Source organism: Pipra filicauda, unplaced genomic scaffold (genome assembly GCF_003945595.2).
Source record: "Pipra filicauda isolate LSUMZ 115617 unplaced genomic scaffold, ASM394559v2 scaffold76_size2844353_pilon, whole genome shotgun sequence".
Lineage (NCBI taxonomy): Eukaryota > Metazoa > Chordata > Aves > Passeriformes > Pipridae > Pipra > Pipra filicauda.
In genome coordinates, this window is record NW_024104942.1 from 10,835 (window position 1) to 294,122 (window position 283,288).

Below are 283,288 nucleotides of genomic sequence, written 5' to 3' on the forward strand. Positions count from 1 at the left end.
AGAAATGAAGGTAATTATATAATCAGCAAAGATTCATATGGCTTAACTTGTTTCCCATCTGGCATTAGTTAAATTGATGTTTTCATCTGCATGACCTTTCAGGGTGGGGAGAAATGATGAAAATGGAAAACATGGCTGAAAAAGACCTGCCTAGAACATCCAGCCCATGTAAAGGCTGGAACAGGCCCACTGAACAGCCCCTGACAGCTGCTTGTGGGAGCAACTATTCCCCCTCTGCTATGGTCCATGTTACTGGGTATTGTAGGAGTTTTAAAATGGGTGGGTTTAGTTGACCAAGGAGTTGCCTGTCCTGTGTGCAGTCCTTCCCCTGTGCATAAATGTACGTTCAGACTAACTAGATTAACTACAGCAGGAAGAGCTTCCTTCTTAAAAGAAAGCTATTGTTAGAGCATTGCTTATCATAAATCTGTAGCACTTCTAATCCTGCTCTCCTCTCATGGCACTTTCCACTCTTCCATCCACCCGCTGATTTACAGTTTGCAGGGTCTGCTTCTGAGTTTCTTGGGGCTGTCCTGCAGCCTTCCTCTGTCATATCTTCCTCTCAGGTGGGCAGTTTTTAGCATCAAAAGGATCCTTCCAAAATGTCCTCTTTCATGAGAATACACCTGCGTGCTTTCTAACTGGTAGAAAGATGATATGCTGCTTTCCCGATCAAGTTGCACCCACTGCTTCAAAATGAAGGATTTGCAAGGAAAGCTGAGAACTGCAAGAACTGGATCATATATATTTCATGTTGCTAGTGGCTTGCTAGGGGCTGAACTCCCTTTTATTTGCTCTGCTACCTCTTCCCTACGCTGTGCCTGAGAGCATGCCAGAATTTAAGGTGCTCCGATTTCTCTTTAGACTGGAGGGATTTGTGTCTTCTTTCTACCAGGATTCTGCTTTATTTTGCTCAGTAGAGTTGAAGACCATTAATATAGGCTTTATCCTTTCTTCATAAATAGACTTTGAGTGTCTCTAGGTACTTGGATAAGCTTTGTCTGTTCGTGTTCAGTCCCAGGGAGAATCTGAGACAGCCACTTGCAGATACCAAAGCAGATCAGAGGATGTTTTTCCTCCCAACGTGTAGCATTCAGCAGCTCAAGTGTAAAGCTATTCACTGAGACAAAACTTTGGTGGCTCTGTACCCTTGGCCCATGGGGGTGTACTTGAGGATCAGAAGCCTGGCCAGTGCTTCGTTCAAGCAAGTGGGTAGAGCTTTTTTCCAGGGAGAAGGGATTTCAGAGCTGGATTTTTCTCTATTCTGCCTTTGGTCAGCATGCTCCTGTTCTTCTGACATATAAATGGCAGGTCCTGCTGAGTGTCCTTAAAAAAAACCCAAACCCAACATTTATAATAAGCTTTTACTGTTCATTCAATTGTTTCCTTGTTCCAGGATCATAACCTAAATGTCCGGTGGCTGTTTGTGTTCCTGCTGCACCTGTGTTCAAGGCCAACTTTCTAGTGCCGGTCCTTTACTGTGCATGTGTGGAATGCAAAATGCTTAGCTCTCCTTGATGCCACAGTGGTGGCACGTTTCAAAGATGCACCTGCCTTGCCTGGGTTTGCATGCTCAGGTTTGCTCAGCAGCACTGCTCTCCTGCAGGTCCGAGTAGGCTGATTCCTCGTGCTTCCACCTTTGCACAGCACTTGCACTCAAGAGGATTTCTGGGTCAAAAAACCACACTCAGGTACTTGAGTACAGGCTCTGGTCCAGAGCTGGGTTGTGGGGAAGTTTAGTCTGAGCTCACCAATGTCCCAGCTGCATGCTGCCTCCAGTGTTCTGTGGTATTTCCTTGTCCTCTGGACTCTCTCAGCATCACCACAGGCCACTGTTGTGGCTTTGAGCCCTGAAAGCAATGCAGAATGGACAGTAAAACTGTCTGGTGAACATTGGTAAAGCTGTACAGTGCTTTATAGGGCTTCTAGGGAGGCAGGAAAAGGTGCTTTTTATCTTGTGTACTTTTGAGTGCCATGTAAACAACTCTGGCAGTAAAGCAAACAGGAATCCTGCTTTGCTTTGCTTTGCTTTGCCAAGGAGTGAGCTGGACACTGGGCGGGTGTTTGTGTGAGGGTGCCACCATGGTGAGCTCTCAAAGGTAGCTTGAGTTTGCACAACAGTAAGATGATTTCACTCTGCTTTGCTTTGCGTCCACTAGGTTGTCATATTTTCTCTCTGGTGGTGGTCAGATCTGCTGATGGTTCGTATTTTAGCTGGGAAAAATGCCCCTTGTTGGGATTCTGGTATGTCTGTATACAGTCAAAAATGTTGAGTGGGCTGGGAACAGCTTCCAGCAAAGTTGTATCCGTTTCTTGGAGCTCTTTTGTTTGGTAGAAATTCCTTTCTTTTCTCTCCCCCTTCACATCCCCCTGACAGCCCACCTCTTTTCTGCAAGGACTTGCTGAGGTATAATTCACAATTGTGTGATTGAAGTGAAATATGCACAGCTGCAAATGCATTTTTAAATGATGCTTCATCGTTAAGGCATCTCTCAGAACAGGTTGGCAGTTCCAGTAGCCATCAGAGTGTGGTAACAAAGAGGATTTTGTTGAAAACATTTGACTTTGATTTTTATCAAGCTCTGGTAATGTTTTGACCATTTGCTAATTTTGAGTGCAGATAGAAAGTATCTGGAGCAGGGGAGATCTACAGTGGGGAAATATGTTAGATGTGTTCCTGGGAAAAGGGTACGTAATTGAGGTTTTCCTTTGTTCTCCCTGTGTTGTATTGTGGAAATCATATGACAACTGGAGTGCAATAAAGGACAAAAGTTAGACGCGAGTTTTTTTCTGATGTTTGAAGCATTAGAAATATCCAGTCTTGTATGCTGCATCTTTCCTCTACCTTCCCACTGAACAGAGAAATTTTGCAACTTTCCTTTTTGAATCCATCAGACTTGATGCTTTTGTGATGCCTTGCTTTTTCTGGTGTGTAACAAAGCCCAGGAAGTGGAAGCTGCAGGCATACAGTATCCTGTTGCAGCCACTATGGCCCAGTGCTGCCAAGATTTGGTATGGGACTGCCTGAATCACAGCCATACCAAGAGCCAACGTCTGTTTATCGGTAGGTCAGAATAGATTTATTGGCATGCAGGGCATCACAGAGGGCTTGAACCAGCTTAAATGGCAGAATTTGGTGTAGTTCAGTGTAAACAGTTTTCTAATCTCTGGAAATTCAACAATTCAGTCTTTTCTCCCACAGTTACTGACTCTTGAATAGCGAATTGAGGCTCCTTCTCTAGCTTTTGTTTCTCTGTGTTCTGTCTTCTGCCAGCAGGCTGCTGCTGCTCCTGCTAACAGTCTCCTGGGCTATATTGGTTCCAAAATTGTCACCACATTTTCCAAGTTATTGCAGGAGTAACTTTGGGCTTTTCTCCTGTGAGTGAATTCACACTCTCCACCAACCCTCCCAGAGCAGAAGCCAATCTCTGTTTGACTGGTACATCTGCAAGCAGAGGACCCCACTGAATATCAGTCATGGGGGGCCATCTGTGTCTGCAGCATTCTTGCTGATTTGGATGTGAAAACAGAGAAATGGCTTAGTAATTTGTAGTTATATGAACACTTATACGCGGTCAGAGCTCTCATATACATTACATACAACAATCTGTTAGTGAAGCAGTTGTAGCATGAGCTCCCTTGGCTCCAGTGTTACCCTTCAACCAGTTTCAAGGTGCTTGCTGTGAGCTGACCTTTGTTTCACAGTGATGGAAATGAAGGCTCAAACACCCAGGGACTGGTAGCAAATCTACACTGGCTCTCTGGAGAGCTCACCAGGATTATGCCAAAAACATATAATGTGCATAAACACATTTCTTATATGATTAACCATAGGCCCCATTGCAAAGTTTGTGCTTGGTGTTAGCTGCAGTCATATGGTGAAAATCAGAGGTTGAATGTGATCCTGTGAGTGAGGACAGCATAAAATTAAGGATAAATCCCATCCCGATGGTTGAAAAAAATGTTGTGGCACTTATCCCTGTCTCATCCCCCGATGATCCTCAACTGTTCCTGTGACAGAAATGCTCTTTGACAGCCTGTGTATGTGTACCTAGTTTCAGATGTGCCATGCCTCATCCATGAGCAGAAGCACTGACCACAAAATGATGGTGATATCTATTCCTTGGTCTTAGCATCCCTGTCATGTTAGTGTTAGCTGATTGCACCAGGCATTAGAAGGGAATGTTTCCAGGGAGCTGAGACTGGTCTGGCTGTTGACTTTGGTCTCCAAGAGTGATCTAATGGTGTGGTCTTGTGCACAAATGGAGTAACTATCTTATTCCTGGATGGGCTCCTTGGTAATCCCTCCTAGCAGTGAACCTTAATATTCTGCTGAGGAAAAGCTACCTCACAACCTCTGCTTGTTCATGCCTCTGCCTGCTTATTTTGTAGAGCATCTACAGCTTATCTTGATAAATCCTGTTCCAGTGGGAACTCACAGGCCTGGGGACCAAATGAGTTATTATTGTTATAAATTACTTTTTGTTTTATTGCTTATATTCAGCATTAAAAAATCCAACAGGGGTCTGGAACAAGTTCTGAACAGCAAAGATGAGCATTTTGGAACACCCTGTGTCTGTCACAGCTCACTGTTTTACTGGCTTACACAGGTCACACTGATATTTTAATAAATATTCTTGAGAGATCGAACTAGCAGGTTCACACACTTGCTTTGCTGCTCCCTTATTGCTTTCAGGAATGAAATATCACCAGTAATGATGATGAAGAAATGTAATCTCTAAATAATATTGAATCTCTGCTTGCCAGCTCAACTTCCGACAGCTGCTGAAGAGGTTTGGAGTATTAAGGAAATGCAAATGTTTTTCTGGAGCAATTCAGTGTGTTCTGCCTGCCACTGCCAGTGTTTGGCACCGGGATTCTTCTGAACTCCTTCAGTAAAACCTGTGGTTCCTTTTTTCCCTGATAAACCTAAAGGTCATAGTAGGCTTAAGAAAAGAGGGTAAGCAAAGTCTGAGTTGCCAGGTTTTCTCCCTTTTTCAGGAGAAATGCAGAGAAATCTGTCACGAGGGGTTTTTACAGAGAAGAAAATAAACAGAAAATCTTGTGCTGAGTTATTTCCAAACTAGTGCTTTCTTTTCAGTGGTGATTCTTTAAACTAGAGCATACAGAGTATATTTAGATGTGAAGAGAAAGACTAGAGGGGGTAGAAAGACACTCTTAAAGTAGTGTTGAGAGACATTTTTAGATCATCTGGAGACTGGGATTTTCTCTAAAGGAAGCTGCTCTTATTGAGAGAGGATCAGAAGTGCTCTGAAAACCTGAGCTGTTTGCAACCCCACTGCAAGGTCTGGAAATGCATCTCCTGGCTGTCCCCCAGGCTATAAGGTTAGCCTGGTCATGGAGGTGCCTTCCCACTCAGTTATCTCCTCAGAGCAGGGAGAGGATGTTTCGTGCAGTCTTTGCCAATGCAAAATCTGCTGGTGCTTCACTGTAAAGTGACCTCCACGGGTCATCTTTAAAGACTAAAGAGATCCCGATTTCTGTTCATTACTGTGCTTTTGGTGGGTTCTGTAGTTTTCAGGGCTATAGTCGGAGAGCTTGTGTTGTGCTTGGCAGCAGGCTGGGCACTGCACTCTCTGTGAGCCTTTTCAGTTCAGCTGGTTTTGGAAGTTAAAATATTGCTTCTGGTTACTGCTGAAGTTCCATCCCTGGCAGTAGCGCTGGTAGTTTCAGTTCAGCCATCTCATTCTTGCATCAGCTGGGGTAATGTGGTTAACTATTTGGCTTTTAGAATCTCATTAGATCCCTTTTTCCTGTTCTTGGGTAATTTCCTTCCCAGCTTATCTGTGCTCTTCTGAGCACTCCAGCAGACAGTGTGGCAAATGAGCGAGCGCTGCCCAGAATATTTGATGGTAGAAATGCAAGGGATATGTGCTGGAGCACAGTGCAGCTTCAATCAGAGGCATCAAGAGGCATTTCTTTCCTTGCAAGGAGTGCTGAATGCTTTGGCATTTTCAGACCTTTTTTGACCACTGTTAATGTTGCAAAGCTCTTCTCAGTTTGCACCTTCCTTTCCAGGGAGACAAATCTGCCAGGGACAGAACCTTTCAGCTGCTTTACCCTCGGTGTTTTGTTCCAATTTGAGGGATGTTAACCAATGTTTCCAGTGTGTTAAATACTGAATAGAGTTCCCCAGTTTAAGTGGCAGGATCCAGAGTTCTTTGTGAATTATATTTAGCGCTGACGGAGGCTGCTTTGTCAGCTGTGTGTCGTTGCCTTGTAAAAACCATCGCAGTTAAATAAATGCTTCTGGGAAAGAACCACCTTCCTTTTATAACTGTTTAATGTGTTTGATTTGGAAGCATCCTTTGAGTTGTGGCCAGCATTGCAGTCCCATATTTAAAGCACCTGTGCACAGATGAGCCAGAGCTGTGGGGCTCAGAGGAGCTTGGTGCTGTCAGAGCACACAACTGAGGGGCTGTGAGAGTTACACAGGGTGTTTGGTACAGCTGTAGAGATCGCTCTTCGTGGAGCTGGTGGTTCTAACCTTCCTTTTGACTGCTGTTGAATACATTGGGGTTTGGGGTTTGTTTTCCCTTTGCTGCTCCTTCCCTGCAGTTGGGGTTGCTAGTGCTGTATTTTTGGAACATCTGCATGCTGGAGAGAAGTCATACTTTGGAGTGTTAAATAGTTCTGTTGTATTTGAGGTATGATGAGAATTTTGCAAAAAAAAAATTGTTTCTAACTTGGGTAATGAATTCTGATATTTCTTTGGCCAACATCCCATTAATCTCTGGAGTCAGAGAAGGAAGGAGCCGGCATTAAACATGGGGCAATTAACAAAACAGTGTAGACCATCATCTCTGCGAGCTATTGGGGTGGCTGGCTGCACGTGCCTATCTGGAAGAAGGCCAGAATGGCAGGCTTGGACAGACTTGCTGCAATGAGAATGGTATTGGGATCTGTGAAGTGTTCTCCTAGTTTGAAAGCAGGCCTGCCAGTGAGATGCTTTGCATATTTGATTGCTATGCTGGCTAATACCAAATGTACCATCAAAGTTCTCAAATGTTTTTTACTGCTGCTGCATGTTCTGCCTGTATTCTTACAGGATGCTTTGAGTTCTCAGTAAAAAAGCAAACAGCCGTTTGGGGTCTAAATTATGCCTGTATGGTTCTTCCAGCTTGTATACATTGGGCCACACGGCAAACTTCACAAACAAAGCGATGTTCACTGGCACTTGATGCAACTGGTTTAAATCAAGGTCTGCTAGGAATGGGCCGACTGCCCTGGCTTTGCTGCCTTGGGTCCAAGGAAAAGCAAGCTCAAAAACAAATGTGAAACCCACCCCCAAAATTCCTTTTAAAAAAACTCCTACAACAGGTTTCAGACAGTCTTGTTTATTCACAGTGGTGTAAGGTGGTTGTCTTCCAGAGAAGCACCAAATCTTAAGAACTATGTGGCATCAGGATCTTGACTTTGACTGAGAGGGCCATGTTTGTGTCTAACTTGCTCGTGAACTGGGAATTGTTCTTAGATGACTGAGTGAGAAGTAATTTGATGTGACCCATGGCATGAGCCAGTCTGGTCTCTGGAGTGACGGGCTGTTCAGCTCGCCTCTGCATCGGGTAATGTGGAAGCTATTCAAAGTGGAGAGAAATAAGGCAGAGAGATGGCAAGTTGTTCATGCCTTGAGAGCAAGCTCAGCCTTGGGTACAACAAGAAGCCATCTGTTTTTCCTTGACTGCTTTCTTAGCTGAAGGCTTCCTAGTCCTGTTTTCTTATGATGAAGAGATCACAGTGACAGATAACCCGAGCCCTTCGTTACAAGCTCTTCTGACATGGGCTTGAAGTCAAGGCTCCTGTTGGCATAGTTTTTTCCTCTTGATGACTGATTTACAGACAGCGGGGAAGATCAGGATATTTCAGGCTGAGCCCTGATCTCTAAAGATTTGCAGGCCTTAGGGACAGTGTGTGCTGTGGCTGGGAATGTGCTGTGTCCCCAGGGTACCACCAGGTAACAGGAGTGTGCAGAGAGCACAGCACCAGGTGGCACAGCAGCAAGCTCTCTCTGTGGGCGGCTCAGCAGTGGGAACAAAATGCAGAATGGCACCTAGCGCAAGAGTACTTGGAGACCTGTGCTTCCTGCTATGGAAAAGAAAATATTGAATACTAGACCAGACTAACTGGTGCAAGACCTCCCTCTGAATGTGCCTGCACTCTGGCTCCTTGCTGGGATAGGTCGGGGAGCTGCTGGGGAAGAGAATGTTTGGAGAACAGAGTTCTTGACGCAGTAGTGAAGGAGGATTTGCCATCACTCTGCTCCAGAGGGAGTGAGCAGGAACAGGCAGGCTGTCGGAGGAGCTGGTCTCATTTGTTGCATGGATGCAGAGAACTGGTCACGTGCGGGCTGTGACATCCCCAGTTGCTGTGGAGATGTTACAGCTCCCAACCTGATTCTACTGCCACTGTGTTTGGGGATGCTGTGCTCAGGGTTGAGGCACAGATGTGGTGGAGGAGAGGACAGGGAAGAGAGTGAGGGTTATCTGGACAAGGCACATGCTGGAGAAAACATGTGCCTTGAGGCACTTTCTTTAACCCTTTTGTCTCACTGACAGGTGCCTGTAACAGAGCTGGCTACCACTGCCAGGACTTCCTTGGGTGTGTGCTGGAAGACCGGGTGCTGGCTTTGTTGTTGCAGGTGGCTGCAGCACTGTCAGCTTGGGAGGGGGATGCTGGTACAGATGAGGATGGATGTGCTGCTTCGTACCCTGAGGCAAATTGAACTTACCAGGAAGCCTTTAGCTCTGATGGTCCTTCTCATCAGCTGGTGACTTTGGGCAGCTCCTGCTAGTCCCACAGGGTTCAGGGGCAGATGGGACTGGCTCCTGGCGGGCAGGGAGTGTTCCTGTAGCATGCCTGGAATAGTCGATCTGGGTGACCAGGCTGCTGTGTGACAGGCACGGCTGTCTGGAGCAGGAGGCCAGCGAGAAGGCAGGTTGCATAAGGAAGGCATGCAAGGGAGGGGTGAGCCAGAGAGTAGAGGGCTGTTGGATTTGTTCCAGCTGTGAAGGTCTCTCCTCTTCATCCCCCACCCCTTGATTTATTTTTTGCATTCTTCCTCTCAGTCTCCTTTTGGTTTGGGGCGTGATTCACTTGCTCATTTGTGTATATGCTTTTGCACCAATGTGTGAGGCACGTGGTGGGAGCTGCCCTCCACCCTGGCTGGCTCACAGAAGTTTAATGCATTGTGCCTTTGCTTTGTTGCTGGCTAGCTGAGAGTTGCAGCCCTAGCTACAGAAATGGTTGACCAGCCCACATCCTAAAGGCTTTCCCTCCCTGAGGAGGTGTTTTGACTGTGTTCATTAGCTGTTCAAATGGGAGACTGGCATTTCAGTGCTTTTAAGAGTTTCTGGGCTGTACTGCAGTCCATGGATATCTCTGCAAGCTTGTTAGACCCATAGCTACCACTGACTTTTGGTCAGATGGATGTGGTTATGCCTGGTCTGTCTCCATCTCATTCCTTGGTGGTGGTGCCTCTGGCTACTGCAGCTATTACTAAATCAGTACAACAAATATCAGGTGTGTTTGTGGCTTCTGTAATATAGAAAGTGTAATCCTGATGTCTGTCAAAGGAGCCTTAACTATGAATCAGCTTTTCATTATTTGCTGACTTTAGTCTTTAAAGCTAATAAAGCACCTTCCTACTGCCTCAAAGCTTTAACAATATTGATCAGTACCATAGGTGCTTTCATTGGTGCTCACTTTGGTATCAGGTCACCATGCAGTCCTCTTGTTCAGGATGCAGGGTTTAGAGGAGGCAAGCCAGGAGAGGTGTATTTAACTACACTTAGGTCTATGCTTGGTTTTGCAGGCAGCACGGTGTGAACACATAGATGAGTTTGCCTAACTCCTTTATACTCCATTGCATGTCTGAGAAACAAACCTAGTCCCTGCTTTGTGGCTGGTTGAGGTTTTTTTTCCTCTCTAAGTGACCCTGTAAAGGGGTTTGAAACCATAAAAATGAAGAGTGAGAAGCCGAATGTGTTGTGTGTGTGTAGGAACTGAGATCTGACAGGCCAGCAGATGTGCTGAGAGCTGCTTCTGCTCTTGCTGAGACGACTTCTTAAAAGGAGAGGAAGCTGCTGTTTCTCGGTAGCACAGTTCAGAGCATGTACCTGGAGGTGAGCAGTTGGTGACAGACATGCTGATTTCCTGGTAGTGTGACTTGGAATATATCACATCTCGGTCAGTTTGTCAGAACATGGTGTGACACAGCTGCCAGCACACAAAAAATTTTGCTTGGCTGCCTGAAGAGTATGTGAAACTGTGGAGATGCAGCTTGAACCACTGTGGGTTTCACCAGCATGGCCGTATCTCAGTAGTGCCCTTTCCTTCCCAGACTACTGAAGCACTAACAAATGAGAAGTGCCAATAGAATATGTAAACTCTGTTTTGTGAGCTGGATTGTTTGGCTTGCAGGAATCCTGATCTCTTTATGCCCTTGGTGAGTCCCCTGGAGCCAGCCAGCAATGTCTTGCCCTAATGAAGGTCGACATCTCTCAGCATTTTCCAAATGATGTGCTGGATTGGAGTATGTAAGCTCGGATGCGCTTTACTACTTAGTCATATTAAATTCAAGTAGCAAATGTGCCCATGCAGAGTTCTAGGATCTTGTAAAAATTACGCTGATCTGCAAAACTTCAACACACCCATCCCTTTTGTATACTCAGTTTAGAGCAGGCATATTTGTAATATATTTGAAGTGAGCAGGACAGTATTTCACCTATAAAAGGATAGTGTCTGGCTGTACATGTGTGTCCTTCTGAGGTCCAGGGTAGAGCCTGTTGCATAAAATAAGCTGCCATCCTCTTACCTGTCTGAACAAGACCTGCTTGCTACAGCATTTCTATGGATCTTAGTCTCTAGAATCTTTAGAGCTTAATTCTCTGTATTAATGCTGGGAAGAGGATTTCAAGATCCTTCAGAAAAAGAACAATGGAAATACTGGCTCTGCAATTGTTTCCTGCCTGCTTAAACCTTACTTGAATGGATCTGTAGCTAGAACAGCTGACTAAAGGTTAGCTTGGTGGGAAGTGTGAATGAAGGACTATTGGGTTTCTTTGCAGGTTGCTCAGGTTATGTTTCTGGCATGACATAAATTGGGTTGCTTGACCTCTGCATCCTCTCTTAATTTCATCTTGCCTTGGAGCTTCCCTGAGAATGGGACCAAGATTAGATCACTTTGATTAAATTAGCACATTAAGCTTGGAAAGTGAGGAAGCATCTTTCTGCAGCTCCTACCATTGCTGACCTTGCCCAGAGGCCCCACTCTGGCATCAGAGGACAGCACTTCTCCCTTGCTTTGTCCCAAAGCTAACTCCTAAGCCAGAATAAAACCCCGCCTTTAGCATGTAAGTGCAGCAACAGGTTCATCCATGTGTTGTTCTTCTCTCCCTGGGCATGTGTGGAGCAGGCACAAGAAACTTATGCAGTTGGCTGTTCGTGCACTGCATACATTCATACCTTGCTGAAGCAGCTGTCTTCAAAAAATGCTGTGCAGGGCTCTTCACTCCAGCCTCTCCTGCACAGGCGCCCCCATAGTTATGTGCAGAATGGCTCTGTTTGTCTGGGCCAGTGCATGTGTAGGTGGGTGTCTCCCTCCACTTCTCCTTCGAGTGGCTCACGATTTTTTTTTTTTTTTGGGAGGGACTGACTTGGGTGTCAAGTGTAAGCTCAGAGCAAAACACTCAAAGTTGATGTTGAAAGCACGAGGCTAGTCCCGAAATGCTGAAAGTAACTTGGATGAGGTGAAACTGTCCAGTGGCCAAACGGAAACCGATTCTTCCTTATAGCCATCGGCTGATTGAGGTTTTCAGACCTCGGAGGAGAGCACTCTTGGCATGAAACACTTTCTCTGGGGACAATATCTTCACAGCTTTTAACTTGGACAAAAGATTTCTGTGTATTAGAGTCTTCCTGCCCCAGCTCCCATCTTGCACTTGGAGTCCCCTATAGCTATGGATGCATCCTGTTATTATTCTCCACTTCAACGGGGTTTAATTAAAATGCAGGTCTTTAATTTTTACTTTTTCCTTCCTGTTGATTCGACTGTCTCTGCGTGAGCGAGGTCTTGCTGCAATTACTGTGCTCCCTGTGGAGAAACAGGCATTTAATTCAGCGAGGCAGACTCTTTCTTGGAGGGGGTTTATTTTCCTGATTTTCCTACGCAGAGGGATGCAAAACCAAAACATCCAGTGAGTAAAGAATGTGACACTTTATTTGTTGTTCTGTTTGCTGAATCTCGGTTACCAAATGTGATGTTTTTGCAGATAGCTGCCTCCTTAAGCAAAGAACTCATGATGAAGCTGCTCTGCACGACTTGCATTAGAGAGGCGAGTTGAAACTGTTGGGTCAGGTCCAGGTTTCCTCTTGAAAACTGTGTTCTTGCAGCAGTGATGTAAAAAGATGGAGTTCTGTTGTAGAATGCATTAAGCATGATTTGTTAACCTGAGAATGGGGTCAGGCAAGTAACTTGTGCCTGCTTGCCATGAGGGGCACGTGAGTGACCAGAGGGGACACAGCTCCTCAGCAGACAGTGCCTGCTGCTGTGTGGGACCCAGCTGTGCTCCTAGCAGGGAGATCTACTATGAACCTTCAAATAAGGATGGAAATATTTGCTCTCAGTTTTCCACTGCCCTTATTTAACACTGCTTCAGCTAACTGTGCTTTTGCTAGCTAACCACCCCCATGCAACTGTAAGTCACTGCTGAAACAAACGTGCAAAGAAAGTTTCTCTGCACCTCCTGTATTGCAGGGGTTTCAAAATACTACAGGCTCTTTCAGATCCAGACTTGAGGCTTCCTCAGTTCCCTTGTGTGTGTATGATAGGTTATTTTCTGTGTTCACAGAGATCATGTCTATATGTATTAAAAACTTCTGAATGTAGCCTTATTCTGAATGTAGCCAGGTGGATCTTTGCGCATCCACTTGTGTCTGTCGTGTTTTTCTTACCAGCGTCTAACCTCAACAGGCTTGTTGATAGAAGTGGTTGCAAGATTGGTCTCTTTCCTGATCCCTAAGACTTGATGGACTTACAGCAAAACCAAGGCAAAAGTTAAGTGTATGTAAGGAGGTGCCACCATTATCAGAGGCAGTTATGATACGAATCCTTGCTGTGCCTGTGTGTGTGAGTAGTTCAGGATCCTTGTGCTGATGGCAGGGACACCACAGTGGCTCTGGATGCAGTTGACTCACTTGGTGTATGCCTTTTCGTGATGATTTGAGTGGGATATGACCCCTTTCTGCCACATATTCTGAAGGTTGCTTTCATTTGTAAGCTGGCCTGAAACAATAAGTATGTTGAGGGTAAAAGTGATTTGATGGGATTTAAACTCTGATTTTTATCCATCCCCACACACACCCCCGCTGATGGAGAGGATAAACATGTCATTGTTTTTTTGTGTGAAGTGCCTTTTAGTACCAGCAGCCCAGCCATGGGGGATAAAGAAAGCAGATGTGTCCCATGTCTTTTTTAACTGCTTTTGTTTTTCTGATCAATTTTTTTTTCCCAAGCAGCAAGTGCTCCACAGGGCTTGATCAAAGCTCATAAATGATGAATTGAAGGAATGCCCAGCGGAGAACAGAACGCCCTCCTTGTGCTTTGCTGTGTATGCTGAGAACATCATTGTTTCTTCCCGTACCTTTTCCATTCTCGGCTCGGGGCTGGAGAGAAAAGGCCTTTGTTCCTTGTCCGTCAGCTGAGACAATGCCAGTGTGTTGTCCTACCTCTGCTCTCAGCACCTGACTGGCCCAAGCTCTGTGGGTTTTGGCAAGCTGAGCGCAATTGTCCTCCAGCTACAGCATTACAAAGAAAACAAATGGCTTCACAGCCTCCTTCCTCCAGATCCTGGCCTGGCTGGTCCATGGCAGCAGCCACGTGTGCCTGTGCTTGCCGTTCTGTTCAGGATGAAGAGCACCCTCTCCTGCGCTCCAGGTTGAAGGATGCAGTTTCATCTTTCCCAGATTTCCAGTGCCCTTGGACACTTGGGTTTGCAGTTGAACATGCTGGTCTCTCCTGCTTCGCTCAGGGGAGGCTCCAGCCGTGGGGAAAGGGGCGCTTGGTTCCCCTTCGCCAGCCCAGCCCAACTGCAGTTGTCCTGCCCTCTTCTGCCGTCCCTCCTCCAGCACCCAATGCCATCTCCAGCACATTTGTCTCAGTGACACTGCACACAGCTGCTGGGGGTCTGACAGAGGCCCAGGCAGGCCCAGTTTTCCCACCTCCCTTGTAATTTCTGCAGCATCTCTGGCTTTGCTGTCTTCTGGTGCAAAATTCTGCAAAGGAGAGAGCTTGTAGATCTCTTTCTCTTGGTTTTAGGGGGCTGATAGCAAGAACCAGTACTTTGCAAATGAGCAGGGATAGCAGATGGCATGGGCTGGGGTGGAGAAGGGGCTGGAAAGGATGTGCTTGGAGAGGTGTTTGACTGCAGCCTGTAAGAGCTCAGACTGGCTCTGCCCTGTTGCTAGCCGTGTTCCAGAGTTCAGGCAAAGCCACGATTGTTTCTGGATGAGACAAGCGGCACTTGCTTCAACATCTGCCACAGCTCCTGTCAGGAATAGCCTTTAGCTGCATCTCCCCTGGAGTTTTGCAGCCAGGCTGATCATATCAACCCTGAGGCATTGCAGCAAAGCAATGTTTCAGCTTCCCACTATGGTCAGAAGGTGGTGGAGGTTCAAGTCACCCCTTGGCAGTACTGACTTGTTGGTATCCTGGCACCAGTGTGGAGTCCTGTAGTTCAAGTGCAGGCTTCAGTCAATAGCACTTGTGCTAGTCCTTCTTGGTCATGCACCTAAATCCAGCATAAGGTCCTCTTCCTTTCCCATCTACTGCTAGACTTCAGCCTTTAATGAACACCCCTCATGTCACACTTGATGTGGGAGAAAGAGCTCTGCAGTGGATTTCAGAGGAGCCATGCTGAAGCCTGCTAATATTTGCATGTCAGAGGCCAAAGATGCCCATGCCATGGAGTAGGAACTGGACACACAAAGACCAGACGTGCTGGCTCCTGGCCAGTGTGACAGATGATGTCTAGTCACTAAAGCCCACCCAGCAACTTTATCTGGCCTCTGCTCTCCTCAAACTGAGCTGCCTTTGCTTCAGGTTTATCTTTCCCTGAAGTTTGTTTATGGGTATGCCTTCTGAGTTCTCCCAGCTGGTGGTAACTTGTGTGAAATTGTGGCAGTGCCAATACAGTGATCCCTTTACCTCAGAGCCTTAACTCGGCTGCACCAAATCCCAAACTTCATCTGCTCTCAAACTCCCTGCACTGGAAGTGCAAACAGCTTTAATGAGAACAATGTAGCATTGCCTGGGTAAAGAATGTGATTTACTTGCATATGCATGCCATGTGAACACCAGGGCCAGAGGGCACCACTTGAGTCCTCTTCTTCTTTCTTTCTCCTTTTTTTCCCCCCTTTCCCATTAGAGATGAGGTTTGCACTTCTGTTTGGGGATGAGAAGAATTCCTGGGTTGATGGGAGGCGGGAGCAAGATCTTTGGGAGCCAGGAGTCTGAAACTGAAAAAGCCAACAATCTAGGAGAGCTTTGTAGATGAGTTTAAAATTAGACTGACCCAGTGCTTTTATATTGCTGGAATTTAATTCCTCTGACCCAGAAGCTTTTGGTCTGACTGGGGGCAAGAGTTCCCAGGCTGTGATCTGTGGAAGTCAGTGCTATGTGGTGCTCTCATGTGGCCATGGGTCTGTATCAGAGATATATTTATGAAAAGTTGGAGAAATTCAGTCTGAGAAGCCAGGGAAGCCTCATATGTCTTTATGTCTGTGTAAGTGTGTGGCTTGTGTCCAGAGCCTGTTCACCCTCAAACTGGGATAATGCTGTATGTAAAAGTGTTCAGAGCTTTTCCTTTTTCAGGCATGATTGTAACTTTCTTTTCTGTTCCTGTTTGCAGGTTGTGCAGCTTGACATTAAAGAAACTGGTAGTCTTAAAGGAATTGGATAAGGAGCTTATTTCTGGAGTCATTGCTGTCAAAATGCAGGTAATTGCTGCTCAGTTCTAAGAATTGTGTTGTTTGACTAAAAATACTGGCAGATGCCCAAACTGAGCTTCCCCTCCACGTAAGGTCCATTGCGGCCACGAACTTCTTCCCAAGTCTATCCGGGCATTCTGGGTGTGTGCAGTCTCTTCTGACCCTTCCCCCTACGGCGTTTCGCTTTTGTAAGCAAAGAATATTGTTCACTGATGGCTCAGCATGAGATTATTTCCATGTAAAAACGCTCTTTACAGTTCATATCCTTCGCCTCTTCTTCCCGAACTGGCATTAAATCCAAGCCTGGTTCTCTATTTAACGTGCTCACTTTGGGGATGAACACTGTGGTAACTTAGTCCTGGTTTGGGGGGTCTGGAGTGTGGGCCTTCCTTTGCTGGTGGGCAGCTCTGCTGTTGAGTCCGTGGCCAGGTCCTTGTCGGTGGATTTGTAGGCTGCCTGTACATGTTAATTTGTTTCCCTGAAATACAGCTGTCATCCTAGGTAAATAACCCACTTTACAGCATACGTTTTTGCCATTTAATTAGGTGCCTTCATGTAGGTCACACTGCCTGGAGGCAGGCTGGGAAGGAAGGGGACTCGGTTCCACTGTGCGTCACAGCATCAGCTCGGCTCACGTGCTCCCACCACTGCAAATGCTAAAGTGCTTAACAAGTAAAAGCCTAGCAGTCCTATAAGTAGAAAAATACCATTAACCAGGCTGGAAAAGCTGCTGCTTTTCAAATAAAAAACTAGGCAAACCCCTGCAGAGATCCGGTTGTGTCAAAGCACACAAAATCTAGCTTGGAAGGTGAAATCTGTGGGACAAAAAGACGCAGCTGAGGATTTAATTGGTATCTCTCATCTCCATGAGTTATCCAGCTGGGGTAAAAATGTGCCCCTCTGTGTTGGAGGAGGTTCATACACCCATGCAGTGAGCAGAAAGGCAGGGAATTGCTTCACACACCTAGATTTGCAGGAACCTTGGAAGAAGCACCGCTGTGGGTTTCCAGGCTGACAGATACTGCTTGTCAAGGCTGAAAGCTTTCCATATGTTTGTGCTCCTAGATGGTTAATGTATCACTCTAAGGACCTGAGTCTTGTCAGTGAATGATCTACACCCAGAGCGTGTCAGATGTGGGTTGGAGAATTCAGTATCTTTTACTAGAGCAAAACCTTCTTTTCCTGTCCAGGTTACTGCTGACTGCTTGCACTTTTTGTGGGTGAAAGCTTGCCCCAGACCTGTAAGTCCAGTGGGAGTTTTAACACGTAGGGCTTTTGGGGTATGTGTTGTGACCTGCCTGGCTGCAGTAATTCAGATGCTGGAACCTGAGCAGTCCTCTCCACACAGGGCAGATCCCTGAGGAACTGGAAAGCAGAAGGACTTGCCCTGTTCAGGATGTGCATCTGCCAAGTCCTAGGCTGCAGCTCACATCACCAGGATATCCTTATTTTGCCCTTTCTATTTGACCTAGAGGTGACAGTGGCTGGAATGACCATTGTCCAGAGAGTGCCTCACCTTGCATGTCCCTTGTGGGGGACCGCACCCGTATTTCTTTGGGATGTGAAGTCAGTAGCAGTGCAGCTGTCAGACATAGGCAGGTTTGAAGCCCTGCTATTAAAAGTCCCTTTATAGCTTGCAGGTTATGATGCTGACAAGCTCTTTCAGGGATGCTTCATTTGCCAGCACTCAGGTTTCTGACATGGCTGTTGTTTGAACCTGGTGATACTGGATCATCAACTATATGATCTCTGTCAAATGACTCACTGCCTTTGTGTGGGGAATTGCACGAGAGGTGTCAGACACCAGAGTCCTTCCAGAGAGGAGGACTGAATTCAGACCTAATGAGAGCATCTTACCTGCATTTCCCGTGTCTCCTTGCAGCCTCCTGAACAGTGATGTTCAAAGAGTTGTCAACTGTATTTCCCAAGCCGTTGCTCTGTTTATCTGCTGCGGTCTTTTAAAAGCAACTATATTTGGTCTTTCATTAGATTTCAGGTTGCATAACCAGTAAAGCAAGATTGCTGCTATTAGGAGCTTTGCACAGATGGAGCAGCTGCCACTGTTGCCAGCGGCCAGGCTCGCTGTGCTTTGCTTTCACATGTGCTGCTTGGCCTGGGGACAGCCCTTCGGTCCCTCGCTCTGCTCTGCTGTCTGTCTTCTGATCTGCTGGAGCTCAGGCACCTCAGCTTTTCCAGAGGAGCTGGTGCTGTGCAGGAGCTGAGGCACCACTGCAGATCACAGCATTTGCTCTGGCTGCCTGAGCTATGCGTTTGGGGAAGAAGGGATGTAAATGAATCTCTGCTGCTGTCTCATCTCATGATGCTATTTGAGGCTGATATGAGCAGACCACATTTCCCTTTGGATGTAGCTTGGAGGTGTTTGCCCCCCCAGTCTGTCTCCGATTTCCCAGATGCTGCTTTTTTGAGAGCTACAGTTCTGTGCTTCTGGGAGATCAGCCTGTCTGGACAAAGCCAGATCTGCAGCCTCAGCAGAACATTGAGCCAGAGACCTCTGAAACTTGCCACTGTGTTTGAACAATGCAAAAGGGTTTGCTAGGCAGCAGTCTGTCATGTTTTCATGCTAGTTTTCCCTCAAACATTCCCTGAGATGAAACACTCACACAGTAAATAGCCCAGTAACTCTGTTAATATATGGCAGCCCACATACAGGGCTGATTTGGAGTTGCCCTGTGATACATTAGGTCTCCAGACTCCACTGAGATGCTTAGTGGATTTTTTTTTCTTTTATGTCCCCAGCTACTCGCAGTTGTTTAAACAGGTTAAAGTCTCCACTTTCCCCAGGGAGGGGTGTGTGCACAAACAGAGAAGCTCAGTCTGTTGTGGCTAACGCTGGGGATTTAAGCATAATGCTGCAGCATCCAGACCCTGGAGATGAGCCTTGTACCTACTGGCTGAAGTGAAAATATGAGACTTCAACTGGAGGGGTGGGGGTTGACTCACAGCTTTTCAATGCTGGTGTTTGGCAGAACAAAAGCTGCATTGTTGCAGTTAGGGACAGTAAATATGCCCAAATCTTTATTAGTCAAATATCTCCCTTTCATCTCATTAATATTTCACAGAAGTGCAAGGGCAGACCCATCCGTTCGCTTCTCTGTGGTAGTCCCTGACAACGTTTCCTGGTTTGCAGTAAATAGGACTGGAGTGGGATATGAGGGCTGGCTTCTGGGGAATTCACCTGATGGACTTTGTTTCCGTACAGGGCTCCAAGCGCATCCTGCGGTCTCACGAGATTGTATTGCCCCCGAGTGGACATGTGGAGACAGAGCTTGCACTGACCTTCTCCCTGCAGGTAGGGTGGGATGTCTGTGCTTGCAGTGAGCAGGGATATGTTGTGGGTCTGAGGTGAAGATCCTCAGCATGTTCTCATGTGCAACAACACAAACTTGTCTGAATTGCCTCTCAGCATTGAGAGCCTGAAGCTGGGTGCTAGTTCACAGTATTAGGGGACCTTCCTTGTTGTGCATCCTGGTTTTGGAGCCCAGGATAACCATGAAGGAAGAAGAACATGAAGACTGTCCTCTTCAAGTTATGGACAGGAATGTCCGTAACAGGAACTGGAGCAAAACAGGATGCCTCTTTTTTTGCCTTTTGTTGCTTGCTTTATGAGTAAGCACTGGAGGATGGCAGCCATGGGGGTGACATGGAGTGCCAGTCTGACAGAAGGCAGTAGTAGGAATGAATCAGGGGAACTTCTGATTTGGAGTTGCCAAAGGAGGCACCATTTGTGGAGGCAGGAGCAATGTGCTTATAGTTACTGCTGGCTCTGGAGTCACAGAAATAGCTGCGAATTGGAGCCACTGCATTTCATTAGTTCTTCTTTTCCTCAAAGTGTGCTGCTGCCCTGGTGCTACCTGCTGAGCAGGAAAGTTGGGTAAGTAGAGGCTAGCTTGCTGCAAGTGAGAGAAGATCCTCAATGCAGCAGAGCCAGACAGACACTCAGAAGCATTAATATGTGGAATCTCGATTATCTGTGTTCTGGGACTGTTGGTTAGATCTTGACTTCAGGAGTTTGGTCTGGTAAGGAGAGAGGTTGAAGTGATGATGTGAGTCTGGTTGTTACTCAGACCTGTGCAGACCTGAAGCAGGTAAGATTTTGTTGCAGACGGATGATAACCCTGCAGCTGCCCAAGCAGATAGACAGATGGTTCATGCTTCTGGTTCTGTCCTGATGCAGCTCAGACTGGGTTAACTGCATTCCCTCTTTTGTGAGCAGGAATAACTGAGCCACATGCCAGGAATACGCACACCTGGGTCCTGCGGCTGCAGGTTTCCCATGGTTGGGAGCAGAGCTGTAAGACGAGCCAGGTCTTCCTTTGCCAGTCCTGTGTCAGCAAGGAGCAAGTCTGCAGATCTTTTTGGAATTAATTGGGAATATGGTTGGAGTTTTTTCTGGGTCTCACAGCAATGCTGCAGCAGGATGCAGAGCATTGCCTTTAACTCTGTTTCCCCTGACGGGGCTGGGAATTGAGCCAGAATAGGAGAGAGTGATGTCCGTGACACTGAGGCTTAGAAGAGGTGAGTGAGCTTAAAGCAGAGATGTGCTGCTGATCTCTGACTGACTGCATGAAGGATTGGTTGTCTTGGATGCAGTAAGGCTTGGGAAGCATTCTAAGATAGCAGGATTTTTATGACAGCTTTTATTGTTACTTAATTGAACAACGGCTGGAAGCTGCTCCTAGCTAACAACCGCAGCTTAATTCAGATACAGTCTGAATTTAGTGCCTGGGATGTATTTGAGAGTGGTGATGGGATGGGCCACAGTAAAAGCATGTGGGTGTCACAGACGAAGAAGGTTTTGGTGTCTTGCTGCAACCACTATCTTCATATGGCACTGTCAGCTCTTCAGACCTTATGCCTTGCCTCTGACTTTTTGAGCCCCTCTTGCCTCTTCCCTCTAATAACTTTCTTCCATCCTTATTTAGGGATGTTGCACATTTGTAAAGTCACAGGCTCTGTGTGTTTTGAGGTTGTCTTTTAATTATGGGGAGTGCTGTTCCTCTCCTCTGCAGGGTTGCTTCCTTGGGCAATGAGCAGTAGATCCTGCCCTTACAGAGCATTCAGCTAATTAGTATTCTTCTTGTTTGTGTGGCCACTGCTCCCAGCACCCTGCGGAGCAGTCAGGCTTGCTCTGGACTGCAAATTATTATCTCAGGGGTTTCTGGTGGCATTTGGTATTTGTATTTGTCAAGTGTTTTGATGGGCAGGAAGTTATTTTCAAAATGTTCCAAGGAAGAAGAAAAAGTAGGTCTTGCCTGCGATGGAAGCGGCCTTCGCTTGGGAATGTCCTGTTTGTCCATTGTTTGCAGGGCAGCCTGTGCTCCAGGAGGCACCTCTGGGGCTCCAGTTCTGGGCAGCCTCCATTTAGCTGTTGGGGAAAGCGTCTCCTGAAGGCTACTCATCTCCCTGGAACCAGGCTTGGGTTCAACCCTTCCCAGACTGAACAGTTCCTCTGTGTTTTTGATGTGCTTGACTGAGCTGTTCGGGCAGAGCTGAAGTCTTCTGGGGGAGAACGAAGGACTGTCCACTGAGTGCGAGTTTGACGTAGGTGCTTCTAAAAGCCCTGGAATTAATCCCTGGGAGGAGTGGAAGTTACTTGTGGAGCAGGTAGCTCAGGAGATACTGTCAAGAAAAGTAATGAACTCTTCCGTTGTGTTTCCCACTGCAGTACCCTCACTTCTTGAAGAGGGAAGGCAACAAGCTTCAGATCATGCTGCAGCGGCGGAAGCGGTACAAGAACCGAACCATTTTAGGCTACAAGACTCTGGCTGTGGGGTCTATCAACATGGCTGAGGTGAGCTGCACTTGACATGGTCTCTGTTTACACAGGTGGATGTTTTCCCTTCTCTTCAAACTCCTTTTTATCATTTTCCTCATTGAGAAGTACCTGGCAGGATTTCATATAGCTGTCGTAATAGCTGTAATCAATATTCACGGAGCAATATTTTAAACGGGTTTTACTACTGAGTAATAATATTGAGCGTTTTCTGCATCGTATCTTGAGAGCTAAAGCTTTCACAAGGCTAACTTATGACCTTGTGAGGGTTTTGTTATTGTTTTGTGGCTCTTTTTAGAGTTAGGGGTCCAGAACAAGACAGATAGGGTCACTTGGGCAAGCCTTTGAACCCTGAGAAATGGTAAAGTTAAAGCAAAGTTTGCTGTGCTTCTCAGTGCAACAGTATGACAGCTCAGCATTAAGTAATTCCTCCCATTTTGCTTAAAACACCTTTTGCCATTCTTATTTCATGGCTGTTGGTAATGTAGGTGGAGTTCTATTCATGAGAAGTAAATGATAAAGTTAATTCTGGAATCAAGTAGGGATAAATTATTCACTAAGGCTTTCTGAATGGTGTAGCTCCATGCTTCATTATTTCATGCCCTGCTTAATGTCTGCTGTTTCTGTTTCTGAGTATTTAGGGGTGGGCTTAGCAGTAGCAAGTCCAGCTTAATCCCAGTATTTTTCATCAGACTGCATTTTGTCAACAAATCATTTTTCTCCAAAATAAGCTGGCGTTATGTTGTGGTGAGTTACTACTACACTAAATAATTCATTATAAAGACTACTTCTCTTCTGTGAGTTCAGCTTCCCTCAGTCTTGCAGTAAATGGTGAATTCCTCATTTGAATTGGTCAAGTTTGTGGTGTCGCAGCTAACATTTTTCCTGTACTGTGTTTGATTTGTTGAAGAACTAGAAATTAAATACTGCTGTAAGGCAGAAAACATGTGGGCCCATTAATTAGAACCATCAGGGAACTTTTAAGTGTTGGGCATTTGCTGCTGCATGTGGTTTCTCTTATGTCTGTTTGTAATGTCAGCTGACTGAGATCAGAAGGTCAAAAATGTTCAAAGGTGCACCATGTTAGGAAATAGTTGCTCTCCAGCTCATCTGGAATATTTATGAAATTGAAGTCTTAAGGAAAACAAATTTTACAAGCTCCCCCCCTTCCCTTTGCAGTGTATAGGATAATGACCCCTGAACTGCACTGACTCATTCCTTAAAAAAAAGAAAAAAAAGTTCTTGTATCTGTTGAAACAAAGCAGTGAATTGGAGTTGAGGGTCTGAGCAGAGTTTCAGGGCAAGGGCATGTGTTCCTCATCAGCTCAGGTCTGTTTAGAGCCACGTGAGGAGCTGACAAAGCAACCTGGTGTATGTTGGAAAGCTGAGGTGCAAGAGAGGGGATATGCTTGCTGACTCTGGTGGGGCAAGAGCAGAACAGAAGACTTAGATTCTGGGGAGAGCCCTGTGAGTGGCAAAGGAAGGAGGAACCTGCACTGAAATGTCCCTTTGCCTCCACCACTGTCTTGTTTTTCGTGACCTACTGCTTCATTATACTGGGGTAGCCAGTTCCTCTGAGATTCATGGACTGACTCTTTGGAGCAGGGATTTTTGCTTTAGGAAGCACTTTACGTCTGTATCTCACAAAGAATTTTTGCCTTTACTGGCTCTTCTGCAGGGCTTTAAGACAAAATTATGTTCTTTAATTAGGTGTTCATAAGGTGGGTGACTTGATAATTCAAATCAGTACTGTGCCATGGAAGCCTATACATGGTAATGAGGTAGTCAAGTACTGTGCTTCAGGGATGAGCTAATCACCTATTAAACTCAGAATGTTTTTCTTTCCTTCCATCACTTTCATTAGTAGTCAGATATAATCTCAACTAACACTGTGTATTGCCTGCAAGTGGCTCCTGCAGTTGCAGGGTCTTGACTGCTTCTGTTCTTGGAAATGTGGAGTAACTGTTAACATAAATAACTCTTGTAGTATGCAAATGATGCAAGTGTAAATACATTTAAATGCAGATTTGTACAGCTTAATTTCTGTCCCAGGTCATGCAGCACCCAACAGAAGGTGGCCAGGTTCTGAGCCTTTTCAGCAACATCAAAGAGGCTGCAGTGAAGGTAGCAGAAATCTGGATCTTCTCCTTGTCCAGTCAGCCAATCGACCATGAAGACAGCACCATGCAGGCCAGCCAGAAAATCAAGTCTACAGGTAAGAGTTACAACCACGTGCTCTGAGGACCAGAACCAGCTGCAGTTAAACCCCACCTGAGTTTAGATGCTTCCTGGGACAAATGAGAGCTGGTTTGCACAAGTTGCTGTGTCTGTAACTGATTAATGCAAAGAGAACCCACTTTGCAAATGAGTTGCTGTGTAAGCAGGGAGTGTGACAGGAGTGGGGGATCAAGTTGTCAAAGCTTCTCCTGCATACCAGACCAGGCCTGAGCCATCCAGCAAGGGTTAGCTGTGTTCTCACCAACCCTCTACCAGCATTACTGGTGGGCATGTTGAGAACCTGTAGCTTCTCACCTGGATAAGTGTTGTATTCAGGAGATTTACATTTAAGCTCCTCTTCCATCTTTTTTTTCTTTTGAGTATCCTACAATAAATCTCATTAACTTTAGATGAGACCTGCAAACCTGCAACATGTTTTGCTATGGATGATGGCCTGGTTTAATGAGTGTAAATCCATGGTGTTGTGCACTATATAGGGAAGACACTGGGTTTCTATTTGTGATCATCTTTTTACATGGCACCAGCTCCTGCTCACTGCTGCAAGAGTGAACTGTTGAAGGTAGTTCACACAGGTGCTTGTGTGTTGTTGCCTGAGTCCAGGCAGCTCACCTGAAATGTCATTTCAGTAAAGGATTTAGACTCTCCTGTCATGTTTTACTTGCTCCTTTAAGCCAGTTATGCCCATGTTAGGAGGAAAAAGTAATTTCACCTGTGGAGAAACCTCTTTACTTGCTGCTGTCTACTAGGTGATCCTTTCCAGGATAAATTGAGGTGATGTGTCAAGGAACTTTATCTATGTGCTGGTCATTCCTTCTTGCTGGAAGTGTTTCTCCTTGTTCCTTACCTCCAGACAGTTCCCATCTCACTGGTTCTAGCACAGATAGATGCCTGCTAGTTTATCTTCTCCTTGTGTGCCTCCTTTCTTGATTTGTGACTCGGCCTTTTCTGCTCCTGAGATGAGACCATGTCCTCACCTTAAAGGAGTTTCACAGGATCTCTCCCCTCTTTCCTTCCCTTTCAGACAACTATTCTGAGGAAGAGTACGAGAGCTTCTCTTCTGAGCAGGAGGCCAGTGATGATGCCGTACAGGGCCAGGTACTGTTTAGGGCATGGTTTCTCTCTGAGCTCAGTAGAGCAGGTACACTCTCAGCTCATGCTTGAAACTAAAAGTCTTTTTCTTTAGCTAAGCCATGCCAGTGTGAGACTGTAACCAAGTGGTAGAGAAAGCCTGCACAACAGCCCATTTCTTCTACTGTGCTGTGATTTATCTGTTCACATGTTTGGACATGATCTCCCTTAAAAAACATTAGTATCCTTGTGTTTCTCTGCTTAATGGTCAAGGCATGACTCTATTGCTTCTATAGTAGTGATTGGATTCAAAGAACCCAACTGGATCCCCAGCTGTAGTTAAAGGGCCAGTGGGGTCTGAGGCAGTCTTTAGTCTTTAATACCTTTTGCAAAATAGGTCCTTACAAAGAACTCACTGGTTAGATGCGAGATGCTTTTGAGTTTGGGTCTTATTTGCCTTCAGACTCTGGCATCACCTGCCTTCCACCTCTTGGAGGGTACCGAGAGAGGAACCCACCAAAATGTGGGGTTATGACTGTCCTTGTTCCTTGAATGTAAAACTAGGGCTGTTTTGCTTCTCCAGGCTGTTATTCCTGTGTCTGCAGACCTGGAATAACTGCCTTTTCCCTCTACCATCGTAATTGCAATTAAGGCAAATGCTGAATGCCTGGAAGACAGGGCAGCGGGTTCATCTTCATAGAAGGAGCATTTTTAGTGCTTAAATGCTCATGTGTCACAGAATCATAAGGTAACACAGGAATCCTCTTTCTGTTCAGGATTTGGATGATGATGAGTACGAGCTGGGGAAGCCCAAGAAGCAGCGGAGATCGATAGTAAGAACGACGTCCATAACCAGGGTCGGTGGAAATTAGTTATACTAACACTGACGGGGTTTGGCCAGGATGTGCAGTGCATGTGGCTTGTGGGAGCAGCAGTACTAGACATGCTGCCCCGCAGAGAGCTTGGGGGCACTGCCACAGCATGCAAAGAACTAGGAAAAGCAGCCGGTTCAGGGAGTGGGACCATCCAAGGTTGTGTGCATGTGCTGTCTTCAGTGTCCTTTGGCTGCAAAGTTAAGGAGCTCTAAAAATCATGCAACTGTATGAACTTCCAGTCCCATTGAAGAAGCCAGTGCAGAATCCATGCTCATGTAAGTCCCGAAAGTAGCTGTAACTGAAGGAAAGCTCTTCTATTTGGTCTCTGCATGGGAGAGGCCAGCAGGAGGGTTTCAAAATGAAGCAGCTTAGTCGAGGCCTGGAGTTTGACAGATGAACATGAGGTGTTGCATGTGGTGCTGAGGCAAAACAAATAGCTGGATATTACATATATAGAAGCTTTGGAAGGATGCATGCAGCTATCCACCCGCTCACACAAGCACAAGTGTGCCTGCAATGCTGCACTTGTATGGAGCAGGGACTTGTGCTTGACCAGTCCATAATGCAGCTTTCTGCTTGCACCAGTGTTTGTGCATGTCAATGACGACAATAACTCGGAATCAGCGAGATGCATTAGGTTTGGTTTTGGTCTTAGGAGTAAGTTTGGAGATCATTCTACCACCTCTAAGGCTATTTCTGAAATGCATGGTTTTATAAAGTTTGAAATAAACCCTGTTTTGACCTGAATCTGACACTAAAAAGATCCTTTCTGTGAGACCAGGAATGTGCTAGTTCATATCCTTGGTGTCTTTAGTATTGTTTTGAAGTGTCAGTGACCAGCCAGGACAAAATTCACCACTTGGTTATTAAGGAACCAACTCATAATAGGAAAATCTTTCTGGCCCTGATCTGTGAACTGATACTGAATCTCCAGTGTGTGCAACTGGTGCAAACCCGGGTTTGGTGCTGCTACATAAGTTAATATCAGTGCAGCTCCAAACCAAATCTCCTTGCTGTCAAACCATTCAGGCCAGCAAACAGCTCTTGTCATGTCACCTTAGCTACTGCATTTTGTGTCCTCCCTCCACAGACTGACCAGCTGGTCCAAGGTGATCTGTGTGATGGATGATTTTGCTTGATGTCCTGAGCCAGAGGAAAACCCTCACTATCATGAGAGCATCTTGGCCTCACAGGTGCATTGGAGACAGAAATAGGGCAGTCTTTGAAGAGTCTGGGGCATTTATTCCACCTAAACTTCAGCTGTCTAGGAGGTGGCTGCAGCTCACAGGATGTGAGTTCAGAGGTAAAGGGCTGGTTTTGAAGACATGGGTTTGTATGAACTGTCTGAGGCCAGAGTGGGAGCGAGCGGTTGGACTTGCAAGAAGAGCTCACGTGAGATACAGGAGAGCCATCAAGTGAACAACTGTCTTCACTTAAATGTGTCCTGTTATCAGCCACTTTCTACTCCCTTTCCTTCTGACACAGGGATGCCACTTCAAAAGCTCTGTACCAGCACTCAAACCTAGGCCCTTCTCGTCTTCCTTTTATTCACACTGTGCATATTGGGTTGGTCAGTGACAGGCAGAGAAGGGCTGGGCAGCTCATGGCAAACCTCAGCTGTTTCATCCTGCAAAAGAGGGGCTCTTAGGGGCAAGCAAACACAAAAGAAATGCAGTGGTTTGGCTTGTGTTGTTTTAGACTTGGTCCTTGCTGTGTCTAGGATCTGGGTCTGTGACTTGGGAAGCATTTTTGTGATAGGGACAAGAGCTAAGGACAAGCCCCACAGCTTTTCTCCAGTGCTACTGCTCAAATAAATGAACCTGCCAGGATGAACTGCGAGCTCCTGCAAAAAAACCAAACCCATGCTTTGGTGGTAAAAGACATAGTTGTTCTTTGGGTCAGTGGGTGGATGCCTGTGTTGGCTCACCCTTGTTAAGAATCAGAAAAGCTGGCAGTCAAATGTTTGCCAAAAATCTGTCAAACAGGTATAGGAGGTGATCTGGCAGATAAAATTATTTGTTATGCCCTGTGTGTCCAACCAAGAGCAATGTGCCATCTGTCAGGGCCAGAAGACTTATTGCTTGGTGGAGTGGGACCTAGCTTGTGGTAATGCAGGAATGAAATTATCATAGGTGTGGAAAATCTGATTTCAACATAAGAAGAGCAGAGATGTAGTCTGTGGTGCCAGGAGTTGTTTGATTTGAAGCAGCAGCTAGAGCACCAGTGTGAGATGTGTCTGGGCTTCTTGCAGACTGAGAGAAAACAATTCACTTAATGCTTTACTTATGTAAAAGTGTCTTTAACTTACAGCAACAAAACTTCAAACAGAAGGTTGTGGCATTGCTGAAGAGGTTTAAAGTGTCTGATGAGGTAAGTAATTAATTCTGTAAGCCTTCCTGTCTTCTGTGTTGCTCTCTGCTTGGAACACCTTGCTTTAGTCTTCAGAAACACTCTCCCATTTTCCCATCGTTTCCCTCATTTTGTTTTTAAGTCTGCAGTGGATGTGACCTTTCCTTACACTCTGGCCTTGCATGGAGGCTTGAGGGCCAGCTTCTAAATGTCAGCAAACATTTTCTAGATCAAGTTTTATCAAAAGCAGATTTTGGCAGCCATCTGTGTACCCATTAGTTTTGCAGACTGCTTTGAAGTTATCTTTGACCCTTTCAAAGGCAAATAGTCTATGGTGTATATTGCTTGTGAAGTTGAATCCCAACCTATTTGATCATCTCACTAGAACAGCCAGGCAAGACGTGTAAAACTTGGACAGGGAGCACAGATCCACAGGAGTCAACTGTTTGGTCATAGCTGAAAATGATGAAACAGATCCAGAACCCCTGGGTAACATTAAGTGTCTAATATAAAAACAGTTAACAACTCAGTTGGCTGTTTGGCCGTGTGTTGATTTTTGTGGCTTGCGGGAAAGAGTGAGTAACTCCTCGTGCTTCCTTATGCTTTCAAACAGTCCTATTAGCTTTGCTGTTCTTCCCAAGTTAGCTCAGCAGAGTCAGCACCCATAGCTAAGGGCTCAGACAGCTGAGCTGCTGCTTTTCCAGAGCTGCCACTCAAAAAGCAAGCTCTGAACTGAGCACAGCTCCCTGCTTACTCTGGAGGATGTGCAAAGCAACCAGGAAAGTTTAATGTGTCTATTTTGCCTTGTGTGTGGGTGGCAGTGGATCCTCGTCCAGGTTTCAGGCGCCTCCTGTGGACATTTTTGGGTATCAAATGAGAAGCTGTCAGGGCAGCTTTTTCAGTAAAACCCACGACAGGTTACGCTGTTGGGAATACTGGAATTTTGTGGTGGTTCTAAGAAAACTGGGACTCCCTTGCGGCCTTTTTAAAGCATTGTTTATAGAATGGGGTTGAATAATGGACATAACCTGTAGTTAAATGGCTTGCTCATGGATGCCTAGTCCAATATGAAACTCCTGCTTAACCAGACACTGACAAGCTTGATCCAAAACATGCATTTCTCATACACTTAATGTTCCTGTCAGATATAGTATCCAAGCACCAGGAATAGAAGCTTACTCCCAGGATCATGTACTGCAGTCCTGGGGAGAGTACAGGTGATGTGGGATCGATCTGTCTCCTGACAGGCTCAGTGATACCTGTTTCTGCCCTGTGTGTAGGTTCTGGATTCAGAGCAGGACCCAGCAGAGCACGTTCCAGAGGTGGAGGAGGATTTGGACCTTCTGTATGACACGCTGGATATAGAGAACCCCAGTGACAGCGGGCCAGAAATGGAGGATGATGACAGTGTCTTGAGCACTCCAAAGCCAAAGTTAAAGTAAGTGTGAGGCAGCTTATGCTGGGCCAGAGAGAGATGGAAAGGCCGGTAATGCCCTGTGTGGAAAGACAGTCTTTGCAAGGATTAAGGAAACAGAACTGCAGAAAACAAATTAATTCCTCAGGGCCCAAGGGCACTGACTGCAGCACACGTAGATACACTCAAGCCTGTTCTGAAAGGGCTTTTGTGGGCACTGATGTGTGGGTCAATCACAGCACTGTAGAACTGAGCTGGGGATTGCTGGCTCGGGGTCTTGAGCAGATACAGAACCCTGAGCTAACAGGGTTCTGTGTCACATCCCTGCCCTGTGTCACATCTCTACCCAATAAAGGCTGGAGACATGAGACTGTTTCAGCTGCACTCATGCTTCTGAGTGGTGTGTGGTTGCGTGCTCAGGCCTTCACTGTTGTGATGGCTCTGAAACAAAGCACTGGGGTGCTGACCGCTGCAGTTGGTCAGTACAGCACCTGCTAAATGCTGGCTAATTATCAGGTGTACTAATATACTCGTTAATGTAGAATAACCTAGTTGGTCTGAGAATAAATTCTGAGTCTAGAGTGACTTGTTCCCTATCAGTGAGCCAGAAGATATCAAGAATAGATTGGAGCAGCAGTGATAAGTGATGAGGTTGGTGGCTTACAAAGGTTTGGAGCTTGACCCAAGATATCACCAGTTGGTAGGCCCTACCTTGAAGGGATTTGAAAGTAGATGTGTTGTGGTAAGCAACAGTTTGAAACAAGCAAAAATGTTTTACTGTACACACAGAGTTCATATCCTGTTCCGTGGAGCCAAGGAGCTAACTGTTCTGGGATATGTGATTACTGGAATAATGCTGGAATTGGAACTTTACTGTGTCTGGTCCTGGAGAGACACTTTGTGGTTTGCTGCATCCAGTTCTTGAGTTCATATCTTGAAGAGGATGTGATAAATGCTGATGGCTTGTAGGCAGATTTTTCCTGCAACAAAAAAAATCAGTTCCTTAAATTGTAATTGAGTCTTGTAGCCTGGTGTGATGAGCTGCCTCTTATGTGGAAGCACAATCTGATTGTGTGTGCGCTACCTTATCTTATTGAGCAAATGTGTAATTGGAGCCTAGTGCTGAGAGCCAAATCCAGATGCAAGCTGGAAATAAAATGCATATTAGCACCAAGAGTCACTTACCCACAGGAGCAGAGTATCGGGGGGATGGGAGGGGAGGCAGTAATTCTAGTTGCCGTATTTCAGTCAGGAACTAGACCCTGTCTGGAATGTTGTGTAGTTCAGTCAGCATTTGCTACATGAAACGAGATGGTCACTGTGAAACTTTGCACCTGGTGCTTGGGGTAGTAAGGACACAAATGCTTGTGTGGGGTCCATGTGCATTCTGTTCTGCTGTGGGAATATGCTGGACCACATGCCCACCCTGGATCTTATGGAAGCAAAAGCTGCTGTTTACTGTGTAGTGTGAGAGTGTGCAGGCATTCCTAATAAGAGCTTTATAAAAATAGTCTCCTGTGTGACGGTCAGACAGTGTCAGGGCTAGACAGGGATCCCTGGACTTTTTGGCTTCTCTTACTGTCCTGGAGATCTTCCTCTCCTTTCAAAAGTAGCCTATAAATTTTACTGGAACCACTGGGGAGCAGTAAGACCCCCTGGGAACAGTCATGTTGCTTTGCTGTGAATGTGGTGGACTTCTGTGGTGTTTTTGATAATAAGGAAGTAACTTTGTTTTTCTTATTCAGACCTTATTTTGAAGGACTGTCACACTCCAGCTCTCAGACAGAAATTGGTAGCATCCATAGCATCAGGAGCCAGAGAGAGCCATCGAGTCCTGTAAGTCATGTTTCAAGAGTTACCTGTCTGCAGGTAGTATAGCAGACCTGCACTAGCTCTATTTGCATGTGTAAATTAAAGCACCCTCTCTGACCTCCTCCAAAGACTTGGATGCAGAGATATGAATTTTCTGCTAAGAAAACACATTTGGTTGTTGGTTTTCTTTGGGGGGCTGGGGTGGTTTTTTGTTTGTTTGTTTTGGGGTTTTTGTTTTGTTTTCTTTTTTAATGCAAACACTGTATTAACTTAAGGATACATCTTCAGGTTATGTATTAAACACTTGCTAATGGTATGATTAATTTCAGATTCTCAGGTGAAGTGACTGCCAGGGTGAGAGGTGTTGCCTGGGAGTTTTAGGGACTTTTTGGCACTGTTTGGAGGGGGCTTTACCTTACTGATTTTGGCATATTTTTCATGGTGGCTGAGAGTGAACACTGAGAGGCAACTCAGCCCTTTTTCCATCCCCTTGTGGATGGGCATATTGGCTGCATAAAGGGTCAGTCCCATTCCAGGGCACTTCCTTGCCTCTACTGTGTATTGTGCACGAGCTCAGCCACATCCCACACTAATATGTTTGGTCCTGGTGTGGCCAGGAAGCGCTCCTGTTCATCCTGCAGAGCTGTGCCACGTTTAAGCGGAGAAGTCTGTTTCTTGAGTAGCCTGATCCAGAGAGTGTGGCTGGAAACTGTGCTCGTGCTAAACCTCCTGATGATTTTTCTCCTCTCAAGCAGGTAGAAGTGCCTGAAAAGACAAAGAGTCTTGGAACCAAACATACAGGAGACAGTATTTCTGACACTGTCCCTTATGTAAGTTGAAAATGCATTTGCTGATGTTCCTCCTGTCAGTTTGGGTGTCAACTGGGAGCTGAATTCTCTGCCATGTTTCTGTCTGTCCGTGTAGTTGCACATACAACACAACTTCCATGGGTAACATCAGCTGCAGTGAAGATAATGCTGAACTCTCCTCCTGCCCTTGGTTGTTGGAGGTTCTTGTCTTTCAGCTTTTTGCAACTGAAATGCTCTACATGGCCTTCTGTTCAAACAGCCTTTCTCTTGGTTTGAGGAAGGCTGACCCAAAGTATGCCACTGAGCATGTGTACCATCCTGAAAAGGGTTCTCAGGCCTGTTCCATGCTATTGGACAGAAGTATTACTTCAAGCTGAATTGGCTGAAATCAAGCTGTTCCTGGGCTAAAAATCCCAAAGCTCAAGTTGCTCTGCTGGGGACATGAAGTGTGTAACATTTATCCCATGTCTTTCTCTCTCTGCTAGTTCATTTGGGTAAGCTGAATTAATCTGCATTGCATGAGGAGTCATGTCCCTGGCTTTTTAACTGAGAGAGGGCCTGTTCCAAATAGCATCCTACCTTTTCTACCTCAAGCTCCCTTGTGAGGCAGAGCTGGGAACTGGTAACCCCAGATAGCCAGTATTGGCTTCTCCCTTTTGGCAGTGAGTAGCATGTCTGGAGGAGGCAGGCTCAATGTGCCCCAGCCAGAGCAAAGCTCTCCAGGTGAGAAGAGGGAGAGGGTTTGTTCCTGGTAACTCTGTTCCCTGTGTTTTTGCAGGAGTCTAACCAGCAAGCTGAGGTCCAGGAGGCTGAACTCCCCACACCAGATGTGTTTGTTGAGAAGCTCCCACCGAGCGGGAAGATCACTAAGACAGAGTCCCTCATCATCCCATCCACCAGGTAGAGAGAGGGGGGACAGCATTGTGCCTGCTGCAGGGCTGCTCAGGAGGTCAGGGACAGCATGCTAGGGTTTGGTCATGATACCACTGACTGCAAGGACACCCTCCTTGTGTTTGGGCATTTGAATGATGGGTCTTGAGCACTTGGTAAAGGAATGCTCAGAGCCCTGAAGGGCAGCACTGCTCTGAGGCTGCTTTGGTCTCCTGTGTTGTACCTGCTCCACGACCAAGGAAGTTTTATAGAACTCTGGAGCTGCTTGCTTAAAGATACTGTTGCTAAGTCAATATCTGATGCTGATTTTGGCCTGAAAGGTGGTTGGTTGTCAAGTCTAACCTTTAAACCTTCCCAAATAGGATAGTGAATGTGGGCGTCAGCAATCCAACAGTATAGTTTCTCTAGTTTGCAAGTAAATAGTTGTTCTTTTGGAGGTATTTCTGTGCTGCTTGGGAGTGCATGACTGCAGTTTGCACGGCTGGATCCTATTATGCTGGTGTAGCAATAGCAGAGCAGTGGTGTGGGTCTAAGCATGGGCTGTGGAAGTCTTCCTGGGACTTCTGGGAATGTACTTTGTAGCTGAACCTTGCACTCTGCACTATCAGAAACAGAATTAACAGGTCTCAAGCTAACTCAGATCTACGTCCACAATTCCCCAGTGCCTTCACTCGCATTATTGAGATTGCCAGACTGGGAGATCTGGGATTTGGGAGGTGAGTCTCACTCAGATACGAGCCAGCTCTGGAATGTAAGCACATCTCTCTAGCAGGTCTGAAGGGAAACAGACGGGACGTCGGGGAAGAAGCACATCTCTGAAGGAGAGGCAGCCAGTGAGGCCACAGAATGAGAGAGCCAACAGCCTGGACAATGAGCGCTCTCCAGACACCCGGCACCACTTACAGGTGTGAAAAAGATTACTATGTCTCCAGCCACCCATAGTTTTTCCTCTTTTCCAACTATCTCCCATGGTCCTTTTCATTCTGGTCCGAGTTCTGTCCCTGCTGGAAAGGAACTGGGCCCTGTAGCTTCAGGAAGGAGGGAATTTATGTCTTGGCTAAAACTGCATCTTCCATCTAATCTGCTGGGATTTGCCAGCTTGTTGTTTTGTCAGCCAGCCATAAACTGAAAACACTGTTAGAATTGTTAGAATGAGAAATGAATAGGAATGTGTTGAGGAATTACTCCTTTGAACTAAGGCAGATTGCTAGGGATTGCAGTAGGGGACTGACTTGTGCACAGCATATGTACCATGCTTTTATTAGCTGCAGGACTCACTTATTTCCCTCTTTGGAGGAGACTGGCTTTTATGAATCCTAAATTGTTGGGCTACTACCAGTTGGTATAAAGTGATGTGAGTTAAAGTGCGTGGCAGAAGAAGTAATGGCCAACCAGTCCAAGGTGGCTAATACTGAAGAAGCTGCTGAGTGTCAGTCCCAGCAACCCATGTGCTGCTAGTGTGCCTTTCCTGATGGGATCACTGGCCAGCCATGCACAGCCACCTCTCATGAATTGCAAGAGCTGGAGGTGGTGGCTTGATGGTTACAGGTGACATCTTCTACTGTTCTCTTCTCCATGTCTTTATTTCCAGATCCCCAGGAAAACAGTGTATGACCAACTAAATCACATCCTGGTTTCCGACGACCAGCTGCCAGAAAACATTATTCTTGTCAATACATCTGACTGGCAAGGCCAGGTAAAGGCAGGAGACGTTACCTGAAGCACAGTTCTCCTGCGCTGTTCCTCCTCAGGAATGGACAGGCCTTGAGCTCTACCACTAACCAAGTAGGTTCTGTTGCTTGGTTGGAAGAGCAGTGGTGGTGCGTGGGGGCTGGCAACCTACTGAGTGCTTAGTGCCTACAGGTTGGATTTCATTTGACCTGGAGATGCTGTGGGTCTTGTAAAGCTTTTGCCACCTAAATGTTTCCACAGAGGTGTTTTCTCTTCTGTAAAATGCCATTCCTTCTGGTTAGCAGCACACTGGGAATGTCTTGACCCTTGCACTTAAAAACCTGCTTCTAAACTGTGGTAGAATGGAACAAAAGCAGCAGAGAGGTCTGACCTGTGGTTTAGGCTGAGATTTCTAAATGCAGGTGGTGAACACAGGAGAAAATATTTTGGGTCAGCTTTGTAGCTGTGCACATGCACTCATGATTCCTGACTGCAGGTCTGTCACCCCATCCTTTCTGAGTGATAGTTTTGTTAAGGAGAACCCTGAGCAGTATGTTTTTTCGCTGGCAACAAGGGGTGGTCTGTTACAGGTTTGGAACACGTTTTTCTCCTTTTGGAACCTTATTCTGAGAAAGCAATAAATTATGTATGGCAGAGGACCAATAAACATGTGCTGGGTGACTGTCGCCTGGAGAACTTGTGCCAGGCATTTGGAGTTACGCTGTCTGGAGTTACACTGGTTTGACTTTCTGCTTCTGGAAGAACTAGGGTCTCAATGTGTGAGAGAGCAAAAATACCAGCTGAACTACTCGTTCCAGCTTCTCTATACTTGGAAGACAGAGAAATGCCTTCTAGAGATGAACAGAAAGCATTGTAGGTCATCTTCCAGTGGTTCTGGCAGCTTGTGCCTTCAGTGTCAGATGACATGCACTTAGCAATGGCTGGGTTGTATAGATTAGCAGTACAGAATTTGAAAGTGTGAGATAATTGCTAAGTGCCATAATTATGTCCATGTGTACCCAAGCTGTGTGTTGTTCCCCATTAGCTGCATGGAGGGAAAACAGTCCCTCATGAGGAACATGTATGTTGATAGCACCCATCCCTTTTTTCAGTGCTCAAGGGTGGGCAGAACATTGCATTTGTTTAAGACCTTTTGAAATCTGGGAGAGATGCAACTGCAGTTCTAGAAGCAGGTGGGTAGACAGTATCTGCTCTTACCCAGTGCTTTCTGCTAGGTGAACAACCTTCTGCTGGAGCCCTGCCCTCTGTGGCCATAAAAACTGTGCTGTTCTGGAGTTGTTGTTGCTATGTTTGGGATATGGTCTTGTTGTCTGTCAAGAAGGTGTTTCCATTTTTCTAGAGGAAAAGCTTTCCTTTGGCTGCTGCACAAGGACAAGGTGTTTGAGAAACAGCTATATCACTTACAAATCAGACACAGGGAGAGAACCCAAGTTTGAGTATGAGAAGACCTGGGAGGTTGGGGGAGGCACATTTTCTTCTTGTGACAAACTGTACCAAAAAAGGACTATAAAATATTCTGTTCTCTCCTCAGTACCTGTCAGATGTCTTGCAAAAGCATACATTGCCAGTGGTCTGTACATGCTCCTCCGCTGATATTCAGGCAGCTTTCAGCACTATTGTCTCCAGGATACAGAGATAGTAAGTTCTCACCTTGCTTGTGTTGTTTGTCTCAGCTCTAAAAACCTCTCAGTTCCTGTGCCCCAGGGCCCAGGGAGTTTATTTCTCAACTACTGGATGAAGCTTCTGCCTTTCAGTACTTCTTCCAACCTGCTCTCCTGAGGTCAGAATTGTGTGGCTCTTTAGCCCTCACCAACCCTGCAAAGTTGTTCATGTTCTGCCATGTGTGGGGGGGATGCAAGTCACCCGCACCAGTGGTTATAAAAGGTTGTGCTTTGGAGGCTGCCTCATAGCTCAGATACATGCAGCAGCAAAGCATGAAAAACTAATAAGTGTTTTTTAAATAGTTCTTGCTTCCTCCTCCAAGTAATTCCCAGATTAATTCCTCAAGGCACTCCTTAGTTATCTGCTGATAGCTGTGGGTACCTGAGAGTGTTCTCTGACCCAGCAGTTAGTAGCAGTAGGGTACATCCTAACCTAGATAGTTGAGTACAGCCCTTTAGATGATCCAAATGTGTGAAAGAAGAAGCAAGGAGACCAATTAAGAAACTACTGAAGAAATGTTGTATTTTATTAATAATGTTTTAAGCTGCTGATTATCATTGTGATACTGCTGTTTGTATTGAAGGAACTCTCTTCTGCCATAATTGTTATTAACCTTTTTTTTGTTGTTGTTGCTTGGTCTGAAATACGTGGTTGAAACACGATTACAAATATGTTTCCTCTTTTTCTGTCTAGCTGTAACTGCAATTCACAGCCTCCAAACCCAATTAAAATTGCAGTGGCAGGAGCCCAGAATTACCTCAGTGCTGTATTGAGGCTCTTTGTAGAGCAACTGTCTCACAAAACTCCCGACTGGCTCGGCTACATGAGATTTTTGATCATCCCTCTAGGTAAATAAGGAACAGTTTTTCTTCATAGAAAGATGAATGGGTTAAACGTGCTGTGTTTGCTCAGTAGAAGGCTTTCTGGAAGCTTTGGCTATAGGTATATGTCTGTTAAATGAGGCAAACTGTTGTATTATTGTGTAATGCTGGTGTTGCTGCTCTTGCGTGAGTGAATTTCATCTTTACGTTCTTGATGCCAAAGTCTGCTTTGTAAACCTTTTATTGGAAGCAAGGGGTTAAGTACTTCTTCCCCATACAGAGAGATTCTTATATACCTTTTTATCATGGTACAATAAATGCACAGAATAATGTCCTAGAAGCTCTTTCCCTGGCCAAAATGATAAATTCATTGGGCACCGTGTTTCCCAAAGCAATAACTGTTCTGGCCTCCATGAGCCTGACTCTAAAAATGTTAGTGGAGAAGGGGTTGAAAATTTTTCAAAGGCTCTGAAACTGCTGAGAATTTTAATTATTCAGATTACATGCATCTTTTGACCTTTCCTTTACGTGCTGTTCTCCTCAGGTTTTTCCCTCAGTTTTTCTGCACCTTATCTCTGCCTTTTAAGCAGCTTAACAAGCCTGCCTGGCTGGAAAGTTACCCAGCTTCAGTCGCCTGTGTTGAAGGAAATGGAATGGACTGATAACAACATTGAGGGTCTTGTTCTAGTCAGAAACGTAAGGAATGTTGTAGTGGCAATGCCTGGGAAGCCAGACAGTCACTGATGCTGTGGGCAGGGACCTCTGGGCAGTGCTGGTGTGGTAAGGGTGTGAGGCCAGGAGCTGGTCTAGTCCGAGTCTTGGCTTGTGTGAACAGAGCACTTGGGTGATGTAGGCAGCAGAAAACTTTGAAAAGCCTTTTTCTCGATGTTTTCCAATCTTCTAGGATTGGGACCAGGTGATGGCAACTCCTGTGGGAATCAGAAGCTGGTGGCCCAGCACCATGAACAGTGGAGTTAGGCTGCTGATTCAGTGGTAGGATTTGCAGAAGTCAAATGAAAAACGCAGAAGAGAGTTGGATCCTTCTGTAAGGAAAGGCATTTAGTTTCCAAAGTGGTTGGCAGGAAGAGAAGAGAGAGCCCTTTTGGGACTAAAAACAAAAAAATATTTTCTGCAAGGTTCAATGTGCTTTGAATGAGAATCTGTGCAACTGAGACTTTGATCCTCACTTGCTGACTGTCTCCTGGCCTCAGAAAAAGAGTTTTCTGTCCTGCAGTCATTAATGATTTGAAAAACGTTCTCTCTTTGGAAGTGAAACACAAGATTCAGCTAGTGTGGCTTTGGGTTGGCTTTTTTATCATAAAACTTTGTTTTGTAATTTAAAAAAAAGAAAAAATTAACAAAGAACTTTGATAATGAAACTGCTTCAGAACTCTGAATCCTTTCTAAATGTAGTACTTCAAATATAGAAACTCCTCTAACAGGTCCTTTTCCATAGAAGTCTGCAGTGTTTCCTGATCGAATCAAGAGCTTATTTCTGACCAGCCTTCTGGCAGTTCGTTAAAGTGATTGAGGAGCAACCTCTCATTTCTGACAATTGAAAAAGCACCAAAGACAGAATGGTGACTGTGCCATAAATGACCGTGCCTTTAAGACCATGTCTTAAAGGAAAAGCCTCTGTGCTGCTATCAATACTTTTGAGCTAGGGATGGTGGAATTTTTCCTAAGGTGGTTTTACCTTCTGAATCCACAACTACACTCTGCAATGACAGTGGTTTATTAATAATGAGAAATGCTTAGTGTCTGTAAGCAGCTGTACTGGGAGATTCAGTCCTGCTTCATGCTGCTGATTCTATGGCTGGAAGATTCTTTTGATGTCCAAACCACTGTATAAACAACTGAAAAGGGGTAGGTAAAATAAAATAAGAAGTTGGGGGCTATTTTGGCTGTTTGGGGTATCTTAACATTTTATTTAGCTCCTGTGGATAGAACTTCTTGGGAGACCTCCTGTTTTTTAGTTGTCTCTAACTGTATCTACCACGTGCAGTGTGTTTTCCCAGCATGTGGGAAGGCTTCTCCAGTGCATGGGGCAGAGCTGTTCTGTGTGCACTGCTTAAAAGTTTACTGCAAAAGAAATGATGGGTGTGAAAGTAGCCATGATCAGGAGGGGCCAGGAAAGGATTTAGGCCTCAGTCTTTAATGACAATGAGGGGAGCTCAGAGAGACCTCCTGCTTGAACCTTTCCTGGAGGTCTGGAAATTAGCACTTTTTTTCCCTGAAAATTAGCGGGTTTTTTCCACCATAGTCTTTACTAGAGCGCAGTGAGTATAATTAAACAATTGGAGTCGCCTCGAGAGAATTTGTAAGGTTACCAGTTACCAGCTGGTGACTCAACTGTTGCAGCCTCTGGAAGTGTGAGATGTGGGAATGGAAGATGTGAGAATTTTGTATGCAGGAAAGATGAAAATAATCTGATTAGTAGGAACATTACAATGGCTGATTGTAAATGTACAGGATTCATGCTGAGCATGACTGCCATGTGGTGACGGGAAAGTGTGATCCTGGCACACCTTTTCTCTGATGCTGAAAGACTGGAGAGGTAGTTGCAAGAGGGTGCTGTCTGTTTTAGGGACATAGGTGGCCTAAAATGAAAATTTGCCACCTCCCAGGGCAGAGTTTGTCACTTAAACACCTTCCCTCTCCTGCTCAGTGTAAGTGTAAAGTCAGATCTCCATCCAGAGCTGGAGGCTGAACACACAAAGCTTCTGCAAGGAGGTCTTTCCATGCTCACAGAGGAGCTGAGCCATGAGGCTTAGCTAGGGCAAGCAGGGACCTGATGCATATGCCAACGTTCACTGGGGGCTGTAATCCTTGGACTCTGTCTTCTGTCTTTAATTGCAGCGCATTTATTGAGCTTATAGCCCTTTTCCACCGATTAAACAAGCCTCCCTGGGTTGTTTTTCCTGGTTGAGGGCAATTGCCTCTTAGTATTGCAAAACTCCTGTGGTGTGTGAATGGTGTTGGGAAGAAGAGGTCTGGCTCCTCCTGGCAGAGGTGACCTAGCCATGGTGTGTGTGGTGCAGGAAGGGCTATTTGGGAAAGCCCCTTGCAAAGCTGAGAGACTGAGATGGAGAGTCATAGGGCCTCTGTGTCTTCCAAATCATTTATTTCCTCAACAGTTTCCCAGTCCTGTTTTCTTTGGCCTTCTAAAATTTAATTTGTTGGGGTGAGGGGGGAAATGTCAACTGAAGGATATCAGTGTGTTGAAGCAGTCTCTGCTGGGAAGTCTGTTTGCATGCTCTTGTAGAGATAAGCTGCACTAAATTACTTGGTTATAATTGAAGAAGTTTATTTCTGGGATGTCTAGTGTAATTTTGATTTTGGAGTTTAATTCCTTACAAATAAAAATCATGCTTGTGTGAAGTGCTGGGAAGAACAACTGTCCTGTTTTCCTTTCTTCCTTAGGCTCTCATCCAGTGGCCAAGTATCTGGGGTCTGTAGATTATAGATACAACAACTTCTTCCAAGATCTAGCCTGGAGAGATCTATTCAACAAACTTGAAGCACAGACCACTGGTAAGACCGTGTGTCTGTGTCTGGCCTGTGTGGGATGAAAAGTTTGAATGAGTAATTTTAGCAAAGGTCAAGTAAATACAAGAGGAAGCAGACAAATGTTTCTGTTCCTCTTTTCTCCTCACTCCACCACATTCCCATTTCAGATCTGACCTTTGTAAGCCCTTCATGAAGTGGTTTGCAAAGAGTTGTTGGCTCCCAGAGGCACTAACTAGGCTGCCTCTGAGTCATGCTGTTCTTACCTGGCTCTCAGCTTTGTTCTTTGATGCAGACGTCTCTCTGCCAAGTTCAGTACATTGCTTTCCTTCAGAAATTGTACAGCCTAAAGATTTGGAAAACTGGAAAGTCTGGGAGGATTAACTTTTCTTAGTTGTGTGTGAGAATGTTCTGAAGTCTGCTGGCAGGACCTTTCTTGTTAAAGAATTTTGTTCTTCACCGGTGTGGTAGCAAGTGGGAGCTGCCCTAGGTCAAATCAACAAATTCTTATTCTGATCTGAGATTGTTCTAGGCCAGGTTAAAGCCTTACTCTATGTTAAAATATTCATTTGCTTAAAATATTAATGCTTACAGTTTTTTCATCGATTTCAAGAATGGAAAGAAGCAGGAGAGAGGGGGATTTGCATCTGGCATTTAGGGCTACATGAAAGCTTGAGATTTGGTGCTGTCACGGCAGCATAGCCCATAGGGAAATTTCACTAGAAGGAAAAAGCTTTGGAGTTTGTGGAGCACCATGAGTGTGGGGAGGTTGCAGTGTGGTTCTCCCTGTTGGAATTGCAGTGCCTGAGACTCCCAGGATGCTCCTGGAAGTCCTTTAGCCATGAGAGGAAGAGAGAGAGACCTCTTCACAGGTAAATCTGCTTTTTTCAGCAGATGGGAAGGTGGCTGGACAAGGCCCTGGGCACCCTGTTCTGAAGGTGAAGTTAGTCCTGCTTGAGCAGGAGACTGGACTAGAAAGAGAGTCTACACATTTCCTTAATCCTAAGCTTGTAGAAGAACAGGTGTATGGAACTGGTTTCTTTTAATTCCTTACTGCACTTGAAAATGCAGACAAATGTCAATACAGACTTGATTTTTGTGTCTCGGTTAGGAATGCTTCATAATACAGTAGAAATCCAGCCCGAGAGCCACAGGTGTTCCTTAGTGAGATGTCATATGCTGGTTGTATGCTGCAACCCTTATTTATTTTTGCATTATTGTTCAGTGCAGATCTTGTACATTCTGTGTTTTCATCTGTGCAGTGGGAACTGCACAGAAACCCTGTGATGGCATAAGATGATCTGCCAGAGAATTGTAGCTCTTAATAGTTCACTGTTCAAATACAAAGAGTTGGATTAAAATGCCCATTTATAAGGTATGGAAGTGCCTGGTGAAGGTCACTTGCATTCCTGTGATCTCACATTGAGGCTCTTTGCTGGAAACCAAAGAAATATTGAAAGTGTTTAGGAAATGTCTTCCTGTCAACTTGAATCAAGCACAGTCTCACCTATCTGGAGCATTGCTGCCATAGATGTGATCTTTGTGCTTTTCCTGTCCTTGCATGTCTCTCAGTCTTCTCAGTGAACTCAGCAAGGCCATGAGGTCATTAGGAATTCAGGTCACTGAATGCTGGTGTGAGCAGAGCAGCTCACCTGGGAGAGGTGGCCAGGCACTTTCTTCAGCAGATATCTGCAGTCAAGGTGTGGAAAAAGCCTTAATCTGACTCTGGGCAGGTACATGTTTTCAAAGAAAAGCTTTTAACCACTATAAAATACCCATGGCACTTCAGTCAGTAACGCTGTGTGCAGATGTCTGTGCTTATGTACTTAGTGTTCCTTCCCAGTGTTTTCACCTTAATGCTCTCGTAGGATGTTTGCTTTTGGTTGGACAGCTTTCCTGTGCTCTGGAGTAAGCAGAGCTTCCTGGGGAAGATGCAGTTCAAATGCAGATGGCAGGGCACCATCAGCAGGTGGGAGGACAGTGGTGCTGGTGGTTGGAAAAGTCACTTAAATGCTTTTCTTTGTTCTCTTGCAGTTCCAGAGGCGCCCGATGTCGTCTCCCGGATAACCCAGTACATAGCAGGGGCAAACTGTGCACACCAGTTGCCCATTGCTGAAGCCATGCTGACATACAAACAGAAAAGGTATGTCACTGCTGTCATACTGGCTCCCAGGGTGAGCAGCTGGTTGAAAACAGAGTGCTTTTCTCATCTCATGTGCTAGCAGTCTTAAGATCACTCCAAATGGCAAAACCCTTGGGAGCCTTACGGTAGCCTGCACCCAGTGATGTGTCCCACTCAGTGAATCTACAACAGTGGGGTTACTTCAAGTGCAGTGATTTTCTTGAAGATATGAGAGGTTTGGGAAAATGGGGACTAAGGAGGATGGGGGACAGACAGAGTATATCTGCTTAGGTTCCAGAGATCTCTTACCACAGAGACCTTAGTGTGTAAGACTGGACCTCAGCATTCCCCCTCAAAGTATCTCCCATGAGATCTAACCTTTTTACATCAGCGTTGATGGAACTGAAACCCTTTCTTTTTGGAGTGTAAATAACAGAGCTTCTCGCAGGAGAGACAAAATCCTTGTTGATTGGCAGTTGCAGGCTACCAGGACTCCTTCTGGGGAGGGCTGACATTCACCAGGTTTTATCTCAGCTTCTCTTAAGGGATAAGCAGCCTGCAGGAAGGACGATTGGGGTCTGAAAGCAAGAGCAGGAGTATGTAGAGCCTCATGTGGCCAGGGTCCAGGAGGAAGAGTAACTGTCACTGAAGGGTAGAGAAGCATTGTTATGAAGGGACGGACAAAATAATAGATTCCAACTCACATCCTAATAATTTCCAAGAGTAGGACAAACACTCAGCTCATGTGATTTTTCTCAATTAGGGACTAGCAATTTCCTATGAGGCATGGATGGTGTTAACTGTTAATCACTTCTATTTGATTTTTCATTTTTGGTCCATTAACATCCCTCGTTGGTGTCTCCTTGGTAAGAATTGTGAGGGATTAAAAGTGTGGATAAAGTAACTTTTTTCCCTCTTTTTGGAAATTCTCAGTGTATATTGCTTTTCCATTCCCGTGTCTGTTCTTACATTACTTCGCAGAAATGATTCAGTAAAATTCTGCCCATTCTACATATTTTCCTAGGGAAAATATCTCTGAACTGACTAGTCCAGTAAAAGAGACTAGTCCAGTCTCTTCATGTATTTGTGAACTTCTGTAAAATTAACGTGATAATAAGAATTAAATTTGAAGAGCCACAGGGTACTTGAAGCTCTTGTCTTCAATTTTCCATTTTGTTTTTGGTGTGAAGACTTACCCTAGTTACCAGCAGGGAGATCAAACACCCCTAGTGCAGTGTGAACCCCTTCTCAGGGCAGCCTTGTTCTTTCTCTGCACTCTTGGGTTGCTGGGTTCTGCACTGGTTTCCACTGCCTCCTGCATTCTGTTGCAGATTCATTTTTGTCATTAACATATATTTAATCATTTTGAGTTTCCAATGTGCTCATAAAGATAAACTCAGTACTTTGTTGAAAAACATCTGAAATGTACTTGAGCAACACATGCCCTTAGTCCTCCCAGCAGTGTGCATGACAGCTTTAGCAGGCTGGTGTGAGCCATTTGGATTTTACATCCTTTGGGCTCTGGTGCCATGCCTGAAGCTGTCGATAGGTTTAAGTCAGGCTCAAACCCTGCAGAAGGCTGCTGGGAAGAGAGATTGCTGAGACTGGTAGTCAGACTGGCACAGCTGGCAGTCTCTCAGTGTCTCTGTGTGTCCGCTTTAAAGTAACTTCTGCGTTCAGGTCAGTACCCCATGAGCAAACCAGAGCGAGTTAGAGTAACAGAGTAACTGCCCATGGAGCGTGGGCAGTTGTCTCCCAGTGTGCCTTGCTTTAGATATGCCTGTCTCTCTCACTGGCAGCAGCTTAGGGAGGGTATTGTGAAAAACAGCACAGAAATTGTGTCTCCATTAGCACTATCTAAATGAATGCATCACTTTGTTGTAAGTATAATAACGCATTTATCTTTTTCTTTGGTTGCTTCCTGAAAAGGAAAAAGAGCTTTCATTTTGATTTTACCTTAAGGTATCAGTTGCTTTTAGGTTCCCTCTCCCATCTCCTATCTCTTTTCCCAGTGAACTGGTCTTTTGTGCCTTGTTTAACAGTTCCTGCGGATCTGGGATGCGCAGTTTGTGCTTTAGGTTAAATTCTGCTCGCTGCTTTGAAACTATGGCATCTGCTGGCAGAACGCATAACTCAAAGTGACTGCCGTGCCTTTGGACCACACATTTGGGTTCCCAGCATGTAGATTGAATGGGAACGAAGGAGTTATTGAGAGAGTAGCTTTGAGCAGTAAAATATGGAGAAGGTAGGGTTTTTTCTTGCCTTTTTCCTGGCTATCAGAGGATATTGTGTAGCCCCAAAAGGATGAGAACTGAGAAAAGGCTTTTCAGTTCCCGTCTGTTGGAACTGGAGTGCTGCAGGTGGCACTCAGTGGCTCAGGGTGGAGTTCAGCTGTGCAGTGTCTGAGTGCAGACCAGCAAATCTCCTCCCTGTAATCAAAACAATTGAGGACTAGTCTCTTACTGGCAGGCTATCCCAAATGTATGGGACTTAAGAAAGAGAAGACAGATGTACGCTAGCAGCGGAGTTGTGCTCTCTGAGCTGCCTCCAAGACCCCCTTGCTCTGCAGGGTCCCATCCTTTGAATCATATGATAATTGGACATTGTTTATTTTGTCCTCAGCTCACAAAGTTACTGCAGCTCCCTCTCCCTTGAGGACAGAGGTGGACTTGGCTTCTCCAAGTCCAGCTTTCAATGCAGTGGTCTATGCAGAAACAGCAGCACTACCTACAAATTCATTGCAACAGAAATCTCCCAGAATCCTAGCATTTGTTCTGTTAAACAAGTCCTAGTGGTCCAAGGAAAGCCAAGCCAGTCTTTAGGATGTAGCTGTATGTGATGAGCTGCTTTATAACTTTACTGCCAGCTATCCCTATTTTGACCTACCTACACTCTCCTTCCCGTCCCTGTGTTCTCTTTGTCATGGCAAAAAGTTGGCGCATGTGCTGCCTGTGATGGACTGCAATGGTGCCAAAGCTTTGTCCTGTTCTTTTGGAGCATTTGCTGGCCTTACCTGAAATCAGGGGGGCTGGCAATGAGGAAGGGGTTCAAGAAGGGAATGAATTGCCATTGCAGCTCCTCTGCGTTACACTGGGTGACTGACTTTGTCTGTGAGCTCTGGGTGCTGGTTACAGAATTGTCAAGGAACAGTGCAGCCCAGGCAACATCTGGGGTGCTGAGACCGTGGTGGTGAGGTGGGCTTCTCACTAGGAGAGGTGTCTCATTGATGCCGATAAACTCTCTGCATTGTTTTCCTGAAAGAGAGACTGTGGTATTTGAGATCTGAGGCTCACCAGACACTTATTCCCAGTGCTAGATTGCTGATCAGCTCTGTCAACCTGGGCTGGTGTCACCCACTGTAATTCAGTGCCCAGCACAGCTCATGCCATGTGGCTTCTGGATAGCCCTTGCATGAATCTGGGAAGCAGCTTGGCTACTGGAAATGGAAGCATTGTTCACTTGTCAGGACAAAGGCTGGGTCATTTCCTGCCTGGTTTACCAAAAGCTCTTCACTCTGTCCTGTAGAGCACTTCCCAGCTTTTGCTTCCTGGAGCACAGTTGCCTTGGGTTGGAGGGTTCCTGGGCAATAGGAAGCAGGGGTAATACTGCTTTCTGCCTGCTGTGTGTCTTGGAGGCTCTGCAGAGTCCAAGCTCCGAGTTCTGCTTCTTGAACACACCCTGCAGCAGTCACTGAACATGGTGAAGATGGCCCCGGTCTCTCCTCTGGCTCAGCAGAGCCCATGTCATCTGTCTGGTTGCTTCAGGAACCTCCTTGGGCAGCTGGTGGAAACGTAACAGGAGTTCACTGTGCCCCTGACCTGGCCAAGCAGTGCAGTAGAGGAGAATCAAGGCTCAAGAAAGGCTGGGTGTCCTGTTGAGTATGTCCGGCTCACTGTAGGAATGTGAAGAGTGTTGTATGGGAGGTTTTGGGGAAGGTTGAGAGGTGACTCATCTGATTTGTCATGGGGACCTGGAGTTGCTTTGTCCCTTTTTTGGCTTGACCACTGGAGACTTGGTGGAACAGGGACAGTGTTGGTGAGCAGACAGCTGCAGCTGCCTGGTGATGATGCTTCATACCAAAAATAAACCTTGGACAGTTTTTGGTAGTGCCTGGTCTGAAGTGGCTCAGAGGTGATAAAAGTCCCCTCTTTCCTATTGCCCTGCTTCAGGACTTCCGTGGAATAAAGGTAGTGTCTGAGACTCCTGCTAGGAAATCACAGATGTTTGGCTTCATTTGAATCTGTTTTGGGTTGCTTAAATTTTAATGCTAATAAGTAGCATAACTACTCTAAGTGTTAATTCAGTCTCTCTTACTGTAATATCCAAGTGCTTTGCAGCTTAGCTTGTACACTGAAAGGTATTATTCCTTCTGCTTGTCAGGTGGCTGACTCCTGGTGATACAGCTGCTTCTCCTTTCTAAGAGTCCTAAAACATAAATCCAGATATCATGTCTTAATCTGAATGAATTTCTTGGGGTAGGGAGGGAGCCTGCAAGTCCATTTCTGGACAGGTTACCTTTGAGGCACTGATTACAGTTGCATGACTTTTACCCAAGCAAGAATAGTAATTAGACAGCTCCGAAATCCAGATAAAGATTTTCTTTCTAGCCTCTCTGGTTTTTGTTGTCCTCTAGAATTTGTTGGTTTGTGGTTTTTGTTGTATGAGGGTTTTTCTTCCCCAGAATTAGAGATGTGAAATATCAATAACACTGTTGGAAATCACAACCTAGGGTCAGGTCTGGCTTTAAATTACAGCTGAGGCACCAGGGCCTTCAGAAGCCCTGTAGGTAAAAGTAAAGCCTGGGGTTAAACCTCTGGAGCCTGGGAATCTGTGCAGCCAAGGTAATAAGGGGGAACTGCCTTTCCAGGGACAGGGGATATTTTTCATTGCAGGGCTGTGGTAGGAGGAGTTGAAGAGGCTGTTACGAAGGCGAAAGGATTCTGGATTAATATTTTGGGATCTTGGGATCCTGAAGAACAAGAATTGTGAAAGAGCATGAAAGAGGAAGTGGAGAACAAGCACGATCATCTCATCTTTCCTTTCATCCACATGAAGAGCAACTGTTTTGAAAAGCTGCATTTTCAGAAGTACACGTGCAAGTCCAGAGTTCCCAAGAGGACATGTGACAGGACTAGGCTAGCTGAGCTGAAATCCAGCTGGATTGCTTCAGGAACAGCCTGTGCATCATTGTGAGCTGTGATAAATGGTGACTGAAGCAATGATTTATTTCAGAATTTCCACTGAGCTCTCCGCAGTGGGAGTCAGAGCTCCCAGGGGGAACAGGAATGAGTTTTCTGCTGGAATTGGGCATGGTTTGTTTTTTGAGAGCTCGGAGTAAAGCCATTAGTAGCTGAGAGATGACTGGGCAACTATTGTGCTTCCCTCACTTGGTCAGCAGGACTTGCTTTCTGCCTGCTTCTCAGCCCATGGAACTCAAGGAATGAGAAAAAAACTGAGCCTCTGTTCTGTGCTGCTTCCAACAGCTCAGTGGTTTTCTTGTTTCCCTTTGCAAATGAAAATATCACGTGGAAATATCACATTTGTAGGAGATGTGTTTGCTGGGGACCTGCAGCTGTGTTTGCAAAGATGTGACCTTTCTGCCTTCCAACACAGAATCAGGGATTTGGTCACTTTGTCCCGTACTTTGGGGGAAGAATGAAGGGGTGTAGTGCCTGGGTCTGTGAGGTAGGAAGGGAGTAAAGCCCTATTGTTTGCCCTAGGAATGGATAAGAAGAGCTGAGCCTAAGTGAGAGGCTGTTTGCAAAATTACACTCTGCTTTGGACCAGGAGGGAGCTCTGCCTGAGTCACATTAACTGCAGTTCTATGCCATTCTTTCCATGAGGCTTAGAGGAAAGTGTCCAGCCTGTGCTAATCACACAGTAGTTGACAACCTTTGTGCGTTTGGTGCATTTCTGATCTGTGCTGGAAACAGCACAAAAACACCTGTGTTCCTGCAGTAGTCATGCTGCCACAAACTCAATTCTGGATGGTTTTTCTGGGAGCAGAGGGATGCACAGAAAGAGAAACATGAGAAGTCTCAGTGTTTGTCTACTTCCTACCTGTCTCCTGTGCTTGGTCACTGAGAAATGAGTGTCTTACCTGTGCAGTCACTTCCGCTGCTGAGCTGTAGTTCCTTGGAACATGTGGATGTGCTCCTGTGGTCCTCTCCTTATCCTGTGGGTCCATCTTAATCTCTGTCGCCCTTGAAGGGAGCAGTGGCTCTGCAGGCCCTTTCAGCCTGCCTTCCTCACTTAGATCTTGTTCCTCTTGTGTTTGTTGAGTCTTTCCCTAATTCCTTCTAGGTTTGACCGTGACCTTTGTTGCTGGCTCTTCTCTACCCTCTGGCTTCTGAATCCTGGGCAGGGCCAGAGCAGGAGGGGCTTTCCAAGTGTGTGCATTGTCTTCAGTTGTCTCTGGGACATGGTGTGCCTTCTGTTCGGTTTGGTTTAGCTGTTTGCAGTTCTCAAGTTGGTGTCCTGACCTGCCCGGTGTGCTCTGGTGCCCGACCTCTCCAGTGTGCCTGTGGAAGGGACTGCCAGCTCCCGGTGGCCTGGGACGCGCGTGTGTGTGCGTGAGGGTGTGTGAGCACGTCCTTGCCAGTGCTTTACAAATAACCACGTGTCACGGCTTGTAACCCCGTGGCAGGCTAACTGCTTTAGCGGTGCCGGGATGTGCAAGGTATGGCACATGGCTCCAAAGGTGGGACGCGGGAAGGCCCTGCGTGCAGAGCGCTTCAGGGACTAGTAAGTAACGCACAGTTCTCCGTGTTGTTGTGGCACAAGATCCATTTCCTTGCAGTAGGAGGTCGTGTGTCTGTGATGACTGCCATGCCATCAAAGCATGTTTCTCTGTCAAGCGTGAGGGAGGGAGGAAGAGACTGTTCCCCGAGGGACATGCCGTAGGCTGCGTGCTCCTCCCCACCCGTGCAGACTCTTGGCGTGCTGGCAGGGGGCCTTGAGAGGAGCGTTGGACTGGCGCTTGCATACTGTCCGTCCCTGCTGCATGCTGGAATGCAACGTATAAAGTGAGTATCGTGACCGGGGTGGAAGCAAAGCTAACAAGTCTTTTTCTCTTTGCCTTTAGCCCTGACGAAGAATCTTCGCAGAAGTTCATTCCCTTTGTCGGGGTGAGTGTTGTCGTAGTTACACTCAGCTAGAATAAGTCCATAAGTGTTAACCTGAACTTACATGGTTTCTGGAGTAGAGCAGAAGCCATTGGGTGCTCTAAGGCAGAATATCAGCATGAGAATCTGATGGTTGGATGCAACTGCCTGATATGTAAGCATATCCTTCTAAGATCCCTCAACAAACTACAGGGTGTATTTTACTTCTCACACGTGAAAGTGACGTGTCCCTGGAAATCTGATTGCTCTGGTTGATTTGGCCAAATTTGCTATTCTACTGTCAGTCCTCCGTGTGCTTGTCATGAACAAACTTCAGTCCTCTTAATATCCCATCCACTCCTGGGATGTGGGTAGTACATCCCACCAGGGAGATAATTTATACCTCTGTTAAGCTTGAGTCTGGGGCAGAGCTATTTAATGCATTTTATTACGTGAACATGTATTTGGGATAGTAGTCCCTAGTTTTCCCTCCTGTCCTTATCTTTAAGTGTTCCTGGCAAAGGTGGTCAAGTGCAGAGTATCTAGGCAGGGCCATGTTTGTTCTTCTGTCCATGTATTTCATGCACTGTGTCCTTTGCCTTTTCTAGCTTCCCTCCCCTTATTTGATCAAGCTCTTCAGTTCATTAAGTTTTAGGTACAAAGTCATTGACCTGCAACTAAAAAGGAATCCCCTGGCTGCTCTTCAGTTGTTGGATGTCCTTTTCACAGTTTTTGCTGCTGTCTTGTAGCTTCTCTTTCTTGCATGCTGGCTGCCTTGCTCTGCCTGCTCTGTGTTTAGCTGACTTGTGTGCACTCCCGTTTGTGTCCCTGTCGTCAGAGCTAATCCGAAATCCCAAGGCATTTAAAGAGCTTAGCCTCTCTTGCCCTCAGGCTGACCCTGCTTTCACTCATGTGTCTCCTCAGAGTGAGAATCTCTCCTTGCATTACTCCCGAGAAGATACATCTTCCCAATTTGTTCCCTGCTGATGAGCTTTGCTTTATCTTGTCCCTCCCATGAACTGCAATTTCTAGTGAAGAACTGTTTTTATAAAACAGCTGTTTCACCTTACCTAATAACATGAAAAGCCCAGAAGGGTGTGGAAGCTCCCAGACTCCTCTCATAGCTGCATGGCTCTGTAAAGCTTTTCTTTAGGACTGATTTAGTTCTGTGTTATGTGCAAGCAAATGGGGCTCGAAGTGTTTATCAAATTGCTCTAAAGTGATCATTGTCCTGACATTAGCACTGCTTTTCCAGTCTGGCTGTGATTGTCTGAAAGTGGTGGAAGAGTGAATGGCTTTGTTGTTTATATAACACTGCCAACCCCCCAAAAAACTTGGCTTGAAAGCACAGACTAACTTCCTATGTCAGCTGGTGATGAGGGTCAAATCAATGCTGCTTGCTCTTGCTTCTGAGGTGTTCCTGACACAGTAATTCCCCATGAAACACATGTAAAGAGACTCTGAAAGGCCAATTGCAGGTGTCTCACAAAGTCAGAGGCTGGACATGAACACCAGGGCTCTTTCCCTCAGCTGCAGCCTGCTTGTAACCCAGAAGTGAGCAGGGCAGTGCCTTGCTACTCAGCTGGGCTCTGAAGTGGTGGGAGTGGAACCTCACAAGGGGCCAGGGTCAGGTGGTGGAGGCTGCGTGGTCCAGTTGCCAGGAGAGTTAACAGGATGTGCCTCTTCCTGAAAGGAAGGGAGGCTGGCTGCTGACACATTCCTGGATGGAAGCATGTTGGAACTGCAGCAGTCTCAAGGGCCTCCCTGAATGGAGGGAAGGGAACGTGTTTGTGTTCCTCCCGTGTGTCTGAACTCGAGCATCTTCAGTCAGCCAGCAAGGAGGAAAAGGCCAGAAGAGATTTCTGTCTGGCTTGCAGATCAAGGTGGCTGTAGGCAGCTTCCTGTGTTGCTTGTCTTTCTTAAATCTTCTGCCTTACCTCCTCTTGCTCACAGCCAGTGACAGTCTCTGAAACATCCTCTTGGTGTTTAACACATACAGCACAAATGACTGCTGGACTCCAGAGCCTGATTTGTTGCCCTTTGGATGGAGATTGGACAAACTGAGCTACAGCCTCCTTCTCCCAAGCCAGTGACCCCTCAGGGAGCCTCAGTACACACTGCTGAGTTCATGATGACTTTTCCAAGACTGGATCTAACAGAGAATCCACCAGAAAGCCTGAGAGCTCTCCAAGATCAGCATACCTCTCCCCACCCTCAAAACTCTGCAAAGCTTTCTGCTTATAATAAAGTCCTTTTTTTTTCTGGTCCCATAGCACAGAAACATGTTCCCTAGAGATGTGGTCCAAACATGGTCATGTCTGAACTTAAGGACCTTCTATTTTCAAACTAAACAGATTGCATAGTATCATTTCTCATTCTAAAGCAGATTTTATTGACTTGAACTCCCTTTGCAGCTCTTTCCCATTTGTCAACATTTACACAGGGTAGACATTAACCCTGGATACAAGTTTCTTAAAGACCTTAAAAAAGGGTCTCTGCTGTGTTAAGAGGAAGAATCCCTGTGCACCATAGCAGATTAGCGCTACAGAAGGTCCTTGCTTTTGTATCACCAAGAGGCATTTTATCTTTCTAGGCGTATTGTGTTCTTGGGAGCTTGTTTGTAGCATGTTCTGTTCCACAAATTATCACCAGTGGCATTTATCATTAATCTTAATGTACTAGCTGGTGGTTGGTTGGCCACACACATTTGTACCCTTATTACTGTGTGATTTGGATCGTTCTGACCAGTCCGTGTGGTAGTTTGTCCATGTCTATATCCAGAGGCTTTGCTAGGAGCTTTATCTTCTTTGCCTGACACTACCCTTGCTTAGAGCATAGAAAACTCTGAGCAGAAACTGTACGTTGCTGCTTCTTTGGTTTCCTGACAAACCTCAGCTATGCTGCACCCTGGAAGTGGCTGCACTTTGGTGGTGGAAGCAATGTGTATGTAATTAGCAGTGCTGAAGGGATATTTATGTCCCTTTCTCCTCCCTGACCCACTCCACAGGTGTCATGGGCACTGTAGTTGCCATAGCTTGGGGCTGATGGTAAACTGTTCAGAGCTGTCAGGTCTGTAACAGCTCCATAGGGTCTCTGCTGTCCCTTGTATAGGTCAGGGATGGGCTGTGAGCTCATACTCCTTGGCTGGATGCTGCTGGAACCTGCCCAGCTCTTAGAAGACTCCACTTTTTCCACTTACTTCAACTACTCTGACTGCAGGGACAGTGCCAAGGGGACTGCAGGGATGAGCTTAGGTTTGGGGTTGTGGGTTCCTAAAGTTCAAGGGACTCCTGTTTCATAGAGCTCTTCTGTTTTTCCCCCTTTAGGTGGTGAAGGTTGGAATAGTGGAACAATCTTCTGCAACATCAGGTAACGAGTATCCTGTGTGCCTTCTGTGTCCTACAGGTGGTAGGAGTCTGACTTCACAGGCTGAACAAACTTGTCCATTGCTGATGTCTTGGAGTGCTGTGAGGTGGAATTGGATTTTATTGGCTCCCAGTTCCACTGCTTTGACTCTGTGGCTTGTCTGCCACAGAGAATGAGAGCCCTCTCAGTTGAGAGAGGCCATTTTTCTTGTTACTTTACAAGGAGCTTCAGGCCAGATGAAATTCCCACACTCTCATCCAGGGAAGCTCCACTCACATTTGTGCAAGCACCCATTTTTCTCATGTGTTCTCAGTGGGGTGGATTCACTGCTGTGGTTCCTACTCCAAAATGTGGAAGCAGGCCATCAGAAGTTCATGCCTGTCTCCCTACACTGGGCTCAATTGCCTAATAAAATCAATCTCAGACATGTGCCTTACACTGGGAACTTTAGGATGGGCAAAATTTGGACCCTTTTATTTTTTAATGGAGAATGCAAGGTGATTTACACCATACTGCCTGCTTACACACATGGATATGAGGTAGTGCTATTTTGTCAACGTGAATGTATTTTTTCCTCCTTCATACATACTACTAGTCAGGATTATTGTTTTCATCATCTGTTGGGATTGTTTCTTGTATTGCTTCACTATTAAACCCAGATTCTTGTGGCCTGTGTTACACATAGGTTTGTGCATGGAGGCAGCCCTTCTGTGAGTCACTCCTTGTGGCCACAGTGATCCCTCCATTCTGAAGGGCTGACATGAAGGGAATGATGCCTTGGTTGTGGAGGGTGGAAGCAGATGGAATGGGGAGGTCCCTGTGATCAGCCCAGAGGTGCTGCATTCTAAGAGTGCTGCTGCCCTGCAGTGGTTGCAGGGGGAGATTCCCCATCAGAGATCAGTGAGCTGGGCTCTGACTGTGCAGGAGGCTTAAAATCAGCTGGGAGCAAACCCTAGGAGAGCAGATGCCACATGAGGAGCCCAGAGGAGTGTGAATGTCTGTGCCTGCCTTGTACCCAAACATAGAAACCTGGTGGTTGAAGTGTGGAGGCCATCAAAACTGGTGGGCTGGCTGACCTCTGGATTGAATGTGAGCAAAACCTGTGCAGCAGCAGCGTGGGCAAGGAGACTGAGCTATCCTGGTGTGTATGTGCTGGGCTGTGAGACAAACCCAGACAAACAGTTCGACTTCCTTTTTTTAAGGTGACTCTGATGATGCAGCTCCCTCAAGCTCCAGTGTCCTTTCTTCTACCCCACCTTCTGTATCTCCTGCTGTGAAAGAAGCCTCCCCCACACCCCCTTCCTCACCATCTGTTACAGGCAGCTTCTCGTCCTCAAGGTAAACCATGTTTTGTCTCCTCACAGCCCCCTTGGCTGCTTATCTGGCATATGCATAAGAGAGAGCTCCTCTAAAGGGAAACCCATAGCTCTTTCTTCATCCTTAGCAAACACTCAGAGCTGTCACCTTTCCCCTTCACCTCTTTTGCCTCTGGAGTCACGATGTCTTTGCTGACCGACAAGGAGCTGGGGAGGGCAGGGGGAATCTTGCACTCAATGGGAAGGCTGCATGTCCCAAGGTCAGACACACTGGAATTACAGGGGGCAGCCTTGTTTCTGACAGTCTGGCAGAAACCAGAGCTGAGTCATTGTGGCAGCCATTTGGGTAGGTTTGTTATTTCCATCTGCTGGTATTTTCCCTTTGAGACTGGATTCTTTTGAGGAGATACATAGTCAAAGAAATTACTGACCCTGATACACGTGGGTGCCAGGCTAATCCCTCATGATTCTTATGTTTTCAATGACCAGGTGAGTGTAAGGCCAGAGGGACTCTTGAAGGAGCTGACCCCTTTCTCTGTGAGGGGAGAGCTGGAAGTCGTAAGGTGACATAGTTGCCATTCATGTGTGTGCCTGAAAGTATATCAGAACTGCAAGGAGGCTTCACCTATAGATAATATTAAGTTCTGGCTTAGCTGAAATTTTTAGGGGTGAAGGGAAGAAATCTCTAGAAGACTGCCAGTAGAGACTTGCTCTGGCCAGGACTCTTCATCTTGTTGCTGCACAAAACATTGGCATAGCTGTCTAACACTTTGTGTGCAGTTCTCGTACTCAGAAGCACTTGGTGAAGTTCCCCTTGATTTGTTAACTCCTCTGAACCTTTAAGGCAACATAGCAGCACTCTTGTGAGAAGGGGAAACTAGAAGCACTTGGACTCTCTTCCTAAGTAGCATCTCCTGCTGTCCCTGTTGGAGACAGAATGGGGACCTTCCGTGCCCACCCCAGACTGCCCTGCAGGGACCTTTAACCTCTGACTTCTTCAGCTGCCTTAAGAGTTCCCTTTTAACAAGAGGAAATGTAAATGTGGAAGGCCTAGTTTAGCAGGTGCTCAGCACTGGAAGGTGTTAGTGGCTGTTCACATGTGCCAGGAGGTCCAGTTCCCTGGGTGCCTCCTGTTGGCTCCCTGTGCTTTGGTGGCAGGGGAGCCCTGTGTGCCCCAGGCTGGTCCCAGCAGCAGCTGGGGGCTGTGCAGGCTCTGGGGAGCAGACCTGACTTCTCCTGTGTGAGCTTTGTATGGACTTTCCAAAGGTGGAAGTGCTTTGGGAACCAATACACACAGGAGTGTAAGATGTTCAAGTTGTGAGCCATGGATGTGATGTATCTGAAGTTGACACCCAGGCTCTAGGAGTCTGGTACTTTTTGGTTCCATACTGTAGGGTAAAATCATCAAGAAATGAGGAGGTTTAGGTTCAACATTGTTCCATCTCCCCTGACCTGTAAGTGACAACACAGGGGGTGGAGGGTGACCCAGACTGAAAGATTAAGCCACATGTTTAACAGGGAATGGAACATAAAATCCTTCCAGGGCATAGTGAACACTAGGATGCTTTGTCTTTACAACTGAGTTGAGAAATGTGATGCAAAGGAGTCTTTAAACTCAAAACAGCATCTCCAAAGCCTCATCCTTAAAGAATCTCACTTCTGAATATTGCCCTGAGAATCCAAAACCTGGTTTTGGTGATCAAAGATGAACTCAGCTTTGCAGTCTCTCAGCTGAATAAATGGCAAACAAAAGGAAGTGCTGAGAGGACTCTAATGATGGGATGTCCTTGTTTAACCTTGAGAGTTTCTTATTAGACAGGTGGTGCAGAGGGATGCATATTTCATTCAAGATCAGATTTATCTTCCTTAACAATTCCCATCTCTCAAACGGGACATGGACTGGTAGATAAATTTAGCTTTTTGTCTAGTACTTGCATATTATTCAACACTGATTGTCATTGTATAGGAAGAAGTATAGGCTGTCAGCCATAGGTCTGCTCCCTTGGGGTTAGCTGGCAAGAGGCAGGGGCAGGCAAGGGCTGGAATTTCCCAGGTTGCTCATCTTCCCCTTTCTGGCTCAAGAAAGGCTGGCAGTGTGTTTTGGTGATGCACAACTGTTACCACACAACGCGCGGGAGTTTTCAACAGCAGATCATGTCCTGAAATCTACCATTGTTTAGCAAGCATCACAGGACTGGCAGAGCATTTTTCCATCAGTGGAATTCCCTAGCAAGTGGCAGGGCTTGGGGGGAGGCAGTTATCACATGCCAACTCCATAACAGGGACCTGGGGAGAGCAGAGATGCTGTTTGATTCTGAGCCAGAAAGGAAGCAGCTGGTGGCAGGAAGAGCTCAAGAACATAGGAGATGGAAGCAAGTCAGGGAGACTGGGAACTGAGTACTGGAGGAACTGAGTTCAGGGACCCACCAGGTCTTTGCTCACCCCAGTTCAGGGTTGATTTTGGCAATGCTGCACCTGGACAGAGTCACTCATCAGTGCTCAGGAGGCAGCGACAAGTGCTTGCAGCCTCTTTTCCCCACTCAAAAGACGAAGTGATCTGGGATGCCTCAAGGGTTGCCTTTAATGGGTGGGTCACTGAATTCCACATTGTGGAAGAAAGCTTTCCCACTGCTCATCCCTATGGCTGTGCAACAGGTCAGGTTGTCTTGGCTCAGTGCAGTTCTGTGCTGCCAAGCTGATGCCCCTGTGCTGTGTGATGCAGGTTGCATCTCTCAGGGATGAGTTCTTGGGCTTTTGTAATTGCTGGGTCTTGCTCTGAAACGTTGCTGCCTGATTCCCCAAAGAGCCATGTGTTTATCCTTTGATCAGGAATGCCAGCCACTCTGAAAAAAGCACAGATGGGGGGAACTGCTGAGAGCTGTGCAGAAATTACCTTCTTGTCTTGTTTTCCAGCCAGGGCCTCGGTGCTGAGTTGATGGGCCTGCAGGTGGATTACTGGATTGCAGCTCCACCCGTGGATAGAAAGAGAGACCCGGAGAAGAAGGACCCCTCCACTACCAAAAACACACTGAAATGCACTTTCCGGTCCCTCCAGGTCAGCAGGTTACCTGCCAGCGGGGAGATTGCCACCACTCCAACCATGTCCATGACTGTCGTGACAAAAGAAAAGAACAAAAAAGGTAAGGTGAAGGTGGACACATTTGCTGCTGCCTGAGGCCAAGAATGCAGTGCTGCCCTCCCTGTCCTGCTGCCCTCCCTGTCCTGCTGCCCTCCCTGTCCTGCTGCCCTCCCTGTCCTGCTGCCCTCCCTGTCCTGCTGCCCTCCCTGTCCTGCTGCCCTCCCTGTCCTGCTGCCCTCCCTGTCCTGCTGCCCTCCCTGTCCTGCTGCCCTCCCTGTCCTGCTGCCCTCCCTGTCCTGCTGCCCTCCCTGTCCTGCATTACAGCACCTCAGTCATGTTTTTATCCTCAAAATCCTAATCTGTAGATGAGAAGTGACTACATAAGGTGATAGAGTTTGAAAGGGTGGTTCCTCTTTGTGCTGTAAAAAGGGGATTTGTTCACTCTTACGGTTGAACAGCTAAGATGGTGTAGCTCAGAAGAACAAAGGTGGGGACAGAGTGCTGGAAACTTGGGAGAGCTATGCTTACTGGGATGATATCCCCATCCTGTGAGCCTTCAGCTCAAAAGAGCCACAGAGAATAAAAAAGGCACGTAAGGGGGGAAAAAAAGGGGAGGGGGAGACTATGCCCCAGCAAGTACCATGGATCCCTGTGAGATGACAAAACAGGAGAACACCCTGAACTGGAGTCTAGGACCTCCCACTCTTCCCCTGCACACAGTCTCACTCTAGAACCAGTGATCTAGAACCTGGAGCAAAGTCATGTGGGAGTGGCTGAGGGAGCTGGGGGTGTTTAGCCTGGAGAAAAAGAGGCTCAGGGAGACTTTATCACTCTCTACCACTGCCTGAAAGGAAGGTGGGGGTCAATCTCTTCTCCTAGGTAATGAGGGACAGGACAAGAGGAAATGGCCTTGGGTTCTGCCAGGGGAGTTTTAGATTGGATATTAGGAAAATTTTCTTCACCAGAAGGATTGTCAAGCACTGAAAGAGTCTGCCCAGGGCAGTGGTGGAGTTGCCATCCCTGCATGCTTGGAGGTATTTAAAAGATGTGTAGATGTGGCACCTGGGGACATGTTTTAGTGGTCCACTTGGCAGTGTTAGGTCAGCAGTTGGATTTGATGATCTCAGAGGTCTTTTCCAACCTAAAGGATTCTATGACTCTTATGCTTTTGTACAGAGTACTTTGTTGGTCAAAAGGAAGTAGAAGAGAAATGCTCTCAGTTCAAAGCCTCATGTTATCTTTTTTCTTTTTTTTTCTTCTTCTTAAACTCATGGCTTTAAGCTTATTTTCTCAAAACAAACTAACAAAAAAGGCATTTTAAATGTTGTCAGTAATTCTGTATTTGCTCCTGGCCTTGGTAATGTGAAACATTTTTGAAACTGAGAACAGTTCTGCAGCGAAGTATTTTCAAGGAAGCAGCAAGGCAGTTCTGCACTTACATTCAGCTGCCAGTAGCTGTCCTTCACATCTTCCTGCCTGTGGGCCTGGGAGTCACTCTTGATGGAAGCAGGGGTTTTGGGGGCTCTGAGAGGAGGCTGACAGAGCTTTCTTGCATAACTGTGTAGCTAGGTCAGTCCTGGGCCAACACAGCTGTGGCGCTGCTGGTACCAGAGCTGCCACCTGTGATGACACCCTTTAAGTGTCATGCTGATGGGAGAAGCAATCCTGAGACACTCCAAATGTTCTTCCCTGGGGCTGGCCTAGCCTACAGCAGAGGTGTTTAACATCACCAGCGTTTGTGGAGCTGGTTTGTACATCTTTGCTCATGCATTTGGACAGCTCTTAGGGAACTGGACCCTTTTTTAACTTCCCTTCTGCCTTCCCTCTCCACCAGCTGCCCCCAGTTTGTAGCCCCTCCTGCTCCCCAGGTGTCTGTGCAGCCCAGCCCAGTTGGGGTGCTGTCAGTGCAGCAGACCTGCCACTGCAGATGCAGATGTTTTCCCTGCATGGTGTCTCAGGAGCAGGAGTTACCCTGAAGGTGCCCTTTGGGGCCTGGGTTATGAGCTGGAAATGCTTCACAAAGAGACACTTGGGGCTAAGATGCTCATGTGCATATAGGTGATAGTGCTAAGCACTGACAGACTCCTGCCAAGAAGAGAGGATCTTAGAATTTTCAGACATGCATGTTTAAATACAAAAACTCAAATAAGTGTCAGTGCAGCTCCTGTGAGTGGCACAGATTTACTGTGTACTGGTTTGTTTTTCTTCCAGTGATGTTTTTGCCCAAGAAAACAAAAGACAAGGAGGTTGAGTCAAAGAGCCAGTGTATTGAAGGAATCAGCAGGTTGATTTGCACAGCAAAACATCAGCAGAACATGCTGCGTGGTAAGTGCATGGCTTGCATCCCGTTAGGCTCTGGGATGAGGCTCAGATGATTGTCCTCCAGGCAGAGGGCTGACTTGGTGTTCTGCCATGTGCCCTGGTGCCAGCATGATGGGGGTGTTTCTGGGGAACAGGCTTAGATGTATCCAGCGTGGGGGAATGCTTCAATAGGTCTGGGATGTGGGAAAATCCTCCCTTACCTATGAACTTCTCTGAATCAATGCTCTGAATGAGGACAAGGGCTGGACCAGGCTCCATTCTCCTCCCTTACATTCACTGTTTCTCTTGCACAACTGGTACAAGTGTTGGTTGGTGGCAACTGGTGAGAGTGTGGCTGCTCCTATGGGCAGGTTGCTGGCACACAGACACGCCACAGCAGGAGCCATATATTCATCTGACAGGCAGATCTGAAGTGGCTGTCACTGGAACTGAACATTCAGGATCAAAAATATCCCTGTAGTCTGTTCAGTTGAGAATCTCCAACAGAGGGACCTGCCTGGGTCACCTCCTTAATCCTGGCCCAGTCTGAGGCTGGTGAGCATGAGAGGTACTCACAGAACATGTCACCTCTCTAAGAGACATGGGTCTCCTGGTTAGAGTGCCAGTGAGGAGAGACCGATGTGCAGCTCTGTAAGAGTGCATTTGCCCAAAAAAGAAAATGAAGTGTGTTTAGGAAATCTGAGCAATCGGATCAGATGACACTGAAATCAGCAGCCTGGGGAGCTCTGGTGTCGGTGAGCAATTCTGGAACAACAGTCTGAGCTGTTCTCCCTAAACCTGGTCTAATCCCGAGCCTTTCTTCCCCCACGTGTGCAGCTGGGTGGGGTAGTCGGGCAGAGCAGTGCGTGGCCAGGCCTCCCTCTGCCGACTGCAGGGAGATTTCCAGCAAAGCCATTTCCCCTCCCTATTTTCTAACTTTTCCTCTCTTTTTGCCCTCCCCTGCAGTCCTGATTGATGGGGTGGAGTGGAACGATGTCAAGTTCTTTCAGCTGGCAGCACAGTGGTCCTCCCATGTCAAGCACTTTCCCATCTGCATATTTGGACACTCCAAATCTAACTTCTAGCTGTGCTCGGCGGAGGGACCTTCTGCCTGTCCCAGGGACTGCACACCAGGAGCCAGGAACTGCGTGCCAACTCTGACTCGCGTCGCTCTGCCCTCTCCTGCAGAATTAATTACAGATGTGCTTGGATTACTTTTGAATTACTTTTTTCTATTAACTCTTAAGTTTACTACAAGGGAAGGAAACCCCTTTAAACAAAGGCAAAAAAACCCAGTCTTAAATATAGATGTGCTGACAACGTGAAGTCGTGGGGGAGTTGGCAGGAGCAGGCAACCTGCCCGAGAACACCTACCACTTACAAGCAGATAGCTGAATAACTGCACTGCTTATTAACCTGAGACCTCATTGGTGTGAGTGGGCTGGGGGAGCCGTGCATCAGCTCAAACGGATTTTGCAGAAGATCATGTGTGTTACTGTACATTTGGCCCCCTCCCTCTATACTTCTAGGAGAAAAGGGTGGCCAGTCTGTCTTCCTGCTGCCAAAGGACGGGAGATCAGCGAGTCTGGAGGGAGTTCAACGGTCCAGTTTGGAAAACAAACCACTTACATAGCTAGAGAGGTCTGGAGAGGGGATCCCCTTTGGAGCATGGAGCCTGCCATGGGGACAGGCAGGTGTTTGTGCTGAAGTGATGCCTGAGGAGGGTTAGGCAGGAAGAGTAATTAGGGAAACACTAAGAGGAAGGAAACTCCAGTGTCCCAGGTCTGTGACAATGACCAAACCAAGCCAGTCACCATGTCCCCACAGCTGGCTGTGCTGCAGAGGGACACCGTGTCAGTGGGGTCGCTGCTATTTACATACTCACACCAATTATTTACCTGTCAATAAAACCTCGTCCAGCCTCTAAAGGGAAAGGATTTTTTTTAACAGCTGCAGATTTTTTTTAATGCTTTCTAAAAAAAATAAAATAAAATAAAAAATAACAGGAAAAAATTAATTTGCCAAAACCAAAAAAACAACAAACCCAGGAAGATGAGCCGTTGCCTGTGGAGTGATATATCACTGGATTGGCTGGACTGGGAGCCAGCCAGGCGCTCTGCGTGTCCAGCTGCCTTCCTGTCCATCTGTCAAACTGCACACATGAGGTAGTGTGGGATGCTCTGTCTGCTGCCTGCATCCTGCCCTGACCACACTGCTCCCTGGAGCCTGCCTGGCTTCAGGGCCCTTGTCCTCGAACCACTCAGGATCTCTCCTCATGGGAACTGAAGGAATGTAACAGAAATGAAGGGTGCTCAGGGCAGGCAGCCTCCCGTGGGCTGCTCTGGAGGTGGACATTGTCCTTAACTTCTGCTTCCTGAGTATTCCTCCCCACAAGTGTTTCTCTCTAGATCACATCCTTTCCCCAGCAGAATATGCTTTTCCTCTGGCATGGCATTGCCCGTGGGTTGAGGCTTTGTGAGAGGTTTCAGCTCCAGGGTGCAGAATGGAAGCTGTCATTGGAATGTGAGTGAGAATGAAGCCAGACAGGTTTTCTGTCCACTTTGGTCAGCAAGATGTCCTGTGAGATGGAGGACTGAAATTCTAGGGTATCTCTGTTGGCTTGGCTCTGGCTGCACTTGTGTTCAGTTTGTATGCCTTGTTGCTGCCAGGGATGCTCTTACAAGGAGACAGCGGGACAAAGGTGCTGCAGATTGGGCCTTTTGCACTCCAGGCTTCCCAAAGCTTGCCTGGGAGCAGGTGGCAGCTGGGATTTGGAGAGGAGAGTGTCCTTGCTATGGGGAAGAACAGACATCTCTGGCATTTCAGGGTAAGAGACTAAAATTTCTGATGGGTGCTTTTAGGTCCCACCCCTGTGGACAAGCCAGGCACTGGGAACATTTCCAGAAGGCACTTTCTGAGGGCAGTGATGCTTTTGAACCTTTTTTTTTTTTTCAATCTGATTCCTTACCTTTGGGTTTTTAAAGGCTTGGGGCACCCACTTTTGTGCTGCATAGCTCTGCACAGGGCCCACACGGGTTCTTTTGGGCAGGGCAGTGGTGGTGTGCTCTGCTGGGCCTTCTGCTGACAGGGAGTGAGGAGTTAAGAAGTGAGAGCTGGATCTAGTGCCTGGCAGAGCTCACAAAACCCTTTCCCAGCACAAGTGCAACCTACTTGGCCAGGGGCTGGGTATTCCCTTCAAACCATGCAGGGGAGGAGGATACGGTCCCCTGCCCAGTGACAGGCTGCTGGGTAGGACAGATTGTCTAGCTGCAATACTCTGTGCTGCAGGCAGGTCTGCCTGCTGGCTCTTGGCTGTGGCAGAAGTTTGGCTGTAGTTGGGCTGCTGTCAGGTCCCTCAGTTCACGTGTGTTTGGTTGACCTGAGCTGGTGCTCTGGGACTGTATAGCATTGTCTAGCAGTGGCAGCATGGAAGATGGCATATAAGCACATCACTTCTTTATCTTTATTGAGGCTGCTGCATCAGAAAAAGCTCTGTAAAGGAAATTAGTCAGTTTGTGATTTCTTCCTCGAGTCTCATGCTGGTGTGACAAGAACAATCGTGCTGGGTTCCAGCATCAGGAGCCGCACGCAGCCCGGGCAGCTCTCAGTGCTGGAGTGTGTTACTGCTGCAGAGCTGGGGTGGACTGACTGCAATAACTTTGTTTACTGGGGGGTGAGGGGAGAACCATCACTGTGCTCCTCTTTGTATTTCAATCTACTGTAAAGAAAAAAACTGGTAGCTAGGACAGGATTTCCAGGGTCCTGCCTATCAAATGTGTGTTGCCCTGCTGTACTCTCTGTGTGTGTGTGTGTATGTGTGAGAGAAACACTTCTGCTCGTTGGATTTCATGTTGGTTTGTGTTTTGTTCTAACTATATACAAGCAAATTCAGTGGGAAACTTTCCGTACACCTGAGGGCTTGTGTCTCTGCAGGGTTTCTCCCCTGTGGAATGCTGTTGTTGCTCTGAAGTGCTCTTCCATGCAAGAAAACATCCTGAAGTCTCAACCTTGTCATCCTGGAGGGAGTCCAGCAGTAGCAGGCTGGGCTTGCCCAAGGGCAGCTGTGTGCCCAGGGTGTGAATGTGGTGTTTCCTGGCCCTTGAGGGCAAGGGCTGGCCGTGCAGATTTGGTGGCGCAGCTCAGATCAGGCTGTTGTGCCTCTCTTGTTTCTCTTGTATCACGTGGAGCCACTTTGTGTGGCTGTTTCTGTCCCTGACTGGAAGAGAAACAGATTTCTGTCTCTAAGGAAAATGAGTGTCACAGCATGTATGTGGCTCAGACCTTTTTGGAAAGGGGCTTTGCACCTGATGAATAAGAGGTGAATGAGTGACTGACCTCAGGTCTCCCACCCTCCCACCTTCCCCCACAGTTTCTGGGGGGACCCTGCCAGGAATAAGCCCCACTAGCCAGAGGGATCCCTGCTCCAGGACCACGGAAAGCTGCTGGGGCAGCAGTGGGCCTGTGCCTGTAGAGCTGTGGCATCCTGTGGGGTTGGGTGATTGCAAGTCAGTGAGTGCAGAAGGATGGCTCAGAGCCGAGACAGCACTACTCTGCCTTTGGCTCTCTAGAGTTTGGGCGGGGAAGGTACATCTCAAATGAAGAAAGGCAGTGGGGTTGTCTCCCAGTTCGGGCTTGCTTTTGAGCTGTGCAGTCTGACAGTGAAGGCAGGGGCTGGGGTGGGCAGCATCTGAGCGGATCTCCAGAAGGGAGGTGCTCTTGAAGGCAATGTCTGTCCCCTGGTGTCCCTGTTCCTTTATGTCCCAGAGCTTGCCCCTGCTCCCTGTGGAGCCTGTCTCTCCAGCTCCTCTGGCTGTGACTTCTCAAAGCAGCCGGTTTCTTTTCCAGCTGCAGTTGGAGAAGGCCCCCGCCTCGCTCGGAGGTGAGCTCTCGGGAGCGGGCTCGCTGCCGCGCCGAGCTGCGTGACGCTGACCTACTTTAACAGCGCTGGCAAGGAGATGAAAGATGGAAGGGTTTTGTGGCATTGTGTTGCACCTTGAGTGCTTCCTGGTTTTCTGGCTTAAGTTTCCTGGAGACAAAGGCTGGGCTTCAGCCCTGCCAGCGCTCAAGCAGGGCTGGCTCTCCTGCGGTGCTGGCGATGTCATGGACATCTTGGGCGGCTGTTTTAGCTCAGTGCTGCAGTTCCCATCCAGTTCAATTGTTACCATTTACATTGCAGTGGTAACTGCAGAGTCCTCCTTAATTACACATGAGTTTGGGGAGAGCCATGGTCTCTTTGGCTGTGTTTTGCTGCTTTAATTAGAACAGAAGATAAAGCTTGTGGCTTTATCCTGCAGAGAGGGCATAGGTAGGTGGCTGGGAGGTTTCTGGGGCTGAGGAGATGTGCCTGTTTGCTTTCCATCATCAAACTCAGCCAAGAACTACAATGCCCTGTGCTTAACCTGCGATTGCAGCACAGGCCCTGTTGTGTTTCTCACCAGCAGCGTGTGCTGGAGACAGCACAGGAGAGCCAGGGCAGAGGGCATTGCACCTGGCATTTCCAAGTTTAAGAAGAAAATCCTGTCAAAAGACAGCAGAGGCGATGGCCTTCTCCTGCTTCTTGGTGTGCTGAGGGATCGGAAAGGCTGGGGTTAGGACAGTCCTGCCATGCGGTAGTAGTGGACTGGGGGTCCTGGAGCTTTCTTGAAGCAAGGTAGGATGCAATGCCTCTGTCCCCTTCGGGGAGGGCTCGATCTCAGTGGATGCCTGCGTGGTAGTGTTTCGTGTGGCACTTCCTGTGGGCTTACCTGGCAGGAGAAGGCCAGAAATGAGCAGCAGCATCACCTGGAGCCTCTTCAGCAGTGTTGTCATGGGAGATGTTCCTGGCAGGGCCGGCTCCTGCAGGATCACTTGGGTGCTTTGGGACAGCCTGGGGTGAAAGGGGACGTGCCACTTGCAAAGCAGCAGGTCACTGACTTCCTTAAGGAAGAGCACCAGTTTGGGGCCACATCCAGGAAGCTGCTGCTTTGCTCCTTGGCCAGAGAGCTGCCAGGGCGTGTTGCCTGCCTGGTTGCACATACGTGGTGGCTGTGGGGAAGCGCCCTGTGAGCACAGTTCCTGGGCTGCGTGCCGCCAGGCTTGTCCAGACCAGGACATCATCACTTTGTAGATTCTCGAGTTGTCCATCTGTTTCATTGTTGTATTGTTTGGGTTCTAGGGTTGTTTTTTATGAAGACAGATTAAATGTAAATAGCCTTTTTTGGAACAAACTGCAATGTGCTCGACCTCGTCAACTATTTTATGGTACTAATGCAACACTAATAAAACTGGACATGAAAGCACACACCCGTCCCCTGAGTCGTCTCTCAGCAGGGGCTGCTCTGGCATGACTGGGGCAGTTGTCTTCAGCAGGAAACAGCAGCATGACTTTCTGGGGTGGGGGGATCTCTTGTGTTATTTATCCAGCTGCCTGGCAGCACTTCCAGGGCAGAGCTGGTGGCTTGGCACGTCCTGCCCAGCACTGAGCTCTCCTGTAGTTTTTGCAGCCCTGTTGCCCTCTCCACTGTCCCTGCTGCCTCCTTTCCCTGCAGCTCTCCTGGATCTGACAGCCCTCTCCAGTCCTCACCTCCTCGCAGCAAGAAGGGACCAGGCTGGTGCCAGTTTCTGGTCTGGGGGCTGTGTTGGATGGACATGGTGGTGTTTGGGTATGAAGAGGGGGGCATCTCAGTGGGAGAAGATTGAGGCTGTGGTAGCTTGTGTGCGCTCCTGGGAGCACCGTGAGAGAGGAACTGGGATGTATGGGATTCAAACACCTAGGCTTGGTGCTGGGGAGTCAGAAGGTGAGAAGAGCTAAGCATCTGTTTTGAGGCAGGGAGGTGAAGAAATTTTGGGTAATGGGCCATGGCCTTGGTCTCTAGTATACAGCATGTTGAAGGCAGCGGGGAGGATGCCAAGCTGGAGCAGCCTGCATCCCCGTGATCCCCTGACCGAGGGTGAGGGGTGGAGGAGTGGCTGCTGATGGAGCAAGGAGCTGTGGTGAAGGGAGCCCCTTGCAGTGGGCCAGGCTGCTCTCAAAGCACTCGGGTCTCAGTGGATGTTCTAGCCCCTCCGTGTGGCCTGGCCAAGTGCAGGCACATTTATGACCCGAGCCCTTTGCTGTAGAAGGGGACACAACTCTCACCCAGGTGGTACGGAGCAGGCATTGGCTCATTCCAGGCAGAAGGAAGGTGGGTAGCTCAGGAGAGGGCAAATTCAGGACTCCTGAGTGCAGAAACAGCACCAAAAGCCAGAGAGAGCCTGGCTGCTGGTGAGATGGGGGAAGCACTGTGGGGCAGCTTGTGTAGACAAGCGTGTGAAGGCCGTTTTGGCTGTGTACTTTTTGCACAGGTTTAGCTATAAACTTGCACTGAGGGCACAGCTGTGTGAAAGAGGCACATCCTGAGCTTCACTTTTTAGAGTCCATGGAGGAGCCCATCTCAGTATGGGAAGGAGGGTGCAAGTGGAGGGGACTGAGGTGATGGGAAGGCTCATGTGCTGCTGGGGGAAGCAGAGGACCAGCCCCACATCAGTGGGGAACACACCAAGTCAAATGCCCTGGTTGGACCCTGGCTGGTCCAGCTGTTGCTTAACCTGGAAGAGGAACAGCAGGGAAGTTCCGACACGTTTTTGCTGCTGTCGTTTAAAGCACACTTTAGCATCTGGAAAAAGCAGTCAACACCACGTGACCCTCCGCTTCTTCATGTGCAACTTCCGAGTGCCCTGTGATGCGATTTGTAAATATTTATTCTGGATAATTTTCCTGTATCCTACTGGATTATTTTTTGCTCTGCTTAATGGTTGCTGAAGCAGCCTGGAGAGAGCCAGCCCTCCCTCGTGTCCTGCGGTGTGCTCGGTGCCTGTGCCGGCACACGCTTCCCTGGCTGGCTCAGAAAGGAGGAAATATCACAGTGGTGCTCCCTGGTGCACTGACCTTTTTTGGCTGACCAACTTTCACCCCCAGAAGTGTTCTCCTCACTCAGCCGTGCTCCTTGCACACGTTGGAAACATGTAAGCAGAGCCCTGTGCCCTACTGGGATCTGAGGACTGTCAGATTTGGTGTTGTAGGGGTTTATTTTCCCTAACACGCAAAGCAAATTTTAACAAAAGCCCTGTTCTTTCCAAAAAAAATATGTATTTTGGCAGATGTCAATGTTTAGGTGGTCTTGCATAGCTGTTTCAGGACTTAGGAGAACCAGGGTTGAGAGTGCAGGTAGAGGCTGTGCCCAGCCCTCATAAAGGGCTTCAGCAAAAAGTTTCATGACAGATATTTTTTGGCCATTCTGACCTGTCTGATTTTGTGGAGGGGTCCTGGGCTGACACCTTGTTCTGGTTTAAAGGTAAACCAGCAGGGGAAAATGAACTCAACACTTGGACAGGAGCTGTGCACAAGTGAGGAAGAGGTGTACCTGTGTGGTGCAGCCCTGGTGCACACAGGACCGGTGACCTCCCCAGGTCAGTGGGCAAGGGAAAGCTAAAGCCATCAGCTATACTTCACTTCTAAGGTTGACACCCGAAGAGGGGGGAAAGCCCCAGCGTGGCAGTGGGTGACACAAGTGCAGAGGGAACAGTCCAGGCAGCCTGTCACCATTGTGGGGATCCAAGTGAGGCAGTGGAGGAGTGGGGCACGTGAGCAGGAGGTGTATGTAGGGCATGGGACTCCTGTATATGTAGGGCTGGAGGGACGTACAGGGAGAACATGTAGGTGCAAGTGTGAGGGGCATCTCACACAGTGTGAGCAGGCTGTGGGTGTGCTTGAGGAGGGCTGTGTCTGTGGAGTGACCTGTTGTTCCTGCCCACGGTGGGGACGGGATGGGGGTGTGTGAGGAACACTCTGTGTGTGTATGGACAGGCAGCATCTGCAAGCACAGGTGGTGCCTGTACATGGAGACTTGTGTGTGAATACAGGTGACACATGAGAAGGGCTGTGAGTACAGGCAGACGTGTGTGTGAGAACAGGTGGAGTGTGTGTAGGGCTGTGTATACAGGTAGGGTGCTATGAGGAAGGCTGTGTGCAAGTGCAGGCAGATGCATGTGTGAGGAGAGCTGTGTGTACAGACAGATGTGAGCACAAGTGGTGTTTGAGAGTGCGTGTGTGTGTGTGTGTGTGTGTGTGTCGGGCTGTACTTGAGGACAGGCTGTTGTGTGTGTATGAGGAGGGCTGTCCATGCCGGAACAGGGATGGTGTGCGAGGATGGCTGAGCATGTGTGGGGACTGGAGAGCTGGGTGAGGAGAACTGTGTGAAGACAGGGGTGTGTGTGTGACCGAGGGGTGGCCAGGTGTGTGTGTGCGTGTGACTGTACGTGAGCACAGGTGGTATGTGCACGTGAGGAGGCTCTGTGTGTGTGAGGAGAGGCCGTGTATGTGCGTGTGTATGAGGACAGGCAGTCTGTGTGTGTGTGTGTGTGTGCAGGCAGCCTCTGTGCATGTGCGAGGACCGGCGATCTGCGTGTGCACACAGGCAGTCTGACCTCGTGTCTGTGGATGTACACGCAGTCTCTCCCTCTCTCCCTCCTCCCGTGTGTGTGAGGAGGCCGTGCTGCCCCCAGCCCCGCTCCCTCCCGTCCCGTCCCGTCCCGTCCCGTCCCTCCCCTCGCGCAGCCGGAGCGCCGCCCTCTCACGCCGCGGGCGGGCGGCTTCGGCTCCTTCCCCTCCCTTCCTCCCTCCCTCCCTGCCGCTGCCGCCGCCGCCGGGCCCCCTCCGCCGGGCCGCCGGGCCGCCGGGCCGCCGCCCCGCCCTCCGCCTCGCTCCCTCCCCGTCCGCCGGCGCGGCCCCTTTAATTCCCCCGCTCCCCTCCCCCGCCGCCCGCTCCAGCCTCCATTTTCCAGCGGATCCGGCACCTGGAGGCGGCGGGAGCGGCCCGCGCCCCGCACTCGGCCCGGTCGCGGGCATGGCCGCCAACATGTACCGGGTCGGAGGTAAGAGCGGTCCCGGCGCCGCCGCCCGCCCGCCCCGCGCTGCCCCGCGCTGCCTCCCGCTGCCTCCCGCGTGCGGGCGAGCGGCGCTCGGGGCCCGGCGGGGCAGGCCCGGGGCGGGGCGGCGGCACCGGGGGGGGCCCGGGGCAGCCCGCGGGGGAGCCCGGGGGGGCTCCGGGGGCGGGAGCGGGGCAAGGGCCTGGGGGGCTGCGGGGAGGAGAGGCCCGGCGTGGGGTTAAACGGGGTGAGGGGCTGCGGGGCCCGGAGCGGGGCGATCCGGGGCGGGGGGCGCAGCGGGATGGCCGAGGTGAGGGGCAACAGCATCATGGGGCCGTAAGGGGCTCGGGGGTGCGGGGAGATGGGGCATGTGAGATGCGGGCTGGTGGGGGCTCGGGAGGTTTGGGCAGGTCCAGGACTGGGGCAGGGGGAGGTGGGGGAGCGGGCTGGAGCGGGGCAGCCCTGGGGCCGGGCACCGGGATGGGGCCCGGGGAGCAGTGGCTGCTCGGATGAGCGTCATGGGAGGTTGTCGGAGTGGGGAGCCAGGAGGAGTTGCTGAGATAAGGAGCACAAAGATGGGCACAGGCTGCTGATAGACCGGGGGGCTGGCGTGAGGCACGTCCTGCAGATCTTGGCCTCCCCTTCCACTCTCGCTGTTCTGTTGTATGCTTTCCCATTAGTCTTCTATTCAGGGTTGCGCTCCTGTCTGATTGTCCTTTGTTTTGGCTCACGTGAAGAGAAAGGAGAGGCGATGGGGTTTGGGACTGCATTTTATGGAATATAAACTGAGGGTGGTCTGGCATGAATTTGTGCTCGGCCATTTTCCTTCCTAAAAGCTGGTCCGTGGAGCTTCCTTCTCCCCAGGACTACAGGATGTACGGGAAGATGTTTTCGTGGAGTTCTCTCCTTTTCTAAATGCCTTGTTTCTTGTGGAGTTCTGCAAAACTGGAGTAAAGTAAACAAGACAAAAAATATAGCAAAGGTGGCCAAGCCATCCTGTCTGGCTGTGCTCCATCAACAACTACTTTCTGATCTTTCTGCTGTTCTGGCCTAGCCTTACTTTGTGCTCTGAAAAATGCTACTTCTTTTGTCACGTTCATACTATTTTTTTGGTTGTGCCTGGTTTTGTAGAGGGATAAGGGATGACTCTTGGCTGTCCCAGCTTTGCGTCTTGGGTTGCTCCAAGCTGATAGTGTGCATGTAGTGTTGTGTTGGGGTGGACATGCTGAGAGCAGAAGGATAGTGGGCAAGATGAGTTGTGAAAATTCACCCTGGTGTGACTTGCAAAGGGAGTTGTTTCCTGGAAATTATTGTTTGTCTTTTAATGGCCAAGTTTTGTGGGGAATGTCATCTCTTAGCATTTTGTATGGCTAAATCTGTACTGTGCATCCCACAGGAGGTGGGAAGGCACCCTCTGGAGATCTCTAGGCCAACCTCATGCTAAAAAATGTCCTGTTAGAGCAGAGTGCTTGGGGCTGGGTCCATCCCAGGCTCTCTGTAAGGGTGGTGATGCCACCCTAGCTTTGGGCTGTGTCAGTGTTTGACCATGCTTATAGCAAATATTTGTTTCCATGTGCCTGGTTGGATTTTCTGTTGTTCAGCTGTTGTCCCTTTTCTCCTTATCCCTCATCCTATTCCTGCTTTTAAGCAGGGTTGGCTGATCCTTGAGGGCTGCCATTAGTAATGGGCAGCCAGGTGAAGGTTGTAACTGCTGATCATTATCCTTTGAGCCACGTTGCAGGTTTCCTCCCACCTTTATTGTCCAGTTACCCAAGCATTTTGGTTCAAAGGATGCTGTGGGAGACTTAGCATAGCCTTTGACACGAAGTCAAGGTGTCCAACACCCCCTGCTCTCCCCTCAGCCACAGAGCCAGTCTCCTTGTCCTAGATGGGGGAGTCACGTTGGTCAGCTGCGGTTCGCCTTTGGTATACCCGTTTTGGCTAGTCTCAGTTACCTTATTGTCCTTCCTGTGCTTGGAAACGGTGTCCAGGATTTGCTCTGTAGTCTTTCTGGGCAGAGGACAAGGCAGGTGGCTGACAGCCAAGGTTACAGTGCTCCATTATGGCTCATATGGATGAAGTCTTGATTTGATGTATTACCAAGATCAACATATGGATGGATGCAGCTGTTTCTGTGTGAGCACTCTGTTCAGCCTGAGCCCAGGGGTGTGTATTATCGAATTGTTTCTGACCTCTGGTGCTGGTATCTCCCACTAATGGCTTTGTGCACCGAAGTTGTGTGTGAACTCCAGGGCAGGATTAAATCCTGAATGGGATTTGTGCATAGTCATTTCATACACTTCCCACTGGAAGACAAACACTCAGCAGATAATCTGTTATTACTCTTGTGACTACCTTATCGTGCCACATGAACTCCAGGCCCAACAGCTGCCAAAAGCAGCTTCCTCACTAGAGATCAATACCACTCCTAGAAATGAGTGTTGACTGAGAAAGGCTGGTTGTTGCTTTTGGCCTGGTCATGAAACACTGAATTTTTGTATTCAGAAGCCAGTGGATGGGTTGCACATCTCTTATACATCCGATTTTAAATGTATAGTTGAAGGGTCTTCCAGAGGAGAGGAAGTGTCTTGCTCTCTTGACATGCAGTAGTTCCTGGGTAGACGAGCTGAGGAGCCTGTACTGTGGGAGCTGAGGGTGACATGCAAGTCTTCTCTGTGTTGAGTACAGTGAGCATGCTGGGGGCTTAGGAGCTGCCCCTTGAATGTCAGGCTCTGTGGGTAAATTGACTGGTGGCATCAAATTGTTTGGAGAGAGCAAATGGTTCCCCTGGTTCCTGTCAAGTTTCTACTGATACATTTCTGATGGGGAGAGAGTTGGTTTCCAATACAAAGGGGACTGTCACAAGCTAGCACAGCTCACAGGGGATGCAAAACTTTTAAACGTGTAGGGAAGATGCCAGGGTGTCACATTCCAAAATGAGATATGGGATCTTACTCGTTGGCCAGAAGGAAATCCTGGAATTGCCTGCCTCCAGTGTAGCAGAAGTGAAGATTTTCTTAACAGCTGCTGTAGAGCCATGAAATAAATGGCAGCATGATGAGAGTGGAGATGGTGGACTGGTCTGCACGATCACAGACCGTGTGGGAATGTTGGATAAACACCAGATCTGAGAAGCTTGGGACCTCTCTCAGCTGGAATTTGGGGCCTCTAATGAAAAAATGCATGTGGGAGAGATGTTCATTGTACTAGCTAGTGCCAGGCTCCACTTTCAGGAGAGTGCTGTGTCAGCTGCCTGGAAGAGAACAGGTCATCTTGGTATCAAGAGACTTTCCAACAGCTTTTCTGTCTCCACCTTTTCCAGGAGAGTGTAACTGTAATGCGACAAGTATTTCTTTAGTGGTGGCATTGACTGAGCTCCACTGCATGTTTATGCCCCTGTGGCATTCCCTGGATGCAGTGAAACAATGTTTTTTTTTTTTTGGATTTCCATCTTGCAGTAATTTGAGGAACTTAATTTTTTTCCACCTTCCCTCCTCCTCACTCTTTGTTTTTTCCTGGATTATTTTTAATCTTGCATCAGACACCCAATCTGGTTCACTGTGGGACTGTGTGAACAGCTGAATGGTCTCAGTGGGAGGGCTGGTAACAAGGGGATGGGGAAAGAAAGGAGAGGAAGGATGGAGGAAGAACTACTGAAGGCAACACTTTTGTCAAGACAAATGTCAGTTTATGCTTTTAGATGAAAAGCTTTTTGTATGTTCTTGACTTTTTGCTTGTTTGGGAGAGTACTTGGCTACAAAATTATCACTGTTTTTGAGTCTGTGGTATATTTAAGGTATGTTTAAATGGCATCAGGAGATCCAATCACAAGTCAGCCAGACACATCAGTACTTGCTGCATCTAACATGTTTAAGGTAGGGGAAATGATGACCCACAGTGCCTGATGTGGGCACCTGAGGTTCCCAGCAGCTTTATTCCAGTGTGCTGGAGGCTGAAGCTCCACAACTTACTTGGTGTTATTCTCATTCATTGCTTCCTTCCTGGTGGTGATGTGCCTGCCTGTGCTGCAGTCATACATCTTATTTCAGTGTGAAAAACTTGGGTTGTCCCCAAAGTTTTTAAGAATGGCAGTATGACATCATCTCTCTGTTATTATAGGGTGTTATTAATGTGTGGCTGGGGACTGTGGTTTGACCTGCCCCCCATCCCATTACATAGTCCCACTTGGCATCCAGACTCTCATGGCAGTGTACAAGTCTTGACATCCATACTCTGCTGGAGAGCTCTGAGCAGAGCAAGTGGTGCATCAGTCCTCTTGACATCACAGTAGTGTCAATAATAATATTCTGAGCTTTTCCTGGTAAAGAACTGAGAGCTGTTAAAGAACCTTGCATAAAGTATGTTGCCGCGTCCAGATCTGGAGCAAATTCAAAGCATTTAACTGCAGGATCACATGTAAACCTCCTGTTCACTTGCTTTGTTGTTAGTGTATATGTGGTTTGGGTGGCAGGAAGGCTTACTGTGGGATATCCTTGTTTTGGTTGTTTGTTGGTTTTTTTTTTCTTTTTTAACTTTGCAGGTAACCTGAGCTGAGAGTGGGTTTCATTGAGAGAGGTATTAAATAACCAGTAAAGATAAAAATGAGAGTTTATTCTTGAAAATTACTAGTAGGCTTCTGCAGTCGTTGGCCCTAATAAATTTAAGACAGCTTCTAGCTTATCACCTTTCAGCAACAGCCAGGCAGTGGGTTTCTTCATCTTTTCCTTTCATTGTTTCTAGTTGCACAAGTTTATCTTCTCCTGTATTACAGTCTTCCTTTCCTTCCCTTCCCTTCCCTTCCCCCTCTCCCCCATATCGAACTTCTTCAGCATTTGTTAGCCTTTTGTTGGGAAATGCTTCATGGTGGACGGTGTTGTCTGCCAGCTTAGGTGTGTCTGGGGCTAGAGCTGTGACAGCTGTGTGGATTTGTGATAGCTGTCAAACCCTTTGCAGCTGGCAAAATGGAGCTAAAGCACTAAGCTTGCTTCTGCCAAAGTGGGGAAATCCAGCTTTCCCCTTCTTGTCCCAGCAAGGTGGTGCTCACCTGCTGCCTCTTGGGCCAGATTCGTGTCACTGGCCCATTGGAAAGTCAGCAGAGGAAAGGAGGCAGGTTTCTGCTGGGTTGGTGAGTTTAGGCAGGTCCCGGGCTGGTGGGTGGGAGGCTGTGCCAGGGCAGCCTGCCAGGAGGGCTGGAGTGGGTGGCACTGCCTGCCGTGGGGGTCTGGGAGGTGGACGGGTAACGCCTTGGCAGTACCCATTTTGCTACTGGGCGGCCCCTGGGTCCTCTCAGTCTTGTTCATGTGTTTTGCCTTTTAGTGATGGTGAATAAAAGACACTTTGATAAGAAATTGTGAGGAAAGGACTCTTAAAACTTTTTTGTTTAACTAGTGAGATTTTGTGTGAATGTAAAAGATTCTCCTTTCGCTTGCATCTAGTCGTTTTTCAAGCAACTTTCGATGTTTAAGCATCCTGACTTATGAAATAAATAGTGTTTAGTCTCTCCCCAGTAGGATGAGAATAGTTACTGTTTTTACTTTGATTTATAAACTACTCCTGAGCAGTTTGGGGTCACGTGAAAGCATAGGTATGAACTGTTGGTGGTCACCTCCTGGTAGTTCCGCACATCTGCTGGCAACAAGTAACCTGTGAAGTCAGTGTTACTTCTGCACCAAGTAAAGTGTTTGTTTTTACACTGTATCTTATTGCTTTGCAAGTGCATTGTTATTTTTTTTTAAATCCCCAAGCAGGTAAGTGACCAAACCCTGCAGCTGCTTTGCCTCAGTTTCCCGTGAGGTTTACATAACTGGAACTGTTGGGAAAAGTGCTGTTGTAAGATATCGTGGTTCTAGCTCTTTAGAGCTCACTGCCATAGATCCAATATACAAAAAGACCCTGCTTCAGAGTGTCTTTGAAGTTCTGGTATGGTTCCTCATCCCCTCTTTACTTTTAAAACCAGATCCGGAAGGACCTGTGAAGCTTTCGGGCTGCGTAGCCCAGCTCAGAAGGAACCATGCACATGTTCTCCTTTTCCAGTTCTTTGGCTGGGCCACCATCTGGAAGGAGAAGTGTTTCTGAGATAATTTTTACTTGATGTTGATCAATGAAGCAAAGCAGAGAAGTTAGTTGGCAGCTTTAAAGTGAGTTTGCAAGTGGAAGAAAGATTTGGGCTTCTCCGGTCTCGTTACTCACAAGCTTTTCAGTTGTGGTGCCTGAGATTTCATGGCTCTGGTTCTGTGCATTGCCAGATCACCAATCATGATCTCTGTCAGATGTGGCCCATGGTAATGTTTCTGTTAAATTGCACCTGATGTGCTCTGGTTAATCTGGGGACTTTATGCTTTTATGCAAGATGCGGGAGAACAGATGATGCTTGATCAAGCATAAGTTAGTGTGGCGTGAAGAGATGATCCCTGATTTAGCACAGAGCTTGTCGTTATAGAGTTAAGTTGTTAACATCTGAGCAAATTTGAGCCAGCCAAGTGAGACAGTTTCTGTGGATGTTTCTTTTGGTAGGGTGTTGATTCAAGCATAGATGTGTTACTGTCCTCTCCTTCCTTCCTTTGCTGGGCTCACGCAGCTCGGCCTGGCTGTGCAGCACAGGTCAGGGAATTGCTTTGGTTGGAGACAGTTGTTTGACCCGTGTGAATTCCCAGTGAGGTTTACCACGTGCATGTGTGCCTCCTGCCATCCAGGGAGAGGCTGTCACAAGTTGAGGGGGTTGTATGAAGGGCAGGGGATGAATCAGCTTCACTGGCACTCTCATTTGAAGAAACAATTGCAAAAACTATGGCAGGAGTTTATACTTTGTCCATGTTTTACATTGTGAAGCCATGATGTTTCTGATCTGGCACTGAAATCCCTACCTCTGGACTTTATATTGTCATACTATGACCAGAGCAGTTAATTCACATTGACTAAGTGAAGTTGAACATTGCTCTTAAACAAACAAGCAAACCCAAAGAAAAAAACACAACATTTTTTCGTTTGTTTGTTTCTTGAGGGTGATACCAAACTTGGTGTCCAGGTACTTCAGAGGTTCTTGTTTTGCAGCTCTTGAGATACTTGCAGGGAATATGAATCTGATTTCTTGTCATCTTCTGTGTTGCCTGAATATCTTTTGGAAAATAATGTTTTTCTTATCTGTCCTTAGCACTGAGAATTACAACAGAACAGGCTGTTCTCTTGGCTGCTACAGAAGATGATTGTTAGGGTGTAGCTTGAGGATACTCCTCTTCCGTCTCCCCCCCACCAAATACTCCCCCATGATTTGAGGAGCTCTCTTCTGACTAGTTTCTCCATCTGCTCAAGTGTTTCTCTGACTCTTCTGTGAATTAGACCATTCTGCTCTCTTTGGGGGACGTTTTTCTCTTTTTCAACCCAAACTATTTCCATGAGCTGGTTCATGGTATTGCCCCACGAAGAGTGGTAGTGGATGCAGCTGAAATTACATAGGCTCACAACTTTGCTACTGCAGCTAGTGTTTGTATGGCTACATCTTTGGAAACTGAAGTGGCAGAGGAGACAATGCAGACACTATGCTTTGTACCCAGAGGCCTTAGAATCATGCTTAGATATCTCATGAAGAGCACAGATTAAAAAAGTGGTTCTCCAGGAATGTTTAGCATATGCTTGTCCTGCTGGTAGCTGGATGAGGTTGACTTAGTGAACCTGAAGGGTCAGTGCCACATGCAAATGTGCCTACATTACAGCTGGGATATTGGGAATGGATTAATTGAAACTGGTTTTCTTGAACTGCCATATAATTGATTTCTAGCAGCAGAATTGCTTCTTTATCCTCGGGGTAGAGCTTTGGAAGCTTAACTTTATTTCCAGGATTCTCACGGTCTCTTTTCAAATCTTGTTTGTACAGTCTCCTACCTTACCTTTAAGCTGGTATCCCTAGTAGCAGTTACTTCATGATGGCACAGCTCTTATCTAAGAGCGACCTATGAAGTGCAGCTGACACCTATAACCACTCTGGCAAAAGGACCAGCAGACTTTTGTCTTTGATTTTTACCTCAGATCATCTGTGAGTGAAAACAGCCAGTGGTGCTGTGAGGAACAGAAAGGACAGTGACAATCTAAAAGTTGTATTCTTTCTTCCATTACGTGATTCTTCGCCGCCTTCTGTTTCCACTCCTTTGGAACTTACACTTTTACTGGGAAAGGTACCATATGCACCATTTGTGCCTCATGCAGTGCTGAGATCTTCAGTCTTTAGACTGTTGCTGTGAGGCAGAATACTTGCCTTCTTCCATGGCAGAGGGGGAACATTTGGGAGCACACTTGGCCATCATGAACTGGTTCAAAAGTTAATTGAGCCCAGGACCTACCTTGAGCAGCACTGACAATGCAGGTGTTGGAAGGTGCATAAGAAAGCAATCACTTTTGATAATTCTTCCAAACACTGTGGAATCTCTAGTGATTTGCTTTAAAACCTAGTCTACTAATTGTTTCTGAAATGGGAACCATTTCATATCTCTAACTTATCTATCTTACCTTTCTCACTTTCTCTTGTAGTTTTAGTATCTATGTCTTTAAGATAGGGAACAGTGATCAGAACTTAATTATCTTTGAGACTTCTGTCCCTCTGTGAAATGTCTGAACAAAGGGTTCAGGAGTTAATAGAGAAGAACTAATGCATGGATAATGGAGTTGCATAAACCTTGTTTCACTAAAAATCAGGCAAAAAATGATATGAGATGGCTGGACAGGAATTTTTCCTCCCCCTGCCTTGACACGATAGAAAACAAAGAACAGAAGACCTCTGGGAAGTTCCAAATACCTTAACGTTTCAGAGTTTAAATTGGATCAAGCAACCAGCAGTTTAACCAAGCAAGTTGCATGTCATTAACTTTGATTTGTTTTGGTTTTTTACTTCAAAAAGATAGGGAATATTTCTTAGCTTGAGCAGATTTCTGCATGGTAGATACTTCAGTTTTTGTTTGTAGCCATTACAGGTCCTTCAGAGGTTTAGTGTTTTAGTGGGGATTTTTTGTTGTTTGGGCAGTTGGGTTTTTTTTTTCTCGTTTTGTTGTAGTAACTCTTGCTGTAAGAGGAGAGCTTGCAGAGATAAACACTTGTATCAACTTTTTTTTATAGATCTGTGCATAGTCTGTACTCCTGCTATGTGGACTTTGCCATGAATCCCTTCTCCTTTGGGTGATGGTTTGGGTAATATTGCACCTGGATTTTTGGAGGCAAGTCAGAAAAAGTGATACATAGGTTTCATCTCAAAACAGCCAAGTAACATTGGCTGTCCCTCTCTAGTTCTGCACATTTGGAAGAAAATGTAACATGAACATATTGTTTACCATGTTAGTGTGTAGATAATCCTTACTCAAGAAAGAAGAGCAAAGCTGTCTTGATTTAACTGGGATACTTCAACTTATCCTTGCTAAATTTACTGATGTTTTGCTGTTGATTGAACGGAGTGGAGATTTCTGCAGGAGATGGTGCTTGCTTTTGCCATGTCCTTCACTAATTGGTCATAAGTATTTCAGATGTTTGTGTGCTTGGCATTTCCACACCTTTTTTAAGGAGTTGAGTGTTGCCCATAGCCTGTGCTGCCTCAACCTCAGCTTGCTGCACCCTGTGCATGCAGTAATCACAAATACTGCTGTCCTGTAAATACCAATTGAGCTTGTACTGACAGTATGTCTTCAATACCTTTGTGGATCCATGAAAGACATTTGCTTGTAAATATCTGTTTTGTGTATACTGCTAGATCTATTGGACCTCATAATTCTTTTAGCAACGGAAACAGCTGTTTCGGTGTTGTCTTTCTGGTAATGAAAATATTGTGCTGTTCTGTTGAAACCCTGTCTGCTCTGTAACTAAACATTTCATCGTGTTTTCAACAGCCAGAAGGCAGTGGGACCTGGGCTCTGCCAGGTGAGATTGCAGGACTGTTGGCTAAAAGAATTGTTGCCTCTGCAGCCTTCTCTTTCATGGGAATGTGGACCAGGAGGGATTGTATTACCCAAAATATAACATCACTGATGGTTTAGGGGCCAAGCTGGCGAATAATTTAAAAACTGGCTCTTAATGAAAAAAACTGGCTCAAAGTTGAATTGGAAACCTAGACTATGAGGAGGCATATATTCCCATAAGAGAAGTCATAAAATAAGCAGGTCATCATAAGTTTATGCACTCTCTTGATGCTCATCTTTAATTCAGGGCAGCAGCTCTGTGGGTTGGGCAGGGGAAATACACAGCTGTGAAGTTACTACTTTATCACGTGTCTGGAAATGCACCTGTTACCCAGCAGTGGTAGTGAGTGTGGGAATGGAAAGGCTTCAGCCTCCCTTAAGTCCTGAGAACGTTTGTAGGCTGGTAAAGTATACAGTGTGTAAGACTTTCTGGGGGAAAGGTAGGGAGTATTCAGGCAGGTCAGTCCTCAGAAAGCACTTGTAGCTTGAAAGGCAAATGTACATCGGGAAGGATAAAAATACTTTTGGGCATTTTTGCAACTTGATCACCTAAAAGCCTGTAAGGTTATTAGGTAGCTCAGACATGTCTAATCTTATAAATATATGACCTCTAGACAGTGTGTGTTCTTTATTTTGCTGTACCGCTTCCTGATTTTTCTTTCCATGTACTGATGTAGACATAATCAAAAGCTGACATGAAGAAGGTAGAGGGGGAAGTTATTTTGCAATAATGTCTTAAAAGTATACGAGAGCAAAAAGAAATTCTGTTATGTTCATTGCTAATTGAGAACAATTATTTTACTGCCTTTATGAAAAATTTCCATCTTTCGTGGTCTGTAGGCTGCCATTCTAGTTTTAGCTGCTAGACTGCTGCAAATGTTCTTGTGTTCTTGCAGTTCAGTCAGTACCTGTGTAATACAGCATTGCTTTCTAGCAAGTTGTGCACATTCAGGAAAAACATTACAGGATATAAAGGCTTTTTTTGGGTAGATTTATGTACGTGGGTACTTCTGCTCTGTAACGGCACAGGCAAGAGGAAGAACTACATCTTGAGTTTGAGTCAGAAGGTGACATGTGTGATGGTCTTTACTGTCTTGTGGTATTTCCATACTCCTCAGTCATTGTTTTAGCCTTATCACAGATAACTGTAATGTGCATGAGCGATGCTGTTAATTATGATCGTGATGTGGATACGTGGCTGATTAATTTGGAGATTGAATTAATGTGTTGTGAAGGTACGGGATTGAAACTCCAGCCTCTCTTTGGGCAGTTGAGTGGTTGTGCTTTTTATGGTGGTTGCTGTGTATAGGCATATGTCATCCTTGTGGGATGCAGAGCAGTTAGACTAGTCCTTTTCTGCAATTGTGTAAGTAGGAAAGGAAATAAATCAGCAAGGATAGACAGTATGTTGAGCTCGAAGGGTCGGACTTGTTTTGCTTGTTATCAGGCTCTACTTTTCTGTCCCTAGACCTTATTTTTTGTTTTAGTGAACTCTTCCTTCCTGTTCTTAGTAGGAGCTGAGATGCCTATCTCCCTGTTGCCTAGAGATTTGCTAATTTTGTCTCCTTCCCCATCCCCTCTTTCAGTCCAGGGCACAGAGACCCTGGCAGTTGTGCATATACAGCGTGTCTCGCATTGACAACTGGATTGTTGGGAGCCTGTGGAAGGTTTCTGTTATCTTGTGTATGTTTGTGTACATGCACCTGGGAGTAGTGTTAGTTGGGAAGATAGTATGGGAAGGGTGCACTTTCGTGGCGTGGGAGGAAGCTGGAGATGAAGGGAAGTGCTGCTCAAGGAGAAAGGTGGTGTTTTGGAGTGTGGGGACCAGTGCTGTGCCTCCTTTAAACCTCCTGTGCAGGAAACCAGCCTTTGTGGGTTTTGTTGCTCTTGGAGCAATTTTAGAGGACTGTTCTCACCAGCACAAGCATCAGTTTGGAGAGTGGTTTGTTGAACTTAAAATTTCCTTGTTGTAAATGTGGAAGAGTAATTCAAACAATTTTCTATGCAGGATAGCATTTTAATTTTAGTTCAAATATATAAAGTCTCTGTGAAAAATGCAAATCAGCCCCCTCTGATCTGCTCACGTTCTGAGTCATGTGATTTGCAGTGTGCTCTGCATTACTTGCTGAGAGGAAGAAACCCTTTTCCAGGTAATTTGAGTAATGGGAAATAGGTCTCCATTAGTTGCATAGCTACTGGTGAAATGCTTAACATATTTGTGGGATTAGTCTAAAACATGGATGAGATGTACTGGGCTGTGGATTTGTGTCATGATGAAGTCATCAAGCACTGGCCTGAGCACGCACCTCTACAGTGTCATGTGTCAGCTCCTGAAGCATCCCATGGGACAGCTTGGGCTCTGCCTTTCTGCCAGCAGTGTGCAGTTGGCTGGTTCCTGTGAGGTTGGTTTGCTGTTGGTCACACGGTGTGGGTTTGGGGATGTTCCTGCTGCTGACTGAGACAATGTTTAGGGGTTTTATTATTCAAAACTGTTGGATACCACTGTGAGCTATTCTTTGGTAAACCATTCATCTGTGATAAGCTTTTTTTAAATCCGTGCCAGATTTTACAATCAATAAACTGTAGTTACGTGAAAAATTGAGTTAATGTTCACTTGAGGTATACAATGTGTCTCTGAAAATATACACACATACATGCACACAAAAAAAGCTGATTGAAAATTATATGAACTATGAACATTTGTAACAGCCACCTGAAAATCCTGGAATTCAAGACAAGGTTATATTTTCAAGACATAGATTGACATTTCCTTTAGTTTTAATTTTTAATTTTCAGGCATAGTGTTAAGAAAAGTAAGATTTTTCCATCTACCTCAGCCAAAATATGTGAAGTGAGGAGTAGCTGGTTGTCTTAGGAGTTATTGGAGGGGTGGAAGGAAAGAACTTATTCTTTCTTCACATGTTGGAGCCTTCTGGTGAGAGGTGGACATTGAGCTTGGAAGCACCTCAAAGCTTTTAACACCTTCCACTGCAGTGCCCTTGTAGGGCATGGGTAGTTCTGCTGTGGAAGAAATTTCTCTTTACTCTGCTGATCAGTAAATTGCTTAATGCCCATCATTGTTATTTCAGTCAGCAGTTGTTATTGCTGAAGCTGCCAAATATCTGTTTGGTTTTGGGACTTTTGGTAGAGTTGGTCATAGTGATATTGAGCCTGTTGTTTCCTGTTTGACAAGGCTCTGCACAGAGCCAGGGTTTGGGAATGGAAATTTAGCGTATATTTACTTGGGCGTTTTAACCATTTCTGTGAACTTTGTTTTCTACAAACCAGAGGTCCAAACTGTATTCCTCATGCGAGATCATTCTCCAGTTTAAAGCCTGTAGGGATGTGACATTCAAGAGGAACCACCAACTCCTACAATTGGGAGGAAAGTTTTGGAGTCACTCAGATGCATGTTAACGTGTGTGAAGATAGCTGATGATCAGTCTGAGAGGTCTGGAGGAGAGAGTGCACAAAAACTGAAAAAATTGGCTGTGCTATTTCAATGCTTTCTTAGCCCTGGTTACACTCTCTGGTTGGGTAACCCAAGATTTGTGCTGAGTACTGGCATTGCAACTTGTCACTTTTCAACCAAGACCACGTTGAGACTTCGCTGTCAAGGTGTCTTTGTAACTCATGGCATACAGCACGTTTTTTGCAAAGACAAAAGCTTGAAGAACAGATTTGTTAAAATTTGATGCTCTTGGGATTGTAATCCCTGGGATTCCTGACTAGGGACCTCTCTCCTAAGGCAGCCCAGCCCTGTTAAAGGGACACGAGGGCACTTGAGTTGTTTGCAGGTAGTGCAAGCTGCAGCTTCCTCTGGGTCATTGGCCCGGCAGTCACTGCTGTGCTCTTGTGTCTCACGTAGCAGGTAGCTTGGTCTGTAAATCCAGGAAGACCTGTGGATAACAGGAGCTCTAAGCAGTAGTCTAAAAAAATCGGTGTCTGTAGCTTGAGTAGTGTTGCACAGGGAATTGGAAAAGCTGCACCAGGAGAGTTAAGGAACCCCCTTTCATCTTCAGGGTGGCCAGGGAGACACCAAAACATTCACCCATCACGTCTTAACAGCAGCAAAGGCCCTTGGGAGGATGTCTTCCTTCCTCTGGGCCGGGGAGGAGGGAACAGTATCTCTGCTCCCTACAGCCCTTTTAACAAGGATTTCAGGGAGATTGATGCTAACAGCTTGGTAGTTGTCCCTATTTACAGAGGGCAAACACTGCTCAACACTCATTCATCCTGGAGCATCATGCTAATGTAGGCTATGCAGAAGATACCTGAGGCGTGCCCAGAGGCTATGGGTGTTTTGCTCCAAACTCAAATGAGCTGGGAGATCTGGAGGGAAATCGTCTTAGGTAGTCTTGGAAGGAATTCTTGTTAGATCTGTATGCAAGGTCAGCACCTTGTCGGCGGGGAGGTGGATTCAGCCCTCTCTTTGCCTCAGTTCAGGCTTAGGGTTTGGCTTCTGCAGTGTTGGGAGAGAGAGGCCAAGTCCATTTTGGACTCTAGAGTATCTGTTTTCTTACCTGTAAAAAGCAGTGTTAAAGCTTTTGGAGCTCAGTAATACCCCTAGTAATTTATATGGCACTCCTGGATGTTTCTGTGATTTTTTTTTAAAGGTGCTGTCTTGGGTGAAGAACTCGTTTTCTTCGTGTAACTTTAGATGTTTATCCTGCTTGAAAATATACAGGTATTACTGAACAGTTTGGATAGTTATATGTGGAGTTTGGTTGAGGCATTCTAGGGTCATATAGGTGTAAAAGACCAGGAAGTAGAGAAAAAGATGAGAGAGAGACAGAGTGAAGCTATTTGTATTCTAAGTAAATGACAGTAAGTGTAAACTGGGCTGGAAGGGGAGAGAAGGATCACATATTGCTGCTGAGAAGTTTGGCTGGATTTTGTTAAGAAGAGGAAGCAAGTAAAAAAACAACAGGGTGGCCAAAGTGGAAATAATCTGATCAGAGAGAGAAGGGAGATCATATGCTTTGCTTTCCAGGCTGACAGAGGTTTTGGTTTGATTTTTAGCAGTTCATATTTTAAAGAGTCTCTTTCTTTCTTTTTGTCAGATTATGTCTACTTCGAAAATTCTTCAAGTAACCCTTATTTGATACGAAGAATAGAAGAGCTCAATAAGGTAAACATTTTTTTCCATCAAGTCTTTGAAGTTAATTGAATTTATGATCTGTTTGATTTGATTAAAATCAAAACAATTCTTTAGCAGTTCACTGGTAATTAGAAGCTTAAAAATACTTTTGTTCTCTGATAATTTTCTGGAATGCTTTAAGACCTTTTGTTCTCCTTTGGTATGAAAGGACTGAATGTCAATGGCAGGTCATTCTCAAGGTGATTATGCCCACCTTTAGGGCAGGAGATTTCTGAGGTTCTTCAGTTCCATGCCAGGATCGTGGAAGATAAAGATAATATAACAGTTTGCCTAGAGGATAGAGAGCTTTAGTTTGATCTTTCTTGGGGGAGACTCTTGCTCAACAGAAAGATTTGTAACTATTATCTGCTTCCTCAGACTTTATCTTTGCTGGTTGTCCTTTGGGCCTGTGCATTATTTCATCTGCCAAATTCCCTTTCAATGGATCCAAAAGGGTGATGGTTTGTATGTGGGAAGGCAGCTGAAGTTCTCAGTGCTGAACTTTGACCTAGCTGAGGAGGTAAGACTGTTCTGAAGCCACTGGCTGTGTCCTAAACATGCCACTTCGTTGGGTTCAATACCAGCGTTGTTGCAGCCCATACAGAAGGTTTGGATTTGAATTTTCATTAGCTGACTAAAATTAAGTATTTTTCTTCAGCAACCAGTGATGGAAAAGCATGTAGTTCTAAAAGAGTTACTTGGAATACAAAATGTATCAATTTGATGACAAATAAAGAATCTGAAGGTAAGGACATCCTTGTAAACCCTTCTTTCTTTTTTTTTTAGTGGAGGTCTTTTACAGAAATATCTTCTCTCTTCCCTTAAAGAAATGCGAGTGAGTTCTTAAAATTTTCCCAGTGGATCCTTAGCCGTGAGGTATCACCAGCTGTGCTCCACTTGTCACAGGGTGCAGATTTGTCAGTCACTTCCTAGAAAGCATTGTTTTCTTTTCCCCTCTTATTTTTCCTCTTCATTCTTCCCCATACCTTTAAAGATATGAACTTTCAGCCTGGATCTCCCATCTTGGTGCAACTCTTGCTTGAGCTGTAATTTCTCTGACCTACTCTTTGAAATGGGTCTTTCAGGTTCAAATTAATCCTATATCTTGTCCTGCCTTTTTTCACTGAGTGCAAATGAAACCTGGATAATTAAATAAATCAGATAAATTTACATTGTAGCTGTCTGTGTTTTAAGAAGATGGCTCCTGCATTTGTATTTTAGTTCCTCAAAATTTGAAAGTTCTGACATATTTAACAGAAAATGGTAGAAAGTGTGCATGCTCTGTTATTCTGCAAGGGAAATACTTGTGCATTTATGTGTTGTCTGCTTGTTTTTTCTCTGTGGTAGGAAAACTGGTCTTATAACAGTTGAAACTTTTCCTTCATTCACATCTTAGAAACAAGCATGTACATGAATTTGTGTTTCCTTGTGGACACTACCCTTTTTGGACACTTCCCAGCATGGAATCTGTGTTTTAGTCTTCTAGTTTCTGAAACTGTGTGCCTTCATTATGATTCTCCAAGACTCTTGAGCAGTAGGATACAATTCTTAAGCTACATTTTCATTATTTGATTTATTTTAGAGATACTAATTTGTCTGGTGCTGTTACAAACCAGGAGGTTTATTTCCCCTAGAGCTTGTAAAAACCCAGTTTCACAGTTTACCAAGTACCATCTTACAAGTAATTGATCACCTGTGTAATATTAAGAGTTTAAAGAAAACAATCTTTCAAAAATTCAGACCTTTTTTGTGTGTTGTCACCAGTGTAGAGTTTATTGCCTGATCCAGCTTCCTTGGTTCTCCTTCTGGAATGATTTTTTTGTTGTTGTTGTATGTTTGTCATTGTTTAGCTTAGCAGTGCTGTCAGATAAAGAAAACCTTACTTGATTTCTTTTGTGAAAATAATAATGGCCTGGTTCTTTCTTGCTTTCCTGCTGCCCTGCAGAGTTTGGAGGACAGTCTAGATCTGAATTCTGTTGTTATATTTCACACTTTTTTATTAGGATTTTAAAGATGCATTTGAATTTCGCTTAATGTAGGTATCGCCTCAATAATAGCAAAGTGGCTTTTTAATATGTTGTAATTGCAGGTAAGTGTGGGGTTTTTTTTCTTACCCCTTGAAACATCTGTAACCTAAAAATGGTGATCCCACAGAAACAATTAGGAGGGAAGGGCCAAACTACCTGGAATTTCCCTACCCTGGAACGGATCGTGCTGGAGTTTGTGTGTTAGTTAACACGTACAGGTGGAAGTGCTAAAAGTAGATGCTGTGTAGCTCCTGTGCAAAATTCCAAATTATTTCTGCAGTTCCTAGTCAGTGTGAACAGTTCTGCTCTTGATTAGTGGTCAATTTTTTTCTTTTTTTTTTTCCCCCCTGTTTCAGACTGCCAATGGAAACGTGGAAGCAAAGGTGGTGTGTTTCTACAGAAGGAGAGACATATCAAGTACACTTATTGTATTGGCAGACAAACATGCAAGTAAGCTTGTTTGTGTTCAGATTAAATTGCTTCTATGCAAAATTGTCAAACTTGGGTATGACTTTGATATTCGAATTCAAGTATCAATCTTACTATTCATAAATGTCTTTTTTCAGCGATTTGCATTACTTGTTTGTCTGACTTCTCTTTCTACTTGCCCCCCTTATGTTATTTTTTGTTTTTCCTTTCCCCTTTCCTTACACCTTTTAAAACCTCATTTGTGTATAGTTTGATTGGGGGGGACAACACAAAAGTTTTCAGTTAGAGCTGAGTAAAAGCATCATCCTACTTGCCCTAGAGAATGAATTTTTTAATTTTTGGAATAAGAAGGGAGTATTCTCCCTGTCTCATATTACTTCTCATGAATTACTTGGTTTGGTTTGTAGATTAAAAAAAACCCCTCAAACATTCTTTATAAGTAAATCAAATAGACTGATCAGAGGAAACCGACTTGAAACATGGCCAGCTTGAAACCTGACTAACAGGATTTCTCTTTAAATTTCAATATTAATATTTTTTGTAGTGACATAGCTTTTGTCTGAACTTGTTCAGTAAATACACTTAAAAAGCAGAGAATTTTAGGATCTCCTATCACTGTTTTGAATATTTCAAGCCCTTTTGTTCAGAAAAGAAGTGTCTATGCTGAGAGGAGACTTGAAATTTAGAACTTTTTTTTTGAGTATTATGTTCTGATTTTTAATAAAAGCATGAAAATATCATAAAATTCAGAGGGTTATTCATGCTACCTTACCTTACATCAACCTCCCTTGTGTGTATACATTGTGTAACTAATTTCTTGTTTGTTTGGTTGGTTGGTTTTTTATTTTTTTTTTCTTATTTTACAGAATGTTGTGTTATGTAGGCATGTAGTCCTCTCCCAGGATGATCAGAGGCATGTGGGACACCTAGCTGAGTAGATAATAATTAGAAGAATAATAAATTCTTATGTCTAAACAAGAATTTAATGCTACAATTCTTTTTCAATTATAGAAATAGTTTTAAAACAGAGCAACATATTTACATGACGTTTGGCACTTTATGTGAGGTGCTTCCAGCCTGCTTGACTCCATTCCAATTGCCAGGGAGAATTAGATTTAGGTTTATTACACCTTCCTCTGCCAGTTCAACGTCCCTCTTGCCCCATCCTTGCAAGGTGATGGATACTAATATAACACTTTCCAAAACAGACATATTGAAAGGGAGAAAAAGACTGAGCGGGTGGAGTTACAAAACTGTTTTTTCCTGTAAGTAGAGGAGTGTGTGAGATGTAGCTGTTCAGATTGCTTAAAATTTAGCAAAAAGCATGGACAGCCATATGAATCCTTGTAATTCAGGGCACATGCATAAATGAAAGAGAAGCAATCAGATATGGGCATGTGAGAATTATGATTTAGCTGGCAAGCATTATTGTCTTTTAATGTGCTGCTTGGTGTATATATGAATAGAGTGATGTATATGTAATACAAATCTTACACAGTTTTACTGCATGGGGATTGATTAAATCAGATATTCAGTTTTAACAATGAATATAGTATCTTGCTGTGTTCTCACTGCTGTAATGCCATTGGGGAAAACATGCAGCAAAACTAGTCCCTTCTAATAAATTTGAGTATTTTCTGTTGTAGATTGGAATCTGTCCAAATAATTCCTCCATTGCTGCCATACCTTGAAGAAAAGGTCATGAGGCATTGAGATGGGGTTTGGCTGCCTGGCAGAATTGTGGTGGCAGGCAAAGGTTTTTTGATATCTCTTCAATACAGTAGTGCTTATTTTGTCTGAGAAACCTGAAGCTTAATAGGAGCTTCGCCATAAACAACATGACTATTGATTCCTTCATCTGTGTCTCACTTCACTAGATTTAGTAAAGGAAGCAGGTAGGAAGGATTCACAGAAACGCATGTCTGAGACTGGCAATGAAACATGTTTGAACCCATATAAATGCTCTTTGAATCTGCAAAGGCTGATTTCTCTTTGTGATTAGAAACTTAAACGGTTTTTTTTTTTTAATGCAAACAAATAATTCATTGTTCCTGTTCATATGTGTTTGAAAGATGGGAAAATTCTTCTATAGCACAATCCTATTAATGGAGCCACCAGAGACAACTGAGGCTGCCTCTTAGGGTAAATTTCATTAGTAACTAACATTTTCTCCAGTATGTTTCTTTCTGGTGCAGAATAAAATTGCTACTCAATGACTTCCATTTATTTAGATAGATGTGCTGTTCTGTGGCTTCCGTTCTTCCTAAGGAGGGAGAAGAGAGTAAAATGAAGGTTTTGGACAGCCATTAGTTCTTTACTCTGAAAAAAAAATCTACATCTTGCATGATATAATGAAATTAAATTTTGTGGATGTTAAGATTCTAGTACAGATACTCCACACTGTCACTGACTTTGAATTCATTTCCATAAAGTCTCCTGTTGCCTCATTTTGATGCATTTGCAGTAGATGTACGTATCTGCATCGCTGATCTTTTAACTGCCTTTGTTCAGCTGATTAATGGAGCTTTCTGACTGCAGACATTTCTGGATTCACACAGTCTTCTGTTTAAGATGCCTTTATTTCAGACCTACTGTTGAGATCAGTGCAGTGAGAGAGCCAAGTAATGAGAAGATACGGCCAGAACGTGAATGGAAAAATTATATATATATATATATATATATATAACTCTTCCAATAAAGGAAGGAAAAAGGTGTGATTGTGAAATGAATGTTTTGAAGTTTAAAACAAAAAAAGCCACTTTAGCTTGTATGATCCATCAGTTATCTAAAACAGACAAGTCTGAAATGTTGTCTTTTCTCATAAGTCTTTACACAGAGAAATGGATTGGAAGCACCTTATTCTGTAGTTGGTGGCTGTAAATTAACACCTGATGTATGCAACCTGATTCTTGGATTTGATCTGTGATCTTACTATTTTTATCATATGATATAAAGCTTATCTGGGCTGTCCTATAAATCTTTCAGCCTCATAATGTCTTCCATACATTGTTAGCACTTTTTGTTCATAAGCCTTTTTAATCACCTCGCAAATTATTCTAGGGAATTTCTCCACCTGTTTCTGAAATGAACCTGCTTCACCAGTAGGAAACTGTTTAATGTTCTTGCTCAGAGACTTCATAGTGGTTTAAGAGAGATACTGTATGCAAAGAAGATTGCAGGCAGGTCTTGATGGAAGAGAAATGGGAAAGATACTTTACTCCTCAAGCTGCTGTTGGGTGCTGTCACTACATACTTTCTCTATATGTCTTATATTCAGCAGCAGGAATACAGCTTCCTATCCTCTCTTCTAATGATCCGCCCCCATCCATGTCTGGGATACTTGTGGGTTGCCTTAGGACACAGTTTTCACTTCATAAAAATGTTTATCCCGATTTGCAAAGCAATGAGTGACCAGTTGGAGAACTGAGTAGTTAGTGCTGGCTGGTTTGGCAGATTTATAGTTAGTTTTCAGCAGCTGATGTTTGGCTGCCAGGCACACATAGCAGAATGGTTTGGCAAGTGCCAAAGCTTCTGAAAATAAATGTCTTGTAGCGGTTAAATGTCATTGCTCATTCAGTCCATGAATTGCATGATACCTGCATGCCTAGAGAGGTAAGGAGTCTATTGAGAATTTTTTTTTACATTTTAGATAACACCAATCTAAATAAAGTTTGACCATAGCTTCACAAATAAGCTGTTTTTATTTTATTTCTTCCATTTTATTCCCCCTTTCCATTTTTTCCCAACACCACACTTGCAGATTTAAGAGGAGTCAAATTCACAGATCCACTAATGACACTTTGGCTCTGTTGTTACTGGGAGGAGGAAGCTGTGGTTTTTCTCTTTGGGAGCAGTGCAGGGAGGGAAGATACAATAAGTGTCCAAAATAGTGTCTGTTTTGCAGCCATGGCCACTATTACAGGTAGCAAAGATGATGACAAGGAATTTGTGGCCGGAATCCTAGTGGGATGTCTTGATGATGTGGCAAACTCCTTCTGAAGTGTCAAGGTGTAAGGATTTTTAGTTGTTTAAACTTTCATCATACTTTCTATAGCTACAAATCAATATCTGTTTTTTGGTAGAGAGAAAATAAATAAGGCTAAGGCTTCATACAGACCATTTGAAACTGAACCTGGAAGAAGGAAACTGGTTTTGTATTATTCATTTATTCAAGTGCAGCATTTCTTTAATGTCTTTCTAAGGTCCTTAGATGAACAGTTAGAGCAGCAAGAGTTACAACTTCCTTTGCTGCTGAAGGAGCTGTAATGCAGGTCACCAGCGCTGGCTTTACTGTGTTTCCCAATGTTTTGGCTCCAGTTTTTTCCTTTACATTATTTTGTTAGTGATAACCTTGTTAACTAATTCTTCTGTCACTACAGACTGTCTCCCTAGTTGGACAACCTAGTGTGCTCTCTAAACCTAATTTCTGTATCTTGTTTGCCTTTGTGCATTTCTGAATTCTGTCATGTAGCTACTTGTAAAACACCCAGAATGCAGAGAAAGGGCTGATGCTGATGTTGTTGAGAACCCAATCTGATCTATGGCAAATTGCTATTCTTTCTAGTGTCTAGCAAATATTGATGTTTAATTTCACATCTCACACACCCAGTCATTTTAAATTACAATTACTGCCTCTTGGGTTTCTCCTGCCAACTCAAAGTTTACTCTTCCTAATTATTTTCCCCATATATGTTAGCTTTCACATGAGTCTTGCTGTTTGTGCTCAGTCTGTCTGTCTCTTGTTCCCAATATAAGTCATCTTCAAGCTTTGTTAATGTGCTATTAATGATTCTGTCATCAAATATCAAATAATACTTAATCTAATATGCTCCTTGCAGCATTCCACTGGCTGTTTCTGCATAGCTGATATATCACTGTTTGTATTATGGTTAAATGTTTAGTTTCAAATCTGCACAAGCACATCTATCAGAGAGATTAATTTTGAAGTAAGGCTTTAGGAGAGCATTGAAGTCCCAATATACTGTACCTCCTGTATTCCCATAATTCCCATAGCACTTACTCCACAGTACTGTCAAAATGCAGGCAAGTCTTTCTGAAAAGATTTTTTGGATATTTTATAAATATATATATATTTTTTTTTTAAGACTATGGTTCTTACTTCTCACAGGCCACCATTCTTGAGGATGGAGTCTGCTTCACTTAGAGTGTGAGTGGGTGAGCTGTAGGAAGGTGAAATGCAGATGTGTCAGACAGACTTGACCTGGAGCTGTGGCTGGGACAGACCCTGTTGTGGTTTATACTCTGATTTAATAAGCCTTTGCTGTCTGTGCAGAGGTGGTGATATGGTGTCAGTGGGGTGTGAGGTGGTATTGGTTAGTTTTTGTCAAGGTGCTTTTGCATGACTTCAGTGAGGTAGAGGTTCCTGTCCTGGATCCAGTCCTGTGTTCTCTCCTCCCTCAGTTCAGAATGCATTTGCCAGTTTCATTCTTTTCAGTGCTAAATCATGCCAGTGGAAAAGGAGAGAAGATGCTTGTGTAGATTTATTTGTTTGTTTGTTATTTCTTGGAATACTCTTACCTCTGTCTGTCTGACAGTTTTGCCTCTGCGTGTGTGGGGAGTTGTTTGTTACCTGTAGAAACTCCTGTCTGTTTTTAAGAAAAAATGTATTGTGCTTTTTGATTTTTAAAAGGTTATGCATAGCAGAGCTGGAGTAAGAACAACATGTGTGCTTCCCCCCACCTGTATGTTATTACAAAAGCTAGACACATAAATAAAACACTAGTTGAAAGGCAAACCTGCCTGAAGGGGTGCAGTTCCTGGGATTAGCTTGGTTGTGCTGGTGCTTTTGTTTTGTTTGTGGATTTGACTGGCACACAGCAGTTGACACACTTTCTGGAAAAATGTAATTTTTAAAAGCTCTAGGCTATCAAATATACTGAAGATATTAAGTATTTTAGGTTGCTCCTTACAGTGTTTTCCCTGCATTACACAGGGCACTGCTGTCATTCTCCGAAGCTGTTTTAAGTATAAGCATGAACTACCTTTTCATTTGTGCATCCTTCGGTTTTCAGGAAAGCAAGCTTGGAACTTGCTGACTTGTTTGTGGATTGCTGCTGGTGTATTTATAGTGCAGGATAGCAGGCACAATATTAATTTTCAACTAAAACAGAATCCACTTCAGTAAATAAATTGCAGACCCATGAAACTGTGCAACAAATGTAAATTTGGTGTTCCAGTTCCCAGGAAAATATTAAAACCTAAAGTGCCTGCTGCTGTATGCTTAACAGCTTGTGTGCTGTAACAGCTATTGTATGTTGCAGTCTGGTTTAATTATGCTACTATTTTTTTCCTTCCTTGCTGGAGCAGCCTACCTGAGGGACAAATAAACCACAAGTCTATTTTCAGGACAGTAAAACAGTGATAAATTGTGGGGAACCTGTAGGGTACATAATTTTCTGTCACCCCCTTTGGCATAATGTTGGCCTATTTAAAACTAAATGCAATTTTAGTGTTTTATAAAATCGAGAGCTCTCATTTCTGCTTGCTTTATTTTTTTGGATAACTATAAGGATTATAGTTAACTAATCTTAAGGGTATGTAAATCATAACTGTACCTGTGTGTGTTTCTGACTAGCAATGTTTCTTGGCAACAACTGTTGAATTAAGCTGCAGGCAAAAGTCTGCTCTTTGAGAGTAATGCTGCTGTAAAATTAGAGTTTTACAATTCATGTATGAGGCTTTACAGCTCATTCTGCTACAGTCTGGGAAGCCTTTCCCATGATTTTGCAAAATCCAGTAACTGCCTTAATTTCTTAGAGAAGGAAAAGTCTGATATCTTCTTTCTCAGTTCATTATGGAGGACCTCTGCAGCTTTTTTTAATGAGTATTTTGCCTTTTACAGCTTTATTTTGCATAACTGGCAGGATACTTGCTAATGAACACAAAACATACAATTTATTTCTTACAAGACAGGTGCCTGGCGATGTTTAGGATCAGTTTTGTATCGGTGTGGATGTGATTTCATGTATTTACTTGGGCATACATTTAAGAACTAGTTGGATGGAAATTGGATGCCTTGAAGCCAGACATGGTGGATCCTGACTGTTGAAATGCTGGAGTGTTGCAGTTGAATGTGTGTGGTGGTGTGGTAGGGTAGAGTGGCAAGACTGGCCTTAGGCACTTGGTTACATTCCAGTTAATCTTGTGGCTGTGATCTATTGGCTGTGGTTGGAGTGAGGAGAATGAAATATATTCATTAAATAAACTACCCTTTTCAATGGGCATTTCCTGCAGATGCTGTTGAGGTCAGGATGGGACAGTGTGATATCCTGAAAGAAGAGTAGGGTTTAAGAGAACTGATGCCTGGAAAAGAGGAAAGAGTTCACTTTTATTGCCTCACTCAAAGTGTGTCAGCTTCTGCCTGATGAATCTGATGGTGCATTGGTGGTCTCCAAAAGCAGCTCTCTCCCCTCAGAAATTCTCTGTTGGTAGCAGATTTGTGACTTTCAGCTTGGTGAGCCAGTGTGACTGTGTGAACCTGAGGTGATTTGATCCCAGTGGTGAATGAATAAATACATTCTACACAGGTATCATTTCAATTATGTAATTGTTCAGTTGGCTGAAATGTGAGAATTCAGATGAAGGTAGATTTAATCTGGTTGTTTATTATTTAGCAAAGGTTTTAGAGCAGCTCATCCCAATTGGCTCAGAATCAATTCTTGCCCTGTTCTTGATGATCAATTTTGTCTCTTTATCACTAGGAGAAATGGAAGAAGAGATGGAAAATCCAGAAATGGTTGATTTACCAGAGAAACAGAAGCATCAGCTACGACATCGTGAGTTGTTTCTCTCACGACAGCTGGAATCTCTGCCAGCCACACACATTAGGTAATGACTGTTTTCTTCCATCTTATTCAAAAATCAAATAGCATTGTTATTACTCAAGCATTCTTCGGTGTAAGATCAAGTTCTGTGTATAACTTCAGTAATACCATCTTGTGAATCACATGAGCATTTACAATGTTTTTTCATAAGATGTTTCTCTTTTTTTAGAGGCAAATGCAGCGTTACTCTGTTAAATGAGACAGAATCCCTTAAATCATATCTGGAACGGGAGGTAGGAGCCATTTTGTGTATTGTAAAGCTTGAACAGTTTATTCTGTCACAATTTAGGATTGGTACCTTTTTACAGGTTTTCTAGAAAGAGGACAATTCTTTCATTTCTACATGTACTGTGCATTGACAGTGGGAAGCTCTAGGTCCCGTACAGTTTGCATTCTGCTATAAAATTTTGTAGGTCCAGGGGCCAGACCTGGTGTTTACACCCCTGTGACAATAAGCTGCCTCTCCTTCTGTAAAGAGAGCCCAACTTGCTCCTTACTGTGCCAGACTGAGGGTTCAAACCCGGAGGCTGATGCCCCAGCCAAGACAAGGTGGGAGATACAGTAACTGTAGAAGGGGGAGCAATACAGCAAGCTGTGTTTCTATATATTTGCTTTATCCTGAAATCATACAGATTTATGTTAATATGCTTTAAGCTTGATCTTGCCTCAGATTTGAGGGGCTTAGTTCCCTGTTCTTTGAGTTCGCTGTTTAAAATACTTATCTGTAGTCCTTCATATGCCACCACAGACACTCAAATCCTTGAAAAACTGCTTGTCAGGTGATATCTGAGTCCTGCAGAAATTTACTCAATCTCTTTAAAGGTACCTCAAACCAACCACTTGAAACTGATTTGTCTTGCACAGTTAATCATCATTCAGAGTATAAACATTGGGGTTTACTTTTTCTAGGTATTTTGTTATATTAAAAATTGCTATTGTATTTTTTAAAAAATATATACCTTTAATTGTGGCCAGACCTCTGGCTGCTGGCTGTGTCAGACAGTCTTGGAATTTGACAATCTGGGGGCTTTACTCTGGGAGATTAGCAAAGAATTTCAGTGTATTATTATTTGAATACATCTGCAAGCAAATAATTTGCATTTGAAAACTTTAAAAGGTTATACAAGAAAGGAAATCTTACAATTAAAAACAGTAGGGTGATGGTCATTCCTGGCTTTTAAGACAAGGAGAAAACAGGTCATTTTTTGCAAGGAGCATACTGTAGTTTCTCTCATAGCTGGGCTTTCTTTTTAAATGCTTTTTTAGCTTTCTTTAGTATTTATTTAAGCATAAGATTAATTTTAATCTGATACTTTAGTTTAAGAGAATTTTAAACAAAGCATAGGGATTAAATAGTCGAGTTTTCTCTTTGGAATGTGAAACCAAAAAAATCTTGGGTCTGCTGAAGGCTGCCAAATGGCAGCGCATCAAACAAGGGACGTTGTATTCAGCAGTGCTTGTAACCAGTTAGCAGCCTGGGATATGCCAGTTGGAAAGCAAAAGTTAATCAAACTGAAATTGGTTTAGATTTTCTAGTACCCAACTTTTAAGCCGTGTTTGCTCTCGATTGCTCCCCACGTGATTTTATCATCGCTGATGTTCCAGGTGGGTATGCTGAGACAGAAGGGAGCTGCCTTCCTCTAATCGTGCAACTGCTCCGTTGCAGATGTAGGCACAAAAAGAGTTTTTTTTTTTTTTTTTTCATCCTTTTGAACTCTCAAAATGCAAGATGAGTGACGTGGGTTATTTTTAAAACTGAGCAGGCACTTGGAAATTTCACAGAACGAGAGAGTTCCCTGAATGTGTCCTGTCACTTAGCATGGCATTTTGCTGTGGTGCAAACCAGCTTGGACAAATGGCAAAAAAAAGCTCAGAACACAAATGTGCTTGGGTGGAGGGTAAAGAGATTAAGAAAAGGAGATAGTTTGTTGCCTGATAAATTCCTAACACTGGATGGTATTGTTTTGAACTGTTTCTTCTTTCCCCACGCCTCCTGTTCTTATTCCATTCTTTGCTTTCAGAATGTTTCAGGACTGTTGTTTTGTTTTGTTTTGTTTTTTAACATGGTTGCTGTCAATAAAGCCTAAGCAGTTCCAGGGAATCTGTCATTTGATTTCTTAAATGTTATGACCAGTAACAGTAGGCTTTCAGCCCAAGGGTGTCTGCCTTGAAGCAGGTTAAGCACACAGACACAAATTTTTTAGTGAGATAGTAAGCATAGCAAAATTACATTTGTGTTATCTCTGTTTTCTTCCTTCCACCCCTCTGTCATCTTTCTCAGGAAGATTGCCTTGTTACATTTGAAAAGCAGGCCGAAGGGGACCAGCATGGACTTTTTTATTGTGCCTGGTAAAACTGGGTTTGTAGCAGGAGTGAGGAACAGGAAGAAAGAGGGGAAAAAAAAAAGTAACTGGAAAACCTGAATTTTCTGTAGATACCAAATTCCCATGGAGATCAAGAGAAGGGCATAGCCAATTATGGCAAAAGCACTAGATTTCGCTATTCTGCAGGAAACTATTTTATATGTACCATCTATTTTACAGCTCTGCCTGAATATATCCAGACGCTTGTGTGAATTTGCCTGCTGAGCAGATGTCTGGCATTTCTGTTCCTTTTGGTACCCCCCTAAAAATAAAATGTTCTCTAGTTAAAATATATGAAATACATGAAAGTAAGTTTGCAAGCTGTAATGAGCTAACCATTATTTCTGTACTGTACTTTCACTTTGGGCCTGTCTTTTTTTTTCCAGTTCTTCTGCCATTTCTTAGTGGCTTTGGTTCTTGGCTTTGGGTAGCTTAGGGGCTTGGGTAGAGAAGCTCTGAGCATATGTGTCTGTCTAACAGCTGGGAGATGTAGAAAGTCATGATTCAGTTTTAGTTCTCTTGGCAGGTCATGTTAATTTTTCCGAACATGTTGGGTGTTTTCTGGAGTCTGAAATTAAAAGAGGAAACCCTTCTTTTTCTTGACTACTGCAGACTCAGCATACACAGTTGTGACAGCTCAAATGATCATGGAACATCTTGAACAGCTGTTTTTTTTGTTGGGAACATCACTCTTGTAAAACCCTTGTGAAAAATTGTTCTTATCAAATAGTGGTGATCAAGAGTTCACATGTGCTGTCGAGTACACAAGGATCTGGTTTGTTTCTTAGACCATGGTTTGCATTGGCACTAAACTGACAATTATTAATGTTTTCAGAAATCCCACTCAGTTTGCAAGAATGAATTTCATATCTATGGGGGAAGATGGTAGTGGTATTTTATTATCTCTGGAGGTTGCAGTTTCTGTTGTATTCACACTTGGGCCCTCCGACTTCCATCTTTTCTGTGTTGAGGAGGTTCTGGTTGGGAAGAAGCTTTTAGTTCTTTTGTTGAACCTGCTTGATTTGAGACAAAACTGGATAAGATACAACAGGATGACCTGAGATTGGTAGAGAAGGATGGGGTTTATTATATATATTAGAAAATTCATAGTGATAACCAATAAAAGAGAAACAATAGGGCATCCAACAGTCAAATACCATGGCAGAAAACCCCTCCACAATGTATGACTTTCCCTGGCCAAGAAAGACTCTAAAGAAATTGCCTGTTGAATAGGTCTTCCTTGGGGCCCACTGTGTTATACTACAGTGTTTGGGTTGCATATTTGCTGGGCAACGTGCCTCGAAAGCATTAATGCTGCACTGCATCTACTTTGTCCTGCATTTAGGTATTTTAGAGCTGAAACAAATAAAACACTGTATTTATAACCTGGAAGGCTGTGAGACAAAAACTTTTCTTACATTTTATTCATGCAATAATGCATTTTCAAAATATTGTAATGTCTTCAGCTTTGTGTATGTCAGGGAGCAAGAGACCCAGATTTCTTTACATAGCTGTAATATAAATAAGTTTTCATGTACTCTGAAGCTGCCTTCTGTCAGGAGCTTGATGTGATTTGACCCTGGTGCCTGTGGGAGTAGGAATCATTTTTGTCAAAAGTATCATTTATTTAGGATGCAACCAAATCCCCCCACCCCAAACCCAAATACAGACAACCCTTCTAGTTGAAGTTCAGTTCCTTTCCAGAATTTTTGCTATGTTACTGTGGAAATTCACAGCAATTTTTTTTTTTTTTTGTCTGGGGAGGTTTTGCGTGACAGATTGGGAGACTCTCTTTTCCTTTGCCACCTCTTCATAAAGCTGAACAGGGCTTGAAACTGATGCTGGTTTTGTCCTAATTTTTGTTGCATGCTGTTGACACATACAAATATAGGGAAAGGGAAAATGAGGTGAGCATGAAATGAGATGTATTTAAAGAGAGTGCCTGCTAGTGACACAGAAATATGGGGAAAGGGAAAATGAGCCAGTAACCCAAAATGTGAAAAATGGCACATCACATGTCCTGTTTCTGTTCAGAAACATTTCTCTTCCTTGGTGATGATGTTGCTGTGGACAGAGGTAACAAAAGGTCTATTATGCCATGTCCTACCAGAGCTCTAATCCTGCCTAGTATCCCACACTTTGGGATACCTGGTCTCTGATGTGTCACTCAATAGCTACAGCTAAGTACTTATCCATGCAGAAAAGTTTAATTACTTATACTATGCAGTTTTAAGTAGTTAAAATATTGGCTGTTTTCTTTCCTTGCCCTGGCAGAACATTCCCATTCTGCTATGTCTTCTAGCTTTAATTTTACACACCCAAGTAACAGAAGCTAAGCAGCTACTTTAGCCTTTTTCTCATCTACTTGAACAAAAGCCACAAATTAATGTATTGCCACCTGCAGCTAATTACTGCTGCTGCCAAATCTGCTGCCCTTCTCCCAATAACAAACAGAAGGAAACACGGTGATTTAAGCTTAGATGGTGGCAGGCAAGAAGTTGGTCATCAGTGCATCTCTGTGACAAGGAAAGCTGAGCACATCCTGGTCTATATTAGCAGGAATGTAGCCAGCAGATGGAGGAAAGGGATTCATCCCCACACTTCATCACTAGTGAGACTGTTTTGGAGTGTTATGACCAACTTTGGGCCTTCCAGCATGAGAGACATTGACAGACTGGAGCAAGCCCAGCAGAGGCTGTAGAGGTAGTCTGGGTCTTCATGTCTCTATGGGGTTGCATTAGTCTGGCTGTAACACTCTGAAGTTATGCTTCAGTTTGTACCAATATTTCTTTGCAGATAAGTCACTGGCATCTAGTACTGCTGTTTTGGGATATGGGAAAATGCAATTTTGTGTTCTGAAACAGCCGATAGGACTAAAAATTGTCTCCTGGCCCTTCTGAACTTTTCTTGTGCAAGAGGATCTTTGTTCACTTCAGTTTGAGAGACTTTATGTTAAGGGAAGGGCTGCTGTTAAGGAGAGCTGTTACACTTCCAATGTAGAAGGAAATGGCAGTGTTTAAATAGGGTTTTAAAGCTGGTGGTTCATTTTATTGTTTGTTCACCCAATTTTAAAATCTGTATATAGGTAATAAAACCAAACTTAAAACGTAAAAGCTGGGTAATACATACGTAAAGCTGAAAATAAAAGCTAATAACACTGTTTACCTTTTTGCTCTTGTTTTATTTTTAGGATTTCTTCTTTTATTCACTAGTATATGATCCTCAACAAAAGACTCTGCTCGCTGATAAAGGAGAGATTCGAGTTGGAAACCGATACCAGGCAGATATAACAGACTTACTAAAAGAGGGTAATTTCTGTAATTTATTTAAATTGTCAAGAGTCCACATTGAATGTGGCCGCTTCTATGTGTGCAGCCTGCCAAGGTGTGGGAGGTGGAGGTTCCCACTGCCAGGCCATGTGTACAAGGATGGTTGGGGTTTGTTGAGGCTGTTGCCCACTGAAGGCAATTAGTTCTGTTTCAAGCTGGTCTTTAAATGGGCACTTGTCCAAATGACAAATGTTGTTGAAATAAATTGAATTAATGGGCTCTCTCGGAGTTTGCACTCTTTTTATTAGGAGATTTCAGAATTTCCATGGGAAGCACAAATTTCCATCGTGTCTGTAAAAGCCTTTTGTGTTTTTAATCAAGACTCACTTCCCTATGAGAGCCCCTCCCAAATTACTGCCAGTTAAATGCTGTCTGCCCTCATCAATCTGCCCATTATTGCCGGGTGCCTTTTCCCTGGAGCCCTCTCCCATTCCCAGTGTTGGCTGCCAGCCTAGACTTCTCACCTGCAGAACAGGCAGAGGGAAGAATTTGCTGGCTGGAGTGTGTGGTGAGATCTCAACCTGCCCCCACTGTGTCATGGAGCAGTAGGACACAAGGACCCTGGCCCAAGGAAAGGGAGTAGCAGCAGTAAGCAATACTAGTTACCAAACAGTAACTAACTTTAGATTTATTTGTCTCTGCACAGACAAATCCAAAAGATCACCACCCTACAGATCCAAAAGTGGGTGGAGAAACTGAGAGGGATGGGGAGTGTTGGCACCTAACTGTTCTTTCCTGAGCCCTGTGCAATGCATGGGGAAAGGTCTGTCAGTACCCTTCTCCTAAGAGACCAAGGGTTGTGACCCATGTTGGAAAGGCCCTATCCAGACTGAATAGGCCAAGATGTGAAAGCAGTGAGATGCCTCTGCTGTCTTTGGGAGCTTTGCTGATATTGTTAGTCTCATGTGAGAACAGGCAAACAAATGGGTCAGGACTCTTGTTTAATTTGTCTATGAAACTGGTATTTATTCAACAGCTGGGCAAGCATCCTAAGTGAGGGTGAACTAATTTGAAAGGAATCCTCTTCCCTCAGTGGGCCAACATGGGCTTCAGAGAGGATAATCTCCAGATGTTCTAAAGGGAACAGAAAGAAGAGGAAAAAAGTTTCTCCTGTGTTTTTCCAGGGTGTTTTGGTTTGTATAGAATTGGGAAAATAAAAACAAGAGTGTCTGATGCCATGACTTACCCCTTAGAAAGCAGCTGACGTGAGTTGGTTTGTATAGAATTGGGAAAATAAAAACAAGAGTGTCTGATGCCATGACTTACCCCTTAGAAAGCAGCTGACGTGAGTTGAACCAGTTACTTTTTGCCTGCTCAGAGCAGCTGGGAGTGTGTCTGTTTTCCTGAAATTGCTGCAAGATAAAGGAGGAAGAGAGGAGCTGAGGAAAGAAACTGGAAAGAAACTGTCTAGTTTGGAGAAGGATGTACTGTTTGCCATGACATGTCCTTTGAAACCAGTTATTGAAAATCTGATTGCCTGATTCAGACGAGCTGTGTTGCTGTGTCTGGCAAGATGAAACTGTCACGTACAAATAAGTGAATAAAATTTTCTCAGTGGCCTGTCAGACAGAGTAACTAAGATGGGCTAAGAGTGACATTATCGTGAGATAAAAAATAATCTAGAAAGTACTTGTATTTTGAAAGAACCATGCTAAGCATTTCTGATTTGTTTTTCAACCAGGTGAGGATGATGGAAGAGATCAGTCAAAACTTGAAACAAAAGTTTGGGAAGCCTTTAACCCACTAGTAGACAAGCAGATAGACCAGTTCCTGGTGGTAGCACGGTAAGAAGCTTTTACCTCTCTTTTGGAGAAGTAAATGTCAGTAACTCTTCCAGGCACTTAAAGTTCTTTATTAGTATGAATGTGAGTTTTGGTTGCTTGATTCACTTGCTCCATTTTGAAAGATGGACATTTTACATGCCTTCCTGGGAATTGCATGACTTTAGGAACAGCTTCTCAGATTTACAACTTAAACAGTTTCATTAAGGAAGAGCAAATGGCATGTAAAACTGATCCTGAAATTGGTGAGGTTTTTCAAATGCTTTGACCAGCGTGCAGCAGACTTAGTGAGCTAAATTCTTGACGGTTGCTTGCTCGGTCCATTTTCTGCCTTTTTCAAATCTAATGACATTTTGACATCCATTAACAGTTTGCTAAGAATTCTAGTAAATGCTTTTGATGGAGCAAGGACCCTTTCGAAGGCCTAGATTCAAAAAGGTAGGCACAATAAAGTAGAACCCTGCAAATCTGTACTGATGATGTTCTTATTTAAGCCGAAAGCAATCTTTCTTCATCAACTTTTCGTTTTTAAAAGGTTCTTGAACTAATTCATTGTTATGCATTTATGTAAACAGAAGACTATATTAAATTTTAGGCCATCATAGCAATTGGTGACTGAATAATTCAGAGAAAAAAATAAAAAGGTAACACGCTTCACATTCTGTGTGGTTTAGGTGCCTGCTGCAGCCAGGGGCTTTAGCCCTGGAAAACAGAGTTAAGCCTTTTTGGATGAACCCTGGATCTGTCAGCCTTCTGGTTCTTTCTTTTTCCCCCCTCTTTTGTTTTCGTGTGGGTTGGTTTGGAGTGACTGTAGAGCTCCTTTGTGGTGGGGTTTTCCACCTTGTGTAGGCTTCTGGTGGCAAAACTGGTTTTAGTGGTTCTTTCTGTCTGTTCAGTGCTGCCCGCTGGGTTTGCCAGTACAGCCACTCTAATGAGAAGCACTGAAAAAATTCCTTCTGTCCAGAATCAGCAAAGCATTCCAGTTTATAATTAGTTCACACACACACACACACAAATATCAGTTCAGCTAAAGCTGGGGATGGGGGAGTTGGGAAGTAGGGATGATGGGGATAGTGACTGGGAGGCCGAGGAGAGGGTGAAGTGTGAATCACCACAGACACTGGGATGGGGGAGGCTGCTTTGGATTTTGGCCAAAATTAGATGTTTGATGACAACTAGGGCTTAAACATTTACCTTTCCTATTCCTGCACTGCTTGGCACTAGTGTGTTCCTCTGTGGGCTCAGCTAGTTTTGGGAAGTGATCTGAGTGGAGGGGGAAAAACCTGACCCACCTTCTTTTTGTTGTCGTAGTTGCTCAGAGGAGTTCAACTCCAGTTCCCTTGTGCAGGAAGACAAGTGTTTCACCCATGTGATGTAGCAAGCAGGCAGGGGAGTAGGAATGTCGAGAATCGATGTTTATGTTAAAGGTTCCTTCAATTAATTTCTTTGGGAATAAGATGAAGAGCATGGGGATTGTAACCTCAGATGCAGAAATGACGGGTATTGTGAAGTATTCGAGAATTGCTGTGTTCTTATGCAGGCTTTATAATAAATATTATATAATATTAAGTTGTAAAATAAATATTGTTTTTAATGTCACTGAAACCTTTAGAAAAATGTTTGCATTACTGCATTTTTCCTGTATGGTCTTGGCATCTGTCTCTATACCTTCAGACAATGCAGCACTGCTCTTGTGATTGTGGAAGAGACTATTGCCATTCATAAAGCTTGCTTGTGCTCAGTTCCTTTTATAGCTTAAATCTGTTGAGAGGTAAGGGATAAGAGAGCAGGTCAGAACTCCCTGTTGGTCATCCTTCAGTCTTTCTCTGTTTCCTCTCCTATGCCTAAGCCTCTGTGGTCATACGAATTAAGTAAAGCGTTGATAATAACAAACCACATCGAAGAGAACGGTCTCTGGCTCAGAATGAGCAACAAATCACATCCTCTTGTAACTGAGAAAGTGTTGGCTGGGTGTTTATATTTGTGCTGGGTTTGCATGCAAAGTTAGTGCTGTGTTTAATTTCTTTCAGGTCTGTTGGTACTTTTGCCCGAGCGCTGGATTGCAGTAGTTCTGTCAGACAGCCAAGTTTGCACATGAGTGCTGCAGCAGCCTCCAGGGACATCACACTGGTGAGATTTTTTTAAGAGGACCTTAAGTTTGTGAGAGATGCAAAATATTCACCTCAGCAACAACAGTTGGCAAAGAGAGAGGGGCAGATGGATTGTAATTGTGGCCTGCTGTGAAGCAGACCTTGTCTTTGTAAAGGAATTCTTTAGTTACAGATGAAGTAACTTTTTCTGGCCTTGGGCCTCCTATGATCCGTCATGGATAGTTCTGTGAGGTTTTTTTATTGTTGTTTTTTAGTTTTATTAAAATATTCTGATGACATGCTTTGCAGCCCATCTCTTGCATGGGCTTGGTAGCTGCCTTGAGAAGAATGCAAATGATTGTCTGCTTGTCTGCAATGTTACAGTGCCAGAGTGCCACTCCTCATCATTTCCCCAACACCAGACTGTCACTGGCATCCTTGGGCAAGATTGTCTAGGGGAAAAGCTTGTGGTCAGATAAGAAATGCCAGTGGATCCAGTTGTTCTCTTTGATGAGCTCCATTTTAGAATACTTGAGGAGTGGTATTGTTGTTAACATTTTATAATCATAAATGTTGCTGAGTAGATCGAGGAAAGAGAAAACTTGAACTTTTATGCGTTTACTCATATCAATTCCTCCCTCGCAGCTTGTTCTCAGCCCTTGTAAATCACAAGTTGCTCAGCTTTCTGAGGAGTAATTGCTCCTGAGAGTCATTCTTTTTTCCTACTCAGCTGTGATGTGCAACTTAAATCTTTTTTGGGGCTTCTGGCCTTTGGGGGGAACAGTATGTGCATGTTGCTACTCTTATTTTTCACATAAGCAATTTTTGTGGTACTTAACAGGGCTGCTCAATCTTTGGGGGAGTGGGTCTATCCCTAACTAACAGTATTGCTGCAGTAGTGGTGCTGAGTAGGAATTATTGATACACAAGGGCTTGTATTCCACACCCCCCACTATTGCTAGTGAATGTTAGACTTGTATGCTGACAATTGCAGTGAGTCTGAGATTGGAACAGTTTTTACTGACTTTGTTTGGGGTATAGAATACTGCACTCCCAAATCTTGGTGCAGCATTTGTCATTGCTGTTTCACTGCTAAGCATTTCCCCCCCTCCAGATGCTTGTCCTTACATTTCTCTTTCTCCTTTGCAACCATGTAGTTCCATGCTATGGATACTTTGCACAAAAATGTCTACGACATTTCCAAGGCAATCTCTGCGCTTGTGCCACAAGGTGGGCCGGTCCTGTGCAGAGATGAGATGGAGGAGTGGTCTGCTTCAGAGGCAAACCTCTTCGAGGAAGCACTAGAAAAATATGGAAAAGATTTCACTGACATTCAGCAAGATTTTGTAAGTATATAAAGGAAGGGCCCCCGTGGTGACCGGTTCTGATCAGTGACAGAGCTGGTTTGCAGCTTGTCTAAACTGTGTTGTTTTTCCTCGTGTTGAAGAAGAGGGCTTTGAACTAGAGCATGTGTCTTGCTGTAAAGTGGGGAAAAGCAGACCTCATACTGATGACAGCCTGTTGTACAGTCAGAATTTCAAATCATGGATGATTGCTTTTCCTTTAGAGATGTTAATTTAGAATCATCTGCTCCACTACAGCTGAGGGAGGATTTAGGAAAGTGTTGTGACAGCCGAGCTGCTCTAGATTAATTTGTGTTTGAAGGAGAGTAAGTACTGGACCTTCTGAAATACGAAAATGTAGTCACTCTTACAATGTGATTTCAGAAAGGGCCTTTGAATGGAATCCTGGACATCCCAGGGAAGTGTCCTGTATTTTGGCCAGAGCTCCGTGCTAGGTGCTCAGCCCGTAGATTGAATGGAGCACTGTAAGGAGAGCCAAGTTTCTCTGTGTCACTGATTAAGTCCTCTGGAACAAAATAAGTAGTCTCACTGTTGCTTGTCCAATGCTCTAATCTTTTAGACAGAGGGACTTGAAAACAGCACAACACTCTGTGGTCCTGCTGAAATCCTCGTGCTTCTCATGCAGAGAATAGAGCTGGCAGAGCACGATTCTGTTAGTAGTTTGTTTTGGTTTTGTGTTTTGGTGGTTTTTTGTTTGTTTTTTTTTTTTTAATAGGCCAGCTCCATTGAAGCCAAGTAAATTGGAACTGGGATACTGTAGTTGTGGCTCTTGCTTGAGTCTCTCCTTCTCAGAGAGTCTGTGCCTGTGGACTCCCTTCCACACTGTGCCTCTCTTGAATGGTTTACTGTGGAGCCAATGCACCATGAAGATCTACCTGTAACCTGCTCCACTTCTACTCTGAAAACTATGTTTCTGAAAGGGCATTTAATTTAACCTGTGTCCCATGTGCATCTGATGTCCTTGGGAGATTCAGACACTGACTTGTCTTCTATTTTTTTTTCCGTGAGGAGGGTTAGTAGTTGCAAGATTCTGCTACAAACTGTCAGTGAGAGGAATCCTGTGAATTTGTGAGTCTGTGTGCCAGCTCCCTTCAATGACTGCTGCTTTTCCTTTGTGTCCCTAGCTCCCATGGAAGTCCTTAACAAGCATAATAGAATATTACTATATGTGGAAAACTACAGACAGATACGTTCAGCAGGTAAGAGAGTCAGAATCACCTCTTCCATTCTAACCAAAGTTGCTTTTCTTGCCTGTGAAACTGAGCCTTGTTGCTTTATTCTCCCTCTTGGGGTTCAGCCTTTCCGTTAGGTGGGTTCTGTTCTGATCTGAACGATCTGTCACTAAACACTTCAGCTGCTCTGTAGATACAAACAGGTAGCAGTGGCAGGAGTACACTGTTTTCATGTTTGCTGCTACCCTGTTGGTTTGGAGCTTTCCAATGTCTGTTTTGGAATTCAGCAGAGGAAGGCAGTGCAGTTACTTTCTGCCTGTAGAGTTCAAGGTCAGCATTAACTTCACTGACTTTTTTTGGGGGGGGTCAGCTGCTGTACAAGAGGCACCCACGCTGATGCATGAGACTCCCCCATGTAAGCTCTGCAAGTGAAGTGTTTGTCTGGGAAGTGTTGATGGCTCAAATTCCCAGACACGTTATACTTGAGAATCAACTTTGACTGGTGTTTACAATCATTTTTATCTCTACGTGTTTAAATATGAAGGCTGGTTGGTTCCTGAAATAAAGCAAGCACAGTTGAAGCAACATGCAAAATTTTGCAGAGTGTCAGTTGCTGAAAACTACTTACAATATTTAATAGGAAAATCAAGTAAAAGAAGGGAGAAATTTAAAATGCTGAGGCATCTATTTGAAGGATCAGAAAAATTGGAGTTAATGAAAATACTTTGCCTTAACATGCTTCCTTGGAAATTCAGCCTGAGATGCCTGAGGCATTGACCAATGTTTGCCATGTGCTAATATTTGGGCACCTTGATCTTAACGTGATTTTTTGTTTACCATTTTCTTTCTGGTCAGGACACTGTTTAAATTGTAGAAGGGTCCTCAGGACAAACAAGAAACATAACTGATACCAAAAAAAAAGACTTTACTTTTAATAAAATTATTAATGGCATCCTCATTCCAATATTTTCCCAAGTTCATTCTTTGACTGAAACTTTTCCTTCTGGCAAGGAAGGTAGGAAAGTGGGATGGTGATGGAAGCTGGTGGGGAAAAATGGTTCTGGAGAAATGAAGGCATGGTCTTTCCTTCCCCATTGCTATTTCCACTTCCATAAAGTTTGTCATTACATAAGAAAAACTGCAGAAGGGATAACTGTGCAAAATACTTTATTTGTTCTTGCAGCAGTTAAAAACCACAACAAACTTACATTTTCTTGTACTGTTTCGCTCTATTCCTGTGCACTGGGTTTTCTATCATGGTTATATGGTACCTTACATGTACTGCCCCGGAGTCTACCAGGGAGTGGTATTTGGGGAAAACTTCCAATTAGAGACTCTGCACTTAGGAGACAGTATGAGTGAGTGTAAGCTGAACTGGTTGAAATTGCAGTGCAGAGATACCACATCAATTAAATCTGAACTGAGCCGAAGACCTCATCTCAAATTCCTGGCTTGTACGAGCAAATAATACCATGAAACATTTATAAAAAAACTTGAAAGGGCTATGAATATGTAACCACAAAGAAAGCATAGGAAATTGTAGTTGAAATAATGGTGTATTACATTTATATTCTACTTGATGAGTGCAAAGTCTTTGGCAAAGCACATCTGTTGCCACTTATTCCATCTGTTTCTTCATCATGTTTGATCTATGCAGAATCTTTCCTTGGTCTATTACCACAAAATGGTTTGGGGGCTAATAGCATTTGTGTACATAAGATATTGAAAATATGCAAAGTAAGGATATGAAAAGTGTGTATCCCAAGTTACACTTCCACTTCCCTCTTTCCAAGAAGACGATTAAATTATATTTCAAGTCTGTATGTTATTGTCTTTAATAAAAGTATTGATAACTTGCTTATTCTCGTAGAATCTTTGAATGAAGACTAAAAGTCCATTTAAACTGTCTGTTTCTGTGAGTTACAAAACATAGGAATAAAGATTTTTCTCACCAACCAATTGCCTGCTTGGATGAAAAAGCAACAGTTACTTGGGAGCTGTTTACATCCTTCTGTGTTTCCCTTGACAGTTTCTTGGCATGAGAAAGCACTGCTATAATCCTGAAGTAGAATCTATCTCTTTCTTACCCCTGAGGAAGGGACATTTTCAGTTGCCTTCAACAGAAGGCCCGTTCTGAGAACTCAACAATAAAGTGTACTCATGCTTGGTGTACCTAAGATGGAAAGGCTTAATGCAGCACTTCCTTGTCTTGTGAGTAGGACACTCACAATATTGAGATACGTGCAAATTGACTTCTTTTGGAGCGTGCACTTGGATCTCTGATCCAGTAATTTTTATTTTACCCCATGCTTTTGAAGATTACCAGCATAATCAGGAGTTCAGTCGTTTCAAGGGAAGGACTGACCCTCCAAGAACAGAACTGCTAGAAGGAGTAATTCTACTGCAATGTCAACACAGAATTTGTGGTTTAATGTAGGCTCCTGAACGCCTCTCCAAAGTGATCCCAAGAGCTGTCCTGTCAAAGACACCCTTTCAGAGTTGTTCTGAAGAAAATGAGTGTGGTGCATTCCAGATTCAGCATCTCGGGTCCCCTTTGAATGCATTCTTTTTTTGGGACAGATTTCCTGTGTTAATTCACAAGATAATATATTTCTGACTCAGGAAGATTTGAAATGGCATTGACCAATTTATCTGCTGTTTGTTGGCTTCCTTCAGTGCTTTGAAAGCTTTCCGAATTGATGTGATGTCTGGCTACATTTTCCTTCAGTGTAGAGGTTGAGTTCTTACCTAGTGGTGAATTCCAGGGTGATTTTTTTATTTTTTTTTTTAGATATTTGTAAATGCTTCTACTGTTTTGCATATCATGAGGGGAAGTCCTAAAAACTTTAAAAACGTTAAACTTTTCTTAGGTTGAGAAGAACTCTGACATGGAGGTGGTAGATGACTTGGAATTAGTCATATGCTTTCTGAGAGTGAAAGGCTTTACTTCTTGCATTTTATTTGTGTCTGAGGAGCAAGTAACTTCAAGAGGAAGGTCAAATACTATGAGTTTCCACTCTTCTATTTCTTATGTGGAAGCGCCATTAGAAAAGTGTAGGAGGAGTAGACAGAGAATATTGGTTTTAAGGTATGTATAGTATTGGGAAGATACTGGAGAAAGTGGAAGTGCCCTTATGTTTGACTCAGTGAGGTAGGGAGCTCTGGGACAGTCTTGATGCAGATAGGAAACATCTTTATTAAGGAAACAAGCCTGCTTTGTACCTAGCTGAGGGCTGTGAGTGATGTCTTAATGTACCAGCCTTCATAAAGTCCTGTGTGTAGCAATGTAGAAATAACATCAATGAAATGTTTTTCCACATACGTAGGATATTTTATCCCCAAACAACTCCTGTTAAAACTGCAGTATTGTGGAACTCTGTCACTTGCTTGCCAAAACTGCCAGAAACTGTAGGTACCACCCCTCAGTTCTGAGATGTGTTGGTGGAGCACAAGCAGCTGGAAACATTTCTCCCAATTAACTCCCTTTTCTGTCCCATCTCCCCATCTGCCCTTGTATATACCATATTTTTATATTCAGAGGTTTGAAAAAGAATAAGCAGTGTGAAAGTTCTCCTCTAAATCCAGAAAATGCGATTTATTTTCCCTATCATAAAATAATAAAGGTTTAATATTTGAGAATGTTTGAGGCATCTCTGTGCTGTCTACCACCCCAACTCTTGCATTGTGAATGTTGAAGTATCCCCAACGTTCCTGGTTTTCTTCTGTTATTTCCTCTTTATAAATGGTTCACTCTTTAGAAAAGGACCACAAACATTTGCTCTTATACGTCATGTGTTATAAAACTCTTTCAAGCCCAGTGGATAGAGTGAAAGATATCAAATCTAGAGAGAGGATATATAAAGGACAGATGTTTGCACCAACTTGAATGTACAGTGCTTAGTACTTTAATCCCTTGGTCCCCAGGGGATAGACAAGTTGGTAATATCTTCCTTTTATAGATGGGGAAAATATGATGAGGTAAATAAGTATATCCTCTTAAGATGTGTGTATATAAATAACTGAAAGAGAAAAGATTTATTTTAGGCCAAACTACTAGAAAAAGTTACAAATGTTTAGGGTTTTTCCTGTGGGTGAGGACATTCATAACTACATCAGACAGCATTAAGAATTTATAGTGTAAATATGCTTCAGGCACAGATCAATTAATAACTGGCAAAGGACCTAGCAAAGCACTCTCTCAGGGAAGGGATCATTCTGAAATTGTGCATGACTGCATCTCAGGCCCCCTTCTTTTGTACCTTCTGGAATTGGCCACTGTCAGGAAATAGGAAACTCATCATATCTGGTCTATCGATTGCCTACAGCTGCAGGTACTTAGTGCAAAACCTCTTCTTATCCAGGACATTGTGGTACCTTCTGGAAACCTTCAATTTTCCTTGTATACTATTTGTAGTAAGGGTGTATGCTTCATGTTGTACACTGTGCTGATCCCCAGGCAGCTGCAGGAGAGGAGGGTATTGGAAGGTCCAGTGATCTATGGCAGTTGTTAGCTCAGAGCTCATGCCAGGGTCATCAGTAACAAAGGAAATCTGTGGTATGAGGTTAGCATTCATCACCTGTTTACTACGAGAGTGCTGCTTAATACTCTGAATTAACCATGTCCCCAAGGCAAATGACTTTACATTGTGGACAGTAGAATATTTCAGCTGCTGATAATGCTGCATGCTTGGGTGAAGCTCTTGCATTCATGTATTTCCAACACTGTCTTAACATAATGGGAGATGATGTCAAGAAAACGGCAGCTTTTCCCTCTCACAGTCTAGAAATTGAAAAAATCAGCAGTTCTCCGCTAGTGTAAGTTTTCTGAATTTCTTGCTTAGGTCTCAAGGAAATTGGTTTCTTGTACTGTTCACCAAGCAATATTTTAAACTGTTAATCAGTATCTGATGTTGGGTTTCCATGTATTTCCTGGGGAGACTATGAGCTCTATGGCTGTTCATCTCCTAATGTAACTGCCCACAGCAGTCTGTGCCTGGAGCATCAAGTCCTCCTTTTCAGTTGAGGCTGTGGGTGGAACAACCCCCAGTTCCTGAGCAGAAAGGCACCTGAGTATATGTTTTGTTAAAGGATGGGGTTTTTTGTGTAGTGCCTCCTGTACCTCTGGAAGGTAGAGGAGGATTTCTGATGCTGTTTGGAGAACCATTATCACAGCAGTTTTTGAGGCCTCTCGTTGGGGTGCTTTTGTTTCTTACATAAAAATGCTCAGGTAGGGTAGCTTGAAAACGTTCAACTTGAATTTGTAGTTTGTATTCAAAGGGAGAACTCTTTAGTTCCATTACTGATTGCCAGCAAAACATTTCTTGTTGGTTCCTCCAAGTCTGTAGGATTGATAAGGACTGCCTCCACAGTCTTCATTAGGGTTTTCTTGAGGCCAGTTTTCAGGCAGCAGTTCCTGTCCTAGATGAGGTTTAACAGAAGCAATCTTGGAAACTGGCCTACACCAGCAGAAGGGAGTCAGCCAGAGAGAGTGCAGCTCTCTGAAGGTGTACTCGTAGTCCCAGGAAAACTTTCAGAAGTTCTGTTTTCTCGGTCCTTGCTCTGTTGTCTGACAACTTAATTCTTTGATTTCTAAGATAGGTCGACTATTATTTGCAGGAAAAGGGAAGAGGGGAATTCTTTAGGAGCCTGGAGAGCTTTGGTGAGGAGCTGTCAGACTATCAAATGGAAAAACTGTTGTTCAAAACTGTCCTGATCAAAGCTTTATGCTCACAGAAAACATTTACTTCATCATTTTTATGTGTGTCCAAGGTGTCCCTGTAAAAAGGATTTTTATGTTTGTCCATTTCCTCAGTGACACACTCTTCAATGTTATTACATTTTCTGGCACTTCCTGCTTCTATGAAGATACTGACTTCAGCTTTACAATTATTTTCCTAGACTGTGCCTTGAGGCTGCTGCTTAGCAAATGCTAAGCTAACCTGTTTGTCTGGAATATCACAATGCTGCTTGTTTGCCTGGAAAATGTTGTGGCTTTATGCAGGCCACTGTTACCAGCTTTGAACAGAGGGTTGGACTAGAAACCTTCAGAGGCTCACCCTAAATTTATTTTGCAGATGTAATAAAGAGCAAGCTTGAACCTCAGTGTCTCTCTTACGTTTTAAATGGTGAAGGTTTGAAGCTCCTGGCCTTCTTAGTGCTTAAATAAAATCTTCTGTGTCAGTTAGGCCTCAGAAGTTCAGGGGTATCAACACAAAAGTCTTCCTTGAAACTCTTTGAATTGCTGCACCTGTTCAGGAACTGTGATGGAGAGGGTGCATTGCTATATCTGTTACTGTCCAGTTACTGAATGTTATCATGGAGAATCAACACACTGATGTGTCAGATCTTCCTCTGCAGGGGAAATAAAAAGTTGAAAAAACGGTTGTGGGGGGAACAATTTGTGTTGAAGTGAATGCGAATGAAAAGTTTGTCCTTATTAATAGTAGCTTGGCATCTCTGACTTTTTTGAAAAGCTGTGTACATAGTTATTTGATGCCCACGATTATCTTGGGTGGATATTTTCTTGTTGGAAAAAGGTTTAGTGGTAGCTGCTCAGTAAAAGGTAAATGTCATAAGAACTGCTAAAATTTTTATAAGTGTATTACTTGACTCTCGGGTAAAATAGCTTTTATTTTATTTTTTTTTAATTCTAACTGTTTTCTTTTTTCTATTCTTTCTATGTAAAGAAACGATTGAAAGCAGCAGAAGCAGAAAGCAAGCTAAAACAAGTGTATATACCCAACTAGTAAGTATCTCTTTGTATTGTTTTGTTTCCTATCTCATTGTAGAGGGACTGGTGTAGCAGTTTCCATGGCCTGCCAGTATTGTATATTTGCTTTATTTGCATAAGAGGGACATAGTTGAACAAACATGTCAGAGAACTATTAAATTAGGATACCAGTATAACCAACCTTCAGCTGATGCTTGAATTCCTTTATATTTTTGCTAAGTTAATGCTGGCCACTCTGATACTGATAAACTAGGTGCCCTGTGGAAGAAAACACAATAGCCTTGGTATTTCAGAGCTGGCTGGAACAAAGCAGCTCCTCCCTCTGTGCTTGCACTGCTGCTTATGAGTGTTGAGGCTGGTTCCACATGCTGACCTTCCACTGTGGGACACAGGGTATGTCCTCCATGGGCAGCAGAGGACTTTCCCAGTGGGGCTTTCCTGCTTAGGATGTTGTGCTGTCATGTTGCTCACTTCTTTCATCCTGTGTAACATTCCCATCTTGAAGTGACCGTTACTTAACTTCTAATTTTTTATTTTTATATGGGCTAGGAGCTGCGGGCTTGCTGGCAAGGTCACGGTCACGAACAAAAGGGTAGCTAATTAACTGCTCAGTAACTTCTGTTTTTCTTAGTTCTTGTCAGCAGTGGATCACCAATGCATGGTTGTTCTCTAATGTAATTTTTTTTTATATACAAATTTCTCTCTCTGTAAAAAATAATATATTAAAATATATACTATACAGAGTATATATTGTATATAATGACATATTATTCTTAATATATAATGCAGGTATATGCATTTTAAAACAAAAATCTTAATAAAATGTTTTCTATTGCATTTCCTCTGCATAGCCAATCAACAGTTGCTATAATGCAGAACTTCTAGTCTGCTCTGCCCTTTCTCTTTTCAACTTTCACTCCCAGCTATGTTCCCCTGTGTATTATCCCCAATAACTCCTTTACTCTTTTATGCCATCTCCTTTTAAATATTTATGAACTTCTGCCGTCTGTTCTGCTACTTTAGACAAAACTAATTTTTATATATTTAACTTGCAAGACAGTCCCTTTTTTCTTCTGAAAATAGAGGGTTTCTTTTTTGCTTTGAAATATGTCAATATCTCTCAGGTGAATTTTCTAAAAATGAGGTGTAATATTCAGAGTGAAGCCAAATAGATTTCTTGTCATGCAGTTTCTCAACAGTACTGCTTTCTGTGGATGCTCTTACTCTGCAGAGGGACACTGGACCTCGAATTAAACATGAATTCACAATGTGATAAGCTCGTAAAGCAAAAGGCAGTGTAATTTAGACTGCAGATGCAAAAGGATATTGCAGACAAGAGAGCCTGGTAGTCCTGCTGCTGCTCTTGGATTATAACGTATGTAGGTAGGGCTTTGTGTTTGAAAGGTTGTGGTGCTCATTCAATAATGGCTGTCTGGAGTGGTGTCTTATCCCTCAGCAGTGTACCTCAGCAAGGTAATTGTTGTTCCTATCTAGAGAATACAATAAAATCAGCAACTTACCTCCCTGCTTCTGGAAAAGATTTCTGTCTCTACCCATGCCTCTGGCTCTTTTTGTCTCTGGCTCTGATTTCCAGTCGTGGTTGATTCTGTGAAAGTTATACCTTAACTTACATATTGTTTAATTGATGAAATGGGAATCAGATTTTCCTCCTCCTTCAATCTCCTTTCACGCCTATCAGGAAAAGTAGCAGTTGTGTATGTGATTTATTAAATGCTGCATGAATGTTTCTGCTGCTTTTTTGCTGTTAATACCTCTAAATGTGGCAACAATTAAGTATTTCTAAGCTTTTGGATTATTTCTACTCAAGTTTCAGTACGAGGTCTGGCACATAGGTAGTGCATGCATACCTAGAAGAAGATTATTTTCTTGGCTTGTAATAGCAATACACGGTGTAGGGATCTAAATATCAATGTTATTGATTTGTCCTTATCGTGTTACTGAGCCCATTCCTGTTTCAAGGCTTGAACCATAATGATTCACTTGTCACCCCAAAAATAAATTACTTGATGTAGGCTGTCACAAGACCTATGCAGAAGCAAATCAGCTGATTGACTGAAACCTATTCCAGCAGTAGCTGGTGTAGAATTGTTGGCAGGGAGAGACCCCAAAGGATATCAGATTTAAACTGTTTTATCTTTTTTTTTTGTCTCTGGCTGTCTTCCATTGATAGGACTATTGTTCCGATGTTAATAAGAAAATGTAGGAGAGAGGAGGAAAATAATAAGAAAGAGAATAGAAGCTGCCTTCAAGGGTCACATACATGTTACACAATGAAAAACAACAGCTCTGTGTGAAGCATTAGAGTTGGTATTTTTTAACTTGAGGCTGTGCCCCAAATTTATTAATGCAGGTAACTGAAGCGTGGAGAGTCATACAGGTAATTGATGTGAGGTTATCAAGTCCTAAACCAACATCTTAGAAAAAACACTTCTGTCCTAGATTGGACAAACATTTATGTGCCTCTTCCAAGAATAACCCTGGTTTTGGGACAGGCATTTGTAGTTGACGTGACTGAACCAAATGTCTGTGTATACGGCTTTGTGGTGCAGCCCTTTGGTTGAAAAGCACTAATGTGCTTTCCTGATGAAAGGAAAAAGTATAAAACCAGTTAAGTTCTGCATTTAGGAATTACTGAAAAAAATGGTTTAGTTGTTTTCTGTAGCACTGTCTCTGTCAGTGGGAGTGGTGTTAAAGCAGCAGCGGCAGCCTGAATGCACAAAGAGATTCCACCTTCTCACATGCCTCATTCTGCCACCCTCCAATGTGAATGCAGGGCTTGGAGACCTTTCTTCATGCAGGTGTAGTCTCAGTCTCTTTCTCCTTCTAGTGTGTACCCAAACATACCCTTCAGGCTGTTGTGGAAGTCATATTCTGGTTTTACTAATCTTACAGGCATCCTATGTACTTGCTTCTTTTTGATGACACTCTGGTTGTGTAGCTGGTGCTTTTTGGGATTAGGACGTCTGAAGTCATGGAGGCTGAGACATCCAATTTTTTGTGGCTTTTCTCTCTTTTGCTTTGATCTAAGTGATATCAGAAGGGCTAAGAACAGAAAGGGAAGAATGAACTGCTCCATACAATCTTTAGTCTCCAAAATGTATTGATGTAAAACATGAATTTTAGCTGTACATCTGTAAATGTAAATTAATACATTCTATTTACAGTATTTTATCTGAGAATCTCGAAGCGCTTTGACAAGCTGCAAACGCTGCCTCGCAAAGACATGTGAAGCAGGGAAATACTGTTCTCCCTGCTGTGCCCCTTTTGTGAAGCCAATAGGGAAACTGGAGGAATAGTTCAGAGAAGATAATGCTTTGTTTCTTGGTTGTCCTCTGCTGGAGGAGCAAGACTTTTTTTTTCTTCCCTGTTTCATTGTGCAGAGGTCTATTGCAGCATGGAAAACTTAAAGGTGTAACACCGCTCTTTCTTCTGAGCTGTGCTAGTTAAAATGGCGATCCTCAACATTTTGTTGGAGAAAGCTCCTCTTCAAAAAGCATTGTTTATAGGGGTCATTAGACCTGTTCTTAGAAGTGGGTATTTCCAGGAGCCTGGAGAGTTGTGAGAAGAGCTCACCTCTCTGTTGCCTGGATAAGGAATCCAGACAATTACATTTACCTAGAGGTAAATGGCATAAATGTGCCTCACAAAGGATTTTGAATTGTTTTTATTACTGAGGCTTTATTTCTTAATTGTTCTGGTGCATTTAGCACAGATGATTCCTTTAATAACAGGAAACATTCATTAGGTGGTATTAAGTTTATAATTATTTCTAACAACAAAAGTTTTATCACCGTGCTGTGGGTCAAATGCTAGCCAGTCATCTAGTGAAGTGATTTCAGTCTCCTATGGGGTTCAGGATTATCTTCAGGTTGGGTTTTTTGGGGCAGGGGCTTCAGTTCATGTTGACAGGCTTCCAGTGCCTTCTTTCTGCATGTGCTTTATTACCTTAATCTCTTCAGTTGAGACTGATCTTCTGCAGAATACAGCCCAGAAGTCTGCATTTCGTGGTCCCAGTTCTAGCACAACTCACTGCTCCTTCACAACTGAAACCTCTTTAAGAGTTCCATTCCTGATACAAGAACTAGAAGTGGTAGTTTGCCACACCATCAGTATTCTCACTACCTTATTTGCATCTTTCTCTTCAGCTTCATTAATTGCTTAATGATTCATCCTCTTACTCATTCGATTCTCTTGTTAATAGCTGTAGCAGGCTTTGGTTATATCAAGCAAGTTTAATTAACATATCGTCAACAATTACGAGCTTTTTGCTTCTCATATGATGAAAACATTATCTTCCTGAATTTTATTATTACTGCCACTTTGAAACTTGACCTTAGCTTTGGAGCAGGACAGTTTCTGGTGCTTGCTGCATCTTCATTAATTGTAGTGTTTCAAAATCCTGAAGTTTGGCACAACTATAGCGTGTTAGTCCTGCTGATCAGGATGGTTTGGTGATCGGCTTTCACCTGGGCATCCCTTCCACTTGTGTTTAAATACAAGCTTGATAATGGTCGTAGAGAGGACAGTGGAGTCAGGCCATCACCCTCCTTTCTGATCTCTGTTCTTTGAATGTGCTTTGTTGGGATTTACTGATGGATTTCAGACTCTTTTACTGCCTTTTTGGAGGATAAATCCAAGGTTTAGAAGGGAAGCAACATGCCTGATGTTAAGCCATAAAGCTTTAATTTTCTTTACTTCAGTCTTCTGCTCTGTCAAGCAATGCCACTTGTAACAGTGTTCATCTGTGAGGGCTGTTTGTTTTGCAGTGTCTTTTGTAATGTTTGCACATGGAGTTTGCTAGTGAATCATTGGCAAAAGTTCTTTTGCTGCAGGTTACTATAGTGACATCCCAGAGCAAAGTAGTGTGTGAATGTACCCTCTTTCAACTGCCCCTTTGTTAAACGTGCCTGCAGATCTCCTGCCATCTGTGGTGTCAGAACTTCGTGGCATTCTGATAAGCACTCTGAAACACTTTAATCTTTGTAAGAGCTGGGTGAATTAATAAGCAAAGGGAGATGAAAACCTTATCAAGCTTGTTAATTAATCTGAATGCCTTTTTCTTCACCTCCTGTGCTGCTTTTGGGCTGTGTATGTGCTGCTCAATGTACTGCAGCAACAACTACTTACAGTGTTCCTGTGCCACTTGGCCTCCTGAGCTTTCTCTGCTGCAGAAAGGCCCTGAGCTTTACAGTGAGAACACTGTCAGAAGTTTTTCCTCGACTGGACAAACACTCTCGTGCCTCCTTACACAACATGTGTGTGGTTCCTGTAGTTCATTCACAGCAGAACCTATTTTGTCTCTATAGAAATGGAGCTTTCCTGAGCTGTGTATCTCAGGACCTGATTTGACATTTTCTGATAAGAAGGGTGACCTTCTGGCTTCCAGGGCAGTGTCAGCTTTCCAGCGGCATTTGGGTTTGTTCTGGAGCTGGGAGGGACGGTTGTCTTCAGAATTATAGCACTTGGAACTCCTTTGCTTTCAGGGGTCATTACTGAGAACGTGAAACCTAATACTGATACCCCATTAGAAAGAAATTATTTTGGCTGTATTCCCACAATGCTGTTTTTGCAGCAGTAGCCAGGCTGAAGCGTAATAAATATGTTGGGTCACTAAAATCACTGGGACTTCTGTGTCAGTGTGCAACTAATGTGTAAGAAAATGGGTTTTTAGAAAGCCATTTAAAGATACTTCTGCTTGAATAAACAGATTCCAAATCACAGAATTTATTACTTGGAAATAAAAGGAATATACCCACTCCCTGCAGTCTTCAGGTAAAAGAATATGAGGGAAGTGTAATCAGCAGTGCAGTTCGGGGTTGTGTTCAGCAGTTGGCTCCAAAGCCAGCCTGCTCTTTGTTGCTTCTATAATGTGAAGTCCTAACAGCACCCAGGAGTCCTTGCATATTTGATAACTCCTTGTGTATTCTTGTCTGAAACTTTGTGTGTGACTTCTTCCATCTTCCTCCATTCCCCAGAAGTCCTGTCGGTGCAATATTGATACTCTGTCCTTCTCGTTCCCACCCATGCCAAGGATTTTTTTTAATGTCTCATTTTCTGCCTCAGATACCTCTTCCTCTGCAGAGATTCTGTACCATTCCATATTACTCTCTGTGCCAAGGTTTTGTTTCCCCTTCCATTCTCAGCTCCTGCTAGTAGGATTTCCCCCCCCCCCTCTTTTCCTGAAATCAGCGTTTTAAAGAGGGTATAGGGATGAGGTGAGGTGATTCAGATGTTGTTATAATGTGTTGGATGTACTTGTGGGAATTGTGGCCACATGATGCAAACCTTTGCAGTAAGACAAATGGAAATATTTGTGACTGCAGTTTAGGGTTATATTCCCCTGAATAAAGCAGAGGTTGCTCTTTTCTCTGTCTACATTTCCTGCTCCAGTCCCCAGCCTTCTTTTTGGAGGTTTAAGTAAAATATCCCTCATGTTAAGAACCTGTAGGTGAGATCTTTTTTTCACCTAGATTTGGATGTCTGGGATAGTTAATAAGATACCTACCTGTCCTCACTGATTTATTGTTTTCTGAAAGGTTTTGAACTCTTCTAAATGGCATCCAATTATCATTATTTTCATTACTGATGTTATTTAAATATTATTGGAGAGAGTGTGTTCATGGAAGTCAGGTTACTGGTAAGTACAGCTGGTTCCGGAAACCACGTGTCGAATGAAATTTAAATCTTCAAACATTTTGGGCCATACTTTCGAAAGCCAGGTAAGAAATCACATGCCTCAATTAATGCTTGTCCTTCTTTTTGCTTTGTGTTTTAAGTAACAAGCCAAACCCCAACCAGATCAATGTAAATAATGTCAAACCAGGAGTGGTAAATGGTACTGGAGTCCAGACACAGAACACAGGAGCAGGACGGGCCTGTGAGAGCTGTTACAGTAAGTGCAGTGCCAGCGTGGCAGCTGTGTGTGCAGAGTGAGTGCTGTGTTGTAAACCTTAAAGTAACAGCTGTGTTGTGGTGGGGGTGGCAGACAAGGCTTTGCAAGGGTGTGGGGGCAGAATTGAATATAGCAGCTTTTAGGCAAATCTGCTTTTGTTGGGTTTTTCGGGGTGCTGTTTTCATTCGTTTGGTTGGTTTTTTCCTTACTGGTGTTATATTTGTAAATAGAATTATAAAGTATGAAAGGGGGAGTTAGTAAATGTTCTACATAGTTGTGGGTAACTACTGAGTGAATACTTACATTACCAAGGTGTGAATTTGATAATTTTTTCATCATTTTTTAGTAGATTTCAAAATATGTGATACTCCTATATTTGGACTGCTGCCTGATATTAATATATAGAGTTCTAATGATTGTGTTTCTTTACGGGGAGCTGGAATGTAAGACTGTATGAGAAGTCAAGTCACAGATTCTGAACTTTCTTTAGCTGTAAAATTAATGTATGGGGAGTTCCTGCAGACAATCCTCCCTCTCTGCTATGCTCTGCAGATGTTGTCTACCAGTCCTCCAAAATGAGAGCCTTCAGTTCCATTGGCAGGAAGTTTTCCCATTCTAATAGTTGGTTTTTTTCTGTTTATGTTTTAAAAGGGGTTTAGATTAATTAATGTAATTGATTCTGCTGAAATCACAAGTATATTTAACAGTGGTGATGACAGTGAAGCCATTATCAGTTTTTTAAAGTCTGTTTGAGCTTTGCTCTGTCTGTGTGTGGGTTTTCTTTTGTGATGATTCTAAAGAGAATAAGCTCTGAAAAGTGATCCTGTGTAAGGATATATATAATTTCCACCTTTGTTATCTCTAGCCACCCAGTCTTACCAGTGGTATTCTTGGGGTCCCCCTAACATGCAGTGTCGCCTCTGTGCATCCTGTTGGACCTACTGGAAGAAATACGGTGGCTTGAAAATGCCAACACGGTTAGATGGGGAGAGACCAGGACCAAACCGCAATAATTTGGTAGGTACCCACAAAGCAGGCTGGTGCTCTCACCTGGAAAGCTGGGTGTCATGGTATCTAACTAGCTGTACACTGTTCTTAAATATTTAACAGCCCAAAGAATGCCTTCAGCCTCCATTGTTGTCCTTGGGTTTGGTATTTCGTGTCTTGCAGAAGTTGGCACGTTCGCTTCAGCTAGAAGTAATTTGTTGCCAAGTACTACCCTGAGAAAAAAAAAACAAACACAACATCATTTGTTTAGCAAACTAGCCATCAAATGCATGGGATGACTTAATGGAGATGGGGAAAAACTGAAATGCCAGCCAGTGTTTCTGGTATTTGGTTTCCATGATTTTTGCTGTAGGGGGAAGAGGACTTTTTTTTTTTAAATCCCAAAAAGGAATTAATTATTTCCTGAAAGCTGTTTGCTTTCCCAAGGCACATTCAAAATTAGATACCCCAAATAGCTAGTGGCTTTTTAAGAGATCCCTTATCTTGTTTTTCTGTTTCAGCCTGGTTTTTTTAATAATCCTTTTTGGGTAGGTTTGAGTAAGCATTGTATGAGCTGCTTCTGTTTCATTTTTCCTCTTTTATTTGAAAATCAGAATTCTTGGATTTTTCTTTGAATTTGTATAAGTTCAATCTGGAAGCATCAGATATTGGGCTGATTGGAAAAAGTAGCTGCATCACATGGACAGGAGGACAGTGCACACTGAACTTTGGGTTTAGGTTAATTTCTTTCCTTTCTCCTTTTCTTTGCTATCATTCCCTTTCCATTTCTTCAGTTTAACCTCTGTCCTTTCCAGGCTTCTCCTAATTGCTGAGATAACTGCCAGATTTTATCAGCCTTATGCTTCTTGTTTGTTAATTAAAAAATATGTAAATAGTCAGAGAGGGGAAAGCCTTGATCTCCCCAAACTGAAATTTCTTCCTGTTTTCCATCTGTGGGATAGGTTTGAGATAACAAGGTACTACTTGCATTATTTTTTTGGTTGATTTAGTTGCTTTTCATGAAGAATATACTGCTTAGGCTCTCTGTAGTTGCTAAGTGTCTTCCAGTAGTATTCTTTATTACGTGCAGCCAATATTTGACATCTGTGAGTGCATTTGTTGAGTTCAGAGTTAAGAATTAAAAATAATTCTTGTAATTTTGAGCCAAAACCTTTCCTGCATGCAGTATGTTTGCTTTGGGAAGCGAGTTTGTGGTGTATATTTTCATCACGCAGCCCTTCCTGATTTTCTTCTCCTTACAAAAGTTTTGTTATAAGGAGCTTGCATTGTGCATCCAGAGCAACCCTAAGCACCCAAAGTTGCAGAGTCTTTCTGTTGTCTCTATAAACACTACATCATGTGATAGCACCAGGTAACTTCTTTGGGTCCCTGCCTTAAAACTTGGGACAGAAATAAATACCTCCCTGTGAAGTGAAAAGGTTTACCTTCATTTTATCCTTTGAGATATTTTTCGATAAGATTTGGGAAATGGGGAATAGCTGGGCTGAAAGTATTTTTATCTGCGATACCATTTCTGTTTTCATGTCTGAGAGTCAGTAGTTGAAAGTGATTTTATATGCTATTCTTTCTCTTCTTTAAAACCATACTTTCTGATTATTTTTTTAGAAACAGTTTTTATTTTGCTTTCTCTTTAGAGTCCTCACGGTGTGCCAGTACGAAACAGTGGGAGTCCCAAGTTTGCTATGAAGACACGACAAGCTTTCTATCTCCATACAACAAAACTGACAAGAATTGCCAGACGTTTATGTCGAGATATCTTGCGCCCTTGGCATGCTGCAAGACATCCCTATCTGCCTATTAACAGTGCAGCAATCAAAGCAGAATGTGAGTGGTGCTGCAGCTGGGACCTCCTTGCAAAGGAGCTCTTTGAGGCTCCTTTCCTGTAAAGTTCAAGTTGCAGCTTGTTGAGATGCTCTCTTGCATGTAGCTAGTGGTTTCACAAAATCTAGCTATATTTGCAAAGCCTTCTAACTGATTGTGGGCTAGGCAAATAACTTTGAAAATTCATATAATTATCTGTTTTAATTTATTCATGTTTGCTGTTACATCGAGTTGTTCTCCTGCATTTGTGTCATGTTGCCAAGACATGCTTGCCACCTGTAAAATTTCTTTTAATGGGAGAGCTTTTTCAGGACACTGGAGTTATTAATTTAGTTTTGCTCTGGTATCTAAATGTCTTTACCCTCTAATTATTTTTCTGTGTTTTACAGGCACAGCACGTTTACCTGAGGCATCAGAAAACCCATTGCTATTAAAGCAAGTGGTTCGAAAGCCTTTAGAAGCAGTACTCCGGTATTTAGGTATTAAAAAAAACAAACACCACCAAATGCAAAAGCCCCCAGCCATAGAAAACACCCTCCTGGCAATTCTGCTGACCATCTGGTTCTTCCATTTGGTTCTAAATTTAGATGCTCATTCTGGACTAAAAAAAGCCCAACAAAAAAAATCCCCCAAACAAAACCAAACATGAAAACCTTCCCAATAACTTGTCCTTTTTCCTTTTCCTACTTAATCTGACAGACCTAGTGGCTCCACACTCCACTCCGGGCTCATCGACCTGTATCAGAAACTTTTTCATGTGAAGGGAGGGATGTGTTTGCTGTGGCTTCTGTTGTATCTGGGTACAAACTACCAGCTGCTAACAGAGGCACAAACGTAATATTTTGGGAATATTTGGTTGTCCACTTTTCCAATTTTTGGGCTGTCTGGAGGCAGTTCATACAGTTGGGTCCTCCAAGAAGCCTCTTGGATTTAGAACAGCACTGTGTCCCACAGCTTGTGACTCAGTTGCTGGCTGTTCTGTTCTGAAACTAGACAAGGGGACTATATGTCCATTCTTTACTTTCCCCTTGTTTTTTGGAATTTTTTTTATTATTATTATTATTTTAATTACAATTTTGTAGAGGACTTGGGCCTCATCGGCTGATCTGTGGGAGAGTACTGAATATCTCCCTCCAGGACTTGGGTGTAAGTTTTAGGTGCTGGAAGCATCTAGAGTGATGCTACGTGACATGGCAGTGCTGACTCCAGATGAATGCAGAATCGTGTTCCCTGGTGTTGCCGGTTGCTGTTGATACCCTGCAGACATTTCCCGGGTTGTTCCAGCAGCCAAACGCGAGTCTAACCGCAGAAAGCCGGCTTGGAGGGGGGCTCTTTGAAGGCTCCCGGCCTAGCAAGGAAATTGATTGCCTTCTTATTTAGATAAGCAACACTGGAGCTGATTTTAGGTTTCTTTGAACATTTTTGTTTATGCAATATTGTAAGGCTGAGGGTGTATTAAATATTTACTGCTTCTCTGTTGAGTGTTGTACTTCTGCTGTAAACTAATGGGATACACAGATTGAGGAACCCTTGGATACTTGCAGTGCAGCAAAAGAAAGCCAGTAAAGGGAGAAGTTTGCTGTTGGATAAAATTGTTCTTTTAATAGTTGTACAGAATGTAGCAGTAGATTTTGAGTTTTCATTGCACTGTGTCAGGGTCTCCATTGGATTATTGAGGTAATGATAGAAATGGAAGGAGGCTGATGGACTGGTAAGAAATGGAGGGATGCTTGTGGACTGGCAAGAATGTATTTTTGGAGATGTTGTGCTTAGTGGGCTTGAAGTTATATGTTACTCTGCTGTTGGGCCTGTAAGAGAAAAAACTCAGTTGAAGATCCCATTTACTGCTGCTGGTAACTTTCTCAAAATCTTTTCAGTTGAAGAGCGTGTGCTTCATCTCTGCCTTGGTCCAAAGCTTAAATTCATACTCCATGGGTTCTTTATAGTGGGTCTTCGAATCCTCACTTGTTTGGCTAGTTAGGAAATTTTATTTTTTATAAACCTTGCAAAACTGGCAAAGTTGTAATTTCCCCAGGGTTAAGGAGTGTTTCATGACTGTCCAAAGTTGGCTTTTAATATACAGCACCCCCAAAATCACTCCATGTTGTCAGAGAACAGTATTATGGAAATAGATACAAAGTGCTTTTGTTATCAAATCTTATTTTAGGATGATATAATGACATTGATTTTAACATCTTCAGTAGCGGTGAATTTCTAAATATATGTATATGCTTTGTATCAGTAGCAAATGCAAGTCAAAATTATTGACTGAAATCACTTGAATATAAAGGGAGGTATACTTGGTCACCTTGGAAGTTTGCAGGGTGTTTTCAGATTTATAATTCCAGTATCTTTGCTAATAAAAAAATACCACTTTGCTCTTTTTCAACAGAGTCTCATCCATGTCCTCCGAAACCAGATCCTGCAAAGAGCTTGTCCAGTTCTCTCAACAATTTGACTCCTGCTAAGTTTACGCCTGTCATTAACAATGGGTCCCCAACTATCCTGGGAAAAAGAAGTTACGAACAACACAATGGAATGGATGGTAAATATTTTTCCACAAAATGTATATTGTCTGTATAGGCTTTTCCTTCTGTCCTTTCGGTATACAAAGAGATGATGTAAACCCACAGTCCTTTATATAAATTCCAAGTTTCTTATTCTTGAGGGAGGCTATTTTTTCCTGTTGTACAAATCGCCTGTCCCACTTCTCCTTCTGGGTGAGACACATGATGTGGACTGCCTGGGAGGTGCATGCACACAAAAGTTGCTGTGCTACTGGAACTCTGCCTGGCTTGGCCAATCTTGCAACTGGGATAGTGAAGGAGAAACTTGAGTTTTTAAGTTAGTAGTACAAAGAATAGCTTAATAGCTTTTTCCAGTGATGTTTCCTTTTTCTTTTGAGGTTTACAGCTTTTTAACCTGTAGGTAGTAGCTATGCAGTTCCCAGGTGGCTTTCTAATGTGTGGGTCACCTGGCTTTCAGCAAAGCTACCAGGGGCTGCATGGCCACAATAAAGGCAGGCTGCTGCTTAGCTGAAGGAGGCAGAGGAGCCAGATCTGGCATGGCATAAACTTGTTCCTGCCTTGGAGCAAGTGACTCAACAGGGAGGGAGAGCTAGAGAGTTTTTCTCATTTTTACCTTTAATTTTAACTTTATATGTAGCTTATCTGAAATATAATTACAAACATTTGATATCTGATTGTGTTTTAACATTAAGAACTTTTAAAACTGCTGCTGTTCAGGTTGCTGATGTGATGTTTTTCTCTTTTCTGTTCACTTGTGCTCTATCAGGCAACATGAAGAAGCGCCTGTTGATGCCTAGCAGGGGTAAGACCTTGAAGCTGCGCTCAGCTTATGCTAGGAGAGTGATTTTTAGTTTCATCTGCTGGCTTGTCTGTGCTTTGTGGCTAATGAGTCTGTGTGCACCTTCTGTGTTGATGTCTAAGTGTTCCTTGGGTAACCACTTCCACCCATGGTTATGCTGTTCACCTTTCAGGCTTTTCACATGCAGGCGACAAGTCGTACAACCCTACTGAAGATGCAAAATCCTGTATTCATAATTGATTACTAATTCCTCCAGTTGACAGAGCAGTCTTCTAGCAGTTCTGTGAAACTGCTGGCAGCTGTGATGGTTGGTTTGAAAGTAGGTGTTGTTTCACTGACTTTTAAGAAAACAAAGTTTCACGGATCTCGAACTACTTCGAATTCACTCTGACCAAAAGAAATAGAAGACAGTATTTACATCAAGTCTCAAAGTCTCTGTATTTTCCACTGAGAGTGGACAGTCTCACTGGTGAGAGACTCTCTTCTCTGCTGGCAGTAGAAGATTATTTTCAAAGTTTCCACTGCTTAAAAATTAATCTGTTCTGAGTACTGAACAGACCTCAGAAGCTTTCATTCGTGATAATGCAGGAAATGTATACGTGATGTCACTTTACCAACTTCAATGGAACAAACCCATTTTGAATAGTTAGGCTAAACAAGTGTCATTGTGAGACAGGCAAACACAAAAACTTAAGCTTACCTGTTCCCCTGAGCTGGCCAACACTGCATGCCCTGATGTTGAGCTTTGTGATTAATGGCTGAGGCAGCGGATGGTTACCAGTATTTACATGCATGCATATATGAGTGCATGTGGAGAATACAACAGTGAGGACAGTGGTTGTTCTACTGTCTGGCTGTCTTTGGGAATTTATGCCTTGATACCACGTTGCCGAGTTTTCATGTACTTTGTAACTTGTCTTTTGGGAAGAATAACAGAGCCCTGCTGCCTTGGTCAGTTTTGCTTCCTTGGAAGCTTCGTCCACTAATGAGGGATGTAGATGAAGAGTAGCTCATTGAATTTCCACAGCTCCCAGTGACTACCTGCTTATGGGCATGGCGGCTGCTCCCTGCTAAATGTCTTCCTCAGCACGGGGACTGCTGAGTTGCTCAGCAGATCATGCACTTGTGAAGCTCAGAGGCCCAAAGGAGGGAAGTAGAACAGATCCTTCTCTCAGGAAGGCTCTCTCTGCACTGAGCACTGGACTTAATAACCCAAGGCGATTCTCTGGAAATGGAGGTTTCTTATTTTAGTGTTCCAAGATACAGAACACTGCTCGTATAAGTATTTGATTAGATACATTTCAGTCATAACTGTCGCTGAAGCAGTTTGCAAAAAGATTTTGGAGGAGTACCTGTTCAGGCTCCTCAGAATACGTGTTTCTCTGAAGCAGATGTGTGTAGCTGTGCAGATCTCCCTGAGCACCTGCTGCTTTACCTGCTCAATCTGTTCTCAGCCAGCCACTGAAATACTTGCAGTAGTACTTGTCTCTGTAACTGCTAGGTAGGAGAGTAGAGTTCAGTCCCAAAATCTGTTTACCTGCTGAGGGAGTGAGTGTTAACTGAATATTTTTGTGAGCAGTTCAGCTTAAACTTGTTGGTTGAGATTTATTTGTGAATGTAGAATGTTTGCCACGCTGCAGTTTGACATCTGAAATACTTCCTGACCCTGGGTTGCTGGAAGCTTTGCCAAGACAGGGAAGGAAGGGAACCACCTGCAAAGAAACAAAGTTTAAAGAACTTGGATCGAGATCTGCTGGGCACAGGGAAACAGATGGTGAAAGTTTGGTGGATCTCTTTCTGTCCTGTTCCCATTTTGTGTGTTAGTGCCCCTTAGCACAGGTTCCCAGTTGCCTTGCATGTGAGCTGGTAAGCCTTGCTGGCTGGTGGGCATGGCTAACACTGGTTCCCTGTGCCGTGCAAGAAGTGGGATCGTGGTGCTGAGAATGGAACCATATAGGTTTACTAACCTGGGAGGGCTGTTGGCAGGAAGGGAGAGGAAGAGCACGAGTTGAAACTGTTCAAAAGAAGCGGCAAACAGCAGTGAGAGTAATGAAACCTTTTGACCGGAATTTAGGAGCCAGCGAGTGAGTTACTATAAAAGGATAGAAATAAACCCATCTATCCAGAATTTTGGATTATAGCTGACCTCTAAAGTAGAAGGAAAGGATTAATGAGGGTAAACTGAATTGGTAGAACCAATCAGATTCTGCATTTACATGAGTCCTATAGATACTATGGGAAATTGTGGGGGTTTCTGTGTTGTTTTTTATGTTTCTCCTCTCCCCTTAGTGATACCCAGTGACATACTGGCTTAGGTCACTGTAGGAGTGTACTGCAAAGAAAAGCTGATGTTCCAACAACTGCACAGAGGCTGAAAATACTATTTCTGCACAAATTTAGGTGCAGGAAGACACTATATCCACCTATGTTGAAGTAGTTTTCAAGGAGATGTTAACCTACTGCAATGTTGTATGGGTTATCCAGGTTTTTCTCTGCTTCCTACTGCTGTGCTGTGTTGGTGGCACCTGCAAGACACCTTACAGTTTGGACAGGTCACTGTGTCAAAGTCTCTGACAGGTGACAGTGGACAGCTGTTGTGGTGGGCTTTAGCTGAACTCTCTTTGCTGGTGATAGAAGTCTTCTGGTGCTGGGCTATTACTTCCAAAATCAGAGGAGAAGTATGGACACTGTCAGTTATGGCTGCTTGCTGAGCTGATGACATGTGATGAGTTTGTAAGGCTTCCTTATGGCCAGGTTGTAAAGCAATATATAATCAAGAGATTTATTTGCAGGAAATAAGCCAAGTAGCAGCTTGTATTTTTGCTAAGTGTAAATCATTAAGATCCATGTTTATGCATGGTAATTGCTGAATTTTAAGGAGTACTTCAGGTTTTTCCTTTGGAATTTTGTTGTTTAATTGCTTGGTTTTTTCTCTTGCTACTGTAACTCCAGCTAAGTAATTTTAACTTTTCTTTTTCTGACTCATCTCTGCTTAACCCTTGAGACCTTAACTTTTTCAGGCTTTGAATATGATTTGTCTGGCCAGGCATCTTGAGTTTTGACCGGTGCCTGAATTCCAAGCGCAGGAAAATATTCTTAATCTCATCTCCTCACTACCTGCATTCTATTTTATAAGAAAGGTGCAGTCCTTTCATCTATTTTGTTTTCTTCCTCTTTAAATCATCTTGGAGGCATCACTAGGTGTACAGTGCCCTTCCCAGCTCTCCTTCAACATTAGATTAGCATGGACAAATTGCTGCAGGATCCTATTTTTGGAGCATGAAAAGTACAAGGAGTCTCCTAAGCTGTCAAATACAGTGAGATTTAAAAAAATTACCAGTTTATTGCTTTTTCACTAATGTTCTGGAGCTTGACTCACAATCTTCACCATGAAACTTCCCCTAGAGAGATAGGATGTTTTATGTTCTGGAAACTGTTTACTTGATTCCTTACACCTATCCAGTGTGGGATCCATGTGGTACTTGTCTATGCAAATTCCTGCTGGGGGAAGGGAAGGAGCATTGTTAGATTTTTATTTTTTCTCCCCTCTCTTTTATACCATGTTAGCTTTCATGTAATCAAATTTGTTTTTCAGGGTCATCACATGCACTCTAAAATTGGCAGAAAGAGGGAGGACATGAATGAGTAGCTGGAATAAAGGGAAGGCTTTTCCCAGCAACAAACTCGCATTGATAACATGGTAGTGGATCGAATGCTGAAAATTGGAGAGGGTTTATAGAAGAGCTGTGAAAACAGTGAAGGGACTGGAAAACACACTGTATAATGGAAAATGCTTTTACCAAAGTGGAAGTTGTAGATGTTTGTCTCTGCTGACAGGAGCAGCAGAAGTATAATAATAGAGGGCTTTTTGTCTAGCTGGGAATCTAATAATGAGCTGCAGTAGCCAGAAGGTACAGTAGAAAAATTTTGGCTGGAAACAAGCTGCAGATTTTTGAATGAGGTTAATTAACTGTTGGAATACCTTGCTTCTGCTGCTGGGGATTTCTAAACCCAAATGGAATGTCAGTCCAATTTAACGTATTCTGGTTCATTGTCTCTCACCTCATTTTTGGGAAACGTGAATGAACTTCTAGAAATTGAAGCTTTCATCAGCCTAGCATGGCTTTAGTTCAGTTATCAAGAGATGAGCATGACAGTGGAAAAACTGTTCTTGAGCAGAACCAGCTGTTGAAGTGGGAAAGTAGGGAAGTTCTGTAACATCAGCTATGTGAGGGACCAGAATTACCTCAGTTTTTTTTCCAGCTGACTTAGACCTTGCAGAAAATGTATCAAAATTCTGCCTTTATCAACAGTGGCCCCAGTTGTCCTTCCAAAGCTGAGGAGGGTGTATTGGTCCTTTAGTGAAAAGTGCTATACAGGGGGTATGGGGCAAAAGTCCTGGCCTTAGCTGTTGATATCCAAACCACAGTAATGCTGACTATTAACAAGAGAGAAAATGTTCAGTGTTTTTTAATGGAATGACTGTTTCTTGCCAGCAGCAGGGAAGAATGGCAAGTTGCTTGAAAAGCTTGTGCCTGTGCAACTTCCTTGCTTTAGGTTATTTGTCAGAAGTACTGATTATTTTTGAGAATTTGACTTAGGATTTTGTATTCAGATGTTAGGTGAAATTTTTTTCTCTTGCCTTCAGTTTAGCCGTGATACTGTGTTTAGTTTCTTTTGGTGTTATGGATAAAGATCTGAAAATGAAATCAGCAGATGGGCATCATGCTCTATGGATCAGCTACTAAAAACTATTTTATCTAGGAGCAATGGGATGGAGTAAGGTGCAGATGTTGACTGAGTGAGAGGCGAGTGTATATCCCAAGGCAGTGGTAGAGAGCAGGTGTAATTAATGTGAGAGGAAATGAATGTATAACAGTGCAAGGGCAGAATTGCAAAGTCCCAGACAGTACAAAGCCTGAATTTGTAATTGAGTGGAATCTACCTATGTGACACATATCATTCATATATATATATATATATATATACACACGCACACACATACACACACATGTATGTATATGATGTATAATGCTCCTAACTCTAAGAATAGTGAATAATTCAGTGCTTTCTAGTTTACATAGCTTGGATCAGCAAATCCTAAAGCAGTAAGGTGTGCATGGTTTTGTTGCCTCTTTTTAACCACTTAGTGTGTTACAGCCAGGCAGGATATATATGATGCTCTTTTTGGAATGCAAGTGGATAGTATTGATTGGCTCAACTGTGAGACAGATGGCAGCTCTCCATTCTCAACATCCTTGTCCAAGGGTAGCTGCTGACTTCTTGGAGTTGACTGTCACTATCCAGAAAGTATTAGCAGGGTCCTTGAAGTACTTGTAGCAGGAGGTACAGCTTTGCGTGAATAGACACATCTGTGAGGTGGTTACAGTAAATTAGTGAGACCTGTTAGACCAAGCATTTTAGGAAATGCTGTCCAAATCCAATGAAGTTAATATGCAGGGGTTAGTGGAAAGAGGTGGGTAACAAACCAATACTTACTCATCCAAAATTAAAGCCACTCTTTGCAAAATCTCTCATTTGGAGTTACTGTGTGTTTAATGTTGTCTTGGGTTTATCTGTGCAACAGAGAACTGTGATTACTTCTGTGTTTCTTTACAACCAAACCAGTCTGTATATCTCTATTTGTTGCATGGGGCTGGGCTGTATTCTGAACTACGTCAATCTTTCCCTTTTTTAACCTTAAACCTTTTTTTTCCTTTTCCTTTGCCAATCTTGGTAGGAACTTACTTAGGTAAGTAAATTGCAAATTTAACATTGTTTTTATGTACCACAGAATTTGAAGGAAATGTTAGTCTAGGTGGTGTTTGGTACAATTTATGTTCTGTTCTGCTTGTTGCACTTGCATTCCTGAAAGTTTGTAGCCTCTGATTGTTAGAAGGTGGACACTCAATCTGCTCACAGCAATAACACACTCTTGGTAGTTATAAGAAAGGGAGGGGTGCTAAAGTGTTCTTGCAAGCTTGCAAAAAGTGTATGTATGTATATGTCAACACACTGAGACTGCCTCAAGTGAACCAGTAACCTGGAATTGAAATCCTTGTTCATCAAGCCTCATTCATGCATGAATTTTTATATTTTTTTTCTAGCTTGCTCACAAATATGATACTGTTGATGTTTTTGTTACTGCTGGGAAGGATGAAATCCCAGGAGGAGGATTCCTTTTGGAAAAGGAACATGCATATAAAGAGTGTATGGATTTTTGAAAGGAATGTATTTTAGGGGAGTAAAGTTGCTGGTTGTGAAAGCGTACGTGAAATTCTCTACGTTCACTGTGACTGGAGATGCACTCATGAATCTTGCTGCATATTGCATGCTCTGCATGATACTTCTCGTTGGTAAACAGAAGGTAAAAAACAAAATGCCATCTGACTAATTGCTTGATGAAGGACCCATATTTTTGTGTGTGGTAGATACTCTGAAGACTGAAGTTAGTAACTTTGCATAAATATAAATTTAACAACTCCGGGTTGTGTCCAGTGGCTGGAAGCTGGGCTACTCTTCCTCCTTGGTACTTGGGTCAGTTTTGTACAGTCTTCTGTTGAACTATGAAATGGACTGTAAATATCCAGCAACAGTGTTGTATGTTCACACATGGAAAAGCACTGGAAGGTTTCTACCCAAGCAGAAAATTGTCCATGCTTCAGCTTCTTGAAACTTGCTGTAGTAACTTCATGGGAACATCCCTGCACTCCAGCCTGTGCTGGGCACGCTGCCGAGGGTTTAGGCTCTTCTGCTTCTGAAAATGGCAGTTGTGTTTCGTGTGGTGTTGGCAAAAAGCAGGCAGAAACTGAACAGTGGGAGTGATTTTTGTATGCCGCCACTGAGATGCTGAGGTCCTCTCTCTAGAGTCGCAGGGGATGGGACTGGATCAGCAAAGAGCATGTTTAGTGTCAGGCTACCAGTGGGAACAGATGTGCTGGTTTGCTTTCCATTGGGAAATGAGATTCCACCACTCCACTCGATGTTGTTGGGTGCCACCTATCCCCTGCTCCCTCAGTGTGCTCTTGGGGTGGTGCTCTAATTGCTGCTGGAAGTTTAGGTATTCTCTCATTCAGAATTTTTATTTTAAACAAATCTGAAAGCATGAGATTCAAATGAAATGGAGAGTGTTAGAAAAGGAACGGGTTGGTTGACTGAGAGGTAGTTTCCCAGTAGTAGCAGACTTGTGTTGCTGTTTGTGGTAGTCTTTCCCCACCTGTGCTTCCTTAGGTGAAAGTATATTCATCTGCAGCTTTGATACTTCAAGAAGAAAGGATCATTAGGGCGTAGTAACCTGCTGGACTGGTTTTCAGCCAAAATCTCTGTGATTGTGCTTATGCTTGAGGAACAGTTCTGAGGTCTTTGGCACTAAGTTGTGGGGAGTGAAAGCCTGCTCTGAGGGTGTCAGTTAATCTCTGTACAGGGATTAGATGTTTTATTACCATTTCAGTAACAATGTAGAATCATCTTTGGCAAAGGACATTTATGATTCTCTGCAGCTATACCTTCAGTTTGTCTTCATTTTTTCCTCTGGTACTTCCTCTTTATTTCAGAGACTGGCAGGAGGAATTGGATGTCAGGAGATTTTCTGGGGCCTTGGGTTCTTTTCAGTGCTATGGAAAAAGCCCTCAAACATTTAATCTGGAGTTTTCAGAGTATATTTCAATTTCTTTGGCCGCAAAAGAGTGGAAGACCTACTTACAGGCACAACTGTAGACCTTTACACTTTGTGGTTTTAAAGGTTTGGTCAATCCTAAAAGCTTCTTTTCTTGTTTGTGTATTTCTGTGTCATTTGGAGGAGGTCAGTGTTGTTTCTGATGTGGAGCTGTGTAAATTCAAGCAGTTGGACCTTAGATTATCATTTTAGCCCCCCAAATGATCTTCTGATGTGGATAAGGTGAGGTTTGCCTCAAAACTTTTTGCCCCATGGCTTCTCTAGACATTCCACCATAAAATAAAGTTGGACAGTTTTTTTTCTTGGAGAGGAGCTGCCAAAACTGTTGTATTCTGCTGCTGATTTAAATTCCTGTGCTGTCTTACTTTTAACCTGCTTGTGGATGAATGTGTGTGAGACATCTCTCTCTCAAACCTTGATCTGTGAAAATGGAGCAGGCACGTGGGGCAGGTCTGAGTCTGAGATGGTGAGTTACCTGTCTGTACCCTGCTCACCCAGAGACAGAGGATTGGTTTAGTTTGTAGAGGTGTCTGCATCTCACAGGCTTCATCTCTCGCACAGAAGCCACCAAAAACTTTTGGGTGAGAATCCATTGTTTCCAGTACAGATGCATCCTGTTGACTTGCCAGCTGTTCTGCAATGGGTTACAGATGTTGTGCTGTCTCTCTGCATCTCTTTGGTGCATAAAAGTTGCTCATTTAATAGCAGTGCTTTGGCTTCATATGCTTTTACTGTAATTTTTTTTTAATTGCCAAGTGAATAAGATCTTTTTAGTGCCTGTTTTCATTCTTTCAGACTTCAGTTATCGAAGTGTGACTAAAGGGAAAATTCACGGATTAATTCACTAAGATTAACATGCTAATTGATACCTTACTGCTGTGATACCAAGAGTATAAATTGTATTGAAACTGTAGCTTTGTTTTGTGTCCTATTTTACTGGAGCAAAAAGTTGTCATGGGCAGCTTTATGCTAGAAATGGCAGATTGGGAGCGAGGTGTGTACCCGTTGTTAGCACTGCTTCTCTGCTGTTTGAGGGCTCTGAAGCTTTGGGGCTCAGAGCAAGCAGCACTTCTGCTTAGCCTTTGCTCAGTTTGCATCTCTCACTTCTCCCCATGGAATATTCTGGGTTAATTGTGGTGCTTAGGAATAGCACTGTTTACTGTCTGTCATACATCCAGCAATAGTCATCGCAGCAGCCACGTATCAGCTGCTTCTGTAACCCAGTCTTTTTTGGCATCAGGGATGGTCTTTGTACAAGAAAAGAACTGATCTGGACTGCAGTTAAAACAAAGTGTGTGGCTTCAGTCCAGGGACTAGCATCAGTTGATTTACATCTCTCAGAGCTCCTGTGAATGGAGAAAACATTATCTTTCAGTTATGGAAGGGGGAAATAAAAGACGAGTGCTGGAGCTTAGCTCTTAAGCTGACAGATTCTGGTTGCATCCTGCTGGCTGTGCTGTTTCCCAGCATCCGTGGAGCTCTTTGTCCATCCATCTCAAACGGCTGCTCACAGCTGTGTTTTGGATGCAATTGCTGCTCCCATGTAAAAAGGAATGATTATCTGGCGCCTGCATTGCCTTTGTCAACATCCAAAGGTTGTTATTGGTCTTCTAATTTGGTGCCTGGTACATCTGTCCTACAGATTTGGTGGAAATCTTTTTGGCAATTACTTCTTCTCTGTGGATACTTAAAACACAAAAATGCAGCAAAAACTGAAACCATGTGTCTTCCCATTTGGGGTAGCTGACAGCATACAGCTACACAGAATGCTAAATACACTTGATATAAACTGTCAATTTTAATGTGGTGTCATGATACCCAGTGCTCAGAAAATGTCCCCTGTTCCGCCTTCCTCCCTCCTGATACACTGCTGTGGCCTGTGTTTCCTGTCATACCTGATGCAAATACAGTATATTTGGTGTTACAAAGGAGAACCTCAGGGGACCTGTTGGAATACGGACCATGAGCTGTGAAAGTTCATTTTTGCTGGACTCTTTGAAAAGTTTTGCTCTCTCATCACAGCTTAACTCACTGGCAGTGGGAGGGTTCAAAGGTCAAGCTGTGAAGCTTGCTGTGAATGTGAATGCAGAATTCATAGTGGTACCTTCTGCAGCCAGTGACAGCATTTGCTGATGCCTGTCCTGTAGTACCTGTTGGATTTGGTGTACTGACGTGTTGGTTCTCAGACAGAAGGGGATGAGAAAGGTGGTTTGGTGCACGGATGTTAATGAAATGCTGTTTCCTGAGAGCATGCATCTTAGAAAACCAAATGGTGCCATGCCATGCTGCCTTACAGCAACACATCCTTCTCCTAACCCCCCAGACCTTTGTTTGTCCTGCAGGGTCTCGTGTCTGCAAAGTGCAGTTCAGTGCATGCACTGTGGCAGTGTGACGGGGCACCCGATAGTGCAGCGAAGCACCTCGTCAGACCAAGCTGTTGTGCTCGGTGCTGTAGGGTGCTGTTTGTGTTGCTGGGGAAGGGCTTTGTTTGGTAGCTGGAGTCACTGTGCTCTGTGGCTGATGGAGCTACGCCTGTGGAAGTATTTACTCGTGGTAGGTTCAGCAGATACGCTCTGTTTGCTAACAGCTTCTAGCTGACGTCTGAGCCGAGGGGTTCCCAGGGGACCCCAAGGAGGATGGAAAGATTCTGTTTGTTGCTGTCCTGACAGTGAATAATGCCTTCCACCTTCTCCTCCTTGACGTCAGTAAATTCCTCAAAGTAAAAACAGAACGTCAGATTTTTCCCAGGACTTGGGGAAAACCTTGGATCTGAAAGAGGAGGTGTACTTTTAGTGGTAGTTTGAAGAAGGTGAGAGTTAACGGAGAAAAGACTGGGCGAATGGAACGTGTTTGTAACTTGGGGCCTCTGCTCTTCAAACCATGTTGTTAAGGAAGCTCTTTTCTCAGACACTTTTCTAGGATGGGAGAAGTTAGTTCAGTAGACAGCTCTAGCCTTAGCAAAACAACACAGTTGCAATCATAGCTGCGTGTGTTTTGATTTTGTACTTTTTTCTGTCTTGGAAAAGCAATGGTCTTACCAGCTCTATTCTCTTTCCTGTTTGTTAGGTCTGCCTAACCACGGACAAACCAGACAAATGGTAAGAGAATGTTCATTTAACCAAAACAGGGAAAAGAAGAATTATTAACCCGTGCTAGATAGAACACCCCATTAAACCGTAGTGCTCACTTCCACCTTTGCTGTTTGCAGCTGGTCACATTTCCCAATTAACTGAAAAGTTAAAAAAAAAATAAATTTATTTTTGGGCATACGAAACATCCAATTGGTTAAATACATTTTAAACCTCAAATCTATCTACCTGTTTATCTACAAATGAGATCCTGTTTTGAATGGAACATTTTGTTTCTGCTCATGCAGAAACTGAGTGGCTGTTTACAGCAAAGTTTTGGGATGTGTTTCTAGGTGGAATGTGTTTCCCTGCAGGAGAAAGGTTTAAATGATGGAAGGTTTGTTTGGAAAACAGGGATTTTTGTTTGTTTGTTTGTTTTTTAGGAAGTTGGTGTGCAAGTTGTCTGCTGAGAATGCTTGTATTTTATGTTCCTTTTTTTTTTTTTTGAGTAAAAATTATTCCTAGCCTTTCATCTATTGTGCTGAGTTTAATAAAGGACAGAAGCAAATAGCCAGTCTCAGTGATATGTGTCTCTGGCAAAATGCTTTCTCATGAAATTCACCCCAGTGTGAAGGGGCCAGTGCAGAGGCTGTGCATCCCCTTTGGCCCTTACATGTGGCTTATGGGAGACAGCTTCAAGCATATTTCCCCCCCACCCCCCAAATGATCTTCTGATGTTGATAAAGTGAGGTTTGCCTCATTAGCTGAACTGCCACAATGCATTGGTGTCAGCAGAGTCCCTGTGACACAGGTTAGTCAGCAGCAGGTGTGACTGGTGGTCACTGAACAGCGATCACAGGCATTATTAAATCTGACAATGTTCTGGGATAGTGTGTAGAGTCCTGAGGGGAGGCTACAACTTGAGCATGCCAGGCTGCTTGTAATAACAGAGTATTCCTTTGGTTTGTTCCTTGATCTGAAGTGGTAAATTGTATTCCTCCATGAATTCAGCTTAATTTTGTGTCACTGAGGAGACTGGCTACTTGTTTGTGTCTGCTGAATAAACCAGCTCAAGAGCAGTGGGAGAAATCTGTGATGACCTAATACTTTTCAGGTGTTTTAGAGTGAAACCCCCAGAACTGTCTTGATTTCTGGTTGCCTGATAAAATGTGCTACTGAATGAAAAATAAAAGGTCTGCATTTCAGGATGTATCATTTGAAATAGATTTCACTGTGCAGGTAGAGAAAAGGCAACCTGGAAGGACAAGGGTGCCCTTTCTAGGTATTTTCAAGAACGTTTTCCGGAGTTGCTCTCCTGTGTATGTTGCACATGTGGAAAAAATATCCTTTGCAACTTCAACAAAAGGATTTTCTTGGAGAAGCCTGGTGGAGGAAAAAAAAAAGCCATCAGAAAAGCTTTTATTTGAAACCTTTTGCTTAACAAATGCCAAATCTAAAAGCAGTTGTTAAAGTATTTCAGTGGTCTGCTGTGGTGCCGAAGTTCTCTTGTTTCACGTGGAGCTGGGCAACTAAGAAATTAAATTGTTATTGCACTCATATGCAACAGTTTTAAAGAGCTTAGGATTTTAAAAGGTGGGATTTTGTTTGTTTAGCTCTAAAGCCCTGATGTTCTACAGGAAGCAGATCTTGCTAGAGCAGGTGATTAAGGCTGGTCAAAAAAAAGTCATCTATCATTTTTTATTTTCTCCTCAGATAAAAAATGAAATAGATGCAGGGTTTTGTTGGGTTTTTTTCCCTTGGTTGTCAGACTGAAGTTTTCCCTTTGTAAGTCAAGGTGTTAAAATTTGGTTGAGCTTTTGCAATGACGTGATACTTAAGGATTTGAACACCTCACGTCCCCACTGTTCCTTCTGGGGTGGATCTCCCAGTGCAGACATCTCTGACTTACATGCTCAGTTTCCCATTCCGTGGGCAGAAGGGGAAGCCTTGGTGCCTCTGGGGAGATGGTCTGACTTCAGATGAATTAAATTTATACCGGGACGTTTTCTGACCAGCTTTAATTTATTCATATCAAATTTTCTGGGCCTTCATTTTGCATCTTTCCCGACTGTTCAGTGTTACTGATTTCAGTGGGATTTCTCAATGTGCTAATCAGCAGGAAGAGGGGCAGCAGAACTGGACTTCAATGATCAAGGACAACTGCATTTGAGAAGCTTAACACTTTTCTCCCTTTCATCTGCACCTCTCTTAATAACAGTTCATGTTTTTCCAGTTGAGTCAAAGGGGGGTTACTGTGGGTCTAGAAAATTATGCCTGTGTTCATTCGCAAAGCAAAAGTTTTGTTATTGGAAATCTGTTATGGGAAATCTGTGGTGTTCAGTAGTAAAAGGATTTTATTATAAAAGCTGCTAGATTTGTTTTCAACAATGTATTTAATTCTATACTATCCTCATTAAATATTAACCTCCCTAGAACAGAAAGGATATGGGTAAGTTTAGTACCACAGAATAACTGTAAATACTGATTTTTGTGTTTGATTTACTCTGTAGCTAGATTTCCTTCCCTGAAATCAATAGAGTTGCTCTAGATTTATGTAGTAGCTGAAATCTTAATTCTTATGCTCAGTCTTTTGAACTTGATGTCATCTTTCGGACACAAACAACATTATTGGTAATGCCTGCCATTTTATTATTTGTCCTGTCGCTGGAGTATTGCTGTCCTATTGCATATTGAAGGTGCCTAACTTGTATTGCTTGTGAACAATTGCTTATATGTGAATTCTGTGTTCTGGGCCAGAGGGGAAGTATTTATCATAAACTCTCAACAAGTTACCCGAAAACTTTAATTCTCTTTTCCTTTGAGTGCTTTTCACATGCTGCTGCAGGTTTGTTGCAGTCCGTAACTGTACATTTTTATGTATCACGTTAGGGACCAAGCCGAAACTTGCTGCTCAATGGGAAATCATACCCAACAAAAGTCCGATTAATTCGTGGTGGATCCATGCCTCCAGTGAAAAGGAGGAGGATGAACTGGATTGATGCACCAGACGATGTTTTTTACATGGCCACTGAAGAAACCAGGTAGGAAACATGGTCTTTCAGAGGATTTAAGGGGAGGCCTTTTGGTTTGTGGGTGCTGCAGCTGATGTTGTGGTTAGACAGGGATCTCGTCAGCAGATCTGTTGCTACAAACTGAAGGCAGAGACCACTGCCAGTGTTGAGGTGAGTAAAGGCTGGGAAATACCTCATCATGCGCTTGCATTCCAGAGAGCGCAGATTCTTCTTCTTCCAGAGGAGTTACTGTAAGAGATGGGCACAAAGGGGAGGAAGACTGGGATGAGAAGTTCACCTGGTTCAGACCCATCACTTCCCTTGGAGGTCCCACTGCAGTGGGACAGGATTGGGGCCCCCTGGCTCACAGGTGATGCTGTGGAGCAGAGCCTCCTATACGCAGAGCTCTGCGTGCCCTCTTGCATGTTGAAGTCTCTTGTATTACCTTTCAGAACACCTCCTAGTGTGTCTGGGTACTGAAATCTGCAAGTGACAGAGGGTTTCCGTGGGCTGAGTTGACTCATTTCTTTGGTGGTTTATATTTGCCACCACTAGTGGTGAGATTTAGCCCCGCAGTGTCCTCCTTTGATGGTACTGCTTCTACTAGTCCCTCTTGTTGCTCTGCCCACAGGATAAAAATAGCAAAAGAAACTCCTTGTGTGAGTTTCACTTTAAACTCTGTTTACAGACTGCTGGCAGAGTGGTAGAAGCTATGTGGCCTGATCCCTAATGCAAATGCTTTGTGTGTATGTTCCCAGTATTATTATTACTGGGAAGGGAGGGAGAGTTGCTCCTGGGTGTGGTGAGAAGGCTTGTGTGGTTTCCTCCCAAGAACTTGATGTCTCTCTCCTGGGTGACCTTGAAGAAGGTCAGAGCAAAGCTGCAGCCCTGCTTTCCAGCCTTCTCTGAGAGCAGAGGTGCCGTCTGGCTTCTGTCATGGTCTGAAGCCTGCAGTTATCAACACTTGCAATATCAGTACCCCAACAGCAGAGAAGCACTTACCTTTCTCTCCAGCTTCTTGCAGAGATGGACCTGACAATTACTGGATGTCTGAGCCCTTACAAGTGACTGAGGAGGTCAGGAGTTTTGAGTGCTTTGTCTCTTCCGGTACTACTAATTTGGCACTACTCTGAGTATTGATTTGTTCAGCATGAAGTGAATAGTCAGTCTTGATATCCCCAACCTCCATCTTAGCCTGCAAAGCATGTCAAGTGTCTGTGGGCCTAGTACCAACGGTGGGATTCATAGACAAGCTGAGACTGGTAATGCTGGAGCTACTAACCACTGATCTATTGGATCATCAGATTTCAGGGCAGGAATCACCCTGTAAGAACTCAGAAGAAACATGAAATAAATTTCCCTGTCAGACTTGATCCTATGGACACCTCTAATGCAACTATGCATTTCACACCAGCTCATATCTTGACCATGTCTTTCCCTTCTTTCTGCGCCTGCAAGATGCTGTGAAAGAAAGCAGTGGGGTTCCATATATGATTGAAAATTAAGTGAAAGAAGTTTTTAATTTTCAGGGGAAGCAGTTTCCTTATTCCCGTTGCCATCTTGCTTTGATAAAGAGGTACTAGAACCCTGTTTCAGACCTGCAGCTCTGGCAAATTCACATGCCATTGTAGATGCAGGCTGTATGGTCTCTAATTCACTCCTTAGATGCTCAAGGCTTATTTCATAATCCTACATCTACGAAACACTTCTTGATATCTTCATCATCCAACCCACATGAAATACTGCAGGTGTGTGGTAGCAGTGTGTCAGTACAAGGTCCTGCCCTTTGACCTGTACAGAACAGTGAGAATATTCATCAAGTGTGGTGTTGGTTGTGACAGCAATTTACTGTAAAGACTCGGAATCATTTGCTCATACAGAACCACTGACTGACACAGGAAAGAGGAGTCCCACAGCAACCAGCACATCTCTAATGAAAATCGTAGTTCAGTGATAAACATCAGCTCAGTAAGATCTTATCTCTTCTATTTAAAAATAGAGAAAGAAAGAAAGAAAAGAAAAAGAAAAAAAAGTCTTCTTTGTCTGACAGCCTTGCTGCTTAGCTGACTGATGAGTGGTGAAAGGAGATTTTTGGCAGCCTGTTAAAGAGCAGGGAAGCCTGAGCACTGTAGCATTGTCAGCGGCACGGGTTTTCTGTCGGGCATTTCACCTCTAACTTTTCCCTGAACCATCTGCTGCATTCCAGTGTCAAGAATGTAAGACTTGTTTGTGAGCTCTGAAACAATTTGAGCTTTGTGTTGGCTCCGTAGCAATCAATCTAGCTGCAATATCTGCATATCATCCTCCAGCTGAGGGTCAGGCTGTGTTCTCAGTCACAGAAAGTAGGTTTTTCTGAAGTTTTACATGCTCCCTCCTCCCCTTTTTGTGTAGCGCCGTTGAGAACGGTGCTGGAAAACTGGATGGCTCTGAGGGAGTAGTTTGAAAAGCTGGTCGAATGAAAGGAGTAAGTTTCTGCATTCAAGCCTCACAGTAAGGAACTTGGCATTTATAACTTATGCAAGCGGAGGCAGCGAGTGACCTGATCAGAATCTAGAACTGCTGCAAGACATGTTTCAGATGGTGGCGTGGCTAAGAAAGCACATGGGGGTGCTGCAAGGAGCTCTGCTGGCTAAAAGGAGATCAAATGCAGCCAAAAAGTCTTGGAAAAGTCATTACATCAAGGTTTTATTTTTTTCTCCCCCACCATCACTTTGCCACCTTGTTCTCTCCTCTCCCTGTGGCCTTCCAACTTCAGAGAAGAGAGAAAAGAGGCACACTGGGCAAACAAAAGACATGTCTGTGCGAGTGTAAGTTCTGTGCAGCAACTTGTCTTGTTCAGTGGGCAAAAAAAAACAAGTGAGGACATGACCAAATCTGACAAGAGCCAATTGAAAATCTTCAGCTGGATTTGATGATTTGTCAGTTGTTGTGATGCTAAGGGTAAGTTTTACAGGAGAGAAGGACCACTTTCTTCAGCAACCATCGTATCTCAAAGACAGAAATCATAAATAACACAGTGATAGGCATCAGCTCAGTAAGAATGTATCTCTTCCATTGACAAATAAACCAAACCAACCAACCGAAAAAACCTCAACAACCGACAAAAGGGATTTTTGGTCCCAGCAATGTTCACTAACCAAATTTGGGGGATAGATGGCCGAGATGTGAACTGTAAAGCCCTTCCCCTCAGGTCTCATGCTAAGCCAAAAACTCGTTCCATCAGGAGCCTGCAAGGGAAGGCAGTGCTGCTTTATCAGACCCTCCCTGTTGCCCCAGTTCCTCAGCTCAAGGCTGTGCATAGTGGGTACTGGTGCACTACTCTTGTGAATATTTATTACTTTCTCCTCTAATCTCTATATGCCTTTGACCACTACAACATCCTCTGTAAAAGAATTCCTCATTCTCATTACACAGTACATTTTTATTGTTGCAGGTTTTTTGATTTTGATGGGGGTTTTTTTGGGATACTTCCTTTAGGTCTAAGCCTGGTATTGACAAAAAGAAACAAGCAGTCATTCAGTGTTGTCCCTGTCTAACTTATTTTGGTAATTTTAAAACTTTGGTATATCCTCTCTCCCTTTTCTCTGTCTCTTTTGCTTTCTCTCCATATGGAAAACTGCTTCCTGCATCTGATAAGACTTGCTGCCAGTCTTGTAACATATAGGGAAATCCTTAACAAATGCAAGATATGAATATTGCCCATTTTTGGGTTGGGCATACATAGTGTGAAAGAAATAAGAAGAGGAGACATCCTTTTAGTGTTCCCAGCGTGGGGGAAAGGCTCCAGTACTGGTTCACTGGTTAGAGGCTGTCACGGAGCAACCCTGCACAGCTCAGCCTTGAGGTACAGCTCCATGTTGTGCTGTGGGTTTTCAGGAGCTGTGTGCTCCTGCTCGGGGCTGAGGAGCAGCAGAGTGCTCTGCATTAGCAGGTGGGAGGTGACCAGCATTGCCAGAAGAGGTTTGGTTGTAACTTGGCTTTATAAATTCACACAAAGCTGCCTCCAGCATGTCCGACTGATGAAAATAAATTCAAAATAAATCGGTGGTATAGAAACGGACTATCCTGACCATTTCACATGTTATATTCACAGCAGTAGACCCTGGTGCTACAAGGCTGGACCAGAATGCCTTCTACTCTGAGGGGGAAGGATTCTGGAACAGAGAATGCAATTTCCTCATCATTGGGGGGTTTATAAATCAGAAAACCTAAGTTTCCCAGGGAGGACATAGCAAAAAGAACCAGAGTCAGCCTACCCCGTTAGCGAGCAGCCCCTGCATGTGTAGGCCTGGTTTCCCTTGGAGAAAGGGAGAAACCTATGCTGCCTTAGCATCCAGTCTCTGTAATCCCTTCCTTTCTTCCTTACTGTCTGCAGGAAAATCCGCAAGCTGCTTTCCTCCTCCGAAGCCAAGCGAGCCGCCAGACGCCCTTACAAGCCTATTATCCTCCGGCCCATCCAGACAGTGCAGCTCCGCCAGCCCATGAATGATGAACCCATAATCATCGAGGATTAACACACGCTGAGCAGCGCTGCTCCGCACGGCGGCGGATCTGCCCGACAGAATCTCTCCTCCAGTATCTACTTGAGTTTCTATGGCTACAGCATTGAACTAACTGTTGAAGAGAGGGAACTTTTGAGGAACTGTTTTGCATCTTTTAAACCCTTAAAAGGAACTCAGCCCTGCTCTGAGCCTCTGACCACAGACTGCTCTCTCTCTGTCTCTCTCTGTCTTTCTCTCTCACGCTCTTTCCGTCTCTTTTTTTTCTTTTCCCTTTTTTTTTTTTTTTTTTAATTTTTGGTAGCCTCTTTTCCCTTTTGCTTCTACCCCTTTTGTAGACAGGGGGAGGGAAAGTAAGTTTAACTTATTAAGAGAATGTGGACTAGTACTTTTTAGCTTTGTTTCCTCTTCTGATGTACGAAGAGCTAGAACCCTTCATTTTGTGACTGAGCTCTCATTGCAAAGCCATTTTTATGAGGCTGTGTTGTAAGATTTTTCTTTTCCTTTTTTTTTTTTTAATTTTGTGGACGGTGCCATTTTTTTATTTCATTTATATTATTTCTTTTGTAGATAAATTTCCAACCTTTAACTGCTATTTGAAAATAGGAGCTGAAAGCCAGCCCCAGGTTCAGCCAGTTTTCTTTGGTCCTGTCCCTTCTGTTTTTTGGATCATTTTGCACAGCCGGTTGTGCTCATGCACAAGACAGAACCAACTCAGGCTGAGAAAGGAGTGAGCTAAGAACTGAAGAACCTTGCAGAACATTACACTAACGTTGTGTGCAGTGGAGGCCAGGCTACCAGAATTAGGTGTCCTTACTGTAGTTGCTCCCTGGGAGATGTGGCCCGTGGCATTTCTCCCAGTAACCAGCAGTTTGTGTGCTGCCTTCTCTATGACACCTGGAATCCTACGTGCTGTTAGGCCACCAAGAGCCAGCAGTAGGCCCAGCAAGTGTAATGAGTTGCTTTGCTCTGGCTCCAAGAGTCAAGTACACCAATGCCCAGGGACATTTTGCTTAGAACTCTGAACCTGTTTGTGCATCAGTGCTTTTGGACACGTTTCCCAGGATGAGACCTGGTTTCTCTTTAATTGCATTACTGTATGTTTCCCGTTTTGAAGGGACTTTGAATTACAGATGGCTTTTCATTTGAACACATTGTGTCTGAAATTAAGTGGTTTTTTTCCCCCTTGACATTTCTTGTGTTTGAGGTTTCTTGCATCTCTTGAACTTCTTATGTATTTGCAAGTCTGTATCATTTCTTTTTCATATGTCTTCTCATGGCAGTGCATTTGCTGAATGCCCTGCTTGGTTTTGAAAGGATGTAAACTATCATTTGCAACTTGTGCTGATCTGTACATGTACCTGCCTCAAGCAGACACAGCATGTAATAACCCCCAAGTCATTCCATATGTGTCAGCGGTGAGATGAGCCAAAGTTGTATTTGGGTTATCACAGTCCAACCGTGATTCTGTGCAACTCTGCTAACCTGCCAGGTTAGACGGAAAGGAATCCCCACAAAATGAAAACAATTCAGTTAACTTTACTTAATAAACCTGGAAAGTGAGCTTTTGTGAAACATCTGCTTTTTGTCTCTTGTGAAATAGCCGCCGCAGCTCGGGGACCATCTGCCTGGTGCACGCACCTCTGCACCTTCCTTCCCATCCTGGAGCCGTGCTCTGCTCTCCAGTGTTTGTGCATCCCTGTGCCACTGGTGCTGTTATGTTGTACAGGGCGAGAGTCACTCACAGTTTGATTCCCCTCATGTGCAGTTTAAACATTTCCAGTGGTTCAAGCTCCCTCCTCAGCATCTCTCTCCCTCCTCCTCTGAAACGTGGCAGCAGATGCAGCGCCGGGGCTCTGAATGAGCCTTTTGTCCACAGAGGCTCATGTGTCCTACTGCTCAGGGCATGACTGGCATGTGGCAGAGGGAGATCCCTGGGGGTCAGCAACCCAACCCAGGGGCAGTTCTGTCATTCTGTGTTGCTACAGCTGGTCCTTGCTGGGATGAGCAGCGCAGGCTCCATGTTTGGTCTTGTTTGCTGCTCAGCAGTGGTAGGATTTACTCTGTGGCTGTGAGTAGCTGTGCAACTTGGCAGATGTAAGTGTATCCTATATTACTGGTCATGTTTCCTGTCCATAACTTAGAAGTGGAATGGAACAGCCATTCCTGAAGGATATGCTAATCAGGAAGGGCACAAGCTTGCTCGACCAAAAGCCTCCAGGGCAAGGCACCAGTGACAATTGGCAGTTTTACTTTAGTCTCCATCAATCTTTAGGATTAACCTTTTGTACATAAGAAACATTGCCAGCCGCAGGAAGGTTTTGTAATGCTTTTCTCTGTGAGGGAAAGCTCTCATAGGGATTCCTTCCTGTATCAAAATGAAATCTGAATACATCACTTTGAAAAACTCCATGCCCGAGTTGGCTTCAGCCCCTCTGTGGTGGGATTTTGAGCCAACGCCTCTGCGGTAGCAGGGACCTGTGCTCTGCCTGGGGCTGGGGCAGCTCTGACACCCCGGTGTGCCAGAGTCTCTGCACTGTGATTCCTGGTGGATGAACTATGGATGAGCCTGGTGAGAAGCGGCTCCAGCTGCACCGAGGGCTCAGGAACCACATGGGGGTGCCAGCCCTGCAGTTTCCAGCAACTTAAAAGCTTTCTTGGAGCAGCTCCAGAGATTGCTCTGGGAACAAGTCCAGGCAAGGAGAGAGCATGTCCTGTGCTGCCCTGACTTTGAAGGATCCTTGTGTGTCCTTCAATAGGGATGCTGGTTTTTGGCATGCGGTAGCAGACTCCACTGCCATGTGTTTTACTGGCTTATGTTTGTACCAGCTTGGGAGGAGGGGTTGGAAGATACCTTTAGCAACGGAAGGAAAATGCTGGTTCTTAGGAAGTGCAGTGAGTGGTCCTGCCACTGACCTATCCAAGCCTGAGGCGTCACTCTCCTAAGCCGACTGCTGTCACTAAGCCTCTCCTGTACCAGCCTCTCCTGTATTCACATTCATGTGCTGTAGCTGCAGGAATTGCCTGTAGTTATTCACCCTCCTGCTCTAGAGCCTTGTAAAAATAAAACAACGTTCATACAGCTGGGGCACTGTCCCATTTTCTGTGTCCCTTCTGCCCCTTGCTTCTACCTCCTTAAGAGCCCCTGAGGTTGTAGGGGACACATTCTGCTGGGAGCTGCAGTGAGGGCCAGGCAGGAACTTGGATGCATTAGCTCCATGTGCAGAGCCTGGAGTTTGGAAGTGCTCACCTGGAGCAGGTCAGGTCTACCACGTGTGTGTCCAGGACGTAGTAAATTTTGCCGCATGCATTTGGGTGTTTTCCTTCAGCCATGTGTCCCTGGCATCCCCATCTTTTCACTTGCCTTTCTTGCTAGCAGACGTGGGAGCAGGCATGTCACAGGCTCAGCTCTGATCCCTTGGAGAAGGCTGTGCTCCGTGCTCACGTGGATGGAGCGTGCTGGCCTCCAGACTCAGTACCATGCTTGCAATTTTACAGGCTTAAAAGAAGCAGGAAGCTGGTCAGGAAAGTATTTAAAAAACAAAACAGAAATCCAAACATTCCAACAATATTTTATGCCAAAATGCTTTTGTTACAGATTTTGATTTTTTTTTTTTTAAGTTAACTGTGGTATTTTGGGAGCTTTTTTTTACGTTGCATTTTGCATTTTACCAGCCTGTCAGTAGCAGCTCCCTGTGATCTCTGCTTTTGCTGCTGTAACATGAAGGCAGCGCCCTGACTGTAACAGCACTGCTGAAACAGTATGAAAAAAAAGCAAAGCATGACCAAAACTAACAATTCCGAACCTGGCATTCCTGCTGTGGGAGGAGGGCTGTAACCGGGACACTACTGGAGAGTTGTAAAGCAAAATACACGCTGAAATTGCCTTTGAAATGGAAATTTGGAGACGGTGCCAGCTCTGCTGCGGGCTCTGGCTCTCAGAGAGAGTGTTACACAAACCAGACCTTGGGAAGCTGGAAAGGCTTTTTTGGATGGTCGGCTTGCATCATGGTGGAGCTGCCTCCCGCTGCCGTGGGAGGAGAGGGCACTTACCTGCTTACACAGGGATGTGGGCCTGAGCACTGGCATGGGAGTTGTGCCAGCCTGGGGGATTTCTGGGAAGAGCGCGAATAAAAGCTTGCAGATTTTGACTGGCTGGGGGAAGCAGGGGTTTGACACAGTTACAGAAACTGGACCCTGCATCTTTTCTGGTTTTCTTAATCCATCAAGAGGGCACAGGCTTAAAAACACCATTAACCCAAATAAGCTTTGGCAGCAGCTTTAGAGAAAGAAAGGAGAGATCGCTGCAGAAAGGCAAGTCCAGGCATGACAGTCCTCTCTAGCTGGTGAGGGTTTGTTTGGGGTTTTTCCTGTAAATGTACTTTTTAGTCAGTGTTTTTCTAGGTGAGCCTGCAAGAGCCAACAGTGATGGAATCTACTGTGATGCCCATCTTCAGGATATAAACATGTCTTGGGCATGTGTCTTGAGCATGTCTTTACTGCCCCCCCTGAGGGAGGAGGCTGGCATGGCCCATGTCCTCATGTTCCTGTTGCCCTCTCTTCCCTTCCTGGGGGCTGACAGAAGGGTTTTGCCCTGCTTGGCCACCTTTGAAACCTGGTGAAAGACTCAGTCTCTGATGATCACATTTTATGCATGCAGGGGGAGGAAAGCTGCCACAAGAAAAGGCACACAGTAAATTCAGATGGGCTGGGGGCTTGTCTCCACCTCCTCTTCAGCCTGGAAGAAAGTCAGGCAAGGTCAGGGTTGAAGCACACTTGATTCCTGCCCTGGGCTTTGCAAGTTCATTCACCACATTCCTGGAGCGAGTATGAATAACATAAATTCAGCATCTTTCTGCAGACAGCTTCCTCCCTTCCTGCCTGCAAGGGGACTCTCCACCTGGATCCAGTGCTCCGTGGGATGCTGGCAGCGTCACAGCGAGCAGATTTACAGGTCCTTCCTGGAGGGTTCCAGCCAAGTCGTGCTGGTTCAGAGATTTTCCATCTGAGCAGGAGCGAGTTTGTTCCCCCTCCCTGCGTCTTGGCTGCCCCCGGGCAGGACACGCGAGAGAGGAGCGTGTGGAGCGTGCGGACAAGGAGCCGAGCCAGGGGTGTTTGCTCGTTCCTTTCCCTGCATCCCAGGAAGATGCCCATATTGTTTGGTGAGCACTGGGGGCAAATGCATCCTAATGGGCGGGTCTTCCCCCTTGTGATGCTGAAGAAGAAGATGGTGCCATGGAGACATCACAGCACTTGTGAGGTGCTGGATTATGTGTCCAGCCCCATCCCTACCCCAGGAGCTCGCTGAGAGCTGTGTCCTGGAGGTGGTGTGCACATGGGCCACAGACAGTGAAAGCTGGGCAGCCACTTTCCACACTTTTCCTTCTGCTTCGCCAGCCCTCGGAGCTGTGTTGCACCGTGGCTGGCCTGACCTCTGGCCACAGCATGTCCAGCAGGGGCTGTGGGACTGGGAGGGCTTAATGACAAACTGCCCTGAGCTGAACTTTGCCACCGAGGCCTGGCTCTGAGCACAGCCTGTTCCCTGGGGCAGCATTTTCTTCACGTGGAAAAACTGAGGAGGAGCCACCAGTGCCAGCCACCCCTACACCTGGCCACTCCCTGCACAGCCTCCCCGCTGCAGTCCCACCACGGTGCCTGGCTCTCCTGGGGGTTTGAGTGCTGGTCTCTCCAGCTGTTTTCCTGCCTTTTTTTGGTTAGAGCACTGCTCCTCAGGCACTGCGATACTGCCTCACAGAGGCATTGTGCCTGCTCTGTGGAGGTTCACGTGCTCCACATGAAGTATCTACATGCTTGGCATCTGCACGCAGCCTGCTGGGATGCTCACTGGCCCTGGGTGGGCCAGCAGCCACAGCCCCTTGGGAAGGGGTCGCAGGGACAATGGGGACATCCATTCCAGGTTGCAAGGACAAGTGGGATATCTGTAAACCTGTTTATTGCAGGCGTGACAGTGCTATCGACTGCGCCTGATAACGGCAGGGACTCGGGTACCTTTTAAAGGAGAGAAGCGACAAGTGGATGGTTGGAGCTCCAGATAACGGGCGCCGGGGCCAGGCGGTGACGTGCCGAGCCCTGGTCGGTGGCATGTGCTGCCTGACAAGAGCCAGCTCCTGCCAGCCCCTCGGCACGCTCTTGCTCTGCTCCTCCATCTTCCCATCTCTTGCTAATCCTTCTTAAGCCCCTGCGCTCCCCTTCCCGAGCCGTGTGCTTATCCTGCAGATGCCCTTCGTCAGCGAGGCTGGGTACCCGGCATGTGTGGGCTGTCCCTGCTCCATCTGCAGTTCCTCCCCACCTCAGCCAGCCCTGGGCTCCTTGTGTTGGGGGGTAGGTTTCCCCTGCTGCAGGCAGGCTCCCGTGCAGCCCCAGCAGCCCCAGCTCCCATGCAGCCCCAGCTTGGGATGTAGGACAGCCAGATCCAGCCTGGCAGCCACTGCATATCCAGGAGGGCGGTGGAGAAAAAAAAGAAAGAAAGAAATGTTTTGCCAGGTTTTGTGAAAGGCTCCTTCTGTCACATCCCTGAGCAACCACAGGGAACTGCTCCCAGGCCATGAAGGGAAGCTCAAACAGTTTTTCCATGAAACTCCTTCCTAACAGCAAAGACCAAGGCAAAATGCAGGCAGAGCTGGGGCAGCCAGTGGGCTTGCATGGGTAGCGGGTGGCTGCTCTGCCATTTGTAACCAACCAGCACCTGGTTGTGGGTGTGTCTGGAGCTTTAGGGGGTGCAGGAGCTTTAGGGGGTGACAGAGAGCTGCAGCGTGTCACCCTGGGGTGACCCTGTCATGGGGGACAGGGGGCTGGGCATGTGGGTGGTCTGCAGGCCATGCATAGATAACTGACCTCTGGGCACACCCAGCCAGCAGCAGGGGTTTTTGCCTTAACCTTTTTTATTGGGTACTTTTCCCCCCTCAGTCTCTTCTTGCCCTGTATCAAATCCAAAGGATCCTAGGTGCCAGAAAACATGAGAGAAGAGGAATGCTGTCCAGCTCCAACTCCCCACATGAGCAGCTCTGTCTGGGTCCATGAGTTTTTGTGGTATGCATCCGAGGGAAGAAGAAAGAGCTGAGGGGCGTCAGCGCAGGGAGGGGGATAGAGGTGAGCCAAAGGAGAAGCAGCCTGAGGGGAGTTATTCCTTATTTATTCCTTACTTTCCCTTAATCTCTGTGCAAAGCTCTCTGACCTGCCCTAGGCAGAGGTCCCAGCCTCACGCCTTTTGCAGGCTCCCAGTGGAGCTACAGACACTGGCTTTAGGATGTGGGCTTGCTTCAGTCTCAGTCCCATCTGGAAAGGATGTTGTAGGGATGTGGCTCCTGCTCCACTCTGTGCAGCACCCCTGAGGGAAGGGGCTGGGTTAGAAGCCCCCACTTCATCGGGGAAGGGGATGCTGGGCTGCCAGCCGCTCAGTGGAGGAAAGCCCCCTCACGCCCCCGATGTGGGTAATTGAGGGCACAGCCAGATCAGCAGAGCTCCAACATCAGTGCCCTGCGGAGTGATGTGTCTGGGCCAGGGAGCCAGCTGGCCATGGCAGCTCAGGAAATCCTGAGGCTGCCCGGGGCTGGTGCCATTGGAAGAAAATGGGTCACCTACGTCCATGGGGGTGAGGGCCGGGGGGATGGTCCCCTCGGCCAGGACACCCCCGGGCACTGCTGCACGCCAGAAACCTCCCAGGGCTGCTGAAAGGCAGCTTTGTCACCCGCTGCCAGGGAAACTCCAGCTCAGCCCTTGGGCAGGGATGAGGGCCCATAAATGTCTGATGTAAAATGCATCCTTTGGTGAAAATTACTCCCCAGCCTGTCCCCTGTCTGGGGAGAGGTACAGCGAGGTCAGGGGTGTCCCTCGTGTCGCTACACCACTGCCCACATCCTGCATCCCCCTGGCAGCAGGCTGTCCTGTGCCTGGCACTGGGTGTCCTATCCCCAGAGAAGCTGGGCTGTCCCTGCTTGCTCAGTTAGTGCCACCAAAGTCACCTGTCCCCGAGACAGCCCTGCCCTCAGTGCAGGAGCATGCCGAGCCTAAATCAGGGCAGATTAAGACACGACCAGCTAAAGCCACTTTGCTCCTGAAGGAGCATATCCGCTTGGGATTTAGCGCATTTGCAGACAGGGATTCACACCTTTAGGTGATTTGTCTTAATTCCCCCCAGCTTCTGTGTGTGAAAAGCCCTTGGCCGGTGAGAGCTGGGCTGGGTGCTCGTTCTGCAGCGTGGCAGAGCCCAGGCTTTCTCCTGTGGCCGGCCCACACATGCTATTGGGTGGATGCAGCCTCCTTCCTCCTCCTCCTGCCCCCGAGCCCCCACGGCTGGGAAATCAGCTGAAATTTTCTATGGATCTGGAGAATTTAGACAGCAGACCCTTTTCAGAATGTCCCTCATAGTGCAGGAGAGGAGCTGTTGCAGACACAGGGATGCTGCCAGTGCTGTGTTGGCACCTGTCTGCTGCCATGGGCTGCTTTAGGGCTGCAGATACACCGGGTAGCACAGAGGGACCCACTAGAGCGCCGTGGGGCTGTGCTGAAAGGGGCAGCTGGTCTCCCAGAAATCGACAGCTCCAAAAACACCCCAGCTCTTGTCCTACCCTGGTGGCTGCTGGCCTGGGCTGGGACATGTTGGCTCCGTTGTGGGACACACAGAGCTCAGCTGCCCCTCCCAGGGGTTGTGAGGGGCTGGGGCGCCCCGGAGGCACCTCTGCCACCTGCCCTTGTGCAAGGACCCCGCAGGCCACAAAGCCACACATTGTTGTGACAGCAGCTGGGCGAGGAGTGACAGGGATGCCTGGGCTTTTCAACCCAGCAGGATGCATGAGCGATGGAGAAACCCACTATCAAGCATCCCTGTCCCGTCACCCCCATGCAACTCGCCGGCAGGGTTACCCTGTCCCATCCCGGAGCCTCAGATTCCCTTCCCAAGCCTGTCGTTGCGCCGGGGGCCAGGCAGGCGCTTGGCAGCTGCACCAGCTGCCGGCAGAGAAAGGAGGAATTCTATGACAATGGCGGCGGAGCAGAGCCAGGCTGCCGGCTGATGAATAATACAAGAGCTCTGCTTGCGGAGCGGCAGATGTCCTGTTTACCAACACCCGGCCACAGCCTGCGGGATGATGGTGCAGGGACGCAGCCCCCAGAGCACCCCAGTCAGAGGCCCTGCTGCCCCGCTCACCTTCTCGGGACACCCCCTCCCCTGCGCCCCCCACAGCCCTCCCCGTGGGGCAGGATCTGGCCGGGCGGGCACAGCGGGGCTCCCCCGGGTGCAGGGGTTCTGCACCCCACCATGGGTCTGTCCTGCCTCGCCACGGCTTCACGGATCCCTGAGCATCCCTTTGCAGCCGGAGGGGTTTTTGAGATGGGAGTTTCCATGGCAACGGAGCGGGATGGCGCCAGGAGCCGGGGGGCGCGGGCGCTGTGGCCGGACAGCCGAGCGGGGCTGGGGCGGGTCCGGGCTGCGGGGTCCCGCGGGGGCGGTGGGAGATGCCCGAGCCCCTCCGCGGGGGATAGCCCGGGGCCGGCACCGTCCGCTCATGCCCCGGGGGCGGCTGCTGGCCGGGGGCAGCCGGGGGGGCTCTCGGCCGGTGCCTTCGGGGCCGCTAAAAACCCATAAGTCGCGTCGCTTGTTTATCATTTTTTTTTTTCCCGGGCAAGGGCAGTCGGGAACACGCGCGTGCCGACTTTGGACTTTGCGGGTGGGGGACAGGACAGCGGGGGTTCTTCTCGCCCGCTAGGACCGGGCACCTGCTGCGCTGGGCCCGCGGCCGGCCGGGCCGAGCCGAGCCGTGCCGGGCCGCACCGCGCCATCCGGAGCCCGTCCGTGCCGGGCCGGGCCGGCGCTTGTCGGGCGGCCCCGCCCCAGCTCCCCCCGGGCGGCGGCGGCGGCGGGGCCGGTGGGCGGGGGCCGGGCGGAGCGGGGCGCACGGCGCGGCACATCACAGCACGGCTCGGCACCGCGCGGCTCGGCTCGGCTCCGCTCTCCCGACATGGCATCCAAGTGCCCCAAGTGCGACAAGACCGTGTACTTCGGTGAGCGCATCTCCGGGGCCCGGCCCCTCATCCCCTTCCCCGCGCCCAAACGCATCGCCGGGACCTCAGCCCGGTTCCCCTGCCCAGAGCCGGCGCTCATCCCTGCCTTCCCGTTTCTCGAGTGCCGGTGCATCCCCGCCTCCTCTTCTCTTTTTCCCCCTGGGATGTGTCCCCACACCCGCCTTCCCCATGGCCGGCGCATCTCCCGGTTCCCTCTCCGGACGCACCCGGAGACCTGCCCAGCAGCAGCTGCTTCTTCCCCGGAGCCCCCCGGCAGCGGCCGCGAACCCTCTGCTCTGCCCCTCCGCCCCCCCGGACCCTCATCCCCGGGCTGTGCCTGGGGGTGCTGCTGGCTGGCCCTGGGACAGGGGACACGGGGGGTGTGGGTGACAGGGGACCCCGGGCACCCTCCCGTGCTCCCTGGTTCGGACACGTGCCCGCAGTCTGAAGTGCTGAGAATGGGGTGGCTCATGTCCCCAGGTACCTGCTGGCTTGGGTCAGGGGAACCCAGCCCACCCGACACGGCCGGGGTGCTGGGCAGGGGGAGCCCATGATCCAAGGGTCTCTTAGGGAGGAGAAGCCGGCGGTAGCAGGTGCAAACAAAACCTTCTCCCAGCCAGTTTCTTTGATTCCCTGCAAGCCTGCCCCCAGGTGTGCCATTCACCCCTCCCTGTCTGGCCTCGCAGCCAGCCCTCAGCGGGTTGTTCCCATCTGGCGAGCTAATTAAGGGGTTTGGGTTTTGTACGGGACTTGTTCAAAGGCAGCGCCTGGGCTCAGAGGTCCATCTTGACACGCCCGTGGCTGGGTTAGGGCAGCAGCGAGTCCCTGCAGGTCTCCGAGGGCCCTGCTTGGGGTTGAGGCTGGTCAGGATCTCTGGGAACCGGGGCTGGGATGTGTCCCGTCGGGCACCCCGGGCTGAGCGCCGCCGCCGGGCTTGCAGAAAGCCGGGAGTGGGTGGGTGGAGGTGGGAGCAGGGGCTGGCCCTTTGTGCCTCCCTGACGCTCCCCATGGAGCTGCCCCAGCCTGCTTCCCCCTGAGCGGCAGTGCCTGGCCGGGAGCTTCCCGGGAAGTGACTTGACCCCTCTGGGTGAGCACCCTCGAGGTGGGCACCCATGGGACTGTATTGCAGGCTCAGGATGGATCCAGCACTCCAGCCCAAGTTGCCTCCTGGGATCTGCTGGCCACGGAGTCCAGCTGGCCTGACACTGCCTCCCTGCCCCCCTCCCTGCCCATCTCCCTGCTGCGCTCCGGGGTCCAGCCCCTGTTGCCTCAGTGCGTTTGTTTGGTGAAGAAATGCCAAAAGATCCTGATGGTGCCTGAGCATTGGAGGCACTGGTGCTTTCATTCCTTTCCGGCCATCTCCAAGTAAACACAGGGAAATAGGAATTTGCTGTCTTCCTCCTTTAAATAAACCTATTTGTGTGGGGGTGGGAAGGGCTCGGCCCCTTGGATGTCTTTCTTTGTGTGAATCTTTTCCCTTTTAAGCAGAAAATAGTGCCCGCCCAGCCAGCTGGGCACTGACCCGGGGTCAGAGTTGCTCCTCTCTCTCCAGGGATGAGCCTGCCCTTCGTGGGGGGTTGGGGCTGGGCTCTGGGACCCCCCCCCGCCTTGCCTGCGGAGGTCGGGCTGTGCCAGGAGGTGAAGCAGCAGCCCCCAGCAGTGCCCGTGCTCTTTCTCTCTCCGCATGCTGGGGGCCTTGTGGGTCTCCCGAGGGGGTGGAACAGGGCTGTACCCCATGTCCCCAGCTGCGTGCTGGCTCTCTCTCCCCAGAAGGGTTTCTGTAGGTGCTGTAGGTTTCTGTAGGTCTCTGCTGCTTCGGGGCTCCCTGTTCCTGCCCCGCAAGGGGTGGACACCTTGCCCTACAGGCAGGGAGGAGGCAGGTGCCTGGCAGCAGAGGAGTGGCAGCCCCTACCCCACACCTTCCCCCAGGAACTGTCACCCCTGCTGCCCCTAAGAGAGACTGGGACGGGTGAGTTGAAACGGGAGCAAGCCAAAAACTTCTCTGTGCTTGGAGCTGAGATAGGCTGGAGCATGTCCCTGTTGATGCCTTGAGCTTTTCCTTGAGGAACCGCCCAGGCTCTGGCAGAACAAACCTAGGTCCGTTTATTCAATGCATAAAAGCTAGATGCAAACTCTCAGCCGTCTTTCCGAGACGCGGCCCCTGGGCTTTCCTCCTGATGGACCGTGTGGTTTGGTGGGAAGGTGATGGCAGCTCTGTGTCCAGGGTTTGATATCACTTGTGAATTCCTCGGCTCGCCCGAAGCTTAACGGGGAGGTGATTCATAAAGCCCTGCTTGTTCGGGAGTCTCCTTGCCTGTGCTGAATGAACGCTGGCAGCTCGTAACTTCTCGAATGCCTGGGATTGCAGCCGTGGGTCATGTGTGAGAAATGCCACCGTGTCCTATTCCCAGCCCCGTGCAGTGCCAGAGAGGCTGCCCAACGCCAGCAGTCGTGGGTACCTATGGAAAACTCATTTCCAGCATGCCTGTTGCTTCATGCTCCCTGGAAAAATCCAGCGGGCTCCTCCCTGTGCAGTCAGGAGGATGTGGGCGTTTCCTGAGCTACAGAATGAGCTTTTTTTCTTTAAAAAGCACAGGGAAATATAAAAATAGTTTTCTGGCTTTTTTTCCTTTTTTTTTTTTTTTTTTTTTTTTTTTTTTTTTTTTTTTTTTTTTTTTTTTTTTTTTTTTTAAACAAGCTGAGGTCTGTGACATTGTTTCCAGGAACGGCCAGGGCTAACTTTCCCGCTTTGGGGAGGTTGGCGGGATGAAGTGAATGTTTAACTGGAGGAGCAGCACTGCTGGCGGCTGCGGGATCAGCTCCCATCACGCTGGCAGGTGGCAGCAGCCTGGGATTGGGTTTAGGTTATCACTTCTGGCAGGAAGCTCCGGAGGGACTGGAGTCTCCTGCAGCCACATTTCCCTGGCTCCCTTTTGCATTGCTAGCCTTAAATGAGTTTTGCAGGGTCACCGGGAGCCCTAGCCAAGCCTTTCCGCCTCCTGTCCTTTCTTCCAGTGAACTGCGGGGGATTGCAGCAGCAGGGGGTTTCCTATTTTCCCATCCCAAGCACAAGGCAGGGAAAAGCCCTTGGGATGTGGCAAGCACACGTGCAGCGGGGTCCAGCAGTGGGCGGCTTTTGGGGAGCTTGCTGCACGTGCTGGGGAGTGTGAGGGCTGGTGGGAGGCTGGCTGCACTATTTGTTTGGAAAGGGGCATCCTAAAAGCAAATGGGAGTCACTCAGTAGCCCTCCAGGCTTGTCCCAGCTGTGTCTGCAGCCATAGATTGGGTTGCTGGTGGAGTGCCAGAGAGGGACTAAGGACATGGACACATCCAGCTGGGAAGCAAGGAGGGTCCAAGCTCAGCATGCTTCAAGGGGCCTGCAGCAGATGCCTGACCCTGTGGTCACGCTTGGAGTGCAGCAGGACACGGAGTGCCATGAGGTGTAGGGTGCTCTCCCTGCAGAGCACTGCATTGGCAGGTCAGCCCAGCGAAATTCAAGCTGCAGAAGCTGCTCTGCAATTAATAAGTAACCGCTGTCCTTGGCTGCAGGCACTGGCTGTTGGGAGACGGTGGGGCAGGAGAGGCAGGAGGGCTTGATTTCCTTTACAGCTGTCCCTAACAAAGGAAGTGGCTCTTCAAGTGCAGCCGGTGTAGCCATTGGCATGGCCCTGGCTCACCAGCATGGAGCTGGCTGGGCTCCTTGGAGAACCCTCTGCTCCCATGTCTCAGGGTGGCTGCTCTCGGAACAAATGTGGACCTTGCAAAGTGGTAACTAAGGATGCTCCAGTTCCCTGCTCCCTGCGCAGGGCCCTGCTGGGGGGAGGGATGCCTCTGTGGGAAGCTGAAGAACAGGCTGATTAGCGTGAGCTTTTCCCTCAGGAAAATAGCACGAGCTGTAGAAAATGATCTGTGAGAGGGTGGAATGGGATGGTGTGAGTTCTGGATCCCCTCACTCATGTGTGCTGTGCTTTGCTGGAGCTGCTGGGGCTCCTGCACAGTGTGATGCTGGCATCGCCAGCTGTTGGGAGCAGTGCTGCTCCCGGTGCCATGGGTGCTGGAGGCTTGGGGCTAGCAGGCTGTTCTCTGCAAGCCTGGCTAGTCCTGAGTGACCACCATTTGTTGTCTGGATTGTGAAGTCCTGTACCCATATCTCAACTCCTAGACAGGCAGAGATCTTTGTGTTCCTATCCTGCTTCCCTGTCCCTGGCAGGAGCACAGGGATGGGGAGAGGCGAGGTGATGGGACTGGAAAGGAAAGGCAAGGAAAGGCGGAGCAGGAACGCCTCAGCAAGAAGTAATAGAAAATCTGTCACTGCAATGTTGCAATCGAGTGCAGAGCCTGGAGTGTGTGCCATGGTGCCATTTTTGGCTATGGTGTGATGGTGGTGCCCATTGCTCCTGCCAAAGGTCCTGAAGCAACCAGGGAGGTGATGGTAGGGGATAGATCCTTGCATGTGGATAGAGGAGAACCTTCCCACCAGCTTGATGTGCACTTGCTGGTGGGGAGCACCAGTGCTGCAGGTGCTCCTTTCTGAGCATCCTCTCCCCCTGCTGTCTCTGTTGCCCACAGCCCAGGGTCAAGCTTTGTTTGTAGTTGGGGGGGGACCAGCAGGGTGGGGAGGTGAGTAGTCATGGGGCTGGAGTGGCACTTTGACAGGCTTAGCTGATCCAGCATGTCCCAGAATCCTACTCTTGCCAAATGGGCCAGGAAGCTGTTTCATCCCCCTGGCACTGCTTTCCAGAGATGGCATCTCACTGTGCAGAGGGAACACAGTGCTCTGGACCAGCAACTACCTAGGGAGTGGTTTGCTTGTGTGCCTGTGTGTGCCCCCCTCTCACTGGTCACTCTGCCCCCCTGGCCGTGTGGTGGGCAAGGGAAGCACCGCTGGCTGTCAGGCTCCTGCTGCTGGCCGGGGTCCTGCCTGCCGTGCCTCCCATGTGGGGCCGCTCTGCAGCTGGAAAGCAGCTGATTTTTTAGGCTCAGCCCTGGCTGAACCCAGTACCTGGCTGGAAACACTGCTGGTCCTCTCCCAGCACAAACACATACACAGTTGAGCTGCCTGACCTCAAATGCATTCCATGCAGATGCTGCTTGATGAAGCCCTGTGGAAAATGGAGAGCGACTTGCTGGAGGCTGCCCTGGTCCTGTGAACCAGAGCAGGAGGTTGGAGGCTCACAGCCAGAAAAGTGCCTGCAGTAGGTGAGGTTCTGTCAGAGGAGAGGCAGGAAGCAGTGGGGTGGACAGGAGCCATGCTGTGCATTAGGGCTGCACCTGGAAATCAAACAACTCTCCCTTGCACCCGAGTGACTCAGCTACATGGGGGCTTGGGTCCTGGGGAAGATCTTGTCTCTCCAGTTGGCTGGAAGCGGGAGCCTCTGCCTGGGATATTCCTTGTTCCCCCCTGGGCTGTGCTCTGTGGTGAGGCTGTACTGAGCTGGCTTTGTTGTGCACTTGGAGGGAGCCCAGCAAGTGAGTGGCTGGGGCTGGAGGGCTGCCTTGCCTTGCCTTGCCTTGCCTTGCTGCAGGGAAGCTAAATATATGTCTTGGCCACAAAATCACGGTGCGGTGTAACCGTCAGCATCAGCTGTGGGATGGGGGAGAGGAGCTGCCTGGCCATGCCTGAGGAGGGCAGGGGTGGGGACAGGGTGAGGGACATGGGAAAGCAGTGCAGACCCTTGGCAGGGCAGCATGGCTGGGATATGGGCGGGCATGGTATGGCATGGCAGGAAATCCTTAAGCTGTCCCTCTCCTGGCGTTTTTCCTCTCCCGGCCACTTTGCGAGGAACAGGGGAGGGGACGAGGCTGCCGGCTGCCCTGGTTCTCAGCTTTGTTTTCATTTACCCGGCTCCTTTCCCTGCACTTTTCTCTTTTATTCATTCCTTTGTGTTCCCAAGCAACTGCTTTGAAGCGCATCTGCTGTCGGTCTGACAGCATCCCTCTCCTCCAGGGATGCCCGTCGCTGGATCCCTGTGAGGATTTGGCATCCTTATTGTGAGACTGGGCTTTGTCAGCCCTTCCCTCTGCCCTTCCAGGGCTGTGGTGGGATGGATGGGGCACAGCCCAGCCCTTTGCAGAGATGCAGCTGCAGCTATGGTTGCTTTTGCTGAATAAGCCTCCGGCTGGGAGCAGTGCTGACATCAGGCTGTGGAAATACCTGTGCAAGGGCCTGGAGCTGGGTCGGCAGGGCCGGCGGCGCAGAAACTGGAAGGAGGGATGCTCCCTTCCCATCCCGAGAAGATGTGCTCACCTCTGGCCAGCGCCAGCTGCCTTGTCTGGGCAAGGCAGATAATTACGGGATGAGCCGCGTTGTCTCTGGGGTGGGGCTGCCGCGGAGCTGTGGGAACAGTCTGCCTTGACAGTCCCCTCGGCTGCTTTCTCGCTCCTGGCCTCCGATTTTACCCATCTCTGGTGCTGTCCCTTGTCAGTGTGGGCTACACCCCCCCGGAGCAAATCCTCCTCACAGCTACATCCTGCAGCCGGGCACGTACCCGGCCCTGCCTCCACCTCTCCGCGGGGCATTTCTCTTGGGGAGAGGTTTATTATGGATGGGCACCCAGTGCTCACCCTCGGCGAGGTGGGTAACCCAGGGCTGGCAAACCCCGAGTCACACACGTGTGGCAGAGGCGAAATTCCTGCAGCCAAGTACCCTTAACTCTGCCCTTCCGGAGGGTGCTGCACAGCTGGTTTAAATTCAGCTGGCTTGAGTGCAGCATCTCGCCATGGGCTGAGTGTGCAAGTGCGGGATCCAGCAAGCAGAGCAGGATGAGCGTGCACTCTGTGTGTTGCTGGGAGGACGGGGGCATGGCATTCAGTGTCAGAGGCTGGGTGTGGTGCGACATCTGCACCGGAGCCCGGTGCCATCCCACGCTCCCTGCGCTGGATGCAGCCCGGGCACTGCTTATCCTCAGGCTGCTTTTGCAGTGCCGATGGTGGGGTGCGGAGCGGGGCTCCCCCCAGCAGCAGGAGGATGTGGCCAGAGACTTTTCCTCTGGAGCTGATGCAATGGTGGAGCAGATGTGGCCGGGTGACAGGAAATCTGGGCGCTGGTTCTTTCCCTCCGCAGTGATTTATGGGATGCCGTGGCCGCGGGCGGGACGCCGCTGCCCTGGAAATGGGCTGGGGTGGCTCCAAGCTGCTTCCTCTGCTCGGCTCGAACAATGCCTCCTGGAAAGCCATCCCGGCTGTGCCGGTCCCGCACGCGTCCCCCGGGAGTCCTTGTTTGCAGCCTTGTTTGTTGACCAACCTCTGCGTGGCGTTTCCATCCGGAGGCAAGGGGCAGCCCCCGTGGTTCCCGGGCTGTCCTTGTGCCCCGGGAGCAGGATGGGGCACTGAGCCACCTCCTCCCTCCTGCCCCATCTCCAGCCAGGGACTGTGGGTGCCAGTGCGATCCCTCTTACCCTGCGCTGCCCGGGGATGCCTTGGCGGGGGGTGCATCCGTTAGGGGGGAGCAGGGATTTACAGCTGCTAAAACATTATGGAGGGGGGACGTTGGAGGAGCACCTCGTATCGCGGGAGCAGGAAGGAGCTGGCGTGGGCCGTGACCGGCTGTAATTGCAATGACCTCTGGAAAACATCCGACCGGAGCTTCCTCCTTGCTTTGTACCCAGGGCCATGAAGGCGCTGGGTCGCGGTGGCGGGGGGAGCTGGGGGTGACGCAGCCGCAGCGCAGCCTGGCCTGGCTGTGCATCCACTTTGACAAAGCCGAGTGGTTCTTTGGCCCCGAGCCCCTGGCTCAGCTTTCAGCCCATCACGCTCTGTTTCCCTCCCCGGTCACCCTGGGGAGGGACCTGATCCTGCCAGGGAGGGCTGGGAGGATGCAGGGCTCCTGCAATGGCCCCACGGCAGCAGCACGCTGGGACCTCTGTGTCCCCCTTGCTTTTGGGGAGTACTTGTAGCCTGGGGGTGGTCCTCTGCTCCCAGAGACAGATAAGGGCTACAGAGGAAAGGAAGGGCCCCTTCCTCATGTGCTGCCTGCTGTGAGGGGCTGGGAGATATGAGCCCTCCTGAGTCCCTGGGCTTGGGGCCAGCAGGAATTTGCCCTGGCAGCTTTTGGCAGGCAGGCACAGACCCTGGCTGTCGTGGGGCATCCCTTCACCCTACTGTGTGCTCCCACCTGGGTTTGATCCAACAGCCTGGACCCATCTGTGGCATCTGGAGGGTGGGTCTGGAGCTTCTTCCAGCTGATACCAGTCCCCCAAAGTCCATCTTCGATGTGCTTGCTTGAGGATACTCTCAGGGGTCTCCCTTGCACCCTGGTGCAATGGCTCTGGCTCTGCCCCCTAGTACTGCCCTCCCCTGCTACTGGCCACCCTGCTGTGTGCTGGAATTGAATTTTTGGGTGGTGATGGCATTGTTTCGGCTTATCTTGGCCCTGTGGTGAGCCCTGGACACAGCTGTTTGCCTTGGGAGGAGGGTGGCTCTGGAAGCCAGGACCTGCCCTCGAGGAGCTCTTGACCCCCATCTTGACCTGATGCAAACAGGTGACATTTGCTGAGGTCCTTAGAGGGGAAACTCGACATCCCAGAGGAGGTCTTCTTGTAGAGTGGGGCTGGCTCTGATTGCACTTTTATTTGCTTGTTAAGTATTTTATTTGGCCCTCCTGATTTAGTTTTATGGTGGCTTTAACGGGCTCACAGTTTTCCAGCTGTCTCTGCACATGTGCAGGGGAGGGGGAGGGCAAACAGGAATTGGTGGGGGGCACAAGGCAGCACTCGACCCCCCAGGAGCTGAGAGGGAGAAGGGATGGTGCAAGGCTGGGGATGCAAGGAGCACTGGCAGCCTGTGCTGCCTCCCAGGGTGCGTCTGAAGACGTACAGCTTGGGGCCAGCCAGAGGGATTGTGTTCCTTATAACCAGTCTCAAAGCATTCGCCCTCCCTGAATTTGCCCACTGATACTTTGAAACTGTGTTCAGTGCCAGCAGAGAGTTGCTCCGCAGGTTCCTGGCCATGCATGGATGGTGTCTACGCACCCATCTGCACGTTGTGCCTGTTCCCGGGTGGGAAGTGAGGGGGGAACACCCACATGTCCAAGGGACAGGTGTTTTCCAGGGCCAAACGTCCATCCTGGGTGACAGTGGAAGCTGTCTATCATCTTGTCCTCCTGGGAGCAGCTCGGGCTGAAGGCTGGAGCTGTGGCTGAGGCTCCCTGGGCAGCCTGAGCAGCTGGAGGTGTGTGTGGGAGGCATGACTAAAACGGGCGGGGTGGGCATGGAAACGCTAAATATTTGAATGGGAGCAGAGTCATTCTGGGTAATGTGGCTGGTAAAAATAGACACAGGGAGTAGGAAGGAAAACGCTACCGTTGCTGGACTGGCTCAGCTGGGTGGGTGTCCTGGCTTCAGCAGGGATAGAGTTAATTTTCTTATTAGTAGCTGTTGCAGTGCTTAGAGGGGGTCAGAGGCTGGGGGGGCTGTGTCCATGTCCCTCACGGCTGCACGGACCCTGGTCCCTGCAGTGTGGCTGATGTGTGCAGTGTGCTGATGATCAGCCCCTGTCAAGCGCAGCACCCCTCACTTGCAGCCCCCTGAGGTGCCTGGAGCCTGACTTCCCCAGGGGCTTTAGCAGGTGCTGGATGGCAGCTTACCCCTCGCTCGTGTTCCCTGCAGCCGAGAAGGTGTCCTCCCTGGGCAAGGACTGGCACAAGTTCTGCCTGAAGTGTGAGCGCTGCAACAAGACCCTGACCCCGGGCGGGCACGCTGAGGTAAGAGCTGCTGGGGCAGACGGGGTGGGAGCTGTTGCTGGCATGAATGGGGATTCCCAGGAATAGGGCTGGGGCAGGTATTTGATGCCATGTGGGTGAGCTGTCCGTGTGGCATGCAAGCCCAGGACTGCATGCTGTGGCTTCAAACGCTGCTGCTGCAACACATGGTGCTCCAGAGCTCTTGTGCACAGCCCTGGAAAAGCCACAGAGTGGTACTGGCACCACATGTAGTGTCCCAGCTGTGCCACTTGGGTGTGGGCTCCCAGCAGCTGTGGCAGGGCTGGGCATACCTTGTAAGCACTGGAAACAGCTCTGTGAACTGGGCAGGCTTGTTTGAGCATTGAAGGCGTGTGGGTGCTGAGAGCCTGCGCTGACCTGTGGTTAAAAACACCAAGCACGGGGATGCCTGGGTTGTCATGGTGATGCAAGCTTGGCAGTTGTGCTCTTGTGCTGGAGTGTGCTGCCACTGCCCGGCACTTGGGAGCTTGAGGGTGCCATGCTGGCGGTGGCAGGTGCTCAGGCTTGGGAACAACTGTGTTTTTTCTGCGACACCCCAGCATGACACCCAGTGCCCTGAGTTTGCGCAGCACCTGTCATACCACAGTGTCACCAGCTCTTTAGCATGGTTTTAGCAGGCAGCACAGCTGGGGAGCAGGTGGTGGTAGCAACAGCTAGTGGGGGAAGTGGGGCCTATTTTGCCAGGGAGAATGGGGCTGCATGGGTGGATCTGTGCTTCAGGCCGGGTTAAGCCCAGAATTGCTGCTTCTCCATATAAGGTTGGATTCTGCTCCCATGGGGGATGGCAGCCAAGCCCCCACTGACTGTGCCGACAGCGGATTTGGCCTTTCCCTGCTTTTTCTCCCTCCTTTTGGAGGCTAGGTTGGAAAGGTGTCACAGGGAGAGCAGCTAAATGTTTACCCTCTCCTCTGGCATGGTAATGCTGCAACTATACTGATATTTATGCCTTGCAATATTTTATAGCTGCCTTTGGCCAGCCCACAGCCTGCTCACTCCCCCAGCCTTACCTCCAGCCATCCCAACCCTCGCCTTTGGCACAGCACTGCACAGGGAGGCGAGGGAAGGGACAGCACCTCTGCTCACCTACCACCCTGCCCGTTTTGGGCAAGGAGTCCTTGTCTTGCAGCAGAGGGGATGGAGGGCAGGAGCACAGGGCAGAAGCAGGGCTGAGATGCTGAGTGGAGCTGAGCAGGCAGTTCTCCTGCCTGAGAACAGGCTTCTAGTGGGTTTTCTAGACAGAGCAGTGTGTATGGCAGCTCTGCTGGCCCCCTGCTCCAGCCACAAACACTCTCTCTTTTCTCTTGGACTCTGTTCCAGCTGGCCCATGAGAAATGGCTGTGGGGAGCTCCGAGGCTTATCGCCTGCCTCATGCCTTCCTGTGATAATCGCCCCAGACGATAGTGGGGCTGATAGCAGCTGGGCTGGGACCAGCGCCCATGCAGGGCCTCTGATCTCAGGCCAAGGCGAGGGGGAGGCGAAGCTCAGTGCTCTCATGGTGCTTTGTGCCCCCAGTAATGGCCTGACTGTGCACAGGATGCTGAGAGGGCGAAGTGATGCCTTGTTGGGTCCCAGTGGCACACCGCTGGGTCGGGGCTTAAAAATGCCTCTTGGCTGAGCTGCTGCAAGGTGCTGGTGCTTCAGCCCCATGGCATGGCACACACAGAACAGCCTGAGTGTTTATACTGCTGGAATCTCTGAGTGGTCAGGTGAGGCTGTCTCTTCAGACCTGCAGCTGGGTGTGTTTTGGGGTGTTGGCAGGGCCATGGTGGTCTCTGAACACCAGTGGGGGATGAAAGCAATCCTGTGGGAACTGTGGTCACTGCTCAGCATCCTAACACTAACCCTCTCTCCCCAGCACGATGGGAAGCCTTTCTGCCATAAGCCCTGTTATGCTACGCTCTTTGGCCCCAAAGGTACGTCCGTGCCCCCCCCACCTGTGCAGCTGTGCTCAGGGCTGCAGGAGGGGCCAGGTCCCCTCAATCCCCACTGGCGGCCCCAAAAACATCCCAGGAGCCAGGCTAGCATGGGCTGAGCATCAAGCCAGCAAATTGCAGTCCCAACCCTGCTGTTCCCTTATGCAGAGGGAGAGGAGAGCTACTGGAGAGGAAGGGAGGGAGGGAGGAAGGAAAGAAAGAAGGGAGGGATCCATCCCGACAGCTGCCTTTTTTTTTTTTTTTTTATACGTAGAAAACAAATTCCCATTCCGACAGAAGGTGGAGTCACTCTCCTATCCCAGATGTGGCTGGAGAAAGCCTGGGTCAGGAGAAAGCAAGGCGGGGCTGAGATGCAGCAGTGACTGAGCTGGCCCTTGGCTCAGTGAGCCTGAGGGAGGAGGGACAGGGGGCTGGGGGGAGGATGGCGATCCCAAGTGCTCCCAGGTCATCACAGTCTCTTTCTGCCCCTGTGCAGGGGTGAACATTGGCGGCGCCGGGTCGTACATCTATGACAAGCCGCAGATCGAGGGGCAGACTGCGCCGGGACCTATCGAGCACCCGGTGAAGGTGGAGGAGAGGAAGGTGAATGCTGCACCTCCCAAGGGACCCAGCAAAGGTGAGGGGCAGGACAGGACAGGACAGGCAGCCTGGCCCTTCGCCATATGGGCAGTCAGTCCAAAGCCACCTCATTTGGCAATGGTGTGGGGTGCAGTGTTTGTGTGGAGGGACCTTCCACACCTCTGTGTCCCGGCTGAGATGTCCCACCACTTCCCATGCCCATGACCTCTTTTTTTCCAGCTTCCAGTGTCACCACCTTCACTGGGGAGCCCAACATGTGCCCTCGCTGTGGCAAGAGAGTCTACTTTGGTAAGGTGGTGAGCAGGCAATGGGTGATGCCTCGGAGTGGCACGGCCCATGGTGCTGGGGCTCTGTGCAGGACCCCTGGGGCATGCAGAGTGGCTAGAATTGGGGCTTAGGGTTGGGACTGCAGAGGGATGTGCCTGAGGAGCCTTCAGGAGTGGGTCCTCTTGAATGTACTCCTGAGTGCAGGGCTTTATCTGCATCGTATCCCCTGCTGTGACCTCCCATGTGGTAATAGCTGTCCTTGGCCACCATCTGTCACCTGCGAGGCAGCAGAGGGGTAGGAGATATGTGAGAGGCTGGGTTGCACAGGGGTCTCTTGGGATTTTGAATGTGGAGGTGACATCCCCACGGGGAATGCTCCCCCTGAACACGCTGCAAGGAGCTGGTGTGACCCTCCCTCCTTGTCCCACTCCAGCTGAGAAGGTGACTTCACTGGGGAAGGACTGGCACCGTCCCTGCCTACGCTGCGAGCGCTGCAGCAAGACACTGACCCCGGGGGGCCATGCTGAGGTAAGGGTGTCCTAGCCCCAGGATCCCTGGGCAGCACACACGGGGATGCCAGTGGGGTATGGCTGAGCTGAGCTGTGCCCAGCTGTCCCAGTTGGCAGCCCCTGCCTTTGCAGGAGGGCAGGGCTGTGAGGAGCAGCTCTTCAGCTCCTGGGGGAGTGCTGGGGGTGCTGGGCTGTCTGCAGGGACGAGCAAAGCAGGAGAGATGCCCAGTCAGGGGGACGTGTCCAGGGGACTGGATTTTCCCTGGCCCTGGGTGACATGCTTCTCTCTCTGCCCCACACAGCACGATGGACAGCCGTACTGCCACAAGCCCTGCTACGGAATCCTCTTTGGGCCAAAGGGTGAGTGCCTGGGGGCATGTGGGATGGGGAGCCAGTCCAGAGGCACTTGCCCTGCCTGGGCTGCCACTCTCGATGCTCGTGTCACCACCCAGAGGAGACATCCATGCGGGTCCTTACCTTCTTGCATCTTCCCTCGTGCAGGTGTCAACACTGGAGCTGTGGGAAGCTACATCTACGACAAAGACCCCGAGGCAAAGAACCAGCCCTAGATGGCATCCCCCCTCCTGCCTGCCTGCACGCTCTGTGCCCCCGTACTAACCTCCTGCTCACAGCCAGAGCAGACCCTCACCAGGCTGGCCACGGAGCTGTGCCCTCTCTGCTGTCTCCACAGCCCCGCCCCTGGGTTATATATCATAGTCTTTAATATAAGCTTCAGTGTTTTAAGGCAAAGATAGAAGGTATCTCTGGTGGTTCCCAATGCGCTCTGCCCTCCCCAGCCCTCCCACCAGCCCTCCCAAGCATGGGAGGCAGCAGGGCAGGTGTGGGGATGTCACCGTGTGCAGGGGACAGCAGGTGGCACCCAAGGGACTCGGAATGGGGGGAAGGTGGTGTCAGGAGGTGCTCCGTGCAGTCTCGCAGCGCTCAGGAATGGGGGCTGGGGATCAGAGCGCCCAGCCCTGTTCCTCACCAGTTGCTGGGGTTGTGTGCCATCTGCAGCTCTGCCCTTCTGGCCATCCTGGGCTCCATGCCCTGGCTTCCACTCTCCCCAGGGTCCACAGCTGACCCTGTCCGCTGTTGTGTCTGGCACCTCCCTACATCCCCATCCTTGAATCCCTGTAGGTGCACCCAGGAAAGTGCCCAACCTGCTCTGCTGGCTGGTTTAGGTTGGTGCCCTCCCCAGCCTGACCCCCTTGGAGGCAGAGCCTGTGCTGGGGAGCACCTGGCAGCTGCAGCCCTGGTGGAGTGGGCTCTCCCCACCTTTGGAAGACAGAGCGCATTGGGTTGGAGGCTTGGCAGTGGGATGCCTGCCTGCTTCCTGGAGCCGGAGGTTTCTTGTTGTTTATTTATAACCAGTTGTAAATGTGCCCCTTGCTTTGGAGAATGACACGTGCCCCCATCTCACCCATCCACCCCTGTGCACACCCCCCCTGCTGCTGCCCAGGAGGCTGGGGAGGGGCTGGTGTGGGGGACCCGCAGGGGCAGTGAGCCCTGGGTGCCAACACCCTGCTCTCTCCAAGCTCCCTGTGCTGCTGCAGGGCTGACTTTTGTTATTTGCTGACAATAAAGGTTTTGAGAGATGCGTTGTGCAGCTCAGCTCTGGGTGGAGGTGGGGGAAGCTGTGCATGCCACAGCTGGTCCTAGGACAGTGTGGAACCCTGCCACTATGATCCTGTCCCAGGTGGCTCCTCCTTGGGCCAGACCAAGCAGCCTTAGCGCCAGCTGAGCCTTAGCTGCCCAGGCCAGAGCTCCTCTAAGTGCAGTGCAAGCCATGGCTTCTCCTTGGGCTGTGAGCATGATGGGCTTGTAGGAGGCTGTGCTGCCCTGGCAGCTGGGGTGGGATGGGATGAGATCTCTGGCTTTGGAGGGTGGAAGACTACTGGAAGAAAAGTTATGGAGCAGGTGACACTGTTCTCCCTAGGTTGGGCTTGCTCAGCAGGCACAGTACCTGAGCAGGGCTGCCAGTGGGAAAGCTCAGCCTGGCAGCAGCAGGGCAGGAATACAGGGTGGGCCACTCCCCATCCCCAACCCCTGGGAGCCACCAGGTCCCCAGCCAGATACCAGCATGGCTGCCAGGTCTGGTTTTAGACATCTAGCTATTCCCCCTAGGAGCTTGGTGTCTGGAGAGCAAGGCACAGAGACTGGGGCTGCCAAGGCAAACACCAGCTCTGGGAATCACTGCTCTGGCTCCTCCCTTCCATCACATTCTTGCAAGAGCCTGGTTATGCTGCCTGCTGGCTGTGCCCCCCCCCAGGGACCTAGACATCCCTCTGGCCCCCTTTCTGGGGAAAACGGGGACCTGGTGGTCTCTGCAATATCTTGCATCCTTGGAGTAGCCCCAGCCCTGGAGCTGCTCCACTGCCATGAAGGAGAAGGGGAAGTGGTTGCCAGCCACAGTCCCTGGCCTTGCTTCTCACCTGGGCACAGCTGGGAAATGCAGTGGGCACTGTAGAACTGGGACAGCAGGGAGCCTGTGGCCGCAGCCACATTCCTGGGCTTGGGCAGAGCAGTGGGGGTGAGAGCCACCAGTGTTCCCTTCCCGGCAGCAATCCCAGCAGCATGAAGCCTTTTCCCAGGCACAGAGGGCTCAGCAGTGCAGTTCCTGGGCCAGGGAATGGGCTCTGTGTGTTCATGTTTTGGTGGTGTTTCCATAGAGACTTGACCCCTCTGATGCTTTAGGGACAAGGCTGCTGTGTAAATCAGAGCCTTGTCGCTGGGCTGGCTCCTCCTGACCTGCAGCACAGACCTGGGCCATCACAGCCCAAATTTGCCAGGTTTGCCCTGTGTACCAGCAGCAGTGCTGAGATGGGGGGGATTCCCATCACTCATCCGGGATCCAAACCAGCTGCCAGCAAAACCCTTGGCATGAATCCATCTCTCCATACAACTCTTTATTTCCCATCATTAATTAACAAGCTTAGTATGGCAGCCTCTTTTCTAGCCTGTGGCAATCCCCTGCAGCAGGGAGTTTCCCTGATGGACTGCAAAGGCTGATTTTCCTCCCCAGCACCCATCTGGCTCCATGCTGTGCACCCAGCCGGGTCCAGCAGCCCTAACAGCATCGCCACTGTGGGCACTGGCCCTGGCCCCTTGATGGGGGGCCAAGCAGCAGAGCCCCTCTCCAGTGCCTCCAGTCGCCATCAAACACAGGATTTTATTTATTTATTGCTTACATTTTCTTTTCCCCATGAGAGTTTTACTGTAGGAATGCAATCAAATTAAAAATAGACAAAATTCAGCTCTGCTGCACAAGGGGGTGCCAGGAAGCCTGCATCTGTCACAGCATCCTGCTACCCCAAAGGGGACAAGCTGGCTGCTCAGGCTCCAGGTGGGAAATGTTCCCCTTTTCTGAGGTGGAGGGGTGGGGCTGGGCACCCCTTGTGACAGAAAGTAGTCCCCAGGTTAAAACTGTTAAAACCAGGAACCTGGAGGCTGTAGCAGGGCTTTGGGATCCCATGTGGGATTATCTGTGTGTATGCCGAGGGGTTGGGGCAGTGCCTGTGCTACCAGGTCAGTGTGGGGGCCAGGGCACAGAGTGGCACTTTGCTCAAGCAGAGAAGGCAGCTCTGGCCTCTAATCCTTGGTGCATTTTTGTATTTATTTTTGGGAGGCCTATGTGAGCTGAAAATGCTCCTTTACTTGAGGCTTGGAAAACATCCTTCCCCTCAGGGATGTCAAATACTTTATTTTTTTTCAGCTTGGACTCACTAGTGGGATAAAAAAGTTACAGGCTCTGATGATTACAGACATGCTCTCCAGGGTACAGAGCAAAATAGAGAATAAAGTGGATGCAGCTTTGCTTGGAAATCCCCCAAGCCCTGTGAACTCCTGGGCAATTTTACTTGCTGGCTCCCAGGTTTCTTGGGAGCCAGTGGAGCTCAGCAGGGAGCTGACCTTGGAGCTACTCACAGGGCAGGGATACCACCAGCTGGTGAAGGGTGTCAGCCCGGACTATGGGTGCCAGCCTGGGTGATGGGTGCCAGTCCAGGTACCCCTGAGCTGCTGGAAGAGCAGGATTGTCACCTAGTAGTGCTTCTCAACAGAAGGCTGAGGGTGCCCATGCCACCAAAAATGGGGCTGCACTGCTTGTACTGTCCCTAATAACCCAGAAAAGGGGTGGTGAGTGTAAAAGGCTGGTCCCAGAGAGGCACAGCAGGTTGCACACATGGAAAACACCAGGAAAGAACTTGGTGGGGGCAGGAATGATGAAGGCAGCCCTGTGCTACAGCATCTGAGCCAGTCCATGCAGGGACCCTTCTCCATGCTGGGATGGGAGATGCAACCACCATGGTGTGGAGGGGTCCCGAAATACAGGGAGATGGCAGGACAGCATGGCTCTGATGTGCTGTGGGCCAGAGCAGCACAGCTGGACAGCGAAGCAAGACAGATTTAAAACATTTGCTGGGAAGTCAATAAACAGGAGCCAAAAGGGATGAAGTGCTGGAAGATGTGATTTAAGATGGGATATTAAAAGCGACCGAGTAAGCACAGCTTGTTTCCACAAGGGCCGAGAACCAGCTCAGATACTCCCTGAAGTCAATGGTGTGGCTCTCCCTGGCTTGGATGAGCTTTGGCTTGGTCCCAGCAGGAGGTTGAATTATTGGGTGTAAATACTGGAGAGGGTGTAGGAGAGCAGGCAGGGATGAAGGAGAAGGAAAGGCACAAAACCAAGCAGAGGAGGATTTGGGTTCTAAACCCCCCTGCCAGTGCAGCGCACTGGGCTGTCACGCAGGGTGAGCTGCTGGTGCAGGCTCTGGTTGTGGCACAGGCAAGGACAGTGCTGCCTGCCCAGCTTGTTACTGCCTGGGGGCATCCATGAGGAAACCCCTCCACGATGTAGGCTGATCTCTGCATCACCCATGTGGGGTGAGTAGTTGGGGACCATCTTGGGGGCCTTCAGGCCCTGGGAGGCTTGCTGGGGGAGGAATACCTGTGCTGGTGGGATGGTATGCAGGCTGCTAATGGGTGTGCAAGCCTGCGGCTCCTGCTCTCCCTCTCCTCTTTCTTGCTCTGTCCTGGCCTTCTGTGTTGCCTGGGTGTGTCAGAGCACAGTAGCCATATCCTTCTCCCCTTCCTGCTCCACTGCCATGGTGTGACCACGCTGAGCAGTGTTGCTGACAGAGAGAGCAAACACCTCTGCACCCCTTTGCCTCACCTCCTGTGAATTTTTAACCAGGAATAAAAGGTGTGGCATCAACAGCCTGGACCCAGCCCAGGACAAATGGCACTGCTGGGTGAGTGGCCCAGGGCAGGGAGTGCTGGGGAGGTGATCCCTGGCATAGGTCCCCCGTGAGCAGTCCCTGAGCGGTGCCCACGCTCCCTGCCCATCCCCAGCATCCATGTGCATCCTCCAGGCAAGCAGACGCAATGCTTTGCAGGCACTGGGCAGCTTTCCAGAGCAGCAGGCGTTGCTTCCTTGACAATCCCGGCTCCGTTTGATAGCCACAATAGAAACAGCTAGGCTGTGCCAGGAAAATGCACCAAATCCTCCCTCAGCAGGATTTAGCCAGGAGGTTTCCTTGGGCTGCCGCTAATGGAAAGCTTGCAGAAAAGAGCAGATGGTAGTGGAGACTTTGGCCAGACTGTACTCAGGGAGACTGGGGGAGCGGTGCCTGGATGAAATTGGAGATTTTCCATGGAGCTGTGTCTTGGAGGGGTTGGAAAGGCGGATAAGGTCTGCCACACCCTTTTGTCCTACTGATGGAAATCCCAGACATGTCCCAGTTGCAGCCCACCATGGGCAGCCCTGTTCTTTCCATCCCCACCAAGCCCAGGAGCTGGCCCACGGCTCCGTGTTTGTTATTGCTCATGCAGTGTAATATTAACCGCGTGACGATAATTCACGCCTTGGCTCTGAGGGTGAGAGCTGACCTGACAAGGGCCTCTGTGGGCAGCCAGCTGCCTGAATATGCCTGGGAGCATTTTTACAGTTTCAGTTGGAAGCAGCCATGTGACTGCCCATGCCCATGGCAGGATGGACTCTGCACTGCGTCCCCGAGGGCAGATCAAGTTTTGGTGTGGCAGTGAGCGTATTTTTCAGGCTCAAACCATTTGGGGGATCTACAGCAGCAGTTGGCAGCGTGCTGGTGGCTGTGCCAGAAACCCCCAGAACACCTCTTTCTAAGACCCTTCCCCAAGTCCCCCACTCCCAGAAGGCCTTTCCTGCTGCCGTACTGTTCCCAATTACTCCCAGCCGTTGGCCGCCTGTCAGCTTTATGAAGATGTATCCCAGAGGTTTTCCTTAAGGTATAATTTGCCCTGACAGCCGCTTTCATGCTGTTGTTTTCCTGGCTGTCTGGTAATGGGATTAGCCGTGTGCATATCCGGAGGTGATGGAAGGCAAGTGTTGGGGGGGTGCACGCCAGCCCCCGTTGAAGGGTACACAGAGTACACCGTGCTGCTCCACAGTTCTGCGGCACCGGCATCTCGTGGACCTTCTGATGGGATCACGCGCCTGGCAGCTCTCCCCAGCTTCTGCGGGGCTTGTTTTAAGCCACCCTATAATTTTCTTGTCAAATTAGAGTCCCATGCTGGGCTGTGTAGTGCATATTTTACAACAAATAGTTCTTCGCTGAGAGGGCCTTTGACTTGCACAAGTGTTGGTTGAAATACGGCCAGGGAGGAAGATTTCACAGACTCACAGTTGTGCAAGTGCTGGGAAAGTGCTGGACTGGCGTGCCACTGGCCCCCAGGTCATGCCTTCACTGGTGCATCATCTCCCCACTGTGAAAGTGTGCTGGGGGGCTGTGAGAACTGTGGGAGCCCCTGCCCCTCTCCCGCAAGGCGAAGCACAAGGGGAGCCGGGAGCTGCTGCCCGGGCAGATGGGCTGGTTTGCTACATGGAAATAGCTGTTTTTTCTTGCTGTGTTAGCAAAACAAAGCCAAATCGGCTTATGTCACCGCCCTGCCTGCTAAAATGCCTGTGGCTTTTCCAGTTGTTACTCCAGTAGTCACCAGGGGCCAGGATGCTTGAGGGAGATGTTTGGGCAGGCAGCGTGTGCCCACAGCTCCAGCACACCTGGGAGCTCTCAACTTGCAACTCTGCCCCAGGAGCAGGAAAGTCTTGTGGGCTGCGAGGACCTTGCACAAAATATGACACAGATGGAGCTGGGGAGCCGGTGCTGGCTCTTGCCAAGGGACCAGGAGGGGATAACTCTTGGCCATGACAGTGCCACCCAAACAAACAAATGGGATGGCCCAGGTTTTTATGAAGGCTGATGCCATGCCATCAAGGAGCGCTGGCGCCTGATGCTCCAGGATAGAGCCTCACCCACAGATTCCTATCAGAGGGCATAGACAGCTGAGGCATGCTCAGTCTAATGGTTAAATTAGCTGGAACAAGGTCTCCAGATAAGATAAAGCTGAGGTTTGCTGAAGAGGCTGCTCTCCATTGGCGCTGACTGGGTTGTTTCCTTGACAGGCTATGAACCTTGATTTGAAATGATGCTTTGGGTGGGACCTGGGCTGCTGAAAACATCACTCTTGCCCATCTCCTGCTGCTCCCTGGAGCTGTCTCTGCCCAGCATCAGAGCTGCCCACTTGCCTGTGTGCATGGGCAGGGCACCATGGGCAGCATTCCAATGCAGAGGGATGAGCTTGCTGCTGCCCACTGCCATTCCAAGAAGTCTCACACACAGTTGCAGCTCGGTTTTGGGTCCTGGGGGAACCCTGGATGGCAGAAGAAGCAGTGACACCAATTATCAGCCTGCTGTATTGTTTCCAGCCAGCTTCCTCCAGGGCAGGCCGGCAGGGCCTCAATTTATTGCCCTGCACAGAGTGCTGATGGGTTTTGCACATCAGCATTTGTAGTGTTTATGGACTCTCTCCCTGTAAAATGAGCAAGAGGCTGTATCCCGTGGGCTCCCGAGGTGCTGCTGTGCTCCAGGAATGCCTGTAGCTCTTCCTCCTTTCCTGCTGGGGCTCTCTGCCAGAGGGCTTTGCTGTGCTGCCCTGCTCCTTTGCATGCCTGCTGATCAGGGAGACAAGAGCAGTGTCACAGCCATGAGCAGAGGGCAGGTACGGCTCCTGTGGGGTGTAGGAACCGGGGCTGTGTCCCGAAGCAGCCTTTGCTCACTGAGATTCATGTAAGTTTGCAGGGCACACCAACACCACGCTTTGGTTCACCCCTTGGTGAAGCGGTATTGACATAGCCCAAGGTCCATGGATTTTGGTAGCCTGGCAGGGCAAGCTGAGATAATCAAGGAGCAATGAGGAGCCAGCAGTCACACAGCCCCATGCAGGCAGGGCTGGCAGAGAGCAGCGCGTGGCTCGGTGGTGCCTACTTTGCGAGAGCTACCCTGGTTCTGTGCCTGCTCTGTGGAGTGAACAGAACAGTCTCCAGAAACTCCATGGGGACACTGAGAGGAGGGGGTGGCCGGGCTCTGCTTCATCCAGGTCACTCGGCGTGCAGTGCCATGTAGGGGCACCTGCTGCCCTGGCTGGGGCAGGAGCGTTCCTGCCACAGGGGGAGCTGGGCTGAGTGGTCCGTGGGGACTGGCCACAGGGCTGGCCAGCTGGAGGAGACTTTCAAGTGGGCAGTTTTCAGCTGCCTGCTAACACAAAACCTGCCTTAAAAGGGAGTGCAGCTGAAGGTGTCTGTCGTAGCCAGGCAGTGGTCCCAAAGCAGCCTGGCACCATGTGGAAGGGGAAGCAGGGCCACCAGAGAGGGGAAAGGACATGCCTTGCCCCTTATATTTCATCAAGGTGCCAGATGTACCCCATGTGGTGTGAGGAAGGAGTCCTGACCCGGGTAGCACACTCACTGGGTGCTGTGCTCCAGTGCAGGGGGACATGACGTGGCTTAAATACGGTGCCTGCCTGTATGTGGTGCCTAGGGCGGGAAGAATGAGGAGGAGGCAGGGTGGAGGCCCTTGTAGGACACCTCTCTCCTTCCATGCTGACTGTCTCAGCATCTCAGCATGACTCATGCCTTAGCCGGGAGCGGGCTTTCTGGTGATGTCCCGCCACCATGGGTGCTGGCACCCAAACAGTGCCCTTGCAGCAGGATGCCAGGGGTGCTCCCCAGCCTGCGCTGACGCTGCCAGCAGGTGGGGTGAGCCCGGCACCACCAGCAGCTGCAGTGAGCATCAGCGGGACAAGGGATCCTGCTGGGAAGAAAGGCTGGAACCAGGCTGGGTCATAAAGCAGTCCCAGCTGAACGTGAACTTCGCCTCTGGGCACAGCTTGCCGCCTCTCCTGCACCCACGGGTGGGATCCGGTGTCAGTAGGGCCCTGTTTGTGGAGGCGAGGGATGCCTCACATTTCAGGAGGCAGTCACTAGGCGTCCTGGCGCTGGGTTTCACAAGCCCTCATGACCTTTCCAGCACAGCAACGTGCCCTGGGGAGGATTGTTTCATACAAAACAGACCTTTGGATAGGCTTTTCATTTCCTTCACAGCCAAACACAAAGGAACAGCAAGTCCTCCCTCCTAATAAAATGACAACAGCCAGTGACACAGATGGGCTGGCTCTCCACAGTGAGCGGAGCCACGTCCCGCACCCACGCCATTCCCAGCGTCCTACAAGAGGGGAATTATAGCCCCGCAGCTCCCTCCTGCTTCATCTTGCACCCCGAATTTCCCCACGTGCAGGAGACCTGTCTGAGGTTGATTTTTACACTCCTTTGGGAAAAAAGAAAGATCTGTGCTCCAAGGGAATGAGCCCAGGTGTTCAGCATCCCAAGAATCTTTATCTGGCAGCGTGTTTGATTAACCGATGCCAATCACACCTCCAAGACCCGCTCAGAGCTGGGCTCTCGGCTACCCGCACAGCACAAGCGTGGGCAGGGAGCTGGGGTGCAGAGGGGAGAAGGGCGCAGAGTGTGGGCTGTGCAGGCAGCGTGGGGAGCACTGGATGTAGCGGTGGTGCACGGGGTGTGGAGCTGCAAACTGCAAAGGCTGCACGAGGTGCAGGTGAAGGGATTGCATGGGGCAAGGGGTGCAGGGGTTATAGGGCTGGAAGGGGTGCAGGATCCCATCCTAGGAGCCCCTGCAGGGCTATGCCCCGGGCGGGCGCTTCCAGCTGCGGGCGGGGCCGCACATCTGGGCGGGGCGGGGCGGGGCGGGCAGGCAGTGACTCTGACGGGGCCGGAGCGGAGCATCCCACAACCGGTGCGAGCAGCGCCCCGAGCCCAGCCGAGCCGAGACCATGCCTAAGTGTCCCCGCTGCCAGAAGGAGGTCTACTTCGGTAAGGGCTTCCTGCCCCCTTCCCAGCCGCCCGCACCCCGCGGGGGCGGCAGGGCTGTCGGGCACCGATGCTGCACCCCGCCGAGCAGCGGGTCCCCCGGACACCCCGGCGCTGCGGGTTCTGGGTGCCCCGATGCTGCGCGCCTCATCTTTGCAAATTCTTGGGGTGCCTCAAAGTTTCTCACCCTGTGCTGCGGGTCTCCGGGGTGCCCTGGGTAGGTGACCCTATAGATCAGCCAAGGAGGTGCCTGGCTGCAGAGCGCAGGCTGCGCTGGGTACTCCCAGCGGAACATGGGAGCTCAGCCTCATTTTCTTCCCAGCACAGCCCGCAGCCCTGTGCCAGTCTGGAGCCCAAAGACCCAGCTGGTGCAGCTTGCTGCTCTGAAAGTCAGGGCAGGTGAGCAAATCCTGCCCTCTGGCAAGTTCCTGGCTCAGTGGGTTGCCACACACTTTGGTGAGGTTTAGCACAGCAGGATGACACCTCCGGGGTGTTATTTTTAAGCCGCGGTCTGCTGCTCGGCTTTCTGCAGATGTCCTGCCTCCAAACTGGGGCCCTGAAGCTTCTTCCTCTTCTGGTGCCATGGTCCTGCTGTCCTGACAGGGTATTTGGGGGGTTCAAGCCTCTCCCCCTGCCAGCAGCTGCTGGAACGGGCAGGTTCTGGCTTCCAGACCTCCCCACTTCCCTGATGTAGCTGAACTTGAGGGGAGTTTGCTGGGAGCAGTTTATACACACTCCCTGCTTTTTAATTTACTAGAGACGAGGGATCTGGAACCTAAGTGCCATCGCTGACTTCTCTCTCTTCTTTATTTGTGTTCTACTTGTGGGTGTGCCCCAACGACTTGTGTTCTTCCAAGAACTTTGAGGCTCAAACACAGGAGCTGCTCTCCGGATCGAACAGCTGTGTCCATTAGCAGCACACCCTGTGGGTGTGCACTGGATCTGGCCTGGGCACTGCCCGGAGGGCTGCTGGGGATGTGGTTCCTGCCGCTGGGGAACATTGCTTTGCCTAAACTTGAACTTGAGATGAGGTTTTGGCATGATATAGTTTGTGTCTCCCTCCTGCGACTGAGGGTCCTGGGGCACCTCATTTACCCATGTGGTTTGATATCAGGAGCTACCAAGGTGGTGGTGTCAGTATTTGCCTTTCCCTGTGGCTCTGTGTCAATCCCAGTCGGGCGGTCTGGGTTTGCCGTGCCCACAGGTGCGGCCGTGGAGACGGCGTTTGACCAAGGAGGGGTTTGAGCTTGTGCTTATCAGGCTGCTCTTACGAAATGTCTCTGTTGATGCAGAGGCTGAGAAGGGTTCAAAAGCTGCTGGAGGACCAAGACTGACGCCTGATTTCTGTGCCTACAGACAATCCGGAGCACTGACAGAGGAGGCAGAACAAGCCTCACTTCAGGGCACCCTGGGACTCTCAGAGCCTGGCAGTCCTGCTCAGGCGTGCCTCAGGCTGCTTTGGGTCAAAATCTGTCTGTAGAGTGCAGGGATGAGGAGAAGGTGATGCTGAGAGGACTGTGCATAGGGTTTGCAGGAATCTCACCTACGTGCCTGAGCGCCAGAGGGGCCCTGCTGCAGTGAGCATTGACAGAGCTCCTGCCCAAGTGTTGGTGCAAATGTGTGTGTGAGAGCTGGGGACGCCGAGCTCCTTCCAGAAACCCTGTAATGAGAGGGCCCTGCCACTGGCCAGGCTTGGGCTCCTGGGGGTGCCCAGATGGGGAGGACACTGTGGCCTCTGCCAGGCTGCGGGCACAGGAGGCTCTTTGTGCCACTGGGGAATGGCAGCAGGGCTGCCTTGTGACATTTGGGCACTGCCCCCGCTCCCACCTCTGCAGCCGCCAGCTTGCTCCCTGCACAAGCTGTTGTGGGCATATTTGGACTCCAAAGAAGAGACGCGTCAGGCTGCCGAGGGCCCCTCATGGCACGCACTACCCACAGTGGCTTGGTCCCATTGCTCAACCTCCTTTTGCAGGCATGGGGAGAGTGCTCAGACCTGGCTCTGGCAGGGTTCCTGTGGACGGCTCTGTTTAATCGCTTAATAAATTCCCAGAAGCGCAGTTGCCAATATGAGGAGCACACGTCTGCAAAAAATACCCTCCTTCCCTGCTGTGCTACAATTAAAAGCCACCCTGTGTTCCCCCCTCTCTCCGTAAACATGTCTTGGCTCCAGGATGTTGTCCCTCCCACGGCAGCCTGAGCCCCAGCCAAGCTCTAGCTCTGCTCTGGTTTGCCATGGTCCCTGTGGAATCAGAGCTGTGGCTGGAAGGGACTGGTTCATATTGGCAGGGCTTGGCAATGGCTTTGCCTCCCCAGTCCTTGCCAGCATTCCCCTTCACCCCTGCCAACTCTAGCATTCACTCGGGCTCCAGTTTGCTGGGGAGAAATTAATCCCCTTGCAGGCTGATGTTGGAAGGAGGGAGGTCCTCAGACCTTTGGAAGATAGATCGAACTCAGCCCATCTTCATGGATGCAGTAGTGTTCACCCTGGGCGTGGCACTGCTGTTTCGGATCTGTGCGCTTGGATGTGTCTGGCGTTGTGTGTGCACAGTGAACACTTGTGTTTGAAACTCAGTGCCCTCTGTCCTGGACAGACAGACGTGAGAAAATGCCTAAAAATGTCCTCCCTAGGGTTGATGACAGGGAGACCAATCTGCCAAAATGGACTTGTGCCTGTTCAGTGCCTCAACTAACCCATCTCCCTTCTGTGGCAGCCGAGAAGGTGACTTCTCTGGGGAAGGACTGGCACCGGCCCTGCTTGAGATGTGAGAAGTGTAACAAAACCCTGACATCTGGAGGTCATGCAGAGGTGAGGTTTGCTGCCCAGGAGGTCCCAGTTCTCTGTAGCCAAAGGCTGGGATGGACGGAGGTGAAGCTGAAGGGTGGTCGGGGCTGATGCTCTTTCTCTCTCCCTGCAGCACGATGGCAAGCCGTACTGCAACCACCCCTGCTATGCTGCCTTGTTCGGGCCCAAAGGTAGGGTGCCTGTGGCTGGTGTTGCAGGAGGGAGGGCAGGGGGCTCGGAGATCCTGTCTCTGGGCAAGTTGCAGCCCTCAGTGTGCTCCCCATCCCACAGCAGTGCTGACCCTGCTCTGCCTCTCTTCCAGGGTTCGGCCGGGGAGGAGCTGAGAGCCACACGTTCAAGTAAACCTCAGGTTGGTCCTTCCCTCAGAGCTCCCCTCCTACCTCTGGCTCCATGGGCTGGCTGGGGCTGTCCTCCCTCAGGCAAGCAGGGAAAGCAGGCCATGCCACAGCATCTCTCTGGGCTGGCTGTGACTCCCAGTCCTTGCACTGGTGTTTGGGAGCAACCTGCTGGGTGCCAGCTGCTGCTCTCCACCAGCCCCAACTGACTGTCAGCACCCGCTTAGCTCCAGCACTGGATGACAAAGGCTTTTTGCTTTGTGGCTTGTTGGCAAAGACAGGGTCTGTCCTGGAGCACCGTTGTCCCTGGGATATCTCTGCTCCCAGCCCAGCCTGAGTTCATCCACTCCTCTTTTCCATCCCTCTCCAGGTCTGACGGCCAGGGTTCTCAGCACAGTCTGAAGACAGCACAAACACACCGCGACAGACATGCGTTTTTGTTTTTAATTCACTCTGTACTAGACTAGAACGTTCAAAGCAATAAGTAACCAAGGCTGGGGCTGGTGTGGAGAGGAGCGTCTGCTCCAGATGAAGTACTGCTGGGGTGGGGCCTTTGGGTTGCCCTGCCGGACAGGAATTTGGCTGGTATTGCTGAAAGCTGCCTGGAGAGGAGACCACACCCTTCCAGCCAAAACCTAGCTCTGCTTCTGGCACCCAGCTCTTGTGGCTGGGCCCACAGTTGTATTCTCAGTCTTTAATAAACCAAAAGATGCTTCCCCCATGTAGCAGCTGTGCTCTCTGTAACGGGGGTCCCGCAGGACTCACTTGTGAAGTGCTTGCCACTTGCTTGAGGACCCCTGTGTCCTTTGGATTGAGACACTGTGTGATGGCTCCATGTGCTTCGGCTCCTGGTGTGTGCAGAGTCCTGCCCTTGGCTGCCCAGCCCAGGGGCTGCCTGAGCCCTGGGGCAGTGAAAGCAGTCCCAGGTGCTTTGGGTGAGCATGCCCCAAGGGAAGGGGTGATGGATGTTGTACTGGTGCTTGTCCAGGGTTGGAGTCTCCCTGCTTTTGGGAGCAAGGTCCTACTATACCCACAGCCTTACTGGGTCTGTGTGGAGACATTTGCAGAAGTCTAGAGCGTGGTTGCTCCCACCGTAAGCCAGCTCTTGTTGCCTGTGGCTGTCATGGGGTTAAAGTGGAGGCATGCAGTGCTGCTGAATGAGGGGCTGAGACTGTTGACCTGAGGTCTCTGTGGCACTCTACAGCCTCCTGACTATGTCCCGGCCTCAGGCACTGCCTGCTGGAAAGCCATGCCCATGGGCAGCCCCCAGATCTGCTCCTGGATATGAGATGGCCCTGTGCAGCCATTTTTTGGGGCAGAGAAGTGTCTTGCTGGGAGGGGGTTACCTGTCACATCAGGATAACCTGGTATTTGCTGCTTTTGCTCTGAGCAGGCATACAAAAAGACCAAGTGATCTGGGAGATTACGGTTGAGGCAGAGCCAGCCTCCCTTGGTAGGGAAAGCAGAAGTGTGGTGTTACAAAGCAAGTGCTGGCTCATAAGAGCTTTGCTCTTTTGTGTTTTAATGTCTTTGCCCCATTGGAAGAACAGCACTCACAGATGTCAAGATGTCAACTTGAGGGATGTTTCTAAAATGGCTTCTTAACCATGTCTTTCCCTAGTCTGAGCCACCCATTTACATATTCAGAGATACCTCATTACCCACTGGGATATTTTTGTCTACAGTTAATGCATGCATTTCCTTAGAGACTGCTTTGCATCTTACAGTCATGCCGGCCCTGCTGGGACTTGGCCAAAACCCTCAGGGGTCAGCGGTACATGTCCAATGTCAAAATCTTCAGTGTCAAAAACAGCCTGATCTGATAAGCATCTCAAAACTTCCAATTAAAACTTGCTTGATGCTACAAGGCTCAGCACCCACTAGGAATGCTTCAGTGGGATGAACTTGAACAGCCGGCGCTGCGTCACCTCCCACCCAGTTAGCACAACAAACAGGCGTCTGTGTCAAAGGCAAACCCCAGCTATTGCTGTTCAGCTGTCACCAAACTTCCCAGCCAGCCAGGTCTCGTAGGGTCCCCTGCCCTCCTGCTCCCACCGCTGCCCTTGCCAGCAGCCTCCCGGGAGTGCCAGCACCCATGGACCCATGGCTCCTGGCCACCGCTGCTGGCACCCGGCCACCCCTGGGGCACTGGGACACGGCTTTCCTCTGCCAACTGAGCTTCAAAGCAAACTAGTGATAGAATCTCAGCAGCTTTGAGCGTGCCAGTGAGATAGTGTTTTCCCTCAAGCATTAAAAATAATGGCAAACAGAAGCCTTGTCATCCTCTTGATTTGCATAAGTGTGTCCAGCTGGGAAAGGGACCTGTAAATTGGGCTCCTGGTCTTTCCCAGCAGGGCCTTGCACTTGAAACTTCAGGAGCAGCTAATTCCAAGTGTAAGGCACCAGGCCATCAGGGATGACAAGAGAATCAGTGAGAGGTATGGAAAAGCAAGTTCTGCTGGGGTGATCCAGCCCTTCATCTGCCAGCCCTTTCTGTGGGCAGTGGCTGCAGCTGGGGCTGGAGGCAGCGTGTTGCTGTTTGCAATGTGTTGCCTGGGGCTGCTTTTGTCCCTGCTATGAATTTGAGGTGTAGTTGTGGTGGCTAGGGACATCTCTCCCTGCCCTGAGTGTGTGGAGGGATGTAGGAACTGATCTGTGCCAGGTCTGTGCAGCTGCAGCTAAACTTGATCTTGCAGCTGCCTCACTCTGTGCTGCACAGGGGAACGTGTGTTAAAAAACAGGGGTCTCTCAAGCAAGGTCTGTGGACAAGCCCTTGGGTATTGATTCCCAAAATCTCCTTCTTAGTGTCCTGTTTTTCTGCCTACCCTGCAGTAGAAGCTTCCTGAGCTGGCTTTTAGCCCCAGGACTCACTGCTGGCATATTCCCCTCCAAGAGCTGTGCTTGTATAAGCCAGTCTCTGCCTGCTCCAGCCTTGATGCTGTGAGGTTGGGCAGTTCAGGCACAGGTCACATCCACAAGGAGCCTTGGTCAAAGAAAATATACGATTAACCTATTTTTTAAAAACTTGCTTTGGTCTATAGAGAGGAAGCAGAAACAGCTGTATCGCATTTGGATAGGAAATCCACGCCCGAGCGAGGCCTCCCCTCGATGTGCAGGCTGGATCAGCAGCGGCCAGTGCGCCAGGGAGGTGGGGTGTCACCACACACAATCTTTTCTCCATGGAACAGTATATCTCTGTGGCCTGCAGTGTGAGCTGCACAGACATGCAGCAGTCTGGCTTCCAGTGCATTTTGTCTGTGATGCTCTTGGCTCTGAGCTTAGGACAGGCAGGGATAGTCCCTTTGCTCTTAGTGCAGTGATGCCCTGGCTGTGCTGCTCCTGCAACAGGGAGAACAGGATGCTCAGTGAAAATCCCAGCTTCCTGGGGGGAGCAGCCAAAGGATGACAGCTTGGTGTGCCCCACCAGCTGCTCCCAATGCTCAGGGCAGAGAGCAGACCCTGGGGAGGTGGCTGACAGCCCCCATATCCTGCCTGGTCACCAGGGAGCCATCATGGGGATATTGCTGCCATCGCATGATCCCAGCCCCAAGGTGCCTGTCTGGGACAGCAAAAGGTGTAGGGTAATTTACAGTGTGGTGATGCCCAGCTCAAAGGTCCCCTGCTTTGGTGACCTGAAACAGCACCATTACTGACCCTGGAGAAAGGGGCTGTGCTTTCTCTGCCATTATTTCGGAAGCTTGGGCTGAGATCAGTGACGTCTTTGGATTGTGGAGTGATAGTTGCTATAAACACTTCATCACTGTGACAAAGAAAACAAACAACATCACCAGTTTCTCTGGCAGCTGGGTGTGGGCGAGCCTCAACACCCTGGGTAGGGAAGCAGAAGAGGTTTTGGCAAAGGACAGGAAACAGGATGGGCTCAGAAACTAAACGGTCGTTGCTCCCCACCCTGGCTTTGTGGCTTTCTCTAAGAAGAAAAAAGGAGAGGCAGACAGAAAGGGGCTTGTGGGTCCTTCAGCTGATCTATAAAATGAATGGATGCTATTTCAGCCCCACTGGGGGGCACAGTGCAGGGAGGACGGGCTGGTTTGAGTCACCTGGCCCTGTGTCCTTCTCTCAGCATAGATTGACAGACTTTAATCCAAAGCAAGGGACCCACACGGATCATCAACTCCAACCTTTAGCCCTGCACAGGACCATCCCCAAGAGTCACACCATGTACCTGAGAGCACCAAGGACATGAGAGCCCCGGAAGCAGAGATGAGGCCAGGCACCTGCTGTGGGGTGGCAGCAATTTGTTTCCCTGCAGTGTTTTTCCAAATAAAGCCGTGTCCCTTCAGGGACAGGCAGGGTGCAGGCAGGGCTGGAGGAAAATGGCACAGGGGCTGTGGCTGCAGGCGGTTCCTGCTCTTTCCTGTTCAGGGATTGTGGGGATGAAGCCAGTCTGTAACTGTGTGGTATCCAGCTCACCACTGCTTTGAGTATTTTTAAAGCTGATTTGTGTTAAGTTCAAAGAGCTCTAATATCTTTTAGGTCAAGAATGTGTCTGCCCATCTCCTAACACCTCAGAAATCTGCCTTCTTATCTAGACAGTGTGGTAAGAAGGACTGTGCAGCCGATGTCAGGCATCAGGAGCTCTGCAAGTTCTCGTGGTGAGCCAGGACTTCCCGTCCCAGCTCTGCAAAGCACTGGGTTGGGGAAGCCCCATCTCACCAGAGGAAGCAGCTTTGCAGAGGTGGCAAAGAGGGGCTCAAACTTTGTTCCTGATGGGGAGCAACATCCCCAGCAAATATTGAAGCAGCTGAAGATACTGAAGGCAGAAGGACTCTGGGTAAGTGGGACGACCAGGGGCATAATGAGAGGTGAATGAGCCCATGAACTAGCCCTCAGTACTGGAGACTGAGATCTAGTCAGGGAGCAAGGAGAGGAGGGGACAGGCTGTTCTACCCTAACCCTGTTCCCATTGCTGGTGGTCCATGTTGGAGAGGAGCTGGGCGGGGAAATGTGGGATGGGTGGGATGTTTGTCAGGTCCTTGGCTTTTCCAAGGAAGGAGCCCAAGCATAAAAGTTGACATCAGGTACTTAAAGCTGAATTTTACTTTCATCCCTCTTTTGTTATTTTCAAGGAATCAGGGAGAGTTTCCAAGGGGGAAGGGTGCAAGAGCTTCCTGCCAAAGCCTCTTGTCTTTCTTTGGTGAGTCTTTTGTTAAAGGCCTGGGGGGAAGAGGTCAGAGGGAGTTTCCCTCTGTGCAGAGGAACGTCAACTTGTCTATTAAAGTAAAAAGGGTGAAACTCTGAGAACAGAAAGTTGCTGAGATCTCAGATCTCTTTTCTAATCCTTCCCAATTCACTTATCATACTGAAAGTTCAGACCCCTGCGTCAGAGGGCCTGAAACGCCAACGCCCATCTTAAACATCCAACTGCTGGGAGCTGACCTTGAATTTTGGCGCTACAGCCCACACACAGGCCTATTGCAGACTAACTGACTGTGTCTAGGACAACCTGCACTAGAGCATTCGTGGAGCTGTTACGGCCCCTTTCAGGGATCTCAGTCATGTAAAATTGTGACACGATGCAACTCAGCATGCTGAATGTGTGCTGGCCATGCCAGCAGTAGCAGCACCTCTTGCATCCACTGGTGAAGGCGGTGTCAGGAAGCAGCTCAGTGCTCTCTGGCAGGGAGATGCCAGGCAGACTGTATTCACAGTCCCTGTGCTGCTCAGCTCCCTCCTGCCAGCATCATGTTGGCCCTGCTGCCATCCCATGCCTTTTCCCACTCTGGTTAACCTGGTGTCTCAGCAAGGGGAGAGAGAGTGCACATAAAAGAGTCTGGAGGGCACAGGAAAAGGGCTGGAAATGTTTGCAACAGAAAATGATGCAGCCTGCCTGACCTGCTCAGGGTGTAAAATGCTCTGGCCACCCAAGGCCTCCCTTGAGCAGTCAAGGAAAGAAGCTGTGCTCTGCTCGGATGGCTGCAGAGGAGGAGAGGGGAGAGCAGAGGAGTGAGGAGCTCCGGCTGCCCGAGCCGTTGATGGAGCGTGGGAAGCACTGATGCCTGACCTGGGGGCCTGGCCTGGAGACAAGCTGGCTCCCGCCTGCATCTTCATGGGGATAAAAGCATTAAAAAAAAACAACAAACCACCAAAAGAGCAAAGGAGTTGTTTTCCCAGAAGGAGAGCTCACACCTTCCCCTTGGCAGGGCTGGGCTGAGGTGAAATCAGGAAGCCGTGCTGCCGCTGGAGCGGGCAGAGATGGCCGTTATCACATACAATCGGCATGAGGCAATGGGACGGGCTGCCGTCGTCTCTGGCAACGGTGCACAGAGTCTGTGGTGGCGGGTTGCCATGGCACGGGTGCAAACAGGCGCCCTTGGCCCCGCTGAGTCACCCAGGGCGGAAATGACCCCAGCTGACACACCATGCCGAAAATGTGCGGCTGCGTGGCTGTGCAGCATCACATGAGCCCAGGAACCCAGAGAGGGCGAAGTCCAGTGGCTTCTCCCCAGGAGAAGCACCCCTGGCCCCTCAGTATGTAGCCAGACTTTCCCTTCCTGTTGTGGTCACCACTGCCATGCTCACTGCTGGGGCAAACTGCAGCTCGGTTCGTCCCGAATCTGTCCCAGTGCTGGGGGGGCCCAGGGCAGTGGCCAAGCAGGTCAAGCCAATGAGCCAGCTCTGTCCTGCTTCCCCCTGCCATACAGAGGGTCCTAGAGGCTTCCAGTGGTCTCTTGCGACCTCGCAGGTGCCCGTGGTGACATCAGGGCGGTGTGCAGATGTCAGCCAGCCATTGCTTCTTTCCATCTGCCAGTCCTCATGGGACTGGTGGCTGAGATAGGGGAGGGGAAGGAGGCCTGGATGCAGCAGGGCACGGGCTTGCTGCTGGTGGGGTGCCATCACCATCCCCGCTGGAACAGCACACTGGGGGCTGTCACGCTGTCACCTCCTTCATCTGTCCACAGCACAAGGTCCATCTCTGCAGCAGGAAACCATCGCCTTCCCATCGGCTTCTCCCACCCTGGGAAAACCACCCAGGGAGTCAGCAGAGCAGATAAGTGGGGCCTCACATGCCGGGACTGAGCCCCCGCCACACTGTGCCGCGCCAGAGAGGCTGGGATTTGCTGCCTGGCGTCCGACTTGCCCGTGGCCAAGCGCCAGCTCTCTGCAGCGCCAGGCGTGTTGTGTCAGCTGCGCCCACAGAGCTGTGTGCTGGGGGAGCCACGGGGCCAGGGACCAGGGGACGGTGGCCAGGAGGGCAGCCAGCCTGGCTCTGGGGCGCTGTGGGGTTGGTCTGGCCAGTGGGATGGAGAGGCGCCACAGGGGCTCTGGGAGTGCTGGGATGGTGTGGATCCCAGCTGCCACTCCATGCTGGGTGGTGATGCTCACTGGCCTGGGGGACCAGTGAGTTGTTGGCCTAGTGTGTTGGCTGGGGGACAGGAGCCCAGAGGAGGGGTGACGGCAGAACCATCTGTGCGTGCAGTAGGTGATGCAGGAGAGCCCTTGTCTCAGCAGCTGCTCTGGGGAGGAAAGGGCTAGACAGAGGATTGTGTGTGGGGACAGGGATAGCTTTGAGCAGGGTTTATGGAGTGGTCAAGAAAACACAGGAAATTGGCTCCAGCTGAAGGTCCTCCTGCTTGGAGATTACAGCGGGGACGGGAAAATAGACAAGCGATGTGTCATGGAAGGAACAGACAGCACCCATAAGCAGCAAGGTATGGAAAGCCAAGGAGGATGCCAAAGACAGCAGAGGATTGTCCAGGTTCGATAAGGCTCTGGGCAATAAAAAAGGACTTTATGGGCCGTTGGGAACCAAAGGCAAAAAACTGTGTGGAGGTGCCAAACCTGTTAGGAAGGAGAGCAAAGAAGTGGATAGAGATTGCTGAGCTAGAACTGGATGAGGGATAAGGAAAATGCTTTCCAGGCCATTAGGAAAGGAGGATGTGAGACAACAGCTGCTAGAGAAGATATTTTAAAAATCCTTAAGCCTGGATAACTCACACCCAGGGGTCCTTTGAGGGCTGGCTGGAGTAGCAGCCAGGATCCACAGGACTGCAAGAGCTCTAAGACAGCACTCAGCGTTGGAAAGGGCTGCGCTCCCCAGCACAGGGGTGGGAGGCAGGAGAGGAGCAACTAGAGGGAAAGAGTGCAAACACAGTTCATGTTGGTTGGAGGTCTCGTTGGACCACTGTGATTTCTCTCCTCACTGTGAGCAGCCACTTGGCTGCAAGAAGCTGTTCTGTAGCAGGAAGGAATTTCACATGTTGTTTCATGTTGTTCAGATATTGGGGAAAAAAAAAGGAAAAGCATCACGCCAGATCCATAGTGAGCATGTTAAATGGGCTATGAACTGGGTAGCTGGCCAAGAAACCACCGGTGGGAGTTTCCAGCAGGTCTCATGTCTAGGCACAGGCAGGACCCCTGCAGTGCTGATGGAGCAGACTGGTGTCCCTGGCTGTGCTCCCTATGTAAACCCTCAGTGGGAATCCATCTCTGGGCCAGGTTTTGGCTGTGTAAACCCTGGCCAAGGGTAGACTTTCCCTCTCAGGTACTCACGCTGTCTCCCAAATGGCAGATCCGTTTCTCCCCCACTGCCACCCAAGGATTAATCCCTGAGATTGCTTCAGTTAAGGGGTTCTATGCCTGGGTACCCGAACTTGCCGCATCACACCCTGCTGAGCCAGAGGCAGATGGGAATATCCGCAGACCTGCTGCTGCTGCCAAACCCTGTGCTCTCCCATCACTCGAGAAGTGGCTCCCTGGTGTGCCTGCAGCAGAACTGCGTTTTTGGAAGAACCGAAGCAGGGTTTTGCAATAGCTCTTCCCGCTCATCCAAAGGATGGATGTTTTTTTGCCGGGCGGGACACGCGGCCGTGGCTCAGGCCACGTGCGGGCAGTGGGAGGTGACATGTGCGGGCCACTGACTGCCCAGGGATGGCCGGGAGCGTTCTCTGCCCCCGGGCCGCGCGCACAGGCGGCACGAGCAGCGGGACGAGCCGGGATCCAGGACATCCAGGGAGGCAGGCGGGGAGCCCGCAGTGCTCCCTCCCGGCGGGCAGGAGGCGCCGCAGCGGGCGGGACGGGCGGAAAGGCAGCGCGGGGAGGGCGGGAAGCGGCGGCGGGATGCGGGGGCGGCAGCGCGTGCAGCACCAGGAGCACCGGGAGCACCGGGAGTACCGGGAGCACCGGGAGTACCGGGAGCACCGGGAGCACCGGGAGCACCGGGAGCACCGGGAGCACCGGGAGCGGGGCCGGGCGCTGTCCGCCGCCGCTGGGGCGCTGTGCCGGGCTCTGCCGCCCCGCGCCCGGCCCGCCCCCGACACCCTGCGCCGCGCCAGGTTCGACCGGCCGCAGGCGGTGAGACCCCCGCCCTGCGACAGCGCACGGGGACCGGGACACCCGAGTGGCACTGGGCCGGGGACAGGGTCTGGGTGGGAGGGTGAGAGAGACTCGGGACAGGCGCCTGGGTGGTGAGGCTTTGGAGTGGTGCTCAGCTGACACGTGTTAGGGGACTCTCAGCTCGCTGCTTTGGTAAGGGTTTTGTCGCACTGGGGTTTTAATTTAGAGCTTGGTGTTTCACCGTGGTCTGCAACACCTTTCCAGTGTCACCTGAGGTTTGCTGCCCTTTACTGTACCCCAGCTTGGGTCTTCCTGCTTTACCTCCAAGGCCTGCAGCTCGCACACAGGGTGCCCCCCTTGCTCAGTTAGCTATCTTAAGGATTTTACGAGTGTTGACTGAAATTCCAGCTGTAAGAATCACTGTTTCAGTTTGTCAGTGTGCTGCCCTTGTGTGGCCAAGAAATGATTCCCAGTTCCAACTCATTCTGTGCTGCCTCTTGTTTGTGAGGTTTTGACACTATCGTGGCTCAGATCTTTTCAGTGTCTTCAAGTGCTTGTTTGAGCACGGGTGAGTTGTGCCATATGTGGTTATATCATAGCAGATTTTGGAAGCTATGCTCCTGTATGTATGTGCCTCAGAGTAGATGTGCTGGGTCTTGCTGCACAACCAGCATTAGCCCTTCTCTTTCTGAGTGCACCTTAACTGTAGGTAGAGTTCATAAGACAGGTAATACATGAACCTGCCTGATTCAACGGTGTTGGCAGGATGCAGGTGTGCCCTTCCATGCATATGATGCTCAGATATGGATTTGTCTAATTAAGGCTAAATATATGGCAGATATTTTGCCTGCTGATCTTCTCTGCCTGTGTCTTTCTTTTGCAGAGCCTGGATTTCTGGAGGCTGCTCTATGCACTTCTGAAACAAATCCATGGAGGCAAATGGACAGAGTCTGATGCCATAGGTAACCTGGTCAGTCTGGCTGTGTGATTTCCATCTGTCCCAGTATGTACTGGGACTGGTTTTGTAGCACCTTTTCTTTGGGTCCTTGCTCCGTGTTCATAGTGCTCCATTTTTAATACCCGTACCACCAACATACTGTGCATCACAGCTGTGCAGGCAGGTTTACTCCTCTTTGACTTGCTTTGTCCAGGAAACTGGGGTGTTCTTGTGTCTTCCAGAGGCTCTTGCTTCCATTTGACGTTTTGTTGCAGGTAAATCTCTGCAATGATCTTGTGCATTCTCAGCATCTACAGAGGGGTTTACAGAAATAGACTCGTATTTCCTTTGATTCCTTCTTTCCCCATTCCACATATGGCACATGATTTGGTGGTTACTTTTCTATCAAGTCCTGTGTCAGAGCTGTGAATTGTAACATGTGAACCATAAAGGCAGTGTTTTGTATTGAAGTTCTAGACAAAACAAGAAGTAGAGTGTGTGTGATTATTTTAGGGAGACCACGAATATCTTTGTGGACAGGACCAGTACTCCAGAGAGGAGCTGAATGTAGATTGGCTTCTCACAATGACAGAGCACTATTCCTAAATACATGTTATTTCAAGTACGACATGACTCCCCAAACTTCTCTTTTGAGACATGTCTATCTAGAGCCTTTTCATTGCCAGAGGAAGTTTTGAGAATAGGATTGTGATGAGTCAAGAAAACACTCCTCAGGCCGAAACCACTTGAAATCCACTTTTGCCGTGAAAGCAGAAAACCCTAAACAACAATGTTTAAGCCCCTGAATAGCTGGGAGTCTGGTGGCTCTGTAAATGGAGTTAAAAAAGGTTAAGCATTGTGGAGCGTGGAGCAAAATCAGCATAGTTTTGCTGGTAGCTCAGCAGGAAATCAGCATGGTTCTGTTACTCACAGGACTGCTATTTTTCATTTGGCTGTTTTTATTTTTCCACTCATCCACAGTCTGCTGTGTATGGTAAGTCTGCCTGTTTATTGACTGTCTCCTACAGCTTTGTGGATGTGGTACTGCACAAGTGCAACCTCACTGGATTCTGGCTGCTTCAATACTAATTCCCTGTAGCATTTGGAGACAAGATTTCCATGTGCACGAGGTGGGTTGCTGGCTCTAGAGAGAGCAAATGCAGCCTCTGCTGGTACGCTGTGGTTCTGCTCAGCACTGCTGAGCTGATTTTTAAGAAACTTGTTTAGTTACAACTTGATGATTAAAGCTGAAGTTCAGGCTGAAGAACCATACTGTTTTTCAAAAGACACTAATTACCTTTGCTTGGCAAATGACTGAGTTGTCTGCTGTGAACACGATCAATATTTTACTGCTTTTTTTCTCTGCCCCTACTCTGGTCTCTTGTGTATTTAATGCAAATGAAATAAAGTCCCTTTGGTCCCTTGGGCATAGGGACCAAATAACTTTCTCAGGTTTGTACAGGATCTTGTTGTACAACAGAGAATTGAAATGGATTCCTCTAATCCAAGTCTAGTGCATTAGTCCATGGATCAGGCTTTCTTTTTCTTTGCTGTTTTTGTACAACCTCTTAATTACCTTAGTTAAAATAAATAGAGCAGCAGTTGCCAGATCCCAGAGAAAGGTTGTGAAGACTCCTTCAAGTATAAAGGTTACCATGTGCATAGGAACAGCTTTCTGGAAAAGAGAAGCCATTCTCCAATGGTCTGAGATCCTTTATTTTTCCAAAAGAAACACTGAACTTTGGTCCGTAGTTAGCAAGTGTTGTGTGGGGTCACAGTGGTTCTTCTCACTTTCAAGGTGTGTATTTCTGTTTTGAATTAGTAGTTTTTATTAGTCAGTTTTTGATCTGATCTTGTCATATGGGTGAATTTTAGAAGAGATTGAAATTTGCTTTGAACAGAACAGCTCCTAATCATTCTCTTGTTATGGCTGTGATGTGATATTTAGCAAAAACTTTCTGCATTATGTTTTTAATGGGTTGATGTATTTTATTGCCTAGCTAGCAGAAAATAAAACAGTTCTAAAATCATATCTAAAAAAGCCCACACAGTCTGATGTATTAAAATATAGGAACTATTATGTTCTTGCAAAAAAGAAACCAGCAACCCCACTGAAGCCTGCCAGTCGGTGGTTATGAAATTCTGCACATGGCTCTTGGTTTCTCCTTTTGGAAGAATTTTTTCTTCACACAGTGAAAAGCACTTACTGTAAACTTTGGTGGGAAGCCATTAGTACACTCCAGCCCCTTAAATATGTTGTAATAGTTGGTCTCTTGTCAGTGCAGTATGAGTTAGAGTAAGCTGTGAAAATACTCTGGGCATAACCTTACTGATGAAGTCACGATTAATGGTTTCATGCTGCTTGTCATGCTTCAGGCTGAGAGTCAATGAACTTGGTTAACAACCTGACAGCCACACCAGGTACCAGTGCAGTATGCATGTAGATACTTGGAGGAAACATTTCTTTTATGGAATGGCTATTCAGTTTTTATAGTATGGGAAAGAGGTCTGGAGCTGCAGTATATTTTTGTTTGTTCGACAAACGAAGCAGAAAATGTTGCTCTGAAGCAATATTTTCCCGTAATACCACTACCTATGTAGGTGTTTCTTGGCTGAGTGAATGAGGTAATGTATCTCTGTCTGTTCTTATACTTGTTTTATAGTTCTTTTCCATTTTACCCTGCCAGGCATGTCTCTTATTTGAATATCATCTTGTAATTCTCTGAAAATATTTGTCAGGATTCTTAAAGCGGAAGAGCACAGCTTGAGTATAGTTTTAAGAGAGTTGAATCCTGAGGACAATCCCCAGCTTGATTTTACTTGCTGAACACACTTTTATAAATAATATGTGTGAAGAAGCGGATTAGTTGGAAGGCCCATGTTGGGTCTTTATAAATTGCCTAATGCTAATGAAATGCCATCAGATGTTGTCAAAGAGGAGGTGTTTGAGTGATTTGTGTTATCTACTGTCTGAGTGATGGTTTTTCCTCTCAGCTTTGTGTTGTGGAGGAATCCATCGTGGTCCTCTGGGTGCTTGTATAACCTTTACTGCCATATATCTGAGCACTGTTGCTTTTTAGGTAGGGCACTGTAGAGATGAGAAAAACTAAGTGACTTCTCTAAGATCGTGGAAAGGCTCTTTGAACCCCAGTTTCACATCAATGCTTTGACCACTCACCTGCAACTCCTGCCTGATGCTCACACTGATCTGTACCCTCTCCTGTGAGGGCAATGTGTTGCAGGGAGAGAGATGAAACATGGGTAGGTAAAGGACCAGAACAACACAGAAATTCAGGTGGTGAATTGCCTTGGGGGATCTGTTCTGAGTTGTATATCAGAGCAGGGAGATAATGATAAAGGAAAGAACCACCTGGCTTGCTGTCCTTTCCTCCACTTTGATATGTGATTTTTTTGAGGAGCTCCTTGAACTGCAGATGGCAGCATGTGATGCTTGTTTGCTTTGAAAAGGGAGGAAAGCATGTATTGATCTTCCTTCCTTTTGGAATATTTCTACTTTTACCTGTTATGGCAGTTCCTTTCTTGACAGATGCACAAAGAAAAGGAAAGGACAGCCCGAAAACCCTGCTCATGTGAGAATGTTCAAGAGTGATCAAAGTAAAATCTCTAATATCAGAGTCCTCCTCTTGTGCATGAGGGATTGGAGTGCTTATCTACAGCAAGATGCTTAGCAAGCATAGACATTTTTGCCACCCTAACATTGTGAAGAGAAGCTGCTTTTTTCATTCACAGGCTCTGCAGAAAGAGCAGTGATTTAGGTGTTTAGGTTTCCTTTTTGTGTCTGTAATGCAGAAACAAGCTAGATTTAAAACTGCCATCTGTCTCTGCAGGAGCTCTGCTATGCAAAACATTAGTCCTGCAAAAAATTAGTAGCTCTGTGCTTAATCATGCTCCTGATCTTGGGTTTTTTTTTTTTTTTCAGTCACGGTTAATGTCTTTGTCAGGAGTTCGTTTGTAGCTTTAACGTGGTCAATCACATATTTCTGGTCCTGCTGCTGAATATGTGCAGTAATCTGGTAACATTTTCAGCTGTGTATTTGGACTGAGGAGCACTCTGGAAGGAGGCATCTCCTTAGGGATCTGCACTTTTGTTTCCCTAAATCCTAAAGTTGGTCAAACAGTCAAACAATATACCTTTCTCTGGGTTTTCGAGGCACAAAGGGCTTGTTGGCTTATTATGTCTCCAGCTCCTCCCAGTCTCAGCAGAGCTGTAACAATGTGCTGCTCCTGTAGGGTTACTGGCATAGGTCTGCTTGTAGGTCCTCCCTGTGTGTTGGCTGTGTATTACTCCTGGTGGGTAAGACTCCTTTAGCATTTTGCAAATCCAGTTAAATCAACCTCTCTTCACTGTGGGAGTCTCCTGTGATTAATGAAATTCCTTTTGAGCACAACATGATTTTTTTTCTTGTTTTGTGTTTTGAAGTTGGTCATTATATGGTTTTTGAGCTTCAACAGGTGATGCCAGATGCAAACAATATGTGTCAGTGCTAAGGGACACTTTTAACACAAGTGTCAAGGACCAGGCAAATGAGTATGTAATGTGATGAATTGGTGTGTTAATTAAGGATAGCAGTGACAATTCTTGATTGTGTAAGGTTTGTACTTCCTGTTATTTTTGTGTGTGTGTGTTTTATATGAAATACTGTGGAGATAGTGAAGCATTACACTGGAAAAGGGGAGCAGCTTTCTTCCTTGCTTTGTAAGAATGCCTAAACTGCATCAAACTGTAGATTCCTCTAGCTCCACCCAGCTGTGACAGCTGTCAAAAGTGAATGCCCTGAGGAAAGGAGAGAGCAAATATAGAAGGATACTTTCAGGGTGGGGGTATTTTTTCAGTCTCTAATCTCTTACATCTTAGACTTCCCAATTCAGAGAGGTTATATTTGTGTTTCATAAGCTTCCATGAACTCCTATTCTGTAAATCCAGTTCCTCCTTGAGCTTATGTGACTCTTAAGAGTCCACGGTGTTCCATGGCCAAAAATTTCAGAGCTTTGATGTATGTGTGAAGAGCTTCTCTTTAACTTGCTTTGACTCACATGCTTGCTAGCTTTGGTGGCTTGCAGTTCTCGTATTGCATATTATGCAAGCAAATTATCCCCTCTTCATCCATTCCTCAGCACCCCCATCGTTTTGAAGAGTTTTGTCATATCCGGTCTCAATCATCATCTTGGTCTACTTCATCAGTTCTTACAATGGAGCTGTACTTGTGATTGTACCTGTCCTTTCTCTTTGTTTCTTTCTAAATATTCTGTAGCCTTTATGGGACCGAAGAAATAAGGGTCACAGTGAGTATAGGCAATGATGATGTGTTGTTCCTTGTGTTCTGTTTAGTGTCCTTTCTGTGTTTCTCATGTTGAGTTTGCTTTTAGATGCATATAAGAAACAACTGTGATATTGTTATTAAAAATCTTACCACCTAAGATTGTGTTCCTGAGTCCAGTGATCAGCTCCAAGCCCATTCTTATGTCAGTACAATTAGGAACGTTTCTTTCCTTGTGCACATCGTTTTTCATTTTTTCTAAAAATAATTTTATCTGTCATTTTAAAGCTTGGCCTCATTAGGCTCTGAAGCTCTTCACAATCTGCCTGCATTCTTGACTACTAATGTCACATCAGCACCAAGCTTTCTGTCACTGTCACATTGTCTGAGTGTCATTTTGAGTTGTTTGAACAGCAGCTGTTTAGCACAGAGTATGTGAAACCACTATTTGTTCCTGCCCTCTGGTTCTTGTCCACTGGGCACTTGTCATTGATTTAAGGGCCTTTCCTCTCCCTCCACCACAGTTGCCTTAGTTTCTTTGTGCTAGTTGAATTCCACTAGGAAGTCTAAATGTCCTGCATTGGTTGAATCTTCCTTAATCACTTCTTTTTGCCTTTGGAGAACTCCAGAAACATTTTGAGCAGGATTTCCTTTTACAGCTCTTAATTCCTAGCCAGTATGTGTTGTTTGTCATTATGCCCCCTAATTATGTTCTTTATTCTAACCTTGCATTAGCACAGAACTGGGGTTTACTGGGCAGAACCTTTTTTAATAGTAACTTTCTCTCTTTTTTTGCTCAGTATTTTACAGTTCTGTAGTGCCTGTCTTTTAGCTGTCAGGTAACATTTGCTGGTGTGAAGGAATATGGATCAGAGCATTCCTAAGGATTTAATAGCGCATGTGGTGTGCTGCTGTATATCTGCCTGCTCACTGGAGCTCAGAGATTTGCAGCAGGCTGTGAAACCCCTATCTGTAAATTCCAGTTTCATTCAGGAGCAAAGTGATTCAGAGTGTTTACTAATTCATAGCATGCTTGGTAGCTCATAAAAAATGAATAGGTGGAGTCCTGTTGTAGTGGGGATGGCTAGTTACCTTTTTTCCCTTTGTTAATCTCCAAGAGGCCATCACTGGCCTTGATCTCAACTTTGAATTTCTTCTATTCCCTTGGCAGTAGTTCCTGTAGATCAGAATGGGGCAGCTTAAAGAGGGCTTTTACCCTTTACCAGTTTTTGATAAAGACTGTAGTCTCCACAGACTTCCGGTAATCTGAGGCTTGATTAAAAATCTTGCTCTCAGAGGAGGCAGCAGTTTCTGGAACTCAATGGATAAATGCAGTGAGTAGTGCGGTGTGTTATTCTCAGTTGTTTTCTTCTTTTCAGATAACCAAATCGGGTTTGTAAAGTCAGCGTTGTGGTACCATGGCTATGACAGGCCGGAGCTCTATCAGCTCCCTGCCGACGGCTCAGCGGGCAGTCGGGAGCTCCTGCTGGCGTTTTCCTGGATGCTGCACAGACTTGACCTCTTGGAGCAGCTTTTGGCTCGGAACAGAGTGAGGACCGGGGATGAAACCTCTGTGTGCACGGTGAGCACATTTGTGTCCTTTCACCTTATCCTGTCCGTAAGTAACGTTCTGTGACAGCAGCTGTGTTATCACTAGTGTGTAATGGGTGGTATCTTGCTACCTTGGCAAACAAATGTCTTAAACCAGCTTTAAAAAAAAAAACTTAACAGGGGCCAGCATCTGAAAACTGTTTTCTTTCCCTTCTCTAAGCTTTCTGTGTTCTGCAGGTCATCTGGGTTCCTTCTCATTCTCAAACTCCCATCCCTGCCTGAATTCCCTGATTTCTATTTCCAGTACAGGTGAGACCACAGTGGAGGAGTGCAAGTAAGTGAATGTCTTCAGTCTCTGCTTCTGAGTTCTGAGCTTCCAGCCTGTGTCTTGAGTGGTTCTGCAGTGCAGGCAAACAGGTTAGCAGTGAATGCTGGGTGTGTTGCCATTGGGTAGAGCAAGTAAGGATAAGGCAAATAATACTTTAAAAAAACCCATCAGTCTCATGGCAGCTGCTGCTCTCGAGGTACCTTATGACCTTGTAACCTCTGTGAGAACACAGCAGGGTATGTTGTTGTTTTCATCAATAAAAAGATGTTAGTACATAGAAAGTCTGCTCTGAAGTAAGCTAAGGATAGCTGTGTGTCTGCTTTAGCTGCAATATATATATATACTTGATAAAAAAAGAGAGAAAGAAAAGGAAATGCTCTTTAAAACAACTGAAGTGAAATTCTCAGCTGAGCAATGGCCTGAAAAATCTTCCACTGCATGGGGTCTCTTTAATGATTATGAAAACTGGAAAATATTTTCCTGAAATGAAAACGTTGCAAAACAAAAATCCAGGAAATAGTATTTGGTTCTGTGCATTGCTAAGATCTCTGCCAAAATGAGCAAAGCATGAAAGCCAGTACTTGCTGGCAAAGTACATTGGTTGGTCTGCTAGTGAGAATAAATTTGAGGTAAATCCTTACCCCTTATCCTCATCTGAAAAAATGGAGTCTCAGTGACTGTGGGCATAGCTGTGGTTCAAACTGATATTCACGTGGTTTGCTTTTAAAATTTTGTCTGAAATCCCCAAAAGTGAACAGGGTCTGTTGTACGAGAAGAGAGACTGCAGCTAATCCCTAAATTAAGGATGCAGTCATGTTCTGAGTATTCTTTCAGCCTAAATTTGAAACAAAACCTGCAGCCTGCTAAATTGCTGATAATATGCCAAATACCCAACATATCAAGGGCCATTGAAATTAATTCATTTCGTTTCAGATTACCACTTTCTGGCCTTTTTTTTTTTCCTTTGCAGTTCCTTAGCAACACTGTTTTCTTTCCCTGCAAGTTGAACAATTCCATCAGCTCTAAAGGATTTCAGGCCAGTTATTCGTAGAGGGACAGGGGTGTTCATGACACATGATAGACATGGAGCTCAGCCGCTGCATGGAACTCATAATCTTTAGATCCTGAGCTGAGGAAGGCTTCCAAAAGCTTACTTTTACGTGCACTTACATCTTCAGAATCAAAAGCCAAGTGATTCTTGAAATTATAAACTCAACATTGGTGAAAGTGTGATGAAAGGTGGTAAGAGGTGGTGCTTTGTGTGGCTAATGTAATAAATATCATCTTGAGGTAGTTGTTGGTAAGGACAGGTATGGTTAGTAGCCTAGGATGATTATGTGGGTTGGCTGCTTTTGAAGTTAGATAAGAAAGTCCTTCAGGGCACCTTGGCTCGTGGCCTCCGTTTTTTTTTTTTTGGAAGGGCAGTGCTGCAGTTTGTCCTGAGCTGGGATACTGGTGCCTGCAGCAGGATGCCCTGATGAGCAGGACTGAAGAAGCCTTCTCTAGCCTTCCACCCCCTGGCTCTCTTCCAGAATGTGAAGTTTATAAACTGTGGGGGAGACAGTTAAAAGAACAAACTGGAACCCGTGCTGCTGTGCAGGAAGAATGAGAGAGGGAGGAAGGAATCGGTGCATCTCAAACACTAGTTCCTGGCTGCTGTAGCGCAGGTCTGTTCTCCATATTTACTGTGCTGATCTGTCAGCAGGTTGGTGACTCCAGAGACAGTAAGTGAAAGTTCAAACCTTGCATTGGCCAACACTTTAAAAGAAGTAATCACTAACTCTATTAGATCTATAAAGACTTAAGTACAGTCTGAATTGGAGGCTCACATCGATTTACTGAAGTGTCTGCTTGGGAATTCTCACTTGTTATTTCTTTAAAGCACTGGGCAATTAAGTGACAGAAGTGGTTTTCAAAGGCTTTTTACACCCCTTGTGAATTTCCATCTCAGATATGCACTGTTCTGGTGTCAGTTTTAATGTCTTTTTTTGCTTTGGTGATCATGTACAGGCATATTATTGTTGAGTGCCATTCATTGATTCCTGTTTACACATATAAAATCCTAGTATACAAGACACATGAAAACCTGGATAGGAAACACTCTCCTTCACTGAACTTGTAAGGCACACCTGGGGAGTTCTCATTCTCTCTCTCTGAGAAGCAGATAATTGATATAAACTTGCCTTTTTAGCACATTTGGTATTTGACTAAATTTTGTTTTACCCGGCTTTTTAAATTTTAGTAATACCATCCCAGCTTTCTCCAAATCTGTGATGGTTTGTGCAGGCAATAGCAGTACTCCATGAGCGTGTACTCCTTCTGTTTCCAGGGAGGAATACTGCCTGTACTGGTATTGTTTACAGAAATCTTGAAAGTCACTGCTGTTCCATAAACCAAGTTATTAGAGGAAAGTGTTAACATAGCAGTCAAGCTTGATGTTCCCCCCAGCAGGAAACCAGGAAACTTTTGGCACTAGTTTCAGAAAAAAATTAATTTTCTGTTTTTTTTCCACCTCTTCACCTATTCCAGTGAGAATGGAGGAGGGAATTTTATTAACCTTATTGATTCTGACTCAGAAGCATAATTACTTTCCAGATCTTTATGGGCTATTTTAGTCTGTCAGCTTTCATTTTTTGATTTCCCTCCCTTATTCCCTATGCTTTGGTTCTCTTTGTCCTTCTGTCTTCCTAATAACTCTCACCATTTATGCTTTTGCCCTTTTTTTGCTATTATTGTTGCTGGATTCAGTAGCTTCTAAGGAACACTTTTTTTAAAAGCCGTCTATAAACCTGAACAAAGAGTGTAGGATCTGTAAAGTTTCTCCTGCAGAATTTTCCTCACTTCAGTGTGGCTGACAGGTCTGTTCTAGCACTCCTGATTTGCACTGCTACCCCTACTGTAGAGGCTTCTGCCTGAAACTAAGGGAGGAAAATGCTTAAGCTTTGATTGTCTGCCTTTTTTACTTTTTAAAGTCACTTACTGTATAGGTAACAAACTCTGAAGTGTTAATTTTTGTCTTTAGTTACTGACATTGCCTGTAGGCTTAAAAATATTTTGTGGAAGAGGTGATTAAATTAGGAATATATTTTTGCCATACAAGAACTGGAGCACATTTCAGTTTGGACTCTTGAAATACACTTTTTTTGTGTGTGTGTTAAAGCACAAGTTACAAATGATAGCTGAAATTGTCTCCCTGTCATTCTGTGTGTGCATATGAACATGCTATTCCTTCTTATCTATTTTTTTTTCCTTTAGTTTCATGCTTTGAACTAGTTATGGAACCTTCTTCCCAATGAAAAACAATTTCCTGTGCTGTGCTGGAAAAGGTGTAGTTACCAACATTTTGCTTGACACAGTGAATACACAATTAAGAGGTGGATTTTTTTTTCCCCAGACAGAATGTCAAAGTAAAATGCTCTAGCAGATGAGTCTGAAACGATCAGAAAACCTAATAATTTATTGACTCTGCTGCCTCTTTGAGAATGTCTGAATTTCAAATAAATGCAAAATGTCTTGAACTTGACATGACAGCTGATATGTTCTGGATGGGGTTTGCTGACAGGCACTGGAGTCACTTGAGCTGTGGGAGAAGAAGATGAGGACTGGTGTGCTAATAGAATTTAGTGTGGCCAAATTGGTACTCTGCCGAAATCCAGTGTAGGGAGCTCCTTCCTTGGCTGTTGGGGAAACAGAGGGATTATAGCATGTTTCAGTGCCTCTCCTGCCCTCCAGTGACAGGGAGCAGCCAGTACCTTTGGTACCTTCTGATTATCCTTGAAACCTTTTAATTTAAATGCAAACATCCTCTGCATTTGCTGTCACACTGTAAGTGATCTGGGTTTAACTCACATTGGAGGATCCTTTGAAATAAAGCACATTTTCCTCAGGAGAACAGAAGGACTGTGCAAAGAGGGGCATGGAAGGGCTCCTACACATGGCAGAGCTCTGCCTCTCCTCTCCTGGAGGGCAGGTACTGTTTCTCCTGTTGGCCTCTGGCTCCAGGTGTGCTGCTGATGCAGAGTGCTGCAGCTGCCTCTCTCCATGGGCTACCCCTGCCCTGCAGCTTCCCACAGTGGAGCAAATGCACGTGGGCAAGCAGGGCTGCAGCTGCAGGCAGAGGAAATACAGTACAAGCCATTATCTGTGTTGCATTTCTTGAGCCCTTTAGTGCTCTCTCAGTTAAGATCTACCCTGTCGTGTTTGTCTTAGTATATTTAGTTTCCATGTTTTGTCTGAATACTTAATGCAGTGAGCATTGGCATTTTCATGTTCTTTTAAAACCTTGCAGCTCCAAAGATTAGGCAGTGCTGCCACGCTCTTTTGAAGGCATAGTGCTTTTGCTGTATTGCAGAGCTCTTAAATAACCTCCCAAATGAGTGAGGAGGGACGGGATAAAGGGCTGACTTGCTCTAATGCCTGAGGCCTGTGGCTACTGCCAGACAGTCTTGTTTGAACAAGGCAGGCATTGGTAAAAGCTGTGTTCACATTTTCTGTCTTCCCTCAGCACCTTCTCTTTTTCACTCTTTGCCAAGAGTAAGCTCTTGGGAGTGCTGTTGTAAGTAGTAATTTTTACAAAAGACAGGGAAATTCGAAAGCTAAAAGGCCTTGCGGAAACACAGGATTTCACTTTTTTGGTTAATTGCTGAGTATGCTGTAAGCATAACTTCTAGAGCACTTATGTTTGCGGAAAACTTACCCTTCTGTGCAAGTATCTGGAGATTTAATTGGTATGTACATCATGTGGGAGTGGATTTTTACACCATCTATCTTTCCATGCATAAATTTAATCTGGATCCTACCTTGTCCAGGAGAAAATCCAATTAGTGTTGTTTATGGTGCTATTAATGAGAATAGTGCTTTCCCTTTTGCGCTCATCTGTTCAGATTGCTCCTTTTCACATTTTCCCCTCCTGCAGATAGATATATGACTGTATTAATTAAGAAAGCATGTCTGATACTGTTATTTCTGGCTATGGTGTTTAATTGAAAAAAAAAAAAAATTATGCTCCGTTTAAAGATGTGTAATTACAGAACTTAACATATGTTATGTCACATCAAAACCATTGTCTGAATTATGAGCGGTTTGGAGCGAGCGCTCAGTAAAAGCTGCAGGAGGGCTTTATTGGCTTGATTTATGTGGTTGCTTTGCCTTTCCCGAGCCCTGCAGTGAGGATCTAAATATGCTCCTTTCCACCTTTGTGATGCCAGGCTGTGTGCTTAGTGTAGTTGAGTGGTAACTGAGTGAATATTTTCTGTCTAGACCCAGAGTAGCTCAGCTGCAGGTGAGGAGGGGGCTGGGAATGTGCATTGGAGGTTTCAGCTGGCAGTTGCTCTGTTTTGCTCTGCTCAAGGATTAATGTTAGGAAGTTAGCACAGGACCTAGTGCAGATCTCCGTGGGTGGAATGTCTTATCCGTGTTTCTGTAGGCTTGCTTCTCCGTGGGTAAAGTAAGCAGCAGTTTGTTTGCTGACTGTTCAAATGTGGAAGCGGAGAGCTGATCCTTGGAGGGATTTAGATGTCAAGGGAAAAGCCACAAGTCTCCAGGGATGAGCTGGAGGCGGCTGGGGCCTGTCCTATACCGACAGGTGGCAGCTTGTAGTTAGAAAAGAGCATCTCCAGCCCTGCCATAGCCTTGTTTTACAGCAATGCAGGCAGCACAGGCCTTTTCTTTTCCATTGCATGTACAGGGCATAGTAAATTTATTAAGGTAAAAATTTATAAGTGTTAACGATTCCCGTATCAGTAGGAGTAGTACAGAAAGTGTGAAAGGGTGATGAAGTTGCACGACAGAGGTTACCTCTACAGCGTTGCTTGTGACATATTATAAGATCACCACTGACTCTGCAAGGAATTTTACATTAAAACAATATTTGGATTTTGTTTAATTCAAAGTGTATAAACAGAGCAACTCCATATCAGATCACTGAAATCCTCAAATGGAGTAAGCAGTGCAAAAAATGCTCTCTTCTCACATGTCTGTAAACACACTGATTGTTCTTTTAGAAGCTATATGATGAAGTGCTTGTTTAATTTATCTCCATCCACTCTTGGTAGACCTGTTCTCTGATTTCTGATAACATGGCATTACTTTATATTTCAAACTGAAAAGAAAAACTTCATTTCTGCTATAAAAGTTGGAACTTTGTAATCTTTAATTTCACTCTAAGCACGTTGCATGCAAATTGTTTGCTCAGATGTATGGAATGTAGATGAAAATTTCATTGTAGATGAAAATTGATATATCACCCTGTCTATTTGCACACCCTCCTTTCTCCCACCCCTTATTCTTTTCCTCTAAACGCTTTTATATCTGATGGCTTTTTTCAGTTCAGTGTGTTTTGTGAATCTGACTTGTCTGCTCAGAACAATTCTGCTATGAGGACTTTGGCAGTGTTGGCCTTTTTTTGCACTTGCTGCATTGTATAAGCACAAGTCTGACACGTTTTGAGTATTATCTGGCACCTTTTTTCATAACAATTCGACTTGAAATAGCCTGGGGAGGAATGCTTAGGGGAAAACTCATGTGGCGTTGGAGACTGATTTCTAGTCTGCCTTGCAAAAAAATTTTAAATATACGATTTTAGGACATAAACCGTGTTTAGCTCTGACAAAGCCAGAGGTGTGTCTATGAGCTTGGGATAGGTTTTGTAGTTTGTGAGCTACCTTAGTTGGGATGGTGATGGATGGTGTCCTGGAGCGTGTATTTGTTATCGGTTTCACTGTTTATTTGCCTGATCTTTCACCACACGAGCTGGTTCTGGTGAAGTGTGGGCAGGGTGACAGTTCAGGAATTGGCTTGAAGGAGTTTATGTAAATATATGCTTGTCACTTCTATCAGGCTTGTGCTTGCTTTTCTGAGCCTTACCAATAAATGGATATTGAAATTTAACAGCAGTACTTTGAGCTTTTAGGATAGAAAGCTCATTTGGGGTGAGTTACAGTGGAATTGAGGGGGTTCATTCTGACTTCTGCTTAAGTTACACTAATCACAGGTGCTTTGGCAGGTCCAGATTGTCCAGTTTGACAAGACTAGTTTGGATATCACCAGTCTGATGGGAATAGACTTGTCATGGTGATGAGAATATGGATATGTGTTGGTATGGATTTTGTATTGCAAGCCTGTGTACCATTCTGTAGCTGGATGCCTTCTCTGAAATGAAATCAAAGAGAAACATTAATTGCAGCAAACAATTTGCAAGCAAAACAATTCTCTGGTAAGTGGCTATAAAATGATCTCTTCCAGAGCTGGTGTGGAGTGTTCCAAGTGTGGGAAAGCCATCAAGGTGTCTGGGTAGTTGCCTTGGCTGCTCTCTTTATATACTGGACTAAAAAAGATGCACTTTTGTATCTCAGAAGTGAAGGTGTGTACCTTTATTGCTGCATAGATTAGATAAATTCACAGCGGTATTTGAAGCAAAGGCTCTAGATTAGTCTGGTATTTTAGTGATTTTTCTCCCACTGGAAGAGCAATAAATAGACTTAGTTTGTAAAGATGGGACTAGAAATTGAGGTCACAGTATAATATGTAAGACTTTTTTTTTTTACCTTGTTTACTTTATGCCAGGCTAAGTATTTCATAGCAAAATTATTTTTTTTTGTGCAGTTTATGGAATAAATAATGGAGAGATCCTGTTAAAAATGCATTGGCTGGCTTCCTAATTTTAATATTAATAAGGCAGGTTGCTACAATAAAATTAGCTCTGCATGGTGTTTGTCACTGTACTGCCAAAGCAATTCAGTCTAATGCCATTCCTTTCTGAGATCAATCCCCAGGAGAGCAGTATTTGGGCTGTTCTGAAACCTCTTAACAGGGAAGTTGGAGCAGAACTGTAAATTATGGAAAATGCAGATTTTAATCTGGGATTCCCAAGTCTGTCTTTGGCCTTGTGGCTTTCTGGCTGCTTATGTGAGGTTTTTTTAATGTTCTTTACGCATGTGTTTTCTCTGTTGTAGAGGCTAATGTCCAGTTGCTTGGCTTATGATGTTTATGGGCAACTTGTTAATCAAAGCTCTATGGTTTCATAGTCTCCTGGTTGGGGCAAGACAGTCTGAACCACGGAGGTACTTGGCTAAGACTGCAGTGCCCAAGGACACAGTGCCTTGGTTCAGGAGCTGAAGGAGCAGAGGAAAAAGAGGAGCATTGCAGTTGGCACAAAGGGGATACTGTCTTTTTTTTGTTGTTGTTAAAGATGAATCTGTGCCTTTAAAAGGAAAAGCCCTTTACCAACCCTGCACCTCTGTGATTTATAGCCTGTGTTTATCTGAGCTACAGAGCAAAGGGAAAAAACCTGTAACATTGATACATTTTGTTATGTGACCAGAACAGCATTTTTGTGCTTATAAATAATAGGAACACTCATTGTATTAGAGACTCTGTCAACTGGTGATATTTTAGGTTAAAAGAAGTGTTAGGGGGTTATTTGATCATGGTTATAGACACACTTCTGTTGAAAGACACACTTCTGTTGAAATGTGCATTTAAAGCAAGATTAAACTCTCTTAATTTTACAGTTTCCATTGTTACTTCCAGTTTGGATCCTAAATTACATTCCAGCTTTGCCTGCCAACTGGATCTTTTAAAGATGTTATTGAACATGGAAATCTGTGAAGCAGGGAAGCACATATGTTTAAATACCATCAAGGTCTGTGGCTCCAAATATGTGCTTAAGTGCTTTCTTGAAAACAGTCATATTTCAAGTAGGCTTTTTAAATTTCCACTTTGAAGAAATGTCTTGAGGGTCCAAGAACTGGGAGGCGGATCCTTACCTATCAGACACCTGTTCTGAATAATCAAATCTTTACAGTTCTGTGTTATTTCTATTTCTTGTGATATGTTGTAGTAAAAAAATTTGGAATTATGGGTTGTGTTTATTGTGTGTGATTTCTGTAGACTGTATGAAACTGACAGCCTTACTTTGAATGGTGTTACAAGCATCAGAGGTAAAACTACCCATGTCTTCTTCCCCTTTTAATTTGCAATCTGCAGGAGTCAGCTGAAAATGGAGAGATCTGTTTGTACATGTGAATGATCTCTTTGTGCAAGAGGCTGGGGGAGGTGGAATTCCCCCTATGTTCCTTGGGAAAGAGATATGATAGAAATGTGTTGCTTTATGCTGTTGGCCAAGCAGAAATTTCATCCAGTAGATGAAGGTGTTGGTTGTTGTTGGGTTTTTTATCTGCAGCAGAAGGAAAGCGGGACAAGATGAACAAATGGAAACTCTGCTTCTCCCTTTGTTATAGTGTAGGCTGCAGTTCTCTTTCACCTGGAGGGGTTGCAGTACACCTGGAACCGATTGCCCCAGGGGTGGAAACACAGTCCCACCATCTGCCACAGACTGATCCAGGCTGCACTAGAGAAGGGTGAGGCTCCAGAACATCTGCAGTATATTGACGACATCATCATATGGAGGGGACACAGCAGAGGAGGTTTTTGAGGAAGGAAATTATCCAGATTCTTCTGACAGCTGGTTTCACTATAAAGAAAAGTAAGGTCAAGGGACCTACCTGAGAGATCCAATTCCTGGGGGTGAAGTGGCAAGATGGGCATTGTCAGATCCTGACAGAAGTCATCGACAAGATCACTGCAATGACCAGCAGGAAGGAAACTCAAGCCTTCCTGGGTGCCAGTAGGTGTCTGGAGGATGCACATCCCCGAGTACAGTCAGATAGTAAGCCCTCTCTATCTGGTAACCCGTAAGAAGAATGATTTCCATTGGGGCCCTGAACAGCAGCAAGCATTTGAACAGATCAGGGAGGAGATTGCCCACGCTGTAGCCCTTGGGCCAGATGCGAAGAACATACTCTATTCTGCAGCTGAGGATAATGGTCCTTCCTGAAGACTCTGACAAAAGGTGCCTGGCGAGACCCGAGGCCACCCACTTGGATTCTGGAGCCAAAGCTACGGAGGATCTGAGGCCAACTACACCCCAACAGAGAAGGAGATCCTAGCAGCTTATGGAGGAGTGCAAGCTGCTTCAGAGGTGATTGGCACAGAATCACAACTCCTCCTGGTGCCTTGACTACCAGTGTTGAGCTGGATGTTCAAGGGAAAGGCACCCTCTACACATCATGCCACTGATGCTACATGGAGCAAGTGGATCGCTCTGATCACACTTTCTTTTCCACCTGAATTAGAAACCCGAGTCGCCTTGGGATCCTCGAAATCATCACAATTTGGCCTGAAGGTGAGCACTTGGGTCTAGCAGATGAGGAGGAAGAAGAGCTGGTGGTACGGGCTGAGGAAGCTCCATCATACAGTCAACTGCCAGAAGGAGAAACACACCACACCCTTTTCACTGATGGTTCCTGTCGCATTGTAGGGACGAACCGAAAATGGAGAGCAGCTGTATGGAGCCCCACATGACAAATTGCAGAAGCTACTGAAGGAGAAGGTGGATTGAGTCAATTTGCAGAGCTCAAAGCTGTCTAGCTGGCCCTGGACATCGCTGAATGAGAGAAGTGGCCAAGACTTTACCTCTATGCTGACTCATGGATGGTGGCCAATGCTCTGTGGGGGTGATTGGATAGATGGAAGAAGGCCAGTTGGAAACACAGAGAGAAACCCATCTGGGCTGCCAATATGTGGCAAGACATTGCCACCTGGGCAGAGAAGCTGATTGTGAGAGTCCGCCAGGTAGATGCCCACGTGCCCAAAAACTGAGCCAATGAGGAGCATCGCAACAATGAACAGGCAGAGCGAGCTGCATGAGTCGAGGTCTCACAGGTGGATCTGGATTGGCAGCACAAGAGAGAGTTGTTCCTAGCTCAGTGGGCCCACGATGCCTCAGACCATCAGGGCAGAGATGCCACCTATAGATGGGTGCAAGACCGAGGGACGGATTTAACCATGGACACTATTGCCCAGGTTATCCATAACTGTGAGACACGTGCTGCCATTAAACAGGCTAAGAGAGTGAAGCCCCTGTGGTATGGTGGATGTTGGAGTAAGTATAGATATGGGGAGGCCTAGCAAGTTGATTACATCACGCTGCCACGAGCTCGCCAAGGTAAGCGTTCTGTGCTCACCGTGGTGGAAGCCACCACAGGATGGCTGGAGACGCATCAGGTGCCCCACACCACTGCCCGAAATACCATCCTGGGCCTTGAAAAGCAAGTCCTGTGGCGACACGGCACCCCAGAGAGGATTGAGTCAGATAACAGGACCCATTTCAAGAACAGCTTCGTTACCACCTGGGTGAAGGAGCATGGCATCGAGTGGGTGTACCACATCCCATACCATGCAGCAGCTGCAGGGAAGGCTGAACAGTATAATGGACTGTTGAAAACCACCTTGAAGGCGTTGGGTGGAGGAACGTTCGAGCACTGGGATCAGCACCTAGCAAAGGCTACATGGTTAGTCAACACTAGAGGCTCTGTCAGTCGAGCCGGCCCTGCCCAGTCAGAGTCCCTTCACACCGTAGATGAAGTTCCTGTAATACACCTGAGGGGTATGTTAGGTAAAACAGTTTGGATTAACCCTGTCTCAAGCAAAGGCAAACCCATTTGTGGGATTGTTTTTGCTCAAGGACCAGGCTGCACTTGGTGGATAATGCAGTAAGATGGAGAAAAATGATGTATACCCCAAGGGGACCTTATCTTTGTGTGAACTGCGCATAACACTGTGCCTATATTTGTATGTAAGTATTTGTAATATGTGTATAGTTGGGGTAATGTATGTATTTATATGGTTGGAAAGGTTTAGTTTGATATAGTGCGTTGGTATGAAAAAATTTGGGGTGGATATTGTTACAACTTCTCTCAATTTCAGATTTATAATTACTTAGGGAGAGGAGCTTGGTCTTCTTCATAACTTGCCCTCCTTAGCAAACACTTCTGTCTCGTTAAACTGAGACACCCTTCTTCTTTCCAAATTACTCTAGAGATAGGCAAGACAAGCAAGACAGGCGATAAAACTGTAACCGGGAGTGCCTCTGTGGCCATTGCCAGCTGCATCGTTTTTTCTTTTCCTCTATCCTGCCAGATGGGAAGTGCTAGATGGAGAAAAGAAAATAGCTGGGTAAGCACAGGCCCACGATTTTGTCCTTATATAAGTCATTGATTTACAAAATAGGGTCTCAGGAAGACACTGGAGGAGCTAAATCTGTTCTCTGACATATTAGAATCTAGTCAAATGTGATTTTTCCCATCTGGGTAAAGAACATGCTTGCTGTCTCAGGAACACTGTGTCTTCCTGGGTATGGAAAATGAAAGATGGGAGAGGAGACGGCTCACCAAGTCACAGCTGAGAAGCTGATATTTATTCCACACTTCTCTACTTGTTTAGGCTGTTCCCAGTCCTGTATTCTAAAAGATGGCAATTTTTCTGTGCTGCTGAAATTGACTTCATTGTTGGGGGTTTTTTTCCCTCTTTAGCCTATATAGCTTGTATGTTTTTCACTACCAAATGACTTGAAAGTGTTCAAACTAATTTAAAACGTTTTTGTATTCTTTTCTCCTTTTAGTGTGAAGATGATCTGCCTAACATCCAGAAGGGTACACCTGAAACAACACCTGAATGTGGGCTGGAAGACAGAGTGGATGTTCGATACCTTCAGTGGTTAAATGGGAGGCTGAGGTTCCAATGGCAGAGTCTGCATGCTCAGCACCAAGAGCAGTGCAAGCTTTTGCACAAGGTAAATGATTCTTCTAACCCACTATGACGTTGTTTATTATTTAAAAGCCTTGTCAGCTGGAGCTAAATGTACAAATTATTCTTGTTTGCTAGTTCTGCCTTTTCTGCAGATAAGAGTGAATTACTCTAAATGTAAATACCTCCACCTTTCCCCAGTGCAGCAGAACCATGAGAAAATGCAATATGTACAGTTATGTTTGTAAAGTTATAATTGTATAAAAGTGTCCTTTGCAGGTTTGCACATTAGTCACTTCTGCAGCCATAGGCTGTTCTGATTGTTCTAGAAAATGCCTGGTAGAAACAAGACAGAGCATTCTGGTCCCACAGACAAGAAGTAGTGATTCAGAACTCTTAACTTCCCTGGAAACGTGGATTCAAAATATTGAGCACAAATATGGAAAGTAATAGCAAAATAAAATGCAGTTTCCCATTCCAAAGTACTAGGCTGCATCTGAGCAGAACCCAGAATCAACCTGGTTTTAAATCAGGGATCAGTAATAATCTCTGCATTGCTAAGATTCCAGTTCTGTTTCTGTTTATGAATGTTTAGATGCCTGTCTGGAAATCAGACACATCTGGGAGCATTATGTCTGTTTAGGATGGAAACAGCCTTCAGTCCCAGAGTTGACAGTGGTGGTGACTGCAGAGACAAAGTAAAAATCTGGTTCTGAAGATAGTCCTATAAGTTATTAAACATTGTTTTCCTTGGGCCACCTTTTTCCATTCTTATCTCTCTGGATAACTTAAATGGAGTCAGTTATTATTGTACTCAGAATCCTCACAGAAAACCTCTTTTTTTTGATACTAAAAACAGTTTTGGGAAATTTCTTCTCCAAGAACATTTATCAGAAAGTTGTCAGGATCATCTTCACCTCTGAATGAAGGTGCCTTCTTGGTTTTAGTCCTGTGTCTGACGGAGCAGTGCTGAAAACTATAATGAGGTTACATTTTGTTCTTTCTGTGAACTGATTGCTAGGGAAGATGTCTGATTGACAGCACCAGGGGAAGGATCAGGTGCTCTGTGTGCAGCATCTAAAATAACCTTTTGCTTTGCATTGACCACTGCGGATGTGCTTCCCTGACCTGGGAGCAAAAGATAACAATTCACTGTAAGTGCAGGTGTAGTCCTTGGCTTTTCATTGTGATTACAGACTGTGATGTTATTGAGAGAGGTGAAACCCAAGTGAAATGATTGGCATCTTCTCCCCCTGATAAGCTACTTCTGTGTAGGGTGTGTTGATTTTTATAGTAGGTGAGGCAAATACCTCCATAACCCATCATCAGCTGTCTGATTTATGTAGTACTTGACAGTAACAAGTCATTAGGCAGCTCCAGTGCCTCAGCTTGCAGTTAATGAGCCCAAGGAAGAATTAAGAGCAGGTCAAACCTAAGACCTCAAGTACGAGCAGAGATAGTCTCAACGGTCCAGATCAAACACTGAAATAATGAGGAGATGGTGCTGATTGGCAACATGCTAAACTTGTTGACAGGGGAGATGAGGAGATGATGACCTTCCTGGGGGAGGCTGTACTTTGAAATAAACTTGGACTTATTTTTTATCTCTGAAGGAAAAACGTCTTCGAAAGTTAGGACAGCTACAGTCAGACAAATCTAAGAGACAGGTTAGTTATGGTGCCAGGTCCCTGGACCATGATTTCCAGAATCTGGAAGAATAAGCAGGAAGGAGATTGTTTGTCTGTTCATCCAGTTTCCTAAAGCTACCATTACTGCCTTCTCCAACAATCATCACTGGACTAAACTGAAAGCAGTAGTGGTGCTGGTGATGACTCTAGTGGTTAGGCTGTTTTGCAGTGTGTAGAAGGGCTGCCACCACGGATGTAAACAGAGGAGGGTAGAACAGAGCCCAACCTCCCTCCCTCTGTGATCCCACACTGATATTATGTGTGCTCAAATACATGTGTGCAGCTGTGGGAGTTCTGTTCAGTGCTGTAATAAAGTGCAATGTCCTGATTTATATTTTAGTCTGAATTAAAAGCAGGAGAGTTGGAAGGTAAAAGGGACTTTTGAAGGGACTTCATTACAGAGCCACATTAATGTTAACATTTACAGTAACACAGAATGTAACATACTTGCACAATTTAACAGCTGCGTAAACTGTAATTGATATTTCATGACTCTGGAGAAATTCCTCATACTGGTGCATTAATTTCAAAACTTTTAAACTATTGCATGTGTTGAAGGCTGAGCTGACCCAATATGACCTCTATGTGAGCTGCTCCTTTTGTCTAATAAACCACAAACACAGTGTGCAAAAGGCTAATGAGTGTTATGTTTTTTAATTATGCTGACAGATTTACAGAGGGCTTTCTCTACAAAATGATAATTATGGCTTTTACTTGCTCTGTTTAATAACTTACCAGGTTATCTATCTCAGCTGTGGAACAGTCTTATTTACTGCTGATCACGAGCTATAATTCTTGCCAACTAGTGGCGACACTCACACAGATTTCATTCTGTGACTCACGCGGGCTCTAAAATACCGTGTTCTCTATTTGGGGCTTTCTGAGAAAAAACCACCGCAGTTGGAAAATATGTGCTTATTCAGAAGATGACTGCTCTTCCACTCCTTTTCAGTATGGATATTGCTGGGGCCTCTATCTACTCCAGGTCCTGCCCTTGCCACTTAAGGTTGATGGTGTGAAGTTCTGCAGTACCTAGAGCAGGTTGCGGAAGAGGGAAGCCTCCCTGGAGCTACAGCTGGTTACGTGCTGCAAATTGCTTGTTAGGTGGTCTGACTGGCTGTTCCTCTCTGCTAGTTCTTCTGATGAGCTGCTTTTCAGTGATCTCAGCTCCCAGAAGGCATGTTGAAGCCTACAGACGCATACATGTCCTGCTGTAGTAGGAAGGCTTCCTCAGGGAAATCTTAACCTCTCTGCTGCTGAGGAATTTTGCAGCCTGAGGGTATGAGCTGTTGAGTAACATTATAATGGCTTGTCGTTGCGGACAGGTTGGCTCGCTTTGAAAGTATAATGTAGTGATACCATTATAATTCCCTCGAAATTCTCAGCGGTACATATTTACCTGATATGCCTTCAAATGATATGGAAACGTGAAGGATCAATTACCGTGTGAAGGCAAGCCTCTTGGTTCTTCCATTCTGTTTCTCCCTCTTTCTGCCGAGTGCCAGAGGAATATCTGTCTGCTCAGTTTTTGATCCCTCTTGAATTCACGGGAGAGAACAGCTGTTGTTATTTAGTCTCTGAGTTACAGCTTTGCCTTAAAAAATGTGAATGAGAAGCCTTGCATAGTTTCAGAAAAGCAGGTAGGAACTCTGTAGTTTCAGACTGGCATTTTTTGGGCGGTCTGTTAAATGCACTGTTCCACGATCAGCGTGTGAAAAGAAAGAGCGTAACAGGTGAGTTTGAGCAGAACTGATGGATTTCCTGGGGGTATTTTTAGCTATCTTCCATCCTGAAATAGTGGAGGGTTAAATCAGGTTCAGAGATTAATTTTTTTTTAAGTAGGTGAATATCTGATTGTGCATATAGGTTAGTAAGAGTAAAATGATATTAAATGGAATTCTTGATAATAGAAGAAGAGTTCAACGTAATTGGAATTATCAGATCATGGTAAGGCAACAATAAGGGTTATAATATGATTGGAAACTATAAGAGTTTTGTTTTGTCGGTAAGAATGCAGAGGAGCACTGAGAGCCACTACCTTTGAATGGAGTGATTTCTTGTGCCTTCTCCTAAGATAAACAGTATAAAATAAGATGTAGTGCAGTGGATTGGATTGGTCATATCTATATACCTGATGATGTGGTAAGAGTAAAGGAACAAGGATAAAGTCTTGATCTCTGAATAATAGAGGGCAGAGACTGACCGGTGCTGGGTAATTACCTCATTGTCAGTAATTCTTGAGTGAGCTAAACTGCAATTGTTAGATGCATCTCTGTCTTGACATGAAGAATCTACCATGTTCCTCTGTAAATTACTACAGTGGTTATTTATATATTTCTTGTCTATTTGGTTTGAAAATCTTTCCTTTTTTTCCTAAATTGAATCTGCCATTAGATCTCAAAAGCACATCCTTTGATGCAGTGGAATTTTTTCCTCTCATGCAAATGTGTGTGAGCTATGAACAAGCCCCCTTTTCATCTTCTCTTAGGTGGATTAGACACCCTGCAGGGAGAGCAGCTTGTCTAAGCTCAAGGGCGTTTAGGAGTTGGTACTGGAAGCTCCCCAGAAGTGGTGCTAAGTGGGGGGCTGTGCCTGTACTCTCATGCCAAGGTCACTGCGAGGTTAAATCAGAGTCTGATTCCTGCCTCCACCTTGGTGTATTCCAGTGCCATGAAGCAACAGCTATACGTGCTCTGTCTCTCACCCTTTCACCTGCTGCTTTTACCTTGGTACAGTTTCCCTCTTTAAACGTTGTTTTATCTTCGGTATGTCGTGGTTATCAGTAACAGATAGCAAAAATACAAATACTGGATTATTACAGTATCTATCTAGACTGGTCTCAGGGGAACACCTTATTACTCTGTTGTTACATCTTCAGTGTATTTGTTTTGGGCTTTAGCCGGTGATGCTGCTGCCACGTACATTTGAAGATGGGCTGGAATTCATTGCTAGTGGGGCCCAAAGGTTTGGCAGCCGGTTGCACAAGAATGCAGCAGGGAGGGGAGTGGCAAGAAGAAAGGAAGAACATTGTGTGGGGAGGTACTCTTTTATTTTTAAACTCGCATAGCTCTGCACATGTGACAGATGGTTGCCACCAGAAGTGAGTTTTGGGAAAGGAACGCTAAAATATTCTGAAGTTTCACGGAAGGGTTGATAATTACCCAGTGCCTGTCAACTTTAAAATAGTTGTCAATACCCAAGTGTGTGATAAAGTTCATATTAGAATAAAGAAAGAAAAGCAGGAAACATTCTCTGTCTTCTGGCAGAAATATTAATGAAATATGAGTGATTGTCTGACAAATGTGCACTGCTATCTTGTTTGGCAGCTGCAGTTATTACAGTAACAAAGGGATCAGCTCTGAATAGGAGGAATTGCTTTTTATTGTTCCCTTGACTAACTTGGGAAGCTTCTTCATCAAGTAATTGATGTTACCAGCACCAGTGCAGCTGGGACAAGGTCTTGGTAAGCAAAAGCCGAGTGTGTAGCAGCAAAAGAGAAACTTACTGTAACTAAGTAGCATTTTCTACTTTAAAGGAAGAAATAAAAAATTATTCTGAGGGTATCCTTTAGCTCTGTTAAGACTCCTGCTATCTGCGTAAATGGTTTCTCCTTTCATGCTATGCACAAGAGCATGTGTGCTGTAAGGAAAATGACTTTAGGACAGGATGCAAAGAGAAATCTTTCAGTTTTACTGTGGCATCAGCGATTGCAATGCCTGCATGTGGTAACACTACCAGATGGACTGTTTTGTGAGATAATTGTGGTGCATGTTCATCCTTTCCATTCTGGCTGTTTTAAAAAGGTCTGTTGTATTGGTGGTAGTAGTTACATTGGGAACGGGCTTGTAACTACTGGTTCACATCACCAATCCGTACCAACTGTTAGATGTTAGCTAATGATCTTGCAAATGGTCTGGTCCTTGCACTGACAAATACCTTTTAAATCAATCTATTTCAGATCCATTTATTCACTAGTGGCTCCCGTGTGGACCAGGTCCTTGGACATTTTTCTGTCACAGAAACAGATCTTGTTAGACAACCGGAGAACTACAAGCAGGTAATGCTTCTGTAATTCTTGGATGCTTGGCATGCTTTTCACAGATGTTGTTCAGGAGAAGACTGCACTCCCTATAACATTTTTTTAACTTGGTTTCCAACAGAAGTACGGGCTTATATATTGAATTGTCAGTTTCCTCAGTTATAACTTGTATTCACCAAATCTGGTTTGATAGAACATAAACTCAAAGGTATTAGACCACGTCCAGATGGCTTTTTAATATCTCCAAGGCTGGAGACTCCATAGCTTCCCAAAGTGACCTGCTCCATGCTCAGTCATCCTTAGAGTAAAGTGTTTCCTTAATGTATTCAGAGAGAACCTCTTAGGACATCATTTTTCTAGTGTACTGTTTTACCCTTAAGTGTAGATTTCTACTGTTCTCAATTATAATAGATGTTTCAGTTTATTGTTTGAAGTAGTATAATTCACTTCTTTTAATACAGTATAATACATTTGTTTTAAAAATCAGTTTGTAAAAGTTCATTCTGTGTGAAGCTGAAGCAAGGTGGAAATTTTAAGCTCATCCCTAACAAAATCAATATTTGGCAAATTTCTGCAGTCTCTCCAGGTCTGTTTGCTCAAAGAAGGTATTCTTTCTGCTGCTAGCATAAGAACAAAAGCGGGCATTGTAAATATTGTGCACAAAGAAGTTCAGAGCAGTTGATTCGAAGGTGGGAGGATAGTGTTATGTTCAAACCCCCTAAAGTAAAGTGCATGTTAGTCTTTCATTACTGAGCATTTCTTGGATGAACAGCTCACATCCAGCCTCCTGATAAAATTCATCTGTTTAGAACATTTTCCAGGGAAATTATTGTTTTTCTAGAGCAAATGGCCCTAAGTCAACTTGAGGTTTCTTTTTCGCTTCTGCTTTGCAGTCCCTCTCCTACGGTTTGCTCAGCAGCTTGGAACACACAGCAGCACATTGCTCTGAAGTCTATACTTTGTAGTCTTCCAGATCTTACAAAAGCCTGTAAGGTATGACAGGCTGCTATTAGAAACTTACTGACTGTGTAGAAGGACTTTGCAACTACCTTTTTCCCAAAGCCTTACCTTGATTATGGCACTGACCTGTGACAGTAAAGTGTAACAATGCTCCTACAAAGCCTAACTGGTTTTGACTACTCTGTTAATTAATCATTCCAGGAGTTTTTTCTTGCACTCTGCCCCCTTTCCTGGATGTCTGCTCCAGGTGCACTGTTCAGGGTGAGGCTCGGGATAAAATGGAAAGAATCCTTCTGTACTGTAAGCATTGTGGTTAGGTAAAGTGCTGTAGTCAAGGAGGTTTAGTTGGCAGCTACGTTGCTGAGTTAAAATGAGTAGAGCCTTCAATCCACTTTTCCTAGGCTTAAACAGCAAATACGTGAAACAAAAGCGGGGTGATGACTGAGAGGCACAGAGGCAGGGTGGCAGAAGAAGTTTTCTTTAAATAAACTATGAGTGGCCACAGTGTCTATCTCCAGTTTGTGGGCTCTGACAGGTGCAATCCCAAACAGGTTCCAGCTCCAGTGCGTGTGTGTTGGAAATTCTTTTCTTATGTCGCTTACTGCTTGGACTGATCCAAAATTGGAATTGTTTGTCAGTCTAATCAGCTGTGAAATTCTTAACCTCTTGAAGCTCTCAAACCCATTCAAGAAGGGAGGTGTCCTCTAAGCTGCTCTCATGTGCCTGATTCTAAAATAAACAGGCGAAATTGCAGGAAATGATCACAACACTTCAGTATACATGTTTTCGAGAGCCTCATCATTTTTATGGTCACCATATGAGCAATCTTTGTAGTTTTTGTCTCCCCTTACCCTTATTTCCCAAAAGCAGCTTCCAGAAGTCATATGTTCGTTATGTATGAATAGCCTGATATAACAAGGTGGTATGGACTTGAAAAGGCATCATTGTTTCAAGTGTCACTTTTCCAGATGGATCTAATATTCAATATGCAAAGTGATGCTGCTTTGGAAAATGTAATAAAAAGCCTCTAATTTTCAAATATCTTGTTAAGATTAAGTACATTATGCATATTTGAGTAGCTTGGTTTTCAAATATTGGTGCAGATGGTAGCACTCTGCCAAATGCTTTTTCCAAAAACTGTGAAATGGTTTTTTTTCTTTTCAAGTAATGTGATATTTCTCTTTATGTTACTTCAAGTAAGAACCTGCTGCATGGATCGATAAAAAGAGCAAGCATGTCAATATGCCTTACTGTAATGCACCTCTCTTGGTGGATGGTGTTATGAATTCCTTCTCATCTTAGGCATCCTCTAAAGCATAGTAATGCAAAGTGGATCGAAGCGTCAGAAATTAGTTATCACAGAAAGGACTTTGCTCTCTTTTCATTGAAGCCTCGAGTTAATTTTCCTCAAAAATATCCTGTGGAACACGTTGCTCTTGCAGCAAAACAAGAGATGTTTAGTCTGACAGGAGAAGTGTCATAGGATATAGAGAGCTGTGAAGTTAAGCTTCAGTTTATGGAATGGAAGAGTCGTGCTGTTCCTTTTCTATAGGAGTTGCACATCAATTTCTATAAAATGTTCTTCCCTTGGATTTCTGACTATAAAACTCTTTTAGTGCTTTTACGTACAGGGATTTTACTGGACATTATTATTCTTCTATCATCATAAATGTCTTTGTCAGATTCATGGAGCTGGAAGTTTTCCAAACCTAATGGTTTTAATTATGTTTTTCTCCAGTGGGGCATGATCAAAATTCCAACTTTTCCTGTCATTTGGCTTGGCTGTGATATATATGTGTGTGTGTGTGGCTGGGAGTTGCAGGTCGCTGCTGTGTTTAGTTCCTATGCTGCCCAGGGGTGTCAGTGTAGGGGAGGTGGTGTTATTTCAGCTGGAGTTCAGTTTCCAGTTGAAGTGCATGTGCATGCTCATGTTAGCTCTTGACCTCTGCACATATGTCCTCTCCTTCCTAAGATGCTGTTGTGTGTTTTTGAGCCCCCCTGGCTTGAAGAGTGTTGCAGAAATACACTGGTGGTCACCTTCTCAGCAGAAGCCCCTCAGTCAGTGGTGATGGTTGTGGAGCTGTTTGCTTGCCAGGCTGTGTTGGAGCGAACAAACTGGGGAGACACGTACAGGGAGCTTGGGTGGTCATTGTGTTTTTTCTTGAATATCTCTTGCACATGTCACTTAGAGTGTCCTAGAAGATAGTCCAAAGCATCTTAAATGTCTTGTGTTTTGATGCATTTTCCAAGCTGATCCGTTTTTTAAAGGATTCCCTTAATAAACTGGGGTGCTGCTGGTATTTGCCAGCCTGAAATATCTCGGGGCAGAAATGGAGTTCTGGTCTCTGGCACTGCAGCTAAAATAATTTGGAAGTGTACTTGGAAGAGCATGAAGAAGATGTGGCTGAGGGTAAGCAGCATCTGCCCCAAACTTTGCTGGGCAGTAAGAATTGTCTCTGAGGATGTGGTCTCATTCCTCCTGTGGCTGTTAGGACAGTGGCTGTGATGTGTGACCACTTGGGTAGCTTTTAATTTTTGTGAGCCTGATATAGTCCCATTCTTGTCTATCAGGCCTATTTACCTTAATTCTTCATTGCAGTGTCACCAGTTCTGAAGTTTACCTTGAGCTTGAAAAATGTATGTTGCAGCTGAGTCCCTAAATTAACTTTCTCATCAAATTGTTACCATATAGAGATCAATGAACTTTGAATGAGAACAGCATAGTCTTTCAGTGTCTTCTCTCTCTTCATATACTGCTTTATATGTGGAATTCAATCTAAGTAGAGATTAAATGTTGAAACTTGGGTCATTGGTACAATGCTGGCAGTGCTGAAGTGATCATTGAAATTGTAATGAGTAAAGATGACATCTTTAAATGCCAGTAAATCAATTTATTAAGTGTGACAGCAAATAAATAATGCAACTGTCTGCCAGATGGACATGCAATGGAGTTGACAGAACTTGGATGTGAATAGCTAATAATTTTGTTTCAGAAATATATAAAAAATATTTATGCTTGTTGATTGTTAACATGTTTTAAGGGCGATTTATTTGGCTTAAGAAACTACGGTCCTTGGTAGCAAGTAAATAGGAGCAAACAAGTAGTCTGCCTGCCTTTGCATACATAATGGATCATCAATTCCATGCCCATAAAAAATTCAGGTGAGCTTTAGCACTCCAAGCAGCAGGGGTTGGGTAGGATGGGATAGGATGGTGCAGGCATAGCACTGATCCTCTTTCTGGACTGTTGATGTATCAGGGAAGGAAGCCAATGTAAAGTATCTGTATTGCTTCCTTCAGTCAGGTGGGATCCATAATTTCTTATTGGGTCATTCAGGGGGTAAATGATCAAGATGTATGATCAGTTGATTGTGAACCCTAAATCTCGTGGTGGTTTCCATTTAAAACATCTGTCCCAGATGGCTGTTACAGATGGGTGACACAACAGGTTTATTCTCTGTGAGTTACAGCCAATGATTTGAATTCATGCAAAGCACTAAAGAGTTTCTGTGCCTTTCAGAACAAGTGCATTCAAATTGGGATCATTAGGAACTGATAAAGTTGGAATTTTTAAAATTGTTGACTGTGCATTTACTAGTTACTTTGCATGAAATTTGAATCTTCAGCTGTTGTCATGTGCATGCACACGTGGGCTTGTGCACTTGCATAAAGTCCCCCTGATCTAGTGAAGTCTTTTATCTGCATAAATATGTTACACAGAAAGAGCAACGAGTGTATTCAGAGCATCTGAAGGACAGCACCACCTCCTGGCATGTGTGTGAGGGCAGAGGTGCAAAAGGGAGGTCTGTTAGCTAATATAAGTTATTTGGTTGGCTACTGAATAATTACTGAGGTATTCCATTATCTCCAGAAATGGATCCTAAGTTGCTGACCCTCTCGGATGAAATTGGAATAACTATGGCAGGATAGTTCCAGCTGCTGTGTCCCAGGCTATATTTGGTGTCCTTGTGCCGATGGTTTGGGACCTCATGGAATGTTCCTGGTGGTGACACACGCTGCAGGCAGGTGCTAAATGAAAATAAACAGTTAAAACTCTCTGATAAGCTTGACACCGTGTCACATTATTGATTTGACACAGACCTGTAGCAGTATTTCTGTAATCAACCCTGTTGTGGTCTTATATGGTGGGGTGAATAATGTAACCTTATTTGAATCTCAAAGAGCCTGTTAGGGAGCCATCTGATATTTTATAATGTCCTTCCATCTCTTGTACAAGAAGCAGTTGAAGAACTTATTTCTCAGAGTGTAGATACCAGTGGAAAAAAATTACATTGATCCTATAGACAGTGATGCTGCTGTGTGGAAGGTTAATTCAGAAAGTGAAGGCTTGTACTGCATGTAAATTCCAGAAAAAATATTTGTTCTTTAATGAAAAAATGTCCTTGAGCTTCAAGGACAAACTGCCTTCCTTGCTATAAATTATCATAGATTCAAAATCTTCTGTGATGCTCTGGCAGCTAATTCTGTTTGATCTGGCCCTTAGCTTTTTGTATGTGTATTTCTTCATTCCCTTAGTAAAAGCCATAGTTCTGTCATTTTCATCATGGAACAGGGATCAGTATTTTTTGTTGTAACTACTGTTCTAATTAAGGGCAGCTTTGCCTATTTGTCATCGTGTTTCAGGTTTTTTTGTAAGAAAAAAATACTTGAATTTTTTCAAGTGGATGCTGCGTAAAAAATAATACAGCATAAGAGGAACCGCATTGAGGCTTGTGAATGTTTGTGAAAACATGGGATTTTCTTGTTTTGGTTTAACTTTTGTGCATTTTCTGTACAAAATCCCTCCTTGCCCAGTCCCAATGCCACAGAAATCTTCACGGATTCATTTTACTCGGTGTTATGCCGGGGTCTGTGTGAGCTCTTCACAGAAAGATTGTAGTGTGAACTGGTTCTCAAGGTGAGGAGAGACTGTGTTGCTGCGAATGAGATTGTAAAGGTGGAGAACAATCCCCCCCAAAGGAGCACAAAGGTCTGCGACACAGTTCTTGGAGCAATAGCGCAGAAGAAACAGCCAAGCTCTGAAGAATTTAAACACTGTGAGATTTTAGACTTACTCTACACACTACCAGAATTAACTTAGTTTGAATTAGTAATGACTCCTCATCATTTACCAGATATGCTTCTAGGGCTTCAAAATCCAAAATCTTTGGATTTTAGCCTTGTTGAATTCTCAGAACACCAAGTAAGCTGATAGTTTATGTAGCAAGAACAGTTTTTTTCTTTTCCTTTTACAGAACTTTTTAAAGGTACAGGTTTTTCTAAATTTTTACCTGTTTTAAAGCAAGTTTGTTTTTCATTGAAGATTGCTGATGGCTGCATGTTAAATAAGTTTTTTAATGATGAAATGAGATGCAGTTCTAGAACTGCTGACCTTTAATAAATTTCAGGGTTCACCAATGAATTGTATGTTAGGCCCATGGACACACGTGTTTTGAAAAGGTCAACTATGACAAGTTTTTTGAATTTGCATAATTATGCTCACCACAGCTCTTTGAATAAAAGTAGAAAATGCTTTGCCCTTTTAAAGTATTCAGGTTTTCCTCTCCTGTTTTTAACTTACTTTTACTAAACCATTCTAACATAATTGATTAAAGAACACAGGGAACATGGACTGTGTTAGGAGCTGCAGACTGGGAGCTGAAGTAGGACTCTGAACAGGCAGAGGAAAGGGATAGGATGGACAGTAAGGAACCTTTTTGCTCTGGCTCTTGTTTAGTGAAGTCAGGAGCTGGGAGAGACCCATGGACTAGAGGCCTGCATAAGGGCATTGGGGAGGCAAGGTAACTCTGATATGAAAGAATTCAGATTGTCTGGGTGAAAAGAGCACGAGGGACTGAATGTGGACAGGAAGGTCAAGAGCGGAGAGGAAAATTAGGACAGGGAGCTGTGAATGAGGAAGATGAGTCTGTCTAAAGACTTGAATCACTGTCTTGCTCCTTGTGGGATTCTGAGAAATTGCCTGCTTGCAGGAAAATGTCATCCCCCTCCAATGATGATCCAAGTGGACTAGTTCCTGATGCTGCAGGAGGAATTTTGAAAAGTGTCTTTCTAAAAACATCAAAGTTATCAATAATCTAAATAGGAGCACAGTGTTGCACTATATCCTAATGTATTATATCCTATATTATATCCTAATAAACAAGATATGTTTATTAGGAACGATTGTATCATTCAGAGAGCAGAGTGCCTTATTTGTGAGTCAGAGCTGTGGTGAAGAAAGTGGTTGATGAAGGTGAAGAAATAGGAGTGAGGGGGGGAGAATCACTGGAAGAGGAAGAAAGCCAGAATAGCTGAGGCAGCAGGGCTTTGTCCTAGAGAGCTACCATGCTTCTGTGTTGTAGGATTCTCAAATTCCCTAGGTTAAGTTACTTAAACTAGACTTACCATGGTAGGAAAACTGCCTAAAGCATCTGCAAGTTGTGGAGTTGTGCTGGGTAGACATATCCATGGAGTGCCTTATAGTAATTTTTAAATTTCCTGAAAATCGTGTCTTGGAAGTCTCAGTTGAGGCACCAAAAAAAGGAATGGAAGCATTTTACTTACATCTCCTTGTTTTCATTTTCCCGTTGCAAAATGACATTAATGCTATCATCTCGTCTCACATGGGTCATTAAGAAAGATAACTTGTTTATCTGAAAGATAAAAATTCTGCCTTCAGAATGGGATTTGAATGATGTGTGACAAATAAGTCTATGGCTTCCCTGTGAAGAACAAACAATAATATGCCATTTAAAAGGAAAAGGAATAGCATGTGGAGTGAGCATCAGCCAATCTGTGCCCTTGGTGAGACAGATTATGAAGGGAAATATTTCGGTTGCATAATTCTAGACCTTATACACATGGGATGGGCAAATTAGTGTTGTTTAGGCAGCTTGAATTCTGGCACTTTTTAAGTTTGAATGCTTCAGTTTCCAACTTTAGCATTTTTCCTGCTGGGTTGTGCATTAGAGGTGTAAAACATGCTTACTGCCATGTGCTCTGAACAACCCTGCCAGTCAAAGGCAATGCTTTTTTCCCCCTTGTTAAGTGACTTAATGCTTTGTGTTGTTCTTCCAGCCACAGTTACTTTAGACATTTTACATGCATGATAGTCAGGTTGGTGAGAAATAGCATGGGCACTGACATTAATATTGCAGGGGAAAGCAGATCTAATAATGTATTGCATTATAGATGGGGCTCCAGCACCTAAATGCAGGAGGCCTGGAGGCTCACACAAGAAAGCTTGAGGGAGCTGAATGATTCAGAGCATTCGATCTTTGATGGTGGTGGTTCAAATAAGAAGTAGAGGTTGTAAGGATGGGTTTAATATGAAGGTCACTTGCAGGCTAAAATGAAATGTAGCTTCTGTCCTGTTTGCAATGAGCAGGGTCAGGAGTGTGTTGGTGATCCTTGGCTGGTCTGAGCTGACTTTCTGACCGTGTTAGAGACTCCTGCCCTGTCCTGGACTGCTGCTTTCCCGTTGGTGCCCTGGTATCTGTAATCTGAATGATGGAGCAAGGACTAGCTTTACACCTCCATGAGTTATGTTGGTTGAAAGGCATATTCTTTCTCTGTTGATATCTCTAATTTGGTGTTTTGGTGGTGTAACATCAGGAGTAGAGTGGCTGCTCTTGTGCTGTGCCCAGTGAAATTGCTGCCCTGGGATGGGTAGAGTTTCAGACCCTCCAGGGAGGATGAGCTGTGCCAGGAAACACACGTTTTCCTGAGAATGTTCAACACAATAAAAGTGTTTTGGTTCTCTTAGTGGCACTGCCTAGATTACCTTTAAAATCCAGAATACTCATTACTTATTGTTGTTTTTCTGGGAGAGGGTTCTCTTGGTTTGGTTTGAAGCTTGGTACCTTGAAGGTTATTGGGAAAAGCTGTTGTATTTTGTTTCTCTTGGCTGTGTACGTGGGAACCCCTCCTTAAACTGACTGGAGCTGACAGTGCATGCTGTCTTACAAATGAAGTGATTTGGTGGTTGTTATGCATTTCCCGTAGAGGAGGAGAGGGGCTACTGAGAAAACAATTTAAAATGGAAATCAAAAAGCTCCAGGCGATTCAGATATAATTTTTCTTTCCCACATGTCATTGCAAGGCAAGAATAAGTGCTAAGAAAGCAAAGAGGCTGTCAGTGACAGCATGTGCTGCCCACCCCGTGCTGCGTGGCAGGAACAAAGAATGTTATTCCTGCCTTTTTTAATGAGTCACTCCACAGAAGGAGCAGGTAGGCTGCCATGTCATTTTCCTTCTGAAATACTGTAGGCAATTGGTTTTCAGTTCATTTGCTGACATTTGTCACATAAAACACGGTTTGCTGTAGTAGTTATTAAAACGTGTTGGAGACAGTGGATCCAGGTACTCATTTGCAAAAATGAGGCAGAACAAGATTCAACCCTTGTCATCTGTGTAAAATTAGGAAGAATTACAGAGGTCAATGGCTTCAAAGCTGCTTTTAGACAGTGTCTTTTTGTAGCTGAGTTCCCGATCCTTGTTAAGAAAGTGAAAGGCTCTGATCAGCTGTGTGCTGTAGAAGCAAGAGCAGTCCAAGTGCAAGGTAATGTATATTGGAGTTTCTAAGGCAGATTCAAGTCAATTTTAGAAGGAAAAACTTTGAAAAAAAGTTAAAATACAAATGACTTGCCTTTGAGTGCTTTGCGTGGTCTCCTCTTGGGGCAGGCAGTGGACCAGTTGTCTTGGGTGAGGAATTCCTTTCCTAACTTCCCTGGTCATTCCTGTAGTGGTGGTGCTGGAGGTTTTAATATCCTTCTGGAAACGGTGGGGCTTGGCTTCCAGATCCTGTCTGAAAGACAAGCAAGCATTATCCAGAGCTAAGAAACAGATGCTAGTCGGGGTGGAAGTTTAGGCTTGATGACAGGAGAAAAGATGCCCGTGGGAGAGTTAATTTAGGGAGGTTCAAGAGGTCAGAAATGTATGGAGTGACTCTCCCTCATGCTGTAGAAAGAAAGAAAGAAGCCTCTGCAGGAGCTAAACTGCTTTGAATTTCAAAAGATGAATATGATCAAAACAATTCTCCTTCCCCACAACTGTCTGTGGAATCAGATGGTTTCTGTTCCTCTGATGCTGGCTGTTACCAGCCGGTTCAGTTCTGACTGCTCTGGGACGGGCACTCCCCACCTCTGCAGTCCCCTCAGATCATGCTGCTGGTTCTCTTTCAAAGCAGTGTGGAGTATCCCATCCCAGAAGGAGGCAGAGACAGGTAATTAAAGAGCTTTGAAAAGCAGGTAAGGACAGAGAATGGCCAGTGTTTATGTGTCACTAAAGGAAAATCCTTATGTCTTTTTAGCCAGCTTCGTTAGAGATAGGCTGGATTAGTGAGCGGGAGCATGAGTGGAAAACTGTGGGATACTGAGCTCAAATTGGTGCCTGATTGTTAGTGGTGTCCCTCTGGGATCAGCTCTTGGTCCAGTACTGTTTAACATCTTATTCATGGTTTGAATGATGGGATGGAGCACACCACCAGCAAGTGTGCTGGCAATACCAGATTGGGCATAGCAGTGAATATTCGCTCAGGGGGTCCAAGATGGGCTGGAGAAATGAATGAGAGGAGCCTCGAGAAGCTGATCTAAGGCTGGTGCAAAGGCACCAGCTATTCCATCTGGGGTGGAACAAACCCCTCGCTGGGAGCTATCTGCTTAATAAGCAGCTTTGAAAAACATCCCACACAGGGGAAATGGAGGGATCCTGTCCCTCTTCCCAGTGCTCATGAGCCTGATTGCCAAGTGTCTGGTTTGGGCTCCCCAGCACAAGGATGGTGGCACACAGGAGCAAATCCAGGAAGGCCACTGAGGTGGGCAGAGATGGAGCATGGGCCAGGCCCTTCTCAGAGATGCACTTGGACAGGAGAAGGAGCAACAGACACAAGTTGGAACACGAGAAATTCTGGCCAGATAGAAGAAGAAAAAATTACTGTGAAGGTATTCAAACTCTGGAACCAGATCCTGGAGAAGGGGTGAAATCTGCATTGTTGATGTTCAGGACTTGCTGGGCAGAGCCCTGAGCACCTTGCTCTCCGCAGAGGATTGGAGACCTCCAGAGGCCCCTTCCCACCCACATGGTTCAGCTCAGCAGCTGGCGGTGAGACCCTTAGCATGAGACCAGCTTCTTCACTGACAGGCACTAGCTTGTCACCAGCCATGAATCATTTAGTTGTTGAACTTGCTGCCCAATTTCATTTTCCCAGTGCCTCTTCTGAAGGAAGGGTGCTTTATTTTTTTTTTTTATTACTCCAGACGTGTTTAGTGCTAAAATATTTCTTTAGATATTTTTTAAGCAAGGTGGCCTCTGGCTGCAATTAGTGTCCAGTTGGAAGAACTGGAAGCATTATATAGCAATGCTAAAGCAAATCATTCTACCTCATAGCATTATTACCTTGATCTGAAAATTTCCCCAGGCTGCAATTTGTCACTAATATTGCTTTCAGCTAAACTTATCCATACAAAAAAAAAAAAGGATTTAATAGAGCTGCAGTTCTGTAGCTGCCGTCACCATTTTTGGTGATGAGTTATTACTTAGTACATTTTACTGACCAAGCTTATAGAGTTCTTGGACCTTGAAAAATGATGCAGTGGTTTATCACAGACTCCATAAATTCTTGGACTACGTAGCAGCAATATCTTAGTCTCCTACACCATAAGAAAGAAGTGTATCTCTGAGGCACGATAGATACATACTGCACTGATACAAACACTTGGTTGTGATTGCCAGTGGCAGAACTGATAGAATGATACTGAGCTTCACTGCTGCTTTTGTGCTTGTTTTATGCTGTACTTAACATAATTTGAATGCTGTGACAGTGGCAATGACAGTGACATACTATAATATAATTCCATGTGAGACAATGCAGCTGGAATTAATAAGCTGGAGAGACAAGGCTGAGGTGCTTTGTCATCAGTTGGCATTAGATTTTTAATTTTTTTTTTTTGTGGAAGTGCCAGCAAACCCAGTGGTGGGAGCAAGCTGCCCTGGCTCGGGTGATGCTTTGGGCCAGCACAGGGAGGCCAGGCAAACTCTGAGGTCCCATACAGTGCTACAGAAAAGCTTGTGCCAGCATCATATCTGGTGTCTGTAAGCTGAATGATGAAATTCCCACTTATCAGCTGAGGCTGCTGAGGTGTGAGAGGTGTGTCTTGTATCCACATTTATATCAAAATACCCTGGTCGTGCCGCCTCTGAGCTTTCTGTGGTAGGAGACTTTGGAGTGAGAGTGGCTCAGTTGCTGACAGTCTTTAGCTAATGGAGTCTGAAGTGGTCTCAGTGGTCCAGCCAAGTTGATTTTAAAACTGGGATATTGGACCCTGAAGGAACAAATTAAATATCAGGAAAAAACGTTTAGGTAAGGAGCTTTCAAACTCATAACTCATCTCTTGAATTGTGCCTTGAAGGTCACAGTAACCACTAGAGAGTGCAGAGAATCTTTGCTTGTGGAGTCTGTACTGTTGTTTTCATCCAAAAGAGAAATCAGTTATCAGCTTCTAACAGAAAAGGGACCTCAGGCTTGTCACTCTTCTCTTGTGCCAAAATACAGCTGTGGATCAAGTCTGATCCTGAAGTGCCCCAGAGCTATGATGACCTTGTGATCCCTCACTGAGGCCTCATGTTGTCCTCCATCCACCTTTGCATGACTTAACCCATCCAGAAAGTCAAGAAAGATAAGACCACTGCATTTTCCAGCCTCGTGCTGGTTAAAGGAGACTGCAGTTAAATTCACACATTGCAATGGCTTTGGCCACAACTGAACTGTTTCTGGAAAGCTAAACTGAGCTGAACCCTTTTTCTGGAGGCAAGAATGCAGCTCAGATTGGGAGGAGCTTTTTTTATAGCCTTGTAAAATTAAACTTTGTGTGCAATTGGCCCATAATGTTAACTCAGCTCTATTGGCAGGTATTTTTTATTTTTTAAATAGCCAAGGAAATAGAGTTATAAAATCAGCTGTTACTCATGCTTTGCAAGAGGTTTTGGATTTGTGGTTCTTTTTAAATGTTTGTTGTTTAATTTTTAAAGGGCTGTGAAAGAGACTAGCAAGAGAAATGAATTGACATGAGAGACTGTAGCACATTTTAAATTAGTACTTTCTTTAGTCATTAGTGCATATTTTGAAATGTGTGAATATACCTGCATACACGACAGTCTATGATGGCTTGTCAAAGGAGAGCTAGGCTGGGAGACACTATTCATATCAAGTTGGCAAGCTTAGACTAATCCACATATTGAATAAATTTCTAAATTAATTAAGTGACATGAACATCTGTGATAATTCTGTGTGCTGTTGGATCTCCCAGGGTAGAAGCCATTCTTCTTTGTTTCTTTTTCTGTCTTTGGGTGAGAGCTAAATTTTATTTAACATTTCTATATGAGAGAACTGTGAGGTACTTGGTGTCAGGGCAGACATGGAACACATGCACAGCAAACATACGGCACATGTACATATGGAAATGCTTCTCCTATAACTGACACTTCTTCTTGGTGTAGTAACATCCCATGTGGAAACACACAGAATCCAGGATATTGGAACTGTTTGGGAGTGTAGCATCAGTGCTGAATTCAGAACAGTTTAAGAAGCAAATTAGAAATTGCTTGTTCTTGTTGATTTCTATGTGTGTTTCTGTGGTCTGCTAAAAATATAGGGAAATGTGCAAGTATATAGGGGGGAAGGAAAAAATAAGTATGGATAATGCTTTGTTCTGTGTAGAGGAACAGTCTGAATAAAAGCAGAAGAATAATGGTCTTTTTGACATCTGCTACATAGAGGTTCTGGTTGGCAGTAGAATAATAACAGCTGTCAGGCAGTACTGTGATACAATTTGATGCTTTTCTTTGAAATCTTTTGGCTGAGATTTCTCTAAAGTAAATTGTGATTTTTGGTATTTACTGGCTGTGCTTTAACTGAGCTAAAGGTACTTCATACTGTCTGAAAATGTGGCTCTTCAGGAATGCCAGGTTAGGCACCCAAAATCAGTTGTACCTTAAGGGGAGAAACTGTGTACATTTTCCATTCTCCTATATCTTGATCTTGGCTGTTGAAGTAAACACTTGCACTTCAGTCTTCTTTTTCGTAATAGTTTTTCCCTGTTTTAATGTTCCATTTCCACAGGGAAAATGCCAAGTGGTCTGTTCATTGACCTGTTCCTTTGCAAATGAATGTCGTTGGTACAGCCCAGTTCATTGCCTGCCACTGTGAAAGCTGTAGTACAACTTTTATCTGCCAAATGCCTCATTTTGTTTGTTTTAAATTCCATTTTCTTTCAGTTGCATTTTAAACAGCTGTTTTCTGAATCCCTCCACAAATAGCAATTATGTTTTATAATGATGATCTTTGTCACTTAAGTCTTTAATTAGCGGTTTGATTTCCTGCTCTCAGCAATGAAAGACTGAGATGGCTCAGTTGAAGTTTGAGCTGCGGTGATATAAAACTGGTGTTGGCGAGTGCAAAAGTCACATACTTTGGTTTAGGTGTTGGAGGTTTTTTGCACATGTCCTGGCATCTGGAATTACACTCCTCCACCCAAAGTTCCTGTGTTTTGTATTTTATGTATTGCTAAAGATCCAAATCCTGCTTTCCCTTACAGTCTTGCACCACAAAAAAAAAAATGCCGTTGCAATTCCAAAAGAGGCGATGCTCAGCACACGTAGAAATATCAGCTTCTGGAGCCACAGAGGGCTTTTCCCACTCCCTGCTGGGGTGTCAGTCAAGGTCCCTATGGGGTCCATAGCTGGTGCTGGGAGAAGTTCTCATCCACTTCTATCTTCCAGGTGCCTGTCAGATTCACCTGCCTCATGATAGTTGGGCTGTGGTGCTTCTCCAGCTCTGTCTCAGCCCTCAGCTTTCACAGGCAGAGAGATGACTTGAGTAGATCCTTATTTGCCTTGTGGCTAGAGGCTGCTTATTGTTCTGTTGGTTTTTGCTCTTCAGCTGCTAGTATTTCACACTACTCCAGCGTGACTTTCTAGTTTTCAGGCCTATTTATTTTTGCTTTAGCCTTCAAGGGATATATGGCAATGTCTTAAACCAGCTTTGCTTCTGGAAAAATCACAGTGTGGAACTGAATCTTGGAGCACTAGAGTGTGTCCACCTACGGTGTTGTTTTTCTGTCCCAGCCTGAGATGTTTGTGATAATGAGGTCTTCTCTGGGTTTTTTTTTGGTGAAGGCAATCTCAAAACTTTGCCCTGCTGAAAAGCAATTTGGGCAGTGTGTGACATTTTAAACTGAATGTAATCCACCTAACAGCCTGCCTGCTGAGAGGCTCTTATTTGTCAAGGTTTAAGTGGTTTTTTCGGTAAGGGAGTTTTGTACTGATGGAGGTGAAGCTGTGTTGAATTTGTTTGTTTCATCTGATGCTTGGTTATGTCTCTAAATCCTTAATCCCAGTAATGGTTTTCTTCTGATAATGTGAATTGTGTAACTCATGAACGTTTACTCCTTTCTTTGCATTTTTTGGAGTGAACTTCTCCACTTACCTTTTGTGGTTGTTAGATATTCAGAACTAGGATTCAGATTACCAAAATTCACATTTAATAAAACCATTTCCTATTAAACAAATAAAGTTATTAAATAGTCTTGATGGTTCCTCCTATAAGCCTTCATATTAAACCAACCCTGTCTCAAGCCTGGAGTAATACTCCAGAGATGCTGGCCTTTGGAGTGAGGTTTGCAGTGCTCAGGAGTCCAATGCAAGTTTTCTGTCTACAGACATATGTGAATAGGTGATGAATCAGCAGTAGTTTGTCTCTGAGCCAAGAAACATAATTTATTGCTGTAATACCATTTTTTTCTGTCTAACAATAAAATGATTTTCTGAACATTTAGGCAGAGCAATTTTTGATTAAAAATACTTTTGCCAGTGGTGTGGTAGTTGAATTATGATTTGTGGGCATTGGAGATTAAGTACTTGTTGTGGGGAGCTCTCTGGAACTAAGCCTGTGAAAAGGGTGCATTATGCTGCAAATTATGAAATATTGATTTCTGTAACAGTCTACAGGCATCAATGAATTTTGTAATATGCTAGTAAATAATATGAAAGAGATTAATATCTCAAGAGCAAAAGTAATTACAAATGGGTTTAAATGGCATATGCGTTAGATTTGTGGATACTGAAGAAGTTTCAACTTTGACCTCTTGGTGAGTACCACAGAATGGGTAGGGTTGGAGGGGACCACTGGAGGCCATCTAGTCCAAACTCCTGCTCAAAGAGGGTCCCCTGGAGCACATCAGGTTTGTGTCCAGATGGCTTTTGACCATCTCCAGGGAGGTATCCAAAACTGCCTAGAAGATCTTGTCACCTCGGACTTTTGCAGCCGAAGTTCCCAGAGCTTCCTGAGGCCTGTGATCTGTGTTGGATGCTGGATGTTTGGCTTTGGAGATCACAGCCACATGCCAGAGGCAGCGAGGCATGTTCTTTACAAAGCTGGCATTCTTCTGCATCACTCTGAGGTTTCCTGGCAGCCTGCTCTGAAGCAGCTCAGTTAAGCACAGTTTACCCTCTATAGCAAAGCTGTTGCTTGCACCAGGGATGGTTTCTTTATAATGGTTTAAAGAAGTCGTTACTGCAAAGTGTTTGCTCTCAGCATTCATTATGAAATTGCTTCTCCACAGAGATTAGCAATTTGAATTTGTCATTACTTTTTCTCTCAGTGTAAATATTTTAGAGAAATAACTTCCTCCAGAAGAATGAAGGAAATGGATTTTGTTGTCTTAATTTTGTGTAGAGGGAAAGACAATTTTCAAACGTTATCCTTAAGCATCACTTAGATCCATGTGATGCACATTTCTGATTTGCTGCCTCGCTTTGTTCATGAGACAAAATTAATGCTTTTCTACAGACTTCAGTCTTTAAATTTCATTAGGAGGCATGATAACATCTGGGTCCTTAGGTCACTTAAAATGGGCAGCCAGCTTTAGTTATAGCTTATGAATTTTTTTTTTACATTTTGAGGGGTTTATGTAGTAGCAGAACTGCTTATTGCATATGTGTGAACTCTTGTTGGTACTAAATGAACAAGAAAAGGAACTGTATTGGGGGGAAATGCAGAGGTACAGTTTGGGCCATGGTTTCCACAATTGCAAATACAGCTGAAATACCAGCTCTGGTGTGACTTTCAGTTAGTGACCTAAAAAATGTACGCCATTGACCTCAAAGTCACAAAAAGCATAGCTTAGTTAAAGAACAAGAAATGCTTGTGAGAGGCTTGAGTAAAGGATGGGGGTGGGGGAAGGAAGCTGTCTGATAGAGATGTTCATTCCTGAGTGCAGGTAAGTCTGAGTGAAAGTCTGTCACCCCTGGGTCATGTGGAGACTGTCCTTGTGACCATGCAGTCACAAGGCATGCAGACATACGTCCCTTCCGAGCCTTGAATATTTATTTGCTTTTATGATTTTAGCTAAGATATCTCAAGGATATTCGTAGTACATTAGTTTTTATTGTGTTCTGCTTTATTCTCTGTGTTGCAATAACATCAAAGTCTTGCAAGGCCCATATAAAGGATGGCAGAGGATATTGTCATTCAGGAACAGTGCCTAAAGTCCCTCGGGGTAAAAACTCAAATGTTGGCTATTGCAGGCTTGCCTAAGGCTGCCAGGGTGTATTCCTTCTAGGTTGGAAACTGTCCTAGGATGAACAGTGCAGTGATCCCGTTACTGATTTAAGGCTGAAACAATCTAGGACACAGTTGCTGGCCTGATATTTCTGAGGGTGGTAATACCTTAGTGAAAGGTGAGGATGCTGTAGGTAGGTGAGTCAGATGAATGCTTTCAAATGAGCTATTCAAGTTTTGTATAACTAATGGAGCAGTTAAAAAAAATAAAGGCAACAAAACCCTCCCAAATGCAAAAGATCCTGAAGGGTTTGAGGTTAGGGGACTGCTCAGAAAGCTTTGATTATTGTTAAGGTCAGTTAACTCCAACAGATCCTTTACAGGTTTGGTGAAGTTTCAGAACCACGTCCTTCCAGTTGTGGTGTGAAAGCAAGTGGCAGTGGCATATGGCACTTCTAACATTCAGGAGCTCCTCTAGTGAGAATAAAGATGATGACTGTCTTTTTACTAAGATTATTTTTTTTGAAGGCTCAAAATGAAAGACTCCCCATTCCAACCCTCAGCCCTCTTTAGCTGTAATAAGACATGTTCATAGTGCAATCACACACAGCTTGTGAGCACATTACAAAGCTGCTTTAAAATCAAGTAACTTAGCTGTTGCCTGAATATTTAATCAACTTTTTGTCTGGGTTTTATTGCCAGCATCAGATCCCATAATGTAAACCATTTGTGCTGTAGATATACCTATGAAAAAAAAGTAGAAAAGAAAAAGAAGGAGATAGAAACTCATTCTTCCACCTTTTATATCCCAGCTGAGCTTGAAATTAACAGTCATTAAGTGTAATGCCAAGTGTCAGTTGTGCAAACAAATGTGTAATAATTGTATTTTGGATGCAACAATGTTTTAGAGGAAACTGCTTATAATTTCCAGCAGTTACTCTTGCATTCCTTTCTTTGGGTCCTTTATCTTCAAGTTATATCTGCAGAATAAAATTGCAAAGTCAACTCATGCTTTGCAGTTACTTAAATTAGGTGATGTAGTAAACTCAACAAAGCTAGCAGAAGACAGTTATCTGCATAAGGTGGATTCAAGTAGTACTGATCTGGTCCTTATCATTTTCTTTGAGGCCATAGTTTTATGTGTGTCATCTTAAAAAGTTGTCTTTGGTGTCAGATTGGTGCTAAAATTGTTAATTTCAAATATACATCCAGTACCAAAATTGTTAAATCTTATAAGCTTTGATTTATACCTAATTTGTTCACCTTATCATTCTTTCCAAGAACTTTTGTTTTACTGATATATAAATATTTGGTCTTGGAATGTTTCCTCCGTATATGTGTGTGCGTACATATGTGTTATGTATATATTCATGAAAAAATAATAATTCATGTACCTAGAATGTAGGTAACGTCTCTTTCAAGTGCTTTCAGGTAAAGGGAGGGATTTCTCATGCAGCAGATCAAACAGTTTATCACATTTTTAGTGCTATTTCAGAGTGAAGGGGTAGATGGGGTAAAAGTACTTTTGGATAAACAGGGCTTATTTTGGTAGTCAAGAAACACAGAAGATTTGAAGATGGTCATGCACCTAATTATATATCAGAACTATGTCTCTTTGATCCCTCAAAACAATATGGAAGCTCACAAATATGCACAGAAAAGCTGATCAAGTTTGTACATTTGGAGTGAGGGTGATGCTGAGAAAAGTGTTTCACATCACGTTTCCCCAGCTGGTTTTACAATGTCCTTGTAAAGCAACCCAGTGCTGTCCCATGTACCACTCACTCTTTTTGTACTTCAGACCAAACATACATTTCATTCAGTTCTCAAGTGACCAATGTTACCTTATTTCCTTTCCTTTGTCTCCTTTCCTCTAGCTTTTACAGCTTCTGGAGTCTGAAACCATGCAACTAGAAGCCTTTCTGGAGTGGAAGCAACTGGAACCAGTTTATTGGCAGTGGATGGTAATGAATCAAACTGATTTTGAAATGTGCAACTTTCTTGACTCTAACATAGCTAACTATGTCCAAAGGCCCCTTTCCACAAAATAAATGTTGCAAACCAGCTGTTCAACAGCATTTGAGATAAAGTCAAAAAGCCTTTGGTAAAGTAATGTTTTCTTAGTTTTCTTTTGTTCCTGTTTTCTTCAGTAGGACTCACCCAGCTAAGCTGAGGAATTGCAGAACAGAATGGCAGAATTTCATGTAGTTAACACAAATGTAAACGTCTGATCTTCATCTTGTTAATAGTTTTCGAACATAGCAATCACACATTTTCTTCAAATTAAATGGCTTTTCAGAAGAGGGCCTCTAAGGTTTATTGCAGTCTTGAGAATAACTAAATTTGCAAGCAGCTGATATTGAAAACAACTTCATTTTTCCCAGCCAAATAGTGTGTTGACATTGCTGATTTCCCCTTGAACTGTGTTGAATGATCATAAGAAAATCAATAAGCCTCTCTCTGTGCATCTTAGGATTTCTCAACTAAGTGCAAATGATGCCATCCATCTCACTTCTCTCTACGACTTTTGCCCGTTCGCTGTTGCTGAAATAATTCTTTAGAGCACCACATTACAAAATTTTCATAATCAGTGAGCTGACTGGTAATTGCCCATATGCCTCCTTCTACACTAAAATCAAGGCACAGGGCAGTGTAAAATTGCCTCACTTGAAAGATGCTTCTAGCTGCTGTTAGTTCTCTAATGGCTTTTGCTTTACAAGTTTACCATCTTAACGTTTTTTTGGAAAGGATCAACACTAGCATAGGCCTGGCTCCCAATAGGCAAAATGTAACTGCAGGTGTTATGGCCAAAATATTTGCCTTTGGCATGTTGCACGGTGTGGGGAGTGATAGGGAACGTCCTGGAGTTAAGTCCTAAATAAATACTTGAAAAAAAATCAACTGACCAGCGCATCTTTTTAAATTATTCAATATGTTGGATGGTGAATTTGCCTTTTGTTTCACTGGTGGTTGTTCCCAGATGCAGTAGGATGTATGGAAATGAGATGTGCTTTGAAAATACACTAGTTTTCACTTTCCCCTTAACCTGTGTTTTGCGCTGCTGATCTGATGGATGGGGTGGTTCTTGCATAGCTACTGCCAGGTCTTCCTGATGGTTGTGGGCAGGAGCATGACAGAGCATGATATCACTGCAGTAATTATAGAATATCCTGAGTTGGAAGGGACCCAGAAGGATCATTGAGTCCAAATCCTGGCCCTGCATAGGACAACACCAAGAACAACACTGTGTGCCTGACAGCATTATCCAGATGTTAATGTTACTTCAAAATTTTGTCATTTAATGAATTTAAAATGTGAACAAAAACCGTCTCCAAAATGCAACAAAACCAAAAAAGCTTTGTTTTACTCCCATGCAGTTTGTTATCCTGTCAATGTCCCCCCATGTCTGTGTTCTCCTGAGCTGGGCCTTGGTCATCATGAGCTACTGGCCTCAGTGATGCTCTGTGCCAATTTGCAATGCTGATGCTTGCTGAGAAAGGAGGTTTTGTAGGGTATCTTATGTCATTCTTAGCTGTCTTATGAGGTTTTTTTCTTGTATGAGCCTAAAAATCTCTTGCTGTGAATTAAGCCAGAGTTTTTAACCTACCTTCAGAGAAAAGAGAGAAAGAGGCGAAAAAATAAAAATTCTCATCCTCTTTTTAGCAATCTTTTATATAAGTGAAGGCTGTTAGCATGTCACTGCCTTCCCAGTCCCTGTTTCTAGGCCAAGCAAAAATTCTGATGTCTTTGTGTCTCTTTGTAGGCCATTCTTCCAAACTTGTGATGGTTGTTGCTGCTTTCATATAGGACTTTCCCTCCCCTTTATCTGTGTTTAATTTCAGGTGCCTCACCTGTGTGTCAATGTTACAGTCATTGCTCTTTTATCACAGAAACTTGTGTTTATACTTGCTAACATGGTACTTGACTTTAACAGTGTGATATTGGTGACTTCTGGCTTTCTGATCTCATCCAGCAGTGTTGCTGCTGAGCCAGTAATTATGCACTTGGTTTTTCCTCACCTGCGTGTAGACCATGCTGTTCAACTGCTGAATTTCCTCTCAGTGTTTTTAAATTACTTCTTCAATTACTAAAGATAATTCTGAATGCAAATTATGTCCTTAGAAGTGATTATGACTTCTCCTATTTAATGTCTTCTTGATAATGGTATGGAAATAAATATTTAATACTCCATGAGCGAGGCCTGACTCCTTTAGTTGTGCTGTACTACCCTGGCTTGAAAACTGTGTGTTTCTACACAGTCTGTGCACCAGAGTGAATATATGCATTTCAAGGACTCTGAAGGTTTTGTTTATTTGGTTGTGGTTTGTTTGGGGTTTTTTTTTGAGTATTTGAAATATCAGTTGCTATCTTGGAAAGCACTTGCAGAATTAATTATCAAGTCAACTAGATGGTCATGATCAGCTAGAGCTGACAGCTCCTGACCAGCGTGGAGCAGGGATCTCTTGGGGTTCCTCAACTTGTGGAGTTTTCCATGGGCACAAGTGATCCCATGGGTGTTATAGCTTGCTGTGCCACGTGTCAGGTGAGGCTCTCCTGTACAGTGTAAGCACTTACCTCCTTCCTGATCATCACTTTGTTACAAAAAGCCATAGAAGTGCATCCAGTCTCAGAGTTTGAGAGGAAAGGGCATATCTAGAGCTGCTGCAGTACTAATCACCTCCATCTCATGAGTGTTACTTCATGCTTTAAAGCAGTGGAGAGTAGCTGACTGTGCAGTGCTTTTTAAAATAAGCTAGGTTAGCAACATAAGTTTTCTGTTAACTTGGAAATGTGTTACAGTGAACTGAGGGGGTTCTCTCTTAAAATAACTCTGAAATTGTGGAGCAACTGTGTATTGAGATGGCAGCAGTGAATTCCTAGTTATGAATTACCAGGAAGATGGGGGGGAACCATTTTAGCTCCTGCTGAAAAGTAACTTTTATTGTTTTGCCTTTAGGAAACTGTGTTGGATAATATGGCTGAAGAGGGAAATATGTGCAAGTCCCAGGACACTCATGTCGAGAAAAGAAGGCTGCCAAAGCTGACCTCCTGCTGCCCCTGGGCTGACAATCTGACTGGGCAAATTGACAGATTATCCAGAGATCTAATGACTCTCCAAGACCAACTGCATAAGCTTGTAGCCCACCGAAAGGCTGCGTGGTGTGAGAAGGTGAGGCTTCAGGTGGTGTTCATGATCACTAGTGATTCCTAAGATCATTCCTGGTTTTCATCTCTCTCTCTTTGGCCCCTTCTGGGGCAGGCTCCCTGTTGCTGCTCTGTGTCAACCTTGCTGCAGTCACGATGTCAGATCTGTGGTTACTTGTCTGTTTATGCCCACAGCATGCCAAGTGCTCTTTCAAACACAAAGTAGGCATCTGTCCCGGAGAGGCAGCATGCTGAAACAAAACAAGTGTTCTTTTGGAAAGGAAGGTTTCAAAGGAGAGGAGAAGAGAGGGGGGAGGAGGGGAGGAAGGAGGAGATCATGGCAGCCCCCAGAGGGGATAGATGCAGTAGGCTGAAAGCAGTAATGATTATAGTGAGAAAATAAAGAAAGGTATTCACAGGGAAAGAAGGGTGGGAGAGGCCAGAGCTTGTCATCTTTCACTGAATTAGGAGTCTTTGAAATGTCTGATGGGGGAAGGAATAAGAGGGATTTGAAACCTGTGAAGTGAAAGAAGAGACTAGGCATAAGATTTGATGGAAGAACAGACTGGCTGTGGGAGGCTGGCTGTGGAGGAAAGCAGGTGATATGAAGGAAGTGTACATGGTATTCGCTGTCATAAGGATGGGGAGATACTGGGAAGCACCCGAAGGGGGTGGTGGGGCATAAATAAAGGAGATGTTAATGTAGATGAAAAAGGTGAATATGTTGGCACAAGGAGAAATTACAGTGAGGATGCAGGCATAAAAAAACTAATGATTCTTCTCAGGCATCAAGAGGAGAGAATCACAGAATCATAGAATCAACCAGGTTGGAAAAGACCTCTGAGATCATCAAGTCCAACCCTTGATCCAACACTGCCGTGGTTACCAGACCATGGCACCGAGTGCCACATCCAGTCTCATTTTAAAAACCTCCAGGGATGGTGAATCCACCACCTCCCTGGGCAGCCCATTCCAATGTCTGATTACTCTGTAAAAAATGTCTCACCCCGCTCTCACTGCCATGCCTGTTCGCCACGATCCGGGTCACAGCACTCCCTGCAGCACTTTAAATCTCCCGAGAATGACCTCGACCTCAGCTCCACTCCCTGATCAGCTTATTAGGCCTCTTAGGGCAGCTGGGCTGAGCTGGGCTGAGAAGAGGATGCCAGGGAATTTATGATACGTCTGGATGGAGAAAAAGTGAAAGAAACAGTTTGGGCAGATGGAGCAGTAGTAAAATTGCTGTTTCACTATTTTGTGTCTGTATTAACTCAGGAGAGGGTTTTTTTGCTTGAGGTGTTAGTCTTCTTTCTTTTCAAGAGAGAGGGGAGTATGTGCTTTTAGATTGAAGTGTTGGTAGACAGGATTGTAGATGAGCTGACAAAATGAAGATGGCAGGTTGTCAGATCAAGAAGTATTTGCCCAAGAGTTCAAAACAGGTCTGGCGTGGAAAAAGTGTGTGGAGAGCTAATCACTCTCTTCCACTGTAAGGAAAAGGAACTAATTAAGATCAGTTGGACAGGGACAGGCCCAAGGAGCTGCTGCTTCACATAGAGTACAAAACCTCTTCCCACAGGGCACTGTGGATATAAGCAGTGTACACAGATTCGAAAATGTTGTACAGATTCTTGGAAGTTGAAATCCATCAAAGACTATAAAATATGCAGATAAAAAATACAACCTTACGAGTTAGCGGGAGAACAAATCATTGCAGGCTGTGGGAATATTCTGAGGAAGTATCTCCATATATTTGCCTTTGTCTTACAGTATTCTCTAGGCACTTGTGTCGATCACTGTCAGTGATGGGGTACTGGACTAGGCAGATCTCAAGTATCATCAGATTTGGTTGCTTCTGTGGCAAAACGGACGTGACTGTTGTGGGACAACTCAGACCTAGAATTCTAAAAATAAAACTTGCAGTGTGTGATTTCTAAAGCAAAATATGCTTGGACTTCTCTTATATATAACACTATGTATGCTGTTAAATATGATGTTAGATATTATGTAATATCACACTGAAATTTTTTTATGCTTAAAAAATTTAAGTCCAAAAAGATTTAACTGATGATTTCTTCTTTGAAATAGGTGCACTGATTGGATTTGAATAATGGTTGGTCATGTTCCAGTGTTTCTGAGATTCTGTGGGTATCATGGGTTTGTGACTGGGTAGTAGATGGAGTGCACTTTAAGCGTGTTGTTAAAAGGATGGATTATCGCAGATGCCTCCTCTTCTACATGCCCTGAAACAGAATTGTTTTGTAATGCTACATGACAGCGTTTTTTGGCATGCTGGGGGTCAGACGACTCTCCATCAATCCTCTTCATATCAGGCCTTCCTTTGCATAGTGTTGCTGCTTATGTGATGCTTTTTGCCTGTGGTCTGTCTTTTTTCTTCTCCGCAGCCAGGCTGCTTGCTGAATGCAGGCTCCTCTATCAATTGGATATTTCTGACCCCTTCAGTCTTTTCCCTGGAGAAATAAGCTTATCAAATCTTTCCTTCTGTATTATTTTTTTAATCAAACAAAGAGAAGATACAGTAGTGACTAAAGTCATTATCACTGACTTTGTATCTTGCAGTACTGAGACATCTGGAAATTATCTTGGCTCTTACAGGCATGCCCAGCTGAGGGACAGTGCAGTTTATTACAGTTCTTGTGTCCACTACCTTGTACTTCACAAAGAACATGATAATCCACAGAGCATTTGTCTGTTTTTACCAGTGGGGCTTATGCCTGTGCCAGGCAACCGGGTAGAAACTGTTCTGAACAACAGAATTGAGGGCACAGCATTCAATGTGATATACTGGGGAAGAGACAGCACAGGTTTTTTTGCAGAGAGGAGTCATGACTCTCAAATCTGTTGGAGCTCTCTGAAGGGACCAGCAAACACGTGGGCAGGGGCGGTTGGATCGATGTCGTTTAATTGCATTTACAAATGGTATTTGATGAAGTCCCTTTCTGAAAAGATTCCCAACAAAAATAAACTGCCCATGTGATTGTATTTCCTCTTTCCCTTGAGCGAACAGCAAAGCAGGAGGCAGAGAGGAGGGGGCTGCAATGGGTTTGTGGAGCTGGTCACTGGTGTGGCCTCATAGCCCTGTGCCACTGCTCTGGGAAAGGGCCTGTATGGGGAGGTGCCCCAGTGGAGAGGGGAGATTAAATCCCTGAGAGCACCTGAAGGAAAACAGCAAAGGATTATTGAAGGTCCTTGTTTTGAGTGGTGAAGTGGTAAAATGTCAGATGAAATTGCGTGGGGATGAATCTAAGAAAATGCATCTGAAGGGAGGATCATAATTTTACATGTGTTTCTTCTGATTGTCTTGGCACATGAATGAGCTCTGTGAAAATGTCAGTGGTCAGAAATAGTAAACTGAATCCTAAAAAACTGTTAGGAAAGCAGAAGAAAGCAAAACTTAAAATATTCCCATCTGTTTTTGGAATGCCGTGTGCAGTGCTAGTCCCATTCATAAATAAATAAAAAGGTGGTTGAGCTGAAAAGGCACAGGGAGGGGATGTAGTGATGACCCAAGTTGTGAAAGGGTTTCTCTGTGAGGAAACTTACCTAGGCTGGACTTCTTGCACAAGGAGAGAATGAAGAGGGATATTACAATGGAGCAGGAGGAGACAGGTTTTTTCTGTTCTTCTGATGCTCCTTGGTTTTCGTGATGCATGAACCTAGAGGGAATTACTGGACAAATTAATGAAGAAAAATGTCATTGTTAGAAATATGGAAAGTACTCTCTGTTCAGAAAAGACCTTCAACCATAAGCTGCTGGAGTTTAGGAAGCTGTATTTTTAAGTGAGGTATTGTTCCGTATTTGTCTATTCCTAAACCTATTCCCTAGTTATTTGCTATGACTACTGAAGACAGTGCTGGGTTAGATAGAGCTTTGATCTAATCAGGTACAGTTCCTCTTTCCTCATATCCATTGTTGAGCATCACCACTGAGGAGAGAAATTAGGGAGAGTGCAGAAGACAAAAATGAAAATAAGTGTGAAATGTAAGGTCTTTGGAAGATCTTTGTGTTAAAAATAGCAAGACTAAGGTGAGGTATATGATTCTTTGTTCTTTTTTTCCTCCCTATATCCTCAGAGAATGGGACAAGAATGTGTGTAAATCACAACATAGAGATTCTAATTAGATACTAGGAAAAATTAGATACTTAGGAAAAACTCCTAATATCCAGGGCAGAGAAATATTGGGAGTAGGTTGTCTGGTGAGCTGTGAAGTTTCCATTCTTGGACCCTGCATAAACCAGGTTATCAGGTATCTGTCAGGGATGGCTCAATAAGAGTTGGACCTGCACTAAGACTGTGGATTTGGCTTGAAAATCTGTTGAAGTGTCTTTAATTTATGAAAGCCTGCAATTGATTGATTTGTGTATTTTGGACTGTGTAGAGGTATTTCAGATGTGTTACTCATTGCTATGCCAGGATGCCTGGTTTGCACCACTAAGCAACTGCTTATGATTCAAGATGTGGTTTCAGGGGCAATGTGTCTGTTTGTTGTAAGTTTGGTCATTTGCACACTGTGAGTCTGATAATTAAAACTATCAATCTTAAATCTCTTAAAATTAAGAAACTTTTTAGTTATTTTGTTTCTTTGCTTGTTTCCTTATTTCCTTTTGTTTGTTTCTGCCTGCCCCCAGCTGTTTCTTTGGTTATGTGCTTAGAATGACCCTGAAACCCTTTCCCCTTTCAGGGACATTCAGTTGAAGACATTTCAATGTTACAATAGGATTTGGTGATTTTTGAAGTTCTGATTAATATGACATTTTAACTGATATCCATCTCTAGGCAGCAATGTGTTCAATAACTTGAAGGAGGAGAAAAGGTATATGAGAGAGGTGTGATCTGAATATGGGGCTTTCTTACTGTTAGCTTTGTTCTTTTCTGTGCAGTGCTGGGCAAATAATCATAATTTCTTTGGTGACATTTTGGAGATCTGTAAACTATCAAAAAGTGGAGGAAAATGGTTAAGCTTTAAGAATGTTTCTCCTCTCAGAAACAAACTTAACCGTGAGAGATGAAATCTCCTATTTCCAGAAGATCAATTGTTTGTTTACTTTTTCCTTTCTGAATATTTCATGTTATCTGCTCCTCACTTAGAGGGGAGGATTTGATTTCAGTCTTTGTTAAACATTTGGCATCCACAAGCTGTAATATGGAGTATTTGACTCCAAATGGTAATGGTTTCGGTTTTCATCACATAAATGCTTATACCATTCTGAGCCTTTGTTGAAACTTGGGATATTGTATCCTGGGATCCTCTGTGTTCACTAGCATTTAAAAGCAAGCCAGAGATGGCAATATGATGGGATGGAGCTTGCTCATGCATACACCTCTGGAGCATGTACCAGAAAGGCTTAGAGTCATTAATCTGAGCTTGAACATGCTCTTTTCACACTAGAATTCTCCCCAGAAATATTGTTGGCTGTGCTTGCGTGCTTGGCTGATGGTGTGTCCAAGTACCCTGAGTTGAGCCCATACCAGACCTCCTTAATGACAGTGGAAGAGCACGAAAAACTACATTCTGTCTTTGGTTCTGTATTTTTCTCCTGATTGATCACCTCCCCCTCCATTCAGTAACCTCTAACCTTCCCAAACTGTTGCACCCACAGCCTGGATAGGGATAGGAGAGTACAGGGCTGCCTCATTTCAGAAGAAATGCCCTTTGAATTTGTAGTGTGTTAGGGAGGGGCTGTATGGAACTGGGATGTTTTGTTTCTGTCAGAGGAGAAGGAGGGTGCAGGGGTGTCAGGAATGGCCTGGGACACCCCAATGAGTGGAGGTGGTGAGGACTGAAACACAGAGGTGTTTTCTCTCCATCCCAAGAGTTCTGTGATTCACTCAAAACTTTTTGCCACTGCCAGCTCATCGCAGAATGCTGCTGGAGACGTCATAGAGTCTAATAAAAAGATCTTTTTTCTAAGGATCTTACATTTCTAAAAGACAAAATAGTTTTTGATGCATTTTGATTTAAGTCTTCAATATTTGAAGTAGGGAAGCAACTGCAGAGGCTGATGCTGAAACATAGTCCTACATCCTTCTGGTTTTGGTTGAGTTTTTTTCTTACCAAGATTGAGTTGAATTTTATCTGCTCAGGCAAGTGCACTTGCGAAGTTTTTCTGTATGACTTACAATGAATCAGAGAGAGGAGGGTGAGGAGCTGTGGGTCCCTAGCAGCCACTCCTAGTGTTTGCTGGCTGTACTGTGGCTAACCTGCATGAAGATAAAGGCATGTGCAGTATGTATGTGGGTGAGGGAAGTATAAATTCTCGTTACTGTCTCCACCATGCGAACGTTGAGGAGCACTGGTGGGGCTGGACTGCCTCCTGGTGTGCTGCTTTCCCTCCTGCACTGGTGTGGGGCTGGATTGTTTCTTCTGCCTTAAACCAGGGACTTGTGGCAGAGACAACTGAGCTCTCACTGAAGAATTCAGTGTCAAAAACTTTTTTTTTTTTTTTAAGCAAACTGTTCCCATTTCATCTTTGATATTGCTACTGCTTATTCTAGTTCTCTGGGCTTTCAGCTAATATGAAGATGTTAGTGTAGCGAGTAGTTAATTATCCAGGCTGTCTGGGATGGAGGAAGTGGAGGAGTGGTAGGGAATGGTTCAGTGCTGGTGTATTTCCTCAGTCAGCATATTCCCTTCTCTGGTCCCAGAGCATTTCTGTGTTCCACTTTGTATTTGCAAACCTCCATCTGGAGCACCAAGCAGCTGTCAGTGGAGCTTCTCATGCGAAAAGAAACTGAAGAATTAGCAAGACCACAGGAGCAGCTTTTGGAAGTGCATGGTTGGCTGGGCCCAGATGCCTGGGTAGGGAGAGGAAACCCACAGAGATCATCCGAAACATCCATCAAAGGGAGCAGTGGAGGACATGGACAGGAGGATGGCAAGGGGGGACAAGGCTAATGGCTCTTACGTGTAGTTCTTATTTAGTTAAATGCAAGATTAAATTTGCAGCTGATGGAATTGCCATGGTATTAGCAGATTTAGGTTATTAGAAGTCATGAATCTGCTCTACATAGTAGGAAGTAAATCCTGATCTTTGTGTTCAGTCTTTGCTCATGCATTTTCCTGCATTGGTTTATTTGTCACTCCTCAGTATTCCTAGCAGGAGATCTGAGGCTTCTTGCTTTTGGTAAGTGCCTGTAGAGATCCAGGTGATTGTTCATGAAGGGCAGTGTGCTGTCTTGTGATGGAAGGAGAAAAGGAATCATCTCTCTGTGTCGGTTCTCTGTTTGACAGCAGGATCTAACATCTGCTTTAGCCCTGAAGACCCTAGGGAGCCTGGTTTAAGGCTGGTATCCATGTGGAAAGTTACTGCAGATGAGCAGAGCTGGGAGATTTTTGAAAGACTTTTGCTCGCTTCTGAGAACTGTATGTAGGTTGGCCAGACTTGAGTAGTCAGTGTTAAGCTTGCAGCGTACAAAGGGTTGAAAAAGATAAGTATTTATTCTTGGTTTGCAGATGCAACTTGCTGCACAGATTGCTGAATAAGTGCTGAACTGTGTGAGAGACAGAGACACTCTACGTACCAGTGGCTAAATCAGCAAACTGATTTCAAACACACACAAAAACTGTAACTGAAAATAAATTACCCAGCCTGACATTTTTCATGGGGCTTATATATGCTAAAAGACTCCAGCTCCTTAGGGCGGAGAGAAACATTAAAAACTTGAGTGCCGTCTCCTGTTTTGTGTGCAGAACTCTGGGGTTTGAAATAGGCGTGGGTGAAAGGCTTTCTCAGTTCCCAGAAGATTCTGTTTTCCCTTCCTTTGCCAAAATGCAGAATGTTTGCTCAGGTGACAGGAACAGTTAAAGTTAAATAACCAGTGTTAATATTTTACTCGCATTATTTACGAAGACGTTGGATTACTGACCAAGGCAATGAAACATGTAGTAAATGCAGCTGGAGAATTATACTCCAGTAAATTATAGATGAGCTTTATTTAACGATAAACCGTAAAAAAACCCCGTTGCATTGAGAGAATGTGTTTTGTAGCCACTGTAAATGTTTTAGTGCATTTTAAAGAAATAAGTGTAGCACTTAGGTTGTCACAGTAAAAGCACACAATAAAACAAGGATGAAGACTAGGAATGCCTGTAGGGTCAGATGCACAAGGCATGTAAGGTCCCAGCACTGCCTTTATCATTTGAATGTGAAAAGCTCTGAGGCTGGTGTGTGGGATTTAAGGTACCAGCAACCACAAAGCTGATAGATTTGGAGACTGTCTTGCAAGTGGTGAGCCACTGCAACAAACCTTGTCCTTCACAAGGGCAGTCCCTTGGGGATGTAGCTGATTCTGGCTGACAGAGGCTGTGCCAAACACCATAGCCAGTGGCTGTGTTTTAGATAGCTCTACCTGAAACACTATTAGTGTGCTTTACTGAACCTATAAGAGTGGGTTTTGGGGACAGTAACTTCCAGGAGGTAGCTGGCTTGCCTTGCACCTCTAGGCAAGCTTTCAGCATGGGTTCCCCCTCTGCCAGCAGGAGTTAGTCATTGCCTGCTTTGCAGCGCTGCTTGTTTTTTTGGGGAGTTGACAGAGGTGTTTTTAGAAGGACTGTTTTCATTCATGCATTCAAAGCTTAACTTTGTTTCCTTTTTTCTTGAAACCTTGGCCTTGTTCTCTCAGTCGTCTGCCTGAAATCAAGGGTACTTGATCATAAGAGGAAAAAGTATCCAACTGGTTTCTGTGTCTTTGTCCCTTGTGCTTTTAGAAGAGCTGACATAAAAGTAAGTCTGTAATTTGGTGTTGTCACATACTTTCTTTCCAGCCAGAAATGCATCTAAATAAAGCTTCAGTACACTTCTGAGCTCAGAACTCACCGCTTTCAGCTCTTCCTCTTACTGGCTCTCTCAAAACCCTGAGACCTGTTTGGTTTCTCTCCTTGCAGGGTAGCTGTCAGGCCTGGCCTTTGGCTGCTGAAAGAGTCACAGTGGCCATTCAAGCAGCTTCACATCCACCTGCAGCTGCTACTCACCATCAGATGGTGAGATAATAAGAGAAACTGCTGAATGCACTTGAAGAGTGCATTAGGAGGCTTTAGGAAATGTCTGCTTTTTCACTGAGACGCTGAAAATGTTTTCAGTAGACAAATCTCTACCTGGGAGTCAAAGTTCTTTTGCCTCCTGCTGTAGCTGTGGATAGGCTGGGCTGCTGGAGTGACCTTTGCTGCTCTGGATGCACTGCTCCTGCCTCCCCCAAAAGCAGGGAGAAGAGCTGCAGGGCAGGGTGCTGGTGGAGGTTCTGCAGTGGTCATGCAAAGCCCCTGAAGGGGACAAGGAAGTGTTTTCTAACTGAAAACCAAAACGGTTTCGGGGTGAAGAAATTCCCTAAAAGTTGGGAGGGGTGGTTGTTTTTTTTGGTACTTTTTGCTTAAGAAAAAACCTTTTCTGAAAATTTGTATGACTAGGTGGTAATGCTTTCCTCTCATCTCTGTATTTAGGAGTGGTTTGCATCAACATTCCTTGTTTTGGCTGTCTATACAGGGACTACATTGCTTGAATTTGTTTCACATCCTGTTCTCCCAAAGCAGGGTGATATAGAGAAGTGCAAGGCACAAGCAGCACTCTTTCTGAAGGGGTTACTTTTATGTTGCACAGTGATAAAGGTCTTCTTTAAACAAAGTGGGACCTCCAAGCCTCTGCAAGCCACTTAGATCTGAGATGATCTATCATCAGTGTTTGTCTCGGCTGCCCAAGATAAAAGTTTGGTAGAACAAATTGAAAAGTAAGCGAGCAATTTATTATACGAAGCAATACTTGTCTGTTGCCTTCCTTTGTAATTTGTAGTTGTCAGGGTCTTTTTCAAAATAGCCCTGCAACTTTTCTGCAAGTGTCTGAATTACTTACATATTCTGGGTTTTATATCATACATTTTCACTGTGTGCCTATTACTACTTCAATTTGTGTGATCTTCTAATTAAATTCAAGGATTTGGGAAAGTCTAGAGATAAAACTACAGTTAAAAAGAAATGCATTATGAAAGGCTGGAATGTTAGAATGGAACTTTTTTAATTACTGCAAAATGCTGAAGATTTCTCATTTGGAGAGGGAAGTAGGTGTTTTTCTCTTATTCCCTATGGTCTGCATTCAGAATTGTGTGGCATATGGGACTTTCACAAGTATGAACTATGTCTTCTTGTAGCTGATGGTAAAGAATCTGGAAGTTTGATATTCCTGCTTGGAGCTGTCCCACTTCCTTAGAGCAGTGGCAGCCTTCTTGGGAAGAAGCTGTAAAGTTTTAGATGAGCTCTTGGCTCCAGAGCACAGTGATTCTGGTCATCTTCTTGTATGCTCTTGCTGAAGCTTCATATCTGCTCTTTTTGTGCTGGAATCCTCTTCAGGTGAACAGAGGTGAGGCAGAAGTTTCTTTGAGGACCATTTATTATTTTAAGATTTGTCCCTGTCTGGTTCTGCAGAGTTGTTGCAGTAGCATAACATTTTTGACTCCCATCTATTTTTTTTTATTTGATTTCAGTTGTTCTCCTCAAAAGTTAACCAGTGGAAAAGCAAATTACATGTGCCAAAAGCTCAGGCACAGAGAGTACAAAAATATCATAGAATAGAATCGTGGAATCATGGAATTGCTTAGATTGGAAAAAACCCGCTAAGATTGTCAAGTCCAACCCAGCACTGCCACGCCCACCACTAAACTGCATCCCTTAATGCCACATCTACACATCTACACGTCCTTTAAATCCCTTTATATCCCTCCAGGGATGGTGACTCAACCACTTCCCTGGGCAGCCTGTTCCAGTGTTTGACAACCCTTTCCATGAAGTAATTTTTCCTAATATCCAACCTAAACGTCCCCTGGCACAACTTGAGGCTGTTTCCTCTTGTCCTGTCGCTGGTTGCCTGGGACAAGAAACCAACCTCCACGTGTCTACAGCCTCCTTTCAGGTAGTTGTGTAGAACTGAGCCAGGATACATCTTTATAGCTTTGTGGAGGAGGAATATGTCTCAGGAGGCTTTCAGCATAGCTGCCTGAGTTCTGGGCTGTTTGCCTCAGGTATGTCCTTAAGCAATCCAACCTAAAGGCTATCCTTGAAGGAGCTGCCTCTGTGCATCTCTTTTAGGGTAGATCCAGTGCAGCTCCATCACAGGAGGAGAGCTGGGTGAAGCCCTCACTGTAAGCAAGTCTGCTCACACAGGCTCATGGTGCAGCTGTCACAGAGTTCAGTTGCTCTGAGGCCAAAGAGGATTAATTTCCCCTTGGCTTTGCCTGTGTCATAGTTATTTGTAAGCTCAGCACACAGGCAATGCTTTTATCAGTCGTGAGCTTTTGTGTTGATATTTGGAGGTATATTTGTATTTTGCTGGTAAAGTCCCTGAAAAATCTTAATGTTGTTCTTTCCTGTTTTCCTAATCCCATATACTTCTTCTTTATATTAAGCTAAATTGACTTTTCTGACTTCCATCAGTGTGTTTAGATACATGAGTCTTAAATACAGACCTATTGGAATATCTTAAAAAAAAAAACAACAAAAACAAAGCAAAAAGCCCTCAAAACAAACCAAACAAAACCAACAAAAATATGTTATCCTTTCAGAGAATAAGAGGTCACCCCTCTTTATGAAATTCTGTCATCTAGATGCTTTAATTAACATCTAACTTTCCATTACTGTGCTTCCTTGCTATCTAAAAGCTTTCCATTGGAGAACAGTGTGGATGTTGATCTGAAGGCTTAGGAAGTGCTTTGCAGCGTTGGATGTATAATTGAAACAGCAGCAGCAGTGCCCTGCCAGACTGTGGCAGCCCTTTCTGTCAGGTGCAGCTATGTACGTTCTGGGTATTAAAACTTATTTTTAGTTTCTTCTCAGAGGACTCCTCCCCCAGTTAAAAGATCTATTCCTAGATAAAATAGGTACCTGGCCTCTCCTTGGCTTCCCTGTCATTTTGTTTTGGAATGACATATATGTGGCTGGGAGTTAGCATTCCGATAGTGAATGTCTTGCCTTAAAATGCAAAAGATTGGAGATGCACACATTCCTTTCTAATTGCAGGAAATTGCAGATCTCAGGCAAAATTTGGAATGCAGCTGCCTGTATAATTACATCTTCTGTCAGTTACTATAGCTCAGCTTTACAACCCTTCTAAAATATCTTCATAGTTTATGGTACAAATAACGGCCCCATCAGTATTACTTTGGGATCACCCCTTTCATTTCTTCACCACCAGTTCCAAAGGCCTGAGATTTTTCCTCCTGCTGAGCTAATAAAGAGTATTAGAAATTACTAATTATAGTAAGGTGAAATTTTGTTTTAGCTTTTGTAATTATTGTTAAGCTGAAAGAAATTATTTGAGTTTCTTATGTTGCTGGGGTGTGAGTTTAGTAAGAAATATGTACTTCAAATGAGTTTGATCTGCCTACAGCATCAGGTTTTGGATATGTGCAAACCTTTCCATTTCGTGGCCTTAGGAAATAGAGGGTAATGGGTCATGGAAGAGTTGTTAGGTTATTGGCAACTAAATGTTGCTGTCTGCCACTGGGCAGATAAGATATAGATCACAATTCAGAGCTTAATGAAATGTGTTGGCCCCACTTATACCACCCTCACAAATGCTTGAAAGATTGGAAAGGATTAAAGGAGGGGTAATAAGGGATTTAATTTGGTCCAGCTCTTTGAGAAGTGAGAATAGTGTAATTTAACCAGGGCAGAGTTCATAGCTGGATCGTGTTCTGGAGGTTCTTAGGCAGAAGAGGAATTTCGAGGGTATTAGATGAAAGATGGTAAAAGAAGACACAGTGGCTGAGGCGGAACTTGCTGAGAAGGGACATATTTTAAACCGTAAATGTATTTCACTGCTGAGGTAATGCAGTGACAGAGAGCTGGAGCCTGTGTTTAAAACCCCTAAAGTATATGTTTCTACAAGAAACCCTGTAGTTTACCAGGAAGTAGCATAACATTGCAGAAATTACCAGGTGAGATACTGTAGCTTGTGCTTTTAGTAGGTTAGACTATTCAAACAGTTTATTATGACTTTAATCCATAAATGCATGAAAATTGGTATTAAATGGGCTATTTCAGGTCTCTTTGTGTACAATCAAGGATCTCACCAGAAGAAAGAAACCTCATTTAGGAAGGACAGTGTGGGAAGTCTTCAGCTTTTAAAATAGCAAGTGATGGTTTCCAGCTTTTTAAACTGGTTACTTTTTAGTGTGTAGAAATTGCTGCAGAAAATTAAAACCTTTGAAAGCTTACAGCAGAGAAGCTTGATTCAATGAGACAAGGTTTATAGAGCTGCAGTACTAACTCTGTAGCTTTCTTAAAGGTTTGAAATTACATTTGGGCAAGTTACTATAGGACATGAATTTGAAATTAGAGTAAGGTATTTTTTTATAGTAAAACACCTGCTTACTCAGTGTTGTAGTGTTTCCAGAACAGCTGATTGCAGATATTAGTTTTGCTTTAACTTGTGGACTTCTGTGTATAAGCAGCAAATGGCTTTAGATGATTTTGGGGGCCTGATTTTCCTGCTCTGCTGCAGGGTCCTGTCCCCCCTGCTCTGTAATTTTTCCCAGCAGTAGGAGCTGCCGGATTTGATTTTGTCAGTTATGCATTTACAGCATCCCTTGAAATGGTGCCTTTCTCTTTTCCTCTGAGGCTGAGTGGGTTACTGTCTACAGCTAAGGAAGGGGAAAGCATTTGTCATATCCTTAACTGTCATTGTTCAAAAAAAAAAAACCGAAAAATTTTGTTAAAAGAAGCTGGTGCCCAGCCAAATTATTGTTTATTGTTAAAGAACTGTAAAGTCCTCACCCTACTTATGTGTGAAAAAGGCTTTATTTTTATGTCTTTGGGGACACACAAACTTCTTGGGTTATTGATTTCTGTTCTGTACAGTGAGAAACACGGGGAACAACAATGCTGGCATGTTCAGCTCTTGCTGTCCCTAGTGATCTTTGGGACTCTGCTTGGACATCTTCTGTCACAGGCAGACCGTGGTGCTGTTTCTCAGTGTTACTCTGTGTGCAGCAAGGTGCAGAATGCGTGTTGTATAGCCAGGAAATTCCTGTATGGGAGCATAAAGTGGTTGTGGGTGGGAATTGTGGGATCCCTGTGACTATTTTGGTTGTATTCCACTCTTATTTAATACTTACAGATGTTTCTGCTATGCTTATAGTGACTCTTCTCTTCCCCCTAATGTTATTGATACTTTTGTTTATCATTTCCTTTTGCTTTTGTCTTGTACTTGATGCTGTTTTTTCAGTGATGACAAGGAGGACTTTCTTAAAAAGAGTTTGCAAATCCTTCTCTATCCTGTTTTGTGTATCCTGTTTTCTGTATCCTGGATAGACTGTCAGCTGGGATTGCAGCTCTGCAAGGCTTTCCTTGGGGGTGCTGGTGGAAAAAACACTAGATATAAACTGTAAGACAATACAAGGTATAAATAATGATCCTTTACAAAGTGTTATTCAGGGTGTTCTGATTAAAGACAAGTATTTGCAAGGTTCAGCCTCTGGACTGACCTGGATTGCATAGTGGAAACTGAAAACTCCTAAACCAGCCTCAATTTGCCATGCCTGGTTTCCAGTGGTCAGCTGGCAGGATTTGTGCACAGCATCCATGCTGGCAGCCTCTGAGCAGTGCCAATATCTCTATGCTTATCCCACTTCCATTTTTTACCTACAGACCTTTATCTAAAATTGATACTTGAGTGTTGAATGAGAGTCTGCTCAGTTTACAGGGAGACTGGGAGCTCTGGGCAGCTCCTCTAGGCTGGGGAACCTGTGCTTGGGGTATTGCAATGTGCTGTGGAGCTGTTCACAGCCAGGCAGGTGAATGCTCTGGCTGGCCTTGCAGGTCTCTTCTGTTTATGCAGGCTGACCCCCCATTAATCTTCTGTTTCCAGGCATGTAATATTTCACTTCAGGGGCCATCTTAGACGTGATAGCTTTAAAATAAAGCTTGGGAATGAGCTTCCATTAGGAGTAAAAAATTCTGCAAGTTAAAATGCTCTATAGTGTTTTCAGAAGAACTAGATGAGTTTATGAAATGTGTTGGGTTATTATGCCCTGATAGCAAAGGAGCGTGACTTCGTGGCTTGGATATTGCATCCATTTATATTTCCTAATTTCCTTTCATTCTCCAACTCGAAAAGACAAGATCTGAGATTTTCCTGTTTGTTCTTTGTGAGTAGAAGCACAAAGGAGCAAGCTGCACTGTTTTTTCTGGCAGAGGCAGGCATTGCAGTTTGTAGTATCTGTACAGCATGGCAAGGATAATTTGTGTTTCATACTGTATGCATGTGGGGTCTTCTCCCTGTTCATGAGAGAAATACGAGATGAGTGCACAGATAGGACTGGAAACAGAAAATGGGCCATTTTTAGGCTTTTCTGAAGAGTGATTTTCTGAGTGATACTCTTATAACCATTTTTACAAAATCCTTAGAATAATATGAAGAGATTGTGACTTAAAAATAATGACATGATTCTAGTCTTTATCATCTACTTCTAAAGGAACTCCAGCCATTTGGTTCTCTGTTCCTTCTTTGAAGCTGGCAACAACGTGATCATAAAATGGAAATGCTCCTGTGCCTCTCCCCACTCTTTTCCTCAAAGTAGGTGTTTGGACCTTTCCTTGCTGCTGCTTTTTAAACCTCTGTCACTAGCTAGTGGCTTCCTTCAGGCTTGTAACTGTGAGGCAGAGCATTCAGTTTGCTTTCTGAGGCTTTCAGGCTGCCACGTGACGTTTTAACAAGCTGAAATGTTCACTCTCAGCATTTGGAAGATTGTCAATTTTCCTAGGTCATTACTGGAAATTATTTAAGTAACATGATGTGGTTATCTAGATCTCTTAGCATCTCTTTGGGATGTCTTGTGTGCTGGTAAAATTCCCTCCAAATAAGTTCACGTTCAGCTTGCTTCTTAGCAGAAAGAGAACCATTTTGTACGTAACTTTTACTGCACTTTTCAGTTGTGGGTTATTAATACTGTGAGAGAGATCAGGCCCTCTGGGATGTTTCTGAGTGCTACAGAATGAAACACAAAGCTCTGGGAAGCTCATGACCAGAAAGGTGCAGGCAAATGTGAGGGAGCTGAGGGGATGGAAGTTCTTCTCTTTGAGGAGAGATCAAGTGAGCTAGATGTGTAGAGCATCTTAAGCCACTGATGGAAGTGGAGCTTCACAAGATGGGCAGTGGAAAGACCGGGGCAGTCCACATGACAAATTATCACGTGTCCAGGGGAGGTGAATCTGGATATTACTGTTCTGGCCTCAAAACAAAGAACATGCAAAGAAACTGGAAGGCAGCTCACTTAAAATGTGTGACATGTTACCTTTTCCGTGATTTGCCCACTGAACTCATTGTTGTAAGATTTATGCAAAGCCAGAGGATTCCCAGGACTGAAAATAGCTGGGATAGCTGTCTGGATGAAAAGGACAGCCAGTGATATCTTTGGTTAGAAGTCATTTCAGAGAAGGTAGGGATGATGAAGTGATGGGGAAATTCATCATGTTAGTGTTTGCAGGCTTGAAGTCCCTTATGTGCATTGGTGCAAAAGTTAATTCACTGTGGTGGGGATTGAGCCAAGCTGCCTGCTCAGCTTGTTTTTTGGATGTGCCTCACCTTTGGAAGTTCCCCTTTCCAATTCTGCTGGGCCCATCCTTTTCTGTTTTGGCTTGGCCATTTTCCTCAATCAGATGTCAGCCTGAATGTTTTTGGAAATGCAGCATCTGTCATGATGATGTCCTGGGGAGATGGTAAATCCTTTCCACACTCTTGCCTGGCTTGATCTCTCTCTGTCAGGAATGAGAAGGCAGCTGCCCACCCTCCAGCTAATGTTGAAGAGATCTGTTTTATTATGGTGCTTATTCCTTTGCATATTCCTGTAGGAGAATCTGCTAGCATTATCTGTGCATGTGCATACTGCAACCCCTTGCACTGTGCCAGGTTTGGTTGGGAAGGGCAGCACAGGCTGTCTGTAACTTTGGTCCCTTTTCAGTCTGATCTAAGAAGCAATCCTGCTACCTGCAACTCCACTAGCTTGTTGGCTTCTCCTTAGAACATGGAAGTTATTATAGTTTTCCCATTAGCTTTTAGTTTCTAATACCTTTTGAAGACTGAAGTTATTGAAAGGAAAACATTTACGAGCACTTGGGGCAGTTTGGCCACTGTCCTGTCCCAAACAGCGGTTGGTGACAGGGTGATGTGAAGAGCTGGAAGGAACCCAGCCAGGAGTATTTGCCTCAGTGTGCACTCATGGCATCTCTCCATCTACAACCCTTGTAGAGCTGGTGAGGATGCCTGTGTGCCATGGGAAGTTCCTGCTCGCTTATCATGGTCTTGGGAGAGTGAAATCTGGTAGAATATGTTGATGCTGGAGTGCAAAGAGAGACAGCACGCTGCCATGGACTCAGTGTCTGTGAGTGGCTGCTCTGCTGTGAACAACTAACCGGGTCAGTACCCGCTGCAGAGCGGGATATGTGTCATTTTGAAGATGCTGATTCTTCATCAGTTGATTCCCTCTACATTTGGAGGGGATTTTCTCAAAGTGCACCAGCTCCCTTTGGGATGAGGCTGATTCTGTAGAAGTGGAAACGATGATTATCATGTTGTTGTATTTATTTGGAGAGGATGTGCAGCACTTGTCAGACAGCACTACGCACCTAATTGGGAATTCAAATTCCGGCTGGTAGATTGAGACTGAAAGGCAGAGCTGTGGGATAGAAATGGGCAGGCACAAAATGCTGAGGCTCCTAATCTTTTACAATATGTTTGTTTAATACAAAGTGGTCTATTGAGATTGTTTTGCAGAGGAGAATAATCATTGTGTGCTGACTAATGGGAGACAGCATGCTGTTAGAGAGCATCAATTAACCATACAGGAGGAGATTATTGAGTATTTTCACAAGCATTCAGGATGTGAAGAGTAAAGGATATTGCATGAAGGTAACCCTCAGAGATTTTTAGCAATTGAAATCTATAAACTGCAACAAGAATATATTTGTGGCCATACATATGGCTGCAGAGCCTTCCAGGAAGAACAGTGTAGGAAAGAAGTGGAGGTAGCTTTCCAACTCCAGATTGTGCTGATAGGAAATAAATAGTACTTTGCTGAACTTGTTCTCTTATTTCATATTAATTTGAAAATTTTCTCTCTTAAATTTATCTAATGTTATCCCAGGAAATCCTGATCCTCTTTATAGAAGATAGTATGTGCAACACCCTTCTGATCCTCGGATGTAGGAATTTATTACACTTTCCTGACTGTAAGGCTGTTTTTCCTGTCCTTACAGCTGCTCCTGCTTCTGTACAGTAATTCTTATCCCTATTATTGCTGTGAGTTAGAACTCAATGCACTTAGTGCTGAGAGGAGCATGCTGCCCCTCCATCATGTGCCTCGTGTATGATATTAAAATTCTCCAATTTTGACCAGTGGAAAGCATGAAAACCTATGTTTCATTAAGAATGCTTTTATACAGCCCTACTTTGTTTCTGCTTGAGTTTAATGCGAGAAATAAATAACATTTTGTGGGCTCTGTTTGCTGAGTGATGTTGTTATTTGTAAGTAACTGGAAATTTTTCCCATCCTGGATTCCAGCGTTAAATCCACTTTGTGCAAACATAATTTTCCATTTATTCATTGGCTGTGGGGAGACTAGACAACACTTGAATTTATTTTTTCGGTTTTGTTCCTTCTAAAGCGGCGTCAGAGAATTGGACCTCAGATACTCTTTTAGCCAACAGCAAGAGATGTCCTGGGATTCCTTGGGGATTATGATAAAGAGGGACCCCTGGTTCTTGGACAAAGATAGACTTCTCTCAGCTTCAATTCTCTATTTAAATGCCTTAATCAACAGAGGTCTCCTTTAACAGATGGTTCTGCATCAATAAAGCCTTTAATGTGTTAGCAAAAATTCAGAGAAATTTACTCCCTCTCTGATTTGATTGATTTTCTTAATCTTTTTTAAGCGGAGGCTGAGGGGTGACAATAACTCATCAGAAGACTATGGAGAGGATTAATTACTTGGCTGCAAAACTCATGAAGATACTCTGAAGGAAGATGTGGGATGAGTGAGTGAAGCCCTGATGAAGTTGGTGTCAGTGGGGAAATTTGACTGTGACTGCAGCCCTTGCACCTGCACTTTGCACCTGTTAGAGAATGTAGACTGATCCCCTGTATTTCATAAGCTTCTGAACTTGTGTCAGTAGTAAAACCTTCCCCACTGATCTATGGAAAAAAGCGCTTTTTCTCCAGATACAGCAGCTGGTTTGACTCTGAGCAGCTGTAGCTTGATGGTGGCAAAGGCGAAGGGGCTTTTCTACCTTAGGACTCTTGTCCTTGCAGCTGTGGCTGCTTTGAGCTCTGCTTGATCTCTGGTGCTTCAGAGAGCTGCCAAAATATCTCTGACTTTACAGGGAACTTGTCAAAGCCCTAATGCGTGAGGTGCCGATATCTTAATGCAGATCTGCAGATTTAAAACCCCAAGGAGTTGTTCAGCTTCACCCGCGGCCAGGAATGGGAGGGGTTGCAGAGCAGTTTCAAGGCTGGAAGGGGTATCATTAGCACTGAGCTTGACCTGAGCTGAGCTTTGGCCAAAGGATTCATCCCTGGAGCTGCAGTGAAGCATTTCATGGTTCATTATCCTCACAGTAGGAAACAATGTCTTACTCTGAAGCTGAATATCTAACTTGAATTTTCATCCATTTGATCTTCTTATGGCTTTGTCAGCAGTCTGATCTCTCACCACCTTCTTTTCCACTATTTTTTAGGAACTAAAACTAATTATATATCTGTCTCCATAAATGGGATATTTTGAACTCTTGAAGTTTCATACTCTTAAAGCTTGTTTACTGAGCTGTGGATCATTGGGTGACCTGCCTTTGAATCATACTCTCTGTCTCCCTGTGGTTTTTTGAAGCATGAACTCCAGAACTGCACACAAGTCTCAGGAGAGCTCTGGGATTTGTGCAGGTTGCAGAGGCAGCATCTCTTTTCTGAAACTTTGCTGCTTTTTGGCTGAACTGATTTGGCAGCTTGTTGCCGTAGCAGAAACAGAAAATCCCATTGGACCAAGAACCATTTCTCTGAAGGCCTGAGTAGGGTGCCTCTTCTTAGTGATGTTTCCCCACTGACAAGTGCATTTTGAGATGAGTCACTGAATTCATATTTAATCCACTAGTAAAATTGGCAAGGCAATTACCATCTTGCAAGTTCTTCAGCTCAAATTGTTAGAGAACATTAAGTCAAATGCTTTGGAGAAATCCCAGTATATACTATGGCTTTTATCATCCAGATAAAAGTGATTCTATCAAAGAAAAGCTTTTGTTTTATTGGGGTCTGTCTTCACTGAAAGTGTGCTGCCTGGTACTCATTTTTGTCTTGGCCTCTACTTCTTTGTCTCTGGTCCTTTATTTTCCTTTTCCTAATTGTTACTCCATAATGGGAATTGAGAATGAAGGAATTGCTAACTTACAGCTGTCATCCCTACTTTTTAGCATTGCCAAATGCAGAAAGCATTTGCAAACTGAAATAATGCTGTTATTCACAAGGTAATTAATCTGTTATGACAGCCTGGTGGCTTAAAGCACAACAGTGATGAAGGTTGCTCTGCTGGGTCCCCCTTTTTGCTCCGTGTGTTTTGCTCTGAAGCCAAACCACCCACTCCTCAGTAAGAGGGAAGCATGCAGAGCCCTTGTGTATTAGTCATCAGTGGAGAGGCTGGTGGACTGTGAATCTGCAAACAAATGACTACAGACAGCTTTTTGGTTACTGAGGCTGCTGCCTGATAGAAAGCACGTTATCTTAATTCAGTTTTCACTGCCACACGCTTTAGTTTGTACTCACAGTTGGCTCTTCTTTTTGGTACATCCTAGTCCAAACACGACATTTTGTGTTGTTTCCTGATGGGAGGATTTCTTTTCACAGAAATGTACCATACTCTTCCCCTCCTGTTTTTTTTTCTTCTCTCTACAGGTGAAGGCAAGAGAGGAAGAACTACAGAAGGAGGGATTCTCTGCCACTGCTAGAAAGATACAGGAAAGAGTTGAACTAAAACTGCTAGATCTTACACGCCTTTGTGCTCCAAAAAAATATAAAATGCACGGTTTGTACAGGCTGGTGTTGAGGAGCGAACATCCTGCCAGCAAAATGGGCTTTGGCCAGTGTGTATCCAAGGAGCCTGTTTCAGCTGTCAGTGCTACAGAGGTGATCAGAGAACTGCGGATGAGAGAGGCCAGCCTGCAGAGAGAGCTGGAGCAGCTGCGGGAGGAGTGCCGGCACAGGCTGGATGCAATTGCAGAAGGGTTGGATGGAGTGATTTGTATCTCCCCTTGAGGAGATAAAGCTGGTCTGAGAAGAGCAAAGGAATAGGCTGACATGATGAGAACACGTTGTGCAGCCTGGCGTGGGGGAGCGCGAGGTGAGGAACCAAATGTAAGTTCTGATCTTTTAGCCTGGGAATCATAACTTGTTATTGCTTTGTGACTTGCACTGGGGCCATAACCTTTGTGGCTCTCTCTGCAGCCCCTTTATTGCCAACCTTGCCAATTAAATTCTGCATTAGGCCTTGGTGGGAGTGTGCATAAATCTCCCTTTTATCTTTGGGATTCTTCTGCCAAGCACTGTGCTCTTTTACAGTGCTCAGCTGCTAGGCACAGCATACATTGAGGCTGTGCACTGAAGTACTAATTGCATTCAATATTTTCCAGCAAATAGAAGAGTTCATTAGTCAGAAAAATCCAAGTATTGGAGAACATGTAAAGTACCAAGGCTTAGAGGGATTGGAAATATTCAAGAAAATATGCTGTTTCAATTCAGCTGGTTTGAGTATTTGTGGCAGCTATAATGCAGTCATGATAAAGAAAAACAAATGCCTAATAATAAATAAAGCAGTGCACCAATTTCATTTACTGGTGTGATGCACTTGAAATAATTGGGTTCTCAAAGAGAACAAACTAGAAACCCATTCCATCAAGTTATGAGTCACAATGAGATACATAAGTTATGGATCTGCTATAGGAAATTTCTGTGGTATAGAAATATGACCTTAACTTCCAAGCTTGAGGAGTCTCCAAGTTCTGTCTCTGGAGACTTCTTCTCTTGGAACATGCAAATGTTTTTCCCTTGACCTTCATTCCCTACCGTTTTCTATTTTGCTTTCACCAAGGAATATTGTTATATTCTGGTTGTACACTTTCAGGAATAAATATATTTTAAAAAACCCAGTTTGCTTTTCATTTGTGAATTGCTGTGAGCAATGGGCTCTCCTCCATCTGGGTTTCTGTCTACTACCCCAGCTCAGGGGTGTCACTGATTGCCAGTTGCTCTTGGCTCTCAGCAGGCAAAGGTAAGCACCTTTAAGGACCTACTTCCAGGCATCAGTACTGTTGCTGCTCCATGGGGAGACCATGTGCAGGTGGGGTGGGTGGACAAGGCTCAGATCTCTTTAAGGAAATTTCAGATGCTTCCAGACCCAGCTGCTGCTCCTGGAAGAATATCAATGGCCTTAAAAAGCCAACGCACACCACTCTGCTTTCCAGACCATCTCTGTAGGTGAAGGGTACCAAGCTCAGAACTGTTCAGGCTGGTACAATTTTGGGCAGGTGTTGGATCCAGGGCTGCTGACATTTAATGTACAAGAGGACTTACTCAGACACAGGTTTCACAGAAAATTATTCATGAATGGGAGAGAAACAGTATATCCTAGAACTAACAAGAGTGGCAGCACCAGTCTATCTCTCTTTGAGAATTTCATATCCTCCTTTAGCTTTTATAGAAGGAAATTTTCATACTGCATCACATTTCAGTTTAAAAACATTGCCCTCAGAAGACCCTTTGTTCTCCTGAGATTTTCAGCAGAGGAGAGTGTGCAGATATTCTTGAGCATGGCAAGAACACTCAGATTCAAGTGCAGGTCTAGCTCATGCCTTGCTGTGGCTTATCAGGGTTGGCTTAATGCCGAATGCCACGATGTATTATGCTGCTGTCCCCTTGAACTGACAGTAGTCATTTCTAGAATGACTTACTTCGGATTATCAACTCTTGTCATTGTGCACTTTGTGCAGTGTGTTCATCCAAGGACTCTACCTCATCAGAGACCACAACTAGCAGTGCCTTTACCCTGCTTGATCCTGAAGAAGTGTTTTTCTCTCTGGTGGAACGTCAGGAATGGCAGTGCTCAGTATGTCTGTGTATGTGTGTGTGTGATGTATAGAAGTGCCTACAGTGACTCACAGAAGGCATAAGCTGCTGAACTGACATAGCCACTGAAGCTGTCAGGATAGCCAGTGGGAGCTGGAGCTGCTTGTTCTGGCTTCTACATCGAGAGGGGCTGCAGCTGAGGCAGGTTAAAAGATCACCTTTCCAGCTGTGGGGCTCTGCTCCTGTTGTGTGCTGTGGACACCTCGCACTAAGAGCATAGGCAAGTACAGTTTTTATTTTCTGACACCAATTTTCCACTGCCTTTTGTTTCACGTACCAATTAGCTTAAACCAGAGCAGCTACTCTGCAGTCCCTGTTGAAGGTCAGTGGGGCATTTTGAGCTGGCAGTGGTTTTAAAACCAATACCTTTAACCTCCTCTTTCCTTTGCCCCTCTTTGAAGCACCAGCACAGAGAGTACAAAGCAGGAGGTATTATAAGGGCTTGGCGCTCTCATGCATCAGATTTTGGAGGGTGGTTTTCCTGTGAAGGCTGTCTTTTTAATATCACAGGAATTGGACACACGGGGTCATGTCATGTGGTCATGCCTCGGTGACTGGTCACACAACTTTTGGCTTTGGAGGCATATTAATACACCTGAAATACAGATGCTTTCCAGCCTTCATGAGCTTGGCCAGGCATCAGCTGTCTCTCCAGTACTGGTGGGAGATGCTGTATGATAAATATCACTTGAAAGCCTAAGAAAATACCCCTGCATTAACACCAGCTGCAGTGAGAGCAGGAAAGTGAACTGAGTGACCACAGTCACACTTAATGGGATATAATCTATGAACAAATAGGTGTTTGTCACCTTACCGTGGCATTTGTTCAGGCTGACTTCTCTCACCTGCCATCACAGCCCAGCAGTTTTAAAGGCTGCAGTGGCCCCCTCAGTCACCAGGGCTTCGCCCTGTGTCAGGAGTCGGGGATGCTGCAGAAGTGGGAATGGCTGCCCTGGGAATTGTGCGACAACCAGTAGCCAAGTGACTGGTTGGTCTCTGGCAGATGCTGTGGCAGGTGGAAGATGACTCAAGGAGTGCGTGTCATTCATGGGCTCCTGCATGCTTGGTAAATGTTAGGCATTACTTTACAGGAATTGGGGAGTGTTGTAAACAACCCACTGCAGGCTGAAGGAAAGACAAGAGCTGTTAAGAGGTTTATCCTTTGCCATACCACCGTGCTGGTTGTACATTTCTTTATGAAAGCAGGGATCTGCCCTAAAATTGTTGATGGGGTTGAACAGAGAAGAGTGGGTATCACTGGGCAAGCTGAATGTTACATTGTGTGCAATTGGTTGTTGAGTGGTGGGAGAAGGCTCATGGTGATGTCTGAACATCTGAGACAGGCAGCAGGGTTTGGTTTGGTTTCTGCTTTTTTGAAGAAGCTACAGCAGAAGTTATCCCTGTTGGTGCATCCTAAAGGGAGTTAGTTTAGTTTGGGTTTGGATGCAGAGTTTCTAAGTGATGTTAGGGAGAGAGGAATCTATTAGAGGTGATGGCCCGTGTTGGAAAAGCAGGAAACCAGTGTTAAATCAGTACCTGGCAGAGATGCTGCACGTGGTAGTGGGGTACACCTGACAAGGGTCGGGCAGTGAAGAGCTGTCCCAGATGTTCACCTGGTGACAGCTCCCAGCTCAGCCTGTCTATGTGAAGACCCCATCACAGCTAAGCCTCCTTGTGGAACTGGGAGTACTTGGCTTTTGTCTTCATGTTCTGGTGATGCTTCACTGAAGACAGGCTGAGTTACTGCTGCAGTGTTTGAACTACACTCTCTGGTGATGGAGTGCTTTCAAGCGTAGCCTTAAGAGAACCTTTTACAGGACTTCTGTGTGTGCAGGTTCTGGTGCGCCAGCATGGAGGTGTTTATAGAAGAGCTCAGTTTAACCTTTTGCTCTGATGTAACTGGTGCTTGCTTTCCAAGCATCTTGCTAGGAAAATGGAATTGGCCATAAATACTTAATTGGCTGATAACTCTGGCTCGCACTGTGTAGCTGGAAATATTCCTCCCCAAATAACTGAGCATCAATCAGCTTGCAGTCAAAACAGGAGGTTTACTTTGCAAAAGGCAAGCGTGGCATCCGCAGTCACCGCTCCTGACAACATTGTGCCTGCTGGTAAATAACGGCTGCAACCTATGTTTAAAAATAAGAGCTGCTGGGAGTAGTGATTTCCAGCCTAGAGTGTTTTGGGTTCCCTGTGGGATCCCTCCACCAGCTCCTGCTGGAGGATGAGCTGCTAGCAGTTGGTGTGAGCATGTGTGTGTGGCAGCGTGGTGCAGGCTCAGTGGGAGTTAACACATGCCTGATGGTTGAGCTCCCTCTCCTCTGACCCTCAGCCACTTGCAGTGAGAGCCTCAGGTCTTTCACCCTCACGCTTCGCCTCCTGGAGCCAACAGCTCATATGGAGCTGTCTGCCAGTACTGCTGCTCCTCAGCTGACAGCCCAAGCCCTCAGGGATGGTGTCTTGCCCCTAGGCTGGGAAACCTCTCATCCTCCCGGACACTTCATACCCAGCCTGTGTCACAGCCACCAGGACACGGCCAGATCCCTGTCCCTAAGGGGTTTTGTTCTCCTGCTGCTTTGAAATGGGAGGCAGGGAAGATGAAGGTGTGCAGCCCCTAGAAACTGTGAGCATCCAGTCTCAAGTGCAAGCTCCTGGCCCAGGCTGGGGGTGCCTGTTCAAGCCCCAGCTTCTGGCTCCAATGGGATTTGTGCATACAAATCTTTGCCAGTCTCACCATCATCCCCCAGCATCCCCATCTCTTCATGTCCCACTAAGGAGCTGTTGCAGGCAGGTGCCTTTGTTGTTAACTGTGCCACCTTATTTCCCAGCTTGAATCTTAGTGTCTGCCTCCAGTCCTTCTGGTTTGCTTCCTTCTGCAGGGCTGGAGAGCCTGCTACTCACCAAGAAATAGTCCTCGTGCAGGTCCATCTAGGCAATGAACAAAGGGAGTGCAAGCACCTGTGGAAAGCAACCCCCTGTGGCTCCTGGGGGCTGAGAGGGGCAGCAGGGAGAGGGAGAGAGGCACAGCCAGCCTGGGCTGGGTGGGCAGTGAGGCCGGGAGGAAGCCTTGCTCTCTTGGTGGCTCATGCTTTGATTTAGCATGACGTACAGCTAAGAAATATTTGAGTGTGGCAGCCTGCATCAGAGACAAGCAAACAAGGGATTTACTAGGGTAGTGTCATAGCAGGCTCTCAGTCACTACTAATGCTCTCCTTCTCCCATCTGACCTTATTAACTCAGCCTGGTTGTTTCACAGGACGCTTCCCTTGCCTTGCAGCAGCCCACAGCTGCTCTGGAGGGAACAGAGCTGCAAATCCTCTGGAAAGACCAAATGGCTTGGTGGAGCACAACCAAAATGCCAGCAGGGAGCAGGATGCGGGGGGTAAGCCAGCACAGCAGAACTGTGCCTGCTCTTAGGCTTGTAAAGGAGCCACCAAACATCCTTTATGTTACAAATACAAATCCAAGGTAAAAAGCTGGTATTTTCTGCCATTTTCTGCTCAGTTGGCAAAATCTCCAGCAGCTGGGGGGTGTGTGGGGGTGTGTGTGTGTGTAATTTGCTTAATCCTGCTAGGCTGTTGTCATCCACCTGGGATTTGCAGCTTTCCTGGGCCATAAGCAAATGGGTGCTGGGGCTGTGCTGACAGCCAGGTCCCAGAAGGACACAGGACATTGAAAGGCAGCAGTCAGATGTTTTATTGGGGTGCTATTGCCTTAGGACGCCCTGTTGAACCAGAGTGGCCGTGGAGCATAGTGTGGGAGCTGGAGGGTCCCCCAGCCCCCTGGTCTCCTGCTGCTGTGTCCTCCTTGTCAGAGAGGGATGAAGGGCAGGTACAAGCCTGTGTGTTTTCTGTAAGCACAAAAATTGCTGCCTCTTGTGCTGGCTCAGCCCTGTCCCTCGACAGCATCAGGCCCTGGAATGACGTTGCTTGTCCAGGTTGCACCATTAATGCCATAAAACAGCCCACTTCTGTCACGGGCTCAGCAGGGAGTGGGAAGAAGCCTTAGACTGACTGAGCTCTGAAGCAAAGTTCATCCTGTTGTTGGCATGAGGTGGTCTGTGACTCCTGGAGCAGGATTAGCCCCTGATCTAAAATGAGAGAAGAGGGTCCCACCCCAGCTGTGGGATGAGCCTCGAGGTGTGGTGTGAGGTGTGGGCGAACCACGAGCCTGTGGTGGTTCACTTTGCGTGAATGTTTCGATGCCCTGAGATGTGATATTAATTCATTAGTGTCCTCTAAGGAAATGAGCTTTCTAAATAATTTTGTAGAAGTATCTTTTTTGTTTATACTGATTAATATTAAAAATGCTAATATGTATTTTTTAATGCTAACCGCTGGCAAGGAGACCACGCTATCACCCTTGATTAATGCCAGCTTTCATGGTGCTGACATAGTGTCTTCTCTCTTCAAAAACCCCTTTTTGAAATGAAAATGCACTGTAAAGCCCCTAGCCAAGAGTCTGGGCTGCCTGGTGGATGGGGGAGATGTCCTGGCCAAGGCTATGCCCGTCTCCTTGCCTGCTGGGTGCCACCACAGGGGGACAAGGCAGCATGGCCAGCCTGTGCTGTGCACGCTCATGTTCCCTATTAATCCTTGGCTCCCTGCAGATTCAGGGCATGCATTAATTTCAGGCTCTTACAGGTTTCCATTTGTATTCTCCCATTTTCATTGCTACCCTCTCAAGGCCAAGGCCAGCAGCAAAAGGCATCATAACAATAAAGCTCGATTGCAAGTTATTTGCTTGGCATCGTTGGATCTGCCAAACAGTGATATTAATTTTGTCTCTCAATGAAGGAAATATTCTGCTGATTAGCCATGGGGGCAGCATTTGTTCTAGAAAGCAGCTTTTAATAGGTCTTTATATCATGCTGTAATTTGTATTGCTAAGTCAAGAAGAGCTTTTCATTGACACGCTCGGGGTCTGCACCTCCAAGGCTGGACAGGGGGGTGGTGGCTTGTGGCACTGAGATGAACACAAACTTGTGTTGTGGTGGAAAGTCGGGTGTCCTGATTTGGACTGTAAGTGCTGTGGGGAAGGAGGGGGCTGCAGGATGGGAAGGGCAAGGATTACAGTGGGGAGGGACAGCATCACCATCCCTATGGGGGTGCTATGGGCATGTGCTGCTGCAGCCAGCCCAGCCCCAGGGATGCACAGCCCTGCTGCTCCCCTAGGAGCTGTGATGGGGACAGGGACGGGCTCACCGGGCTGTGAATCTTCCCAGGGAGAAGATTGCAGCGCCGAGGGGGTTGGAGAGCACGTGTTCTGCAAGAGTGCTCCACTGCCCACCAGCCATGGCCGCGCTCCAGCCTCTGCGGGGAGAGGGATGGGAGTGATTTATGGTCTCACTGCTCAGCAGGGATTTTTCTCTTGCCTATGTTTAATTTTGTTTGGAGATTATAGTGCTTTTTAAAACAACAATCTGTCGTGCACTTGAAGAGATAACCTGGGGCGAAAGTTTCCTGGTGCTGCCCTGGCACACAGTCGTGCCGTGAGTATTTAATGTGGGGTGCATGGAGCCTGCACCAGGGTGCTGATGGGGACATTACCCCCTGTTCCAACTATAGCTCAGCATTTCTACCTATGTCCTTTGTTGCCGCTGCTCTCACACACGAGCCCTGACTAGACGTGCACTTGGCCTTGGCTGCACTGCCAAGGGCAGCGCTGGTGGGTCTGGGGCCCCCGACAGCTCCCTGCCACCCAGCTGCCCTCCTCCCTGTCAGCAGTGCTGTGCATTTCTTCCCTCTCTCAGCACCATTTTCCCAAGCACAGCCATGTGGCCCTCTGCTTTGAGCTCTGTTTCTCTGTCAGCAGCCCCACGGAGCACAGCAGTGCCTGTGGCAGCCCAGGGGTCCCGGTGGGCACAAGTGTGAGCCGGCTTCCATCCAGTGGCTGCTCAGGGGGAGGCACATGCCCTGGGCAATGCTGAGGGAGCAGATGGCATTCAATTTCTAAGGGTAAAAATGCTTTTTAAAGTATTTTTTTTTCCCATCTATTGCTCAGAAATTGTTTGCCTTGAAAGAAATGGGTTAGAACAGAGCAAGGAACAGGGATTTTGCTGTTTTGGCTGCAGGGACTCTGTATGCTAATAAATTATCAAAAGGACCCGAGTCCCCCTAAGAGTCCTCCTGTAAGAGATGCTCCAACTGCTGCTTATCCCTTCCATTGCCACCTCTGGCTTTGGGGATGGGGCCTCTCCCTGTTTACCCATCTCAAGTAGGAATCCCAATGAGAAAAAGCGAGGAGGAGGATGTCACCAGGCTGTACTTTCTCTCCTCTCACGTGTTGCTGAGGGATGGAAATTGAGGTGTGTGCTGCTGTCCTGGACCAAGGGCAATGGTATGCTCTTGAGTCAGGTGAGCTGGGCAGACCTGGGAGCTCTGCCAATGGGGCTGTGTGGCCAGGGGAGGATGGTACAGGGTGCTCCAGGGCTGCATTTACCTGCTTCATGCCCTACCAGATGGGACCAGTGAGGAATAGGCTGCCACCAAGCCTGAATGCTGCGAGCATATCCTCTCTCCTGCCAGAGAGCATCAGCAGCAATCCTCTGGGATGAGCTTGGGGAGGTTTTGGTGACAGTGCATGGCCTGGAAGGCTTGCTGGCACACAGGACTGCTCCCACAGGACCCTCGGAGCCCCAGGCAGAAGGTTACTTTCAGGTAGGAGCTTGCTAATCCTGCAGTTGGAACATTTCAGCTTTACTCAGTGGGAACATTTTAATGAGATGTAGGCATTTTCCCCAGCTATTTCCAAAGAACTGCCACAACCTAGTCCTTGAGATGAATATTATATTCACAAAGTTATTGTTTCGTAAAGCGTTTCTTTAATAGTATGAAGTTTTAATGCAGTTTCAAGTGTGTTTCTGTGTGGGAAGTACATATATTTAGGAATGCTTATTTGATAACTGAAGACCTGCTTATCTGATAGCTCAAGACCTTTCCCCACGCACAAAATCCCCACTGTCTTGTAGAGCTCCCAGGCAGAGTCACGCATCATCATGTTCATTTGTTTTGAAGAATCTGTACAGAAAATTAGGCAGTATCAGCTTCTCTGCCTGATGTACTGGTGCAGGTTCAGCTCTCTGGTTTATCAGCCTCCTGAACAATCTGTATTTCATTCCTCATCCTGCCTCTTTGCTGAACTTGGAGACCTCGCGTGGCTGCCAATCAAAGGAAGAGAGAAATTAGAAATTGTTTCAGATGAGGCTGGAGTATTTAATCATTTCAGTCTCCAAACTATTCAGTGGGGGGTCATCTAGATAACATCCCAAAAATACTGTCCAGTAATATGTGATCAAATAATCAGGTGGCCTGTTTTGCAGGTTGTTTGGGGTTTTTTGTTTGTTTGCGTGGTTTTTCTGGTTTGTTTTTGTTTGGGTTTTGTTTGTTTTTTTCTTTTCTTTTTTTTGGATATTGCTGCTGCCTGTGGATCCCTCCCAACCTTACACTCCGTGCCATAACATGCTCCCGCATGAAGGGAAAATCTGTGGCATCTTTGCCAGAGCTGTGCATCCCCAGCGCCCTTCGGCTTGAGAAATAAACTAATAAAGGATAAAAGGGAGTTATGGGTCTAATAAAAAGGATTATTTTTCCACAGGACAGGCCGTGTGCCTTCAGCCCTGTTGCACAGGGCATCTCTGAGCCTCACTAAGTGTCAAATGAAATGGGCTAATGAAATGGATTAGGATCTTAATAGCACATTTGATTAGTGAAGCTCTCACCTCCGGGCACTCTCTCATGTGTGTTAATGGGCGCTGCGGGGGACGGCTGCCTAAATGAGTCTGTTAATGTGGATGAGCTGATGTGGGCTCCCTGTCACCGTGTCGCCCCGGCTGCAGCCAGAGCCCCCGGCTGCCCACGGGGAAACCTGCCTGTCTGGAGTGAGAAGTGCACTTTTGTGTGAAAAAGGGGGGGGGGGGGGAGGAAGGAAAAATACAATTTTTTTTGTCTGTCGGTGAAAAGAAAAAGACGTATCTGTTCTTGAAGTACGTCACTCTAGGAGGGTCTGACGTATTGTGATGGATGAGGATCTATGAGTAGGGCTGCTGTTCCAAAAGTATTCATGGAGCCCTTTAAGAACGTGCTGGGATAATTCTTGTGTACTGGAGCACCACCTGTCCTTCCCCCATGGCTGGATGTCCCCAGGGTCTCAGGCACAGGGAGAAATGGCTCTGCCTTAGTGGTGGCTCCTGATGTAATTAACGATTCCCAGGGCGGCACAGGGTGAAATCGGTGTCTGCCACTCATTAAGATGATTGTGCCCAGTCAGTGCCTGCTTTGCCATCCTGGAGGGCTTGCAGAAGGAGGCGGCGGGAGCAAGAGGGCTGCAAGGAGGGAGAGAGGGAACCCTGCTGCCCCGCCTGCAGGTTGGGCAGTGGAGGGTTGGATGCATCAGAGATATGTAAACACTGCTGCACTGCATCCAGGGTGCCTGAATAACTCCTTAACAAATTTTCATAATGTTTCTTATTTCAGTGTCAGGCAGTAAATAACATAGAGCCATAAACAGTTAGGATGCTGTAGGGAGCCAGGAGTTATAAATTGCTGATGCAATAAGCTATCACATATCTTAAGGAAAGGATTTAAAATATTTAAATGAATAAACGTACAGAGCTGACCTTGTTTCTTCTTGTTTTTTGTTTGTTTGTTTGTTTGTTTGTTTGGGTTTTGGTTTTTTTTGTTTGGTTTTGGTTCTGGGTTTTGGTTTTTGGTTTTTTTTTAATCAGATGGCTCCAAGATCCAGCAAATTCAGAGAAAAGGAGTCCACAGGCAGTCAGCCCTGCACATGGCTGCTGTCTGCTGAGAGTAAGAGCTTCATTGTCCTGTCCTGTGAGTTGTCTCTGACTGGGGCCTTTTTTATGGTATTTGTTATTTCAAAGCAAAATAATTGAACAGCCAACTCTTTGAGTGCCTCTCACGTCAGCCCTTGTGGCAAAGTGCCTTCTTCCTAGAGTTATTCCTTGTTCTGAAGTCTCATGAATTCTCTGAAATTATGTACTGAGGGGACAACCAGCATCTCCCAGCCCAGACACTCACTGTGCTGTAGGATGTCTCAGACTTCTCTGTGGGTTGATCAGGCATATAGCAGCCTTCCAGTACCTAAAAGGGTTATAAAAAAGAGGGAGAGGGACATTTGTCAAGGACATGTAGTGACAGGATAGGGGAGAGTGGATTTAAACTGAAAGAGGGCAGGGTTAGATTAGATAATAAGAAGAAATTGTTTACTGTGAGGGTGGTGAGGCAGTGGCACAGATTACCCAGAGAATCTGTGGATGCCCCATCCCTGGAAGTGTTCAAAGCCAGGTTGATTGGGCTCTGAACAACCTGGTCTAAAGGAAGGTGTCCCTGCCACCATTCTATGATTTTCTGGTTCTACCAGAGGCAGAAAGGGTTCTTGAACCGTCCTTATGGTAGTGGGCAAGGCAAGTGGTACATCAGCTTTCAGTCTTGCTGTTGAGATTGAGCTCTTTCTTCTTCACCTTTGGGGTTAGCATGCCGCTGACAACTGTGGGTGCAAGTCCTGAAGTGTACTGTTGTTGGTCCCTTTTTGAGCTGCATGGACACAGCTGCCCTGCCTGAAGTGGTTCTGCACACAAGACTGGGTATGAAAGCTGGGAAGGGTTCTCAGAGTAGGAGCATAAGAAGCAGTTACCGTGAAGGACAGGAACAAGTAGGCACTTGCCATGTGTGCAGCTTCCAACTGTGTAGCCAGAGACAGGAATGGCCACAGGGGTGGCACAAAGCATTGTGCTGGAAACTTGGGAGAGCTGCACTTTTTGGGATGATAGGATCCTCATCCTAGGACCCTTCAACTCAAAAAAGCCACAGAGAAGAAAAGGCATGTAAGGAGAAAAACAAAATAAGAGAGAAAAACAAAATAAGAGAGAAAAAAGACTAGCCAGACTACTGTCAGCAGCAGCAAGTACCAAAAGATGACAAAACAGGAGTATCTGTTAAACTAGAGTCTAGGCACTACTCGGGCAGCTCAAACAGGTAAAAACCAGCTCTTAAGAAGCCCAGAAAATTAAGATTCAAAGTAAAAGTGGGCTGGAGCCCAAACAACCCCTCTGTGCCACACATCCAAGCCCAGGCAAAGGTCCCCAGCTGTCCTTTTCCAGCCCTGCTCAGAATCCCTGCAGGTGAGGGATATATTTTGGCATCTTCCTGTATGTTAAATACAGATCTCTGGGGCCTGGAAATTGTTTCAGTAATTTGGCTCACCGTTGGTAAAGCAATCAGTCATTGGAATAACGTTAGCAGTGCCTGATGTCACCACCGTTTCCATGGCAATGGGCAGATTCCTGAGGCAGAGAGGAGTGTGTATATGTGTGTGTGTGTGTGTGTGTGTGTGTGTGCACGGGAGCTGTGGCATGGGGTGTGCAGGAGAACAACCAGCCCTGAGCCAGAGTCCAGAGGTTTCCAAATCATTGCACCAGCAATGCCAACCCTGCCAGTGTTGCAGCACAGGGTCATCCTAAAGCAGAAGGGTTCCAGTCCCCTTGTCCTTTGTCCCTAGCTGGCTGCTGAATGGTGCATGAGAAAATGATGCCAGGAAGGGGAATAAATCCAGAGCAGTGATGTGTCCCATGGAAGGGGGGCATCTCCCAGGGGTAAATGACTGAAGGAGGGATGCCCTGTGCTCTGCAATAGCAGTCTGAGAGCAGAGGGAAGTGACGGGCTGCTTGTTAATGACAAATGTCATTAGAAATGATGTGAAATACAGGGTCAGGTGAGTTATGGCCTAACTTGTATCATATTTTAGTATGCCAGCTCTATTAGAACATTTATACTGCTTTTCTCCCTAAGTGCTAGCATAGCACTGAAGTGACACCTTGCTGTCCAGAGCTCTCAAGACTCCAGGTTATCCCCTGGGTCCCTGAGAACCTGCGGGGATGGGAGGCGAGACAGACTGAGCCTCAGGACACAGGAACAGCACCAAAAGCCCTGATTAGGAGCCGAGAGTGAGGAAAGTAGCATTACTGCACCTCTGCTTCATAGAGAAGGTCTGCCCGGTCTCTCTCTTTCCTAAATTAACTCCCTGGTGAAGCTGGAAGAGGACCTCTGCCCAGCCTGGTCAGTTCCTGGCCCCTGGCTCCAGCCTGCATGAGGAGTCTGGGAAACCTGTGAGAGCTTGTTTGCATCCATCCTTCCCAGCCAGGTATGACAGGCAGGGCAGACACTTTTCCACTGCCTGAGCATTCAGATCTAATCCATGTTGAGGGCAAACTTCTCGAGCTGGTGGAGAGCATCCGCTGGCGAGGTACAATGACTGGGAGGGAGATAATGCAATTGCTTCATTTGGAGCAATTAGAGCGGAGCAAAACCATGTTTTTATAAAGGAACTCAATATTGGTAAGTGATGCATGGCTGCTTTTTGTTAGCACAGGGTTGCAAAGCAATTTTCCTGCGCGTTAGGGGCAGCGCACAGGGCTGACTTGTTTGCAGTGTGGGTTGTGGTGGGAATTTTCAGTCTGCATTGGAATGAGCTGCTCCATTTGAATGAGCTGCCCAGGGAGGTTGTGGAGTCTCTCTCTCTGGAGACATTCAGAAATCACCTGGGCACGTTCCTGTGTAACCTGCTCTAGGTGACCCTGCCTTGTCAGGGGGGGTTGGACAAGATGATTTCCAGAGCTCCCTTCCAACCCTAACAATTCTGTGATTCTGTTTTCTGGTGAATTTAGAAACAGGCTGTGGGCAGGAAGAGGGGACAGTGGGCACCTCCCAGAGATTTCCAGGCTCTCAGTGGCACTTGTCATGGCTCGGGTCACAGCAGTCCTGCCTGAGCAGCATTTGTGCCATCGGGTTTTGGACCATCCTGTCCTCCTGGGACAACTCCTAGCCTAGAAACTGCTGCCAGGGACAGATGCAAGAGGACACTGGTGGCTGCTGGGGTGCATCACTGGATGCTGAGGGACATCACAGCATGTTATTCAAGTCAGCTCTTGTAATAAAGGTTGTAAGGAAAGCTGGAATTTTAATCCCATTGATCCAGCCTCAGGATCAAGGCTCGGAGAAGACAGCATGATGTAGTCAATCTGCAGATCAGGAGATAGCAGCAAGAACAAAAGAGCATGAAAGCAATGCCTTTTCCTCTGGCACTCAGAGATGGGGCCAAGGAAATTTAGGAAATTGATACCTGACAGATGCCTTTTATATGGCAAGGATTCCATGCAGGAGTCAGAGAGGATTTAAGCTGTTGCCAGAACAGAATCTGATAGCCTGAGGTGTTTCTATACCTGTAGAGAAGATAACAATAATGATAACAACAACATAAGGAACAAGGTAATTAATGCTCTAAATGGACTGCAAGGTCAATCCTATAATTTGTGTGGGAGGTGCAGGGATGGTTTGTACCCAGTAAGGTCACAGCCACATCCAGCTGCCTGCAAAGCCATTGCCACCTTCCTCTGCCCACATCCCTCAAGTGCAGCTGATGTGGTGCCAGGCACAGTGGTGTCAGCTGCACCCCTAAATCCGTGCTGGGGCACAGATATGTGATTAAGCCCCTGCCTCGGAGAGCTGGAGCTGCTGTGGCCAGTGGCTTGGTGGACTTGTTTGGTTGGGCTGAGCCATGTGACAGTGGATGCCCTTCCACAAGCACGTGCTGAGTTGTTTTCCAAGGGTGTTTGTGTTTGCAGCTGACACCAGCTTCTCCATTGGGAAAATGAGGTGAACGTCTGGAGAGCATCGGTTGCAAAGGAGGGAGGCAATTGCACAGTGAGATCATTAGTTGGAAAGGAAAATGGGAAACAAAGTGTTTGCATTTTGGGGCTCTTTCTGTGCTGGCTGTGGGCTGTGGGTCCCCTGCATGGGACAGCAGCTTTGTCTGAAAATGCTGGTACCTCTATGGTGCCTCTACAGCTCAGCTCAGCTCATCATGACTTGTCTCAGCTCTGTGTTGGGAAAGTTTGGTTCTGATTTGGGTCAGGAACAAGGGTCCCTGTCCCACCAGCTGTGCACAAAGGGACATGGATCTGGTCTGAGCTCAGGGCAGCCCATGGATGCCTGGGAAGTCACACAGTCCTTGGGCATGGTGGGCAGAGTGGGCATGGTGCCAGGCACCAGGGAGAGGCTGAATGTCTCTGGGACAGCAGCATCTTGTGATATTGATCCAGCCTCTCCTGCTCTCATCCCAGAATGCCTTCACTGACAGCTGTGGTTTAAAAGTCACGGGCTTTGAGATTAATTGGGCTGTCAATTCTTTTTTCCAGCAAATGAACTATCCAGAGAGTCTTTTCCAAGGTCCTATTTTCAGTGGGCAGAAATGTCATTTCAACATTTGGGGAGAAATATAGGTGGGAGCTTTGTGAAACAATTTATATCCTACTTGCTCTGTTTTAAAGCTGAAGCTAATTGGAGCAAGCCTTTATGGCCAAGGAGCCAATGTGTTTGATTGATTTGAATTACTTCATGGCTGTGGGGTGGGCCAAATACTAATTGATGCATGAGTTCTCCTGTGGGATGAAGGGAAGGGTGAGACCTCCTATATGGAAGGAGAAATGGGCTCTTTGGTGTCTAATATGCTTTAAATTTGGGTCAAAATTTTTCCTGCCTGTGAGGTCTAAATATACCAACCAATACTTCCTTCATAAGACTGCTGTTGTTCACCCTGTAATGTGCTTCTGCCCACCCAGGACCTCAGCAGTGTTTGGTGGGGTGTGAGGGTCAGTGGGCTGGGGAGCAGTCTGTGCTGAACTGGGGGTTCTGACTCCTTTCCCATCACTGCCACAGCATCTGCCTGCCTTCATCGGTACCTGAGCCCAGAAGTCACCATGGCTCATCACATTCAGTCTCTTAATAACTAACTAGAGATTAAGTTTTATTAGCTTAAATGCAGATGCATTTTCAACAGCCCACTAACCTTTCCTTCTTGAATCTTTGCTTATGTCTTAAAAATCCACTTTCAGTATAAGACTGTCAGATTAAATCCTTTTTAAATATCCTTTTCTCTGGTGAGGCAGCAAGATTTCCCAGGCAGCCCTGAAACTTGCAGATAAGATTTTACTGAAATAAGACATCCAGATGAAATGAAATCTCTATTTAAAGCAGCCTTTTGGGGGGTATCCCACTTTGTCCATGTTTTTCTATAACTTTTAAGCATCAGTTTCTTCACAGGACAGCTCATTTAAACTTGGCTGGAAAAAATCAAAGCTTGTTTTGCTTCACAGGTGAGAGTCCTCAGCCCTGGTTTTAAGGTGGGCTGTGAATCTGGTGGGTCTCTGACAGCCTTTTGGTGTGGAAGCTTCATTCCTGTCACACATCTCCGAAGGGCTCTGCTGGAATCTCCTGGGCTTTTCCTTGTGGGTGAAGACCTCAAGGAGCCTGAAGATGGGACTTGCAGCGCAGTTGTACCAGCAGCCTCTTTTGGTGAATGAGCCCATGCTGGTCACCACCGACTTCTTCCCCATCCCCATCAGGTAAGGCACACTGGTCCTCCTTTTTTAACACCATGCAACACATGCCATTAATATTAAAGTCTGGAGCACGTGTTTTTATCCTGAGCTCTAGGTCTGATGATTGATGGAACCATCCATGAGCATGTTGGTGGGACTGCACAGAGGGTGGTGGCACAGCTAGGGGAGGTTGCTCTCACAAGCACAGGAATGGGAGCAAGTGGGTCAGGCTGGGCTGGGCTGTGGTGATGAGAGAAGAGAGACCTGTACACCAACAGGCTTTTCCCTCTCCCCTGCTCATGCTGTGTGCCCTGCAGAGTGGCAGGGAGGGGGCTGAGCCAGCAAGGTGTGGGGGTCTCTGTGTCCCAGGTGGGCTCAGGCCATGGGACATAAGCAACAGAAAACCACAGACACAGCCAGCTGCAAACAGGACTCACAGTTGGTGGAATGTGAGCTGGGGGTCCTATTCCAGGGAGAGATAGGTTTGCTTTTGTGTGTGCCTTTTATTTATTTATTTTTAAATTAATTTTCTGTCCAAATAAGTGTGGAGCTACCTGCTTCTGGGTCACTAAAAATAGCTGTAAACACAATGCTAAGGAAGCACTGAGCAGGTACGTGGCTGAATGCCTGTATTTCAGGGACAGCTTTGCCATTTAGAGATGCACACCACGATTAGATTAAAGGCTTAATGGCTGCAATTAAACTTCCTGCAGGAATGATTTCCTTGCTGAGCTTTACTCGGCAGCAAACTCTGAGGTGGCAGCATTTCTACAGCAGTAAGGAGGTGTAGAGGCAAAGCCCAGCATGAGCCCAGCCAGAGGTGCAACCTCTTGCCTCTTGGCCAGCTCTCAGGTTAAATAAAACCCCTTTGCAGCCATTTCAGTAGCATTTCTGATGCATCAGATATTTTGCAGAATGGATGTAATAAGGTATGAGGAAAGCCAGTGGGTAGGTGTCAGGGTGATATTGGGCAGCGCTCAGCTTGGGAAAAATCCACCCACTTCCAGCAGTGCTGAGGAAAACTGCTTGAAATGAGAACACAGTTCAGCTCAGAAACAGAGAGAAAGGGCAGGCACAGGCATTCAACATCGGAGATTCACAGGGACCACACTCCCTGTGCAGCAGCCCAGCCAATGCATGGAGTGGGGAGGGTCCCCACTGTTCCCCGTGGGGCCTCACACCCACATGCAGAGGCAGGAGCCTGCCCTGCCTGTGCTTTCCTGGGCATCAGACATCCAAAGGCACCTGGGTTTCACAGCCTGCGTTTCTGGGGTGAAGAGCAGCCACCCCCAGGGCAACGGAGACTTCACAGCAGCGGCTCCTTGAACTCAGCCTGTGCAGCAAGTGTTACATTCCAATTAGTCCTCATTCCTGGGGACACAAAGACAAGAAACAGGCTCTTCAAAACTATAGAAGTGAGCCAAAAAAGGTTTATTTAACAGACCACATTCACCGGCAGAGAGGAAATATTCTGAGGTGTTGCACACGGAGCTGCAGCAAGAGCCTACAGCCCCATGCCCCTCAAAACACAGTCCTAGCAAGCACAAGGTTGCTGTTTTGACTTTTATTTCAGCCCCTTCAGCAGACTGCTGCTGCCCTGTTCAATATGAAGTGTTTTGCCTTCTGACATTAGGGCAGCTGAGAGATGCCCAGCCCAGGGGTGAAATGAGTCTCAGATGTTCATGCTGGTCCTGGTGCTTGCTCTTGCAGGATGTGTCTTCTTTATGTGTAGAGCTGCTCTGATGAGTCTGGAGACATTCAGGGTGTGTTTGCATCATCACCTGGGTTTGCCCTGACCTGAGCCAGGATTTGGCTCAGACTGTGCCGTGGTGTGCAGCCCCCCAGGAACAGCCACACAGAACAGGGCACACAGAAGCCAAGCTGAGTTAGCCCTTCTAAGACTAAAGCCAACTCTCTTTATTAAGTGGGAAGGACAAAAAAATACACACACACACAGAAAAGGAGGATTCAGCTAATCAGGCAAGAACAAACCTCTCCTTGGCCCTTGTGCTGGACACCACAGGTCCCATGGGGCGGTCACTGGGAATATCTTTGCTCAGCCAGAAAGGCATGGCCATGTCCAGGGGGAGCAGGAGAGCTGATGAGTCTAATTAACAAGCTGGTTTTGGGTAGAGGAACACAGCAAAGAAAGCAAAAGCCATATTTCTGCTCACCTTTATAAACAGGGCTGCTGACAGTGAGCTCTGTTGTAAAGCACTTTGCTGTCTGAGGATGAAAATTGCTAGATGAAAGCTTTGTATATTATTTTTGCTACAAGTACAACTGTTATCATTTAAAGTGATCTTTAGTGCCTGCTTTTGACATCTTCTTTTCAACCTTGCAGACTTATTTTCATTGGCTTGAAGAGTAAATCTGGCCATTTCCGAGATGAAACAATTTTCTGCTAGAAATTGCAGCAAGGTCAAAATTACGGCTAATACAATATTGTTTGGAACCATTGAATGAAATGGTGTTCAGATGGAAACAAACGTAACAAGGGCCCAAGAAAACAGCCAAAAGTTACAGCACCGAAACACTGTATTTTTTCATTACAAGAGCAATGCTCCCTTTGAGCTGGCCATTACTTTAAAAGTCTTTAAAAAGAGGAAGTGCAAACAAGCTAAAAAAAAAGGATCAATAAAAGCAAAGGAATGAAAAGCAGTGAAACCAGGCTCGTATGAAGGTTAATGCTCAGCTCCCAGTAATTACACTTTCACTGCAGTGGCACTGTCAGGGTTCAGGAAAACAGGCCACATCATGGCTTCTCTCCTTGGAATCACAACGGAAAGATCTGAACCAAAAGTAAAACATGATTAAGTTGTTCTGGTCCAGTGGCAGAGGAGGCAACCTGAGAGGTGACCGTGCTCAGCAGTTAGGAGGGGGTGTGCTCAGCTGTGCCAGTGACTCTCCGTGTTGCACTTGGGATAGGCAGCAGATCTGCTTTTTGATGGTTAGGTGAACCTGAAAATCAGGGTAGAGGGTGTCTGTGGTGCTTTCTGCCAGAAGGTTTCCACGTAGGAAAGAAAGAGCAGTGAGATGCAGAGCAGTCATTTATCACAACACTGGTTTCTCTCAGGGGAGCAAAACTGTCTGGAGAAGGGTGGGTGAGCAGTGATACTCCAGAAACAGCATATCCTCAGCAAGTCCTGCCTCTCTAGGCAAGGATGAACCAGCTCCTCAGATGAACCAGCTGGCATTTCCCCAGCGAAATGTTACCTATTACACCCAGGACCTGAAAGCTGCATTCATGTGCCCCTGAAGCAGAAGCTGAGCTTGGATCCAGCAAGTCAGTATCAGGACCATGCCTGACACCTAAGAGGCTGTTGTAAGCTTCTCAGCTGCCAGCTGGACATGCTGCTTTTCACCCCCTCCCACCCAGTCTATGGGCACTGCTGGGCACACAGTTCCTCTCATCACCAATGTGGGAGATCAGCCCTGCAAAACACATGGGGAGCAGGAGGCAGGAGGAGGGTGGCATCACTGTGGCTCAGGTACAATATCCATGGCCATCCACCCCTCGATGGTGTCCACAGCCCCACAGTTTCCATCTGTTTTCATGCACTCCAGGTAGGGGAAGGTGGCTCTGGTCTGGTTCAGACACTAACCACAGGGCAGGAGTGGCCCAGGCAGTGCTGCAGGCTCCAGAGAGGCAGCTAGGTAGGTCAGCCAATTTTAAATATGACTCTTTGGTGAAAATAGAAGAGGGAGCATCCATCACCTTCAGCTGGTATAAATGCATGCCCTCTTTCTTTCAATCACACCTGCCCGCCTTTTCCAAACTGTGAGCCTTTCCTGCCCACAGGAGGATCCGCTGACTCTTTTCTCACTCTGTTTAAATTCTCCTTGGAACATTGGCATCTATACCAATGTTGAAAATTTTCTTATTACTTTGCTTCTTTTTCCAGTATCCCATGCTTCTCATGGCATCTTCTTCAGACAGCTTTCCCTTCCTTGTTTCCCAGCTATTGTTTTCTTATTTCTAACAGCTGTCAGGCTAACTTCTAAAGTATTTCCTTCACTGTTTCTACAACACCTCTTAAAGAGCTCTTTCACTTTCTGCTTACAGCCATTTAGTTATTGTTTTTTTTCCACCCAGTCAGTTTTGCTGGTAATTTCCCCTGATTTATCTCAGCATTTTTGAAGCATAGAGTTGCTCTATTGCTGTCTGGGGCTGCCCTCTGCTCCTACTGACTATAATCGGACCACAGTCAGTACTTCCCAAGCAATTACCACTTCTTTAGCAATTAAATCAGTGCAGCAATAGAGCATCCTCTTGCATCTGGCTTCACTGTTCCTATATCAGGAAATGTCCATGTGAACCCTTTGGAAACTCTCCTGACACTTGCCCTGGTGACACACACCCCCGGTAGGGGTTTCTCCACAGCATCACCATCCAGACTGTGTAGAAGGGAGGCTACTGGGACCTGTCACCAATTTCTGCTTTAGCACAGCAGACTTTTTTTCCTCTTTCATTTTTTTTTAATATGCAACAAGAAAAAAACACCAGAAATTGTAAATTGCCTGATGAAGCCACCTGAATGAATTATCAAAAGGTTTTTGTTAAAACGCCCTTCTTCAAGGCTGCCCTCAGTACAGAGTCCTTGAAGCTTCCAGGCACATCTAATGCCAACTGCACCGTCCTCATGACATTAGCCTGTAACACAGCAGGAGTAGGAAATATGTCCCAGGTGCTGTATAATTCTCCCACAACTATAAAACAAGTGGCTGGGCCCATTTTCCCGTTTATTCTAGTTCAGATGCATCCAATCAGGTGCAATCTGATGCAATTCTGTCCTCATACTGCACAGAATGGCTGTTAAGTGTTTTTGCTTGAAGACTGTAAGAAGAATGATTTATAGCCCAGGGATTTAGTGACATCTTTTTCTTGTTAAATCATCTCTTTCTCATCCAAGGTGTAGGACTCGGTGTCTTTCCGACAAGAAAAAAAAAAATTAGCTTTTTGTCTTTCTTTATTTCCAGCGGCATCTTACAAGGCTCCTTTTTCTGTTGCATCTTCAGCACAGATTTTAGCTGCGCTGAACAGTCCAGGGAGACCTACTTCTCAGAGCTGAGGGGGAAAGAAAGCCTGGGCCCTTCAGATGACTTTTCCCTTCCAATGTTCTCAGCTCCCTTCTAGGTTGAGGATTGGCGGGGGGGGACCTAAATTACCTTGTTTTTTACAGCATCTCTTCTCCTTTCATGGTGTCTGCCTTGCCCAGGAAGGGAGCTGCAGTGGCCAGACCCAGCAGCTCATGTGGAAACATGTCAGCATCAGGGCACGGCTGCTGGGAGCCACCTGCAAACAATCCTGTCTGCAGCCCCCCAGGAGGTGAACTGAAGCCTCGCTGTCCCGACTCTGCTTGTGGCAGATCCCT

General features: G+C 46.0%; 5 protein-coding genes and 1 long non-coding RNA gene across 12 annotated transcripts in view; all 6 read left to right on the plus strand.

Annotated features, from left to right (window-relative positions):
* Positions 1–15,932: 15,932 nt before the first annotated feature.
* Positions 15,933–66,504, plus strand: PACS2 (phosphofurin acidic cluster sorting protein 2). Of its 3 annotated transcripts, none has more exons than XM_039389772.1 (24): positions 15,933–16,014; positions 19,226–19,315; positions 21,692–21,817; positions 23,852–24,014; positions 25,059–25,132; positions 25,882–25,962; positions 28,291–28,350; positions 29,610–29,767; positions 31,489–31,579; positions 32,308–32,385; positions 33,143–33,264; positions 34,028–34,160; positions 34,847–34,951; positions 36,479–36,585; positions 37,303–37,457; positions 40,854–40,964; positions 42,972–43,080; positions 44,989–45,021; positions 50,144–50,186; positions 53,489–53,531; positions 54,731–54,866; positions 57,758–57,984; positions 60,135–60,248; positions 61,191–66,504. In XM_039389772.1, exons 1-24 carry the CDS (start codon positions 16,009–16,011, stop codon positions 61,307–61,309), a joined length of 2,484 nt encoding a protein of 827 aa, XP_039245706.1. In that variant the 5' UTR covers positions 15,933–16,008; the 3' UTR covers positions 61,310–66,504. The 3 variants fall into 3 exon arrangements, with proteins under 3 accessions (XP_039245706.1, XP_039245707.1, XP_039245708.1); XM_039389773.1 differs by having other exon boundaries at positions 25,882–25,938; positions 34,025–34,160; XM_039389774.1 differs by lacking the exon at positions 44,989–45,021.
* Positions 66,505–69,942: 3,438 nt separating this feature from the next.
* Positions 69,943–147,207, plus strand: MTA1 (metastasis associated 1). 5 transcript variants are annotated; one of them, XM_027713286.2, is made up of 21 exons: positions 69,943–70,115; positions 85,105–85,172; positions 87,565–87,658; positions 95,359–95,485; positions 95,651–95,714; positions 101,035–101,152; positions 102,855–102,957; positions 104,985–105,084; positions 106,202–106,390; positions 107,533–107,607; positions 114,267–114,325; positions 121,108–121,223; positions 122,089–122,240; positions 123,866–124,055; positions 124,442–124,531; positions 126,445–126,597; positions 127,347–127,382; positions 133,120–133,131; positions 138,121–138,152; positions 141,012–141,163; positions 145,509–147,207. In XM_027713286.2, the coding sequence occupies exons 1-21, from the start codon at positions 70,088–70,090 to the stop codon at positions 145,645–145,647; spliced, it is 2,097 nt and encodes a 698-aa protein (XP_027569087.1). In that variant the 5' UTR covers positions 69,943–70,087; the 3' UTR covers positions 145,648–147,207. The 5 variants fall into 5 exon arrangements, with proteins under 5 accessions (XP_027569087.1, XP_027569090.1, XP_039245714.1 ...); XM_039389778.1 differs by lacking the exon at positions 69,943–70,115 and adding an exon at positions 80,907–82,191; XM_039389779.1 differs by lacking the exons at positions 69,943–70,115; positions 133,120–133,131 and adding an exon at positions 80,905–82,191.
* Positions 147,208–155,544: 8,337 nt separating this feature from the next.
* Positions 155,545–170,259, plus strand: CRIP2 (cysteine rich protein 2). Its single transcript, XM_027713299.2, has 8 exons — positions 155,545–155,652; positions 165,258–165,352; positions 167,226–167,283; positions 167,780–167,920; positions 168,103–168,171; positions 168,584–168,678; positions 168,962–169,019; positions 169,161–170,259. The coding sequence occupies exons 1-8, from the start codon at positions 155,610–155,612 to the stop codon at positions 169,226–169,228; spliced, it is 627 nt and encodes a 208-aa protein (XP_027569100.1). The 5' UTR covers positions 155,545–155,609; the 3' UTR covers positions 169,229–170,259.
* Positions 170,260–178,770: 8,511 nt separating this feature from the next.
* CRIP1 (cysteine rich protein 1) lies at positions 178,771–182,723 on the plus strand. Its single transcript, XM_027713300.2, has 5 exons — positions 178,771–178,863; positions 181,572–181,666; positions 181,776–181,833; positions 181,965–182,012; positions 182,369–182,723. The coding sequence occupies exons 1-4, from the start codon at positions 178,824–178,826 to the stop codon at positions 182,003–182,005; spliced, it is 234 nt and encodes a 77-aa protein (XP_027569101.1). The 5' UTR covers positions 178,771–178,823; the 3' UTR covers positions 182,006–182,012; positions 182,369–182,723.
* An 8,164-nt stretch (positions 182,724–190,887) lies between these two features.
* On the plus strand, positions 190,888–262,545 carry TEDC1 (tubulin epsilon and delta complex 1). The gene is made up of 9 exons (XM_039389797.1): positions 190,888–191,310; positions 192,176–192,262; positions 197,503–197,533; positions 198,888–199,090; positions 211,848–212,018; positions 217,619–217,717; positions 237,092–237,178; positions 240,172–240,384; positions 261,296–262,545. The coding sequence occupies exons 1-9, from the start codon at positions 190,888–190,890 to the stop codon at positions 261,653–261,655; spliced, it is 1,674 nt and encodes a 557-aa protein (XP_039245731.1). The 3' UTR covers positions 261,656–262,545.
* Positions 262,546–277,706: 15,161 nt separating this feature from the next.
* The window catches only part of LOC113983838, a 15,454-nt gene continuing 9,872 nt past the window's right edge, over positions 277,707–283,288 (plus strand). The window contains exon 1 of the long non-coding RNA XR_005566621.1: positions 277,707–277,937. This is a non-coding gene — a long non-coding RNA (uncharacterized LOC113983838). The remainder of the gene's footprint in view (positions 277,938–283,288) is intronic.

Bases quoted from the DNA above. Each gene is read 5' to 3' on its own strand.
- PACS2 (XM_039389772.1), top strand. The intron at 25,963-28,290 runs GTCGGTGGAAAT...TTTAACTTACAG, and splicing joins GAACGACGTCCATAACCAGG to CAACAAAACTTCAAACAGAA. The intron at 32,386-33,142 runs GTAAGTTGAAAA...GTGTTTTTGCAG, and splicing joins TTTCTGACACTGTCCCTTAT to GAGTCTAACCAGCAAGCTGA.
- MTA1 (XM_039389778.1), top strand. From the start codon at position 82,044: ATGCAGGATAGCATTTTAATTTTAGTTCAAATATATAAAGTCTCTGTG. The intron at 82,192-85,104 runs GTAATTTGAGTA...TCTTTTTGTCAG, and splicing joins AGGAAGAAACCCTTTTCCAG to ATTATGTCTACTTCGAAAAT. The intron at 107,608-114,266 runs GTAAGAGAGTCA...TTCTATGTAAAG, and splicing joins CAGACAGATACGTTCAGCAG to AAACGATTGAAAGCAGCAGA.
- CRIP2 (XM_027713299.2), top strand. From the start codon at position 155,610: ATGGCATCCAAGTGCCCCAAGTGCGACAAGACCGTGTACTTCG. The intron at 165,353-167,225 runs GTAAGAGCTGCT...CTCTCTCCCCAG, and splicing joins CCCCGGGCGGGCACGCTGAG to CACGATGGGAAGCCTTTCTG. The intron at 168,172-168,583 runs GTAAGGTGGTGA...GTCCCACTCCAG, and splicing joins TGGCAAGAGAGTCTACTTTG to CTGAGAAGGTGACTTCACTG.
- CRIP1 (XM_027713300.2), top strand. From the start codon at position 178,824: ATGCCTAAGTGTCCCCGCTGCCAGAAGGAGGTCTACTTCG. The intron at 181,667-181,775 runs GTGAGGTTTGCT...CTCTCCCTGCAG, and splicing joins CATCTGGAGGTCATGCAGAG to CACGATGGCAAGCCGTACTG. The intron at 181,834-181,964 runs GTAGGGTGCCTG...CCTCTCTTCCAG, and splicing joins TGCCTTGTTCGGGCCCAAAG to GGTTCGGCCGGGGAGGAGCT.
- TEDC1 (XM_039389797.1), top strand. From the start codon at position 190,888: ATGGCCGGGAGCGTTCTCTGCCCCCGGGCCGCGCGCACAGGCGGCACG. The intron at 191,311-192,175 runs GTGAGACCCCCG...TTTCTTTTGCAG, and splicing joins GGTTCGACCGGCCGCAGGCG to AGCCTGGATTTCTGGAGGCT. The intron at 199,091-211,847 runs GTGAGCACATTT...TTCTCCTTTTAG, and splicing joins ATGAAACCTCTGTGTGCACG to TGTGAAGATGATCTGCCTAA.